This window comes from Dromaius novaehollandiae, chromosome 2 (genome assembly GCF_036370855.1).
Source record: "Dromaius novaehollandiae isolate bDroNov1 chromosome 2, bDroNov1.hap1, whole genome shotgun sequence".
NCBI classification, from domain to species: domain Eukaryota; kingdom Metazoa; phylum Chordata; class Aves; order Casuariiformes; family Dromaiidae; genus Dromaius; species Dromaius novaehollandiae.
In genome coordinates, this window is record NC_088099.1 from 149,748,808 (window position 1) to 150,037,165 (window position 288,358).

The window sequence follows — 288,358 nt, forward strand, 5'->3', positions numbered from 1 at the left end:
TCCTGGTTAAACTACAGGTTTAGGACTTAAGTCTGCAATTCTAAATATAAAGTCATAAATTAAATGTTAAATACTCAACACACAAAATTGGGCACTGATCTACTCTAGCCAGAAAGTGTTGACTCTGCTCTGAGTTTGTGCATGAGAAGTTGAGTCTCTGTACCTAGTTCAACCATCCTAACTATTAAGACTAGAAGCAACTTATTCTACAACAAAAGCACTAATGGTGAGAAAAAAACAGTCACTTGAACAGACTGTGCAGGGAATTGCTTTAAGGCATTAATCAGATCTAAACCTGATTAAAGGTCTAATTGGCTTGATTACTGAAGGCAAAAACAAGTGTTATACCTGTTCATGGTAAAAGAGCTGCAGAGGTTCCCAGACAGTTGAATAGGAAAGATGTTTAATAAAATAAAGTTATTATTTTCTAGAGCAAAATTATCACCTGAGGAAGCGGAATTCAAAAATGAAGGCGTCCCTCCACCTCCTCAACCTCAGCCATCTACAGGCCAGGTACAGCCTTTATTGTTCATAGATTCAGGAATACTAGATTTTGTTTGGAAAGTATCTATGCAACTAGACCATAAAAGCCAAAGCCTGGATTTTCAAACAAGCTTACAGTACTGGATATCGATCAGTGTTTAGCTAACTCCGATAAATGCCTTTATTTCTTCCCACCCACCAGGCTCTTTTTTATGAAGAAAATGCAGATTTACTCCTTTTGTGAGTTGTTTTCCAAATAGGACTAACCAGCCATAATATAAGCTTATGTAAGGTCTTGATCAGTATTTGAAGGGAGGAATTAGAAATAGCGATATGGCTGTTTTTGATGTGCTAATATATTCTTCTCCGTCTTGTTCCAGGCTGACAGAAAATGCCAGTACATTCTTTCTAAATATTGCAATGGCATACAGCTATATATCAGCTTGTTTCCCTATAATTGTTGGAAAGGAAGAGCAATTTAGTAGGTTTTTAAATATTTTATTTGGTTTGTTTTTGCTAATATAATTTCAGTTTGAAAAATACAAGTTGTCTATATTAGCCTATAGTTATATATTTTTTTATTTAATGCTTCTTTACTATAAAAATTAACTCATTCTTTCTGTATCAATTAATGGAATATTGTAAAATGAGGCAGAAAGATAGATATTCCTTTACTTTTCAGCTTCAAAATCTTATCTTTTCCCAAAATGTCACACAAAATGTTCAGAGGTCCCCCCCCCTTTTTTTTTTTTACTGCTTGACAGAATCAAAACTTCACAAGCCAAATTTCCAACAATGTAGGGTTTAACCAAATATTTAGGAAAGTGAAACCATGGTTTTTCAGAAGCTGTATAAACTTGAGAAAGTAATCTTATGAGAAGTGACATGTGGACATACATTCTAATTCAAATAAAATCTCATAAAAAATTTAAAACAAACTATAAAATATTATGTGGGGAAAAACAGAAGTGTTGAAGTTCATCAGTCACCAGAATTAGCTGGATATTTCCACTGTTTTATAATTTCAGTGACAAAATTCACTAGTTATATTTATCACCACTAACTGTATTTGGTGCTGAGATTTTGTTTAGCATGGCCTAAGTGTTCAGAATTTTTTTTTTTTTTTATTGTAGCTCATTGGCTTTCAAGAAAGTTTCTACTGCTGTCCTAACCTGCTTTAACCATGATGGAAGCATGATTCCTTGTGGGGTGGAATAGCTTCACTTTCTGATACCAATAGCCTGAGATCTGCATAAAATGGAGGAACTAAGGCATCAGCTAAGTTTCTGCAGAATAGTACTAATTTAGAGAAAGCTTCCATTGCAAGATGGAATAGTCCTAGTTATTCCAATGCGTGTCATGTCAAAATTCCTAAGAGCAGAACTGTCTGTGCTTTATTGGGATTCAGAAGATAATGAGCTACAGGGCAAATTCCAGAATTAACAGTGAAGGAGCTTCAAAGGTCCTAGAAACTGTAAATTAGCACTGGTGAAAAAAATAAGCATTTGCTAAGCTGGAGAGTTATTGCAGCTTCTGCCTCCCTCCTTCTCATCATGTAAGACCACCCAGAGACAAACAAATGCTTAAATAGCAATTGGGCCACTATGAGTACTATTCATGCTTGTTTCAAGTTTTGCATATCAGTTTTCTGATATTTTTCAATAAAACATTTTCTTTAAATAAGAAGAAAAATCCTGAATCTGAATGGCTAAATTCTGTGTAGCATCATACTTCACTTGGCAAACAAACTGGAGTGGGGGGGAGATATCTAGATTTCCCTAGAGACTTGGATAACTTTTCATTACAAAGAGTCCATACATCCAATGCAGTACCCAGATCATACCCCCATTAGTGCCCACCATTTAAAGATGCAGTTGAGGGTTGGCGGGGGGGGGGGGGGGCAGAGAATGTGGAAAATGTGTCAAAGATTAAGGCATTCTGTCTGTGAAGAGATAGCATCTTACCTAAAAAGAAGAAATGGCCTTATGCTAGTAAGAGGAAGCCTGAAATAGAGAAAATAACCTTTGAAATAAAAGATAATGCAGATGCTTTCAGTTTGCACAGAGATTCACTGAGTTTTTAATTTTATTTAAATATATATTAGAACTTCAATGTCGGATTCTCTGAATAGGAACAGACAGGAAAAAGAAAAAACACTTACAGAAAAGACAAACCCTAAATTAATCTCAGTGATTCAAAAAAGAGAAAGATGAGTCTGCAGAGGGAGAAAAAAGGAGAAGCACTGAAGTCTCCTGAAGTAAATTGATTTCCATATGCCTATTGTAACTAATATCTCCCTTTATTAATCAGCATGATAAACACCAGACAGTTTCATCCTGCCTGTGATAACAAATGCTCATGGGCTTGAATAAGCAGTGTGCTGTCACATAGCACTGTGTACACATAAGACTTCCCATGCGCTTCTCTGTCTCTTCTCCTCCTCAGGCCACTCTGCCCAAACCAAGGTGGACCAGCACATGCTGCGCATGAGGGCTCAGTTCACCAGTCTATGCCAGTGCATGAAAGAAGCACTGAAACTTTTGCAGTAAAAGTTGATATTGTCTGTATTTTATGAAGATTGAATTGTGTCACGTCGTCAATAGCTGGTCTATTAGTCCTGTAGAAAGTTTAGGCAGAAGACTAATGGGAGGATGAGGACAGGGCTTGTGAGCGGCAGCCCCAAATGAGCCAGCCTTGACAACGTGAAGGAGCCTCCGGAGGGTGCAGCAGCCTGACTCCAGGCTGACTAAGGTTGTGCAGGAGATCTGAAGACATCACTCTTTAACTTCAGCATTTAACTTTAAGCCTGTTTGTGAACCCAGCTGGAAATTCATGTCCAAGAACACACAGAATACTCAGGAACAATGCAGAGCATGTGTGAACTTAGTATCTAAATTCCTATTCAAATGTTGCAAGCACCTGCTCATTCATATTTCCAACAGTAAGAATCTGTAGTTTCTAAAATTTCTGTTTATTTCCTTAAGGGTGAAAAGAAAAGTAAAGATGGGCCACAGAAAGCTGAGGCCGGTAAGAATGGAGGACCAGCACCAGAGCAACAAGGTCAGTAATAAGCCATATATTAGAGCTCAGAGATTGTCTGGACAAAATGTATGTATGGGATTTAGGGCTGTAAGTAAAATCATTCCTCCTCCAAATGCTATGCTCTGCTAAATGCTGGTCTTATTTTTTATTTCTGGAAGAAATTAAGAACTCCGAATTCCCACTGACCCCAAACCAATACTTTGTTACAGGAATACTAGTGCTGTCCAACAATAATAGAAGAATATAAGCTCTCAAGAACACAGTCCCTTCATCAACTTGTCCATTTTTATCAGCTAGTCTAGCAAAAGGTGTTTCCTTTTACTGTAAGCTTGATTTCATCTTGGAAAACTTACTATAAAATAAAGGTGTTTGCTAGCTTAAGACAGAAAACTTGTATTTTTATGTATCTTTTGGGTATGTTTCATATATATATATAGAGGTGCATGTGTGTGTATATATGGATAGATAAATACTCAAAAGATGTATAGAGAGTTAGATATATAAAACAGTTTAAAAGAGGAGACATTTTAACCATCTGACACTCAAGTGTTTTCCTGAACGTGAGAAAAGTGCATAGTCATTCAAATCTTCTTCCAGACAAAAATGCTATTAAAAATGATTTGTCCTCACCATTCAGAAGACATCCAGGACTGGAACACGGGAACATAGAGCTCAGAGCAATAACACAAACTAATTATTTGCCTAAGCAGTTGGTTGCTGAAAACCGCAGCAGCATGACCACGGCTATTTTGTTGTGTTCCCCCCAACTGCCCCCCCCCCCCGCCTTTTCTTAAAAATAGCCACTCCTATTTTGCTTATGCCAGAGTCTTGAAAAAGCCAGAATGACTGCTGCAACAGCTACCAAAATGAAAGGCTAAGGATGGATGAGGCAACAGCTACTGCTGGACCATGTCCTCCCTTAGCGCATCAGTGGTACAAGCCTTTCTCTTTCCATCCTCCCATACCGGAAAAACACTGCGTCCAGGGTTTTTGGCAGCCCTTTTCTCTCGCTGCCACCTCACCTCTTTCCTGTTGAGAACAATTAAAGCTCTCTTCGCTGGAGCAGCAAAGTGTAGGCTGAGAAACCTTCAGCTTTCTATGATAAAGATGATTTAAGGAGAGAGAAACACTGGAAAAGGACCATAAGGAAACTTGCATAATCCCTGCTAGCACTTCGTGTAATATTAAGTAGTATCACTTTCCTGATATATCCCAGCTTTAAACAAAGTCCATTTAATGCAATTATCTTGTTATAAAATGGCTGTAGCACTAAATCAACGAAAAACAAAATCTGACATGAGTTAACTGTAGCAATAAGCCACCCACTGAAAAAATGCATCTGACATGTTCTGTGGCTTTTAACAACATTAAATCACAGATACTATCCCATGACAGCACAAAGTATGGTTATAGAAAATTCTTCTGTTGACATCCAAAATCCAATCTAATTTTTAGAGATTAATATAACTGACGAATCTATATTTTGGAGTAGTGAACTACAAATTCTTACTTCTAAAATGTAAAATAAGATAAGCAGTGGCATAGAAAGCAACCACCTGATCAAATGTTGAAGGACAACATACCGCCACAGTTAAACTCCACGTTCGTTTGTTTGTTTCTAATCCATAGTTTACTGGCGGGTGCTTGGAGACCCATTTCCAAGCAGCCACAAGACAGTTTCTCCTCTTCCATGTGTGCGTTAGTGAGCCAGATAGATGCTCAGCAATACAATCCACAGAACGTCACAGGCATCACACTTGAGGAGAAACCGATGAATTCCCCATACACCCCGTACATAAACCCCCACTATCCAAACTGAATAAAGGACTCTGTTATGTGTTGGCAGAAAAGCAGGACTGGTCTAGAGCAGCTCACGCTGTGGGACTTAGTGAGCTCTATATCATGGCCCAAAATTGTGTGGGCAACAGCTGGAAGAGGAAAAAATTATAATGAAACAAATGACAAAAGACCAGACAGCATTTTGCAGTATACACACAAATTCGGAGAGCACTATAAACAACACAACCAGGGCTCAATCACAACTAGTTAAGGGAAACTAGTTAAATGGAAGAGTTAAAGCTATTTAAAGAGAGAAAAACCTTTTTGAGATATCTAAGTAGAGTCTCTCAGAATAAAATTGACCAGAAAAGCCTCTAGTCGTAGTCTGTTACAGCTCCACAGCCCTGAAGCACAAACCAACAGAGTCAGTAGGGCTTACTCCACCCCTCCTCCTCCTCACGTGGCCAAGACTAGCCATCACCACCTTCTCCCTTCCTGCTAGCACTTCACGAGGCAGCATGATGTTCCCAGCACAGATGAGAACTCAGCAGGAAGCAAAATTGGAGCCTGTTTGGTTAAAACTTGGCTACTTGCATCACTCAGCAACACCTGGTACTTTTGGCTCCTTTGTTGGCTACTCATTGTCTCATCTCCACCTCCTCACTTGCCCTCTCTCTCTCTCTCACTTGCTTATTTTGGGATTAATTCTCTGCATAATTATCTTACTTTGTAATTAATTCTCTGTTTGGTGGGTTTGCTCCATAATGGATTCCTTTTTTAACTTATTCCTTGCATTTGTTTATGTACTTAACTAAGTCTGATTCACCTAATCACAGGTTCTCTGTGTTACTGAATTCTATTGCTATAGTTTCTTTGCATATGTAATACCTCCCATAAATGGCTATACAAATGCTTCACTTGTTTTACACACAGTTGTTCAATAGCTCTGCTGATGGCTACACTATTTTGCGAATCATATCAAGCCTCCACCTGCTAGCTGGTGTCTGCATTATCATTCTCTGTATCACAGTTCCTTTCCCCCTAACAGCTCCATCCTGTCCTTTTCCTTCTTTCCAGCTCATCCCTCTCCTTTCCCTTTCTTTAAGCCCTTCTCAGCTCCACACGTACATACTACTTTTCCAAAATCTGTCCTCCTTCCATCTACTTCTCTCTTTCCCCTTACTAGAACCTGGCCTAACTATTCCCAGTCTTCTGGGGTTTGTCTTCCTACTTCTACTAAAATCACAGGTATCTCCACAGATTTTATCCAGCTGCACAGATATGTTTACTAAAACCCACATTGGCATAGCCTTGTTGTTTGTGTTACCTGACTAAGAAAGCTAGACTAAAACTGTCACATGTATTTCTATCTATGCTACAATTACACCTCTGGATCACAGTGTAGACAGTCTCTCTCATTTAGGAGATTGCCTTGTTCATTTTCAGTGGTATTTCAGTCTCTTCACAACCTAGATGCTTTGGAAAATATTCCGAGGATACAAAAAGGATTGCAAACCCGTCCCAAATGAAAAGCAAGTGTCATGCTATAGTGTGCACGAGAATTTGGAGCATGTGCCAGACTCAGAAAATCTATATCCTAAATGGGAAGCCCAGTTTCAGTCTGAAAAAAGGAATTTTAGTTAGCATGTCTGAATGCCTAGCATCTATGAGGAACTTCACTCCTGACTTTTTCTCCAAAGACAAGTTATCGTCTACATGGATAGATCTTATTTAGTCCTATTTAGATACTAAAAGAGCATTCAGTTTTCCACAAAATGTTTGGCCAAATAAACAAAAGGGGCAGAAGCTGGTGATAGTTTCCACCTTTCATATGTTAGCTTAGTTGTTAAACTTCACCCTCTCATACTAAGGGAGTTCAAGCCCATACCTTTCATGTTTCAGCAGAGTGCCCCAACTACCCATGTGAAGTCTGAACTAGAGAGACGGGGGAGGAAATTCTTTAACCTTCCTAATAGTTAGGTCCCTGTGCAGAAGAGAATGTAAAAACCTGTGAAGACTGAGAAGATGGAGCACAACACGGAGCCTGGCTCTAACCTAGCAGTTAAGCACTAACCTTGTAGGAGGAGAGGTGGAATTTGATTTCAGCATCTGTTTATATTACGGCATTGTTGAATGTGAGAGCAAGAGAGTTCCTGTAAAAGGTGTTTGACCCTATCCCAAACAAAGAAGGCCCAGAGCCAAGATTTCTTCCTTCTGGATGACAGGTTTGATTGTGGACTGCTATATAAAAGATAGTCACTTTCTCCCCTTGCATTTAGAAGTAAAGCTGATCTATTTGTGAGAGGAACAAAATCCTGTCACTGTCAAGCCCCAGCTATTTTCTGCTAACTAGGCAGCAATTAATTCTGCCTGGAGTATGACCAAGTGACTTTTAAGCCTCTGAGAAGGCATCTTAGAATTAAATGTGAACTTTTACAGCTGAAACCTGCCTTTGGTCTGCTGCGAATCTGACCCTTGAACTGTTTTGCAAAATTTGTCCCCTAGCATCTCAAAGTCCGGGTTAAATACGTGGTTTGTATCTCAAGATACTAATCAAACACAGTATTTTGGTATAATGTGCTGCAGCTCAATGAACAAAACCTGTCAATGCAAAGAGCCTTTTAAATAACAATCCTATTCCTTGTCTTCTCATCCTTTATACTCTTCACTGACACTCAGTCAATATGGAGCCATTTATCCTAGAAAATGTATTTTTTTAAGATGATCAAAAAATTGAATATATTTAATCAGCTTGCTTCCACTCCTGCTGGTGTGAAGCCTTTTAATTCCTTTCAGAACTTCACTTTTCACATGAGTGACAAGGCTAATGCTAGGAAAACAAACCCAGCTTCTTCACATGATCTTTCTTTCTTTATGTGGAAAAACTACTTGATTTTATAACACTACCATTTCCAGCTAAAGATGAGGGTTTAGTTAAGATTTAAGATGGACCTATTTACTGACTGTTTCATTTCAACCATATTGATTTTCAAACCATCTTTCCCTGCACAGATCATCTGTTCAAAAAGTTTTACTTGAAAAGTCATGAAGGTGTGTAGTTTGTAATGTCAGCAATAAATCTTATTCTCTCCTTCTTCCATAGGTATCCTGTGTATTTATTTTTCTAGACATTTTTATGACTCTATAGCTGCCTTATGTGTGCATCTTTCAAGTATTTATTGGTATAGCCCCAGAACACCCCTGTGAGGCAAGGACAATCAGGCAAAAGATTAACTAATATGACAGAAGTAACCAGGAAGTTTGTAACCCAGATCTCTCAATTACTACTCTACTGCATTATCTACAAGGTCATTCTTTACTCCTGCTATTTAAGGGAAACTGTTCTTCACATTATTTAGCAGGTGATAACATTTAAGAGCCTATTTGAGACTTTTAACCACAATAATGGTTTTCAGAAAGTGGAAATGAAAAAAATCACCCATTTTAAGTGCTCAAAATTATGTTTCAATGGTATATATGTCACTGAGTTAGCTGAAAAGCAGATTACTCAACCATCAGCTGCTCTACCTCCTACTACTAGGCTCTACCCATTTCTTCATGCAGTGCATTTCCTATTGCAAACAATGGTGTCTGTCCTCAAATATTTCTATCCATTGTTAAAATCGCCAGCATTGTTGTCTATAAACCAAAATAGCCATACCCCCTGAAAACAAATATTAAGTTACATAAGGTTTTGATGCAACCATTGAATCTATACATTCAACAGAACAAAGATACATGATTCCTCAAAATGTCTTGCATTTTGTTTTACACGGAGCATACTGGCTTTTTCTCTCCCATGACTAATTCTCTTCTGCGTTTCCCTTAACCATCGAGAAGCTGATCAAGATACTTCCATCCAATTAGACTTTTGGGACTTTTTTCTGTGCTGTGGGAATATGAAAGAACAACATTAAACGTTCCTTAAGTAAGGATTGCCAACATTAATGCTGGCAATAAACATCAGAACTGATTGTTAAGGTTTATAACTCTATTTCTTATATAGCATGGTAATTAACTGTAGTTAGTAAGACACTATCACTGTGAGATAATGTTAAGGATTTCTTAAATACCAGTTTCTTTTAGAATACCAACTTTTTTAAAAAAAGTCACTAAAAAGTTAGTGGTAGAAGAACGTATTTGACAAGTTTTGCCTCCATGTATGAGAGGGACCCAAACAGTCCAGAAAGTGAGGGGAAGAGTAGAGAAGATACTGGTCAGGCTTGCCAGCACAAGGCGATGGAGCTGGCTGGGAATTCTGGCAAAGAAAGTCTTACCTTTCTGAAGAAGCTAGAGCAATTTCTTTCTCCTGGACTCAGTAATACAGTTAACCGGTACAATCTAGCCCCTAGCATTTATTCATATCATTATCTCTAAAACTAATCTTTTATCTGACGTTTTCCTTCTCTTTATTTTTTGTAATAAGGATAACGCTAACTATTGGTGATGCTAGAGGCAAATTCTTATGGCCAGGGAAGGTATATCTGGCCATAGCTGATCCAAAGATTATATCTTTTAAAGTCAGCCTAGTTAGCGTAAGGTATACATTTTATTGCATTTTGGGAGGAAATCCCTTTGGATTGGCTGACTGCTCCAGAGACTCACCTCCTGATGCTGAGTAACGAGTAAGGCTGCTGGTCTCCATGGCACGTAATGCTTTCTTTCCTGTCCCTCAGCCTCCTGCTGCTGTTTGCATGCATAGAAACAAGTGTCAGGTGGAACGAATGAGCCCACTTGCTCAGGCAGCTCTTCCCTTGCTCTGAACAGCAGGATGGCAGCTCAGCTCCTCTGTCCCCATACTGGCCTTGGCAGGGAATATGGAGAAGCTGCTCTCCTAGTCAGCCTGGAGAGGTTATAATTGCCTTTTGCAGGTCTGGGGCTTTTGAAGAACTCCAAGAATAGCAGAAATAGGATTTGAAATAAGAATTAATGATGAATTTGTGGAGAATGTTTGACTTAATCTGCACTTCTGTCTGATAAGTACATACTATGTTAGGTAATCACATGTTACGCTGTAAGTATGGAAGGATCATGATAATCTTCACGGACACAAGCTAACTCATCTCTCAGAGGATCTACGGGGTTTTAAAGTCTCTTGTTTGCATTGCTTGTTGTCTAAAGAGAAGTTAACAATACCTCTGTGGAGCTAGACCCATGACAGATTTCTGGATCTACAAGTACTTATGTACATTCAGGACTGAACATTTAGGAAGAATCAAATTGGTAAAGAGGATGGCGCCAGACTCTTTCTAGTGGTGCCCAGTGACAGGACAAGAGGCAGCAGGCACAAACTGAAACACAGGAAGCTCTGTCTGAATCTAAGGAATAAATTTTTACTGCAAGAGTAACTGAGACTGGAACAAGTTGCTAAGAGAGGTTGTGGAGTCTCTGTCCTTGGAGATGTTCAAAAGCTGCCTGGACATGGACTTGGGCAACCCGCTCTAGGTGGCCCTGCTGGTGCATGGGTGTTGCACTAGCTGATCTCCAGAGGTCCCTTCCAACCTCAACCGCTCTGTGATTCCGAGCATATGGCAAGAAAGAGGATTCTAGAGGGATGTGTCCTGGATTTGGCAAATCTTCCTATACTAATGGCTTCCTTTTTGGAGAAAAGTCCTTAACACTGCTAGCTGGGGTTTATGGACAATTTGTACAGTGCTAGATTTTAGAAACATAGAAGTGGATCTGATCCTAAATAAGCAGGTTTAAACTAAAACAACTTTGCCAGCTCTTCCGACATTATGATTAGCCTCACAATATTGTCTTTTTTGTTTTTGAGGGGTTTTTTTTTTTTTTTTTTTTTTTTTTTGTGAAGCCTGTCCTCCTGGTTTCATGTGATTATCACATAGAATTCTAAGTTTTACTAAAGAAAAAAGCAAAAAAAAGTCAGGCCTTGTGGGTTGCAGAGAAAGAAATTATGAAGGAAAATGATTTAAAACCCAGAGACAAATACAAAGTACATAAAATATATGGGTTTCAAGCTCTCATTTTTTGCTTCACTGCAAAAATGTGAAATATGCTGCTACAGAATATTCTGCAAGAGTGAGTGACTGTGTATGCATGAGAGAGAGAGAGAAAGAGAGAGAGAGAGAGACAGAGAGAAGATAAAAAAAAAGGAAATTGGGAAGTTTGCCAAGACTTTCTACCCGAAACAATGAAGCGAAAACCAAAGATAAAAATGTGAACAAGAAGGTGAGCAGCATCAAACTCAGCTGGGCATATTCCTTAAACAGGCAAAGATATTCTGGGTACTGTAACCTAATCCTGCAATACTGTTCCAATGTCATTTTACTGGAGGAATGAAAATACCCCTATTACAAGAGTAAACAATGGAGGTTTAATAATACTAACCATCAGCAGGTATCTCCAACCTGACTAAGATAACAGTATTCTTAGTAAGAGACCGATATCCAGCCAATATCCCTTCTCTAAGACTGTCCTGTTCTAAGCAGGATGAAAGAACAAAGTTCTGGAAGAACAAAGATGTGGAAAATGATAAAAATCTGAAATAGTGAAAGAGAAAAATAAACTGGTTTCATAACCTGCCTCTTGATCCTTCTCCTTGCTATCCCAGATAGATCACTGAAACACTGAGATTTTAGTGGGCCTTTTGATTTGACGAGCTGCCTTTTTGTGGTATTTCTTTGAGCTGTGTTTTGCCCACATAGCTATATTTTCACAACTGCCACTTTTCCACTCCATCTTAAAAGAGAACCAGCAACACATTTCAAAACTCAATTTTAAATTATATTATTCTAATGGAAATTCCAAATGGCCTAGAATATGAGGTGGGTTGCATTCTTCAACTCCCACTCCAAATACAGAGGCAGCTTTAGCTACCCCTAGCTCTATTCCAATAGAGCAGGAATGGAAATCATTTGGAGAAAAACAGAAAAACTCAAATCCCCTGTTTTCCCATTCATCTCTTTTGAAAATTGCTTTAAATGTTTGCACCTTGCCATAATTCTGCCTCCTTTTTCTCACTTGTGGCAATTTCTTTACCACAACCAAATTTATGTAAAACCAATATAGGTTTTATTTGCTGTCCTGTAAGCCATGCAGTCTACCTGATGATCATTACTGCTTCTAGAAATCAACTAGGTAAACTCTAAACACTCCCTAAAATACCACAGTGTTCCTTAAAGGAATTCCTTAGGGGTCGTTCCTATAAGTCGGAGAGGTATGAGCTAAATTCTTTAAGCAGCAAAAAGAGACTAGGACTTTTTAAATGTGACAACACAGAGAACCCTACCAGTTTCACACAGAAAGGAACAACTACTTTTTGACACACTACAGGCAGTGATGCCAGGCCTTGCCATCCTAATTCTATGGCAAACACCTTGTGCTGGTGCTGGAGCACTCAGGAACTCTAAAACCTATGGAAGCTTGAAATATCCACTGACTTACAGTCTTTCCCATCAGTCTGAATAGAGTCCTCCATCAATGGTCTGTATGGCTTGAGACCTCAGACTGAATGAACCTGAGAGCATCAATGATGCCATCACTAACAGGCTGAGAAGCCATTATTCTTCTGCAATGGGAGACAAGCACCATATTTTTTTGTGATGTTCTGGTCTTCCTTTCCTATCCCCATGTTGTCATTCCACAGACAGACTATCTAATTCAGGAGCTGGTTACTCTAAATACTCTGTCTATGCTAAAATATTATTTCACATGAAGAATACATTTCTGAAGTGAATCTCCTGATTGTGGCCCACTGCATTTTGTTTTTTCACATGGAGCACTCTGGATTTCTTTAGGACAGAGTCAAACCAGAAGAAGCACTCCACAAGTACAGCTAATATATCCAAGCTGCTGATGGACATTCAGTTCAAAGGATCACACTAGACCTAGTTTGAAAAATAGCACCCCCCTAACGGATATAGGGTGGATGCCAGGCCTTCAGCACCATTTCACTCTACTGACTGTTTCTATCAAGTTGCATTATTTGGTAGTATAGATGTAGCTATGGGCAGTCACTATAATAGATAAAATTACCAAAATGAGATAATTATAGAAATGTTGAGAATAGATTAGTCTTCCTGTAACACTTGAGCATATGGCTTTTTGGCAGGAGAGGGAAAAAGGGGGAAATTATAATCCATGAATTCAGAAGGGAGTAGAAAAGCAACGAGGGCTGAAGTTTTTTGGCTCTTGCATCTTCTTTTCTACATCATCTTGTTATGTTGACCACAAAACCACAGGAGGATTGTGTGCCAAGCACAGAGTCCATAGTATCATTCATAGAAATTACCTGGAGTAAGGGTTAAACAGAATTTTAATGGGTTAAGCACAATTTACCAGACTCTTCTCTGAATAAAGCATCAGTGTCAAGACCTACAAATTAGTCAGATATAAATAGGTCCAAAACCCCTTAATTTTCTGTAACTGCAGCTCTTTCTAGATTTTCCTGCAGAAGAAATCTGTGAAAATCTTAGAAGAAATAAATTTTATTTCACTATAAGAATGTATTCACTGTGCTAGAAGCCTGAATCATTTTTAAAATTCCTCCCTTCTAAAAAGATCCTTCTGACTTGAACTCCCAGAGAAGCATTTTGAAACCCTGAACCCCTGTAATCAAATGGTAACACACTATTTTGTCTTTGCTGGAAACTCCACTGAGAAAAGAACAACGACAGCCCTCCGCTGACCCCACTTCTTCCCTGAATGTGTGCTATTCTGTATCTTGAAAATCCCCTGGACTGGTGGACTCTTCAGGCAAGATGAAGCATTCCCCAGAGTTAGATTTCCAAAAGACTTTTCCCTCAAGATACTACCACAACACCAGCTGCTGCAGGAAGGAAATAATAACCTGTATTTCCATGAAGAGGGAAAAATACTGTTACTGTTATCAACTTAAGCCATAAATCCTGATTTGGAGGATTTCCGGTTGAATGTCAGAGTTTTAAATGGAATCCCTCACAAAAATCTTCCAAGCTTATAGCTGATAAGGAATAGAAGCCCTGCAGACTGTCTCTTTATAACTTAATAGTGCTACCTTTCTCCCAGAGATCATTTGAAAATTAACCTATAAACTTGCTAATCCAAAATCCAGTTGGCCAGAGTGCTGGGGAACATGGATTTCTTTGCCTTCTTTTCAGTTCTTCGTCTGACTGTGGCTTGAGTCTTTCTCGCTTGTTCCTACTCTCCAGGTAAAGATATCCACAGATACCTCCCTCTAGGTCTTGTCTTTGATCCTGTTTAGTAGATGCATTCCTGTAAGAGCAGCAGGGCACATACAGGGCATTCTCACTTCTTAACCTAAAAACTGAGAATAAAATTCTCTCTAGCAATACCCCACTGGTCTTATAATCAACTGTCCATCTGGTCAAAGCCTGGTTAAGTCAGATTAGGAACAGTTGTGTATGCTCCTAAGTGATGCCTGGAAGAAAAAAATATCCCAAATCTGAAACAAATGGCAATGGGAGGGTAGTTTGGCTTATCAAGCTCCTGCAAACAAACTGATCCACTGTCCTTCACTGAGGGTTTTTTTTTTTTTCAAATACCATTTTAAGCAATCACCTTCTGACTGGGCAGCTTAACATTGCACTGTCATGACAGCTTGAACCCCTCTGAAATGGATAACAACTTTCTAAATGTGGAGATTAACTATCAGAAAATTATTCTTATGCTATTTGCATGCAATACTCAAGGCTTGACTTTTTTTCAACTCTCTTGAATTTAAAATGCAGTAGACATAACTGGCTCCAGATTTATTTGCTATGATGTTTTGCTGCCAAGCCTTTTTCTCTATAATCATATTACTTAAAGTATTTATGAAGGATAGGGTTGTTCCTCCTTTATGCAAAGTGTCAGATTGATGATAGCTCTCCAATTATTTTTCAGCATGAAAATTTAAAATAAAGAAATAAGACTAATTGGAAGAATTAATCATATAAGGGCATTTAAATGGCAAGAGAATATACCATATGCATACAGAAAAGTGAAACTGGCTAGCCTATTTCTTCATTTTTGCTAGAATTAAATTTTTAAAAGAAGATTAGCAAGAAGTTTGTTTCAATTTTCTGTAAAAAAGTTCTACATATCCACATCCTTAATGACATATTTCAATCATAATTTATTCAGCAACGAATAGGCTTGTCATGCCCTATATGTAATGCAGCCCAAACACTGGAGTAAAAATAATGTGATTAGCATTTGCTATGCATAAGCTATTCTTCATTTTGCCTCCTGAATTTCATGAGATAATTCTGGACAGATTTATCTATCTGTTCTCTAACTATTAAAAAAAAAATATGCAGACACACTAATTCTATAATATTTCATGAGTCCTTGTTTCTTAAAAGCAACAAGCACTGTATTGACCATTGTTTTCCTGACTACAGACACATCTACATTAAAACCCACAAGGAAGTGGGTTCTAAAAGATACACTCGACATAAACATGCTCTGTACGGCTGGCACTGAAATACATCTATGCAGGAAATTATTCAAAGCTCAGGTCCCAGAATGTGTAACACACAGTGCTTGTCCACTGAGGAAATAATGGCAGTCAAGCTGTGATTGTTCCAAAAGTACTATCATAAGCCTTTAAAAATTGATATTCAAAAATTTCAACCTTTTTCTCTGCAGATACAGTTCCAAAAAAATCACCTGAGCCTTCAACACCTGAAAAATCGACTGAACCAGCTAAGACAACTCAAAAGGAACAGGGTCAGCTCAGTGATGGGAAAGAAAATGCCAAGTGAGTAAATTCAATTACAAACTATGAGATTTCTTTCCTGACATATGAGAATAATTTCGCATTTTCATGTGTTCTTTAAAAGTCCATCCAGTACCACTGCACCTGGCACCCTGTAAGAACCTGAAGAGAATAGATTATGCACATAATTTCAATTCTAAGGCTACCACCTGTATGAGGTATTCATTTAATAAGTGCTTTTGATAGGTTTTTCAGTACCTCATTCTAAATTGCAGAAATGAGGAAAGGGATTTGCTCTGTCTACAGTGAAATACCTGTATATGCTAATTCTAACATTGTTACTGCTCAGCTATTATTATTCTACTATGTAAGTCCCAGGATGCTGCCCTGAATAGCTGAAATGTTTGCTATACCATCTTGATATAAGAGGTTTTTACCCTGCATGTACTTTTTTTTTGAGATATACCATTAAATAGGCATTAGTATCTGCATTTCTTCCTCAAGAAGAAACAAACAAATGAAACTATAAAGATTCTTTGAGGAATAATCTAGAATCATTCAACTTCTGGAAAAAGCTTAGGTGTCTATTCATTTTGCTAAAATAAAAATAAATGTGAAATCCAGGAAACAATAATCTTGGAGTAATCTATGCTCATTACAGAACCAGAGATTCATAGAACATTTCAGGTTGGAAGGCACCGCCAGAAGGTACCTGGTCCAACGTCCTGCTAAAAGGAGGGCCAACTTTGAGCTTAGATTCGATTTCCAAGTTAGATCAGGTTGCTCAAAGCCTGGTCTAGTCCAGTAGTGAATACCTACCTCCAAGGATAGAGACTCCATCCATAAACTCTCTGGGCAACCTGGTCCAGTGTTTGACCACTCTCATTATGGAAATTATTACTTTACATCTAAACAAAGTTTCCCTTGCTCTAACTTGCTTCTGTTGCTTCTTTCGCTGTGCACCTTTGAGAACAGTTTGGATACATGTTCTGTATAACTACCTACTTCTCCATCTTCTCATTTCCTTTCTTTCACCAAGAGTGAGTTTGTAGTACAATGACCAGGAATAATTGAGCAAAATGCTAGTGCATACACCTCTAGAGGCAATACATGTGATAAAAATAACGCCTACAAAAATGACTGGAAATGTTATAAATAACTCGGTAATTTGGATGTGAATCGGTAGGTCAACAATGAAAACCCAGCTAAAGCGTCTTCTTTGTGCCATTTCTTGATATGTTGTTATAGGCTTATGGCTCCGGTGGTGAACTCTGTCACCATCCTAAACAAATTTGCAATATGCTTATGAAACAAAGGGGTATGTTGCTTATTAGTAGAAGACAAATATCTGTCTATTAAAAGACAAGTTAAACTGTTTAGGTTAAACCTTCTGTTCTCACAGCTTAGTTCTGACTCACTGTCATGCATGCATCCAGTTAGGTATATCTGCTCAGTCTTCAGTTTGAACAACAGCCTCTAAAATACAGTAAATCCTTGTTAAATTCTACTGTGAAAACCTTTACCTGACAAATTCTGCAGTAGAATCTGGAAGGCATGATGCTGGTGTCACTGCACTGGTAAAAAAAACAACCTGTTATACAACTTTCAGAGCTGTAGGGAGAATCATTTTAAATTTGCACCTTTACTTAAAGTTTAATTCGTTGCCCCTGAAGATTCATGGGAGTCTGTCTATTCACATTCTTGATCAAGGTCACTAGCATATTGCATCTGTGTATTCAACTTTACTCACTAGAGTATTTTTTAAGGAAACCAACTACCTTATTCATGTAAGAAAAGCTACATAAACATATATGCATACACAGAATTGGAGATAAACGGAGTCATACAGTCTGCCACTGTACTAGCAGATTAAACACACTCAAATCATTCTCTTGCACTGAGATCAACTAGAACAGAACAGCCTTTGCCCACATTATTGAACTCCTTTACCCTCCGAAACAGGAGGCCTCACAAAAAGTGTTGGTTATGAAAAATCTTTGTTCACTGCTAATTTCTGGGACTTCCCATACCTAGGAATTGTTTGGGAAAGTGTTAGTTTGACTAGACAAAATCATATCAAAGACAACCGAAGAGGATACTCAATTAAGAGTTTCACTGCCCAAGAATTATCCCTGGGTGTTTAATCTACTGTTATGGACAGAGACATAATTTGGTTGGTTGAATGAAATGAACACTGTTGAAATAGTTGGTGTAATTTTCTTAACTCCTACTGGAATTTCATATTTTGACTAGCTTTGTGTCAGGGAGCAGCAAGGTCCAGCTGCTTCCTAAGTGAAGGAGAGCTAGGAGCCAAGGATGACCCCAGTGCAAGCAGTGCTCTTACCAAGTGTAGTGCCACAGGGTCTGAACATGGCAGGCACAGCCAGGTCCTGGTGACAGGGTCCATCAACAAGACAAAGTGATGAACCAGGCCCAGGGTCCATCCAGGGAGTCCAGTCAGGAACAAAAGGAGAGAGGGACAGAGACAGGATTGAACAAGACTGTAGCCTTGCATGGGTCCAAAGTCCATGCGGGGACAGGGCCAAGGTTAGGACTGGAGACAAGTTACACACACGTGTAATACATGTGAGTGGCCTATTCAGGAGACAAGGTACCTACAGTATAGGTCCTAGGACCACCCAGGAGACAAAGCAGTCTGCCCACAGTTGACAGGACTGCAGACAGGCACACCTACAACATTGCTCAGGCAAGGACTGAAGGCCCAGGCCTGAGCTTAAACAGAGCCCTCAGGCCCAGGGGTAGAGGGTGTGGGTGGAGGTCCCAGGTGAGGCTGCTCAGGGCCATTAAGGTCTGTTGGTGTACTCAAGGCCCTGACAGTGTTTCAGCTTACGTAAACCCTTTTTCTATATTAATCATTCTCCCAGAGTCAAAGTTTAATAAAAGGTTGCTTGATCTTCTGCATAATGGGAAATCATCAGTATGCACATTGGAACAATGCCCATAGATTATCACTAAAATCCATAATAAGGGCATGCTTGTGGGTATATATACATAAGTGTTCACAAACCATATGTATCCAGAGCGGCTCAACTTTCCTGGAAATTATGTTAACAGAAAAGACTGGAATTTATCCTCAGTTACTGTAACTTAATTTTTTTCAATTCATCTGTGCAGGCTCAGATATAGGGATGAAGGAAGAAAAAAGAAGGGAGGCAATAAGGACTTTAGTCCTTGTCACTATATACATTGAAGAGTGCAACATTTTTTCTAGCACAGTTGACATGTTTGAAACTGCACACCTTTCATTTAGATCAGGTCTATGTTTCTCCATACATAATTTCAGGGGGTGGTAACGAACTTCCACATAAGGACTTTAAGTTTTGAAGTCTTAGGCCCACACCTGCAACTATGCAATACTGCAATATGAACAATTATACTGATGTAATTAACTTACCGAAATCAGTTGGATTACTTATATGTATGACAGTTCATGAGACTGTGCACTCACGGTATCCACCCTCCAATTTGTCTGCATTAAGCTAGCTTTTTACTCACGGTGCAACACCACCTCTACTATCTATTAACAGGAAAATAGTGTTGTGAATCTCCTCTGAAAGAACAAACCGATTTATTCTCTTGCTAAGTGAATGACTTAGCTTTGACTGAGACGGTATTTATTCCTGAAAATTCCCTCAGAGACTGTTTATCCACAAGAAAAAAAATGTTTTGCCTTTCCCTCTCAGCACTTTCCCATTTTTCAAATATAAAAATGCATTGTGATGGACATTAATAAAGAGCGGAGAGACATAACTCTGGTTTGCCTACATCCATCTCAACACTATGTCTGGAAGAGGAGACACGCTTGAGTGGTTCATGTGCCAAGGCACCGAATTATGACAGAATGACTGAAACTTTTAATGTCTGTTTCCTAATGGCTTAGATAGGATTCCACACAGGTCTGCCTTGTCGCTTAATATATTGTTTCTCTCCTCCATCTTTAATGATAATATAACAGAGTAATAGGTTATTTCCATGAATAGCTATCTGCTGAGCAATAATAATCTCTGTTTGGGAGAGAGGGCTAAGTGTATGCCGTCTCTTCACAGCAAGAAATAAGGGAATAGAGGAACATTCAGAACTTAATTTGCACTCTAATAGAAGGCAGAGGAGTCTTATTAACATGGAACTAGCATAAAACATTAATTGCAGCCTTTATACTACATCAAGATTACTTTATGTTGGAGAAGGTTTATAAAAACCTATAAGCACATACACAATCCAATACATTTTTGAAATGCAGGATAGAAAGTACACGCAGGATTATCTGTAGCACTTCAGCAAATGTTGAGTATTGTCAGAGACCAGCAAGGACTGGGGGTCAGAGCCCTTGCCGAGGCCTCCTCGCAGCAGGTCTGGGAGCATCTCCCCACCGTCACCAAGGGAGAGGGACAGCCCTCGGCTGCGCTGGCTCTGAGCTGGCTCTGAGCCCCGGCAGCCAAACCTCCAGGAGGGAGGACACTCTCAGGGCCCTTACTCATATAACCTTTGCTGATTTTCTTTTTTTTTATTTAAAAGGTGCATTTTTTTCTTAAAATTTTAACCCAGAGTAGGACTTGTTTCCTTCAGTATGCATGACCAAGACTTAAATCCAATTTATAAAAGCCACAGTCATGAATGCAATTGCTGAACAGTTTCTGGCAGTCTGAGACCATCCTGACAACTAAAACCTGATGCATCTCTTTTCCCTGGCCATGTCTTCCCACTCCCTGTTGTGTGCTGTGCAGTCATGTGCTCAGCTGGATCAGCTTCCATCCGGCTGGAAAATAATCACTTCTCAAATGGGCTAATGCTGACCGTGGGCACCCCAGAAGCACACAGGAAGGGTGTCAAGCAGCTCCCTCATCCCAAGTCAGAAGAACTGACTGAAGTATTTCATGAAACTGAGATCCTGGGAGTAATAGGATGTGATAAATAGGGTAGGCTAGATCATCTGATGGTTTCTTCTGGTCTTAAACTATAAGAAAACAACAAAAAATGTTTTGAAATAAGCATTGTCAATATTATTTCTCTGCAATGAGGGAACTTCAGAAGTTCACAGCTCACCAACTCCAATGCTCAAGGAACATTTAGGTATCCATTGAAAGACTTTGCTGACTTCGGTGCAAGTTAGAACACCTCTGCAAGGAGAGGAATATTGCCATTTGTACACAAGAGAAAACAGTATAACATGCTCTGTGAGGTACTGTTTGGAACCTGAACTCTAACAAAAATTTAAAAGAAGACATATGATTCAGATGATCACAAAGGTGACATAGGAGGAGCAAATGTGAGGCCCTTGTGCAACCCTGCACTGAGGGCTGGGAACCAACACAGAGTCTGTGGCACGTGGCTACCGTACAAAGAGTTTCGGCATGAAAGTTTTTAAAAGGGAGGCAGATCCATAAGCAAGAAATGGTAGTGAATACCTGGCATCAGGGGAGGAGGTGAAGAAGTTGCAGCAAGTCCCAGTAAGAGCAAGGGGTGAACAAATGGTGCACAAAGCCTCTGAGAGAGTAGAGCAGAGAAAATGAAGGGATACAAAGAGCTTCTTTGACCTGCTCTTTCCTCTGTGTCTGCCAAAAGCCTTTAAGCCTGGCTAAAGGTGTAAGTGTTTCATCTCCCCAGATTAGCAAGGTGATTACGATTTACTATTAATATTAGGGCAGTATTCTGAAAGCCTGGTCAAGGATCATGAACTGTGAAACGCTGTGTAAAATGACAATCTGTATTCACAGGCCACATATCTAAGAGTATATAATGAAAAAATACACTAGGTAACCAGGACTTCAGACGCTTTTAGGTTTCTTGTCAATATCTTACATATTCTGGGTTATGGTTAGACAGGGAGAAATTTATATCTCATATGCCACCTGCAGAATCTAGGCATTGTGAATAAAACATGTTTAAATAAAATAAAATAAATGCATTTTAATAAAATATAATAATTCAATGAAATACATTTAACATTCCCACACAGTAAACACATGCTTCTGATTATGCTTTTGCAAATTCAGAAACCCAAATTTCAACATTTCCAAAAAAAATAAAAATAAAGGGAGCTCTAGTGTTGCAAGCTGCCATATGAGGGAAGGTGATTCATGAAGACTGAATCCTGTGTTCTTATTTTGCCCTTTTCATAGCCACATCCTACCACCAGGTAGGTTATACCTGTCTTTCCCATAAAGGATATTTTTTTCCTCTCCAATTTGGCTAATAGCAAAAAAAGATAACAAAACAAACAAAGATTAAGAGGCAATTTGCTCTGCGGTGCATAGCCAGGTTAATAAAGAGAACTCCTGCTGGTAGCCTGTTCTTAGTGAGTAATGCACTTCATTTAGCTCAATTACCTCAACCAAGAAAATTACCATGTTTATTAGTGCTTGCCATCCACTAGTTGCAACACATCAACTAACCCAGCAGATGCATCTTGGAGAGACTATGTCCTATCACAGGAACGAAATCTCAGCACCCTGGAGAAACAGACCCAATATCAACCCACTGCAAAGACACCAGAACATCCTTATTTAGAGTAGGAACATGAGGGACTCAGAAAGATGGCACTCATGGTACTAATTCCAACTGACTTGAGAGAAAGTAAAACAAGGCCAGTGCTGAGCACTTCTGAAAGATCCCATTCAACTCTAGCTACAAGAATACTTTATAAAGAGACTAGTATCTTTCTCTAGATGTTTCCAGCTAATCACTGCAGTAGTTAAAACTGCAAACAGATGGAATGCATCCTGTACATTTTATAATTCTCTCTGGAAAGACATTAACATATAAAAAAAATCAAAATATTTTTCTTAGCACTTGTATCCCACCTCCTTAGGTCTTTCAGAGCTTGTTACCTTTAGTGCCTGAATTTGACTTTCTGTTCTGGATAAATTAAGAACCTGTAAATTAAACAGAAAGGTTCTGTTGTACTGCCTGTACCAAAATGGATGAAACTTGCTGGAATCATAGCTGAGATGTATTTCCCTACAGGCTTTAAATTCCATCTGTACTGCAGGATGCAGTTACACATGCTATTTAATGCAACTCACTTTGCAGGACAATCAGGTAGATCACCTGAAGTTAAAAAGGTAGAAAATTTCAAAGTTTGTTCCTGAGGACTAAATGAAGCAAGTAAAAGGACAGAAATGTCATTATGCAGATTGAAATGCTATATTTAGGGGTTTTTTTCTTTTCCTTTCAGTATTTTAAATTAAGCTTCAGATATATATCTATTTCTGGGTGTAGAAATGGGAAAAATTCTTTTTTTAGAACCTGTAAGAAAACAAGAGAATAGTTTTCATACTTTGTCACTGATTTACTTCTTTAATTATGAGCATTTTGTATAAATCCTTTGCTGATCTAACATTTTCAAAATAAAAAGATATCTTTTTTTTAAAGGAAGAAATTGTAAGCTATTAAAAATATTCTCTCTGCTATTATTTGTTGAATCAATTGCTGAGAAATAGGCAAAGCAATGAGCACTGACTGAAACACTAACATGTGTAGTATAATTTCACTAAATAGTTGTAAATATATCAGTGTCTTCCCTGATAAAGCTGTTAGGCATGTAAATCTAAGAAATAATGCTTTACTATCATCATTTAGTATCATTTAGTAAAGGAAAAATGATTATTACCTTTATAAATTGCGTAAGTATTCATGTGTATAATTAATCTTGTCCAACAATTTTTAATACTATATCCTGTATCCAGTTATTTGCTCCTTTTCCAAATATTAGCCATTTAAGATTAAAACATCCAATGTTGTGTAGCACAAAAGAAGCATCCTGCAAAAGATATGTTGGAGGATACTGATGTGCGGGCTTGCAGGAAGGAAATCAGGGACAGAAAGCAGTGACAGGCTATGAGGACCAGACGAGAAGTCAGAGGAGTCTGGCAGCCCAGCCTTGTTTAGTGGCCAGGACAAATGGTACTCTGGAGATCTGCGATGATAAAGTCTGCTGTCTGCAGGGAACCTGCTTGCTTTGTTGTAGAATTTAGAAATGAAGGTGGCAGAGGACCGCAGATACTAATAGGATGGTCTTAGGGCAGAGGCAGTTGAAAGTCATCGTGGAGGGCTAGAGTCTTGCTTTGTCTCACCAAGTTTCTTTGTGATACTATGAAAGCTACATGAAACTAATTCTTGCACAGGCAGCTATATTACAATTTAGTGCAAATGAAGGTAGGACCACCACAAAGTTGGTTGCCCCTAGCTAATCTTAATTTAATGAGTGCAGGTAACAATAGGAGGTGACATAAACTTCAGTATATTGTAAAAGTCTTCCAGGATTCCTAACAGTGGAGCAACTTCAGTTGCCACCCAAGCTGAATCTATGCCACCATGTCTTTGTTTTTAGCCTTGCTAGTTGGATTAAAGCTTACTGAGGTACATTTGGGCTAAAAAATTCTTATTCGGCCCAGACCTCTGCCCACTGAGTGCTCACCTCCTCCCAGTGAGTATGATAAATATCATTCCCATTCTCTGAAAAAGAAATTACTGGAGACAGGAATCTGTGAACTCTTTAAAAGTGGCTTCTGGAGCAATGAGTCAGGCTAGGTAAAGAGAGCTAGGAAAAGAAGTAGTGTTCTTAGTCATCATACAATGAGGACCCTTTCCAAATCTTTCTCCTTAACAAAAAAAATCATACGAAGTGTTGGGCCTGCAATATCAAAGACCGTGGATTTTTTTTGTTTTTGCTTTTATTTTACCACCTTCTAATCCTACTTCTCATCATTGCTGAATGACATGACTGTTCAATGTTTTTCTTCATCTGATTGTAATACCAAAGAGGTAACAATCCATCACTTCTGCCTTTTCTGAGTTTTGCCATTTTGTACCCTTCTGACCACAGTGGGGGATCAAACAGAAGTTACAGTCTTCTCAGTTTCTTTTTCTGATTTTATATCATTAGTGGTATTTTACTCTCTACCATCCCCATACTGTGAGATCAAAGTTACATTTCCCCATAAACAAAACGGCCAGTTTTCCTTTTCTCAGACAAAATGTTTCCATTGTACATGAGCAGATCTTTCCAAAATCACTGTCAGCATTTACTGTTGAAAAGTGCAGACTAAGGAGAGAGAAAATAACAACTTTCAAACATCCAAAAAATAAAATAAAAAAGAAGAAATTATAAATTTTTTTCCCATATTCACAGTGGATAGGACAAATTGCATCAAAAGAGATTTATGTTAGATTATGGGTGGAAATTCTAATGGTGAGGATAGTGAAGCACTGGGATAAATTCTTTAGGAAGATTACAAAATACCTATCACCAGACATATTTAAGAACAGGTTAGGCAAGAATCTGTCAGAAATGGCACAGGTACAGTTTATCCTGCTGTGAGGTGTGGGAATTCGGATTATATGATGTCTCAAAGTTCTCTGCAGTCCTACAGCTCTGTGCTTTTTATGTTTTTTATGAAATCAGATGAGAAATGAAAGCATCTATTGAAAAATAAGTTTTTGAAATTTGGAACATTTTATTGCAACTTTGCTTTTTAATTCACTATGGGAAATATTATCATGTTTTTATTTTAGCTTGTTATTCAGTGCTCATTAATAAATACAGAGAATGCAAAGTTTAGAGAAATATTTGTCAATTCTATACAGCACTGGATCATATTCTGATGAAGGCATTCTTTTCCTTAGTCATAAAATACTGTATGCTTAAGTAAATGGTTATGAGCTTTTATGTGTTTGAACACAACAGGCACTATATATATATATACACATTACAACTAACTTTAAAAATTCCTGATAAGAGGCAGATGCCCCACACAGAGGAGATTTAATAACTTCTAAGTAAGAAAGGCCCAATGGTACAACAGCACCAGACACATGCATAAGTGATACAATCTTGTAATGGGTTTCTTTCCTATAATGTTATATTTGTTGCAAAGCCACTAGTTTCAGAGCCGATGCTGTCTTTTTTAAAATCACAGTAAATATCCAGTGCAATTAAACTTCTTTATATCACTCGTTACATTAAAGAAGGGTGATTTTAAAAGTTAATTGATACTTTCTACATTCATCCTAATTCCTTTGCAGTAGTTCATGCTGCAAAATTAGTAATAAGAAAATATTATTCACAGTTTAATCTGGTGCCTTAGCCAGAGTTCCATGTGTTCAACATTGAGACTGGCTTCTCCTCAGAGAGTACTGTAAAGAAGATTAAAGGAGCCACAGCTTGTTGTGATTGAATGAGTAAGAGGATTGCCAAAGTAGCTGCTGTGACAAATCTTTGAACAGAGTGAAAGGAACCTCCTGCAGCCCAGATAATTTGTCTTCAGACTGCGCTGTGTGAAGAAGTTGGTTCTGAGTCCAATGCCACTGGATAACTCTGAACAGACAACAGCGTCCTTCAAAGTTGCTTCTTCTATGTCCGTTTTGCTATATGAATACAGAACAAGAGAGCTGAGGAAAGACTGATCTCTACATTTTACTTCAAGAACACTTGATTAGGGCCAAAACCATCATATACAGACTAAACTAAGGGGAAGTCATCAATTACAATGGCTAGTTTTGTTTACGCGGTGTCTATATGAAGCTTATTAATGCTTATGGCCTATCCTTGCTTGTACATATAACTAAAGGTACTAACCCTTTACATTATCATTATATTTACATTAATCAAATAGCTAAGAAAATAGATAGTAGAATGAAAATAACATCACTTTAAATTCAAATTGCATGGTGAAGCAAAAGCAATCCTAAAACAGAATGAAAATAAAACCGTATTTTATCCTCTGTTATTGCAAAGAAAAGTTAACTTACTGCCCTCATTCCAAAACATATGCAGCAGATAGGGAAAGACATACTTTTACTGGGTCACTGAAAGATCTGTTTCTTTCAGGCACTTTCCCACTAGAAAAGAAGAGGAAGAGATGATGGAGCAGAGGAAGATAAAAGATATGCATGTTTCAAGAGTGTTACTGAAAATTAAAGTTGAATTCAGAGCTTTCTGAAATTTCAAAGGATCTAAACTGCCAACAGTTTGTTTCAAGACTGTAAAATAATATATATATGTGTGTGTGTGTGTGTACATGTTAGAAACTCATTTCACATTGGTAGTACTTGGGCTACTGAGATTTTGGTAGCAACCGGTGTGGTGTCACCTGTACAAGTAAAATCATTCATTCACTTTCCCCCTCTACACATTTCAAGTTTGTTTGCTGAAAACAACATCCTGTGCTGCTACATCCATTCTCCACATTCTCAGGAACCATTGCCCACAACACTTTTCACAAACTTAGCAACAACCTTCTTAAAATTTGTCACATTTGTTTCAACTACTCCTCATATTACAAGGCTGTCTAAAATCTCATTCTTTAGAGTCTTAGAAAGTTTATTCTGATCATTAATTCATACAATGTTTCTATTTATGTTCGTTCTCCTTACAGTTCTATTCTTCAGCTCAAATACCTCTTCCCCTGCCCTGGCCCAGTTTTGGGTTTGCAGTCAACAATCCTACTGCCTCTCAATCTCCTTTGCTGGTTCTCCAGAGACCTGTCTCTCAGAAGACAGGTTCTCAACAGCCTTGCTCATTCTAATAGACCTTCTCTATACTGTTTCCTATGTGAATTCACATTCTAAGTATAGCTGATCAGAACAAGTCTCACCGTTGGCTTATATCGTCATATTAATGTTTCCTTCACTGTACTGGGAACACATCTCAGAGGCTTTCTAGGATTATGTATATGCCAGATTACAGTATGGCTCATAGGCATCCTGCTGTTGATTAAAGCCCTTGGATATTTCCTTCTGTCATCTGCAATTTATGATCCTCCCATTCTCAGCAGAAATTCTTACAGTTTGTTCTTAAATGCATGATTGCATTACGTACCCATTAAGTTTGCTCTCATTTCTATTATGCAGTCCAAATAATTCAATTTTTCCTGTATAGAAATCAGCCCTACTTTGTGCTTTGTAATCATCCTAATTCCATGGCCTATCAAATGTCGTTAGCACGCTACTACATTTGGTACCAAGGTCATTAATGAAAATATTAAAACACACTTTTAAATCTTCATAGGCTTCATGTGGTGGTAAGGGAGAAGGATAGGCTCATTTAGCAGGCAATTCAGAGCAGGAACTTAGTTCAGTCATTCCAAACCTCTCCTCAGAGAAGCCTGTCTCCTTCCTTTGACTCTAAAGAGAGCATAATGAAAAAAATTAGTCAGCCTTTCTGAATTCCTCTGTTCCTCTACCTCATAGATGACTAACATTATTTTTCCTTACAGAGCCATGAGGTTTCCCAGTTGTCTAGGGTGTGTGATCTTAGCCTTGGAATGGAGGGACAGATACAGGGTTCGAGTCTCTGAACTCTGACGACACCAGGGTTATCACAGCAGACTGGGGATGTGTCTTTGAATCAAGACCTTTCACTGATGCCTAGGACTACATTCTTCAATCACACTGAAATCTTTCTCATCTATACCATTATGTTTTATGGACAGTTTTATAGCTATGCATTGTCATGTCCTTCTGAAAACTGGTTATTTGGATGAGAAGTTCTACATAATTTATTAAAGACTACAAATTATTTGTTCAGAACACAGGTTGTAAATATGATCATAAATCATAATGTCAGTGCTCAATAAAAGCATTAAAATCTCTACTGCAAGATGAAGAATTTTATTTGCAGGTACACAGGAGGACATTTATTAAGTGCTGCAAAAAGAAGGGTTGCAACTGAATTCAGCAAAAAGTGGTATGGATTTTTTCAGATAGCAGCATACATTTATGAAATATATTTTCTCAGTGTTGACCTGCTATATAAAAGATGGAGTTAAACTCAGGTATTTGGTGTTCAAGGCCAAAAAGAGAGAAAGAATTAAACTCTAGACTGCAAATTGGAAACAGGTAAACTCCATTTATTCTTAAATAACCCACTGCACTTCCTGATCCCTGTTTTGTTTGAACTCTTAACACAGAAAACTTCAAAGCCATACCACTTAACAGATGTTACATACGTACATACTCAATGCAATGTTTCGGTAGCCTGTCCTTTCAAGACCTCTTTCTTCTGCTATGCAACAAATGTCTCAATCTTTTCTCCTGGTGTGGGAAGAATTAAGACACTGTAATCTGACTCACAAGGCAGACAAGGTCTACAGACTAAGATAAGAAACATATATTATTACTGTGACCTATATTGCTATTGTTAAACAAAATATGGTTAAGGCAATAACAAAACTACTAAGCAACACAACTTACAGCACCTGAGTTGTGTTCCTGACTTCTTCACTTCCTGGCCCATGTGAAGTCATTACTTCTGCAGGGTATTATAAACATTTCTGTTCTGTAAAGGACTCTATGATGTAGTAGGTGACATAGACCTAGACCTATTGTAACATACTGCTCAACGGTCAGAGATAAACTTATTTACAGAATAATACATCAGCTTGGAGACAAATCCTAGCACTCAGCACAGCTCAGCACAGGGAACTGAAGGCGAAGTATCCATCTGTCCAGCTAAACACTATGTTAGTAAGGAGGCAGATTTAGCACTGAAGGGACAGATCTGTCCCTATAAGGCACAACCCATACAGCTACATAATACAGGCAGACACAAACCAGGAATTGATTGGCACCTACAAGTTTGATCATGCCTTGAGAACTTTCATACTCAGACTAAAGCCAAAAGGAGACCAATTTGAAATCAATACAGTTTGTAATTAAATCTGTGAGGTGAAAATGATATAATTATGGATCCAAAATAAGACAGTATCTCTTTAACAGAACATGTTAAAAACAAGTCAAACTAACCTCTCTCACAGATACAAAATCTGAAAGTCTGAGTAGCAGTGAACCAGAAGCGGAAAATATTGTAACACTGTGCGATGACAAATTAAAATTATTATATGTAGTGTCTTCAAAGAGGAGAATGACTGTAGCAGGGACTCGGACCTAGAAAATGAGCTCCTGTTCCTGCCAGCTATACTGTGCATGTTTTGCTGTCTCTGTGTGTTATTATAGGAATTTATAAAACATATTTTGGTAGAGCTAATCTGAAGTTTGCAACATGGAAAAACTGCACACATAGTGAAAGAAGCACCTCTGAACACAGAGAGAAGAGCGAAAGAGGAAAACACTTTGGTCAGCAGGATGCTCGCAGGCCTGGTAGGGGGTGCAGAGCCGGGCCTCAAATCCCACCGAGTCCTGCATGCACTGAAAGTCAGGAGCACGACGCTGGTGTCACCTGGTCATGGCAAAGCACCAGTTAACATGAAAGATGGAGTGCAGTTTGAATAAGCTTCATTTGCTAAGACAAATTAAAGTGCAGCTCCATACTAAGCACATGGGCAACACACATCAAGTAAGCAGTTTGCAACATGCAGCCTCTTCCATTTCCACTAACCACAGAAAAATTCTTAGTAGAAAGGTAGTAGAAAGTAGGTAAGCATTTCTTTAGTAGAAAAAAAATAGAGGAGGAGATAATGCAAACCAAATGGAAAGTAGGGCAAGGAAAATCAATTTCTCATCAACTACAGAGCATGTAACTTTAAACAGATTCACATAGCTTCAAAGCAGCACCAAGTAGCAACATGTTTCCATTGGGCTATACAGCAACAATAAAGCACCAAATTCCTAATAGAGGAGACTTAAACTTGTGTTGGAAAGACTGTGAACTAACAAGAAAATGCCACACATATCTTGGCTTATCCCACAGGGATAGAAGAAGGGGCCTTTGACAGGACATTTGTGATAATTTTATTTTATTATAAAATAGCTAATGACCCGAATAAATATAGCAACAGGCTAGAGTAAGAATTATTCGAAATTCTTTACATAGAAAGACTAATTGTGACATGTTAGCTCAAAACAAGAAAGGATTTAATTGCACCACAGATGGTCAGAGCAAAGGGAATAGGTGACTAAAAGAAATTGTGATGAGATTGCAAAGTATATCAGAACTGTCTGATTAATCTCCGGTTGGGGGAGTTTTAGGAAGTAGAAACTACAGAAAGCTTAAACTAGAGGAATGCAAAGCACATACTTCCAGATTTCTGCTGCTTCTTCTCCTAATTATTTATCTTTATTTTACCCAATACCTTATTTTTTGATGGATTTTCACTTCCTTAACTTACACTGCCTTAGGCACTGTGATATATGTTCCGTCTCATAAAAGCTGTGCTTCTCAAAAAGCTCCACACATCCTCTTCCCATACTCTCCTCTTTTAGTTATAGCTCTTTCTGTTAGGAACACTGAAACAGTTTCAAGTCTTGAGGGAATATAGTGCCTTTTCAAAGATCACCAAGCAGTGTTTTTCACTTCTTCCTTACTGAGGGTGCTGTCATATCACTTTCCTTTTCTTACCTTTAGGAAGGTTCCTCAAGAGGCTTGGCATTTCAGGCCCACCTCACTCTTGGTCTGCTGCTTTTCTCGATCTAACATCCACATTGTATGATATCTGGGACAGAGGACCAAAAACCTTTAAGAAGGGAAAAACAGTTCTCCATTCTACCTGATTTATGGGGCAAAAATGGCAGGGTTTTGGCAGCAGAGGCAGCAGCTGTGACCAGCACTGAGGAGGCCACGACCTGCCCTGCATGGGTCACAGTGGGGCCGGCTGGCTCTGACACCACTGTGAGTACCCATCGCCTGCCGCAGCCACAGCCAGGCAAGGGGGGCACCTCTAAAGGGATGGTGGTGGCAGGGGACCCACACCAGGACAGGGATGCCCTGAGGAACTGTGGCCATGGGTGACCCATGCCAGGGCATGGACACCTCAGGGGTGCCACTGCCAGGCCCAGACAGAGCCCCCAGTGCCATGGGGCCACTTCTGGCAGGGTCAAAGTAGGTTTCATGCTTTCCACTACTAAATCTCTCCCCAATAAACTTCTTTTCAAGCTGACTTCTTTGTTTCAAGAGTCTCTTTGTAATTCCATGGTTACTGTGCAATGCAGCTGACGGTCATTGTCCTTTTTAGCAGGATCAGTTTGGGGAAAACACTCTCTCAGACAGTTTTGGGTGCTCCATTCACACACACAGTTGTACTCACAATCTTATCTTATCAGCTGCTATTATCCAGCTGATTTTGCCAATGGCAGGTCCTGTGAGCTCCTCCACAGGTCAGCAAACCAATTGTTTGGAATCGTGATCAAGATCTGATGCTTCAGCTGTGGCATTATACAGTAGCATTTTAATCTTATTTAGGATAGCAGCAGGAACTGCTAGCCAATTGCATGCGTGTGAAGCTTTATTGCCACTATTATGTGGTCATAAATCAGTTTTTATATGTATTAACAATTTTGATTTTCATAACTGTATATTTCATAAAAAGGAACCACAATTCAATTTTACAGAATCTGTAATTTTTATTTAATTTCTGATACATTTCCAAATTAGAATTATTTTATGGAGCTACAAATCTTTTTCTGGTTCTCTAAGGCAAAAATTCTTGCTAAGAAACACTTCCCAAGTCCTACATCAAAATGCATAGTACAGCCACATCTGGACTTCACATCTGGAACTGGGCATATGCTCTCTACCCCATGTCCTTGTCTCCACGCAGAAGAAGCAGTCCAAATGCATGGCCCAGCTGCCAGTTGGTTGGCACTCCCAAATATCTCCAGTCTACATAATCATAGATATTAGATATGTGGATACCACCACATAATAGTAACCACATTTTACTGCACAGAGGGGAAGAGCATATCTTTTGTCTCAGCAAATGCATATGCTAAGCTCTAGGCCTTACAAAGCCAAACTAGAAATTGGTGAGGATCACTGGTGGGAAGTTAACTAGTGAAGCAGGCTACACAGAGCACAGGGCATCCTGACTGCATCTTCATATCATGTAGGCTACTGCACAGAGCCAGCAATGATCAACTGATATAAGCAGAAAGTAACAGCAGGCAAGTTATAGCTATCTTACTTACTAATTAAAAGGTGCAAATAAGCACTGTGACCAAAGGGATCCAGTCTTAATGTTTGACTTTTGCTCATATTGTAGCACCATTTCCTTCCATGGCTTTAGAGTACATCAATTTTTTTTCCTTTTGCTTTAATTAGCACACAGAAGGAACCACCTCAAGTTTTCCAAAAAAATGAGTATGCCGATGGCCAGCTTCAAGAGATCGTCAGAAAAATGCGGGAAAGGACAACAGTCTACAAAGAAAAGCTGAAAGATCCACTGCTGTCCTCGCCTGAAGGCAGTCCAACAGCTTGTAAGTCATTTTAGAATGCAAGAAATAGCTGTTCGTTTGATGGGTATAAAGATGAAAATTCTTTTGTGAGAAAAGAAAATGCTGAATACAATTTTCAAGTAAGTATAGCATAGGATGTCAGATGCTCACCCACTGAAACAAGTCAGTTTGTGCCTGTTGAAGTCCATTTATCCATAATAGTCTACAGTAAGCCAGCTCCGTAGGTAGACCCCCCTTTGAACCCCATCAAGAATTTTGGGGAGAAATATGGGACAATGTCTAGAAGCATCCCTGTCAAGCAGTTTTATATACTTTAAAAGAGCACCTAGATATACAGATTCATGGGGATGAATTTGTATTACTGGAAAACACATATGTATCTTAGAAGTAAATATAGGTGACTCTGAGATTAGATTTGTTGTGTAAAAGTAAATAAAGTTTAATCTATGGCAGTAATCTCCCAGACACACTGGGCAAGCTAGGTCCATGATTTGGATAGAGCAAACTCATTTGAAATTAAGCATTGATCTTTGACAACATATGAAATATCAAACATATGATATTCTTCCTCTTTAGAGGAAAGTTTGATTTTTTCCTTTTCACAAGAGATTGAGTGTGGAGATTTTATACTCCATTTTTTCAGAAGCTGTCTGTTGTTTACCAGAATTTTAAAAAGCTGGGGAAAAAATAGTGCCTAAGGTATTACAAACTGTACCAGCTGATAAAGAAATTCCATTTTTAAAATTATTTTGCTAATTTACCTATTTTGTCCCCTCCGTAGGACTTGCAATCATTTATTTTCTAAATCATTATAGATACAGTTTGCCAATTTACTGCAAAAGACAGTGTCCTACTCAGAGGTAAAGCCACCAAAATGAATGGGACAAATGTGTAGACAAAATTATCCAGCCTGGAGATGGAATAACTGGTCTCAAAGTGGCTGTTACAAGCCTACAAACTTACAAAACCATAGGCTTCCTACTAGTTTCACCTGCTGCATCTTGCATATTCGTTCTCAAAACAGGGGAGCATCCAGGCCGCAGCACAGTCAACTTTCCTCATCTCCATCCTGACTACACACATTATTCACAACGGGCATGTAAAAAGTGCCCAGGCACATTAATGAATGCTGGTTGCCTTATATCTTGTCAGTCTTTTATGGCATTGGTTGTGAGTACTGTCCAAGGAAATACAGTAATATAGGTATATATATTTCACTCTGTAACATGAAGTGCCATGTTGGTGACAGCAGATGTGTATGATTATATCAGTGGTGATTTTATTCTCCAATCTGTTTTCTAATGCATTCAGTATTATAGTGAATTTTAGCTGTAGTCACTGCCAAGTGTTTTTACTAGCATTTTGAACGTGCTGAGGCTCTTGCATATGTCAAAGCTGGGCACAATGACTGAGCCATTATTAAAAGGTTACCTTTTGTGACATTCTTATGTTGTTAGCACCATCAAAAAGGAAGCCTCCACCCCCACCAAAAGAAGAAAAAAAAGAAGAAAAGAAAGAGGAAGCAGAAGCAAAGCCAGAGGAGGATCATTACTGTGACATGCTGTGCTGTAAATTCAAAAAACCTCCACTGAAAAAATGCATGGCATATCTGCAGCTACCAGACAGCATAGACTCATACACAGGTAAACTAAAAGCCATGCAATAGCATGTGCTAAAGGTGTAATGAAGTGACTTAGCATTGCACAGTACCTGCAAGCCCCTGCGATCCACCTTCTGGTGTGCAATTCAGAGGGACACAGAGCTTCTGCCCTAGGAACATTCAGTCCAAACCATCGAAAGGCACGAAAGCTAACAATAGTAGTAAAGCACAGAAAGGCTGTATGAGTGATTTCTCCAGTGCCCCCAAGTTGCTAGGTAAAATGATCACAATTAAAACCCAAGTCTTCTGATGCTTGATCCGGAATTTGGCCCGTTTGTTCAAGCCAAATAATCCTTCAGTCACTCATAGCATGAATGTGCAGTCCTTCCAAGCAAGGTGAATGGTGTGAAAACGGAGTTCCTTCAAATGGGTTAAATTCTATATTCACTCATAAACCCTTTCTTTTTCCCTTTTGCAAATTCTCTGTGTCACTCCCAGTCCCAACACATACCACTTTAGGAGCCTGTGCCATTAAAAGAGGGAGAATGATAGGCTGATCTGGACAGAAAAGTTCCCAGAGACTGCTCTAGACTAAACATGTCTAAAAGCATGAGAAAAGATTCTGATATCATGCCTGTAAATTCACTGTTTTGTCTTCCAGACCGTCGTTATGTAGCATGGCTCATGCTTGTAACAGTCGCCTATAACTGGAACTGCTGGTTTATTCCCCTGCGCTTTGTGTTTCCATATCAAACCCCAAGTAATATAATATATTGGGTTGCCATAGACATCATCTGCGATATCTGCTACGTTTGTGACCTGCTGGTTTTCCAGCCTCGAGTACAATTTTTGAAAGGTGGAGATATAATAGTAAGTATTGGAAGTAGGATTTCCACAGGTAATAGTTGTGATTTAAAGTGTACTATAAAAATTCTTTACACCCCGAGATACATTTTTTCCTGTCATGTCACATCTACGTAGTATTTTTACTTATCAAAGCTTATCTATATCCTTCTTCATCGACCTTTCACTATTCTGTTTTGGAAGAAAGAAACATTGTCTATATTCTCTGTGAGTCTGGCAATCTAGACACAAAAGTCCTTAAAAAAGAAAAAGCAGATTTGACAGTAAGAGAGGAGAGCAGTCAGAACAGGCGCAGAACTCTCTCAGCAGGAGTAAGCTGGTGCAGCTTCACTGAAATCAGGGGCTATACAAATATGTACTCCTACACGTACCTGTATGTTAGTATATGTGTCTGAAACATGTAGCTTTCCACTCATATTGTACAGAAATCGTAGCTGAAGACAGAGCACATTCTACTAGGGCTGGGCCACAGGTGAATATTTGGTTACAGATTGTGAGATTTGCTTTGTTTTGTTTTGCTTTTTCCAAAATCAGAGAAAATCCCTATAATTTCAAGATGCTTTAAAAATCATTTATTTGAGACTTTTTATTTTGTGATACATTCAATTTTAATTTTGCTACTATTTTCGTTATATTTTTATACGATAATACAAAATAAAACTCTAAAGTGTGTAAAAAAGTTAAAAGCTTTCCTTTACCATATCAAAAGGGCATCTAAAACATTAACTTTTCTTTAGAAACTTCCTGACCTTTGAATCTTTAACTTCTATTGAAGGAAACCTAATGTGCAAAAAAATGAGTGTAGATAATTTCAGTATGACACTACTGTGCCCAACAGACAGAAAATTCAAAATTATATGTCCTCAGGTGTAATTTGGAACTAGCTTTAGTTCAGTGCTTTTTATGTAACGTTTTACACATTATGAGTAAAAAATATTACTAATACCTTTACACAGGGATCTCAAAGAGGACTATATAAATGTAGTTTGGGTAGATATTAAAATGCAATGCAGTGTAATGTATTTTTCCATGCCAAACCATTCAGTAACTGGCAATCTTGTCTAAATCTCACAAAGCTCAAGGTTTATGAATGAGGTTAAAAGTCTGACATAGGAAACTTACTTTTTATTTCACTTGAAGCTGTTTGTAAAATTCATAGATTTTAGTGCTTGAAGACATCATCTGCAGCCCGATCTCCTGCATTTAGTTTAATGCTTAAAATGATAATAATGAAAAGTTGGCATGGAAATATCCTTATGATTTTAAAGCTATTTTTAAAGTGTCCCTGGTATAAATACAGTAAGTATAATAATAGATACATTTCTTTAGATACTTGTGATTAGCCTTTCTTATTAAGGTACTCACATCAGTTCCCATGGAGAGCAGTTTCAAAATAAATAGCTAATCATTTCTAATGAATGCAATGTTGATTATTAAAATGCTAATGATAGCACATTCATTTAGCTTTCAGTGAGCTAATTTTGTACAGCACTATCAGAAATGTTCTCTGCATTTTTCTTGGAACCACTGAAGTCAAAAGGAGCTTTTGACCCTGAAATTGAAGGATGCTGGGTCAAGCACCAACCTGTAGAGGAATCTCGAGAGTGAAGGTTTGTGGGAAAAAATGTAAAACCCCCAAAACTTGTTTTTTTCAAGTAGATCTAATACAGTCTGGTGTAATATAAACCAATCTAATAAAAAGCATTACTTCTTCCTACAGATATTTCTCCATCCATGCTTTTAGACCATTACTAATATAACTGTTATCATCCCTGTTATCAGAAGAGTGCTATTATTGTGCATTAGCAGCACTCGTTCCTGACATACTGTTCTTGACTATGCTTTTCTCTCCTTTCATTATTACTATAGTCAGACAAAGTGGAAATGAAGAAATTCTATCACAGCTCCATGAGGTTTCGGGTAAGTAGACCCTGTGTCACTGTAGTCATATTTCAATGCTTTACATTCTGGTTGTAGGGTTCTACAGGGTCTTCCATTCACCAAAACCATCCTTGATTTAAGAATGCCACCAGAAGGCTTATGGCACGTCACTTCTCACCAGCTGAAGCTAGTGTTGTCATCTTCATGAACAGGGTTTAATTAAAAATAAAATAATTATAAACACAACTATAAATACTAATTATGAGCAATAATAGTTGGATAAAATAGAATTAAAGAAATTCTATGTCATGATGCATTTCTTGCAGAGGGAGGTGATCCCTGTACACACTGAAAAGCAACAGCACAGCTTGCCAGAGATTCATTAAACAAAATTAACAGTTTAAAAAACAGGTGATAACTCTATTTAGTGAACTCAAGGAAGTGCATTGAGGTAACAACATGTCATTGTTCACAGAAGTAAATAAAAAATTCAGACTAAGTTTTTTGATGCTCACTGCACTATATAAAAACAAAGAAGCATTTCATTTAGGAAAATTGCTCATTTTAATCCTAAATACTGTTTTTGCCAACACAGGACAAGCACTCTGTTGAATTCCTGGTACACATACACATCTGTGACACAGAGCCTGCATCTTTGAAATTACAATCTTTGCCCCCTCTTCTGCAAATACTTTTGCACCTGTCTTTTTTCAGCTATAAAATTTATGTATGTGATTGGCTATTTGCATGCCTGAAGTTAAGCTATGCAAAAGTGCTTTCGGGATTCAAAGCCCAAGTAAACTGCTACAGGCAAATGAGCAGGATAAAGATTCAAGCTCAAAGCAAGATGATTAAGTAGATATATCTGGTTTCCTCTTGCAATACGTTTAGTACTCTTGATTTCTACAGAAACTAATGGGAGTTAAGTGTTCTCACTACATGAAGATATAGATATAATTTGGGAATCTGTCATCTAATTAAGTACTGATTAGCAGTAACTGATATTAAAACACTTCTGACTAAATTTTGCCTCCTCTTAGGTATATGTCTGAGGGAGGGAGAGGTCATAAGAAGCTGTTTTACCTCAATCAGTTTTTTGTTTTGTTTTGTTTTGTTTTACAGAGTTCAGGTATTAACTGTGTCTTACCTGCATGGAATCAAAGGGTAGAGTTGCAGGCTTAGTTGCTGCCAACACGAGTTGCGTCTATCAGGGTAGAGGCATTTCTGATGACAGCAAGATGAAGCTTTCAGTTCCACATCCCTCCTTCATTCCTAAATCATGTCAGCAACAGCAAACCAAGGTGTCTCAGGATGTGAAATGTTAAAAGGCAAAGCCAAGTTACCCACAGCTTTCCTTCTGTCCAGAGCATTCCTGGAAAGAACAGTGTAGGCAGGTTAAAAAAAAATAATCACACAATTGCTAGACTGCTGGAAGATGCTGAAAAAGCTTAGTGATATGGGCAGGATAAACATCCAAATGTAACAAAAGACAATATTTTTTTAAAAAAAGATCCTATGAGACTATGATGACTCTGTTGTACACAATATATGGCTGTTGCAGGTTGGAAGCAAGGAGTCTAATTTGTCAGGTTTCCCTAGATTGCTTTAGGGATCCTGGTTTTAAAAGCCATATGACTACTAAGAAGCGCTTGTGGAGTGCTTTCCCCACCTCCACTCACCAGCTATACGCATACCAATGCATATTGTCTTGTCAGAGCCATAATTGAAAGAATGGAATGCAATAATAGTCAAATATCTGAGATACTGTTCATAAACCCCATGAAATAGATAAAAATCTCAGACACAAGGGACTTAAAAGTAGAACAGAGCAAAGCTTTTGATGTTTTCAAAGAGATAATCTTGCCTGACAGTACTTTGGAAATTATGGGCATAACATGCTGACTGTTCAATGTTCATGCTCAGTCATGATTCAGTCTAAGTAGGTGCCTGACAGCAAGTAAAGCCATTATGATTATTGTGAAGTTTAAATTGACCTGTGCTCTTCAACAGCTTGATGTGATATCAGTATTGCCGTTTGAAGTTTTATACTTCTTCTTTGGATTTAACCCAGCATTTAGAGCAAATAGGATACTAAAGGTAAGATCTGTGTTTGTGATGGATGGCTAACCACACATAAATGCTTTTAAAACCCAATGGAAAGTTGTTCATAATATTTAGGATTAAGGAACTTTGAAGTTGGAAATTATGTTTAAAAATTTTGAGGGTCTGAGCTACAAGATCAGTAAACAAACCATAAACAAATACAAGATATAGTCTAGCTAGTTTAATTGCTTATTCTACATTTTTCTTCTGATTTTATTATTTTCTTTGTAGTTTGAAAAGGTGTTTTGTGATTAAGACTGGTTTGCTTCCATGATCTAAATTAAATTATTCTTAGATTACCTATTTAATTTTCAAAGATCAAAACCACTGATTTAAAACTAGCTAAGATCAGTAAGTAATGCCAATGTATTTTCCCCTTCTGTTTCCCCTTCTGTCTGCCTTCACCCTCTGTCAGCATGTCCCCTTCTGTGACATTAAGCACCTTAATGGCAGGTGCTTAAAAGCAAAGGAGGGAATTTTAAGGACAACATAAACTGTACACAGTATATTTAATAAGCATAAACCCACCTTTGTTATTGAATCTGAAGATATGCGAGTGTGCAATAGAGGGGCTGTGAAGGGGTTAGACAACAGCACTCTCCCTCCATTCCTCGCTACCTTACAGGCTGCTCTGTGACTAAATACATTCCCCGCACGCAACCACAGTCTCTAGCTGAATTTTCCAGGATATGGTAGGCTCCACACCATTACTTTGCCCAGGTTAAGACTAAATGCTATCATACATCCATATATTTTTACTCTTTCTTCTTTCGAAATACTGCCTCTTCATGAATCACTAGCAAAATAAAGTGTGTGCACATCCAAAGCCCTTACTGATAAGCACATGTAACAATGAGAAGGTCTATTTTACTTACAAACCATTTATGAAATTATGCTTGATATGGAACAATATGTTGATGTGGCACATAAAGTATTGGCGGTCAATTAAAGGCGGATGGAGAAGCAAGAATTCTGAGAATAAAACGATGATAGTTTTCAATTCAGCTTTCAACAAAACTTCAAACTTCCACAAATCAGAACCAAAACAGTAGGAAAAAATGAAAAGTGAAGCAGCACCTAGTACTAGACACGCAGACATGTACTGCACAGAAACAAAGAAAAGGCACATGGGAATATTAACAGCTAACACTAAAAGTAAACTAGAAATAATTAATCGGAGAAATTCAGTACAGCAGCAAGTGTTACTACATGACCTAGTCTAATATGTGGTTGCTGATAAATATCCTCACTAACTGGAGAATTACTGGTCTTGTAGGAGGAGAAAAAAGGGATTTTTATATGTGTAATTCTGTCTGATAAAATTGCCCACACAAATATATATATTTGAGGAAGCAAAGTCAGCAGCAGCAGTCTGACCGAAACTGCAAGGTTATCTCCATAATCAGTTTAATGGGTCAATCAACACCCGAAACAATATTTAATTCAATTTTCATCTTTGCTTTGCAGTTCACCTTTAAGCTAAATGTTTAAAGAAAGTCAGACTCCTGAGGAATCCTTTGCTTTCAAAATGTGTATGTGAACTAATGTCAGGACTATTAGAAAAATCTCTGTGGTAAAGGATAATGGTTGGATTATTTTCATTTGTTTTCCACTCAGCATAACACATTCTTTGAATTTAACGATCGGTTGGAAGCTATCCTGGATAAAGCATACATCTACAGGTATGTGCTCATTAAACCCTTGTGGCATGTGAAGCTTGGTACAGCATGCCTTTCATTTGATCCCATGAGTTGTCAGCCAGACGCTGGACTGAATATGATAAACCTTTAACTGTTTATTTTAGGATTTTTTTAGTATCTCTTTGTCTTTATTGTAATCTTGCAAATAATAAATGTGACATTGCATGCACATATGAAATCCTGTTCAGTTCCGTTGGCCTGTTTGAGTATAAAGGCTACTTTCAGGCACAGGTTTTACCAAACTGAGGATCCTGTCAAAATTTAACTAATCAAAAGTATCAGACAGAAGTTTCTTTAATGAAGAAGAGCTAAATAGCAGTTTCTTAAGGTTGTTCACAGCAGTGCCAAATCATCAGTAGCTGTTTGCTTGTACTTCATAGAAGTTATGAGTTCAAACCTGAGTCAACGTTTTCTTCAAATATGCTCTCATCCTGAACCTGGCATATACAGAAACTTGATCCTCCATGGCATTGAGTAAAGCTGGAATGAGAATCAACTCAGCATAGATCTCAGATAGTGATTATAACCATTGTTCACTACACTATAATGTTTTTACCCTCTGCATGGACCAAAAGAATCTCTGGTGCAGCTCAGGTAGTCCATGGCCATGGGCATGGCAAGCTTCCTAGCTGGCTCAGCAGCCACTGCTGCTGCTAAGACCCGATGAACCCATCTACTCTGTCTCCATTATTGTTATCTACTGTCTAACAGTATCGTCAGCTCTAGTTCATCCTGTATAATACTTAAATCAACACTTTTTTTCCTCTGTTCCAGTTCAAGGTCATGTATTGTTCCTGTGTGCTGCTGCTGCAGCAGTAGGAACCTGTTCCTTACCATCTCATTCTTTTCCAGATATTATTGCACTTAAATGGTAGACTTCGAATTCATACATTGCAAATGAGATATTTTATGAGATTTAGAAACTGTAGTTAAATTTGAAAAGGAAAACATCATCTAGTTTGTATTTTCTGATACCTGCTAAATAAAACAAAACTTAGAAGTTTGAAAGTTCATCTAAAGTATTTCTGATTTGCTGACCTCCACAAACATTATTCTTATATTGCCATCTCATTTCATTTATTTAAGATTTTTCTCTCTTGTTGTTACAAGAGCAGGTTTCTCTGTAATTTCCACAACATGGGGAAATTGCTTTTCAGTTTCTGAATCACTGGCTCACTGTTTTCTCCAATTTCTAATCTCATTAAAAAGAATGAGTTTTCTTCTTTGTTTTGTTTATACTTTGTAATTTCTTCCTAATTACTCTTTATTACTTTTATTTTTTTAATCTTGCTTAGCAATGGTATTAGGGATTAGATAACACCATGTGGCATAGGTGCCCAAGGGGTAATAAATCTAGTTCTAATATTGTAGATAGTGAAATGGATACAGAAAAGGTAAGCGACTTGTACATAGAGTAAATAAAAGCTAGATCTTTAAACATACTCCAGCAACTGTTTGCCCATTTAAGTCCATGTGGGCAACCATAAAAATATTTCTCTTCTGTTGCTTAATCTTGTGGTACTTCAGTTCCCAATAAACAGTCTGGTTTTTGCTAGTTGACATGAAGCTGCTTGAACTCCTGCCTGATGTTCCTAGGGGAATTTTAGTTCAAGCAGAAGACCCAGAAGGCATGAAATAGGTTCTCAGATTAAGCATTCTCCAGTGTAGTGTGACAGTAAGCCTGAGTCCACACAGATATACTCACAACATATTGAGATTCTCTTTTATGAAGAGGCAACTGGAGAACAAAGCACTTGCTTTCATACACCTATGATGATCCACTTACCCTGGACATGGATTTTGAACCCATGAATCTTTTATTCTGAGTCAATACTCTGAAAACTAGCTTGTGACTTATTTACTCTATCCATCTCTTACTTGTGCCTGTATTAGTCTTCTTTCTCCTCTTTTTGTTTCAGAAAATGAAAAAATAATCATTTAGGTGTCTGAGTTCAAAGGCAATTCATCCTCTCTGGAGGAGGTTGTATGCCTATGGCTAGTCAAGTCAGTCAGAGGTGGCTTCTATGAGAACAGGTCTAGTTCCTACAAACTTAAGCATGATTAAACGTGGCATGCCAAATACTATGATCTAGCCAGGTTCACAGATGCAGCTGGCTGTAAATCCAGTAAAAATTATTCCTTCCACATAGTTCAAACTTCCTCTTCATTAAGCAGTCATCAAAATGGGCTGGTATCAACTATAATTGGGATTATGCACAGTGAGATTTTATTGGATGCACAGCAGATGCCAGCCAAAAATAATTGCTAGTTCATAAAATCCAGTGATTCTTTTTCATCGTACAATCCTTCTTTTGGCTGGCCAACATCATTTTCAACTGTAGATGAAAAGAACTCCTCTCTGTGCGGCTGGTTACTACAGATAGCAGTATTTGACATCTCACTGTCAAACAGCTTTGTAAGCAAGCTACCACAGCAACAGATTGTTTTTGCAGTGCTTTTGGGAGCAGCAGTAAGCCCACCTGCAGCTCCAGCAGAAGGATAGGGAGAGTTAGGATGACAACATAGACTAGCTGCTCCTGGAGGATATTGTCTCAGACCAGCACCAGACAGCACAGTGCTGTTTCTCACCTTTTGAAGCAATCATTGATCAAGGCAAGGATTTTGCTGCAGGCCTGCGATGACCATCTGTGGCTGAAGAAGTTCAAAATGGCAGAGTATTTTTTTGGAGGTCAGCTTGAAACTCACCCTCAAAGCTACAGCGTTAATTCACTGACACGAGGGTTTAGAAGCCACCTAGAAAATCACCATCTCAGATAATTGCTAATAATAGTTAGCCAGTTTGCTATGGGTAAGTTGATTCTTAGGTCAGTAATGATGGAAGTGTTATTGTGTTATTAAATGGGCGGAAGGCTTTCCACTCTTGATAAAGTATTGGCAGCTTTGTAGTCCCACATTGCACTGAAGCAATTGAGGGCTTTATAGTCTTAATTTTTTTCTCTTTCTAAAAGACTCCTGACTTCATAAATAAAAAAGATGTGCTGCTCTCTTATACTCAAAGTCTTTATTGACTATTATGGCAATGTCAATTGCCCAAATTAATGTGGGGTATTCCAGAAAAGTCCTTAACGCTAATCTATAAAAACTGCTATGTATTTCTTTAATGTAAAAAATGGAGATTTGCTTTTAGGACAGGCATGGCGTTGACTTTCCCCTTGTTATTCCGAGAGACACCACTTAACTTTTGCTACTCTGGTTCCTGAAGCCTTTTACTAAACAGTGGGATCAGAGAAAAAGAACCGTTTATCTATTGCCCACGTAACTGTGTGTTGACAATAGAGTGTGCGTTTCAGAGAGTGAAGGGCAGATGGTGATCTCTCATGAATAGGCTAGAGACAGTGAACCGTACCTGCCTTGAATTCTAAGTGTTTAATGCACAAAATTTATGTCTCCCTGAGAACTGAAATGCAGAGTTTCAGAAGTTCCCAAGATGCCCAGAATAGCCTCGGAGATGCCCTCCTTAAAGCAGCAATTTGCCCTGTGATTAGGGATGGACCGTTGTTCCTACACTTAAGCCAATTTATTTTTTTCTTCTAAATTCAGATACTAATAAACATACGAATTTTCTCATGTCTTGTGTAGTTATCATAGACTGATTCACAAGCTACAAAGGGTGATTTCTTTCAGTATTTTAGATGTGAAGGGCATGTTTTCTCTGGGATGTTGCATTGCTACCCAGTAATTGTCATGCTGCTACCTACTTTAAAGAACAGTAACGACACAGTGTAAGGACTCTACACTGATGTTTAGGGATGGAACTTTTTGATATGAAACTTTTATTGAGAAATCTATCTAAAAAATGACCACATAGAATAAAATTGTTCTTTGGTCTTACCTGGACAAATATAACTGGGACTGTGAGAATTACCTGCCAACATGCCTTTCAGCTATCTGCTTACAGGAAGCTGAAGAAACACCACAACAGGGCTAGAGAGATCCACAGTGAACTTTTTCTTCCAGTGTCTGTGGAAAAGAATTGTGTTAGATGTGTGTGAAGGGATGAAGTTTAAAGGTGCAGTTGGAGCCATATTGTTGACGTGGTCACAATGGGAGGCTGAAAGGGGGAGGCCTTTAGGAACTGTAAACCCAGAGTTACATCAGGAGGCTATGATGCTCTACCAAGGAGAAGGAATGAACATTTTGATGAAGCACTCTTCCCAGCATTCCTTGTCTGTGACCATGCATCTTTCTTTCCCTATTGTGTCCTTTATCCTACTGTGTCCTAGAGCACTGCTCCTTTTCCTGATCATGGAGAGGTCTTTCTCTATAACCTGCTTCTGGTTCTTCTTTTTCTCAGTGCTAAGAAATTCCCACTTCAGCCTAGCTTCCTGGAAACAGGTAGAAATCTGCCCCAAATTCATCTTTTGTTCCACTCTTTGGTGGTGTTCCAAACATTTGTTGATCAATAAAATCCATGTCCTAAAAGGTCTGGTTTACTCAGAAACATATTTTGTTTAATCAAGGAAATGAACAAGTATTTTTCCATCATATTTTGGATAACACTCTTAGAAATTTCTAATTAATGTTGAGAGCCTGTAAAATTAATACATTGTTTTCCATATTAATTTCTTGTGCTTTGGGGTCATAATTCAATAACTCTTCTGTATCTCCTGTAATATTTGCAGTGTGTACTGGGAGATGCAGATTGTTAAACAAAATGGTTTTGAACCAAGCAATTAGTTTGCATGTAACAATGATGTTGTGCTATATATGACTTTCAAAGAAATGGGAGCAAATAAGCAAATCCATTTTTACCTTGATAGGCAGTTTGGCAAGAAGCAGTTTCACAAGTGTGGAATAGAAGTGTGGAATGGAAAGTGATTGTTCCAAGTGATTGAGAAAGGGATGTGTATATCTTCAGGCTATCCTGACTTTGAAAGATGTGGCAAGGAAACAGAGAAAGTGCTAATTTAGAAAGGCTAAGACATGCACAGCAAGATCTCACCGGTCCTGTCTAATGTTTGGAATAATTGCAAAACAGGGCCAGCTACTCCACAAAGCTGTTCTGCCTTGTTGGTTTGGACAGCTTTGTAGCACGGCATCGGTTGAGTGCCACAACTGTGAATTGCTGCTTGTGGTTCGGCTTCCTGGTCATATTGAACTATTTGCATTTGCCAGTATTAACCATGTGCAGAGGTGTAAATACTATTATAAAGTGACTACATTTTCTACCTCATCCTCTTAAGAGGCCAGAAACCTGAAATGTGTGAAATGGAAGGCTTTCTGTAACTATAATGCAATTTCAAATTTCCCTGAAGATATACTGAAGAATCATGTTAAAGCATGTGGACTTCAATACTACTGAGCATATATGGGGTTAGAATTATTGGTGCTTTATTGTCTATAGGCTTTTCCATCAGTGCACTGCTAGGGCATGAGATGGAAAAAAATGCCTGAATACTTCTGTGCTACCAAACATTATACTTTGTACTTGAAAAAAAAACACCTATTAAATATCTCATGTTATGCCCTGATTGAATGCTTTAAAATATACTTCAGAAAACACTGAGTTCTCAGTTTGTGAGGCACTTATCGGTAAAAACATTTTTATGTCAAAGCTTTTTTATTTAATTGGCGTATCAAAAGACATTAGAGAAAGGAGAGAGAAAGAGAAAAAATGGAGAAGTAATTATACAGAAGACAACTGGGAGTGGGAGCTAAGAAATCTAAAATAAGAAAGTGGGCTGTTTGTGTAAACTACTGCATTTTCTTTGAATGTAACAATGTTATTTTGATCTGCGATTCTGATATGGTGTCCCTCTGAGTTATAAGGCAGCAAAAAAGGGTTCACTGCAACGAACTGGGTAACATCAAACTAAATGCTGTACACAGCAAGTATATGAACCTGGATGGATTGTCTTCTCAAACTCACTAGATCAAGCCTGTGGGAAGAGAGCTAGCAAAACTTACTACATCATATCTATCCAGTATGGTCGATTCACTATGTGCGTAGAAACATATAACATATATAGCAGCAAGGGCTTCTAGAACTTTTACTCTTCTCAGACATCAGGAACACACCCTCATGGATTCAACATGCACAGGACCCAGCACAGTCAATATTTCCATATTACTAGCTCATATTTGCTGTTCTCAGCAGCTTGCAACCCTAAACAGACTAGTCCTGGAGACATACCAACAATTAAACAGAGAAGTGGCATCCAGCTGTGAGTGCTCTAAAGAAGAGTACATGTAGGTAATGAGATTGCTCAGTGACATGGAGGTGCAAAGGAGGGCATGCAAAGGCACCTGAAGAACCAGTAAAGCAGTACATAACACAGAAGCAACTATAGAGACATTATCTCCCATTAACTTACTTTACAGGTTTTACTAAGATACTAAATTTTCCTATGACCACTCTCTCAGTTACTATGCGTGACAAATGGCATTGCACTTCAGCTGCAGCAGATAGATAAACTCATTACAGACCAGTCTCCCAATATGTAGGCAAGTCCTGGTAGTTTTCCTGCTTACTTGTCCCTCAGCTACATGAATACTTGAATGGAGAGCTGAATCCAGGAGATCTTTCTTTTGATCTCTGTGGACAGAGGATATACAAGGAGATCATTATTGCATTAAACAGAAAGCTGCCTGGTGCTTAAGTAGTTGATCATTGGCATTCTTCGAAGAACTGGCCCAAAGCATAAGAGCTGGGATTAAGAATAATACAAATCCTGCTATAGTCACTAAATCGTACTATTTAGCAGACCTACAGAAGGCTTTCTAACATAGCTCTTGTTAAGCAGTTCGTTTCTGACCTCAGACACTTCTTGACTTTAGTTCAAATGAAGTCTAGAGTCTATCCTGAAAATAGTTTGGTGAACTTCTTAATTTGTACCCTCTAGCCTCATTAATACAGTTTCACCTTTTTGTAATTATTCATAGGCAGTTAAATAAGTGGATTATGGAATCCTCAGGGAAGCATGACCCTGCGTCAAGCATTCTATGAAAGTTATTTATTTGATCTTGGAAGAACATGAAAGACAGGTGATTGCCAGCTATTTTTTTCACAGAGTTAATACAGGTGGAAAACTACTTAGCAGATGCTTAATATAAACATTGTTGATCCAAAAAAGCAAAGGGTTTCATATTAAAAGGAGGGAAAAATACAAACTATTTTATAGGAATTCAGTCATCTGCAATTTGGAATCTGCTGACTTTTATAGGGTCATTCGAACAACTGGATACTTGCTGTTTATCTTGCACATTAATGCATGCCTGTATTACTGGGCTTCGGACTATGAAGGACTTGGCAGCACTAGATGGGTGTACGATGGAGAAGGAAACATGTAAGTTCTTTTCTTCCAAAAGACCTTTGTTGATTTGCTCCTCCCTGCCTCCCTCTTCTTTCCCATAACTTTGCTTGCAGGGTATGCCCTTACTTTTATAAGTGCTTGTATAGCTAACTTTTAGCACCGTAACTGCTGATTAGCGGCTTTCATTACTAACAAATATTTGGAGGGCAGGTGCAGTGAATAATCAGTTTATCACTTTCAGCTTTTATAGGTTTATGAGTCAGCGCTAAGCACTAACTTAATTAAACATTTAGAAAGTATCTGGGGTCATAAATTAAACTTACTGATTAGATATGCACATAGGAAGTGTTAGAAGGATAGCAGAATAATCCCTTGAAGGGATCAGAGGTGGAGAATTTTTTCTGCCACACAGCATTATGTCATTAAAATGCCGAATTTATTCCTGCTGAACACCACAATGGCTGGTCTGAAAAAATTCCACCTACTGACTCTGATCTCTGGAGAAGGTCACGCTTAAGCGTGTGGTGAAGAAATTCTCCAGTGGAAGAAGTGGATATTGGCACACTTTTCCACAAACTCCCTGTGACAGCAATGGGCTTGGAGCCAAGTAAGAGACATTCATTAAGATGATGTAAAGGAAGAAAGAGAAAATAGCAAAGTCATAACATAATCTGTTTTGGGTGTAGTTATATAACAATATATCTAGCAGGTTCAGATGTATGAAAGTATTTGCATTTCTTTCAAAGACCATAAGCTCAATTTGTTCATTAATTGCATTCTTTGCAAAGGCACATATAATATTGTACTGGTGGTATAAATCACCCTTTAAACAACTTCTCACACTTCTCTTTTAATAGCTTAGAGACACATTCTTTTTGCTTATAATTTTGTCAGACTTCATGACTTAAGTGTGAGGTCACTATTTTGAAGGAAAAAAAAATAGTCTTTGAGAGTAAAACACAGTGTAGGGTACCATTGATTTTTAATAATCAGGTTCTCTCTCAAAAAATGACATGGTTGAAGTTTCCACACCCCACAAAAATACACAGCTTGAGTACTGTAATCAGACACCCATGTAAGCAGGCCCATGGAGCTCGGTGGGACTACTTACATAGGCAAAGTTATACACAGGTAGTTATTTGCAAGCTTAACACTTCCAGAAATCTGACCAAAAAAAAAAAAAAAAAAAAAAAAAAAAAAAAAAAAGAGGAATGAATTTCTATTATAGTTATTTTAGTTAATGTCATTCTTATGAATACTTGCTTCATAACTAAAAAGTAAGGTTACTAAGACTGAGAAACGCAAGAGCACTCTGCAGGTAGGGTGCCTACTCAGTCTTTAAGATTTTACTGTTCAGAGCAGCCTAGAGAACAGACTATTTCTCGTGGGCAGGGACATTTTACATTTCACTCAGGGGAACCAACTGGTAGAAATGATTTGCTGGCTTGACCACAGACAATGCAGTTGTGTCCAAGGGCAAAGGTTGCTTAATACTTTGTGGTACCTTTTCCTGAGGAGACGGAAGAATTTTTCAAATGATATCACACTGAAATCACATGTGATTTAGGGCAGAATTATTATAAATAATAATAAACTCACAAAGAAACTGATAATTCAAACTCTCCATTAAACTGAGATGTTGAAATAAAACACATATCATAATATAGCTATGCAGGCCTCATTAAATCATTAATCTGCCTCATCCTGACATTAGTTGATGAATGCGCGCAGTTATTGTTTTGCCTATAACTAACTCATACTATAATATAAGATCTAATGCACACGGGATGCCATACATTATCCTATGTTCAGCTGCATTTCATAAAATATAGCTTGTATCTTGTAACAACCAATGCCTTTGGCATGGGATTGTAGAATCAGGCATTACATATTATCTGATGAATATTTAGGGATTTTTGAAAGAGAGGCATTGTGTGAACATCAGTTATTATTGAGATTGACTGTGAATTTAAATACATCAGACAAGATACTTTTAGGTATCCTTGTCTTTTTGGAAAGCAGGAAGCAAGAACACTAAAGGAAAAATCTGTTGGAAAAAGTGACCAGAACTGCAGTATGTATTATGGTTCAGCAATGCAGACATTTCACACAGCAAATAGAGTTGACAATATTTGAAGCAAAATGTGCTATTGGTCTCATGCAGAATGGGAACACAGATAAGATAAACACAATTTATTAGTTACTTTAAAAATAACAGTTAGCATTTTGATGAATAAAACAAAATTGCAGTGGTCTCAGATTACACTGACCCTAAGCAAATGAACTGGCACTAATTTAGTGGCATTAATATTTTATGCACCATCCCTACTGGGTCCATAAAATCTTGCTGGTGATGGCCAAACGCAGTTCTAAAAAATTCCAACACTTCTAAAATTTTTCTTTTCCAGGCTTAAAAAGAAGAATATGCATACAGCAATTTCCTTAATCAGTTTGATCATATGTATGTTCCTGAGCAGGCATACTAACTGGTGAAATTTCAACTTATAACTAACAGATGTATCAGAGCACTCAAACCACAAGCAAAACTACCAAAGTAGCTCTTCTTGCAAATTATTGCTAGCTGTGTTCTTTTCCAGCTTGCGTTCAGACTCTAAAGTGTTAGTGTTAGTCCCAAAATGTTTAAAGCCTTTTGTACGGCAGCCATCAATCAAAGCCATCTAGCTGAGGTGCAGAGGACAGTCAACTTCATCACCCTGCAGCATAACCAAATTAGTCTCACAGCATGATCCCAACCTTAAAACTACACTGATGAGCTTGGTATAGTTAGGCAGGCAGACCTCAGACTCTCCTAATAAAGAAAAATAGCATTACAGACACAGTGTCATAGGTGCAGATCTTACGTGCACAGAGCAGCAGGGTGTTAAAAAGGTCTCCTAATTATAGCTAAGTGAACAATTGGAACTCCATGTGTTTGGTTTTGGTCTAATTTAGGTACCTAAGGAGGAGACTGGTTTCCCTAACTCCTCAGGATAAGGGACAAATCCTCCAGAAAGTGATTCAAAGCAGGAACCTAACGTTATTGTTCTGAATTGGCCCATGGAATTATCTTTCTCTCTCGCTATTGCCTATAAGGGAAACTGAGCATAGGAAGCTGAAATTCCTCATCCAGCCCCCTAAATTCAACATTAAAGTTAGGCACTACAAGTCGTTCCCCTCTGCACATGTTCTATGAAGTTCTATATGAACTTCCACTGTTTGCAAGTCATCTGCAAGCAGGCTGCAAAATTCTCAAGAATATTTATTAATTGAAACATCATTTTGCATCCTAATGATGTTTCTCTATAACTCCTGCTCTGGGCATAGACCTAGCAGACATCTGGAAATCCCAAAAGATGGTCACTGTACGTGCCTAGTGCAGCTGTACTTCTTTAGCACACATTGTCCAATGCTCTGTAAGACTGGTGTATCTTAAAGCTGTCTCATATGTGCATACATGCATACCAGCTATGCAGCATACTTGCAATAGGTCTGATGTGTCATGCTCACAGTGCTTCCTATACAGAGGCAGTTTTGTGCATGAAGAACTGTGAATGCACAGCCCAGCCCATAGATATGCCAGACCTCACAGTGTCAAACCTGCTACTTGTAGCCACAGTTTTTTATATAAAAGCTTTGTAGTTCACACCATACTGCTTGAGACCATCACACTCCCAGTCAACTGATGGATAAGTCACTCAAGAAAAAAAGGTATCAAGATGGAAGGAATTAGAATACAAATTTATAAAAGCCACCTCTTTATTCTGCTTCATAAACATCCCAGTTGTAATCAGAGGAGTCTAATGTGACAGCCCTGAATTAATGCTTCACTGGTCTGAAACTAATGTGTGCATATCACCTTAAAATCTGATAGCCATATGCATAAAGATTTGATTTGACTGTATTAACCAAAACCATGTAAGAAATTTAGCTTATTCTGAAGTGGACTTTTATGAAAAAGATATTTTCATTGGCATAGCATTACAAGTATCTTATTTGCAGTGTTTTTTCCCTACCTCAGACTTATTTCAGGGAAAAATCTGGTAGTTTGATTGCCTGAAGGATAAACATACCGCCTATGTTGTACGGAGGGAAAATCCCTTTCTTGTCTCATGTTGTTTGCTTCAACAGTAATTTTATAGCAGGCTAGTAAGCTGTATGGCAAGCAATGATGGTTTCCAGACACTTTAACTATAGGAATCAGAGCTGCTAATACCACTGAAATTGGAATCTCTTTTCTCTGGCTTTCCGTAAACAAAATTTACAATCTCATTTCTTCACTTCTTAGAAAAAAAAGCTGTCTTATGTTTCAATTGTGTAACTCCTATTTCAGATTAAAATGAAAACAATAAAATGAGGAAATGGAGAAAATATAAAACCTGTGCCTAAGAGATAGTGAACATCCTGTGACTTTGCCAGTAGAAAGTTGCCTTTGAAGTAAAATCACAGACGAATGCACTGTATTAACTATATCTTTAGAAAGGGTGGGCAGTTCTGGAAAAACCCTCACATTTTACATATGCATGGATGCAGAGAAGAACGTCCCCCCCTGAAGTTCTTTGAGAAGCTGCTTCCACTCCTTGCAGATGTTCCCAGAGCCAAGATTATATTGTCTATCATGATGGGCTTAGCAAGGTTGCCATCCAGGGCCATTTGGAGTGAGGGAGTTTGTTAATTACTTTTATTTCCTGTAGTTACTAGCTCAGAACTAAGGCAAATTTCTTTATACTTTTACATTCATAATGTCTACATGTTTCAAGTGCCACAGCATTCTCAGTTATGGTGAATTAATATGCTTTATGTGATGGTTCCCCTCAGACACAGTAGGGACATAATTTTATGCTTAAATCTGCAGTTCTTCTTAAATAGATCTGAGGCTTTCTCTTGTTATTTATATATGTTACAGAACTCAGAGAAAGCTGCCACCTATGCATCCTTTGCTGGAAACATGCATAGGTGAGGATTTGTTTTCCAATCTGAGTGAAAATATTATAGTGGTGTAATCCAGCTGCTCATTTTGCAACCACAACAGGGAAAAAAGATATGCTGACACACACGCAATGACATTTTTGACTTCTGAAGGACTCTGAATGAAAACTGCCAGTTCTACCTGTTAAAATCTAAGAGCAGATAACTGTAGTAAAAGTGATCATTGTTTACTGCATTTCATGAGTCTGAAAGCAGAAGAAAAGGGACTTCCTAGGGAAAAGCAAAAATGAATTGCTTGGAAAAGCCTGACCTTTTAAATGGAAGATCTGGAATCACTTTGAAGTGGTTTAAAAAGGAAAATTCCCCATTTGAGTTAGTTGTTATTGTGAGTTCATTTTCTTATATTTGCAATAAAAACTGATCCTCCAATTGTACTGTTACTTGCACCACTTATTAATAATGAAGAGAAGGTTAAAAGTGAGGGTCACCAGATTAAAATGTAGGCCTCAAACCTGCAAACAAATCCAGCGGCCTCAGATTCAGGGCAGACATGAGAAGATGCATCCTACACTGTCTATTTTGAAACAAACATCTCGGGAAGCATTTGTTCTGGTTTTTATTTCAAACTCAATAAAATTCGATAAATAGAACAGATCTTTATTGCTTCAGAAGCTGTGGTCATAAATAAAATAGAAATTCTCATTGCACGATTAGGGGAAATGAACTTCCAATCCAAATCATACGTGAAGCTGAAGTGTGATTGTTCAGACACTCAGAAAGTCAAATTCTAATTAATAGGGGGCTTTAAAAATATTCCAAAACCAATTACTTGTTAGCTCAGAAACAAAGGAAACAATAGCACATTTGCGACAACAATTAAAACTAATTAATCTCAGCGGCATAGTAAGGGGGATACCGCATTACTCGTGGTGCCATGTTTTACAATGGAATTTAAAACAGAATCTTAGAGATGCCAAGGCACTAAAGGTAAAAAATAGGGTAATCTATATGAGTCGCCTCACCAGATTTGAAAAATTATTCTGTCCAGTCCTTTAGTTTTTTTCTAAGCTTATGTTATGATACTAATAGACATACACTGCTAAATGGGCTTGGTCGTGCAAAGTGCTGCACAAACAGAGCAGAAAGTCTCCAGGCCATAGAGCTCACACTTCAAGGATGAGCAGTGCTGGACAGCAGATGGATACAGGGAAGGAGTCCATATAGCACCATATGATGGAGCAGAGTCCTAATGACTGACCATTGCTGTATTTGACCTCTAGAACAAAAGAGCTCTGAGAAAAGTGTTGAAGGATGTTAACAAGGTGCTTTTGTAGCTATTCATGGAAAGCTCTTCCCAGGCATGAGGGAAAGCTGTGAAGAAGGCAAAAAAGTGTTTGTTAAGGTAATAGAAGGGGTAGAGGAGACCAGCCACTGAAGAAGATGAATACTGGAGTCAGCCCTTCAGTGCTGAATAAGAGAGGAGTGTTATGGAAAAACTAAACTAGCCTGTAGCTTGTGAACACATGTAGCTTCTCTTTGCTATAACACTGGAAATAGAGCCAATGAAGAGTGTTCAGAAGCAAAGCTGGGAGGGAGCACAACATGGTTAATGGGGTAGGAGGATGATGCTTTGCAGCAATTTTCTGAATTGAGATGAGAGAGACAAGACTGCATCTGTCATGACCAGGAAAACACTTGACACTGCCATCATCAAGAAGTAAAACCATGAAAGAGATTTTCAGATGTGTGTTTATCTAGTATACTACAAAGATGGTCTGGGAAGTCTCTAACAATTTTTATACTGCTTTCAACATCACTGGATCTTCACAGGTAGCATCCTAATGCTCTAATGTCCATCCTAGAAACTTCAATCTCATATTCTTTCATCCCGCCATGTACAGTTACTAGACAACAGTAAACACTAACTGCTGCATTTTCCATATAGTCTTAATTTGCTGTTAGTGAGAACATTCACCTCAACATGATTTAGAAGATTGAATCATTTGTAAAATCATAACAATTTATAAAATATTTTGAGACCTCTGTGACCAAAAAGGCCTCACTGAAAGGCCCAACACAGGCATGTATATGCTTAGCTTCAACCACATAGGTACCTACAGTCAATAATACAAATGCTGTCTGTATCCACAGGTATCTGAGGTGTTACTACTGGGCAGTTCGTACCTTAATCACCATCGGTGGCCTTCCAGAACCACAAACCCTCTTTGAGATAGTTTTTCAACTGCTGAATTTTTTCTTGGGCGTCTTTGTCTTCTCCAGCTTAATTGGTCAGGTACATCAAGAAATCGATAGCTAGATATGTTCAAATTACTGTAACTCAGTGGTAATGTATTCAATTTAGTGTGGTTTAGTTCTTCTGGGAAAAAAGACTAGCTTCCATGTGAATGCCCCTGTTTTTAACTATCATCCATATTTACTCTTCTGACAAATAAGTGTGTTTAATCAGTTCCCAGTTTTGTAGACCGTGTCTCCAAATTTAGGCACAAGCTGATTTAAAGTCAAGATTGCAGAATATAGATGATTCTGTAAACTACATATAATTCCTTTTTTCCTCATAGCCAAGGAAACAGCTCCTTTATATTCATACTATACTGTGAAATCTGGTATGAAACTTAGAATTGTAGATATAGTTACATTAATATTTACAAATTATTGAATAAATCATGCTTGATACTACTGGCAGTAAAGTGCTGTTTATGGAAATGCGCTGATCTTTGCCAAACTAGAATTCTGCTCTCTTCCATAGGTTACACAGTATTTGTTAACCTCAAAATTAACTGTTTTCCATTCCTCTTGGTTCTCATTTGGTAAGAGGGGAAAAAAAGCCCATAGCAAAGCAAATCAGTTATATTTCCAAATGAACACAACCCAGCATGAACTATTTCCATCTTGTAACTATTAGACTTAGGCTTTAGATCCGTAGGTTTTAAAATACTTTGGCAACAGAAAAACAAATGTCATAGTTCCTCCAAGAGATTGCATCTCAGATTAGATTCCTGTAGAAATCCTTCCAGACCTTTGGATTTGTACATGTATGCTACTGGGAGAATTAACATGAAAAGATAAACAGAAAAACTGGTAACATTTCACTTTTATTTTGAGGATTTGAAAAAGTTCAGTCAAATAGTTAAAAAAATGCCCGTGCCTCTTGCTGTTTAGAAGTGCAAGAGGAGATATTCAGCTATCATGAAACAGACCCTACCCATAGAATTTAAAATTAGTCCACATTCAAGAATTACCAAAAACATAGCAAAGTACTTCTTCATAGAAAATACTTATTCTGGCAGATTATTAAGTTCAAGTATATAGGGTTAAACTTTGGAGTTTACATACTTATAAGTCTATTTTTTTCTAATTTGATCTAAGAATCTATGAAACCACCATTGTACCACTAGCTTCTGCAAATTAGCTTTTGCAACCAGTATAGTCAATTGCAGAATCAAAACTTAAATACTAATACACAGCTTCACTGCAGTTTATTTACAACTCCTGTTTACAAAGGGCTCTTAAAATTACTGAAATTGTTAGTCCCGCTTTAGCACACTTATCTAAAAACTTTTATTCACCGTGCAATCAATTGCATCTCTGAGCAGAATTTAGCCCACTGACACACTAATCCTTGGCCATTGCAATATTAAGCCATTCTATTAAAAACATGTCTATATAGTTATGAAGCAGGAACATCTATGAACATTAACTCATCCTGCTTTTTAAAAATTAACTGACATTAATTCAACTGTGTTGAAATGTTAAATAATGTTCCTGCACTAAAATCTTTAAGATCAACTTTCAGCCCAAGCTGGATTTTTATGACTGATCTAGACTCACTCAACAATTTAAACTTTGGCAGGATCTTAGCTCTAGTGGTGCCAGCTGATGTTTTTGCAGAAATTTAACCCAGTTTATTTCATTTCTGATTTGCATTGCATACCAAATGCAGAGCAGCTTTATTATGAATTTTTAAGAAATCATTATCTGTATTTTTCATCCAAGTGCAGAAATATGAGACAGAAGAAGCTGAAAAACACAAGTGATTCCCTTACAAATCACAAATATAGACTGTTTCTAACATAACTAGATTAAGTCATTAAATTTTCTGAAAAAGCAGATGAAGCAACTGCTCAAAACATACAGCTGAATCAGCTATTTTGCAAACAAGTGTTTTATTCTTTTTATAAGTTGTAGAAAAGATATTGAAATGCAGGCTGTTGCTGGTGAAACGTGTAGTGACAATGAATGATGTTTGCAGATGCGAGATGTAATCGGAGCAGCTACAGCAGGACAGAACTACTACCGCTCTTGTATGGACAACACGGTCTCCTACATGAACACTTACTCAATTCCAAAAGTGGTTCAAAATCGTGTTCGAACTTGGTATGAATATACGTGGGACTCTCAAGGAATGCTGGGTAAGGCTTTCAAACACTAGCCACAGAGTGACTCAAAAGGAAGACCTCTCTGCATAGATACAAGGAGAAATTCATGTTTCTTCTCTGCTCAGTGTCATGGGAGAGGGTGAGAGGAGGGTATTCAACTTACTTCAGAGAAGCAAAAAACCCCAGAGCAGTATGATGCTTCTTACTTCACAAATTCTATTAATGTATATAATGTTCTGGATATAACATTAGACAGTATGCAACTTAAACCACAATCTCTTATGGTGAAAGTGTATTAGCATTTTCCTCATTAGAACTCATAAATGCTAGAATTACTCTGCTGAGTTATTTTTCTATATAATGCTCATTTTGAGGAACATTCTTTCATTCTTCCTTTATATTTTCTAACTAACAGGGTTTGAATCTTTTTTGTTATTTATTTTGCAGATGAATCGGAATTGTTGGAGCAGATGCCAACCAAAATGCAGCTAGACATTGCAATTGATGTGAACTTTGCCATTGTCAATAAAGTGGACTTATTCAAAGCAAGTACTCTCACAGGAGACCGCAGCAGTGTGTGGTACTCGTGAGGCAGAAACCTGGCTTGGTGCATTAAGAACGTGTTTGTTTTGTGCACTTCAGAACATGTTTATTAATAATCAAGACAAAATAAGTCTAAGAGATACCTAAGTCAATGGAGACATGTTTGGACTAAGCCAAACACCTGCCTTTGCAATTTTTGTTTCAAAGTAGAAATAAAAAAGAGGGAACGAGATTAAGGTACTGTCCTATTACATCAACATATTAAAGCTGATGTTATGGACAGACCGTAACTGATTTCAGAGTATAACTGATCTCAAGAGTCAGGTATAGAAGAAAATACTTTTTAGTACAGTCTACACTGCTGTCTACCACCTAGCACAGCCTGAGAACGTAACTTTGATATCGTGAATGCTACTGCTTGGTTACTTTTTGTGTAAAGGAACTTCCTCTTCATTGTCATGATGATTTTCCAGAGAGATAAATTAAATGTTGATGACTATTTTTGCCACAGAAAAAAATATATCCTACCACATCAAAAATGAGGAAAGACTGTATTTTTAGAAATAATCTTGACATACAATTATCTTAACACTAATTTGCTTGTCAGGATGTTTGCAAGAAATCCCATGATGTCTTTGTGTAAACATACATAGCTTCACTATTTTTGCAACATTTGCTGAAGACATGAAATTCATAGATTCATACCAACATTGGGCATGATCTGTTTTTTTCCCTGGATCAGTAAAAATTGTTTCACATAGAAGACCCATAAAGCCCTGAACATAGCACTAACTGAACTTCCACAGCAATCAGAGATAGAGGTACAGAAGCTTGATTTGCAGAAAATGCTCAACCAAGAGAGAAGAGCACTTCATAAGTATCTGGAAAGACAGTTCCTTCAAGTATTTTCTCTGCTTTAAAAAGTGATCTTCATGATGTTTTTAGTTTGCATTCCACTCATTAATCCCTGGATAAGCACACTCATGTACCACTGCGTTTTGCTGTCCAGTGTAAGCACTAATAATAACTTCAGTTACTGAATCAATACAGCACAATTCTAATTATTTTAACAGGGGTGTGATACTCAGATGATATATGACATACTGCTACGGTTGAAATCCATTGTGTATTTACCTGGCGACTTTGTCTGCAAAAAGGTGAGCATTATTATCATCTCTTTCAAAAGCAAGATAATATGTATTTTAGAGCAAGAGTTCACATATAGGTCACCAATATACTTTAAATAAAATTAATCCTGAGTGAATTATATAGCATAAAAAATAATTATGGCATTATCGGTAATAATAATAATAAACTCTCAAGTTTCAAGCTAGAGCAAGACAATATGGATTTTATTACTTACATTATCAAACAGAACTGTGGTAGCCTGGGAAAGTGTTTTATGTAAATACAGCATACCTAGTGACACATCATTAAGTCTGAATATTTGAAATGGGGAATGTTCAATTTTTTTTATACATATATACATACAAACTTAGCCTACACAGCTCAAGCTACGATGCTTGTGAATACACAGTGCTTCACTGTGTATCCAGAAGCTCTAAATAGAATTATCTGCAGGGAAACACAAGGCATCCCACACAGCTCTGAAGAGCAGAGTCTGACCTTGCTGTACCTACACTTGGATCTCTGAGCCATCTCCAAAGTGCAGACTGAATCTGTAGTCAGCTGCACACTGCCCCTGTGGCTGGGACTGTGCCCTAACAGAGGTAAAAAAATGACAGCAACAGATTTAAGGTCTTGATCCTGCAGTCAGAGGCAAATAGTTCTCAGCAATGATGGATTCCAAGAAATGGAAAAATCATTTTATTGCAGCTTGATTAATTCCATTCCTTCCATAAAAGGCCACTCAGAGTTACTATGTGGCCAACCACCACACTAGTCCTATTAATGCTGTATCTTGCAGTAGTGAAACAACCCTTGCCGGAACTTGAGAGCTGTGAGTACGTCCTACCTGGCTGCACGCTGCGCTCGTCATACCCTACTGAGAAGGGTCCAGCATGCAGGCTTGGAGGAGCAAGTTAAGGGACAGAAAGAACAAGCCCCATGTTTTCAGCCCTGGTTGTGCTACTGTTGCCTATTCACTTTTAAGGTGAAGTTCCTGATCTACCTCAGTTACTCCAGCTGCATGAACAGTTAGAATAGTATTTACTTGCCCGTCTTACTGAGATGTTGGGAGAACTATTAATTATTACATTTGTAAAGTCCCATCAGGTTCCCAGGTTACCCCAACTTTTCTGCTTTTTGCAGACAAGTTTGCATTTATACTGACATGTCACCCTTTTGAATCCTGGCAGATCATCTCTAATATGGAGGATGATAAATAAGCTAATAATCTCTTAAACCATCAAGTGATTACATAAAAATAGACAAACTTTTGAATGGTTCATTATTCCTATTTTTCCTTTAAAATTAGGTAAGAGAAAGTTAGAAGTAATAGTATGAAAACTAGCACAGGCTTTTTTTTTTTTTTTTTTTTTTTTTTTTTTTTTTCACTTATTATTAAATATACTTCTGAATTACTTCAGTTACCACCAGAATAGTCCATGGAAACAACCGATACAATCCTGATTATTACCTAGTCTTCTTGTTTCAAGCTGGCCTGTAGGGTCTTACTCCTGCCTCACGTCACAGTTAGATCTGCCAAAGTCAGACCTCATGCTTGTGCTCAGTGCTAGGAAGGGCAGTGCAAACTAACATTTATTTCTCCATAGCACTGGTAAATCTGTGTATGAGAAAGCAGAAAGATATTTAAAGGGGAGTTTGTCAGATTATTTTGCTAAAAAACACCCTGCCTTGCTAAAATGTAGGATCTTTATATGTTTGTGTGCCCAGGGAGAGATTGGCAGAGAGATGTACATCATCAAACAAGGCGAAGTTCAAGTTCTTGGAGGCCCTGATGGTACAAAAGTCCTGGTTACACTAAGAGCAGGAGCTGTATTTGGAGAGATCAGGTTCGTCCATCACTATTTTTAATGTTTTCTTTAGAACTGGTCAAATAATTCATGATTGTTTAACTTCTCACTGGTAAGCGAATTATTATATATATATATTTTATATATATATATGTATTTAAATATATATAAAATATATATAATGACAGTTACCATGGGGAGGCTAGAAAGTTGGGTAGCATTAACCAAGAGGATACTGACCAAAGAGATGTAGACAAGCTAAAGAAAATTTAAGTGAAACATCAGAGACTAATTTAGAAATATTTGAGATTTCTGAATGGCAAATAGTGTGCAAAAAGTGTTTTGGGCAATGCACTCGGACAGAATTTGCCTTCAGCATTGAGAAGATTTAACACATCTTCCTGCTCTAAGGTCTGCAATATGGCAAGACTACATGTCTTTTTATTGCTCGTGTAGTTAGACTAGATGCCCTAGATGCCTAGATACACAGCAGATACTTAAAGTGATAATTAATTTCCAGAGGGAGAGAAAATATCTAGAATAGCAAATGAGACTGGTTCCTTTAGGAGCTGACGCAGGGACTAAGCCACTGAAAATCAGGCACCCATATATGAAAATGCATTTGTTTAAGAGAAATGTATTTAGGACAAACACTGACAGACCAGTTTTTTGGGTCTAAGTTTTCCTGGAGGAGAAAACTTTTCTCAAGTTGCTACAAATATTTTTCCTGTTCTCCACGTAGTTGCTACACAAAATCCATTAACTCTTATGTGCCATGTTCACCAATCAGCCAACCAAATGCTAGATTTTAGGCATGGCATCCCCTGCTGAGGTTGGCCCGAGGAAAAAGTAATAAAATACATGTGCTGCTGCATGTGATAAACTGGGTCCTTGATTCCTTCCAGCTGCCCCCCCTGTTACTGTTAATCCTCTTGCTAGTAGCTTTAATCCGCCTTTTGAAAAGTGGCAATCAGCACTGTGCCAGGTTTACATTTATCTTCTACTTGCCTCTGTCTTTGTGGTAGTGGAAACATGCCAGTTTACGCAGTGATGTGTGTACAGAACTTGCTCAGACCTTCAAGCAGAAAACACCTGATCTATCCCATAGATACAGGCCTTTTTCATTGAGTGGGAAAATGAAATTGTATCAGCTGTTTGAGAGAAGGTTATTTTAAAAGTATTCCTCTGCGTGGCAAAATAATATTAGAGCAAAGCCCCAAAACAAAATCCTGTGTTGTAAGCTATGTGGAAAGGCTGAGAATGCACTGGTTTTCAGTAAGGGCTGGATACTGAAAAGACAAAATAAAAAAGCTATAGCAGCCCAGATATGTAACCCACATATAGTTTTCAATTATTTCTGCATTCTGGATTTGGAGTGAGGACATTTTTTTTAAAACACGAGAAATGGTAATGATTCATTTTAATGCAAGGAAGGGATTTTCAAACTTTTAATCTAATAAAAGTTGAGCATTTATTTCTACATGAGACCCACACAATGACCAAAGTTTCATTACACAATATATTTTACTCTGCACATAATTGCCAATATGGTCAATATTGGCAATATGGCAGTAAAACCCTCAGCAATGCTGTAGGCCTACAATTCTAGTCTTGTTTTATTCACCATTGACCTACTGTGTGGGTGCAAACAACAGGACATCCCTACAAGAGTACCAGTACAGACACAGGTACTTTGGATATAAATGGCCTAATCTTGAGGATAAACTTGACGAGAAAATACACAACAACTGGGATACACAGAAAATATACAACAGTCTACAAAACTGAAGAAAAACAAAGACCTGAGCTATTAAGTATATCAGTAGAGATTTATCCTCCTTGTGGTGCGTGTTAGAAAATAATGAGTTTATATAGCACTTCTCTATATAAGTTCTGTCAAGGTCTTCTGAATACGGTACTGCAGAATAAAATGAAAAGAAATACTGTTTAATGGATGAAATACTGCTTCATTTAGTATATCCAAGCTTTTGCCCCAGTATTAATAGCATGGTTATCACCATGGTATCAGACTGTCGTGATTTCCTTCTGACTTCTGATTCAAGATATGTTTATAGAAATATGTCAGCTTCTTTCTCAGTGGTCTAACGATATAAGATACTTGCTATTTAGTCTCACTCTGTTCAAAATGCATGTAAATCATCCTTAAAATGTCTCTATGGGAAAAAGAGTTGAAGAAAACAAAGAATTTTCATGCATTTCAAAAATTTACCAACGTTCAAATTGTGTTTGCATTTTTCCTAAATTATACTGGAAGACCAATGCAAGTTTAATGTGCAAACCAGTTCTTTGCCAATCTCATACTTGAAAATTATTATAGAAACAGACTAATAGAAGCTGCCTTCCATTTAACATCTTACCCTCGTTACTACTTTCCTGTATAGATAATATCAGTTTGGGGAAGCAAAATAATCTTAGAATCAGAGGCAAACAGATTGCTGCCTTAATGGGAGCCTGTCTGCACAGATAATTGAGAAATTCAGAAGAGGAAAACTATAACAAAATACTTCATTAGCCCAGAGAAGTTTACACTTTAAGCCAGATGTCTTCATTCATCCATTTTGTCAGTTATTACACTAGCACAATTTCCCATCAGAAAACAGTAATTCTGGAAAAATTAAAACATTTCTCTATTATGTGTAAATTTTGGACAGGACTTTCTGCAAAAGTTTGGTCTCAGCTTTACACTTCCAACAGTTACATTATTTTATCATCTATAAAACAAGCTAAAGTTCAATAGAATATTCAGTGTTCTGAAAAATTAAATTTTCAGCTTTGGCGCAGAATTTCGCATGAGGCAGCAGCTGCTGCTTTCCAATGAGCTTTAGCATTTGACATTCTGCTCAGAAGCAAGATCCAGACCGATTTCTTTTTTTCTGACTTACCAGCTCTCTCCATACACACGCAAGTGCTGGGTTGAGGAGCTACAACCCTGGGCGTTCAGCTGATGAGCCCACCATTTCCTGCATCAGGTTTGCAAACTTCAGCGAAGGGCAGCTTCCTACAGAGATCAGTCATAAAAGAGAAACTGATAAGCTCACTCATCACCCTGACAGCTTGATACTCCTAAATTAAAATTGCTACCATAAGAATTCAAAAGATTACCTCTTGCACTAATATTACAGCATTTTAGGCTAATAACTGGAGTAAAAAATGTAAGACTGAAAAAACAATTTCTCTATTAATATGGATATTATAGCATCAAGAACTACTGTAAGGTGCACGTAGTTATTCTTAAAGATTTAGCCTATCACCTAACTCTTAGCATACTGGCCAAAACGGACCCAGTCATGAAGTCCATAATGTTGTCCTTAGTCAAAGATGATTTCGTTTGAGCAAGGCCTTACTTGTAAAATTCACCTCACATCATTACTATAAGGAAAAAGCTGATCTCTTTAGTCCTAGTCTGCCTCAGTGAAATGAGCTTTCTCTTGGAAGAGCCTGAAAATGATTGTTCAGTGATTTGCTGTGGAGTGATTCATCAGAACAAAGCTGGTTGGAATTTTCTTTAGCTGCTGTCCTCATTGTGCAGATGCTTATTTTTCTATCTAGGGAATTGTACATAATTGTTTTTTTAAAAAACTGATACACTGCATTTTCAACCTGAGTTCATATATTGATTGCTATCTTGGGTCACAAAAATGTGCGTGTGTGCATGTGTGTAAAAATAGCCTTAGACACACAGTTGCAAAGGTCTCATGTTATGCTTTATAAATCAAGTATAATCAGTATAATCTAATATTTATAAATACCTTATATAAATATCCTTAAAATTAAAAATATTAATATATCCTTAATTAATATTAAGGATAAATATTAAATCATGCTTATAGCAGATGGGGTCCACATTATCCTTTACTAATAACCTTTGAATTTGGATATTATTGAATATTCTTTATAAACTCTCAGGGAAACAGCTAAGGGACAAATTTCTGCGGTGGATCTCCTTTAATACAGTGATAAAGTGGCCTTTAGTACTAAGAGTAAAATGCAACTTCTCTTGCTTAACACCACAGCTGAGAAGTGAGGTCTCTTCATTTTGTTTGTTTAATGCAAGATGAGCAACTTAACTGTTATTTGTACAACATATTTTTATGTGGATATCATTCCTATGCTCAACTACTACTTGCTAAGACGGCATAATGCCTTACTTTTAAAACAAAACAGCTGTCTTCTCACGCAGAGACATTTTTAACTGTCAGGTAGAAAGACCTTCTCAATCCATACCATTCAACTGCCCAACATGCAAATGTGAGAGGAGATATGTGAGAAGACTGAAAACCAGAGATCCGCAAAAGTTATTCACTCCAGAAAATTAAAATTCGTGGGGTGGAGAATAATTCATTCACTGTAAATAACTCTTTCAATAGTATCAGGGGTGTACTGCTCTACTTCTCATGTAAATCACTTTCGACAGTAAAATTGAGGGAATTTTAAGTTCACATGAGGACTAAAGCAAATGCAGCCCTTGCACTGAAATGTGTCTATCCAGCAAGACCTTTCACAGTCCTTAGTATCAGCACAGTCCTGATCAGTAGTTACAATTTGCCCTCTTGAGGCAAAAAGATATTTTCTATCCTAACTGCAAAAAGAGTTTGCAGAATATCAGAGATAACAGTTGGGTAAGTGAACCTTGTGATGACTTTACTGGTGAACATCAGCAAAGAAACTCCTCACGATGGCAAGTAACGGCCTGACTGTCCATGTTTATTTTCATTCCAGCCTCTTAGCAGCAGGTGGAGGAAATCGGAGGACTGCCAACGTGGTGGCTCACGGTTTTGCCAACCTTTTCATTTTAGACAAGAAGACCCTCAATGAAATCTTGGTGCACTATCCTGACTCAGAAAAGATTCTGATGAAGAAAGCAAAGTATGTCCTAATAATAATTTTTACATCACATTGTTTAGCTGTGGAATGAACACTTGTGGCTTCCAGACAGACTGGCACTCATTTCCTGCAAGAATAACAAATATAAACACATCTGTACTTAGATGTCAAATTCTTCTGCTGGCATTTAGTGGAAGCCATGGTCTTGGTAGGGATGCCAAGAGCTGTGGAAATGTAATAAATAAAATAAAGTTCTGAATGCAGTCACCTTCTCTTTTACATTTAAGGTAATGAAACAAATAGGAGGTACAGATACGTATCAGGACTCCTTATATACCCAAGAAAGATAGATATTGCAAAACAGATGTCAGGCAAGGAGCAGGTTTTCAAAGGTGCAACTGAGCATGTGCAATTAACTCTATAGACATAAGTTTTAATGTACCCACAGACTTGAATACATTTCCAAAATCCTAAAGAGTAGATAGGAAGGCATTTGAAGTAAGGCCTGACATGATCGGAGATATGTACACAAATCTGAGAGGTATGCATTTTGTGCAAAGGGATTCTGGAACAGGATTTCACACTCAAACTGTTTTTTTACCTTGCTTTGCCTGTAGCACGCTAGGATGAGTTTCCCCGGGCTTTGTAAGTGCAAAATATTGAGAGATTTTGTCAAAACAAAATTATGGAAAATAAGTACTTTGCTGCCTTCTTAATCTAAAAGGTCCAAACACGTGAAACATTTTTTTCATTATTAGCATGCTTGGCACTCTACCATTCTGAACTTGCATTCTGAACTTGCCTTGCATTGATATCAAAAAGTGGAAGACCTCCCAAATCTGAAATTCCACCAGAGGAGATGAAATATAGTACAGGAGTGACATATTTAGTGAAAGTGCCAGCAAACAGTTGCATTCAGCATGTTTCAACGATCTTGATTAACAAATAGCAGTATCTTCAGAATCATCACTTCCCCGAGGAGCAAGAAACGCGGATGCAGAATGGGCTCATTGCCACCTGAAATGCATAAGTGCCTAGTCCATAGAGTGTTTCCCAAAACAGTCTGTTGGACTCTTGCCCAAGGCACTTCATGTTCACAGTATAAGGTTTAGCAAGAGAGAAAGGAAACCTGAATCCATGACAATATAATGAAACCTAATAGCCAAAAACATTGAGGAGCTTAGATTCTAGGTGAAGGCGAGCAGAATGTCAGCCACTCACTGGGAGCTTACTGACTGAGAGCCTGCGACATTAAAAAATGTCAGGAAAAGCTAGTCTCTCAACAACACTGGTACCCAGATGAACTGAAGACAGGGAGCTTATATACTTCAGACTCATCGATGGATCCCTGAATGAAACTGGAAGGTTGATGTGATGCCCATGGCACCAATCGGGGAGTAGGAGGTACACAGATCTTGCCCATTTGGTAGGTGTTTTCACACTGATAGTCTTCAGAGAGGCTGATTTTCAAAACCAGCATCAACTGGTGGGAAGGTAGAGCAAATCCACTGACAGATAGCCCCCCAGCAATTATTCTTCTTACCTTGTCTCCAACTTCTTTCTAAAAGTGGTATGACCAACACTACTTGTTATTTCAGCTTCTGTCTCACACCACTTTCTCCTGTCTCCTTGCCCACCCCCATTTTATCCTGCCAAGCCATTAAATTCTAGATAGCCTTTCCCAACTGAAAGAGCTTAGTCACTAGCCACCTTCCATGTACATAGTCACACTTGGGCTCAAAGCTCTTTCTAGATTCAACCTTACTTAAGGATATCCTGTGTAACTTAAAAAATACGTAGGATTTTTTTTTTAAGCATGGTATCCTGGGCTGGAGGCCGTGGACTCTGCTCACCTGTGTGGGCATCCGTTAACTCATCCCAAAGCTCCCATGCTCTGTGTATGGCAGCCACGTGTCCTGAAAAACTAGGCACAAATAGGAGATTTGTGCACTGTTTTGATAAGAGATTTGCAGTTATATTCAATTTTGGAATCACGTCATTAGTCGCTCTGTCCTGAAATGTTTACAGTGAAGATCTTCTCTATGGAACTACATTGGCCATCTCGTACCTGTACAAGACCTCTTGGAATAAACTACCTGATATAACTCAAAGGAGTTATTCAAGCAATGAATTTGTTCTGTTATCACCCACCTGATATTCATTATATGGTGCTTAATTAATTAATGCAGGGAAGGTGCTGAAGTGTGCCTTCTTAATTTATGACAATAAAACTAAAAAGAAAGTAAAATCTTCACTGCTGAAATTCCCAAAGTTTCAAAGTACAAAACACTCGAAAAAAGTAGCAGTATTATGGGATTTACTGTATTTTAGGCTGCCAGAATAGTCCTGGCTCACAAAAAAACTCAAGTCAGGACTTTTGCAAGGATAGAAAAGTTGCCTTGAAAACTGTACCGTAACCTAACAGAAACTGAAAGCATGGGAGCCTGCTGCTTTGCACTGGTTCTATCTATTTTGAAACTCCCATCTAATCCTTACCTTCACCGATGGTTCTTTACTTGTTGCTCTTATGATTGCATATCAGGATTGCAATGGAAGGGTGTGAAAATCTAGTCTGCCCCATGACTGGCAGCACTAGTAATTTTAATATCTTAAAGGTAATTTACGGAGGAAGACCAAAATAAGCGCCACTCTCTAACCTGAGCTGTGAGAGTTGAGCCATGCTGGAAGTTAGTGAACTGTTGCCTCCACAAGCATCAGCTGGGCTCCAAATAGAAGAGTAAACACACTCTGAATTTGCACCCAGAAGGCCAGACTGGAGAGATGTACACCAGGTACAAGGCATCTTTCCTCCCCTCCCTCCACAACTATTTTGCACCTTATAAAGCTCCTATCTGCTTTATGATACCTTAATCAGAGTCTGCACTTCTTTATTCTTCAGGACATAGGTAAGAAATTCCAGATTAGATTAGAACAGCAGCCTCCAATTTACTACAAGCTCTACAGAGTAGTGTACCAGGATAAAAGCCTTGCTCTTTCCAGCTTGTTCTTGGCCACTGGAACTGAGATAAAAAATTGGCTAGAAAAGTTGTCGGATCTTCACCCTTGAATTTCAGTTTTGCATGAACTTTTCTCGGTTTCACTGCACTGATGTGTGCTCTCTTCCTTTCCTGTCTCCAGGGTGCTGCTGAAGGAGAAGGGGAAAACTGCTCCTCCACCGCCACAGCCCCGGGGCTTGGCCAGTCTGTTTGGGCAGAGACCTGAAACTCCAAAATTGTTCAAGGCAATGCTCGGAGGTAAAGGAAAAACAGGCCTCGCTACGCTGCTGAAGCTGAAGAGAGAACAAGAAGTTCAGGTAATGCCACAGAAAGCAGAACATATTTCTCCAGGGGGAAGCTAGTGGGAGGACTTGGGAAGAGCAGGAGAAAATGTAGCCTTATCAATGTAATCAGTGGCAAAGTAGGTGTGATATTAATCATTGTACCTGATCTCTGTAAACACTGGTTCTAAAATTTGGCTCAAATCTTCCTGCACCTGGACTCTATGTCAGACAGAGAAAACAAAAGCAAAGAAGAAGCAAGGAAAAAGCAAACAAACAAAAAGCCCATGGACAGTAAGGCAAAAATAGATTTTACAAAGACCTCCATCTGATCTTTTAATTTTATCTAAACAAAAATAAATACAGAAGTATCCTAACACAGTAACAGGATCCAGCTGACTCAAGCACAGAGTCCACACACTTTCCATCTCAAGTTCAGATCTTTTCTTGTTGCAAATCTTGAGGACAAAATTTTAAGTTAAGCCCACAAAGCTAAACCTGATTCAATCTGTAATATATTACACTTATGAGAAAACTGTTATTACAGTTGATGGAAAACAGTTCCCACATTACCAGCTCTTCTGAGAAATGTTCATGTTAATAAGAACCTACTCAGTTTTACACAGTTACCCAGAAGTGGCAGAACCCTATTCTATCTTTAATAGCTGAACTGGCTTTTTTTTTTTTTTTTTTTTTTTAATTAAATATAAAAATTAGCCCACATAGATTTCTACAATTCAACTGTTGAAGCAAAAAACTTAGTTAAATATTTTGTTTCTATACTAATAAAAGTATATAAGGGAAGGTAAGACCTGAGGGAAGGTTTGTGTGACCCCAAACACAGGTCATCCTGCTGCATGAAGGAGAAGCAGATACTATCACTACCCACAAAATTTCCTAGGTTTTATTTTGACATCTTCATTTTGAAATAGCATTTTTCACTTAGAAATTGAATTTCAGCAGCTGAATGCAAATTTCTGTACTTTGCATAATCTTAATCACAGTACCCACACTGTGCCTTACCACTACATATACAAAATAGAACTGCTTGAATTTCCTCTGCAGCAATTGGAAATATGTAACTTCTCATTTCTAGGAAAATCAAGCTAAAGCAGATGTGAAGAAGCCTGAACAAGATGAGAAGAAACCTGAACAAGAGGATAAGAGACCTCTGGAGCCTGTTGCGTCATCTACACCCCCTGCACAAGAGGAAAAGCCGAATGCAGACACTAAGCCTACACCAAGCGCAGTTATGCACAGGGGAATCGCTAACAAGTCTCTAATCATTAGTATGTCTCCTTCCCCCATAGCAGGAGAAGGAGAGATCCTTAAAGTTGAAGTTGAAGAGAAGAAAGAGGAATAGATGGGTGCTTTGGGCTGACACCTTATCTAATGTCTTGCTGAAATCAGAGGACTAGCATAACCTTGCTTTCAGGTACAAAAGATAAAAGTAGAGACTGCTCAAGTGATAATCTACCCCAGCTCCTTTTCTTCTCTCCCTCCTCTCCCAAGACAAGTGGACAAATTATTGTATATTACCTTTTGACCTTGATCCCGAAGAGAGAACTTCTGGTGTGGTAGGAATTAGAGCTCAGACTGCATTTCAGGACAGCTTGTTTCTTGTTTTGTCCATGCTTGCCATCATCTCTGTCTTGTTCCTGCTTCTCCTTTTCCCTCTCCTCTGTATTCTCTCTTTCCTGCTGCTCTTCCTATTGCTCAGTTTGTTTCTAATCTTCGTATGTGTTCTCTTCTATTTTCTTTGCTGGTTTCCCATAGTTATCCTTTTTCTTGTTACTGCATTACTATTGCTGAGGCTGGCCATGTTTCTCTCCATCCTTCTCTCTCCTCTTCTTATACTTCTAATCAGTGACTTGCTTTTGTGACCAGTGTGGCACAGCACCAAAAACTGTGATGCTATGTGTTTGGATGCTTTAGCTTGGGAGAGAGGGCTACAATGACCACTGTCCAAACCAAAAAAAAGAAAAAAGAAAAAAAAAAAAAGAAAAAAAAAAGACAGAAAGGGAAGCAGACTGCAGAATTACTGCCAACTTTTTGAAAGTAGGAGCCTCTCCAGTTGTCTCTATTGACTCTGGTGAATAAAACTGACATAAGATTTTGTTTGCTTGTTTCTTTGCTTTCCCCAGAAGTGACCTTTAACTTCAGGCTGCTGACTTATGTGTTTGATCTCCTTAAGGGGTTGGGCATTAATAATGCTCTCTGAAGATGGGGCAAGTAGTTGATAACTGGCTAACTTTTCAACAAACCTGGCATCTGAAGTGGCCACCATGGCAACCATAAAGGTTGTTTTACAGAAAGCAGAATTTAACTTTTTGTCTCTGTGGCATACAGCTCCAGCCAATGCGCTGACTGCTACAGTTGTTCACCTCCATCACGTAGTGCAAAGCAAGCTCTGTGCTTTACAAGGGCTGGGCTACATCATACCTGTAAACTGAAGTAAACCCTTTACCAGGGCCACAGCTGTAGCTGAGAGGGCTACAGCTTTCTAACAGGAGGCTCCCCCACTGTCAACGTTCTGCATCAAATCATCAATTACTTTTGCTTTGTTCACTTACAGATGGTAACAATACACACATGCATCTAAAGAAACACGAACTGCTACGGTAAAACAACAGAAAACCACCCCCAAAACCCCAGTAACCCTTCAAATCTTTCTCTTCCACAAGTTCACGCCTCCTCTCTTCCCCCCATCCACTTTCAGTTCCCACTGGAAGGATAGTTCCAGGAACAAAAGCCGTTTTCCAGAGACCAGCCAAGACACCGTAAGGGCAGGCTTCACAGCTGCTCAGCAGTGCAGCTGAGCAAGAGACAAGGAAAGCATAATGTGGAAATGAAACAATTCACTGTGCAGGCTATATATGACCCTATGGGCTATATTTTATGAAGGCCTGTTCTATAAAGCCCTTGAACTTCTCTAGTCAAAGGCAAAGAGATTAAGGGACTGGATCATCTCATACAAGGAGACACTAAGAGAGCTGGGACTGTTCAGCCTGGAAAAGAGAAGGCTCAGCAGGGGAGGACAGGGCCAGCAGACTCTTCTCAGTGGTTCCCAGTGACAGGACAAGAGGCAATGGGCACAAACTCAAATACAGAAAATTCCACTTGAACACAAGAAAACATTTCTTCAGTGTGATGGTGGTTGAACACAGGAACAGGTTGCCCAGAGAGACCGTGGAGTCTCCATGCTTGGGAGATGTTCAAAACATGACTGGACACAGATCTGGGCAACCTGCTGTAGCTGACCCTGCTTGAGCAGGAGGGTTGGACCAGAGGATCTCTGGAGGTACCTTCCAACCCAACTAGTCTGAGAGTCCATGAAAGCTGGCAACCCAACCAAAATCTGTGGGAACTCTGCCTGAATAAAAGCTAGATGACCAAATTTTGTACATTGTACATTCCACATGTTTTCTGGGGTGACTAAAAAACAACTCAAAAAAAAAAGTTTTACTGCATTAACAATGAGGTCAAGGTTTAACTGCTACATGGTAAGATCCATCTTTATTTGCATATTACTTGTTATTTGGTATGTAAAAATAAAAAAGTATCTCATATGAAATGATAGAAAGAAAATGATAAGAGACATCATAAAGAATTATTCATCTATTGCACATCCAGGAACATCTAGATACAATAACAAAATAAGAAATATTGCAGAATGCTTGCTTCACAAACAAGGCCTTCTGAGAGTAAGAAGGATCTATGCATTCATTACAATATATGGCTGTTACATCACTTTTTGAGGCAGAGATGACAAATCATTATGGAAGGGAAGAAAAGCATATAATCCCCCAAATTTTAAGATTTTGATATTGATAAGTGGAGCTCTTATTGCAAGAGATCCAACCCCCTTCTGCTTGCCAGGAAACTTCAGAACAAATATTTTTGCTGTTGGCATATTGAAGTTCATCAATCATACACTGACATATTACAAAATAAAGGCTGAGTCTGCAGCAGCAAGCGTTACACTGCAGCAGCAGAGCATCCTACATGAGTTACTGCTCTGCTACAGCTCTCAACAGTTCAGGTTCGCAGGAAAGGCTGTCAGTTCTGTCTTCAAAATTATCAACTTGTGCACAGCTCTCAAGTTCTTTAGACCCCAAAAGAAAGAGAAGTGTCAGTGTTTGCATAAGATTAGGGCTACACAGAATTCGCATCCATCTGGTTTCCTCTGACTTCCTACTTTTCTGTAGTTGGAGTATTCTTCCCTTTACTTCCCAGAATTCCTCCAGGTTTTGTTGGGTTTTTTTGTTTGTTTTTGGGGGTAGGGCAGGAGAGGCAGGAAGGGGCCTACAATCCAACTATTTGTAAGGTCTTCACCAAAAGGAATGACACACAGCGCCAAGGTAGCCAGGACAAAGGAATCTTCTAACACAGCAGAATCATCTGTTTAACTACGTCTTTAGGTCTAAGAGCATGAGCACACAGGTGAATACATGTGAACACTGTTCCTGCGTAAACTGATACCACCTTAGGACGGCAGTAGCCTAGTTAGGATTACTTTTCCCAAATGAGCACTCTGTCTTCCATTCTCCTGAAGACCTAGATACCTCCCCGTGGATCATCAGACACTACTGACAACAAGGCAACGAAGATAAGTTTCAGCCTATTTAAAAACTGCTGAGGAGTAATATACCCCTGCTTTGAACCAGTGAGAGATCAGGTGAGGAGTATTCAATGTCATTCTTACGTGAAAGAGACAGCTGAACCACAGCCTCTCACAGTTTCAGCTCTTACAGGAAGGTAACCAAGCATCCATTACTGAGCAAAACAAATCATGCGCATGTGAGAGCAGAGGTGTTCTGCCAGTTACTAGCAGACTCTAAGCAGCTCATCAGAAGCCACCCTGTCTGTAGCAGACAGACTTTCCTTCTCCCTCTTCCCAGTGCTCTCCTTCTCTAGGATCCTATGTGCCAAATTCCTTCACATGGAAAGTCCGTAAGCAGTCATGTAACAGAATAGAGAAAAAAGGCCTCATGGGAAAGATGATGGCTAGGTGCACGACATTTTATCCATTTTATAGCCTGCCACTAAGGAACCATCCACATGTGAAAAGGCTACCCTCCTCATTTTGGTGGAGCAATTCGTTTCTCACCCCAGTGGCAAAGTGGGAGTGAAGAGAAACTCACCTGTGTGCAAGCATTATGTATAGCTTAAACTGTAGGCCAGATGCTTTAAAGAAATGTCAAGATCTACTCCATGTGTAAGATACATTAAGCTGTTAGAGAAACTACTTCTACCCTGTGGATTCCTCACTTGTGGAGAAGTTGAGTGAATTACTGCAGAGTGCTTAGATGATGCAGCTTGCAGTATCAAAGCTCTGGTTCTCCACGGCACCACACTACGCTGTGTCTCTAGTACCTCTCAGCTTCCCTACAAAGTATCTCAGACTTGATTATACTTGAATGCCAATAAACTATGAAGGGTAAAGTAGGACAGTATATTTGAAATCTAAAAATAAACATACAAATCCTCATGCCTCTCTACTTAGAGTGTAGAAGCCTCTCTAAAAAAGGACTTGAAAAATTGACCATAACTGTATGGAACAACCTGAATAGGGAAACTCACTTCTAAGCTGTCTGACTTCAAACATTTTTTTGCCTAAAGCCAGTATCTTATGCTTTATAAAATACATAGTGCACATTTGTAAGCACTGAGGAAAAAAGGCATTTCCCCTCTCATCTGGTAATATGTTATATATCTGAGCCATCTGCAGCCTATAGGATACTCATTATAGCAACTGCAAAAGCATTGTTCACTGTTTCATAGAAAATGCTGAATAAGAAAGCATATCAGTATACTGAAATTATAGTTTTAATGCACAGGCATTGTAAATCAGTTAAATTCATCAGAACTGAAATACATATGGAAAGTACTTTTAAAAAATTCTGGTCGCAGTTATTTCTCTGCTGTACATATGCATATATTAAGACCATTAAACGGCAAAAAGCATCTGGTTATGAAGACTGCTATACATCATTTTTATCACAAGGTGGTGCAAGTGACCTACAAGCACATCCACTTTGCAAAGAACTTTGACAGCACTTGCTTGGTCACCATCAAGCTAATAAGACATATTAAAAAAAAAAAAAAAAAGAAAAAAAGAAAGAAAAACAACAGAATAATACCCTCCACCCCCCAACTCACAATTTGGTGCATTTCTTGCCTCAGAATATTGTTTCAGCCTAACTTGGAAGTTTCCAAGCTTTTCAACAGGCTGTTAACTGTGTACCTCTAAAAGAGGTATCATGTGGAAAATGGTTCTTCTTCCTACTGTCAGTTCTGAAACTCTTCTTTTACATATAATTGAGCACTTCGAGAAGCAGGTGTCACTGATACACTGTGTACTTAATTCCCTAAGCATGAGGAGTAAGGGGGCACTTTCCAAATACAAATTAACTGTCTGCTCCAGAAAGTCAGAATTTATGTACAGAATACCAACATACCAAAGAGTTCTGTGTATTTTATATGCAGCAGAACTTTGATATAAAATACCTATTACCATCCTCAACTGCATTTAAATGCAACCTAAGACAGAATTGGTAAGGTAACTCAGATGCAGCATCATTTTTTTGGCAGACAGCTCAGAGAAACGTCAGTAGTATTCTGTATTCCTATCAGTAGTATACGTCCACTACAATGAATCTGGACAAAGTATTTAATCTCTCTCCAAACACAACACCTGGCTGTGAAACAGTTTACTGCTCCAAAATCAAATTATATCAATTTGCAGCTGTGATTCATGTTTATTATAACTATTTCCTTGCTCTTAATATTCTGTTGCATCTCTGACATGACAATTCATTACATTTTATGTACAAAGTAATAACATATTTGCACTTCACTGATAAAGGATGACTGTAGATTCTTATAAAAAACAAAAACATGAGATTAATAAAAGAAAGTAAGCTTGGCTTAACATGAAACAAAACCTCAGTATTTCACTATTGAAACTATGTGGGAGCCCCCAGGGAGAAAGGGAGTGGGGAGCAATATATTAATTCATGACTGATAATGAGGCAGCTGCCTTCAAACCATTTGGTGTGCTTTGCAGAATGTGTATGAAATCAGAATACATATCTTTCAGCTATCAATATTAATTTGAATTCAGAGTTTTGACAGGATTATACTCATATGGAAAAAAAAATAAGAATAAAACCAGAGCAGCTCCAGCAACTAAAAAAAGGCATATATGCTATGTACTGGTGCAATCTTAACTGCCCGCAAAGGGTTTAAATTTAGTGTTAGTTCATTTTGTTCTAACATGTTACAGTTAGACCATTCAAAATCAGATCAGTCAGATGATGTCTAATTCTAAAACATTCCAAATGCTTAAATGCAAAATTAATATTTAGGATGGGCATTTTGGAAGCGATAAATGAGACCTTTACATCCAAGTATGTTACGTGCACTGACAGGATCAGAAGAGACTGCTTACAACAGCAAGCAGTAATGCCACTAGGAGACAGGAAAGTGTGATCTGTCCACTAAGCAAATACATAATGACGTACACTTTCTCATGTTCTATTCTGCAAAACAAAAATGGTGAAGAGAAAATTCAAGGCAAGAAAGTTAAAAAAAAGAAGTTGTCTGCCCTAGAGAAAAACGGTATGATTATAGGATTAGAGTTTAGAGACTTTCTTAAATCTTCCTTTTGCGGGCAAAGAGGGAAGATTGTTTTTTGCAGGCACTTTTTATTAGTGAGCGAATCAAAAAGATGCATGATTCAAAATACAATAAACCGGTAAAAAATATGTACCACTTTCAAGAACCACCTTTACTTGATAATATGCGTTTGTAAAACTGAAAAAACAAATTTTTAATTGTAAAGAGAATTTCCACTTCACAATAAGCTCCTCTGAAGATCAATAGTCATACGTGATTGTTTTACAGAAGGAAGAAGGACAAAGGACAACCTGAAGTTCCCGTTTTCCAGCATAGTACACACACAAACATATCTTACAGCCTCTACAGTGTTAGTCTTGAAGGCCAAAAGCATGTTTCCGAGACGTCTGAGGTATACCTCGACTCACCTTGGTTATTCCTGTAATACACTGAGAGACTGTGTACTACAAAGGAGTTATACCTAATGACTTGTTTGGCTAACAGTCACACGGCCCTGAATCCCAAGCACTGGCAAAAGGCACTAAAGTGGCAAATGTGAAGTATACAAGCAAGGATAGCTTTTACACTCCGTTCTGGCACTAGTCTAATTCTGCCACTACTGTGACAAAATTCTGTTATGGTAGCTTAATAGACACAGAAGCCTGAAGCATTCCAGACTGCTGAAGCACATAAATACTTCTACCTGCTTTTGCGTGTTAGCCTGGTTTATAACCACTGAGAAACAGCAGTACTTTGTGGAGATCCCCACTAAAGTAACTGAACCATCTCACTGGACATACTCATCCAACAAATGTAAAAGGCAGCTGTTACACTCAATTGTTCTCCCTGAATATATAACTTCTTTCTTTTCGCTGTTACTTTTTACAATAAAATGCACCCACATAATTCCTAGTCCACAAATCAATAGTTAGAACAATTATAATTTTGGTTCTTAAAAGCCACACTTGGCAAAGTACTAGTTTGCAGGCAAAAGCTAATAGACATTACCATACAGCTATGTGTATATACATGTATATAAAAGTAATTCAAGAACCAAAGCCTATAGGTACACCAAGAAAAGAAGGCACAAAGTCTTAGCCCCCCTGCTCAACCCCTTCACTTTGCAGCAGGATTCTTAGGAGGTTGCAGTTTGTAGGTGCTGAAGTAGTTCACCACTTGCTGAGGGACTTCTGCCAGGACACATTGCGCCAGAGCTTCTTTTGGAGCCTTATTAAAGAAAAGAACAGCAAGTTTTAGGTTCCATTAATGGTTAAAGGAGATCCGAAGAGGTGCAACTGCAGAGGAATTTATACAGCACCCTTGTGGGAGAGAGCGAAGCTTCCCTGCCATCTTTACCTTTCCACTCCTATTACCAGTGACCAGCTGACTGCCTCTTTCCACCGAAGTCATATGAAGTGGATGTCCATAGTGCTGGCATATCAGAAGGTATCATTCATGACATAAAATTTATATACGTGTGTATATACATACACACACACACACATATATATATACACACGTATTTGTTTATATGTATGTATCACACACATTGCAGGCACGGAACTTAGCTACATCAATATACTTCCCTTCAGGGGCTTGTCTAATCATCTGTAACCTCGAACCCCAGTTCTCATCCACTGTAATTGCATGGCTGTAGAGCAAGTCCACTGCAGGGACTCACTGCAAGACAAAGTATCCATTGAACAAAAAATTTCCCTTTTTCTAGAAAAAGAAAGCATCTGAATATATAGCTTTACACCGAATATTAAGCTAGTTGCTCTGTATCAAAGGACATTATTCAGTAAATATACTCTGTATTGACTTTGCTCTCTATCCTTTCAGTTTGCCTGAGTCACCCCAAAATTACACAAAAAAATTGTATCAAAAGTGACAAGAAGGTATAAAGAGTGTTATTAACCATGTTAAGATTAAGAAACAACAAAATTAGAACATATTAAAATTACGAATCTTCAAGGTAGTTTATGTTGGTCTTATTTTCCCCACCCCAAAGAAATTTTGAATTTTCTTAAAATTCAACTTTTTTTCAGAGATGTGACATTTAAATGACAGACTGAATGAGCCTGTGCACATTTTATTGGGTTGTACAGCAAATAAGGATTCACTCATTTTTTGGTATCTTTGCTTTAATGAAAATGAAAACTAACGCCACTGTTGTGGCCACCCACAATTTCTAGGGATGACCACCTTAGCCTCGAATTTTAACACTGCTTAAAAAAGTGACACATATAGTTGCCCCTAACCCACATTTACAAACGGTCACGTCCACAATAAAAAACACTTCTCCATAAGAAGAAAATCACAGTGATATCTTCCTCCCAAATAAACAACATGTCCACTTGTTTAACCTGAAACAAGTCTGAGGGAGATTTACACAGGTCATTCCCCTGCAACAACCGGTCAGAAATGCAGCACAAAGGAGTCTTTTCAACTTGAATCGGCTTACCTGCTGGAAATGCTAGAGATGCCCAAGAAGTCTTTTGTTCCTCCCCCCCAGAGTTCATCTTAGGGACACTACAACAGCTCAGAACAATATGCATGATATCCTAGCAAACCCAGCATTCCTCTACGATATTTATTAAGCACACAATTAAGATTACTTACATTCTGGAATTTCCTAAATGGCACAAACTGGACAATATCTCTGACAGCTGGTTCTCCTGATGAGGACCGAAGAACTCCATTGTCGCCATCCAGAAACTCCATAGCATCGAAGTCTGCTCCCCCAACACCAACAATGATAATGGACATGGGCAATTTTGAAGCATTAACTATGGCAGTTCGAGTTTGATCAAGATCTGTTATTACACCATCCGTTATGATCAGAAGTACAAAATATTGCTGTCAAACCAATAAGCACTGTGTTATAACAAAGAAATAAACAAGATAACACGCAGGCAACATTAAGCAACCTTTTAAAGGAAGTCATTTTTAAAAAACTCCCAAAAGCAAATACACTTACCCTTCCTCTCTCTACAACCCCCCCAAAAAAATCAACAGTTAATTCATCTTCCAAGTATTTGTTCTGGGAAGAAGGCAGTTTATTGAGGTTTTGGACAGAACACATCTATGAAAATAATTCCTTTCCTGTCTGGTCTATCAGAGCAGAAGTGATACCACTCACTTCATTCAGTTAAGAACAGATGAACAAGAGTGCTACCAAGCAAAATGGGACAGGCCTTCATTTATTCATTGCATTCCTAAAAATCCTGAATATAGATTAAAATGCATCATTTGTGCTGAAAAAGAGCATGATCGTTTTCATACTGTATTACTAGTGGAACCATTCAGGTTTCTTTCAACAATAGTGTTTAACCTAGTGTGGCCAATTATGGCTCTGATATGCAGGGAAGGCTTTCAATACAAATACGAAGCTCTATATATAGACACTAGGGTTAGAGTATTAGCAGATGGGTTAATTGTTCCCCTTTTTGAAACTGTCTGCTCAAGTTCTTTTAATCATGCATATTAGCTGCTTTCTGAAGTTAATTAGCAAGGCATCTGAAATCACCTTGCAGTATATTTTGGTAACTTCGTCAAGTTGCACTGAGCTGCTTCTATGCTATTGCCAGGGCTTCTAAAAGTTAGCCTCTGTTCTGGACTGGAGTAAGTATCAAGAACAAACTAGGAGTAAAAAGTTCAGAAAATATCAAACACTCTGTGAATTTCTTGTCTTCTTTCATTTGGTTCATTTCAAATGATTACTGGGCAACATGGATTTAAGTTTCACTGGTACTCCCAGTGTCCTTAGAAGCCCTCCACTTCAGTACTTTGCTTCCCCTAGTTCCATCCAAAATAATTATTTTTCCCCTCATCTCCTGTGTTCAAGTACCACCTTTGCCCATCTCTTCCCACCACTCCATTCCCCCACTCTAGCAAGAATGACTACAAAGCAACCATGATCAGCAGGCTGTGATCAGCAGCACGATAATACATGTCATGCCGAACTTATTTCTCTCCCTCTACTTTTCCCCTACATTGAAAAACAGGACCAAAATATCTATGATACACATTAAACAGCAAGGCAGCAAAATTTCTTCAATATTCCCATTCAGGTATAAATAATCTCTTTTTGTAAGTGCAATATGCCTAGCAAAGAAGACAGGAGGTTTCTGCTACTGTCCTAATGTAAATATTGATTACAGTTACTACCATAAGACTACTAAGGCAAAACTTTACAAACTACTTTGTGAAGAAAAATCCACAGCTCTTTTCCAAATTGTTTTCCTTGAGTACTTTTATATGCAAAAATTGCTAATTTTATTTCCTGATTTTCTTTGATGTGTAATAGATAAACACTTGCTATGGTGAATGATTAAGGACATTATATGGGTTTAGGTTTCTTAAACTTGTATGGATTATTATCCAAGTGCTTTGGTAGTCGAGACTTGGTCTTCAAATTTGCTAATCCTTCATATGGTCAGCAACTCACACATATGATCTGTAGAAGAGGGCACAATGCATACAAATGTACACAGCATACAGTTTTATAGTAAGGGCAGTTCAATATCTATACTGGTACCTAGGTGTCAGGAGCTATATCTCCTGTTTCTCAATTATACTACTTAATTCTGTCTCAGTTATCCAATGTGAGCTAAGGACTGTAGCTGACTTTCTCATTAAGATGTCCTCCTACATTCAAAGGCTTAAATTAGACTTCAATACTTGCATAGCACTGCAAGAACTTTGTATAAAAGATGGCATAAAAACATCACATATTTTTAAGCTGCTACTTCAACTCTCTGAAGAGTTTAATTTAAGAGAGAACTGCTGCGCACAACCTGCAAGAATGAGTTAGCCTTTACCCAGTTTTAAGGATATCAAACACAATTTCACAGGGTAAATGGCAAGCTGTCGAAACAGGTCCACTTACAAGTTTAAAAGAGAAAAATAATATGTATAGAATAGAAGGGAAACAAAAAAGTCAGAAAAAAAAATCACACACTATGGTAAAGAACTTACAGATGCTGTTTGCTGCTGTGTAGCTGCAGCAGCAAATCTTGCCACATGATTTATAATTGGAGAAAAATTGGTTGGCCCATATAACTTCACTTGCGGAAGACAAGCCCGATATGCATCAACAATGCCTTGGATTCCTAGGGAACACAAATAGTTTCATCTTAATTTTTCATATTAAAATTTTCAGTGAAGTAGAATGAAGTGACATGTCAACATGAGAGAACTGTTCCCAGCCTACCTATACTGTGCCCCAGCTGTTCAAAATGTTTCTTTCATGAATCATTACAGAGACCAAATGCTACTTCTAATAACAAAGATATTTGTTAGAGGACATGACTAAACTCCTCATCTATTTAATTAGACAAATATGGTTCACAATTCACCTTTCAAATATTTTTATCCCCTCACACCCATGGTCTAATAGATTACTTTTTCCAAAATAAATCAGTATCATTGACATCATCATTCATAGAGTTGTGTTAGTGATGCCAGGAACACACACAGGTATCCATTGCCTCCTACCATTTTAGAAAAAGTTACTTTTGAGACTTACCATTACAGAATGGGTTTGATGGGTTAAAATTTAATGGGAACTCATGCGACACCTGTCAATACATGAAAGACAGTTAGGATTATATACAATCTCCTCCTGAAGTAATGCTTTTAACTATCTGATGTAAGGCATTTACATATTCCATTACCTGAAAGGAAGGAGGAACCTGTGCACCAAATCCAAAGGCTGGGAACATTTTATCTCTAAGAAAAGCAATTTAAAAGAAAATGAAGCGAGTGCTTTGGTTTAAAAGCTGTCATAGTTCAGTAAATTGAGCTAATCAGTGCTGCTTTTATCATTAAAAATGATGTTTACTAAGAACTGAGAGGGAAAATTAAGTGGAAATTTCCCTCTGTAAACACATCTAAGACCAAAAAAAGTCTTTAACACCAAATTAGCAAGAATTCAAACATTTATTTAAATTAACGTGCTTTATGTATCACAGATGAAAAGCCCTGCTTTTCTGCTGTTAAACACAAGCAGAACAGTGATTATGTGTCTTTTTAGTCCTTTGTTAAGGTCAAAAGCTTTCATTATGACATGTTTGTTGGTATCTTCCACGCTATGGCCCATACACATATTTAAAAAACAACGAATTAAAACTTACGTATCATAGTCCTGAATGACCATTCCTACAGACCAAATGGCTGTTAGATATTCATTAACTCCATTAGGGCTGAGGTAATGCAGAGAGTCTGGGGAGCGAGGGTCTCCATTGGAGCCTGTAAAATCTATCCCCACCTGTCAAATGCAATGTTTACACCAAATTGCTGTTAGAGGTGAAACCACGCTTCTAATCTCAGGTAAAGTTAAAGTAAAAGCCAAGAAAGTATTATAAACTCTGCTTACTAGAACACAGAAAAATCCAGCAAGCACAATACTTAGCTGTAGGTTTCCTGGAATATTAACATTCTTACAAAATGCCACTACAAAAATGGCAAAAGCTGACCATCCCTCAGAAGGGGTGGAATGACTTTCATCTGTCAGGTTTTGGCTGTGTTTATTTTCAGTTAACATTCACAGCAGTTCTTCAATAGCTGTGAAGTTAATCTCATCCTGTTTTTTACCATACGCACCTTCAAACTCATAAGTAGATTAGCCAGAGACCACAGAATAGTTTTTTTTCCTCTGACCTCAAGAGATCATTTTCTCTTGGTCAATAATGAAGCATACTGCTAAGGTGAAGAAATCTTAATGTTAACTTGTGCCACATTAGGTTTACGAATGAAACAACTTCAGGGCCAGATCCCATATCGTGGCTTTTGTGTAATGCCTTCATTATGCAATGATGCCTTGAAAGCCACCATCAAGGTCGAAAGGGAAATCTTCGGCAGGTGGGGAAAAAAAAACACTTATGAAAAGGAAGTGTAAAATAAATGTAATCACCAGAGAATTATAAATTTCTCCTTGGTCTCCATCCACACAGCTCAGCCAGTTCCTACTAAATATAACTATAGGTTCAGAGCTTTGTACCAAGGGAAAAGAAAATAATTTTTCAGAAACAAACTAGATGGACTCTGGAAAAATGGCTCCCCCCATGCTACAGTAATCAAATAAATGTATTTTGTATATGTAAATATATGTAAAAATATATACATATATAACATGTATATACATATATATGTATATGTAAATATGTAAAAATACAGTAATCAAATAAAGAACACAGCTGATCAATGGCATATTTTAGTTTGCTCCAAAAATTCAAAAGCTATTTTATATAAATATATATAATAATACATAATTAACTTACTGTGAAATTCAGCTGACATCCACCCATGATATAGTCAAGGAACGTGCATTCTACTATGATCTAAAAATAAAAATTAAAGACAGGAATTAACTTTTTTTCAGAGAGGAGAAAAACAGGTGTTATTAGAGCAACTCTTGAGGTCCCAGATCTGCTGTCTTTACACCAGTGCAAAGCACTGCTTTTACTCTCTAGGGATCCCTTCACCACTGCAGTGAGGATATTTACTGCATATGCATTACACACACAACACGTCAGAATGAGGACCTTCACAAAATTACAGACAGATAACAAAGCAGCTCCAAAAACACCATCATTTATGACACAATATATTAAGACAGACTTAAGAGATTATAACTCACTATAATATGGTGAGTTGGGAAATTCAGTGGTTCAGGAATGGTCTTAAAATTAGTAAGCAACTTTTGCCATATGAACAGCAACTTTAAGAAAGTGGGGGGACAGTGGAAGACAGACACTTGTTTCAGCTGTCAAATATTAATCTGTCTCCTTATATAAATCAGAGCCCTTAAATGTTCAGTATGTCTGTAACTTTCAGACATTTTAGTTTCAGACATTTTGAGGGTGAAGGCGTACTAGATCAGAGCTGTTGCACCTGAACACTTATAAACAGTCATACCAGAATATAATACTGACCTCACAGTGCTTAACGCTCACAATGCCAGAGTTTTTATAGCTTTTTTTCTTCTGTCTTTTCTTTTCATTTATGCATTCAAATTCAACCTATGTGAATGCAAAAAAGACAAAAGCATGATAAATATCATTTGTGCAACACATTCAGAAATTCTTTGTTCTAGGATTGATACTTTTGTACTGTATTAAAAAGGCAGTTTATTTCACTGTCAAATCAAAGTTAATTCAGCAGACTCAAAATCAGCAAGAAAAAAATCATCAGGACAGAGAAAAATGTGAATCCTCTCTCTACCAAAAGCTTACAAAAAGATTTATTTAGACCTGTGTATCTCAACCAGATGAAGAAATTCTGTACCATTTTTTCTCCAAGGATTGTGCTAAAAACTTTCTCTTTGGTAAAGGCAGGGTGATTCAGCTAAAGCAACAGAGCTCCCAGCCGCAGTGGCAGTAACATACAAAATAAAAGGCGCATATCAAAGTCTTCCAAAATCAGTTATTCAGGCTTCATAAACTAAACCAGTAACTTAATCTACATTTGGGATCAAGAGCTAGCTAGTGCGTAACAAAGTACCACTGTCAGGCAGTCATGATGGCATGTTATTTGTATGTAAATAGTTCAAAGAGGTATTCCAGATGCACCTTCTGGCTTGGAGCCAGAAAAAGGCTCCACTGCTTTGTTTCATGTTAAAGTAAAATTAAAAAAGCAATCTTGCAGTTAATCTCAAGAGCAAAAAGGCACAGAATGTACTAATAAGGTTAGCACTGAGAAGTCTGTATGCTTCTTCCCTGACCCTCTAAAAGAATTGAATGAATTTTCTGGATATTTCACTACCTAATCAGCATCACTTCCATTTCATGGAAGTTGTCTTTCAGTGACTTTTTTCTATACTGTGACAATTGCTCAGGTACTCACTAATACTGGCCACAAATATATAGCACACACATATAATCTTTCAAGTAAATTTCATAGTCCTTCAACCAGAACTCAATACCTGGGGAAAATAAATACATCTTAAGAAGAGGGGAAAAAAAAAATCTCAGCAATTCTCCAGAAGCTACCCATTCACTTCAGTCTTACAAACAGATCAACATCTTGAGGATGCAGAGTCGCACCCATGCTCAGCTCAAGCCACTTCATAGAAGCCGTGCCAAACTCCCCATAGGGGCAGCAGAGGTCAGGACTGTGGCAATAACTAGAGACCACCCTTGGAGCCTATGAAGTCAAACTCTAACTTGCACTGGAAATATTTTACAGACATTATCAAATGACTGCGATCATGTGGGATTAGATATTAGTTCCCTTTAGAAGTAGAATAATTCTGGAGCACATTATTGATCTGTGCTGTTGCACATCTTTGCTCCATCCTACTGACACAGCTAAAGGCTACTTTGAATAGGGATAGCCGTGATTCTCACGAAAACTTTCTTAAAGCATTTCCAAAACCAGCACGTGCAGATTGCAACTTAAAAAACATTTTCTTTAAATTCACAAGAGACCCCACCTATTATAAGGTCTCTGGGGGAAAAATGAGAATAGGTGTTTGCATTCCCAAGAAGTCTTTATACATCAGGCTTCACACTACACAGGTACTTACAGTCGTGGTTCTTACAAAAAACACGCGTGCTGGAAAATATGAATGTACAGATTCCTGCTAGGTTTATTCAGTTTATGGTACTAACAAAAGCGCAAGATTACTTTTAAAAATTGGAATGAACTAGAAATCATGTATTATAAAAGAGTAGAAAATTAAGCTATTTTAGGAAATCCCACCTGCTCCCCCCATTTATTATTTGCATGCTTTAATTACAATAATAAGAAGGATCATGTCAGCAATGAAAGCTAAACTGAAACCATCTGGATGCAAAAAAACCTAGAAAAACATTAAAGAGCTCCAACTAGCAAATTACATGTGAATAATATAAGAATTTCAAAATTCCTAACAAATGATACAAAACAGTAAGAAGGATTAAACTGAACCCTGCACTGTTCAAAATTAATTCAGAAACAGACACCTACAAAGCAAAAACACAGAAAGGAACAAAGCAGCAATCAAAAAAAAAAGACAAACCACTCCATTCAAGGTTGACTCTTTATCATCATCAGCTCTGAAGAATTTAGTACAAACAAAACACCCGAGATGTTACAAAAGTAGAAGCAGGCACTCGATTTATCCCATTATTCATAATGCACGAGCAATTTTTCAAATTTTGCAGAATTAGAGGAAAAGATCATACAATATTTTAGCAGTATAGAAGTCCATAAAATAGAGCCTTTTATGTTAAAGTTGCTGTGCTGTCTTTCACTCATGTAAATTCTGTTTATTATAAGGTTTGCAAATTGTTAATGTTTATAAAAATACAAAGGATAATTTTACTCTAAGAGCCACCTAATGAAACACATCAAGTGGATTTCTGTGTAGTGGTGGCTAAATCTGGAAGTTTTTCATATTCACTGAAGTATGCATTATAGTTGATGAGTGCCTTACTTGAAATAAAGAATTAAGTAAAATCTGACAGTAGCACTACAAGCTTTGGCCTTTTAACTGCAGTGAAATTTGTACTGCATTCTTTATTCTGCTGATCTGCATTTTCTGATTTCCGTATTTTTATGAATCTGTGAAATTTATTTGGGATGAAGGTTGGATATTTACACATATAACATTGAAAACTAAACAAGATCCTAACCTTAGGATAGTGAATTCATAAGGTAAATTCCAAGTCTGCCTCAACTATATTAGCATCATAAGTTGTAGCCTAACACAACTTAGGTACTGGCAAATCAAGTGATACAAGTTTTGCTCCAAAATGAGAAAGACAACGTAATAAAAACACACAAGCAGCTTAGACTATGCAAGACTTACAGGTGAGGACCGAGATGCTTCCTTCAGTTTTGACATTGTGGTTTGAAAACTCCCTATGAGATCATGGGACCCATCACCATCATAATCATAGCACTCTACCTAAAATGAACCATTATGCACAGCATTAGTAACAGCAATATCTCTATCAAAATAATAAATATTGCAATGGCATTTTTATGGCATTTTACAAACCTCAATATACAAAACACTCCTGAATCTCTTACAACGTGGAGTTTCCATGTGCTAAAGGCTTAGAGTGACAGAAGCATCCAAAGAGGCTAGCAATTTGGTAAAAGCCAATCTACCTGGTTTCAGATCACATTCTCCACTGAAAACCAGGAGAGCTGAGAATACTCAGCAGTGCACAGGATAAGGTCTCATACAGGCAATAACATCAATTCTACTGAAACACATGGGGATGGGGGGATGTTGGGGAGGGTAGAGAATCAATCTCTAGTTCTTCCACTGTCACTAGGGATTAGAAGATTTGATTTTTCAGAGGTATGAAACACATTTAACTTTTCTTGAGCATCCAGCTAAAAATTCAGCAGATCAGTCACACAGTAGCAGGGTTTTATTAATACTTTCTTAATCTTCAAGGTTACTCAGAATTAGTAAATTCATGAAGGTTCAGCCCTAAATTCAGAAGCCAGACATGAGATTTTCTTAAGATTAGCAAATTTAAACAGTCTCTATGATCCACTCTTCATAGATCTGTATGTGTCAACTAAAATCTCTCTCTTCCTACATTCAACATTCAATACTAAGGCTTTTATTCAATCAATTCATGTTGTCATGTTGTGTCAACACCCCACCTCACCAAAGGAGGAAGAACAGGTCTAAAATAGAATTTCTTTCCATTTGAGATTCTTTCAGTTTAAGCCAGCATAATTTTACCACTGTTACTTTAACTTCATAATGTCCTCAATTTGGGTTTTTTTTTAAAGTTGAAGTTATGAATGTGCCCCAACTGTCCTTCTGAGTAAAAATTTACGTATTTAACTATAGCAGAATATGCTGCTACTTTATTTTATTTCACTTTAGCAAGACAGACAAGCTGGTTAACTTACTTCAATTAATCACATCATAGAAAAAAATTACATAACAATCAACAGTCAAGGTAGGAATGCCTCATTATTTGGGATCAAAACATAAGTCTTAAGAAAATTTTTCTTGAGTATATATGGCTTGAACTGAACAGCTGTCTTCATGTCTTTCCTTCCATTCGGAAAAAAATCCTATGCTGTATTCAAGAAAAATAGGTTGTATTACTTGCCCATTTCATTTAGGAATAACACTGTAAAATTAATAACTGCAACACACTGGAGCTTCTAAGAGAAATTAGGTTTCTGGAAAGAAACAGTAATGTTGAAGTATAAAATATGTGTACATTACAAGTTCTGCTCTGTGGAAAACATGCCTCTAAATGTTGCAGTTTGCACTGCTTCTACAATATCCTGAATACACTAATAAATAAATAAAATGCAAGCACATGCACTGATTATCAACTTAAATCTCATACAAGCAGCCACAGTACCAAAGGATTTGAGGTACATGGCAGACACATAAATTCTTTTGAATGCTGTAAATTAAACCAATCAGATACTCAGCCAAGTGCTTCAGTACCTGAAATTTAAAACTGGAGATATTTCCTGAGCCAAGAGGTATAGTATTTGTTCAAAGTTAGCATTGTTATTTCTTTTCCCTTTTTTTTAAAGGGTCAAAATTTGTCTTGCTTGATATATTTGATCAATCTAACCCAACACACATTTCCAATATTGCATTTCAAATATTTAGTCCAGGCAAGACAAAAATATTCCTCTTTTTTTCCCCACATGTGCTCTCTTGGACAGGTCATAACACAAGGGAATGTGATAAAATTGCATGTATGCTTTCCCCAGCAGAACTACACATGCTTGCTCCAGGAGACAGACACGTATTTTCAGCACAGAAAAACTTCACTGACTCACTGCAAACACACTGACATGAAAAGTAGATATAAATCCAGAAGACAGAGTATCATCTTGGTTTGTGCATTGCTGTGCATACACAAACTAAGCCATTCGATGGGTGAAAAGCCACTCATTAGGGAAAAGTTGGTGTTTTTACTTACTAAGAAAAATAGCCCATTTCGTATGCCACTGTGTGAGTATAAAAGTGTTAAAGCATTGTTTATCCATTCAACAGTATTATAATACAATTTCATTTGCATTTTAATGTTTGAAGTGATAGTTCCCAGATTTCAAAGTTAAGATGTACCAGAAGTTGGAAGTCAGCCTACTGCCTGCAAGCCCATAACAATTGCCAGTAAAATCAAATTTCCTCTGGAAATAAATCTACGCTTCTGAGGTAAGATTCCAAAGAACTGGCATTATTAAAAGCCTAGAGTATATCTAGTCAGTTGCTACAATTTCATTTTGGATGATGCTGGAGTTGAAAATCACTCCATCTTAACAGAATTATTTTAATCAAAGATCTATAGTTAAGATGTTTGTTTACTAAAAAGAGAAATATGTCTACAACATATGGAGAAGCAAGAGCTGTCCCAGCTATTTGGAGGAAAAGAGAAAGAAAAAAACAAGGAAGCAAAAAGAACAGAAGCAGTAAGCGAAGCAGCTTCTGAGGTTCTCGACTTGTAAAGTTGTTCATTACTCTGCTCTGTAATGATGTATTTTAATCCATGCAGGTGCTTGTGACACCCACATCCCGAGGGCTGTTAAGCATTTTCCAGGACTGCCTCAAGCCATAAAACTAATATCAGTCACATGCAGTTCATGCTCTTATTTGTCCTTTCCCAGAGGAAGAATAATGAGTGTAGTGGTTTGTTTCATTTTTTTTTTTCAAATATTAAAGTAAAAGATTCCTAGCATGCTCATGTTAGCTTATAAATGACATCTGGATTTTGAACGGTTGTTTAGCTTCAATTCCACCCCTAAACTAAGGGAATTCCTGCACAAAATCATTCAGAAGAAACATGACTAATTCAAAGTAAGATTCAAAATGCAGGAGTTAAAGACTAGCCCTGTAAAACTATCACTTCACAGATCTGCTTGACCCTCCGACAGAAAGTTCAGTTTTATCTGAGGAGCAAAGTTACTGATGTACCCTTATTCCAGATCTTTTGAGAAAGGGAAATAGCCTCAGCACATCGTCCTCAGTCTCTATACAGTCTTTCAAGGCCAACAGAACAGAATGGTTCAAGGGGCCCTCAAAGGAAAATGTTTTGGGGATCTGGGCTAAAAACAGAAGGGCTCTGTATTTTCCTTGCTGCCTGCTTTTGAAAGGACCCTGAGCTAGATGCTAAATTTGTTTGAGAAGGAAGCCTGCCAATTGTGTACAGAAGTTTTCTTGACAGAAACTGCTGCTGACTCAGTCAGGACTTGAGGCTTTCATACCAAACCCACTTTACATCCCAGTCGCTTGAGCAAGTGTTCTACTAAATCAGGTAGGCTCTAATTCTCAGGAGGCTCAGGATCCTAAACGCAAGGAGGAACCCCTGTTTCAGAGTAGCCTCGGTCAGCATCACAACCTTCAATTCTAATAAGATTCATTCATAGACTAGAAAAAATCATAGGTCATATTTACAGGACTTATTCAAAGCATACAGAACTGAGTGGAAAACATTAAATTCCAGGAATTCAGCCAGACTGCTCGTTAGCTGCTGTGAAGGAGCAGATCCAAGCTCTAAGAGCAGCATTCCCAGATGACTGCAATACTTTCATATAAGGAAGGTGCCCTTGCAGTTTAAGAGAAGGCCAAGAGAAAGTCTTCTCTGACTGATAAAATGGGCAGAGCATAGACTTTCCTCCTCTTTGAGCCTCTTCCATAACAGCATGTCCAAGCTTCTCTACAGAGAAGAAAAAAAAAAAGAAAAGAAAACATGACTGGCAAGCAAGGAGGAAGTTCTTGATTCTTGCCCTGTAGGGGATGAAACCCATCTTCTGGCACCACTATTTGGGCAGGGAATGGGAGAAAGAGGAAGTAAAGATCAAGATCCCATAAAGATACTTGGATTCCAAATTTCAGCTCAGGTTCCTAAAGATTTGAGAGCAAACAGCCTCATGTAGACAAATAAATATGCTACTTAGCAAACAACTGCATTTTGAAATGCTCTTCTGAACAGAAATATATTACATGGACAGAGAGTGAGGCTGGGGCCTGCCTTCTATTTAAAATGAGTATTATCTTCTAAGTATCAGTGAAAATTATCTTACTATGAACCTTCTAAACAAGTTCACATTGCCATGTATTTTTGAGGAAGTCACTGCTTAAAAGGTAATGTTTCACTTCAAGCATAAGTGTGCTTCACTCTAGAGGATTCATATCATCATTAATTTACTCCTGGTGGTATGCAGCAACCAGGAGCACCACACAAATTTTATTCAATCATTCATGGCTAAATTAACTGGAGCTGATTGCACCACTGTAACAAGAGGCTGAAAGAGGTCCAGCAGCTGCAACACATGTTCAGGAGATAGTTGAAGACTAAACAAGCAAATGTATTGTGATACGGGACAGGCAAGCAAGCAAAGAAAAAAAACAAGCAAACAAAAAGGGATGCTAAACACGTTTAACACATGATCTACATCTGTTAGCTCAGGTAGTGTATTAAGAATTCCATTAGTGTTACCTAATGCACCAGTAACAAGATGTTACAAGATTCATAAAACAGAAAAAAGTATGTTCTAAACTTTACCATGCATCTTTAACTATACAGTTCATGCGCTCTTAACAATACAGATGTTGGCCGATGCAATGCTAAAACTGCATAATCTAAATAAGAAACTGACCTGGAAACTTCAAAGCTATTTATGTTGAACTGTTTTCCCAGACTTTCAAAGACCAACTTTTACACATCACAAATTGGAGACAATTTTTTTTTTCCAAAGCGTGCCTACAACTTTGTGACTTTCAAATACATAATAAAGGAAAAAAACCCTTTCAATATAATTTGAAGCAAAAAGAAATAACTACAATAACACATTTTTCATTTATTACATTTTCTAATTTTTTGAATATATTCATAAGATGACATGCATTTCTTATATATTACCTTGATTGACTTATCCATGTCACTGTAACACAGAGAATTGAGAGAGATTTTAAATGGCCTCCAAACAGGATTCAAGTTGTTTTTAATAACCTGTAAAAAAGGCAAAATGGTAGTACTCACAAGAATGGAAAATAATCATCATAACTGGTCCTACCTTCATGCCATGATTTTCATAAGCAAAAACTGCTGACTAATACCACTGTCCATCACTTCCCACAACCCAAATCCTAACGTATACAATTTAAAACAACAAAAAAATCCTAACATGCAATACCATTGTCAAAACCAGATGACATCTTTTCAAATCCGTATTCTCTAGACTGCGCTGTGATCTACTGCATCATGCAGCTACTATTTTGGAAAGAATTTAAGATTTCATTACGTATATGTATATGCTGATACTAGTAGAGTCATCAGTGAATGGAAACATGACTTACCAGTAAAAACATGAAAAAAATTAAATTGGAACTTTTGAATAAACCAAAGCTCTGGAGATTACATTTCACTCCAGCCAATGCTTATTCTGAAACGCCACTTCTGAAAAATATTTCCTCAAGAATTTCTTAGTGTAGTTCAGCAGAAACACCATGCAAGAATAAGACGATATTTGCTGCACGCATGCGTCTCAAAAGCCAAAAGCTAAATAAATGATATTTAGGAATAATACTGATGGATATGCAGAGTTTGTCAATTAGAATGTGTCCATAATATAAAGTACCCTCTAAATTTGACTGAAATCAGTAGAAACTCTTCCTTTAAAAGCAATAACATGATTTTATACAGAAAAAGACCACACACAACAAGCAATACTTAAGTTATAGCAAAAAACTTCCAGCATGGTGGGGCGGGATATGCGTCTGTGTCACAAAAGAAAAAATAACTATTTTGAAAATTAAAATAGTAAATTATTGTAGCAACTTAAGAGGATTTTTAAATTCAGTAACATAAGAACTAACGTTCCAGCTCTTACTACACTGGAACAGCAAATTCTAGATTCATTATTTAACCTGAAGATGACTGGAATCCTCATGAACATGACACATTTTATGCAGAAGAACCACCTCATGAGAGAAACATTGCTTTTATAAATCTCACACAAAAAGGATTTCTACTTGTTTGGCATAGTACCTAAGTTTTGGTCAGGGCCTGAGTCTCTACTACAGGGAGAAATCATCAGAAAGTCAGTGGAACAGCTGAGATAATTTCTGTTCTGGTCTGCACATCAACTACCAGATCACTCTTCTTTTTGCAAGCTGCTGTGCTTCTAGCAGTATGACACACTGAAAATCAAATTACCTCAACTTCTCGGTTGTTGAGAGAAAATATCCTACCTCTGTTCTGTGAACCATCACCCAGTTTCCATCTCCAGTCTGCTTGTGGAATTCCAGATAAGGATCTGACTTGCCAAAAAAATCCTGTATTTAAAGAACACGCAATTATCCCAGAACAGCCTGTGGCATGAATGTCATTAAATGCTAGTTAAAATACACTTAGATTTAACAAGAACTAAACCTAATATTCAGGGAACAAAAACTTGTTATTACTCAGATAAGAAATTTAAGTTAGATTATATTAGCACCTGTGAAAGAGATACGGAAAACAGCACATAAAAGTTCTGTAGTGCCTATATACTAAATACCTGACAGTTCAAGCAAATTCAGGGGAGTTACTTATACTGTTACGTAGTCAGGGAGCTACTTATACTACTAAGTTGGACAGTAAGGAAATGATGGATTTGATGCAGTTCAAAAGGTCTCATTAAATCTACCAGAAAAAGTAACACTTTTTTCCATTATTAAAATTATTTCAAAAAATATTTTTAAATACAATAATTTCAGCCAGTCCAAAACTATTTAACATAATAGATTCAGGCACTTTAAGGAACACAAGTATACTCTCTATCATTTATTTTAATAAGCTTACAGGAGACCAGTTACACAACTGATCACTAATAGATACACAAAAACTCCCTTATCTTTTTAATTAAATGTGAAGATTTATATTTAAATGGAGAAGTGCTGTTCTAGGAATATCCCTGCAATAGTTGTAATTTATTTTAAAGCAGTCAATGTTATTCTGAAGTTATCGTTCTTCATTTTTCTTCTAGTGTAAGCAAAATCTTAATGGACCTGATTACTTCAACCAAACATAAGAATGAACATTTTAATGTTTCCTCTTTTGACAAGATTCCAATTTTACTGCTTCATCACAGAAACAGCAATCACTTAAATACCTTATTGTCCAATTTCCTTGCTTCTACTTCCAAAACAACTACTCTGTTATCCTTCACTTCTTCTGCTGTAATCTAGGTAAAGAAAATAAGAAAGATTATGTATCTTGTATTCAGAAACTATGTCGTTTTCTCATACTGTTCACAACACTCCTATGACAGCTTCAAAGCAAATCATGTTTACTCAGAAATGAAGCATTAAGAAACGGGGGAAAAAGAACAATTTGATTTGACATTGGGACTCACTACACATCACTGTCTGAAATACATTTAAATTCAGTATTTAAGAATGATGACGTTGGCAATTAAAGATGCTGCCTGAACAGCAGGACGTCAGGTGCTTTACTCTAGCCCCAACTGATTTCGAAAACTTCCCAGTGCACTTGGAAGTGGTCAAGTGCCTGCTGGCACACTGGCACATGCACAGATACTTCACCCCATGAGCTCTGTCTATTCCCCCTTGCTGTCAGAGATGCATGCAGTGAGTCTTCCACATGCAGAAGTTGGGCAACCTTCCCTTTTGAAAACAAAGAAATAATCAGTACAAAAAAATCCAGAATGCTGTAAGATATTCTTTCTAGCACTGTGGATTAGACATGCTGTGTTCAAGCCACAAAACAAACCAAACAAACATACAATTTATTAAGGACAAATGCTGAAAAGAAGTATTGTCTTACCGTAATACTGCCTTTTCCAGCAGGTCTGCCATTTTTAAGCACTAATGGTTTTGTTAAAGTCTTGGTAGAAACTATCTGCCAAAACAGAAGTTGAGTATCAAGCATTATTATTAGAGCAATCAAATTGTTTTTCAAATGCATGAAACGAGATAGTGACGTATTTTCATTTTAGGAATGTTTCCTTTGTCATGAAGATGAAAGGATTACATTTATTTCCTATTTTCCGCTACAAATAGATAAATAATACCTGATGCATTTCCAATGTAAAAATATACATATATGCAGATGAACACATGCAGAGTTTCTGGAGCAGAATAAAACAAAATGCCTTATAGCAACATGATACACATAGATGGACAACAATAGTATCTTAAATTACAATCTGAAGTCGTTCTTAAGTTTTTCATAAATACCATTTAAATACATGCAAGCCACCTTTCATAAACTGCTTCAGCAAACATATTTATAAACACAACGTGTTTGTCATGCAAATAAACATCAGCCTCCTCCTGTAGGGCTTCTAGTTGATTTTGTTTTATCCTTTTCAGGCAACGTTTTCCCAGAAGACACTCTACTCATTCTCTCGGTCTTTCTTTACTGTAAGAATTAATGACTAATTTGAAATTGTTAATTAATATTATTTCATAATGCCTCCTTTTTCCTAATGCACTTTAAATAAAAATAATTTAAACATAGAGGAGGAAAAATCGAGACTTTCCTGAGAAGAAATACCTTCAAAAGATCTACTAGAAAGCGCATGTTTGAAAAGAAGCTGCCTGAATGTGACAGCACATAGCGAAATTTTATAGCGAAATCGGGGAGACATCAACAGTAGGTGCAACCAGAATCACTGCTTGCCTCACATGGAAGGCAATCATTATCAAGATTAATATGGTCCTTGTGAACACTCATACATTGTCATACACTAATTCTTTTATTTTTGGAGCATACAAATAAGAATTTGAGTATCAGTGTAAATAACTAGCAATTATTACTTTGTGCGTACTGGCAGTCCTCTTACTCTTAGATAGCAATCTGGACAATCACCATTCTAGAGTAAATTTTAAGGCATTATCTCAAGATCCTTTGCAAATAAAAAAGTAGATACTGAACTGAGGCTGGAAAAAAATAAATGGAATTCTATTTTCAAATTACAGTACCCTGCCTACACAAGAACATAGTGATAAATTTAAGATAAAAGTGATTAATGACTTGTGATAAGCTTGTATTTTTTTAATTACAAAGGAAATCATCTGCATACTTACTTGACCCAGCGTACATTCAAATTCTCCAAGGAAATCATCATCACTTAGATCAAAGGTCTTGTTGTCAATGTCATATATTCCAAATTTAAGTTTCTGAACAAGCTCAAAATAATAATCGATTAGGAATTTCTTGGCAAACTTTGGGTTCAAGGAATTCTTAATTCTTTCTGTGCGATCAACCTGGAGTTAGAAAGATATCGCTTTACCCAGAATTTCACCAGCCAGTTCAAACAACTACAATAAGCACCCAAATCAAATCACTTATTATTAAAGGCCTTCAGAAGAATCTTCTTAGTTAAAATATAAAGACATACATTGCTACAGATCTTTTCATCAAATATAACTAACCACTGTATGTTACAAAATCCACTGCTGTGAGTCAGAGATATTTGAGAAATGGTTTCTCTTTGCTCCCTTTTAGTATCTACTCCCATATCTACTCCTGTGTGGGAAAGATCAACATAAAGGCAGCATATTTTCAGATCCAAGATGAGACCACAGTTTTGAAGGACTGTATTTATAAAAACACACTTAAGCACTGGAAGGCTTCTGTCTGTCCACACATGCTTAGGGGAAATAGTACTATAAATAGTAAGCAGATTTAAGTACTTCTTAGAAAAGAATTCTTGTGTGCTACCTGTATACCTATTACAGACATAAGCTAATGAGAAGTATTCAGTGGTACTGGTAAATAATTAAAATATTTTAATGAAATTTTATGCTCCAGTGTTCGAATAAGGTCCAACAAATTAGACTGTATTTTCAGCAGGATCATGAGAAGCATCACACTTTACCTCATACCACTGCTGACCACTTGTGTTCTGGAGAAGGACACACAGCGGGTCTGACTTGGAACCAACATCTTTATCCAGGAGATCAGTGCAGGCAACAGTCAGCTCCACCTTCGTCACACACTGTGCCGCCATTTGCTAAGCTAGAAAGTAGCAATAAAAAGTCATCGTTAAAAAAGGGATTAAAAAGGAAACATTGGAAATTTCACAGGGCATTATTCCTCTGACTGATCATTAGAATCATTAGCTTGTCAGCGTGAGATCTGAGACTCTAAAATGCCATCTTAAAGATTTATGATGTACTGACATTATCGAGAAAACTGTCACACTTTTGGCTTTACCACATAGGGATAAAACTTCACTTCAAAATCTGCATATAAGAAACAAGATCAAGTTTCTTAGAAAGCCTGGGGACCCACATGGAACGTAGGATACACCACGAAGGAAGCACAGTGGTTCAAACTATTGACAATAAAGTCTGTCACATGTTTTCATGCCCAGGTTTTTAGAAAACCAGGTAAACTTTAAATTACATCCTGTAAAACACACATGAATGCCAGTATCTTACAACATAGCTATGAATAAAAACTTAATGAATTAGAAAAAATCACATGAAATACTCTCCCACCAATGCTCTGTAACAAGCCATGAGTTTGGCAGAACTAGAAAATTAGTTAAATGTTTATTGTCGGTAACAGGAATATATGATCTTGTCTTAATAAATCTTCCAAATGAAATATAATTTTTGTAATAGGGATAAACAACTCTGAAGTCAAGTAACATATTAGGAGGAAGTGTTCTTTCTGTGGGCTCATAAAAAAAAATAAAATAAAGGCTTTCTCACATTTCCTCTGAAGTAACTCCATCATTCTCTACTGGAGCTAAGATTACACCAGCAGATAATTACAAACCTATAAAACAGCTTCATTGGCAAGTATGAATCCCACCCTGGGATAACAGGCATTTTCAAGCCAGACTTTGTCTGAGCAGCAGACAGATACTTTCTTTATATCCAGCCTCTCAACTATACTGCAAAGGAATACAGCTGATCTTTTCTGACACCTCTTTGGGAAGTAAGCCTCAGCAGTACAGTTGCCCTTGACTCTGAAAGCAGTACTAAAACTTCCCAGAGACCAACCTTCAAAAGCAATCTATCTTGGGAGTTCCCAAACCTCTCTACCTTCACGTTCTCCTTCTCCATAGTAAGAGCCCGCAGTTGAGGTGCAGGGTCATTCTGGATCAACTGACCTTGAAAATGCATGAGAGGCAAAAAGGAGTAAGGAAGGAAAGGCATCTGCTTCCATCTAGCCAGTTCACTTCCATCACATGGTATACTACACATTGCAGTGTATCTGAACCAGAAACTATATTTAACCCAAACTCTCTCTCTTCACTGTATTTATACAACTTTCAGTGAAAAGGAATTTATTTTAGAGGCAAAACAAGAAAGAAAAAAAAAGACAAGAAAGAGGAACAATGAACTGTAAATGCAGGAAAAGGAAACACTGCAATCAGAGTTTCCTGAGGTTTCTTATATTTCACTTGGCCATGTTTCATATCTTGCCTCTCCATCTCTGTTTTGCTGGCTTAGAGATTGACCTTTTGGGACTGCTAATAGAATATGAATAATCTGTAATGCAACCACCGAAACATCCATGCACGCGCATTATTTATAAGAAGCACAGCAGATTTACAGAAATCCTCTATACCTCCCAAGCACCTAAATGTGATTCCATCTTTGAGCACACTTTCCTCCTCTGACTTTACCAAGTTTTGGTCACAGTCTTTGGGGGGAAAAAAGTGAAGCTCCAAGTATTTAAGTTGTTTTCAAGCCAATGTTTTTGAGCCTTAGAAAGCGCATCTTTAGGAAGCAGTCTGCTCCCTTTTTCCTGGTTCTCTTTTTATATAGGCATTTTCCATTCCTTATTCCTTCTCCGGCTGCCAGACGGAACTCATTAAAGGCCAGTGGCCTTGCCCATAGGACCCAGTGCAGAGCAGAGCAAAGCATGACTCCTTAATGGCTGTTTCCAGAAAAGCAATCTCATGCCTACAAAATGATGTTCTAATCTCCAGTGATGCTACAACAGCATGCACAAAGTGCTTTCCTGAAATGAAAGAGAATTCAAACTTGGACTAGGACATGTTATCAAAACAGTCAAAATTTTCTTGCTCTAACTTCACCGAAACTCTAAAGAGTAAGGTAAACCTTAAATAAAGTTCTCTCCTTTAACACAGAGAGAAAAGGAATGAACAAACTGCTCACTATCTCTTCATTGAAATACAAATGCTGCTGTTTGAGACATAATAATTAGGTTGATAGTAGCTAAAAGACACAACTGCTTATGAGAACATGCATTTATCTGAGTGGAGGAAACTGAATTTGAAACCCAGATATAAAAGCAAAACCTGCCAAGCCCTGAGATGGTCTTTTACCCTCTCCATCTCCAGTTTTGTAAAATGCGAGATGAAAATAATGCAAATTATTTTCCTTGGAAATTCTGAAAATATTAGGAATAAATATTTATATAATTGAAAAGGTCTGTAATATTTTTAAAGCATATGAAGAAATAATTTTATTATACTTGAAAAAATGACAGTATATTTCTCCATAATAATGCAAGACTGATGCTTTTATAGTATATGATTGTGTACAACCTGATTTTTAATAAAATAAACATTAATAGATAACAATATACTTACCAGTGAGAAAAAGTCATACTTTATTAACTCAAAATACAATATTTATGATAGCAAAAGTTTTAACACAGGTATAAACAACAGATATTTCTCTCTCAATGTTACAGTCATTACAGAACTTGTGGGGTCATGCAGATCCTTCACACGTGCAAAATCAGAAGTCTTTTAAACAGTAGCTGTTGCAGCTCTGCACATGCTGTATAAAACCTCGTAATCCCTCGTAAAAAACGCATAAAGGGGAGAACAACCACAGCTCCACCCAATTCTTCTCATGTTTGAAAGCCTGTGTTAGCTGACACGTGAAGGACAAGAAGGTGATTGGGAATAGTTAGTGTGGATTTATAAAGGGAAAATCGTGCTTAACCAACCTGATAGCCTTCTGCAAGATGACTGGCTAGGCAAATGGCAGGAGAGCAGAGGATATCATTTATCTCTGCTTCAGTAAGGCTTTTGATAGTATCCCATAACATCCTCATAGACAAACTGATTAAGTACAGGCTAGATAAGTAGACAGAGAGGTGGATTGAAAATTAGCTGAAATTCGGAGCTCCAAGGTTGTGATCAGAAGCACAAAGCCCAGCTGGAGGCCGGTCACTAATGGCATACCCCAGGGGTTATTACTGAAGCTAATACTGTTCAGCACTTTCATTAACAACCTGGATGATGGGGCTGAACACACCCTCAGCAAGTTTGCAGACAATAAAAAATGGGAAGAAGTGGCTGATACACCAGATGGTAGTGCTGCCATTCAGAGGGACCTTGACAGGCTGCAGAAACGGGCTAACACAGATTTCATGAAGCTCAACAAAGGCCCCCCCACACTTCTGGAGAGGAATAACTTCATGCACAAGTACAGGCTGCGGGTCAATCAGCTGGAGAGTAGCTCTGCAGAGAAGGACCTGGGAATCCTGGTGGACAATATGTTGAATAGAAGCCAGCAATGAGCCCTGAGGGCAAAGAAGGCCAATGGTATCCTGGACTGCATTAGGAAAAGTGTTGCCAGCAGGGGAAGGGAACTGATCCTTTCCCTCTACTCAGCACTGGTAAGGCCGCATCCGGAGTGCTGTGTCCAGTGCTGGGGTCCCCAGTACAAGAAAGACATGGACATACTGGAGCAAGTCCAGTGAAGAGCCACAAAGATGATTAAGGGACTGAAGCAACTCTCATATGAGGAGAAGCTGAGAGGGTTGGGACTGTTCAGCCTGGAGAAGAAAAGGCTCGGGGGGCTTTTATCAATGTTTATAAATATGTGGTGGGAGTGTTTAAAGAAGACAGAGTCAGATTCTTCTCAGTGGTGCCCAGTGACAGGACAAGAGGCAATGGACACAAATGGAAACTCAAGAAATTCTGTCCGAATGTAAAAAAAAGCATTTTTTCATTGTAAGGGTTGTTGACCACTGGTACAGGTTGTACAGAGAGGTTAGGGAGTCTCCATCCTTGGAGATGTTCAGAACCTGACTGGACACGGTCCTGGACAACCTGCTGTGGCTGACCTGTTATGGCAGGGGAGTTGGACCAGATGATCTCCAAAGGTCCTTTCCAGCCTCAACTAGTCTGTGATTCTGTGAAAACTCGCAAAGCAGATTTGGAGGTTAGATGGTAGGATGTCCAAAGATAATAAACATTTCCAAGGATCAAAGTCACTGTCAGGTAAGTAGGCATCCTCTTTTTGAAGACATGGTGGAACACAAAATGTGGCAAACTATAAACCTTTCAGGGTGGTGGAGATAAGGAATCCCAGCTGCACTAGTATATTAGCTCTTGAAATACCATTCTACAACACACAACATCAGATGCAAAATGTTTCAGATATATGACTGGATTATTTGCAGATTTGGGATACTGGAATCATTTTAGATAGACAGATTGTGTTGCCTGGTTTCTGGCAGGGTGAGTTCTGACTTCGAGTAGGGAAGATACATCATATAACAGGACACTAATTTATTTATTCAGTTAGTTCTTATCATGAAAGTAACCTGTGCTTCCCACTGGCTAAATACATCCAAAACCTCCGCTTTTCCCAATCCTTCAACTGTTTGTCCTCCAAGCAGGGTACACCAAAAAGTAAGGTAAAGCATGCCAAATTGGAGCCAGATGACAACTTGATATTGTTTTTAATTGGAATAGCTTTTATGATCACAGGAATGTATCAGGCTCTTAAAAAACATCGACAACTCTGGATAAGACTGACAATTACTATATAAAGAGAATGGCAGAGCTGACAACATCCAGACTCTTAGCTGCAGTAATGTATGGTCACAAAGGAGATGCTTTCACCTGATCCTGTGACACATCTGAGGCATTCAAGAGCATGATTAGGTCTACTAAACATATTACGGGTCCTTCTGCTTCAGCTGTGATTATCAAAGGGAAACTGTAAATCAAAGATTAGTCTTGTCTTGCAGTTACACTGATCATAATGTTCTCACAATTCTACTAATGATTCTACTGAAGACAAGCAGTATCCCCCAAATAACCTGGCCTATGTCAGCTTTTAAACAGAAACTAAAAACACATAGCATTCTGCTTGGAAGGGAAAGATCTATTATCAGCATCTTCTTCTAACAGAGCACTTAGGAACTGCCAGACTGTAACAATCATGTCAATGCTGCAATACCAGAGGAGAGTACAGGCTTGCCCAGATGACTCTCTAGGGTAGTACAATTATATGTTCACAGTTACAGCTGCTTAAGTCAAATTTGACAAGCAGAAATACATGATTACATAAAGACGAAAGGCCTAATAATGTGAGCACTGCTCTAGCTGGGTTTGGCATCACCACCTTTAGTAACAAGTCTCTAACATTTTCTGATTTAAGAAAGCTGTTGCTGTCATGGGACATTTTCTGCCTCCTGTAAACTACAAATGACAATACAGCAATAATCTGTATTCTGTATTCACCATGGAGCCCTGATGGACAGAGAAAAAGTAAGGGAAACACTTCAGAACTTGCTAATACAGTATGTTTCTGATCAGCTAATCTTCCAGCTACAGATGCTCCAACACTTAAATGCGTTATGCAAACTACGTACCAGATAGAAAAAGGCAGTACCATACAACAAGTAGTGGTCTGCTTCTCCCAGAAATATCAAGCATTTCCCATGACGCTGGACAGATGACAACATGGAAATAAATAAATTATGTAGATACACTATAAAATGAAAGTCTTGAAACAATTCTTATCTTGAAATAACAAAGGTGAAGCTTTACTGTCCTGAATGTAAAAGGAATGCAATTATTCGGTCTCTACTCTTTCAGATAGGACTAAGACACCACTTCTTGCAAATAGGTATTTTTGTGCTAAACATCTCTAAGCCTGTACTGCTTGGAACCTCTTCTACAGAGGTACATCAGACAAAGCAAACGCAGGACATCTTGCAACAGCCTTTCACAAGAAAGGTTCCAGTGAGGAGCTGGGACAAAGGTAGACAAAACAGAAATTAAAGAAAATAACCAGGGAGACAACATCCATCTAACAAATAAAACCTGCGACAGCACTCAATACATAATCTCAGCATTAGCCTCTACTATCTCTTTGTAACGGTTGCAAACACAAAGAAGCTAACCATGCACAAGCAGGGAACAATAACGTGCCAGGAAAATGTCACTGCTACTGTGAGAAGCAGACAATCAAGCTGTGACAAACAAGGATGCTTTCCTCCACCGAGGGGGCTGGTAGTGACAATTTATAATATGGCACTGGACTGTGTGTGTGTGTGTGTGTGTGTGTGTGTGTGCGTGCACACACATCCTATGGAGAGAGACTACTTCACAAAATCTACCATTTCATATAAAGTTAAAAATGCCAAGGAAAGTCTGTAACTTAATTTCATCACTGCATTTCAATGTTAGAGGCTTCTCTAAAAATCACAGCTTCAAATAATTCTGGCTCCTCTTTTCCTCTCTCTTCACAAGTAACACAGCTGATAAATTCTCCTGTCGCATTAACTGATGTGTTGACAAACTGATTAATATAAACAGCTGAAGTAACATGTCTTAACTTGAATTGTTCCCCACGTACTGTATTTTAAGAATCGCATAAATCTTCAGTATAAGTTGTATCTCATCACATTCACAATCCAGTATGTATTAAGGAACCATATTGTTCTTAATTGAACAAGTGGAATTATGTTGATAAATATAAGACCCTCTGACCACACAACCCATTTTATTGCAGAATATGCCCAGAAAAAGTAAGAGCTAGTACATAAGAAATCTGAGGTATATGAGTGTGTGAGCAGGTAGAATTTGTTTTCTTTGTGGGCAATAAATCATCCATTTACATAGGCTTCATCATATTCATGCTGTTCAAATATTTATCTACTAGATTGCTAGCAACACCAGAGTAACAAGTCAGGCAACTATTTATAGATAGATACTATATATAAAAATTTACCATTAACTTATTCTGCCAAATAATTTATTTAAAATTATATTTTTAAAAATCCCATTGTATAGACCAGAATCTATTAATCTGACTTCCAGGACTCCAGTCCACACAATGACTTAGCAATGCCATTTCTGAACACCCTTTTGTTGACCCTTTTATTCCTGAATACATGTGTTCACCTCAGTGTTCTTTCCAGCATCAGCATCATTTCCATACAAAAGCTTTTAATAAATCTGGGTGACGTTTTGATCTGAGCTAGCTGAACTATAAAAGTTAATATTTGGCCCTGAACAAGACAACTAAGAAAAACAGATCTCCTGACTTTTAAATATATTTTATTGTATTAAATAGCACTCAAGCAGGGGAAAAATGGGTTTCTTGTACATACGTTTTATCAGTCAATTCGTTACTGAAAACAAAACCATGCAACCTGAACAGTATCTTAAAGCATGTCATTTTATTGCAATGTCTACATGCAAAGGCGCTGACTTACTTTACATAATTAATAGTAGCTGGAAGAAAAAAAAGAGAATATATAACCACAACTCACTGAGTTTTATTGCATAAACAAGATGCAAGTGATCACATGTTTTAGACTACTCCTTCTTACAGTTCATTTCAAGTCTGGCATGTTGTGACCACACTTCATTGTTACAAATACCAGTTCTTAAAAGTGAATTTACGGTAACTGACTGCAGAGGTCTGCCTGGGCACCTCTCAGAAGGCTAAAGGTTCAGTAGAAGCATACAAATGTGAAAGAAAAGGAGATGAAAACCAAGAATTTCTATTCCCATATGACTTTCAAAGTAACAGGGCCAAATACGCCCTGGTTCTTATTAAAATGAATAATCTGTTGAACATTGCACATGTCCATGTAATGAAAATTTATGAGAAACCTAGAGTCATTTACCGTTACAGAACAAAGTACGATGTAATTCAATCATTAAAAAAAGAGCTCAAAAAGAAAAATTCCTAAGAGTTTAAGAATAAAGATGAGACTACCTTCCCCTCCACATTCAATGCTTTTTTCAAAAGGTAACAGTGTTTTACATTAAGTAGACTAAAATCAGTAGCTTGCAAGCTCCCACCTTGGCCTTTGCACCAAGAAACCTATGCTTTCCTATGCTATTAAAGGTTCTCTAAGATAATACAGTAAAAACACTACACTACGCTACGCTGGTCCAACATATCATTCAATACAAACCATAAAGCTACCAGCTACCTTCAAGCTGTGAATCACAAATTCACACTTTGCAATAGCATGGATGTGTTTCAAAACCTTCCTGTGGCCTAACAAACAGCTCTTCACTTAGCTGTCCTTGAATTCCAGACTGCACTTCACTGACTGTTCCCAGGAGATACCATACATACTCTGCATATACACATGCAGTGGCTCTGAATACACACAGCAAATCTGCCACATCCTAGAACCATCATGTTATTGCATATGTGCTAATCAACTACCAGAAGGATCTGCTAATAACCCTCCTGGGTCTGAGAAGCACCAGAGACAAGCTGCCACCACCAGAACAACTTATTCAGCTGACTCCTAACCACCTCTCAGAGCACAGAGTGAAGAGATGCACTAGACTCAGTCACAGGATGGAAGGATCTACAGAATACCACCTTCTTTCAACAGTGGAAGAAAGTACAGAGCAAATAATCCAAAACATTAACACCATTTCTTAAACAGAATCTCAGACCCAGCAACCCAGCCCCAAAACTCCTACATGCAGGAGCCCTTTGAACACTGAATAATGACATTTTTAAATCTCAGAACAACAGCACCTCAGGTAAAGCAGTATAAAAAATAAAGCAAAGACATTAAACATAAAACAATAATGAGAACTATAATTCTGGTTTTTGTTTGTCTACTTGTTTCAACAGGCCACACCACAAATTCAAATGTGGTGCTAGAAGAGGCTATTATTTGTCTTAACTTAATTGATCCAAGAATAGAAATAACTTTGTAGGATTTAACAGGAACTAATTCTCACAACTACTAACTCAATCAAGTATTATTGATGCTGGAAGAGAGTCCTAACTTTCATGGAAAAACAAACAGATTAAGGAAGGAAAAAACATATCTCACCAACTAATTTTGTCTCTAAGTAACAGGTATTTGCCAAAGGAAATTAAGGTAATAATGGCATCTAGCTTGCCAGAAGAACTTTCAATCAGAACAAGGAAAAACACAAATTCCAGACCAAGTAATAACATTCACCCAGCTGTCAAGTTGAGATTTTGTTTTTAGACAAATTATTTCAAATTTACCACTAAAGACAGATTTTCAGTGTCATTTGCACAAAATAGCTATTACTGTACACATTACTATGGCTTCTCTTTTGCCTTAAGTTCTGGAGAAACACTAGTGTCTTGGGTATAATACAAGCCAGTGAAAACACAGTGCTACAAAAACGCAGGTGTAAAAAGCTTTGGAGTTCTGGCAGATGACAGTAGTGACAGCTTAGTTATTTGAACTACTGGAAGAGGCCTTCTATTTTCAACAGCTGAAATAAAATTAGTCTAACAGTCACTGATAGTGGATTTGTATAGATTAATTATGACATATTTAACACAAACAAATTATACTTATCGGACAAACACTGAGTTTTCCCTGTTGTCACAACACACACACACAAAAAACTTCTGTCTTGTTTCTCTTGCTTCTCTATATGTCTTTCTTGCTTGTTTTTTCTTCTAACAAATAATACTTGCTTAGGGCAGAACACTGCATGCTCTTTGAAAAATCTCCTTGTCTTGATTATATATCCAAATTTAAAATTTAAAACCTCAGGGGAAAAAAAAACCAGGAGTAACACTAAGGTTGAATCTAGTTACTTGCACTAAATACGCATTTTTGTTACCGCCACAGAAATATCTTTAACATTCAGCTTTTAGAGACATAAAACTCCTATGAAAACAAATGTAATAGCCAGCTCTGGAGGCAGGGATACACCACCATGAGGTGCCCAATGCACTTTGAAGACACGAGAATGAAAGGACAACGAAGAGCTTTCATGTTTTACCTTCACCCTAGCAGAAGAATAAATTCTGACAGTACGTACATCAGCATACGTAAGTTTTGTCTCACCTACATCTTGCAACCGTACCGAAAAACACTCTAACAACAGCTCAGGAAAAACAGCACGTTTCCTAGAAGTTACAACGATTTCCGACCGCGTCCCTGCTGAAGGCTGAGCCTAATCCTCGGCGCGGTGTCGGGCCGCCGCAGAGGCAGGTTGAGCCGGACTCCACCTCGCTGAACTACCTGAGCGACCCGAGCGGTCACTCGCTCCCCGAGAGCGCAGCAGCGGCCTCCCAAGAGCAAGCGAAGCAGGAAGCTCGGCGCCGCCTGAGGGGACGTTTCGCAAAGCGGGCAGTTAGGCCGGTCTCGCAACGGCCCGCGCCCACAGCAACGGCGGCGGCCGCCCCCGCCCACCCGGCGCGGCAGCTCACGCACGTTTTGCGCTGTGAAGCGACGGCAGCGCCGCCCCTGCGGCTCCGCAGTGGGAGCGCGGGCGGGCGGCGGTGCCACGGGCCTGGCCGCAGCCCCGGGCAGCGGCCGCAGCCGCATCAGCGCCCCCTCGGCAGGCCCGCACCGCACCGCACCGCACCGCACCGCCAGGCCCCGAGCGGGGCGCCTCACCCCCGGGCCGCTCCCCTCCGCCCCCGCGACGGGACCCCGCGGCCCCCTCACCTGCCCGGAGCCGCAGGCAGCGCGGAGGCGCGGACCCCGCCCGCCGGCCGCCCTGCCCCGCGCGCATGCGCAGAGCCCCCCCTTGCCCGCCACCATCTTCTCGCCGCGCGCGGGGCGCCCCCCGAGGACGCGTTTGTCGTGGCCGCGGTCCGGTGTCGCGCGAGGGCCGACGAGCAGCGCGGCCGCGCGCTGGCGGGTGGAACGCGCGGCTGCCGCCCCTGTTTCCCCGTCGCGGCGGCGCGCTTGGGGGCCGGACCGCTTCCTCCGGCCGCGGGGGGCGGCGCCCAGTGGCGACGGCTGCTGTCATGGCGGCGCTGGCGCGGGCGCAGCGTTTCCGCCGCGGCCCCGCCTGCGTGCGGAGGCCGCTGCCGCGGGCGGCAGGAGACGCTGCGGCCTGCCGCGGGGGGCCCGGCGCCCGCCGTGGGGCCGGCGGGAGTGAGGTAGCCCGCGAGCGGCGCGGGGGGCTGCTGCTCCGGGGGGCGGCGGGCGGGATGCGTGACACCCCTACGGCCCCGCGCCGGGGCCCGCTCCGCCAGCGGGGGAGGCGGAGGGGGCCGCCGGCCGGGCCCTGAGCGGCGTGGGCCGGGGCCGCAGTGTGAGGTGGCGCCGGGGCGCGGTAGCGGGCCGGAGGAGCTGCAGGGCCGGGCGGCGGCGGCGGCGGCGGCGGCGGCAGCCGGCTTCCTCGGGAATTGCGGGCGCAGGAGCCGGGCTGCGCTGGTGGCGCTAATCCTGCCTGCGGGCCTGCGGTGTGAGACCTGTTATTTCAAAATCTAGGCTCCTTGAGTGCTTCTGAAAAATACAGGCTTTTTTTGTTGTTTCTTGCCATGTGTCTACTGCTTTTCTTATTTATTTATTTTCAGTCTGTTGCTCAGTTTGTATTTTAAAGCATAATTATCAAGATTCCTTGGTGGAAAGCTTGGAAAGAAGCATTCCTGTTGATACTGTGTGTGTTGTTTTTATTTTTTTGTTATTCTTTCTTGTAACTTACGAAAGCCTTTTTTCTGTTTAAGTCCAAAATATAATTGTCGTTTTCTACAAACCAGATTCCAAAGTTCTGAAAATCAGGAGAACATGTTTGTATTCAGTGTAACAATATTTACTAATACACGTTTTACAATCACCTGCAGGTGCTTGAAAAAGGCTTTAAAAGGGGGATTGCGCTGTCAACAGGGTCCTTTCTGGTTTATGAAACTTACAGGCTGATTTCTCGCTTTGCTGAGGTTCATGCAAGCTTCAAAGGTAATATTTTCAAATTTGGAAGTGTGCAGGTCATTCCAAGGCAAAGCTTGTCACTTTAGTGCCAGGATCATGTAAGAAAACTGTATAATGTTTTTAAGTTTCTCCACTATGTTCAGTGTGTTTCCATGGTAGGATGCTTTTGAATTACGTCAGAGTTTTAGAGCTTAGTGGTGGTTTAATAAGCAGTTCTTTCAAATGTTGCTGAAAGCAGGTCCAGCATCCTGTCCTGTGTAGGACATGACATGTGCACAGGGTGTGTGACAGCCATTTTGTTGCCCACACTTTAAATAGCTCCTTTTGAAAACAATATGGTTCAGTTGGGAGTGCAGTCCAAACTTTAATTAATTTTTAGACTCCTTACTTAATTGAGATTTTTAAGGTGAACACAGTGGAGTTCTCATTTAGTGTGGTTGAGCAGCACTGCAATCATGTTTCATAAAAAATGAGAAATAACTTTTTTTGGTCAACTTAAAAAAAGGAACAAAGGCCCTGCTTTACCTACCAGAAAAAGGATAGAGCAAGTGATAAAATGTTCTTTTCAAGATCTGAATAAAGATAGTCTCTCTACTGAAAGAAAAATACTATTATCTTAAAGGGATATTGTCACAGACTTAAGTTTCTTAAAACTTGCCTATCACATGGTAAATTAAAGGTGTTACAGAGAATGGAGTCTAACTGAAACACAAACTGTATAGATAGTAGTCAGTTCTGACAGCCTCTTTGTGTAGGTTTCAAAGAAGGAATGTCTTAAATCACTTACACTTTTAGAAATAAAAATGTAAACAATTGACTTTTGAAAGGATATCAAGCTATTTCATTTGCCACAGGAGAAGGAGCTTTAGTGAATAGATTTAAGATGGCTACTCAGTATACAAATAGGAAAATTTAGTTTGAACGTGAGGAACATAAATAATGCTATTAAGTTGGCTGTAGCTTCTAGTGCTTTAATTCTCACATGATCTGACATTTGCAGTATCAAGAACAGCAGTATTACTGTGATTTCGATGCAAGACAAGATATGGTCAAAATAAGAGAAAAAATAAATACTTAAAAAATACTCCTGAAGAAATAAATGCATAATAATTTAGATAAAACACCTGGTGGGTAATGTTTTCAGAAGTTTGAGTTCTGAGCGTTCACAGAGTGGTTGAAGTTGGAAGGAGCCTCTGCAGATCATCTAATCATAGATAAGCTTACATCTAATCATAATAAGCTTACAGGAGACCAGTTACACAACTGATCACTAATAGATACACAAAAACTCCCTTATCTTTTTAATTAAATGTGAAGATTTATATTTAAATGGAGAAGTGCTGTTCTAGGAATATCCCTGCAATAGTTGTAATTTATTTTAAAGCAGTCAATGTTATTCTGAAGTTATCGTTCTTCATTTTTCTTCTAGTGTAAGCAAAATCTTAATGGACCTGATTACTTCAACCAAACATAAGAATGAACATTTTAATGTTTCCTCTTTTGACAAGATTCCAATTTTACTGCTTCATCACAGAAACAGCAATCACTTAAATACCTTATTGTCCAATTTCCTTGCTTCTACTTCCAAAACAACTACTCTGTTATCCTTCACTTCTTCTGCTGTAATCTAGGTAAAGAAAATAAGAAAGATTATGTATCTTGTATTCAGAAACTATGTCGTTTTCTCATACTGTTCACAACACTCCTATGACAGCTTCAAAACAAATCATGTTTACTCAGAAATGAAGCATTAAGAAACGGGGGATAAAGAACAATTTGATTTGACATTGGGACTCACTACACATCACTGTCTGAAATACATTTAAATTCAGTATTTAAGAATGATGACGTTGGCAATTAAAGATGCTGCCTGAACAGCAGGACGTCAGGTGCTTTACTCTAGCCCCAACTGATTTCGAAAACTTCCCAGTGCACTTGGAAGTGGTCAAGTGCCTGCTGGCACACTGGCACATGCACAGATACTTCACCCCATGAGCTCTGTCTATTCCCCCTTGCTGTCAGAGATGCATGCAGTGAGTCTTCCACATGCAGAAGTTGGGCAACCTTCCCTTTTGAAAACAAAGAAATAATCAGTACAAAAAAATCCAGAATGCTGTAAGATATTCTTTCTAGCACTGTGGATTAGACATGCTGTGTTCAAGCCACAAAACAAACCAAACAAACATACAATTTATTAAGGACAAATGCTGAAAAGAAGTATTGTCTTACCGTAATACTGCCTTTTCCAGCAGGTCTGCCATTTTTAAGCACTAATGGTTTTGTTAAAGTCTTGGTAGAAACTATCTGCCAAAACAGAAGTTGAGTATCAAGCATTATTATTAGAGCAATCAAATTGTTTTTCAAATGCATGAAACGAGATAGTGACGTATTTTCATTTTAGGAATGTTTCCTTTGTCATGAAGATGAAAGGATTACATTTATTTCCTATTTTCCGCTACAAACAGATAGATAATACCTGATGCATTTCCAATGTAAAAATATACATATATGCAGATGAACACATGCAGAGTTTCTGGAGCAGAATAAAACAAAATGCCTTATAGCAACATGATACACATAGATGGACAACAATAGTATCTTAAATTACAATCTGAAGTCGTTCTTAAGTTTTTCATAAATACCATTTAAATACATGCAAGCCACCTTTCATAAACTGCTTCAGCAAACATATTTATAAACACAACGTGTTTGTCATGCAAATAAACATCAGCCTCCTCCTGTAGGGCTTCTAGTTGATTTTGTTTTATCCTTTTCAGGCAACGTTTTCCCAGAAGACACTCTACTCATTCTCTCGGTCTTTCTTTACTGTAAGAATTAATGACTAATTTGAAATTGTTAATTAATATTATTTCATAATGCCTCCTTTTTCCTAATGCACTTTAAATAAAAATAATTTAAACATAGAGGAGGAAAAATCGAGACTTTCCTGAGAAGAAATACCTTCAAAAGATCTACTAGAAAGCGCATGTTTGAAAAGAAGCTGCCTGAATGTGACAGCACATAGCGAAATTTTATAGCGAAATCGGGGAGACATCAACAGTAGGTGCAACCAGAATCACTGCTTGCCTCACATGGAAGGCAATCATTATCAAGATTAATATGGTCCTTGTGAACACTCATACATTGTCATACACTAATTCTTTTATTTTTGGAGCATACAAATAAGAATTTGAGTATCAGTGTAAATAACTAGCAATTATTACTTTGTGCGTACTGGCAGTCCTCTTACTCTTAGATAGCAATCTGGACAATCACCATTCTAGAGTAAATTTTAAGGCATTATCTCAAGATCCTTTGCAAATAAAAAAGTAGATACTGAACTGAGGCTGGAAAAAAATAAATGGAATTCTATTTTCAAATTACAGTACCCTGCCTACACAAGAACATAGTGATAAATTTAAGATAAAAGTGATTAATGACTTGTGATAAGCTTGTATTTTTTTAATTACAAAGGAAATCATCTGCATACTTACTTGACCCAGCGTACATTCAAATTCTCCAAGGAAATCATCATCACTTAGATCAAAGGTCTTGTTGTCAATGTCATATATTCCAAATTTAAGTTTCTGAACAAGCTCAAAATAATAATCGATTAGGAATTTCTTGGCAAACTTTGGGTTCAAGGAATTCTTAATTCTTTCTGTGCGATCAACCTGGAGTTAGAAAGATATCGCTTTACCCAGAATTTCACCAGCCAGTTCAAACAACTACAATAAGCACCCAAATCAAATCACTTATTATTAAAGGCCTTCAGAAGAATCTTCTTAGTTAAAATATAAAGACATACATTGCTACAGATCTTTTCATCAAATATAACTAACCACTGTATGTTACAAAATCCACTGCTGTGAGTCAGAGATATTTGAGAAATGGTTTCTCTTTGCTCCCTTTTAGTATCTACTCCCATATCTACTCCTGTGTGGGAAAGATCAACATAAAGGCAGCATATTTTCAGATCCAAGATGAGACCACAGTTTTGAAGGACTGTATTTATAAAAACACACTTAAGCACTGGAAGGCTTCTGTCTGTCCACACATGCTTAGGGGAAATAGTACTATAAATAGTAAGCAGATTTAAGTACTTCTTAGAAAAGAATTCTTGTGTGCTACCTGTATACCTATTACAGACATAAGCTAATGAGAAGTATTCAGTGGTACTGGTAAATAATTAAAATATTTTAATGAAATTTTATGCTCCAGTGTTCGAATAAGGTCCAACAAATTAGACTGTATTTTCAGCAGGATCATGAGAAGCATCACACTTTACCTCATACCACTGCTGACCACTTGTGTTCTGGAGAAGGACACACAGCGGGTCTGACTTGGAACCAACATCTTTATCCAGGAGATCAGTGCAGGCAACAGTCAGCTCCACCTTCGTCACACACTGTGCCGCCATTTGCTAAGCTAGAAAGTAGCAATAAAAAGTCATCGTTAAAAAAGGGATTAAAAAGGAAACATTGGAAATTTCACAGGGCATTATTCCTCTGACTGATCATTAGAATCATTAGCTTGTCAGCGTGAGATCTGAGACTCTAAAATGCCATCTTAAAGATTTATGATGTACTGACATTATCGAGAAAACTGTCACACTTTTGGCTTTACCACATAGGGATAAAACTTCACTTCAAAATCTGCATATAAGAAACAAGATCAAGTTTCTTAGAAAGCCTGGGGACCCACATGGAACGTAGGATACACCACGAAGGAAGCACAGTGGTTCAAACTATTGACAATAAAGTCTGTCACATGTTTTCATGCCCAGGTTTTTAGAAAACCAGGTAAACTTTAAATTACATCCTGTAAAACACACATGAATGCCAGTATCTTACAACATAGCTATGAATAAAAACTTAATGAATTAGAAAAAATCACATGAAATACTCTCCCACCAATGCTCTGTAACAAGCCATGAGTTTGGCAGAACTAGAAAATTAGTTAAATGTTTATTGTCGGTAACAGGAATATATGATCTTGTCTTAATAAATCTTCCAAATGAAATATAATTTTTGTAATAGGGATAAACAACTCTGAAGTCAAGTAACATATTAGGAGGAAGTGTTCTTTCTGTGGGCTCATAAAAAAAAATAAAATAAAGGCTTTCTCACATTTCCTCTGAAGTAACTCCATCATTCTCTACTGGAGCTAAGATTACACCAGCAGATAATTACAAACCTATAAAACAGCTTCATTGGCAAGTATGAATCCCACCCTGGGATAACAGGCATTTTCAAGCCAGACTTTGTCTGAGCAGCAGACAGATACTTTCTTTATATCCAGCCTCTCAACTATACTGCAAAGGAATACAGCTGATCTTTTCTGACACCTCTTTGGGAAGTAAGCCTCAGCAGTACAGTTGCCCTTGACTCTGAAAGCAGTACTAAAACTTCCCAGAGACCAACCTTCAAAAGCAATCTATCTTGGGAGTTCCCAAACCTCTCTACCTTCACGTTCTCCTTCTCCATAGTAAGAGCCCGCAGTTGAGGTGCAGGGTCATTCTGGATCAACTGACCTTGAAAATGCATGAGAGGCAAAAAGGAGTAAGGAAGGAAAGGCATCTGCTTCCATCTAGCCAGTTCACTTCCATCACATGGTATACTACACATTGCAGTGTATCTGAACCAGAAACTATATTTAACCCAAACTCTCTCTCTTCACTGTATTTATACAACTTTCAGTGAAAAGGAATTTATTTTAGAGGCAAAACAAGAAAGAAAAAAAAAGACAAGAAAGAGGAACAATGAACTGTAAATGCAGGAAAAGGAAACACTGCAGTCAGAGTTTCCTGAGGTTTCTTATATTTCACTTGGCCATGTTTCATATCTTGCCTCTCCATCTCTGTTTTGCTGGCTTAGAGATTGACCTTTTGGGACTGCTAATAGAATATGAATAATCTGTAATGCAACCACCGAAACATCCATGCACGCGCATTATTTATAAGAAGCACAGCAGATTTACAGAAATCCTCTATACCTCCCAAGCACCTAAATGTGATTCCATCTTTGAGCACACTTTCCTCCTCTGACTTTACCAAGTTTTGGTCACAGTCTTTGGGGGGAAAAAAGTGAAGCTCCAAGTATTTAAGTTGTTTTCAAGCCAATGTTTTTGAGCCTTAGAAAGCGCATCTTTAGGAAGCAGTCTGCTCCCTTTTTCCTGGTTCTCTTTTTATATAGGCATTTTCCATTCCTTATTCCTTCTCCGGCTGCCAGACGGAACTCATTAAAGGCCAGTGGCCTTGCCCATAGGACCCAGTGCAGAGCAGAGCAAAGCATGACTCCTTAATGGCTGTTTCCAGAAAAGCAATCTCATGCCTACAAAATGATGTTCTAATCTCCAGTGATGCTACAACAGCATGCACAAAGTGCTTTCCTGAAATGAAAGAGAATTCAAACTTGGACTAGGACATGTTATCAAAACAGTCAAAATTTTCTTGCTCTAACTTCACCGAAACTCTAAAGAGTAAGGTAAACCTTAAATAAAGTTCTCTCCTTTAACACAGAGAGAAAAGGAATGAACAAACTGCTCACTATCTCTTCATTGAAATACAAATGCTGCTGTTTGAGACATAATAATTAGGTTGATAGTAGCTAAAAGACACAACTGCTTATGAGAACATGCATTTATCTGAGTGGAGGAAACTGAATTTGAAACCCAGATATAAAAGCAAAACCTGCCAAGCCCTGAGATGGTCTTTTACCCTCTCCATCTCCAGTTTTGTAAAATGCGAGATGAAAATAATGCAAATTATTTTCCTTGGAAATTCTGAAAATATTAGGAATAAATATTTATATAATTGAAAAGGTCTGTAATATTTTTAAAGCATATGAAGAAATAATTTTATTATACTTGAAAAAATGACAGTATATTTCTCCATAATAATGCAAGACTGATGCTTTTATAGTATATGATTGTGTACAACCTGATTTTTAATAAAATAAACATTAATAGATAACAATATACTTACCAGTGAGAAAAAGTCATACTTTATTAACTCAAAATACAATATTTATGATAGCAAAAGTTTTAACACAGGTATAAACAACAGATATTTCTCTCTCAATGTTACAGTCATTACAGAACTTGTGGGGTCATGCAGATCCTTCACACGTGCAAAATCAGAAGTCTTTTAAACAGTAGCTGTTGCAGCTCTGCACATGCTGTATAAAACCTCGTAATCCCTCGTAAAAAACGCATAAAGGGGAGAACAACCACAGCTCCACCCAATTCTTCTCATGTTTGAAAGCCTGTGTTAGCTGACACGTGAAGGACAAGAAGGTGATTGGGAATAGTTAGTGTGGATTTATAAAGGGAAAATCGTGCTTAACCAACCTGATAGCCTTCTGCAAGATGACTGGCTAGGCAAATGGCAGGAGAGCAGAGGATATCATTTATCTCTGCTTCAGTAAGGCTTTTGATAGTATCCCATAACATCCTCATAGACAAACTGATTAAGTACAGGCTAGATAAGTAGACAGAGAGGTGGATTGAAAATTAGCTGAAATTCGGAGCTCCAAGGTTGTGATCAGAAGCACAAAGCCCAGCTGGAGGCCGGTCACTAATGGCATACCCCAGGGGTTATTACTGAAGCTAATACTGTTCAGCACTTTCATTAACAACCTGGATGATGGGGCTGAACACACCCTCAGCAAGTTTGCAGACAATAAAAAATGGGAAGAAGTGGCTGATACACCAGATGGTAGTGCTGCCATTCAGAGGGACCTTGACAGGCTGCAGAAACGGGCTAACACAGATTTCATGAAGCTCAACAAAGGCCCCCCCACACTTCTGGAGAGGAATAACTTCATGCACAAGTACAGGCTGCGGGTCAATCAGCTGGAGAGTAGCTCTGCAGAGAAGGACCTGGGAATCCTGGTGGACAATATGTTGAATAGAAGCCAGCAATGAGCCCTGAGGGCAAAGAAGGCCAATGGTATCCTGGACTGCATTAGGAAAAGTGTTGCCAGCAGGGGAAGGGAACTGATCCTTTCCCTCTACTCAGCACTGGTAAGGCCGCATCCGGAGTGCTGTGTCCAGTGCTGGGGTCCCCAGTACAAGAAAGACATGGACATACTGGAGCAAGTCCAGTGAAGAGCCACAAAGATGATTAAGGGACTGAAGCAACTCTCATATGAGGAGAAGCTGAGAGGGTTGGGACTGTTCAGCCTGGAGAAGAAAAGGCTCGGGGGGCTTTTATCAATGTTTATAAATATGTGGTGGGAGTGTTTAAAGAAGACAGAGTCAGATTCTTCTCAGTGGTGCCCAGTGACAGGACAAGAGGCAATGGACACAAATGGAAACTCAAGAAATTCTGTCCGAATGTAAAAAAAAGCATTTTTTCATTGTAAGGGTTGTTGACCACTGGTACAGGTTGTACAGAGAGGTTAGGGAGTCTCCATCCTTGGAGATGTTCAGAACCTGACTGGACACGGTCCTGGACAACCTGCTGTGGCTGACCTGTTATGGCAGGGGAGTTGGACCAGATGATCTCCAAAGGTCCTTTCCAGCCTCAACTAGTCTGTGATTCTGTGAAAACTCGCAAAGCAGATTTGGAGGTTAGATGGTAGGATGTCCAAAGATAATAAACATTTCCAAGGATCAAAGTCACTGTCAGGTAAGTAGGCATCCTCTTTTTGAAGACATGGTGGAACACAAAATGTGGCAAACTATAAACCTTTCAGGGTGGTGGAGATAAGGAATCCCAGCTGCACTAGTATATTAGCTCTTGAAATACCATTCTACAACACACAACATCAGATGCAAAATGTTTCAGATATATGACTGGATTATTTGCAGATTTGGGATACTGGAATCATTTTAGATAGACAGATTGTGTTGCCTGGTTTCTGGCAGGGTGAGTTCTGACTTCGAGTAGGGAAGATACATCATATAACAGGACACTAATTTATTTATTCAGTTAGTTCTTATCATGAAAGTAACCTGTGCTTCCCACTGGCTAAATACATCCAAAACCTCCGCTTTTCCCAATCCTTCAACTGTTTGTCCTCCAAGCAGGGTACACCAAAAAGTAAGGTAAAGCATGCCAAATTGGAGCCAGATGACAACTTGATATTGTTTTTAATTGGAATAGCTTTTATGATCACAGGAATGTATCAGGCTCTTAAAAAACATCGACAACTCTGGATAAGACTGACAATTACTATATAAAGAGAATGGCAGAGCTGACAACATCCAGACTCTTAGCTGCAGTAATGTATGGTCACAAAGGAGATGCTTTCACCTGATCCTGTGACACATCTGAGGCATTCAAGAGCATGATTAGGTCTACTAAACATATTACGGGTCCTTCTGCTTCAGCTGTGATTATCAAAGGGAAACTGTAAATCAAAGATTAGTCTTGTCTTGCAGTTACACTGATCATAATGTTCTCACAATTCTACTAATGATTCTACTGAAGACAAGCAGTATCCCCCAAATAACCTGGCCTATGTCAGCTTTTAAACAGAAACTAAAAACACATAGCATTCTGCTTGGAAGGGAAAGATCTATTATCAGCATCTTCTTCTAACAGAGCACTTAGGAACTGCCAGACTGTAACAATCATGTCAATGCTGCAATACCAGAGGAGAGTACAGGCTTGCCCAGATGACTCTCTAGGGTAGTACAATTATATGTTCACAGTTACAGCTGCTTAAGTCAAATTTGACAAGCAGAAATACATGATTACATAAAGACGAAAGGCCTAATAATGTGAGCACTGCTCTAGCTGGGTTTGGCATCACCACCTTTAGTAACAAGTCTCTAACATTTTCTGATTTAAGAAAGCTGTTGCTGTCATGGGACATTTTCTGCCTCCTGTAAACTACAAATGACAATACAGCAATAATCTGTATTCTGTATTCACCATGGAGCCCTGATGGACAGAGAAAAAGTAAGGGAAACACTTCAGAACTTGCTAATACAGTATGTTTCTGATCAGCTAATCTTCCAGCTACAGATGCTCCAACACTTAAATGCGTTATGCAAACTACGTACCAGATAGAAAAAGGCAGTACCATACAACAAGTAGTGGTCTGCTTCTCCCAGAAATATCAAGCATTTCCCATGACGCTGGACAGATGACAACATGGAAATAAATAAATTATGTAGATACACTATAAAATGAAAGTCTTGAAACAATTCTTATCTTGAAATAACAAAGGTGAAGCTTTACTGTCCTGAATGTAAAAGGAATGCAATTATTCGGTCTCTACTCTTTCAGATAGGACTAAGACACCACTTCTTGCAAATAGGTATTTTTGTGCTAAACATCTCTAAGCCTGTACTGCTTGGAACCTCTTCTACAGAGGTACATCAGACAAAGCAAACGCAGGACATCTTGCAACAGCCTTTCACAAGAAAGGTTCCAGTGAGGAGCTGGGACAAAGGTAGACAAAACAGAAATTAAAGAAAATAACCAGGGAGACAACATCCATCTAACAAATAAAACCTGCGACAGCACTCAATACATAATCTCAGCATTAGCCTCTACTATCTCTTTGTAACGGTTGCAAACACAAAGAAGCTAACCATGCACAAGCAGGGAACAATAACGTGCCAGGAAAATGTCACTGCTACTGTGAGAAGCAGACAATCAAGCTGTGACAAACAAGGATGCTTTCCTCCACCGAGGGGGCTGGTAGTGACAATTTATAATATGGCACTGGACTGTGTGTGTGTGTGTGTGTGTGTGTGTGTGTGTGTGCGTGCACACACATCCTATGGAGAGAGACTACTTCACAAAATCTACCATTTCATATAAAGTTAAAAATGCCAAGGAAAGTCTGTAACTTAATTTCATCACTGCATTTCAATGTTAGAGGCTTCTCTAAAAATCACAGCTTCAAATAATTCTGGCTCCTCTTTTCCTCTCTCTTCACAAGTAACACAGCTGATAAATTCTCCTGTCGCATTAACTGATGTGTTGACAAACTGATTAATATAAACAGCTGAAGTAACATGTCTTAACTTGAATTGTTCCCCACGTACTGTATTTTAAGAATCGCATAAATCTTCAGTATAAGTTGTATCTCATCACATTCACAATCCAGTATGTATTAAGGAACCATATTGTTCTTAATTGAACAAGTGGAATTATGTTGATAAATATAAGACCCTCTGACCACACAACCCATTTTATTGCAGAATATGCCCAGAAAAAGTAAGAGCTAGTACATAAGAAATCTGAGGTATATGAGTGTGTGAGCAGGTAGAATTTGTTTTCTTTGTGGGCAATAAATCATCCATTTACATAGGCTTCATCATATTCATGCTGTTCAAATATTTATCTACTAGATTGCTAGCAACACCAGAGTAACAAGTCAGGCAACTATTTATAGATAGATACTATATATAAAAATTTACCATTAACTTATTCTGCCAAATAATTTATTTAAAATTATATTTTTAAAAATCCCATTGTATAGACCAGAATCTATTAATCTGACTTCCAGGACTCCAGTCCACACAATGACTTAGCAATGCCATTTCTGAACACCCTTTTGTTGACCCTTTTATTCCTGAATACATGTGTTCACCTCAGTGTTCTTTCCAGCATCAGCATCATTTCCATACAAAAGCTTTTAATAAATCTGGGTGACGTTTTGATCTGAGCTAGCTGAACTATAAAAGTTAATATTTGGCCCTGAACAAGACAACTAAGAAAAACAGATCTCCTGACTTTTAAATATATTTTATTGTATTAAATAGCACTCAAGCAGGGGAAAAATGGGTTTCTTGTACATACGTTTTATCAGTCAATTCGTTACTGAAAACAAAACCATGCAACCTGAACAGTATCTTAAAGCATGTCATTTTATTGCAATGTCTACATGCAAAGGCGCTGACTTACTTTACATAATTAATAGTAGCTGGAAGAAAAAAAAGAGAATATATAACCACAACTCACTGAGTTTTATTGCATAAACAAGATGCAAGTGATCACATGTTTTAGACTACTCCTTCTTACAGTTCATTTCAAGTCTGGCATGTTGTGACCACACTTCATTGTTACAAATACCAGTTCTTAAAAGTGAATTTACGGTAACTGACTGCAGAGGTCTGCCTGGGCACCTCTCAGAAGGCTAAAGGTTCAGTAGAAGCATACAAATGTGAAAGAAAAGGAGATGAAAACCAAGAATTTCTATTCCCATATGACTTTCAAAGTAACAGGGCCAAATACGCCCTGGTTCTTATTAAAATGAATAATCTGTTGAACATTGCAGATGTCCATGTAATGAAAATTTATGAGAAACCTAGAGTCATTTACCGTTACAGAACAAAGTACGATGTAATTCAATCATTAAAAAAAGAGCTCAAAAAGAAAAATTCCTAAGAGTTTAAGAATAAAGATGAGACTACCTTCCCCTCCACATTCAATGCTTTTTTCAAAAGGTAACAGTGTTTTACATTAAGTAGACTAAAATCAGTAGCTTGCAAGCTCCCACCTTGGCCTTTGCACCAAGAAACCTATGCTTTCCTATGCTATTAAAGGTTCTCTAAGATAATACAGTAAAAACACTACACTACGCTACGCTGGTCCAACATATCATTCAATACAAACCATAAAGCTACCAGCTACCTTCAAGCTGTGAATCACAAATTCACACTTTGCAATAGCATGGATGTGTTTCAAAACCTTCCTGTGGCCTAACAAACAGCTCTTCACTTAGCTGTCCTTGAATTCCAGACTGCACTTCACTGACTGTTCCCAGGAGATACCATACATACTCTGCATATACACATGCAGTGGCTCTGAATACACACAGCAAATCTGCCACATCCTAGAACCATCATGTTATTGCATATGTGCTAATCAACTACCAGAAGGATCTGCTAATAACCCTCCTGGGTCTGAGAAGCACCAGAGACAAGCTGCCACCACCAGAACAACTTATTCAGCTGACTCCTAACCACCTCTCAGAGCACAGAGTGAAGAGATGCACTAGACTCAGTCACAGGATGGAAGGATCTACAGAATACCACCTTCTTTCAACAGTGGAAGAAAGTACAGAGCAAATAATCCAAAACATTAACACCATTTCTTAAACAGAATCTCAGACCCAGCAACCCAGCCCCAAAACTCCTACATGCAGGAGCCCTTTGAACACTGAATAATGACATTTTTAAATCTCAGAACAACAGCACCTCAGGTAAAGCAGTATAAAAAATAAAGCAAAGACATTAAACATAAAACAATAATGAGAACTATAATTCTGGTTTTTGTTTGTCTACTTGTTTCAACAGGCCACACCACAAATTCAAATGTGGTGCTAGAAGAGGCTATTATTTGTCTTAACTTAATTGATCCAAGAATAGAAATAACTTTGTAGGATTTAACAGGAACTAATTCTCACAACTACTAACTCAATCAAGTATTATTGATGCTGGAAGAGAGTCCTAACTTTCATGGAAAAACAAACAGATTAAGGAAGGAAAAAACATATCTCACCAACTAATTTTGTCTCTAAGTAACAGGTATTTGCCAAAGGAAATTAAGGTAATAATGGCATCTAGCTTGCCAGAAGAACTTTCAATCAGAACAAGGAAAAACACAAATTCCAGACCAAGTAATAACATTCACCCAGCTGTCAAGTTGAGATTTTGTTTTTAGACAAATTATTTCAAATTTACCACTAAAGACAGATTTTCAGTGTCATTTGCACAAAATAGCTATTACTGTACACATTACTATGGCTTCTCTTTTGCCTTAAGTTCTGGAGAAACACTAGTGTCTTGGGTATAATACAAGCCAGTGAAAACACAGTGCTACAAAAACGCAGGTGTAAAAAGCTTTGGAGTTCTGGCAGATGACAGTAGTGACAGCTTAGTTATTTGAACTACTGGAAGAGGCCTTCTATTTTCAACAGCTGAAATAAAATTAGTCTAACAGTCACTGATAGTGGATTTGTATAGATTAATTATGACATATTTAACACAAACAAATTATACTTATCGGACAAACACTGAGTTTTCCCTGTTGTCACAACACACACACACAAAAAACTTCTGTCTTGTTTCTCTTGCTTCTCTATATGTCTTTCTTGCTTGTTTTTTCTTCTAACAAATAATACTTGCTTAGGGCAGAACACTGCATGCTCTTTGAAAAATCTCCTTGTCTTGATTATATATCCAAATTTAAAATTTAAAACCTCAGGGGAAAAAAAAACCAGGAGTAACACTAAGGTTGAATCTAGTTACTTGCACTAAATACGCATTTTTGTTACCGCCACAGAAATATCTTTAACATTCAGCTTTTAGAGACATAAAACTCCTATGAAAACAAATGTAATAGCCAGCTCTGGAGGCAGGGATACACCACCATGAGGTGCCCAATGCACTTTGAAGACACGAGAATGAAAGGACAGCGAAGAGCTTTCATGTTTTACCTTCACCCTAGCAGAAGAATAAATTCTGACAGTACGTACATCAGCATACGTAAGTTTTGTCTCACCTACATCTTGCAACCGTACCGAAAAACACTCTAACAACAGCTCAGGAAAAACAGCACGTTTCCTAGAAGTTACAACGATTTCCGACCGCGTCCCTGCTGAAGGCTGAGCCTAATCCTCGGCGCGGTGTCGGGCCGCCGCAGAGGCAGGTTGAGCCGGACTCCACCTCGCTGAACTACCTGAGCGACCCGAGCGGTCACTCGCTCCCCGAGAGCGCAGCAGCGGCCTCCCAAGAGCAAGCGAAGCAGGAAGCTCGGCGCCGCCTGAGGGGACGTTTCGCAAAGCGGGCAGTTAGGCCGGTCTCGCAACGGCCCGCGCCCACAGCAACGGCGGCGGCCGCCCCCGCCCCCCCGGCGCGGCAGCTCACGCACGTTTTGCGCTGTGAAGCGACGGCAGCGCCGCCCCTGCGGCTCCGCAGTGGGAGCGCGGGCGGGCGGCGGTGCCACGGGCCTGCCCGCAGCCCCGGGCAGCGGCCGCAGCCGCATCAGCGCCCCCTCGGCAGGCCCGCACCGCACCGCACCGCACCGCCAGGCCCCGAGCGGGGCGCCTCACCCCCGGGCCGCTCCCCTCCGCCCCCGCGACGGGACCCCGCGGCCCCCTCACCTGCCCGGAGCCGCAGGCAGCGCGGAGGCGCGGACCCCGCCCGCCGGCCGCCCTGCCCCGCGCGCATGCGCAGAGCCCCCCCTTGCCCGCCACCATCTTCTCGCCGCGCGCGGGGCGCCCCCCGAGGACGCGTTTGTCGTGGCCGCGGTCCGGTGTCGCGCGAGGGCCGACGAGCAGCGCGGCCGCGCGCTGGCGGGTGGAACGCGCGGCTGCCGCCCCTGTTTCCCCGTCGCGGCGGCGCGCTTGGGGGCCGGACCGCTTCCTCCGGCCGCGGGGGGCGGCGCCCAGTGGCGACGGCTGCTGTCATGGCGGCGCTGGCGCGGGCGCAGCGTTTCCGCCGCGGCCCCGCCTGCGTGCGGAGGCCGCTGCCGCGGGCGGCAGGAGACGCTGCGGCCTGCCGCGGGGGGCCCGGCGCCCGCCGTGGGGCCGGCGGGAGTGAGGTAGCCCGCGAGCGGCGCGGGGGGCTGCTGCTCCGGGGGGCGGCGGGCGGGATGCGTGACACCCCTACGGCCCCGCGCCGGGGCCCGCTCCGCCAGCGGGGGAGGCGGAGGGGGCCGCCGGCCGGGCCCTGAGCGGCGTGGGCCGGGGCCGCAGCGTGAGGTGGCGCCGGGGCGCGGTAGCGGGCCGGAGGAGCTGCAGGGCCGGGCGGCGGCGGCGGCGGCGGCGGCGGCGGCAGCCGGCTTCCTCGGGAATTGCGGGCGCAGGAGCCGGGCTGCGCTGGTGGCGCTAATCCTGCCTGCGGGCCTGCGGTGTGAGACCTGTTATTTCAAAATCTAGGCTCCTTGAGTGCTTCTGAAAAATACAGGCTTTTTTTGTTGTTTCTTGCCATGTGTCTACTGCTTTTCTTATTTATTTATTTTCAGTCTGTTGCTCAGTTTGTATTTTAAAGCATAATTATCAAGATTCCTTGGTGGAAAGCTTGGAAAGAAGCATTCCTGTTGATACTGTGTGTGTTGTTTTTATTTTTTTGTTATTCTTTCTTGTAACTTACGAAAGCCTTTTTTCTGTTTAAGTCCAAAATATAATTGTCGTTTTCTACAAACCAGATTCCAAAGTTCTGAAAATCAGGAGAACATGTTTGTATTCAGTGTAACAATATTTACTAATACACGTTTTACAATCACCTGCAGGTGCTTGAAAAAGGCTTTAAAAGGGGGATTGCGCTGTCAACAGGGTCCTTTCTGGTTTATGAAACTTACAGGCTGATTTCTCGCTTTGCTGAGGTTCATGCAAGCTTCAAAGGTAATATTTTCAAATTTGGAAGTGTGCAGGTCATTCCAAGGCAAAGCTTGTCACTTTTAGTGCCAGGATCATGTAAGAAAACTGTATAATGTTTTTAAGTTTCTCCACTATGTTCAGTGTGTTTCCATGGTAGGATGCTTTTGAATTACGTCAGAGTTTTAGAGCTTAGTGGTGGTTTAATAAGCAGTTCTTTCAAATGTTGCTGAAAGCAGGTCCAGCATCCTGTCCTGTGTAGGACATGACATGTGCACAGGGTGTGTGACAGCCATTTTGTTGCCCACACTTTAAATAGCTCCTTTTGAAAACAATATGGTTCAGTTGGGAGTGCAGTCCAAACTTTAATTAATTTTTAGACTCCTTACTTAATTGAGATTTTTAAGGTGAACACAGTGGAGTTCTCATTTAGTGTGGTTGAGCAGCACTGCAATCATGTTTCATAAAAAATGAGAAATAACTTTTTTTGGTCAACTTAAAAAAAGGAACAAAGGCCCTGCTTTACCTACCAGAAAAAGGATAGAGCAAGTGATAAAATGTTCTTTTCAAGATCTGAATAAAGATAGTCTCTCTACTGAAAGAAAAATACTATTATCTTAAAGGGATATTGTCACAGACTTAAGTTTCTTAAAACTTGCCTATCACATGGTAAATTAAAGGTGTTACAGAGAATGGAGTCTAACTGAAACACAAACTGTATAGATAGTAGTCAGTTCTGACAGCCTCTTTGTGTAGGTTTCAAAGAAGGAACGTCTTAGATCACTTACACTTTTAGAAATAAAAATGTAAACAATTGACTTTTGAAAGGATATCAAGCTATTTCATTTGCCACAGGAGAAGGAGCTTTAGTGAATAGATTTAAGATGGCTACTCAGTATACAAATAGGAAAATTTAGTTTGAACGTGAGGAACATAAATAATGCTATTAAGTTGGCTGTAGCTTCTAGTGCTTTAATTCTCACATGATCTGACATTTGCAGTATCAAGAACAGCAGTATTACTGTGATTTCGATGCAAGACAAGATATGGTCAAAATAAGAGAAAAAATAAATACTTAAAAAATACTCCTGAAGAAATAAATGCATAATAATTTAGATAAAACACCTGGTGGGTAATGTTTTCAGAAGTTTGAGTTCTGAGCGTTCACAGAGTGGTTGAAGTTGGAAGGAGCCTCTGCAGATCATCTAGTCCAACCCCCCTGCTCTAGCAGGGTCACCTAAATCATGTAGCCCAGGGCTGTGTCCAGACGGCTTTTGAATATCTCCAGAGAAGGAGACTCCACAGGCTTTCTGGGCAACCTGTTGCAGTGCTCAGTCACCCTCACAGTAAAAAAAAAAAAAAAAAAAGTTATTCCTTATGTTCAGATTGAACTTGTTATGTATTGGATATGTTTCATTAGATATGCTAACGTTCAGTTTGTCTTGAGGAGCAAATAAAACACCTCAGTGAAAGTAAAACTGAAGATGTACTGTGGAGCTAATCTTAAAGACTTAAATAAGTCCACATCTTTACTTAAGTGAATCCATTGTAGTAATGGCTGTGCCAAAGTTCAGGATAGACCATTATCTTTGAAGTGGTTGACAGAAGATGTTTAGATCTGACAGGCTAAAAAATTGCCCAGAATGCTCTCCTAATCTTCAGTGATTTGTACTTTGTGTACAGCTGTGATTTGTAAAGCTTTTTAGGTGGAGATGAGGGGTTTGTATTTAGCAGCCTTTGTTGTTCTATAAATAAAACTGCACTGCTGTGAAACATGACTACAATATTCAGTAATAACTTAAAAAAAAAAAAAAAAAGAGGGAGGGGATTTTTGCAAAGGAGGAATTGACCCTATGATGTTTGACTCCGAAGTTTAATTACAGATGAAGGAGTAATGCCTAGGAAATGATAAGCATAGTGATAAGCATTACAGAAAAGTCTAAAAGAAACTAAGCACTGAAAAGTCCAAAAGCCTTGCTTGGTTTCTTTTAATTTATTAAAGTACTCTTCTGCCAACACTAAAGCATTAAAAAATTACATTTAATAACCTTGGAGTTATTTCTCCTATACAGTTATATACTTAATGGAGTTATCTACCTGATTCCATTTGGGTATTTCTTTTCTCCTAATTCCATCTAATGCCATGCTAGAATCCTGTATTACATGTTATTTGATATTTCTGCTTGTAGAACACAGGGTTGTGTGTGTGTACGTACATATGTGTGTGTGTATATATATATATATATTCTTTTCAGCCAGTTGTGAAAATCTTACTCCATTTCTATTGTCAGTGTTTTAAAATATTCTCTAGAAAAAGAATTAAAATATCGTAAGAACAACGTATACTTCGTATCATTAATACTCTAGAAAGCCAGCTTTGTTTTTTCAGATTCTGCTTTGTCTATTTTTGATTTTAATATTTTGAAAAACAAATGTTTGTGTAGATGAACTATATTTTTTGGAGTCATGTATTTGTGAAAATTTTAAGCACTTCAGTCAGCAAAACTTTAAGTAATGTTTAATTTTGGTTTATTGAACAAGATATGGGGCTACATCTGCAGTGCTATTTTGGCCAAACTGTGAAATTATGCTGAGAATCAAGAATAATTTAACAAAACTCTTTTCTTTGTCTCTATCTTTTTATTTTAACAAAACCTTTTGGATTTATTTTGTTTTGTTTGTTTGTTTTAATTGTTATCTGTAAATTCTGTACATGTACTAATGAGAGAGTCTCACTCCTTGCAGTCTGTTGCACTTGCCTTCCTGGTCATTTTTTTTCTTACTATTTCTTTTGCTTTTCAGCCGCTCACCTAGAAGAAAAATTGCTTCTAGTGTCTGATGCTTTGAGATAGACACTTAATGTAAATCCATTAAGCTTCCAAAGCTGTCTGTTGCCAAAGGCTGTTTTATAGTTCCGTGAGAAAGAAGAGCTACCCAGCAGTATATCTCTTAGCTATTGTAAATGTAACTTACCCATTTCTGCCTTGCCTGAAAGTTGTTTGATCTGATCTTTAGGAACAGTGGCCTCAAAAGAAACTAGTTAATTTATTCTTTGTGTTTCAGCTAGAACGTCTTGCTCTTAATGTTTTATTTATGCTGTAATATATCATTTACGTGTAATTTGTTCTCGTGTTTCCATGATTCTCGTTCCTTCTTAAGTAGAAGAAGTTATAGAGCAAGCAGACTACCTGTATGGGAGTGGAGAAACTGAAAAACTGTATCGTTTGCTGGTTCAACATAAAAATAGGTATTTGGTTGCATTGAATATCCTCACATTATTTTGACTTTACAGTGCTCTTCTCTATCAGTTTTTCAGCTAATGTTCGAATTGCGGTATGCTGGAGAATCTTGCTTTCGTTTTTATAAAAGTAGGAAAAAAGGACCCTTGATCTTATCTTGCTGAGGGAAAAGTGGATGAAGTGGACCTGGTTGTTAGCTGAGTGAAGCTGTAGAAGCTGAGGATTAACACTTAGTTTTCACTGCTGTCAGGGAGGGGGTTTTCACTTATTTGCTTTGTTATTTTAAGAATTCCTTAAAATATAATGGAAAAAAATTCAGAATATAACTACACATCGCTAAATAATGAAAGCATGTGGAATTCAGGTATTGAACATTCTTGAGAGTCACTGTCTCTTTTTCATTGATGAACACCTGTTTTTACTTTCTGTTTTCATTTGTCTCCTATTAGGTTTTGTGTCTGAATTCCAAAAGCTTGTATAGTTATGTCATAGCTGTACAAAACATTACTGAAGGCAGAAAATGCGTGGAAAACTTCTTTTAGAGTCCATTCCTTCAGAGCAGACAGGGCATCTCATTCCTCCTAGAGCATTTCTGGAGGAAATTGGCAGTTAGTTGTTTTCTGTTCAGGTTTTTTGTTCTTGCCAAAAAAATGTATAAAGCCTGGAAAACAAAAGGAAGGTCCCCATCTGTAAGGGACAGTATGTCATAACAGTACTTCTTATTCTATGAGGAGTAATGATCCCAGTGACCGTACTTAACGTTTTTGTGACTCAGCTGAAAAATGAGTCTGCTAATTCTGTGTTATTCCATTAACTAGGGCAGGACCGCTGTGCTGTGAGTAGCGACTCAGTTTGACTCCACATAGGAAAAATCTTTCATTGCTATTCTGAGCTTTGAGTAACTAGTTTTGAGAACAGATCTGGGTTTTTATATTTTTGGTTCCAGCTAGTTTTGACTTCAGTATTCCTGTTTACAGGAAAAAAATGTTTTGTAGCCAGGTACCAAGAATTTCTGAAATGCTCTTTAAACTTAATTTAACTTTAAAGTCTTTAGTGGTTAATGAAGATAGTAGTTAAGTTAAAATATAATAAAATGCAAACAGTGTTTCAAAGCAGTATGTTAACAAGATAATAAAACTTCCTCCATACAAAATCCCTTATCGTTGGCTGTAAAGTACCATACACCATTGTGATCTAGTGTTATAAATAAATATGTAAATGTACTGCTTCATGTGGTCATATGGCTGGTCTATGTTTTTTCACTACTGCCCTAGGAAGAATTTCACTATTTAGGTACAACTATAGGGATAAAGATATGTAACATTGTAAACACTGATAGTAAAGATTAATGTCAAATCAACAGAACACTGGAAAAAATACAGTCTAGCTAAGAACAAAGGAGTCATTGTTTTCTTTCTTGTATTTCTAGTGGTACTGTTGAGGTTTTTTTAATCTACATCTTCAAGAAAACAAAGTCCTTTCCTACAGTTATGTTTGCTCCACAGATCAAAGTTGTGTGACAAAGGCATCATTTGACAGTCTGTAATGGAGGGCTTGCATCTGTTTGTTTGCTTTTTTTTTTAACCTTGTGATTGTATAAAGCATAGAATCACAGATGATCCACTATTGTCTTCTTACCCACTTGAGATATGTATTAAGAAATTGATTTGAGACCTTTTGTTGCTTTGTTGCCATTATTATTTTAAAACATTAGTGTTTTTGTTCATAACTAGTGAGGATGCAGAGCTGTTATGGCGGCTGGCACGGGCATCACGTGATCTAGCTCAGCTTAGTAGTACTTCTACAGAGGAGAAGAAGCAACTGGTTTATGAAGCCCTTGAGTATGCAAAAAAGGCACTTGAAAAAAACGAATCAAACTTTGCAGCGCATAAGGTGAGCGAAGCAAAATAACAAAACTGAAATCTTGCTGTCCTTTGATTTCTGACAGTAGAAGCTTGGAACAAATGTCGTTGTTCTGTCTTTCAGCAAACTCCAACACAGTGTAACATTTCAGTTGAGAGTGAGTGAGTCTTTTTGTTACTCACTAACTTGTTTCTAAGATCAGAGTTTGGACTTTTGCAGCTCTGTTTTCTGTACACAGGAAACAGTAATTGGTTAAATGTATTCAGGACCATAAAAAGGGGTGACTGATTAGCTTCATTGCAGCTGGTCTGCTGCTCTGACATACGCTGAAAAACATTTCACACACCCAGCATGCTGTCTCTGTGCACACTAGCAGGTTTATAGAGTTTCACCAAAAAGATTTCAGGCTCTGGTTTCTTTCTGCTTGCTCACGCACTCTGTGTGTGCATGCTCTCTCTCTTGTCTGTTTTTGCCTCCCTCTCTTCATTTCTTCTCTCTGTGCCTATACTCTGGCCAGCAGAGATGCAACGAAGTATAGCCAGTTTTGTTGGCATCTTGGATAAGAGGACGTTGATTCCCTTATCTGTGAAGACTAGCAGGTTGCTCTGCCGCTATTTACACTGTTCGTTACAACTATCATTTGGTTGTTGGTGGTGGTTCTATTTAAAAAAAAAAAGAAAAGTTCACTGTTTGATTATAGTGCTTTTTAAAATATTTTATTTTTGTGCTTTCAATCATAGTGGTATGCAATTTGTATCAGTGATGTTGGAGATTATGAAGGAATCAAGGCTAAAATTGCTAATGCCTTTGTTATCAAAGAGCACTTCCAGGTAAGGTAATGGGGGGGGGGGGGTTGTTTATTGTTTTTTTTTCTTGGCAGCAGGATTAATGTCTAATACATAGGCGATGAGAGCTGTGAACTGATATTCATGAAAATTTGCACGCGTACTTCTGTTCCGATCTCCTGGTGACACTTTGGTTTTCGGGATATTATGTTAATCCTGGATGGCCCCAGCCACAAGAAATACAAATTGGCTCCTGCAGTAAACTGAGTCCCTAGAGAACAGCGTTTGAATTAGCTGAAGTGCTTTTGACACCTGTTAGGAATAAATAAAGTATAGCTGTGCTATTGAGAAATGGATATGGTGGCCATGCCTGTAGCTGTGCATTGTGTATCAATAAGAACAAATACCAGAGAAGAAAAGGGGGCTACTGACTCGGTTTATATCACCAGAAATTATAGCAAATTGTGAACACACAGAGTCTCATGTGAAACTCTTACTCCTACTAAATTTAAGTGCTTTAAATCCACTGGTGTCTTCAGTTATTTGGAGGTGGGCAGATTCAGTCATGCACTAAATAAATACTGTACACCTTGAAATTCTGCACACAGTTAATCTAGCTCAGATAAAAGTCTACATTTATTTATTTTATATATATATATATATATATATATGAAAACATATGCAGATGTATCTATTTTAATCTAAATGTGGCAGAACAACTTTTTACATCTTTGTTTTTTCCCCCGTCACTAGAAAGCCATTGAACTGAATCCAAAAGATGCTACGTCCATTCATCTTATGGGCATTTGGTAAGGTGTTGTATTTTCAAGCAAAAGTTAGCTTGTGACAAAGAAAAAATGTGCCAGATTATAAATCAGCTGAGCAATTTGGAGTGTATTGCAGAAATGCTTGGGATAATTCAGTGGCTTGTAAGTAGCTGATGCAAATGTGAAAACTGTTTGAAAGTGGACAGTAAGTCATGTGTTGAAAAGGTCTGGCTGTTAATTAGACAGTTCAAAAGATGAAACTATATTTGACTTTGTTTCAGTTCTACTGTGTTGAAATGTAACAACTCATTTTGCAGACTTGGAGATTTCCATAGCATACATCAGAGATTGAGTACTACTCATTAGGTAGCAGGTGAAAGACTGGAAGTATAACTTGAAACTGGTTTGCTTGAAACTGGTATTTATTACGTATTAATGAGAGACTCCAGGTACAGTCTTTCCTATTGTTTATCTCAGAAAGAGGCCAAAACTGCCATTGTTTTATAGAATGTCTCTAATATGAGACTGAGAGGGTGAAAATAAAGAGGCCAGGGGACTTGCAGTTTTAAAGGTGGGGTGGGAGTGGAGGAAATCGCAGCTGCCTTTTCTGTGGCTTTTTCTGGACTCTTGAAAACCGGAGTAAACTGCAGCCTACCACTCCCAAATTTTTTTGTTAGTCTGTGAAATTACTCACTTCAGTTTTTTATCATTCACCACTCATTCACATGTGACCTTACCACTACATTAGTCCAAATGTTTGTACACACATGTACACTACCACTTGCATGAGCCTAAAGGTCAGTTTTGAGACAGGATGCATGTTATGCAAAGGTACTTAAGATATCGTTGCATTTGGCATTAAAATATCCCTGTATCATACATTTGAAAGCACTAATTATTGAGTCCCAGGGTTTCTTCATCTGAAACTGGGATTTGGTGTCAGCTGATTCTTGAATTTCCCCCCCTCCCCTTCCCCTCTTTCTAGTCTGTCATGGATTTAACCTGTTGTGTTGGTATTTCTGATAGGACACACCTAATAACAAAACCTGACAGAGGAGGGAATTTCAACTCAGTTTATGTATTGCTGCCCTGCCCCAAAAAGCTACCATACTTGTATTCCTTAATCTTTTACCTCCTCGTATGCTGTTACGCACAGCAAAGAATCAGAAATAATCACTAATCACTGTGCGAGAGTAGTAAGTGTGAATTGTGTTGTTTTAACATTTACCTCAGAGTGTGTTATGTATTTGAAATATTTACCAAATGCGTAATCCTTTAAGCATCTCTAAGACAGGTGACTTAATACTGAGTTGAAGGGAATAGCCTAGAACACAGTGGTTTCTTAGGTCTGTTTTTGTTTCTTTGGCTCAGAATCTTTCAGGAATATACTGTTGTTCTGCTTTTGCATATTAATAAATGAGAAGAAACAAGGTAATGTTGAGGTTTGAGGTCAGCTAGTGGCATGATTCATTGCAAATGTTTTAAAACACTAGCAAATACGCAATAAATAGTTAAAACACTACAAGCAAAATGGCTGTCTCATGGGTAACACCTGAGTCTCCAGTTCTGTCTAAGGCTGTAACAGTTCCCCGAAAGTTGCACAAAAACTTCTTTAGCAGAACTTGGCCACAGTTTTGGACATCTTGCAGTTGTGTTGTATAGTTGTAACAGCTTGCTTACAGAACTTGCAATATGGCTGCAGGTGTTGTGGTTCTTGGTAATAACAAATTATCTGACATTAAGATCTGATATATACAAGTCCAGAAGACAAGAGAAATGTGGAGTGCATATACAAATGTTTCCTTTTACTCCAGGTGTTACTCCTTTGCTGAAATGCCATGGTGCCAAAGGAAAATAGCTGCAGTGCTATTTGCAACACCACCAACCTCCACATATAAAGAGGTACAATATGAAAATGTTTCACAGGTTATCTTCTCCCACCCCAAGCTATTGATACACTTTCACTAACTTTCCTGACAAAGCTGACCTCACTGAAGTTCTTAAAATGAACAATGTAGAGGATTTCCTGTACAAAACTGCTAATGGATTTTGTGAATAGCTGACATCAAGAGTAGCCTAGAATTCAAAAAATAAGCATGGATTTGAAAGTTTACAGCTATCATTAATAAAAGGGGAATGCAACACCACAGTGAGGGACATCTAAGAAACAGATAAAAATCCTGATTTTTTTTTTTCCAGCTATTGCACATCCAGAACAAGAATTTCATGAAAATGGTTTAATGTAATTTGTGCAGCAGAGATTAACAAGCTGTATCTAACTTAGTGTGTTATCACAGACAACATCTATCGCAGATAATCATCTGTACCGCTTGTGGTACTGATGGTTTATACGGTGGTGTTAGATTATGTACTTAATTCTAGTATTCTTATAAAGTTTCCTTCCTTTTCGTGAAATGCAAAAGCTAAAGTAGCTCTGGCTACTCTTTGAGGGCTTTTTTTTTTTGATTTGGGGTTGATTTTTTTTTCTTTTTTGCGCTATGAAAACTTCTAAATACATACTGTTATCAGGCAACCTAAAACATACAGTCCAGATGCCAGTGTTCTAGGGTATCTAATACAGTACATCTGTTGTTTAAACAACTTGCACATACAAAACTGAAATTAAAGTGGCAGTAAGAAAGGTTCTGCAGCTGCTGTAATCTTTGTTTGCTAGTGGAACAACCAACTATTTGGCCCACAATGTTTTGTCTCTTTTAAGGTGTGTGAAGGTGAAGACTCACTAGAAAGTAATAGCGGAAGGCTGCTTGCCTTCCCTGAACAGTCAAGTTCTGATGGAAAAAGAAAGCAAACATGTCAAGCTTGCATGTTTGGCAGAAGATTGGTCTCGGAATACAAAGCATCAGCCAGGATTTTTAATAGTGCAGAATCTTACCATTCCTAGCAACGAGTTCTGCAGTAGAGTGGCTGAAGAAGCAGACTTGTTACAGGATTTGTGGTTGAGCCGTATTGATAACTAACTTCGCAGTTTCAGTACAGACTGTTTTGTAGATACTTCCAGACTTTTTTTTTTCTTTCTTTCTTTCTTTTTTTTTTTTTTTTTTAAGTCCTTTGACAGTATTTTCCTTGTAGTTAGTAACACTGGAAAGAGGTGGGAATGGACTTAAATTTCTGATGTGCATTACGGAAAACTAGCTGAAAAATGTTTTTGATAAATGTTTGTCCTCAAATAGGATACTAACTAGTGTTCCATAGGAATCAGTTCTAGATGAAGTAATTGTCCACACTGGCAATCTGAATAATAAAATTTTTGTTTCATCTATTAAATTTATATATGAGAATTGGCTGGGAGGCACTGCAGATAAACCAGAAGGTAGAAATAAAATTCACAGTGATCTTGACAAGTTGAAGACTGAAAGTACAACATCAGAGTTGTTAGGGAGAAATATCAGGTACTGTACTTACGGAGGAATAATAAACTGTGCAAATACTGGCTGGAGAGTAACTGACTAAGCAGTAGTTCTGTTGAGAAATTTCTGTTTTGATTGCATACTGAATGAGAACCCTCGACAGTATGCTGAACATCGTGGACTGAAAGACAAGTCCCTCTTCAGCTATGTTGAGAATCCATAGGACTTTAGGTGGATTACTGTGTTCCATATACCCTATTTTAAGGAAGATAACCTTACCTTTTACAGGCTCTTCGTTATTTCCACATGGCAGAAGAAGGTAATCTTTGTAGTTTTGTTTGTAAAATGATTTTTTTTAAATGCATGATGACTTGAAATAAAACATTAATTAATGGACTTAATCTCAAAATTTGGCTCCAAATCTCCTGCATACATTTACCTGTAAAAAGATCATGTCAAATATTGGGGGGGGGGGGGGGGTTTGACTGACCTCAGTGGGCCAAGCTCTGCCTCCTTTTCTATAGCTATGAACTTTGTTTGCTGAATTACAAATATAAGGACAGAATATTGTCAGTGGCTGAAAAAAACCTAGCAAGTCTTGCAGTGACTTTGAAAGATTCATTATAGCTTGTGTCTAGGTATCTACCTTCTGTCTACACATAAGTAACTCTGTCTTTAATATAGTAGTCTTCTAAGCATAGACACAGAACTTATTATTGAAGTTAGTGTATATTCTAGACTACAGCAGGTCACACATCCATCTGTTAGGAGATGGGAGCAGGCAGCACTGCTGCTGCAGGGCACTCTCATCTTGACAAAATCTACACTTTACTCAGCTAGTACCTGCCTTTGCTGAGTGCTATTTGGTTATTATACACATTTGTAATTTGGTTATCAGCTTTTTGACTCCTGACCTTAGATCAAACAGCAGAAAAAGCTTGTGCTCTAACAGGCATGAACAGTAGGCAAGACTAGTCTTTTAATAGCAGTCAGTAACCAAAAACAGGTTTCCTAAAAGCAACTTTGTAAACTTCTCCTTAAAAAAATAGAGAAAGCTGGGTACAAACAATCTAAAAGGTGTTTTGTTTTGTTTTTTTTTTCCATGTAACAAAAGCTAGCATCATCCATGTGTACATGATTTGAAGCTAGGAGACATGCCCCTTTATTTTCTGGCAGACACTGGCTAAGCTGGCTGCATTTCTGGTTGCGCCTACTATGGCCACGAAAGCACAAAACTTACAAAGAGAAGCTGTTGATGTTGTGCATAACCTCACTGCTTCCCTGTGGCATAGACTTTCATTTAGTGTGTTAGTTTGTTAACTGCTGGATAACATAACTGTATTTAAGACTACAGTTTAACAAGCAAAACTTTTACATTGGCTTCCTTCTAATCCAAAACTAAAACGGTATTCATCTTTTCTGAAGTAAATGTTTAAAGGAGTGACACTACTGCCATAACTTTGATAGTATGCTGCTCACTATAATTCAAAGCTTTTTTTCTGTACAGCTGATCCCAATTTCTACAGCAAAAACTTGCTCTTTTTGGGAAAGACATACCTGAAGTTAAACAACAAAAAGATGGCTCTCTTGTGGTTAAGCAAAGCCAAGGACTATCCTGCACATACAGAGGAGGACAAACAGGTAGGAAGTTAAGAATTGTAACAGTGCAGTCATGTATTGTAGCCAATGTGTGTGACATTATGGTAGTGAAACACAAAATTACTTCAGAGTAAACTATAATTCAGCAGCTATTCTAGGATTAAATCCAGACACAAAAAACTGTGTTGTGTAATCTGAACACAATAGTTGGAAGTTCTCTATTAATAAGAGTTGTTATTCTTCCTTCTTTGTTCTTTTTTTTTTTTTTTTTTTAAAGTGGTAATAACAGTCCACTCTTAACTACGTTGTTCAAGTTAAAGCAGATAACCTATGGCTACATAAACACAGATTCAGCTTTCCTGTGCCTAAAACTAAAAAGTTAAAAGTCATGTTTTAAAAAGAGCTGAAGAAAACCCCTTTAGTGGAATCACAGTAAGAAGAAAGCATGGACATATCAAAACTTGCTGGATCCATAAAATCTAGCATTGCATTTCTTTCTAGGCATCTAGGGAGAGATTCAGCCTGAGTTGAGACAATTGGAGGTAATATACTTTTTGCAGCAGTGCCAGCTGCCATGAGACACTTGCCTTTTTGAACTGTTCAGAAGGATCCTGGTTTGAACAGACACAGATTGGTGTCTACTTCCTACCTACATGCATACAGTGCTGCTAGAAGGCTATTAAGACTTGTTCGAACCTAGCACTGCATTGAGTATAAACCACAGTAATTGTAATCATTTTCAGTAAACAAGTAATTCTGGTAGCATCAGGACTAACAAAGTCTGATTTCCCATTGGTTTTTCTGGTTAATTGACTTCTAATTCACTTACCATAAAGCTGCAGTGTGAGATCATGCTTTAACTGTTACAGCAAACATCAAAATAAGTTTTGGCATTCTGAACATCCTGATTGTAAGGAACACTTCAGTTAGATTTTGTACTTCAGGTATCAGAAAAAACACTAGTCAAGTTTTCCCTCCTTTGCAGATTCTCTTGTAAGGCTCAAACTGATTGAAGTTTCTCCCACAAAGAGTGAGATCCTTCAGTAACCTCTTTCAGTAGAAATATGAGTAAAGGTTCCTTTCATCTACTATTTTGGAAGATGTGTAGGAATTCAGTAGCTTAAAGAAGTAGTGGTCTCAGGTATGTATGGAATTAGTCAGTTCCTTCAACAGTTATGAATTGGTAGGATCACTTGTTTCTCACATGCATCCAGAAGCCTTACTTCCTTTAGGAACCAGGCAAAAAGCCAGTAGGAACTTTTGTGCAATAGCTAAGCTGTTAAACCACTCATTTGCACCAGCAGTTGTTGGACTTCTGGTACAAACTTGTATTTCCTAGAAGGGTATGTAGCTGCTGAGATAGGTGGTACACTCTCCATTCTCTGTGTTACACAGCAAAATTCATTGGTGTCACAAAGGTGAGAACTAGACTTCACAATCCAGTAACACAAACTTACCTGTGCAAAAAAACCTGGAATTCTTGTCTCTGCATTTGGCATATAAGCAGATGCTCAGAACTTTTCTCCTTTATCTCCAGTGCATGTCTTACATTGTCTGCACTGCTTATGTAATATTTAGCTTTTTAATATTGATGTTAGAGATGATATTCAGATTTTCTTAGGTTTTACACAGAACCCCAAGGTAGGGGGAGCCTCAGAAACTCACACTTCTCCATTAGCTGTTGTCTAGTTCCAAAAACCCAAGGTCAGTTAGGGCCAGAAACAGCATAACTCACACACTACTGTTTGACTGTAGCAAAGTAAGAGTTCATTGTCTGTGTTCAACCCAAATAAACTTACTAAAGTAAATTACTACACTTAAGGCACTGGTTTTAAGTTTTATTTCCATTCATGATCATGTTGAGCATCTTAAACTACAGAAAGGGAACTGACTTATCTTAGGAGGGTACTAATTTGTAGACTGCTGTGAAACATCTGGGTGACTGGAAGAGCCTTTACCTATACAGCATTCTTTTCTTACTACTCTGTTCTTTTCCTTTTAGGTACAGAAAGAAGCTTTGGAGCTGCTTAATTCTATATAACAAGAAAGAAGATACTGGGGATTCAGTACCTCAGGTGTGACCAGTGTGGGGTGGAGGGAAGAATATGACTTCTGTTCTGTTGAATCCATTTATTAAAGATGTAGCCTGAACTTGCTCTGTCTGTCTCTTGTTTCAGTTAACTGTCACACAGTTCTGTTTTATTACATGATCTTGTCTGTTGACATACAGGGCAATAAAGGGCTTCATCGATGAGTAGCTGGGGAGAGACTAGGACATAGGTTGCATATTTTCCAAGTTAAATTTCTACATTGCTCAGCTACAAGTTGTTAGGTATAAGGAATAATAAGAAACAGGAACTTTAAAGAAAGGAGGTATAGGGCCCATTACTTAACTCTAAAGCTGCAACTCATTTCTAGAGCATTATCCTTCCTCTGTGATTCAGTAACCTTTGATAGTACTATAATGTACATGCACACTTTTAGATACTCTTACAGACTGAGTAAGGCTGCATAAGCAAACTTAATTCCTGTACACTGAACTGCCAGAAGGGGTAAGAAGAGCAAAAACAAGCAAACACAAAGGGTAAAGCAGGAACCACTTGCAAATCCCTTTGCCTGCTACTGCAGCAACTGCAAGCAGCAGATTTTGTGAAGTCTGATCATGTTTTGCATTTTGAGAGGATGTGAATTCTGGGAGTTCAGTTGGCAAGCCATGCCTGCTGGACATACACCATTCTTCTCCTAGATTATTAGGACAGCAGGAATGCATATTCCTAATACATTAGAAAGGCAGGGCTAAAAATGTTGAAATGGATTAAGGAGTTCACTTGTAAAGATAAAGTTACCATTCTTGCTAATATTTGAGGTTAACTTTTTTTGTGGAATTTCATGCTAAGCTAGATACCCAGCACAGAAAACTTGCATCATGAATATTCACAGATTTTCCAAAAATATATTCCAGAAAAATAGGACCTTATCATGAAAAAATGTTAAACATGCATGGTATTAGCAGTAGCAAGTCTAGCCATCTAGAAGCACATTGCAATCTATAGAGGAGGAAACAGATGCAGATGTAGGGAAGACAAATTGGTGAGGTCACCATGCCAAGCTCACTCCAAGTCAGTAATAAAAATTCACAGCTGAGAGGCAGTCTAGTGTTTTAAGTCTGGCCTCAAATCATGAAACTAGTTAAAAGATGGTTTTCTCCACTACAGTAAAATAAAATATAAATTCTTATTCTTAATGTAGGACATCAAAATGAAGTATCAATATTCTGAATTCCAGGGGTGGATGACGCATAATGTATTAGAGATGCTGGCACAGATTCTTCAAACTCATACACTTAGAAAACATCTGCCATTCACAAAATCACTTCTAGTAGGCTTGTTGCAGTGACACCTTCTGCATCTTTTCTGCTTTGAAGAACAGCATCTGCACAAAGAGGAAAGCTATCCAGGTACCAGGTAAAGATCTTTAGGAGTTTAGAAAAGAGCGGCTGATTATTTGCTTGCAGGAAGAAAGGAGCAGAATGAAGCAACTATGGAGTAGCTCCCTTAAGGGAACTAATGAGATATCACTTATCTGATGCAGTCTTCACTGCTTTCCTCTCTTCAGACCTCTTTTCCTCCCTCTCCTCAAGTACAGCTGAACTTTGAGAAATATGGATGGGAACAGAAAAGAAAAGTTTCAGTGCATTATTACTGAAATTTCTGGTTCTGGAATGTCCAACTTAAAACATATACACACACAGAGCAGTACATAAATTTTCCCTTTTTTCTTAAGAGCCAAACTTATAGTCAGTCCTTTGAAGCCAGTTAATAGATCACATACTAATATACATGTACAGAAGGCCACACGTTACTTCATCCTCATATCCACAGGAAAAACTGCTGCAATTATGAGACAGCTAAAATCACCAAAACAAATCAAGTACATTTTTGCAATGTGCTGTCTTTTTTTTTTTTTTCTTTTATTTTGTTCACTTACTCACAGATTCACAAGATTCAGCAGCTGGTAGTGGGTCACCAAGTCATTCATTAGTGCAAATTCAGAGTTCAACTGTATGACATTTAGCCCTCTTAATCATTTTTCAGGTAAACCACACAAACTTCTGCTGCCCAGCCTTTGAGTTTTTGGTTTGTTTTAAAGCTTCCTCCGTTGTAACTGGCACAAATCATAATTTAGGTGGATTTACACTTGAAATTAATTTAATGATATATGCATGAAAATGGTTTTACAGGATATATTTGGTATAGTATGAAAAACTCTCAAATGGTGGAAATTTCTGAAACTCTTAGGGAAAGTTGATGTAATATAGCAGTCTGTTGGGCCAGTTATACTGCTGCTGCTATCAAAGCTATTTACAAGTTTTCAGCTCCACAGTAAACTGCATTTGGAATGCGAAGCCTCAGACAATCCAATATGTAGAAAAATAAAATTTTGGCAGAATTCAGTTGCTGTTTGGAAAGATACAAGAACAGATATACCAGTATTCTTTCTGCATTTACACTTTTAACAGTGCAATATGATATGTTACAGAAGTGTTTTTAATCATTCTAAGATCATTTTCATGTGTGTACAAAATTTTGTAAAAGTTAAATGTAATGAATTTACAGTTAATATTTAAAGCATAATACAAATGATAATTTTAAACATGTTTTTTACTCTATAATAGGAAGCACAGTTTGCTAAAAGTAGCATTTAATATAATTCATGAGTAAGGTTTTGTGATTTTGTTACACATCTTTGCAGTTCAGCAAATGCCCTCAATACCAGTAAGACAAATTTTAAGATCATTTTATATTACTGTGCACTTAGGACAAACTTGGCCTACATAAAAGAATGACAGGTTTTAGACATACTTAATTCATATACATCCGAATTTCTACTAGAACTTAAGAGGGATGGAGATATTTAATACTTAATAAAAACACTTTTAACTGTGCAAAGCTTATGTAACTTTCATTTGGGTTTACTAGATCCAGTAATTGAAACAGAACATGAACAAACAAAGCAGCAAAGTTCACATTACCTTTTGTATATTCTTATATCTCAATTTACATTAATATTTTCTATGAAGTTGTAAAAAGGACATCACATTGAAAAAGGAAAAAAAAACCTGTAAGACACCAGACCAAAGAATGAATGTATAATAGTTTCTCTTTTATTATTATTTTTTTCTTTAAAGATTACCTAACATCCTCGTGGCAATAACCCAAGGTAATATGTAAACAAATTTCAATGCTGCTCAAATGAATTAAAATATTCTGTTCAGCTCCTACAATAAGTCAGAACAGTGGCACCAATTGCTTTCAACATGAAATCACATTCATCTTATTGTACATGACTCTTGTGCAAGTCATAAAGGCTTTATTCATGACCTTGGCTACATCAATGTAGTAGAGAGAGGGATATATCAGCTATTTATGTATTTTAAAAAATTACACTGACAGAACAACATATTCTGTCATCTCAAATACCAGCAGCATCTTTCTACATATTTAGGATACGTTTGGCCTAAGCCTTTAACTCCTTTTAGAACAGCCATGCAATAAAACAAACTTTGAGATGTTAAGAGAGAACATAGAGCAGTTTAAACATTTTTCTGAATAATAAAGCCAAGATAAAGCAAATCCAGGCCCTTTTAAATGGCTGCAGTGTTTCATACACTTAAAGCTCTATAAAACTAGAGCCCATTAGTATATATATTTATATTTTTTATATATATCTTAAATAAGTCTTTTGTCTGCTTTCAAAATTTATGAGGGGGGTTTCTGGTCATTTGGAAGGGCAATAAATAAAAGTAGAAAAGGCTGAACTGTTTTGCATATCTTTGTGGAAGAACGGAGAACAATTATACTTTTAGAGTTCCAGAAAGATCACTGTACAGAACAAACAGCTTATATACAATTAAGTGTGCAATTTTAGTTGGCTGGGCCTTCTAATATGCAAGATCTCCTTTTTGACCAGAAGCCACTTCTACTCTTGACCAAATCCCTCTGTTTCTTCAATGGCAAAGAGCAGCTTCTCTTTTAGTTGTTCATAGCTCTTATATGGTGGCAAATCCAAACGATTAAAACTGAACAGAAAAAAAACAAATACTTGGTAAGTTTATCTGTCCCTGTAGAACATCACAGAACTCAACTACTATGGCAGGAGTTAAAAATGTTCTGATCTAACAATTAGACGCTAAGAAATGGGAATCAGTGGGATCTCACTGCTTTGTCATTTCTATGAACAGTTGAAAACACATTTTAGAGGAATACTTTAAGGAAAAAAAGGCTGTTATCACAACAGATAGAAAACAGAATCTTTGAAGACTAAAGAAAACCCAAGATACAGAGAAATACAGTATTCAGAAAAGGAAATGTTAACCATGGAATTAATGTCATCCTAATTTGACAAATCTGCTAATTCAGGTGCAACCATGAAAAAACTCAAGTTTTCTCCTTCCTATGTATGCCTAGAAAAAGTTTTTCTTCCTTTGACTTTGCCCTAACAGATTTCTGACACGTTTCTGTCTCATTCTGCCTTGTCCCCAAGATTATCTTAGACAATGTTTAACTGTTGTACTCATCACTCAGAAAAACAGCACCAGTTAGAGAAAATGGTAAAACAGAGGACCCCCTGCAGCAAATAGTTAAAAAACATTACAAATATTACTGTCATGGGGTTGCCAAATGAAGGCATGTTCCTCTTCCACAGACACAGTCTATATAGGAAACTGATCACTGTATCTGTTGCATTAGTTTGGAGTACAAATGCTGAGCAAGTAATCTGAAGTCTGGAAGGAGAAGGGAGACAGGTCTAAAATGAACTTGTTCTAAACATTTACTATGATTTCTTTCACAATAATTTCTCTCGTGACTATATAGTTACATTTCATAATGTTACCATATAATAAGCGTATTTAATAGCTATATATAAACCTGACAACTACATGACTTCTACTCAGTTATTTGATATTCTTTAAGCTAAAGAATTAGGGAACAATCTCTCAGTTCTATGCGAGAAGGATTTTAATACTTTTGATGTATCTGATACTGACATTGTACAATGCAATAGCAAAACATAAGAATAAGGGAGCCAGTAGATCTTTCAATCCCAGCATCTCAGAGCAGTCAAAGAAAACGAAGATAGAGATACCTGATTCAAATCAGATTTCATTTGATTTGTTAGAATGCAAGACCAGAAGAGAGAACCACTAAAGGTACAGAAAGTCTATATATAACAACTCACCAAGTGTGACTTCTTGGTAACCAGGTTTCCTTACCAACTTTTTCGATGCAGAATTTCTGAGGACCATTACTTCCTGGAAAAAAGATTTAAAAAAATGCTATCTGTTCCTTTTAAGTAGTACATGTTACAGAAGACACAGCTCAGACAGAGCAGACAGAACTCATTATGTGCTACTCAACATTACATAAATGTGAACATGCTGTTCGTAGAAATGAGCTCATTTCCTAATCATTTAGGAATGTATTCATGGGACTTCTCCTGACACAAAAGACCTAGGTCCAAGCTGAGGTACATGAAGTGCCTGGTATCTGTATGTCTCCAGCATGGTTCATTTGCAAATGGAATAGTTACAGTATGAATATCCCAGTAACCTTTCTTTCACTTACCCATAAGTTCAGCAAATCCTCCCAGTGGTAATCGGCAAGTGCCAGTAACAAACTGCAAAAGTCGCATGCGAACCTCGTTGTCTGTCTCTTTTACAAACTAGATACAGAAATTCAAATTACTTAATAAAAATCTCAGGCATTGCTCAAGAAAAATAAAAACCCCACAACATCCTTGAAAAAATATAACTCCATTAAAAAAAACACAGCACCTTAAGAACAGTACATCATTTTCCATTCTGGTAAAATAGGGGGTGAGAAGACACTGATTTCAGATTATGTACTACCAACTGTTACAAAATGAAGACTGGCAACACCTTAGTAAATAACAATATACAAATAACAATAACTCAGTATGCTTATCTCTTTTATTCAACACTAAAATATAAAGTATGGCCATGAATTAGTATTGCCATTTGGATTAAACTTGGCAATAGCCTGTTCATGGGCTCCAGGTATTTCGAGGCTTAACTGCTCTCTGCACATAACAGTCTCAGCGAGAGAGACCACTACCCATAACAAGTGTTATCATTTGATAAGGAAATTTACTGCAGGGAGGGGAGGAGAAGGAAAAAGAGGGAAGACTGACAATATCTTAATAAGAAAAGGCAGCATCAATGCTGTTAGAAGTTTGACTCAGAAAAGTCAAAAATGAGTATTTTTGCTTTATAAAAGTTGAAACCATATTCAAGTTGCATGAATTTCTGGTTAACATACTTTCAGTAATGAGCTGCTTAATTTTTTTTCCCCTGCTAGATCATATCATTATATCTTGCATTATTCTGAAAATGCAATAATTTAAAAAGTAGTTGATTTGCACCATTTTTTTCTAATGATTTTGTTTAAAGCATTTCTAAAATCATTCTGATTTATCACAAGACAGGAAATGCCTAGCTGTGACTTCTTCTCTTTACGGAAATTTGGAGCAATGGGAACTTGCGTAACATTTTTCTGTTTTTCTGAAAATATTTCTTAGACAATTCCATTAAGCTGTCAGTAATAATCAATCAATGCTAGAGTGGCAGTTTATATTACAATAACCATAAATAATACAGGGCATTTTATATGTGCACATGCACTTAAAAGGACATTTGAAGGCTGGTTGCTGCTAACAATACCAATAATTGCACTGTAGTATAATCAGTAAGAAGGACAAGATATAGAAAAAATATTCATGACCCAGCCAGCCAATAATGATGCAGGTATCTCCTTGCCATTTTCCACCCTACACAGTGCTCCCTGACAACAAGCAGGAGAAAGGAAGCAGCAAGGGCCTTCATTCAGATGGCTTCCCTTCACTCCAGGTGTGTTATTTGTATTAGAAAACAAAACAAAAAAAACAAGCAAGTTGTAAATTTTCTGAACTTAAGGAAAAACTTCCTTACTATGAGGGTAATAGAGCACTGGTACATCTCACCCAGAAAGGTTGTGGAGATATTCAAAAGTCACCAGGACATAGTCCTGGGCAACATGATTTAGGTGACTCTGCTTGAGCAGGAGGGTTGGACTAGATGATCTCCAGAGGCCCCTTCCAACCTCAACCATTCTGTGATTCTACTGATCAACATACCTGCCAGAACCAAATGATCTGCTTGCTATTCCTAGTATAATGACGATAAACGGTGTTCCGCTGCCAGTCTGCTAGATCAACCTCTTGCATACCACAAAGCATAACCTAGAAAGAGAATAATTATTTGACTACATACATATCTATACACATATATTAAGAGCTGGTTCTGTTTTTATTACTCTCATGAGAGATACAGAAGTTTGTGTTCCAAATGAAGAACTGGTAATTTTTTTTGATTTTATTCCACAGTTAGACTCTTCTTTACCTCCTTTAGAGAATCTTGTTTAGTTTATAGAAGAACCGTTCATGTTTTTAAGTGGTCTGAAGGCACTGCATACCAGAAATTTCCAGTTACTTTCGACTAATAATTCAATAATAAAAGATATTAACTTCCCCATTAAAACCTCGCTCCATATTCCAAGATGATGACAACTACATTGCTACTACCGCTACTTAAGGTAAAAGGCAGTGAAGAGTGCAAGTCCGCAAAGTAAGAGAGGCTACAAAAGCTGAAGGTGCTAAAAACAAAGCCTCCTAGACAACTGAGCTTTCAGGACACTGTTCATTATACACAAGGAATCTTGGCAGGTCTCTCAGAAACAAGCCTAGCACTGCAAAGCCTTTTGTCCCTGTCCCAAATCACAACCGCCAAACATAGCATAGGTCAGACTGATGGTTAAATAAACATGGTGCAACTGACTCTTGTTACTGGCCCTTAGGTTAACATTTTGAGGACCTGCAAAATCCATACAATTTTCTGTCCTGAAGTTTAATAACCCTAAGTAGCTATCCTACAGCAGGTATGTGAAACTAAGCAATTGCTATACACCAGAATCAATTTCTGTGCAATCTGTTAAAGGTAATTGTATCCATCTATCAGAGAGGGAAAAGTTTCTGAAAACTAACCAATTTATCTGTGATCTCACATTCTGATCTTTTAATGGAATGTTACAAAACATATTCCAGAACTAAGGATTGAATCTAAAATTCACAACTCCTGGACGATATAGAACACATTGAATAAAGGTACCAGCTTTTGGTCACAATTTACTCCCATCTCTCCTGTTAGATTCTTCATGTTCCACAAGCTGTCAAATGTAGCATACTACAGATGAGAGATTCAAGCTGACCTATCCATTTAATCATCCCATATATACATCCCTTCTCTAAAGGTAAAAACTTTGAATTAAAAAAAAAAAAAAAAAAAAAAAAAAAAAAAAAAAAAAAACTCGCCTCCAATTCCTTCTCATCAAAATAGTGTAGCCATTGTAGGGGAACAACTTCGTTAAAACCATCAAGAAAAGCTTTGGTTTGTTCTCTAACTCCCCGAGAAAATCGCCACTCTGCCATTAACCTGGGAAGGGAAAAAAAACAAGCATAAATTAAATATCAATTAGCAGTCAGCATGAAAAATTCCAACATGCATCACTCTGTACACATTAAATTACGGTAACATTCCCTTCAGTTTCACTTTCTTACATCACTGTGATTCCATAGCCTATAATGGACTTAGCATATTGATACTATCACAAATCTCCAGACTCAGACCAACAGTAACAGTATCTAGATGAACTTAGGTTACATTTCCATTTCCAAAAATACATTTTTTTATTATTATTAACCTTTCACTTACCAGAATTCATCAGCCTTTTAATATAAAGGCTGCTGCTTGGGCATTACTATTTTGTTATGGCAAAATGTCTTCTATCTTATAAAGCATGCATAATCTTACTCTTTTGGTGAAAGAAAAGTTTCCACTGATTTTAAGATATTTTGTTCTTGAGCAAAAAAGTGTAGGCAGAAAATAATAAAAAATACTGTTGGTTTTAATATCTGTAACTATGGTTGCCCAATACTTCCACAATTATAAGATGATTTCCAACTTCAACAGACAGTAGTCATTTTCTATTTGAACATCTGATTTATGCTAAGATTCAGAGGAAGGAAGATGTAATGGTGTTTTAAGTTCCAACTCAAATGGTCAAACCATTTCTGAATATAAAAAAGTTTGAACATAGATATAAATATATACAGTAGAGACTATGTCAATGAGAAGCTAAATGCTGTTAAAGTGGGAACTTTATATGCAGCATGGGGATATGTACTGTAATACAGAAAGGGACCTATGTACGTGTGCTTTTGAGATTGCATTGAATATACATATCAGAAGTATAAGTTCGGAAAAGGAAAGGCAGTGGTAAGGATTAGCAGAGAAGGTAGCACAAAGAGCACAACAGAACAAGAAGAAAAACTAGTTTAAGTCACACCACATTATACATCATTCCTTAAAATCTGGATTTCAGTTTCTACAGTGACAGCAACCTACAGAACAGCTGTGAAATCCGCTGTCAGAGGCATGTCTTCTGTCCACTGAGCTTGTTACCCTGAAGTTACTTAACATCGGTTTGCTCATTTTCAGTTTCACCTGTTCTCTCTCATTGAATATGTAATAATAGCACAGGTGACCATTTCCCTATCAAGTCTTTTTTGGGGGAGTGGAACAGAGGGAGGGAAGAGGAGAGAAATCAAAATATATACATGTATCATGTGTTAACACACCACTCCAATCACTGTCCCGAAAGCTACATCATACAAAAAAACAAAACATACTGGGACAAAAAAAGAATACAGCTACATAAGAAATATTGAACACTTTTTTTTCCTACCCAATATATTCTTCTTTGTTCTCCTCAGTTACCAAGATATTTGAACCTCCTGATTTCAGCTCATGTGAGGTTACTTTTCCCAAGAGCTCCATGTCCACACAGAAGTACATTTCCAAGTTACACTCTTCAATGTTGTTATCCCTGAAGGATGGAAGAAAAAAAAAATTAACAATAAATTCTAAACAAGCAAACATGTTAAAAAAAAAAAAAAAAGCTATAAAACATCAGCAAAAACAAATCTACAAACCTTATCCAAATTAGGGAGTTGTAAAATTCAGTATCAATAGATTCTAGGTCCTTAATAGTAAGTTTCTTGCTCAGCATTCGTTTGTAGAAAGGCAGAGAAAAACCAGTGTCAATAAATTTTCCATGAAACAATGCCTGTTAAACAGAAAGAAAGCTGTTTATATTGAATTCCTGACTGTATTGAAATATTTCAAGTCTTTAATTCTTCTTATTTTCTTTCTCCTTTCAATAATAAAAAAGCACCAAGTAGCAGTAGCAGCTTGGTATTTAAAAAGAATGAAATGTGAAAAACGGGAAGAAAGAAAACACAACTAATTAAGCTAACCATATGCATCAATACAAATTGGAAATTCTTAGATTAGAAAAAAAATCTCAAAAAAGGATAAAGTCTATGAAAAAAGGAAATTACTAAGTTTCATCCTGGTTACGTGGATAGGTATACATACCAACTGTTATTTGATCCTACTTGGGCAGGATTTTTTACTTCTTACAGCCATCTTGCAAAATCATCCTTCAGATAGTGCTACTGCAGCTTGCGAAAAACAATTAAAATGCAAGCACAGACTGCTTCTGAAAGAGCCCTGGTGATCGTTTTCTTTATAGGTGAATTGTAACAGATTTGAGAAACAAAATTCTCCCTTCCATTCCAAAGTCAATTTGAAAATACAAACATTGGTCGCACTTGTCTTACCACATATGTAAAAAGGAGGCACTGCATTGTATATACGTGCACAATGTTAACCTCTATAATACTGCCTCTATGCTTTGAAATTTGACAGAGCAAGTTACTACAATGAAAACATTGATGTTTCTCATCCTGATCCATTATACATCATTCACTAAAATACACCTTTAAAAAACTCATCCTAAACATAGGCCATGAAGTGCTTTTACTGCTTCTCTCTCCTTACAGCTGAAATTCTATAAGCAGATGAGTCAATCTAACAGCCTGTTTCCTCCAGAAAAAGGCAAGGTTCCATCTTTTTTCACCACCTTCTAATCTCCACTTTAGAACCTACTCCAGCATGCATTTTCTTCTGCTTTAGAGATCTCAAAAAGGTTCCCAAAGGGCCTTTTTTAAGTAAGTCTCGACTTCTCATGGGAGAGGTAGCTGACAGAAGCAGACAAACTAAACGGCGACTGCAGTATCCAACCATATGACTTTCTACTTTTTTGCAAAAAGTAAGCTCTTAAATCATGTCATTTAATATCCACGGTAATCTTACAGCAAAATATCAAAGTTGCAACAGTGAACCCTGTTTAACAGTTTTTTTTATTGTAAATAATATATTTAATCTTTACATTCAACCCAGTCTCAGTGGCAAATGTCTGTTGATATTTCAGTATTCAAAACCAAAAGAAATCTTTATGATCAGAAAGTCACAACTGTTTTACAACTGTAAGCAGGCCAGGAACTACAACTCCATTTAAAAAGACAACCTAGAATCCTTAAAATGATTCACTCTCGCATTACCATCTGAGCTATTTTAATGACTACAGGGTATTCCAAAAAGTACAGATAACTTATACTGCAGGCAGTATTATCCATTATAATCCATGAAATAATATACCCAGACTTTGGAACTGACCACGTTAGACACCATTACATTGGTATTTCCCTCAGTGAATTTAAAATAAAAATACAAAAAACCTCAAGAAAGAAGAGTGTGTCTTTTTAAAGACCTTAAAACATTGTAATTTGTTCTTCCCTACAATCTATAGTTCACATGAGGTAGTTTTCCTAAAGTTAACAGATAGGTGTAGTTCAATTATGGATTTATCTTATGTCCAGGAACAAAATCCTTGACTAAAATAAACAGAATTTAGCTCTAGGATGTAATCTGCTTTACCACGGCTACCCGTTACATGGCATTACAGCTTGCTGAGGGTTCTAAAAGAAAAAAAAATAATGGCAGCCTATTGAAAGTGTTAACCCAGTGAAATCAGTTTTCCATGGCAACATAGAAATAGTGAATTTGGCCATAAAACCCTTGAAATCAGAGCTGTTACCACCAAAAGTGAACAATTTATGTTTCATGAGCAGCTATAAGAAAAGCTCCCCCAAAAATCCAAAACCTAAATTATTTTAAATCTGAAAGAATTTTTTCTGCTTAAGTTACACTTTGCTTGTATTTACTCCATCTAACTTCATGCAAGAAACCTTAATGACAGAAGGAGGAGACAAAATCTTCAATCTACAAACACACTTTTATCTACTCTGTTTGGTTTCACCATGTTGTGAGATGTCCCTGAAGGCTACTTGTAGATATCATGATGGTTATGGAGAAAGATGACTGTATCAAGAGATGTAAGAAAAGAAACATGACAAAGCAAAACTCCATTGAAGAAACTTGGCTCACTGATACCAGAAGTAGTAATGACACAACATACCTGTTAGCTTTTAGTTAAAGTGAAACCTGATGGCAGAGAAGCAGGAAACTATCAGCTCCCTGCCAACTTTTGCTCTCCCCAGTATATGACCTTTGTGTCCAAGTATATGTGTGTGGATTAAGGCTTACTGTACTCTGAAAAACATTTTTGATTCCATTTTTCGATTATAGTAATGTATATACTAAGTCTAACTTAGAAGGCTTTTGAGGAAAATACTAATCACATTTTTCAGAGAATCAGTATTCAGACACTCAATCAGGCATGGAAGAAAACAGCAGTCTGCATGAAGTACACATATCTAATTGATAACAATATATTTTTATATTAAATTTCATATTAGATTTCATCATCATTCCAGCAAGTTTCAGTGTGTAAGAGACTTAATTCTCGGAAAATGTTTTAGGTCTATAGCCTTACACACCTTAATCTTTTATTTATTAAGAAATTAAAAGAATCTTTCCAAAAAAATGTGAAAACAAATACTACTCAGGAATAAACTTACAGCTACAGCAAACAATAAAACCTTTAAAATCTAACCTACCATGGCAATAAAGCGCCCAATGAAACAGAAATATGAAAGATGATCAGGATTGATTGTTGATGCTGGATTTATCTGCAGGCAATAGTTGCTCTTGCCAGCATATTCAAATAGGCAGTACATAGGGTTCAGTACTTCATGGGAAAGCAAGAAAAACCATTCTCTAAGGAAAAAAAACATGTATACACATAAAAACATCAAATACAGATGTTTATCACCATTCCCCTCAGGTAACTAGCAAAATGATCTAAACATATGCAAACTTAGAAAAATAATATAAACAGCATTATATTATAATCACAGAATAATATATGGAATCATATACTTCTTAAATATAAAAAAATTCCACCATTAAAAATGCTAATGTTACAAATTCATGGTTTCCAGAGTTCAGAAAGGGTTGTTAAAACTGTCACATTTAGCATGTTCCTCACAGCTCAGGTTTTTGCTGGGTAGGGTTCTAGCTAGAACTGGCCACAGGACATAATACCAGACCGTTTCTCTAAACACAATGTGCCGAATTGGACAGAGCACTGAGTTTAGCATGCTAAGAGACAGGAGGACAAATCAGGTGTGTCAGCTTGCTATAATTGTATCAGTGCAGTATTACATTAGCAAGTCAGTACATGAACATTTACTCAGTGTCATTTAACTGTTCTCAACTAAAGTTACAATGAGATCCTTGCTGCTTCTCAATTTCACTTCCAAAACCTTAGCCAAGACTTATTCCTAAGGCTATGAAACTATAATGTATACACATTTTTGTTATTTATTTATTCTGCTGAATTCTGTGACTAACACTGTTCAGTTTAATGCTTTTAGTTGGAATAGTTTGGAATACTTGGTTTCTCTGGAACAGATTCCTTGAACTCTCTTGGTTCTTGTCTTATGCACAGTGTCAGCATCATACGGACACTAATCAACCAAAACCTATGGATTTCTACATTTATATTTTTTTCTCCATTTATATTTTACTATGTTAAAAAGGAATTTTGTTTAAGTTACAACAACAAAATACCCTTACATTAAAAAACAGGAAAGAAAAATTCTCTCACTTTAACTACTTCTAGCTCCCTGAATCTGCAGTAGAACTGAAATTTTCATCATCAGTAATATTTGAGCTATGTAACTGGCAGCATGGTTACTCTCCATATGGACCATGGATGAAACACACACTGTGTATGATTCTCCTGTTTTCAGACTTTCCTTTTGAGTTCTATTTCAAATTTTGGAAAAACTTGTGCTCTATTTCTTTCACACTCCTGTCCAGGCTACATATTCTGCTCATCTGCTTTACTTCATGCCTGTGCTATGCTCTTCTTGTTAATACCCTTTCTGCTCATATCAGCCCCAATCTGACGTTTGTACATTTTTCCAAAGAAGCAAAACCATTTATTTTTCCATAATCCCTGCCTCTGGAAAAGGTGAAGTTTCTGACAGGAAGTATCTGAAACAACTCAGTTTAGAACAATTATTCTGTATTAAAAAAATTCCAGTTTAAGTATCAATCTTTATCAAAGAACTGAACTGAGAACCCAGTTTTACTAATGTAAAGTGTTAACCCATAAACAATAGCCATTACTGCCAGTTCTACCTATCTAATACATTAAAGTAGCTAGAAAGTTTACCCAGCTGAAACTGCAAAAGTTGTTTCTTTGCCAACGGAATGACATTAGAAATCAGGGTTGCAGTATAATTAAAAATAAATAAATACGTAATTTTAAACAAATTTTCTTTTACCTTGCCAAGCCACCATAATCCAATCCTTCTTCTCCTCTGAATATAACATACAATCTTCTTCTCAAATCATAGGGTTTTAATGCCATAATCTATCCAAAAAACCAAATAATTATTTTAATAAATTGATGTACTTTGAATGCAATTCCTCCTTCAAATTCAGACTTTATTAGATACAGAAATGCCAACAGTTTATACACATTCAGAAAGCACTTAGACCAACTCATGAAACATGCAATTAACAACTACTGAACACAAAGACACCAACTCTGACTTAAAGTCCTCGTGCTGCAGACTGCTAGCAAGTAGGAGAACATATCTGGAATGTATCAGTATACGGCTGCCCTGTTACCTTCCTCCTAAGGCATTCATTATCAGCCCCCCTTAAAGGAAAATAGACTAGGAAGGGTCTTTTATCTGATATATTACAGAGTTTTCTGTTTTAGGCAAATCACTTCAAAATGTAGTTTACTCCGATCTAAAATGAATGTACTATATTTTCATTAATATTATACTTCTTACATGGTTCTTCTTGCTTAAAGAATCTCTTTCAAGAGGTTTTGATGGCACAGAGAAGGCAAGGATTTTGATTAGTCTTATAGTGCTCTCTAGGAATCCCCCTTTAGCTACGACCAGAGTAAGATTAACTTTGCTTGAAGGACCATTAGTCTGAACTGAGTACAGCCACTTTTGTTCTTACACTTTGTCCTGACAAAGACAACAAAAACTGCAGTCTTACTTGCTGGAAAGAATCTTCAAACAAAGTCTGTCTGGATACATTGATTTTCACATGGCTTGGCAGCGCATTGGACTGTAATCACAAAGCAGTAACGTTAAAAAGCAGCACATAAAAATATAAATTGAAATAGTCATAAGTAGTAAATAATTACTTATTCAGTACCTGACACAAGTAACGGAAATGAGCAAGTTTCCACCTAAAGCTGCGTTCATAAGCAATCTGTGGCCCTTTATTTCTGTAAGGAAATACATTTGAGATGCATTAACTTCACAGACAGCAAACAGTACTTTCAACTCTAAACAACATCTTGTAGATTTCACTAACACAAAAGTTTTGATCATAAGAAATGATCATCCATGGAAATCTAATATATGCTCCCATTTGTTTTTGTATGGCTTTCCAAGTAAGCAAAATGCAATTGATGGTTCACTATATCCATCTTTCTCACCTTTCCCTTCTCCCCCCACTTTCCTCTATTTAAGGCACTAGCCAGTTTACCAAGTTTGAGAAAAGGGCAAACATCTTGAGGATTTCAAATCCTTATCAATTTTGTGAAAATTAGAAACTAGCTAAAGGACAGACATCTAATTTATTGCATTACTGAGAAAAACTGCAGTATGAACTTAGTCACATTAGTCAACAAGGATTGACATAAGATGTAAGGCTTCATAAATTCAGCTGTTTGTGGAACTAGGAAGGAATTTATACTACAAGGAAGGAATTTATACTACAGTAATCTGTTAGCTCTTTGAAGTAAAGGCCATCAACATGTCATCAGAAATAAATCTTACCCTACATTAAAGATGTTAAGACAGCAACCATCATTTGGGTGAATACTTCTGATAAAACTATTTAAAAGAACATTCACATATAAAATTTTGAATATATTCAGAACTATTTTGCTTAAGCTTTAACATTGCTATACAGTGCAACTACAAGGAATATTCTTTACAAGCATTCATTGTTTCTTTTAAGAATTTAACTATTAGTTATACTAGTTGAACATTCATGTTTATGTTACTGCTCCTCTCAATTTCTGCATTTACAATCTTGGAATCTGAACACTCTATAAAAACTACTGAATCTTAGAGCAGCATTTCAGAGTACTTCACAGAGAAATTGATAATTAAATCTTAAACATAGATTAAATTTACAGAAAACAAATTCATTCATAATTCAGTGGTCAATTCTAACTAAAGTATAGAAAAAAGTATTTTTTTCTAGTAAGAGAACTTCATCATCAAGATATAACAAGCTAAAACAATTAAAAATTAATTTAATTTCTCACTTACACAGAAGATTTCCCGGTACGAGGATCATTGAAGGTGGTGGTTCTCATATTATGATCAACAAAGTATCTGACACCTTCTCTAGTGTATCTGATTTCCCAACCCTCTGGAAGAGGGTCTTCATTTTGTAAACTGCAGAAGAAATTGCAGATAGTACTTTTTCCCCCCACATCATGAAATTTAACATAACGATTAAGAAAGATCTTTTTATCTTCATAGTCAATATACACACCTACCCTTGGGTTCGAGGGTCTTCCCACTGTGTTGTCTTTGTGTTATGATTTACAAAATACACCCTATCATTTGAATCCACTCTCCTTTCTAGGGGAAAAAAGCAAACAACAAAACTATACAACAATTGCATTCCAAATTCTGTAATTGCTGCTTCCTGAAATCAACAGCTGATTAACTTACCCCAACCTGGTGGTAAAGGCCCAAGCGGATCATTTTCTGCTGACAACATTGAAGCCTATTTATAAACAAAAGGACACTCAGTTAGATCAAATAGTATTCATGTTTCTTTTTCTTAATGTATTTTAAGATTACCACTAGTTCTGAAGTCTATCCATTCTGTAAAAACATCGTGCCATTTTTAGTCTGTTTTCATGGTGAAATATACATTATATGGTAAGAGTAATGATTTGTACACTTGGGTCAACTGTTTCCAACCTCATGTCCCTTCCTTTCCCTTCCTACAGCAAACCTGATAGACAGCCAGTAGTCTCAAAGATGTAAAGTTCATAAAAGTTTTGTGGAAATACATATCAGCAGATCAGCACAATGTTCTTGTTCTTGCTTGATTTAAGAATATGCTTGTTCTTAAGCATGATCTTAAGTCTTACAAAAGACAAAATGAAAGAGATGTTACAAGAAATCATAATATGAAGTTTTTTGCCATTTATGTCATAGCACATTCCAGAAAATTTACTCCCTAGTCAAGCCTTCTTATTTGCAGGAATCCTCCACTCTGAAGAGTGCAGTCGAAGCAAACTTCGACTGAAGGAAAAAACGCGCCTAACCATTAATAAATACATTTCAAAATAAGTGTGGAAACACAATGACCATCACCAATACAGGTCGTCTTTACTTCCTCTGAAAAAAGGATGTGTCTTCTCTCAGTGTCTGGCTATTTTCAGACTTGTTTGTTCTTTGCAAAAGCAGTTGTGTTCCATTAAAATATTCAGATGTTTAAAATTATACTAGATGTGTACCAACACAGCAAGGTTTAAAAAAGAAGGGAAAAAAAGCCTAAATTGTCATTATGAACCATGCTAAGGCTGTATTACACTGTAATCTTGCAGAAGTCTCCCATTAGCTTCCAAAAATACAAAGCATAGGATAAAGAGAATATAAAAGGCAGAAATCCCCCAGACTGCAAGATCCATGCTCTAATTACAAACATCTCCACACGTTTTGGACACTAAAATTCACCTGTCCAGTCACATGGGGGGTTTTTTGTTTTGTTTTGGTTTTTTATGCAGAATGAAATTTTGGTAACTGGCAACCAATTTACGTTTTCCAAAGAATATTTTAAAGATCACTTTACTACTAATACTGCTTTGGCTTTATATAGCACATGTAATCCAAAGATCTCAAACACACTTAAGAGTTTACAAACAGCAAATTCAGGCAAGAAAAGCTACAGTATTTTTCCTGTTTTCCTCTGAAACAATAACAGAACAAGTATCAGAAGAAAAGACAGTGGTTAAATTCAAAATGAATATAACCTTTTTTTTCTATCCAACAGCTATTAGTTGCAAACAGAGAATTATCAACATTATTTCAGCACCAAATGAAGTTAGCTTTTCCTGCTTTTAGAAACTATACAATCACAGTCATCTGTAGCCAGAGTTTTCTACGTTGCAAGGATAAAAAGAATGATTCTTAACAAAAAGATGCCATCTGTCAAAGAACTGAATGGTGGTATGATTTGGACATTTCTGATCATCTTAGTTGGTTCAAAGAATTGTGTGTGTTTGCTGCTTAATGTATATTTAACAGAACACAGTGAAATGCTAGGCAGTGGCATCAGATGAGCCAGATTCAATACCAAAAGCAGTACGCTATATTAACCCAGGTAAAGCATTCATTGATATAGTCACACTGTTTCTGGTACCTTACATCTCTCACAGCTAATTCAGATATGTCTACATGATATTGCATTGTGCAGGATGCATATTCTGCATAAGGAAATTAAGATGTCAAAACACTAAATGTGCTGTATCTTTTTTCTTAATTAGTAACAAAGGCCCATCCTTAAAAAATATTTAATGACTTTCAGAGATATTCCTATATATTAGCAAGCTTTGAGCTTTCAAAATGATGTGAAGTAACCACCTGCAGGATGAACAAGGCTGTTCTAGCTAGTCATCACCACTTTTTCCATCAAGCAGTAACCTTTAATAAACAAACAAATCATAATGCTCGAACATTTTTTAACACATTCATTATTTCATACATATTGTATAAGAGGACAGTAATATTTAAAGAAAGTTAACTTAGTCTTTCTAAATCTTTTTTTTTTTTTTTTAGTATCTACTCTGGATGAGTATTAATTTTATCACGTAAGTATCTTCCCTCCATATACACACTTTTCTTCCATTTTTTTGAACTCATTTGAATGCACATAGTTGAGGGACATTAAATTTATTAAAAAAAAAAAAATCAGTAACAACCTATTTATATTGTAACTATTATATGATAAACTAACTTGAAATCTGAGGCAACTCCTCTCATTAAGTATTCTGGAATATCTAAATACAAAAATTAGTGCAAAAGGTGCAAGGAACAAAGGGAGCTGGTTCAAGAACAAACTAGAGTCTGTAAGTAGTTATTTGATCACTAGTACATTCAGTATTCTCATTAGAAGTGGAAAAAAAAGGACCAGCTACTCTTATGATAACACGACAAAAGAGAATGGAGAAGTTAGAAAGAAATGCATATAAATCAAAAGTAAGATAATTAAAATCCCCAACTCCAGGTAAGTGCCTCCAGGAGCACACAACAGAAAAGATAAGAATAACTAAAATAAATATACCCTATCCATTTTCTTTTTTCACTTAAAAAAGTTGAACTTTGACCATTCGATGTAGTTGAAACATTCTCTTAATAAGGAAGAGCATTCATTCACTGTTTCCTAAAAAAAAAAAAAAATACACTACAATCTCACTTAAAAAACACTATTATAGGCAGGGTCCTGCAGTGCCCCCAGAGGAAGAAGTTATCTGCAGATTGACCATAGAAGAAAAGCATATAGCAGCATGTAAGTCAAAAACTTCTCTCTCCTACAGGTATGTTCTGCCTGACAAACAAATTCTAACTTCATGATTCTAAGGGCAGAAGGGGCATTTTAAGAAATGAGTCAGTGTGGCCTTCAGTAAAAGTTATTATTAAATCAAAAAAGATTATCATTTGAATTTTATAAATATATTATATATTTATTTATATTTATATAATATATTACTTGTCCCCTAAAAGAACAAATCTAGCTCAGAAAAATTCTTAGGATCAGGACAAGTGAGTTGGTTTTTTTTTTTTTTTTTTTTTTTTTTTTTTTTCACCTTTAATCACCTGATCAAGGTAGTACAAGTAAAGAAAGTTACTCAGTAGGAGTTCTTGGCTCTACACATCTCAGCTGTAATTCCTGGATTAGCATTGAAAGTTATCTAAATTCCTAGGAGAAAAAAAAAAAAAAAAAAAAAAAAAAAGACAATGATGGGAGGTTTGCTTATATTTCTTTAGCAAGAATCAGTATCTTTCTACTCTTGTACTAAGAATGCATTTGCTGTCAAGCATCTCAGCGCATCCCTATTTAAATGGTAGTTATCATTTCTCTGTTTATACTGCATCAAGGCGACTTATCTCAATGACTTGATGAGACTATCCCTACGCTTTAGGCAGTATCTCAGGAGGCATCAGTTCTGACTGCACTAAGGTATTGGCACGAAGCCCTGAAGACAGAGCAGGAGTGAAACAAAGCGCCAATAAAACAAACAGCAATACAGTTAAGTTGAGAATCCAGACAAATTTCAATGTGTATGAGACAAGTGAATAACTCCAGTATAGCTACGACACTGTCCTACAGTTAAGAATGGTTTATGATACCCACATCTTTCTCTAGGTGTTTAAGATAAGTAGACTTTGATGCATAGCTCCAGCAGTAAAAAAATTCAGAGGTGATACATGTTTCCCCAACTACCAGTGATGATAGGGGATGCCTAATTAGATAAGCAAAGGGTGAAATCTTAAATATAAAAACACAGTAGTATCCTTTACTTCAAAGTGGGTACCTGAATAAAACAGTCCCATCAAATTCAAAGCAAAGTTAGGTCTGTGGATGCATAGAGTCCTAGTCCAGGAGTTAAATGAAGTTGGTTCAGACTTGTACTTAATGGTTCCTTCTTTAAAACACTCCAGCTTTGCTTTGTATCACTCATGAAAGTCTCTAGGACTGGATCTTTTGTTAAGAGACTGAATACAATTCTTAACATCCAAGTGTTTAGAGTGACAGTGACTTGCAGGTGCCACCATTCTTAACTCTAAAAAAAATAAATTAACCTATTTATCCAATTGCATTTTTCAATCTGTCTCAAGCTAGTCATAATTTTTTCTTCCTGTAAAGCTGCTCACTTAAGCTATCTGAGAGAAACGGAAAACCACGCAGGAAACTCCAGAGCTGAAGAGATGCACAGGCTTCCAGATGAGCACCAAAGTTTAAAGAAAAAAAAAATTACCACCTTTACTGATGAAAGATTCTGAATCACTAAAAGAGCTGAATGCCATTTAGTGCTCAAAACGCCCATAAACCAGCATTCAAGTTCCTTTTCAGTCAAGGAAGTACTTTAGCTTTACTTGCTACTATTGCAATTTAAAGTCTCAAGCACCATACAATCCTCAATGCTCAAGTTAGGAAACAGACTCAGAAGGGAATAGGTTTGTTCTTTTTTCTTTGAAGCAGATCTCATTTTTCAACAGAACCAAAATTTAAATTACTGATATCAAACTTATAACACACACAGTTGAACAGTTATGAAATGACTTTAGAAGAAGTTCAACAAAAAAAGTGTACCTCTCTACTAATTTCTACATATTATTTAAAAGTTACCGAATAGAGGTATCGTTGGTTAAATTGTTGCATAGCTCCCTGCAGTTGATTACGTTGAGATTGCCACTGCTCAAAGTTCCTGACTGATTCCATGGTCGGTCGCTGCCATGTTGTTGTTCTAGTATTGTGGTCCACATAGTAAACTCTTCCACGATCATCAACTCTTCTTTCCCAGCTATCAAGAAATACAAATGTCAACAGCTATGTATTTTTCAGTAACATTACAAAACTGATTTTCTCCTTGGGATAAATTCCTAGGCAGTATTTCAATCAAGTACCGGCAGTCATAGCCATCATTTTAATTTCTAAAGTATACAAAATATCACTGGTCTCCCCAGCTTTATGGCACAAAGACAACTATACTGAGCAGATAATAGACTGCAGACAGTAGCATGGCCTCTCTCTCTGTTGTCTCAGTTTTATCTTTAGTTTCCTGCAGCCACGAGCAATGTTGGGAGGTTTCACAGAAAACACTTTGCCTAGGAACCATGGTTTGGGAACCACTGCACTACACCTAAAGGTGTCATCTAAAAAAGGCAATAAAATGTGCATTATTTAATTCTTAGTGATCAGAACAAACATTATATATAAATACCAACATTCTAATGAAAACAGCTGCAATTAATATTATTCTAAATTAACTGAAAGTTATTATTTCTTCATATATGATATTTGATACAGTTTTTATGAACTGCTTACTAAAACTAACACTGTACTTTTCCCCGTACCAAAAAAAAATTAAAAGAAAAAAAAGCATTAATATCAGATTTAAATCAAAGGAAGTCTACAGTACCCTGGAGGTAAGGGCTGTGGTCTTTCCCATGTTGTAGTTCGCGTGTTGTGATCAACATAATAGGTTCTACCATGAGGATCCTTTCTTTGCTCCCATCTTTAAGACAAAAATACTTTTATATAAGTCAAGATGAATATGCTTCCTTAAGGTTTAGCTCTCACTAAGCCAAAAAAACACATTGCTATTGAATAGGAGTATTATTATCCAAGCCTCACTCTAGAAATCCCAAGGCAACTCACACTGGAATACACACCATCTACTTCCTACTTGAACAAGTATCACTGTACAGACTTCTTTAAAGGACTTGGTACATAAAATGAACATACATAAATATTCACAAGCATTTTCAAATTCTATTTAAAACATGTGAAAACAAAGCCAAGTAATTATCTGCTCAAGGTTTGGATGTTGAGAGAACCTCATTCAAAATGTGTTTAGAAATTCCTCTACTTTCACAAAACACATTCTTTGCAATTCCAAACATACACTTCTCACAAAAGAAAGGGAACTCATATTTTGAGGCACCGTCTCCTACTATATCCAACAAACAACAGGACCTTTCAGAGTGAACCTGAATGTGTGCTAGCAGATAACTGTCTTGTGTTTCTATTTCCTGACCTGGTAAATAATTCCCTATCTGAAATCCCTGAGGATTATTTCTTTAAATGTATTTGCAAAATGCTTACAATGAAGATGGACAGACGACCAACCGTTATAAACAATTCTGTTTTTGTGGTGCTGAAGACTGTCTTAATACAACAAACAGTATTTATACACGGGAGAGAAAAAAGAAGAAATGTTAGGTGAAGAGCTGACGGCTTTGCTTGCATTGGACATACATGTTTGCTTTTCTCATATATGTAATCATATAGCTCCTAAAAATGTATGCAAGCTCCTAAAAATGTAGACAGAACAACATTTTGTCTGCCACATGTAGGACTTGATGTGAATTTCCTCACTAATACAGAATATCTTTTTAAAAATACTACAAAATGCATTCTGAAGTTGAAAGGGTTCATTGCTAGTACCACGGGAAGATGGAAAGGAACAGCAGCATGTAATAGACTCTAAGTCAGTAGGGCTAAACATAACAGAGACTCAACTAGATTGGGAAAAAGGGGAACCAGTGGTCAGGGAGAAATGACAAATTGATGTATTTGGCCAAAGTAAGTGCTATGCCTGGAACTCATGTCCCTGTCCTCAATGGGAAAGCATACAAAAAAAATAAATAAATAAATAAAAGTGTGTGCATGTGCATGCACGAGAACCATAGGAATTCCCACCTACAAAAAGTTTTCATTCTCAAAAGTCCTGAAAATTAAAAGCTTTGTATCTCAAGTACATTCACTACTTCGATTTTTCTAGATTCCTGGGTTCTGTATTCATCCAACTCCAAAAACTCAGATGCAATGTCACCAATTACTTACTGAACCTGTTTCAGAGGGAGCAGGTACAAGAGAGTCTCTCTCCAAAAACTTAGCTACGCTGGCATACTCTCAACACAGAGAGTAAGAAATAATTTCTGTGTTCAGAAACTGCTACTCTAGATAATAATTAGAATAGTACAGAAATGTCAGGATTTTCAGTAAGTTACTGAAGACATCTTTTCATCCAAACATGAAAGCATCTGCAAAAATTATTAAGATCAATATATGTATTTGAACACAAAATATATTTTCAGTTGATGTCTCAGCTCATCTTTACTTTTGTCTTTAACCTTTAGGACAACAACAGTAGTTTCAAACACTGGTAGAATTAAAGGTTTCTAGCTGTTCTTAGCAAGCACATACACTTCAAACCTGTATTTTTATTTATAGCATTATTGGATGCATTGTTACATTGCAAGCACCTACAAGTACTTTTAGCATATTTTACTCATTTTCTCTTCTCTGTAAGTTGATCCTTACTACATTCTTACAGTTTAAAACCAAAGGAACAATGAGTTATGACCCAAGTATGAAATAAGTTTGAATACATCAAACGGCAATCTTCATGTCCAAAATACCCAAGAGTTCCTCTATTAAATCACATTACTGTCTCAGCAAATCAGCAAGCAACTGTTAGTTTCTCAGACAAGACCTACTGGCCAGTCAGACTAGCACAGCACAAACTCTATTTTAGATCAAATAACCATGCCTCAGCCAACCAACCTGTAGCTGGCAATCCAAGCAAGAAAAAATTTCTTGCACACACATTCAGACCACACAATTACATTACAGCATTAAAACCAAGCCTACATACCCTGGTGGCAAAGGTTCTGTACTGGCATTACTAGGCTGCTGTCTTACAGGGTCTCCAGATGTACTTGAGGAGGATTCCCTTGGTTTTGCTGTGTCTGCTGCTGTACTGTTTCCGGAATTAGGTGGAGCACAGTCTGTTGTAGTTGCGGTTTCAAGTCCAGCAGACACAACAGGTGATGATGCAGAAGCGTGGCTTTCAGAAAAGCCAGTTGCTTCTGTTGTTGACTGAGGTTCTGCCGTAGTGTTAGTGCAATCTGTAGACATGGGAGCTTCTACAGAACCTATCAGAGGCTCAGAGACAGAAGAATTACCAGCCTCTGGTGCAGAGGAGGATGACTCACCATTAACTGAGAAATTAGAAAGAAGAATATTTGCGTATCAGAACCTAATGAAATTTTTTTTAAATGACCAACTCAAGTGTTAACAAAGGAAGAAATACGTTTAAGTCATACCCATCTGTAATGATAAGCTTTTTTTGTCGAAAATAATAAAAAGTCACAAAGCACCAACTTAATTAAAGCTGCAATTAAAACTTACAATCTGTGAACCAACAATAAATACGTAATGACCTTGAGATAACTAAATATCCTCAAATTCAGTCACATTCTCTATACAACCTTGCTGAGGTAATTTCTTAGTTTCTTGCTATCTTGTTCAGTCCAATGTTATATTTTACTTGTTAGGTTAGCAAAAGTAGACATCTGCTTCCCAGAAAAAGTACAGCTTTGATTTTGAAACTTCACAACTTGTATCAACTTCAAAAAAGAATCTTGATTAGCATGTGAGGAAAGGAAAATATTAAGGAATAAATAACTATATGAAATATGGTAAGTAAAAGGCAATTCTTACATTTTTTCTTTTTTTTGGAGCTCAGACACTGAACTATGCAATTAACCAAAAACCAACTATGTGTGACTTGAAAGAAAAATCCCCAAAATAAAGGTCAATTGGTCCTAAAAGATTGCGTTTGGTTAATGTAACTTACATAGTCCGATGATTGAAGAAAATGCTTTTAGAATTATAAAGTAAATTATAAAGTAAATTAAGTGGTCTTTCTATGGCAAACATAAATGCCATCTAATGCATAAGCTCATAAAATATTTAAAGCAGACATGGATTTATTAGTAGGAGTAGGGACTAAGACGACTTTAGTACTCCCAAACCCTCTTGGTTAGCAATACATCAGTCATTGCAGAGCTTAACAGAACAGCATCTCAGCACAGCAAGATCTTGCCTCAGACAAGTGAAATCAGGTGCAGCAGTCAGGAGGATGCCTGTTAAGGTCAATGCCCTGATAAGAGCAGTGCAGTACAACATCACTCATAGCTTTCCTTTTCTGTACCACTAATCAACACCAAACACTGATAATTCTATTTATGCTTGTCAGTTTGCAAGTCCTTTAGAGTCAGAGCTACTTTTCTACAAGACCAAATATAATATGCAGAAAAAATTCAACTGATTTTCTATCTAATAGCATGCCATTAGGTTACGGTTCTAAGGACTGCGGCCCAAGTACTGCAATTGCTCTATAATCTTGTTGATACAGGTTTGTAAAATTTATCCCTAGACTAGCACTTATAAAGACACTGTCCCATCATTTTAAAGAGTTTATTTTAATTCCGTATAACACTCTTATAAAAACAAATAGCTCGGTTCTACTTGCAGTTCTATTTAATGTCAGTAATTTCTTGCTTTCCCAGAAGGTTAGAAAAATAGGTCAAAGAATTATAAGTTCTAGAACTGCAGTCACCAGCACATATTCAAAAGGATGTATTAAAATTAGTACATCAGTTTCTAAATGGAATTATCATTGGGCTATATATATTTTCTTTATATGTATAATGTTGAGCATGATTTTACAGGTAGCAGATGATCTGTAAGATCTGCAAAAAAACTGCTTTTTAAACACAACTGTTCCAAGACAATATGTTGCTACTTCCAGCTCACACTTGGTGGATTATTTCAAGCAAATGTAAAGAATAGTATTAAAAAAAATCATAACTATAGTTGATCTGCTCAGTTGCTTCACACTCCTGTTTTAATTAGGACCATTTATTCAAATGGAAAAAAAAAAAAGAGACAACTGAAGAGAAATTTTGATGCTCATTAAAAAAAATATATTTTTTTTCAATTTATCCACATGAAAAAGTGAATGGGATTACACAACCAAGTGAGAAGCAAAATAGCAGTGACAAATAATCAAGTTCTTTTAGTAAGCTGATCTCCAAAACAGATCTATATAACTTTACATCAGCCAACGAAATTATCAATTAGGTCTAAAACAGCAATTCTGGCAACGTCACATGAATTTACAATATTGCTAAGCACAACAGTGGAAAAAAATGGGTGTCATCAACAAATGCTGGAGACCTGTTTTATGCCTTGCCTCAAAAAAATCCACATAAGTATGTACAGTAGTTGAAAATTGTGATAATAAGTGAGTTAGTGCACACTCAGTGAAGATTCCATGAATATTAGTATTTGAACAAACCAATTATTTTTATAGTTTCCCTATCCTGCAGGCTTGAAACGGATCTCAGTGATAAAGGAAAATGGGAGCAAGACCTAAATAAAGTACATGCCCTTTGACCTTCAACTGAAAGTAGAGAGGAATGAAATTCAAATTCTCTAAATAGAGAAAAGCTTCAGAAAGGCCTAATTTAATTACTACCTTTTAAAGTTTATAATTGTTCCTGCCATCTTCCTGCCATTTCCACATTTCCCAATCCATTACAAAAAGTCTGACAATCTCCATTCTCTTTTTATTAACAGCTTGAGTATTTCTGTTTAAGGGTACATGTTTTCCCTGCTATCACTGTAATCCCTCTCAAACAGCTGAGAAAAGACAGAAAGAGCTTAAACATAATCATGATCAGATTGACAGTTCTGTCAAAGAAATAAGAATAAAAAAGGAAAATATTTTCTTACTTTGCTATACTGAACATTACTTGCAATCATAATCAATACCAACACCTTGTGCTTAAGAGGAAAATGAGATTTAATATTTGTTAATATTTGTTTTGAAACAGTATCCCTTTTGAAAAAATGAAAGTCTAGGAGAGTCTACAACAGTTCAACTCACTAGGGTTCCCTGACAGCACTAGAAAGTAGCTTTAGCTAATGGCAAAATAAACCTAACTATAGTTACTCAAATTAATTCTGTTAAAGAAATTTGACTCCAAAATCTTACAGTGTTTTTATTACTGTTTTTCCAGATTTGTGCTAGAAACAGTTTTGTGAGGAGACTACTTCCTTCCTTCCTTCCTACTAAGAAAAAACTTAATTTCACCATTAGTGGCTTTTTGTTTTTTGGTTTTTTGAAATGAGACAAGAAAGAATTTAATTTTTCCTCCAGACAGTCAGTGATATGATTTAGTCATGTGGTACACAGTAATGGATGTTTTGCATGCATTACATCTTTCTCATCAGTTCTCTTCTCTGATGAGGAAAATAAGAAAAGCTAGCGCACTTAAAAATGGAAAAACTCCAGAAAAATTCAGAGAAGTGAAAATACAAGATTAGAAGTTCAAGCCCAGAAACATCCTGCCAGTAATTCTGAAATCTAACAGAAATGTACAGAAAAAGTTCTACTTCATATTCTTTCAACTAGACACAAAAGCTTTACGGAACATGATTTCATAACTCTCCCATTCTTACCAGTGCTGTTGACAGGTTGAGCAGTAAGTGGTTTTGGTACTGATGAATTTTTGGGTCTGGCTGCAAGGTGAGTAGGAGATGGTGTGCTGTCTCCATTAACAGCTTCTACACAGAATGCATTCTGTACTACAGAGTTTGAAGGTACTTGATTGTCTAGTCCATTAGAAATGTCACAAGCAGATCTTGGCAGAAATAAAAACTCATTTTAGGTTACAACATATTAAACAGTAATGCAACTAAACCAAACCCCACACTAAAATATTCTAAAGGATCAAATACAGAAACTGAAGTAAATTCACAGCAGTTTATAATACCATGTTTGGAGAGCTAGATAATAGCCAAGTGTAAGACCAAAGCAAATGGCAAATTTAAGTATCTGAAATCTTCAAAAATAAGAACTGAGGATTTTCTATTTTCACTTCATCTTTTACTTGTAATGACATATTAAAATTGAGTCGAGCAGACTGATTAGTCTGCCACATCTTCCAAAACCACCTTAGTGACCCTTCCAAAGCAGCAGCTATCAGCTATCAACTTTTTGCTCTTCTTAAGCAAGTTGAACAATTGATTTTGTTTGTCATATCTGCAAAAATTATTCTAGTAATAACTTAAGGGAGTAACAAGGGAGTCTCCCTCAGTAAAGGGAAAACACGAGGAACTAAGCATAGACAGGATGTGACTTTATGTGTACAAATGTACACAGGCAGTTCTGTGTTTGTAAGGCCACACGGAAACAGAAGTGGCATAAGGGCCTGTGAATGTTAAGCCCTGTTCAGTTTTACTGGTTTTTACCTATATCTATCCCAAAATGTTTAAAGCTACCCATGAGACAGAGTCACATACTGTAAAACATAAGTTTGATGCCAACTCCCCATCATTCAAAGAAGCAATGGCTAAAAAGTAAAGAGATTTAGTAAGGCAGAAGTTAAACAGATGTCAAAAAATGGGAGAATGTTAGCATTTCCACTTTTCAGAGTGGGAAAAGAACAAACAGCATGTCCACACTACCCTACACAACTCCAAAGTAGTAGTATTAACTGACAATTAAAATATTATCCCTTTCGATTTTACAGTACAAACCTGATATTCTTCCTAAAGACACACACAAAAACTACTTCAAAACTTTTCTTCATGTGTTTAAAACTGTGTCAAAATCAAAACTGCTAGATAGCTATATGGAAGATTTGTAATCAAGATATCAGCATCAAGAGCAGGATCCCAGTAAAAGCCTCTCCTGGAGCAACAATAGTTGAATGGAAACAAATGATTGCTACTAATGTTTCAAAAGACTATGCAGGTGCATTTGAACCTTTTTGAAATAATTGTGAGCAGTGACAAAGCCTTCTAAAGAAAACCAGGAAGAAATAACTTTTTATTCTCATTCCCTAGTATTGTGCACCCATGGGAATACAGGGGCAAACCTCCACATATTCAAGAAAACAAGGAACTAGTGTACAAGGACAAACGTGTCCCTGTCACTCAAACGCATAGCAGTTGTATGCTAGTCCACTGCATCCTATGCCAAGAACTTAAAAGGGAAGGGGTTCACTGCAAGGTAACCAGGTGAGCCATAACATTAAATTGATCTCAATTTTGATCTACTTGACTCCTTTACTGGCAGTGAGGGGACAAACAACCTATTCCTACTTCCCTCCAGGCACTCTCTGAGCTGGTACAGAGATACAGGGGCCAAGAATGAAATGCTAAATCAATCTCAAAGCTTTTTCTTGCCACTTCAGGTTGCAGTGGGCAAACTCTTTGCCTCAATGCTCTGCATACTGCTTCCTAAAGTCAATGCAAGTCTGTTCAACACCTGATCAAGACCTTAAAAAGGAAGTGACTGGGGGGGGGGGGGGGGGGGGGGATCATTTACACTCCTTCCTTACATGCAGGTGGTATATTGTAAGAAGTTGGTAGAAATACATAGAAATAACTCTTAAAACAGCAGAGGAAAACAAGTGGAGTAAGGACACAAAACCACACTGAATCAATTCTCCACTCATCTCTGTTGTAGCACTTAACAGATTTCCAATCAGATAAATTTATATGTTCAGAGTGTTACATATCCAAGAGGCAAATCATAAACTACTGGAGACCAAGCTTTAACAGGACAGCAAGGACAGAGCTGTAAATATAATTCTGTCAAGCTAAGTCATGTAATTATTATGCAAGCAATATTTCCAAAACTTGTGGTATTATAATTTAGGGCTTGACAGTCAAAATCTATCCCCTTCTCTCTCTCTCTCCCAAAAAGCCAAAAAACCAAAAACAAACAAAAAAACCCACCACAACCCACACAATTTAACTGATGCAGTTGCTACTATACTTCATACAGTCTAGAATACAAAAATAAATTCCAACCTGGATGCACTTCTTGCTGAAGCATCTCTGTTTTCATGTACAGCCTCACCATTCTGCTGAACTTCTACTGAACAGGAAGAAACAAATTAAACAGAAATACTCTATTTTATCTCTTTAAAATTTTAATCAAAACATTAAACACTTTTTTTTAATTTGACTTACTGGTTGCTGGTGAACTGAGATTTGTAAGAGATTCTTGTTCAACAACCAAACCATCTAGCACAACTGTCAGTTCACCTGTTTGCACCATGCCACTCTTGTTTTCCAGAGATAGTTTCAACTGTTCTTTCACCTTCTCCACTAAAAATGCAGTTGGAGAGGGTAAAGGGAGAGAAGGAGAGAAGGAGTAAAGGAAAGATTAAATTCTAAGAAACATGGGGAAAAAAATCCTTTTGACACAAAAATATGATACATATGTATTTAGTTGTACAAAGCTGAGCTTAAGATGCTCAGATGATTCAAATCAACAGAGCAATCACTAAGGGGCTGTGTGAATTTATACCAGCTGTGTGTAAAAGCACAGTTTATAGTAAAAATAAATTGTCCATTTTCATAATATATTCTATATGTATACACAGGAGCCATACAGTTTCAGTACTGTATTCCTGTAGATTTTCCAGGTTTGCTGTTTCCACTAAGCCCTTTTGAAATCATGCACTACTTACATAACACCAGAAGGCTTAAAAACAAACAACTTCTGAACTACACATCCAAATATTATGCTTTACAAGTCACAGTAAGCCTTATACTAAAACCAGAGCTCATGTTAATTTCTTACATCACCTTCCAAAACTAAGAGACCACTAGGAAGAACATCAATCTGTGGAAGAAGTAAATACAAAGACTACATAGAGAACTTCCTTTTTTTTTTTTTTTTTTTTTTTGTAAATAATTTTTAGTAAATCCTTACAGGCATTTTCATAGATCCCAGCTCAGAGGATTAAACATTAACAGAGAGGATACCTCAAATAACCAAAATCAGAAACTGCTATCACCAAAACAAACTTTGTGTTTTGAAATATTATAGTACCTACCAAAAAAAAAAAGTGCACATGGTCCAGTAAAATAATTCTACATGACCAATAAGCAATACACAAATACGTAGACAGACAGACATAATCCACAACTCAGCATGCTGTAGATGTTACATAATCCTCTCTAAATCAAGTGTTACTAACACAGCATTTAAACCTACATGTCAGAAATCCAAATATTGTAAGCTAGGAGGTCACATTAGTCAGCTTAAAATGGTTAAGGCCTTTTAGTATTTGTGGTCTCAGGTTTAATTTTTCAAGATATGCCACCATATTTGTCTCCATATGATAGCATTCCAAGCTAAAGTTAAAACTCACTGTGCATTAAACTAGCATTTCCTTTTTTTTTTTTCCGCTCTTATCTAGAATCATAAATGAAAAATAAACACAGAAACAGGGAACGCTACCATGAGCTATTGCCAAATTCTCCAAGATGTTAAGGTCAGTAACTATAACCTTTAAAGCTAAAGAGCAGATTCAAAAGTATAGTGGAGCTACATTTACTAGTAGTACTTAATTTACCTACTGCTAAATTAGGATGGATTTCACGGTGCCATAAATCACTAGAGCAAATACGAAGTTGCCAAAAGCATACATATGTAAGTTATCCTCAATCTATTATAAAGTTATTGATTTAGAGATCAGCATTTTAGGCAATTATACTACAGAAAGAAGAGGGAGAAGGAACTAGTCTACAATAGAGCTGTTAAACTGAAACATATACACTGCAACATATTTACAAATCATTTCTGCAAAGGATGATTGGTTTACCATTTATTATTTTAAAAGGTTCCCTCCCAAAAGATCAGTTGGCTGTACTCCAGATGATGTGGCAGAAAAGTTGGGACAGCTGTGAGCAGCAATTCATTAGTGGTGCTAGTTAGTAGGAAAAATTACCACTAATTCTAAGGTTTCTGCATTTAGAGGACTTCCACTTTACACTTTTGTCAGTAAAGAGCCTTTCAAGTGCTGCTTATTAGCTTAGACATCAGTAGCTGAACCACTGAAGAATGCAGATCAGATTATTCTACTATTGAAGGACTGAAGAATCCAGTCTGTCAAACTGTTAACTTGCCAGAACAGGAAGCACTCCACACAAATTACCTTTCGTGAAATCTACAGCTAACTCAGAGAACCATCCCCTGAAAGAATTTGTTAAGTTTTTGGATCCTACACCCCCCTGGACCTACAGTTGTAAAATATTAACTATTATGTTAGACTGCTATTACTGTTACAACCCAGTTTCTTCTAATATAGTTGAAGCATAAAATTTCAGTAATGGGAAATGTAGAGAATGCACGATTACTTTTTTATCCTGTTAAAAAGAATTTAAATATCAGTCCTGACATTACAGGACCCTTTTACACAGTGTTTTACCTCATTACAAAGTATTTCTAAAATATAGAGAATTTTTCTTTCTCATTTTCAGAAGGTAAGTACCTTTTCCCCCTTTACAATAGAATGTGGGGCAGAATCCCTGTAATACTGCTGAAGAAATTCCACTTGATTTTGGATTTCTCTTTCAATTTTTTGTAAGAATCAGAAAAACAACTTTTTTAAGGTCTCCTTTCCCCCACTACCCTGGGTAGAGTTCTTAGTTTTGTACGATATCTAGCTTGTGAGAAAGGTCAGAGAAAGGTTTAGCTGGAATTCTAGTGCCACTCTGAAGTGGAATTTAAAGTGTGGATTCACCATCTTATTGTATTAAGGAAAAAATTTAGAAAAGCAAAATTAGATAAAGAAAATCTGTTTTAATTCTATGAAAGAGAATTAAAATTAGAAGGTATGTAGAACACAGTAATCACTAATGTACTAAAAGGAAGTTCTCAATTGTTTCATTCATTAATGGGTCCTACTGCTCTCTGGGCAGCTAAATCATGAGGGGACAATATCCAGCCTTTCTGCTAATGATTCCACAGAAGGAAAACATGAAAAATGATGTAGACACCTTTTCAGAAAGTTTAGACTTTTTTTTATTAAGTCTAAAACAGATCTTTTAGCAAATCAGAAATTAGTATGTCATAGAACATTATATTTAATCACTTCCAATTTTACCTAATTTGCAACAACTCATACTCTAGCATTTGTTTCAATATTGCTATATTCCATTGTTACATTTAAATTGCTCTCTACAGCACAATTAGACATGTCCGGAAGAGAAAATTAAAGACAGCAACTGAAAGTCAGTTGTAATAACATGTGTAGTTAGTAGTTTGGTTGCCAGTTTTGACATACAGATTAGTAATAATAGTTTTACTTCACTCAAAATATCCTTCATGATAACTTACATTTTCTATTGTGTATTTCCAAAGCTTGTCTCAAGTCTACAGTGGCTCTTCCTAATAAAGCATCTGCTTTTAAAGTGTGATGGCTCCACACTCTAAATTCCAGCGTAGTCTGTGGAGTCACATTCCTGCATATAAAATACATTTTTAAAAAATATATACAGATTTTAAAGTATTCATTTTTGTTATTAGGAATATTTGGTCTCAATTCACTTTCTCATATTTATTGTATTTTTTGATACTAATTAACTGAAAAAAGTTTTTGGACTGCAAAGGGGATTTTTTTTAACTAAGGACTGTAAACAGTGTAAAATTTATACTTAGTCTCAAGATCAAACTTGAATTGTATTACTAAAATAGTATCAGAAATCTTGGGAACATCAGAGTAACCTACACTAAGCTCAGATCTCAGTTATACAACACAGCATTTTGTTCAAAAAAATATTATCCTTATTCCTCCCTAATTCAAAATTCTAACTACAGATTTGCATTATTCGGGGGGATAAAAAAGGAGGCACTAAGTATATTTTACTTTTGTCTGTCACTAGAAAGCAAAATACCAAACATTTACCAAAAGAAAAAAAAAGGCAACCAACCAGTTGCATACAAGTAGGAGGAACCTACTCACTATGTGCTCATCATGGAAGTGCTGATAAAACATTATTTATGAATCAACAAGTGCACATAAAACCATAATGCATACTCTCAGAAATCAGAGGGGGGAAAAAAATCAAATGAGGAAGCTAAAGTAAAAACTGGAGGGAAGCAGTAAGATAATGGAACTGATTACAGTAATGCTGTAATAACTTTTAGCAATGATCTTTCCCTAGCTCAAGAAGGAGAACAAGAAACTATGTTAGGTCCCAGAGAATAAGTTTTGTACTATAGGGTCTATTACAGCAAGAGTGTTTCTGACTGTGAAGAAAGGAGTAGAGTCATGATTCTGCAAGAAGTCCAACACTTCATATCCATCAAAACACTATTGGAAATATAAAGTTATATCGGCATTGCCAAAAACAACTTTTCCCATCAGCAGAACCACCTTTATAGTCACTTGAAGGTGTTAGACAATGTGGACCATTTTTGCTTAAGTCAATGAGCAAATATGCTTTTGTATTCTGAATAGGCTGCACTCTAATTGAAGCCTTTCTAAAAGACCTGTTTTAAATGGGGAAAAAAAAAAACCCTACATGCATGCATACATACATACACACATACACACACAGAGAAATTAAAACTGGTGCTCATGCAGTCCTATACAGCTCAGGGGAAGCTGGTAAGAAACAGCTCACTTATCTTCAAATAGATCAGGCAACTGAAGCAATGATATCATTCCAATACCCAGAGTAAGAGGGTACCAGAATACCTTATTTAAGTGACAAGCCCTAAATAATACTGATGATAGAATGAGCGTTTGGTAGCAATGCGGTTGGCAAATTACCTCATTTCTATCAGCCCACCAATTACTCTGCCAAATCTAACCTGTCTTCTCAACAGCAACTCTACAAACATAATGATAGTTCTGTGTTTGTGCTAGAACGACTCCCGAAAATCACCGTCAGGCCCAAGACTCTATTATTCATTTCTGCAATATTGCAAAGAGGTAGTAAGCTCTACTAAACCTGAAGCATTTAAGAAGCATGGCACAGAAACATCCTAATTGCTTCAGCCCAGATTTGGAGCTAATAATGTCAGTGGTCCCAAGCAGACAATTCCCCGAAGCTAGGTGTGCTGTACTACTCCCCTTTCTCCAGCATGGTTAGATACAGGAACCAGGTGCAGGAGAATGAAGTTGTTTACTGCACAAAGGCAGGCCAGATGCTGTAAAAAGTACTGGACCACGCTCAGTGCCACATTAAAGCGGCTATGCTGTTTCTAGGGCCAATTCTGAAGCAATATTATCTTGTTTTTGTCAAATAATGCATTCAAGCCAATTAAACAGTGCAAGATTTGCCAGTTCTTCATGGAATCAAATCCAGATACATCTGTACCTGTAGTACACTTAATACACAACCACATTAAATAATTCAAATATTAGGATAAGTTGCATGGTCATATTGTAGTAAACAGTTCTTATGACTGCATCCCCTTTAACCGGAAATTTAAAGGAAAAAGTGACCCTCCTCATTACTACTTATCAAGCTGAGATTTGGGGTTTTTTTTTTTTCCTTTTAAAGTTGAAATTGATGTGGTTACAATTAGTAACATCTCCTAGAGAAGGATCTTAAATTTGAAGAGTCCACAGTGCAAACAAAAATATTTAGCTATATACAAAAAGTTATTTATCTTTCTTCTCTTAGTTATATATATATTTTTTTTCCTTCTTTTCTTACGCTGTATATACCAACTGTACACAGGGAAAACACTACTCTGTAAGAAACTGAAAAAGAATTTTCATTTGAGATAAATATCACCTTATATCTGCATGTAGTTATCAACAGCCAGAGAGTACTATGTACACAGCCAAGTTTAACAAGTATTTTCCTATAGTGTCTGGCTAATAAACAGTATTAAATAAACAAACAAAAATTGACTTACACTGTCAGCTGCTCATCCCATTTTGGATTTGAAGAACTACTTGATTTTGCTGTTTTCTTGATTTCCCCATCTGCAGTTAATTCCGTGTAGAAAGTTGTTCCAAACCAGTTCTTTTTCCGTTTCAGTTTGGCACTGGAAACTAATAAAATTCATTGCTTTATCTACAAGAGCACACTTCCTTCTGGAAAACAGAAAAGTACTGCCTACACAATGTATGAAACCTGGCATAGCAATGTCATTCCTTACCTTTTCTACTTCTGATGAATATATGGGACTGCCTACCTGAATCTTAAGAACTATGCATAGGAAAGTTTCAAGCACACAAAAAGTGTTAAGAGCTCAATGCTACAATAGTAACTTCTATTTTCAGAAAGATACTTTATCAGGTAGTTAAAAATAGGTGGCATATTCTCTTCAGCACTTATTTGCAGGATGGGTTAGAGAGACAGCACAACTACTCTAGAAAAAAAAAATACTGAAACTCCAGTAGTTTCTGTTTATTCTCTCAATCTTCTAGTTTCTGTTTATTCTCTCAATCTTCCTTCTCTTCTTACTTTTAACTGAAAAATGGCTAAGTATGATATATCAGAGAGATTATCAGGCAGATTTTTTTGCTCTCTTTTTAAATAGGACCTTCAACAGTGCTTTAAATTATATGCAGATATGGGAGCATAAACAATTCAGGTACAGTTGAAAATTTCATTCACTGCATAGCACAGCCAACTACCTGTACGCAGAGCTTCAGCTCCTCTCCTATGCTACCACTGTGGTTGTACACATCAGCTTGTTAAAAGACAGAAATCAACTCTTACATTTCCGCTGTTTAAAGAGCTTTGCAGATGAACTTAAAGCTTCAGCACAGTGTAAATCTTCAACAATTAAGAAATAGCAAGTGACCAAAGGAGCTATTTTTTACCTCCAAATCACTGTTAAAAGTCCTCAGTGCTCCCCATAGGTCGTTCCCTCACTTCCTCACCCAGCTGATAATGTTACTATAAAAACCAACAGCAGCCTAACTGCCAACATTTTAAATTCTATTTCAGGCACATGCTTCAGAAGACACCATTGATGGACTCACAGCTGTACATACCTGCTGACTATGCTTTCTCTCTTATCCCTCCCATACTTCAGTGAGATTCTCTTTCCCTTCACTTTCAACCTAAAGCAAGGCTAAATATTTTCAGCCACTTCAATTAATCCTTTCCTGTTGTTTGTGGAATAGCAAATACCATACAGGAAAGAAAGTGAAAGTTAAATAAACTGCCTGGAAGGAAGACAAAAAGAAGGCTGCTATATATTTCCAGGTTACAGAATTCTGAAAAGTATACATTAGTTAGTTATGGTTATTGAGATGCAACTATCCAAGATTCTAAAGACATGAGACACACATTTCTACTTAATTTCCACTAAAAGATGTACACTTCCTTACATTTGAAAATTTCAGATTAAGTCCCACACTTGTCATAAAACAGAAATGCAGCCTTGATACCAATGAAAAATTAAATGTAAAAAACTAAAAATATAATCCGCCCCATAAGGCATATTTTTTCATCGGAAATTTTGGTCAGTATCTTTTAAGCTGCAACAATCTCTATTTCTTCCACATTCGTTTTTCTTCCATATTTTACTTTTTAATAGCAACTGCAACATTTATTAAAATATAGGTATCTATTCATAATATATAAGCTTTCCTATAATTTTCTCCCTTTTCTCTAATTATATTTTAATTCATAAAGTTTTGAGTCCCCAAACATGAGAGGGGAACAGTGTCATTTCATCTTTTTAAAAAATTAGGAGTAATGAACAAAAATTAGCAAGAGACTTCAAAGAGAATTGACAAGACATGATATCTCACTAAGTACATTTGAAAAAATACTGACGGCACAACTTGTTGGCAACATGTTGTCAACTATCCAGTCTTGAACAAGTCACCTACCACTCCACATGAATTTCCCTGTCTGCAAAACGGATGAATGCTGCTTGCTTCTTTTGTAAAAGTGGTTTTCAGCTATAGTCCTTGAAATGTAAGTATAGGTTCCACAACAGTATAAACTAACCTGAGCATAAACCACTCTAGATCGGCAATGCTAGTCTTGCACTCCTCTGCCTCCCACCTCTTCCCTTGTACTGCCACTGGCATTCCTCTGATCTTGCGATAAAGACTGGCTAAAGAACTAAATCCTCAGAAAACTAACCCTAAAAAATGTATAGATTTCTGTCAGCTTATATGCCTGAAACCAGGTCTCTTGAAGTCAGAGATGTGCCTGTGCCAGGAAAATAGAAGAGTGCTTGCTAAGTAGCAGAACAGTACAGATTATCAAAATGATCACTTCTGCATACCCAGTTCTGAAGATATGGGGCATCTGTAACTCAGTTTATTACAGCTTTATATACTGAATCTAGGTGGCTCCACCTATGCTATTAGCTAAAATCAATTTTGATGATTCTTTACATCATCGAATTATGTGATCTTTATACAATGTTAATTGGTTTTCCCACTGAAAGTTCCTCTTATATTTAATTTGATAGAGCAGCCATTCTGGGGACTATTCAATATGTTTTCTCAGATAACCTGATCATCTTTGGACCATCCAACCTGATGTATTCTTCTTCAGATGCAGATTTTTTTTTTTACGACATTGCATCTTACTCATGCTTTTCCAAGTTTTGTTCAAGATAGCCTTAATATATTCTTGATCATGCATGCATTCTTAGTTCAGGGTTCCCAGATTTCTCAGGATCCCTGGAAAAGTTCAACTTATGTATCAATGGTAAAATAATATTTATATACATACATATGTATGTATACATGCATATATGTGTATACATATTTACTTAAAACATCTTTCTAAGTACTTGCTGTTAACATTTTTACATTTATCTAATTATGGCAGTGTTTCAGTAATTATTTAACTTGTTTACCTAGATTTATTTTGCTTCTCTTCAGACTACAACAGGTCTTTATTCTGCTCTGCCATCCAATAGCAAGAGTAGCTAAGGTTGACACTGATTATCATATCCATGACCAGTTTTTATTCATGAATAGCAGAGCCAGCAGAGCTCATAACCTACTCGGCCTGTCTAGCATCTATCAAAAGAACTGTCACCATTACAACCAGAAATTTCCAGAACTGTATGTACACCACTTTGTCTCTCTTCCAGAAGATACTGGGATGACTAAAGTCCACCTAAAACTGAGAGCCAGCAGAGCAAATGGAAGAGATGAAATAATCACAAGATGTAACATAGGAAATTCCAATCACATGAAAGGAAAAACATTTTCACAATGAATGTGGTTTAATCACTAGAACATATTGCCCAGGAAGTTTGGACGATAGCCCAAGCAACCTGATCCAGCTTCAAAGGTGGCCCTGCCTTCAGCAGGGGGTCGGACTAGGAGATCTCCAGAACTGCTTTCCAACATAAATGATTCTATATGGCCATGCAGTGCATCCTGCTGCCCTAAGGATAACACAGATCACCTACATTACTCCCAATAGAAGTTTGCCTGATATGTAACCAAAGACCTTAATTTTTTGAAAACTTAACAGATTTTACAATCTCTTCTAGTACTTCTCTAGCTTCACTGTAACAGTGCACCCCTTTTCAGCTTGCAGTTCACTATAACCATCAACCTTTTTTCTGTAGAAATTCAGTAACAACTGTTCCCTGTATGGAATTTGTGCTATTAATTATTTGTTCCCAAGTGAAGTCCATTACATCTGCCCTTACTGTTGTATTGCATCTCTCTTTTTTTTTTTTTAATTAATTTGAAGAAATCATTAAACCCTGTCATCCAACTCACTGCATCAACTCCACCTAGATCCAAGTCATTTTCGTATGCTACATTTATGCCCTTAATTATAATATTCAAGTTATTAATTAAAATATTAACCACACAGACTTATTTTTCACACAACTTTCAAAAACTGCTTTTTTAGAATACACATTTCCCTGTAAACACTGCCATGATGAAAATCACTACTTGCCTGTTACTTGCATCTGTAATCTTCCATTATGGTTGTTACTTGTATCAGATCTTGGTGAGGCTGTGGCCATGTCAGAAGTTGTAGCTTTAGCCTAAAAAAACGCACATATAGCTTACTAGAAAGTACTTACCTCTGCATATTAGTTACAACTATTAAATAAAACGCACAGCTAAGCAGCAAGTTTCTAAACATTACTTAGTATAGCAGAATGCATGACTTCATAACATCAGTTAAAAGAATAATTACTTTGCAAATTTATCACACCTTACCTTTGAGGATGCCAAGGCACTTGAGTAAGTGTTAATTTACATACTTTAGAATAACTGTATAAGGTAAGAAAAATTACATTTGTGATACAATCAATATTCCTGTCTCTAGAAGGAATGCTTGTGGTCCTGACTTCAGAGGTGCTAAGCACCAACAGCTTCAAATGGACAAAATATCTGAAATGCTTAGATGCTTGAAAAATCAGACTGCCGCAGAAGCATAAAATCAAGCAGCATGGTAAGTGATTCAGAAAAAGAAGATTTGAATTCTATTCCTAGATTTGCAGTCAGTGTTTGCAACAGTGAACAGTGTTTTCACTGTTGTTCATTCACCAGTCACTTTTCTCATCTCTTGAGATAGAAGCACTTTACAAGGATCACCCCTATCCTACATTCATTCAGTATCTAAGCTGTTGTGGCTCTGATCTTAGCTGTGGGAACCAATCACACCTGAAGCATATGCAGACGACATCACTCCCTCCTCCCCAATTACTACACCTGAAACAAAGCTAGAAATAAAAGATGTTATCTGTTTCTATAAAACAGCTATCTTTTACCAGAAGAGAATACATACATTTAAAATATTCTCACAGTCTGGACATATGTCCACATATTTATTTTTGTGAACTTTAACCGGTATCAATAACAACATGGAAGACATTAAAGGAGCAACATATGCAATCAATTCTGTGGCAAGTAAATGCAAATTCTTCACAAGAAACCAAGATCTGCAATCTAGTTATAACCATACATGAAAGAGATTAATTTAGGCATAATTTTGTCACTGAAAATGATTATTTTTACTGGTTTTTTTCCACTTTTCAACCTACTTAGGTCTCAAACACTAGCTATTTTTTTTTTTTTAGCTCTAGTCCTCGTATGCACAAAGCAGAAAACAAACAAACAAGAAAACACCTGTTTCAAAGTCCCCCAGGTAGACAGTTCATTGCCTAACCTACTCAGAACTTCAGGTTGCAGCTGCTGATTTATCTTCAAGGCATACCACCTGCCCTAACCTGAGCTTCTGGCTCTGCCTGCTCCTAAGCTGCTAAATGGATTTGGCATACATGTGGTTTGCCAATGTCCAGATAACAGCTCTAAGCAAGAATGAAATACACAGAGCTTTGCATCTTTCCCCATGAGGGAGAAATGATCACAACAGCAGGAAGATCCCAAAGCAGCAAGGAGATGAAACAAAGTTAGGCTTGTGAATAGCAGAGGGACTGCGTGTTTCTGGCACAGTTGTACGAATACATCCCACATCAGCAGTGCCTTGCTGTTCTGTTTCTGTCCCCTGTAAAAGTGAATCTTACATTCTTCCCAATATGGTACATCTAGGTAGTTTTACAGAGCAATGACTGTAGTTCCTAATTTGTATTAACTTAGAAGACTGTAAATAAAATAAGCTATTAGCAGCTACGCAAAAAATAGCATTTTTTAATTAAACACGGATTTCTATATTGACAATACATGAAGAAAGTGTTATATTACATTTTGTATTCAAAATGGCTTTACTGAACAGAGTAAATTAGTTGAACTGACTGCTTCTAAAACCTTGAAGCACAGGGTGACTAGAAATTGTGCAACTCCCCATCCTTGTTTTATTGATTAGGAATTAAGGGGGGAGGGAGGGACATTAGATTTTTTCTTTGAGTGAGTCAAATGGAGAAAACTAAATCAATCGTTTTTCTAGTAACCTCTTTTGCAAGTATATATCAAAAAAGTTGATTTGATGCTTCAGACCAGTTTGATCGGTTATTTAAATGAGTAACTAACCACACTCAGTTACTGACATTTAAAACAATCTTAACACATTGTCTGATCAGCCCTCATGCAGGTTGGTTCTTTTGGCTGGAGAGAAAAACCTGCTCACAGTGTTTGCAATTTTCATTCAAGATCCAAAAAGCTAAACTTACTGTATCCTCAGAAGAAAAAAAAAAAAAAAAAATCTTAATTGCCTGATGCCAGGGTCACATTCTCACACCTGAACTGGTCTTTCCAGGTAAACAAAGCCTTCAGCCAGAACAGTTAGCAAAGTTATGCTGTACAAGATGAAGGACCTTGTTTGGAGATTTGAACACCTACTACTCCCTGAAGGCTGTTCTGGAAATATAAAAGGCAGCAAATGCTGCTACACAAACAAAGAGGAGAGGCATAATCCACAACTTAGTCATAGTCCCTCAGTCTTTGATAGGAAAATTACTACTATGAAGCAGTCATAGATATAAAAAAAAATAATAGTATCTATTAAATGAGGTGTTCCCAGTAGTGATAAAAACAGTATTAGTGACATTGTACAAATTCAAGGCAAGAAGAGGACGGAAAAGCACTACTGACAGAACGAAAACAATGATAGAGAAAATATTTAGTCTAACAAGAATAACGACAAAGTAGATCAGATCACTGTCTATAAATACATGGATGGAGAAAAAACAAAGGCTATTAAAATAAAACAATACTGTTGATATAAACATTTGCAAAAAACCTCAGGCTTCTGGAAAGGGTGCAGAGAGCCCAAGAGCACATGCATACTCTGTGAAACTTCGCAGGGACAGCAAAGAACTCGCATGGCAGAGGGACTGACAGACTTGCACTGGGATGGGATTACACCATCACTTTTCCACCTCCTCAGCAATATGGTTTTTCACAAGCTGAGAAAGACAGAAATTCTGCAACTGGAAATTCTTAAGAAAAAGAAATTCAAAAAAAATGGAAGTTTCAAGGACTGGCAGGCTATCATCTTTATGAGCCGAAAGAACCTAAGTTTGCAGGGCCAAGAACAACCAAAATTTTAACTAAGCAAGTCGTCCAATTTTGGTGGAGAATGGAAGAAGGAGGCAAGCACAGGAAGCAATTAAAATGATGATACACATCTGGCGGATTGAGAAGTTTTCCACAACCAGGGACAAGGTCAAAAGCAAAATACTAGTATTTTCTTGTTCTAATTTGCAACAAAGCTGACATGAGAAAGAAAATCAGCTAGTGACGCTAACACTGAAAGATGTCATTTCCAGTGGTGCAAGCCCCAACCTCTGATGGGTAAGGAGCACTATGTCTTTTGGCACCATTTACTGCTTTCTTGCATCATGCACATAATTTTTTTTTCCTCGGCCCTAAATCCCTTCTTCTTGTTATTGAAAATAAATGCCCAGTTTTAGTTAATAAACATGCTGAGTAAGGGCTAACAACTTTGATGTTATCTCCTAAATAATCCTAAAAAGAGGATTACATACAGAAATGAAAGATTCACTATCCATGTAGTTACATTATTCCCAAAAATTGGGGTATTAATTTAACAAAGGCTGTAGATATAACATTCCTGAACAGAAGCTTGCTACAGCTCTTCACTCAGCTATCTAGGCTAAACTTCATTGGTCTAAAGGGATGTGTAACTTTACATTTCAGAACTGTCTCAGGGACCCCCTAGAAATTCCTCCACACTAAAAAAGATTTAAAGGACAGTCTCAAGTGCCACATGAAGTTCACAGTTATTACAGCACTTCTTTCTAAACCATGCTCATCATACATCACCACTACCCCAAATAAAAGAGTACAATCCATCTATAAACCACTGTAACAGTCAGCGTTACTTTAGTTTTAAATACCTTGAGTAGCAACAGGTCAGTTAGGACAAAAACAAGTCCCTAGCTAAACAGTGGAATGGCTGGCATAGTATTCAATGAAAAAAAAAAAAAAACCCACAGAAGATCATTTCATAATTCATGTGAATAAACAGTTTCATAAAAGAGAGTCTGGTTAAAAACAATAATGATATGATTAAATCTAGACTTCTGTGAAGCGTTTTCTTTAAATCCCGAACCACTATTAAAACATCAGAAATATAGACAACTACTCTAGCAGGCATTCCAATTATTTATTTTTTCACAATTTAGTAAATGATTAATTCATGGAATTCAAGCAGAAACATTTTGAATGGCATCACCTAGTTGGCAAGAAATGCACCTCTTTGGGACATTGTACTGCACTGTATTGATAAAAAAAAAAAAGGGTATTTCTTGTAAAGTTGACAGCTAAAAATATCACTGATACAATAAATACATGTTTAGAAATTTATTGGTGCTTTGCATCAATAATTGAAGACAAGATTTTTCATAAACAACTAAGCAATTTAGGTGTAGAAAACTACACCAACCAACCGAGAAAGTCCTTTTATTATTAATAAAAATAAAATACCATAGGAGTCAACCTAGGAGTTTAAAAAAAAAACAACAACAAAAACAACAAAAAAAAACCACCACTGCACTTAGATAGCAGGATCTAATTTCTTGTGATACCATCTCACAATAGAAGGTCCTATCACCTGACACAGTTAAAATATAGGAAGAGCAAAAAATTGGCAGAAACAAGAAGTTATGTAACACAAATTTTCAAACCAATTTTAAATCAAAAGATTTGCAAACAGGAAAAGTATTAAGGAAATATCCAAAAAGCTCTAAGTCAGGAAGATGAAATTAAAATTTGTTGCACTTGTAGTAACATGTATGTTTTGAATACCACATTCCTGTAAACTTCAGGGATGTTTTCCTGAAATGACTTAATATAAGCTGTCTGGTTATACTGACAAAGATGTGACAAATTTGATCAGAAAACCAGTAGTATGACTGCACACACACACACTGCCTATATGAGGTCAGTCCACTGTAACAAACACCAACAATAACATAGCCAGGAACTCAGAAACCACTCAAAAGCTAAGTGAATGAACAATATAGATTTACATTTATAAAAGTTTCCCATATATCAGTTTGGATAGATCAGATACTTATATGAAACTGTAACAGAGAACTTCAGGAAGTTACTGTGTCCTTGACTGAAACTGACTGCAGTTTCAGCTGATGTAAGACAGAAGAGAAAACAAATATAACCATAATTTAAAATGAGTCAAATTGAATCACAATGTATTTGTGCTCACTGATGGTGCTTTAATGAACACAGATTTCTTTTCTTGCTGATCTGACACTTCTGACACGTATAAAACATGACTGATGGGGAAAGGTAAAAGTAAGCAAAAGCAGAGATTACACCACAGATGACCACTGGCAAATCAAAAGTCTTCCTATATTCCCAAAACCTGAATAAGAAAACTTGAGGTCTAGTTGTATAAGGCACTCAACAAGGACAAAGGAAGTAGACAAGCAAAGTGCCTAAATATTAGTGATCTCCCCACTAGAATCTTTCTTTCAATTTACTACAGAGGTAAGTCACCATAACGTCATCAATATTTATTATTTTTCCTGTATCTGACCACATCCTCCAAATGAGCATGTAAATGCAGAAAAATCTTTTCTCGGTGATTATTTTTTTAAAGAAAGTTCATGTATTCAAGATTTTTTCCCCTCAAGCAAAAAGACAGAAAAGGACAGAAGGAAAGGGGGAGGGGGAGGGGATAAGTGACACAAAACCCTAAAAACTATGGATATTTAACGTGATAAATAGTTCTGTGGGAGTCATGGGAAAATAGCAATATTCACATTAGTCAGTTTTGCTTGTTACAAAATGTAAACACGGACAAAAAAGTCATGTTATTTTGATTAGAAATCCTAGATATAAGAGATCCTTAAAACAGAAAAGAACAAAAATGAATGACATGATCATACCTTTATCAGTATTATTTAGTGATGGAATACATACAGTTATCACAATACCATCACAATTCTATTAGATGCAAAACTGAACAATCTTTAAACTATCACAGTGTCAACAATACTAATTTCCGTTCTACGCTTCAACTATTCCCTTTGTGTTCTCCTGCCTCCACATACACACGTCCTTGTTCCCAAGAGGGGACAATGCTGTTAGCAAGCCTCCTTGTTCCTTCAGTGGATAAAGGCGGCCTGGAGCTAGGAAGGCAGACAATTTTCTGCTCTCCCTGACCCAGTGGGACAACCATCTCCTTACTGAAAAAGGCTAGAACACAGCTGCTTTGTCACCCTGTACTGCAGGCTCCAAAGTCTCTCAAAAACATCTCTCCCATTCCTCACGTTCCAGAGGATTAGATCAGCTATCGTAGATGGGATCAGTAAACGGAGATTCTGACACTTGTACCCTCCTGAAGTCAATGATCTCTTGTCCAACACCTTTAACAGTATTGCAATAATTGGCATTTTCACAATATCAAAAATGCCAGCATGTAAAAAGCATGAAATAACACCGCCTATTATTGGTAATAAGTGGTGGTAAACCTAGAAATATAAGAATTAGAGATTTCAGTACAGTAGCTTTTAGGATACCACAATGCCTAAAAACAGCATACAAAAGCAGTTATTCAATAATCCAAACTAGAAAAGTCAGATTATAAAAGCACTGAAATTGCTGACAGACCAAACAGAACTTATCTTTCCGTGTTTCCTTTTCACTTCTCAGAAACAGTTTACCTTCAAAGGTTTAAAAAGTAAATCATGACTCTTCTACAACAAATTAAAAAAAAAAAAGCTTGATGTAGCTGTATACCTTCCAGAGAGAAGCAGCATTTCCATATTATTAAAAACAATTAAGGATGTCTCCTTTTGGCATTGGGAAAGTTTTATCTCGGAAACTCGTTACATACAATAGACAACGAAACAGGATTTTCTTCTTAAAACTGAAGACTTCTATACTATCTAGACTTGTAATTTATTTCCACAGCAAATTCAGTAACTATCACTCTTCCATCAATCTAGAAAGAGATTGACATCTTTAACCTCATTGTCAACAGCAAAAAGTTACTTTGCAGTACATGAGATGACAGAGAATCCACAGACCAGCACATCTACCTCTGTAAAATAAGCACATAGCTTTTGTCGATTTCAGTGCGGAGCAAGACCCTAGACACCAACTCATTCACTCAAAGGAAATATTTCCAATCCCTCAGCAACCTTAAAAGATCCTTCATTCAAAAGACACCTTTTACAAAGAAAAGTCACACCTTTGAATGAGCCACAGGAATACTGCTAAAGAACTACTTTCACACATTTATTAACAATAAAGAAAGCCTCAGTGATCTTATGCCCCTGAATATCAAATTCCACACACTCTCAAACTTTTGATGAAAGTCATGGAGCATTAAGAGGAAGGTCTAAGCTTCAAATAAATCTTTCTGGATTCATCCCTCTTAACTTTCCTAACCTCATCAGCAGAAAAGTTCAAGTGGTCCTTCCTGTACCGAAGAGATAGATGGCAGCCCTGAGCAATAAAAGCAGAACTGTTAAAAGCATCTCTACAAATATAGTAAACATCTTAACAAAACCACCAAAATTCCTGAATCCAAAACATGCCACTCCTATGATTTATTCAGCATGCCAAATGTTGAATGTACCTAGGCAGATGAAAAAAAGACAGCACAGCAGAGTATCTTACAAACCAATCATTATCTCTGTCTCTCAGTCCTCATGTTCAAGGGAGCCCACATGGCACTTTCAAAAGCCAACCTTGTGACTTAAAGTACTGCTCATGCTGGAACCTACTCCACCTGAAATCAGAAATTACGCATATCAGAAACTACGCACATCTGACACTTATTTCAGATCTGGAGAAGAATATGTATGCCCAAGAAGTTGTTGGCCTTTATTAAACTGAGCAGGACAGGTGCTAAAGGATTATTGCTACAACTCTTGTCTTGCCTCAAGTAACTACCAAAAAACTTCTAAGACCTGACACTCCTTAAATAGACAGCTTTGCTCATCAACAACTAAAATTACAACAGCACTGACACCCAGGCAAATACAGAACTTTAAAACCTTATTTCCCTAAGCTCCACAAACATGCTTGCTTTTGTAAGAACTAATGGAAAGACTATTTATAAACAAGGGATATCCATAAGCCTTAAAATGACCATCTTAAAACCATTAAACTTTCTGCTTCATGGTGATGATAAAATTCATCTGATGTTGTTCACGTCAGGAAAATTTGATCTGTCTTCTTCCAATTAAGATATAGGTTCTTTTAAGATCTACTGTTACAGGCCAACTCAAAAGGTCAGCAACTCCATTATCCTTCCTGGCCAAGCACACAGTAACTAAGAATGTACTGTGAAGCAAAGTAGGTACTTTGCTTTAGGTGTGATGGGCTAGGGATATAGCTAGGAGGCCAAGGCATTAGGTTCCATAACCAGTAATTTACTGGTATGTGTGAGGGGAAAAAAAAGAAATCCTCTCCCGTGAGTGGAGGCTTCCAACGAAAAGCACTATGCACGGACATCTTGCACATTTAACCAAAATACTTACTGGTTAATTTTGATTCAAAGGCTTTCAGTAGGATGCCAGGATATAAAATACTCACGCAGTGTTTGACATTCCTAGTTTTCAGGTGTAACTAATTAAATGCTGCAAAATGTTGTTTCGACAAGCTGCAGACATTTAGAAAATTTCCTTCATGTGTGCACTGTGAAACACTCCTCATTCCTAAGGAACCAAATTGAACACAAACATGAAAAATAGGAAAATATTTCTAGCTATACAAATGTTTTAATTACCTCACTCACATTATGCATTCTCTTGGCTAGCAAGTGGTGTGAAAAAGGTTATATTTAGTTGTAAATCAACTTATTTTAATCAGTTATGCAGCCAGTAAGTCCTCCTTAAAATTACTAAATGTTGCAAATGTGAGAAAGCTTATGAGCTTTTTTTTTTTAATATATATGTCAAATAGAAAGCCTTGACATTTTTAAATTCACTGAATTTAAGACAAATAGAGCAAGAACTACAGACTAATTTAGCATTATTAAGCAGCAGGCCTTGTTTCATCTCACTTCTACCATATACTGAATGAAACATTCCAGTGGAAAAAAACAGTAACCAGCCCTGCGATCTGCAGCTCTCATAAGGCATACACAAGGAAGGTAAAGTCCAAGTTATACAAACAACTTTAACCTTTGTTTCCTAATCCGAGTGTTCTACACTGAAAGGTTTGCATTTTTTACAATTTAACTCAATAAATCTGTTTATACAACACTGAAGTGTTAGCTGTTATTTGCAGAATAACTCAAGTTCGTTGTCTTTTCATGTTCTGCTTTTGTCCTGATACAAGCTGTCAATATTAATTCCCAAACATATTCTTTTTTCAACCACTCTTTGCTTTTTAATCCCTTTATTTTTTCCTTACTTTCACTTTTACTACTTTCAACTTCCAGTGCTATGTATATTTGTCTTTGATTTTCACACCTAAATTATTTGGAATTTTTCTAGGAAATATTTTAATTATCCAGCACATAAGCACAAGTGAAGCCATATGTAACAAATTTAAAAAATATTTAAAATTGGAACCCTGCATATTCTCCATCACTTCTTCTAGATATATCTTAACATTATGTACCACAAAAAAGAAAGCACTTGCAACAGTACCAGTCATAACTTTATGATAGCATGCTCAAGGAAGGAAAGATTATTAACTTTAAGAATCCATGTGAGAACAGAGTAAGCTACAGTCCTATGCCCCAAACTGAAGGTAAAAAAAATGGCACAAGACATATTTAAAATGAAAAAGAACTTTATTAATCAACTTTGTAACATTTAGTGAGTAGTCTTAAACAGTGCCCTTTACTGTGAAGTATCATTTTCAAAAGTACTAGAAATAGTAGCCTAAAATCAGTGTTTAATAGGTTAGAAAACTAAAAACTGAAATCGGTTTAAGTATTTTGCTGGTTGGTTAAAATAATATTATTAGGAGCATAGGTTTTACTCCTCACCACACAAGGTAAACACATCACAGTACTTCTAGGACAGGACTGTAATGAGAATACCATCATTTACTGAACAATAAAATTATTTGCTATTGCACCTACTACTAGTTTTAAACTTCAGTCAAACAAATACTGATAGTGTGAAATGCAGGCCTCTACCTTAATGAAAAAGAAAAAACTCTCACATGTTAACAATAATTCTAGAATACCCTTTACTAAAATGAAAAATAAGCGACTCAACTTTTTAACAGAATAACTATTCTGTTATAGCTACTTACCAGGGTGACAACAATCCTGCAGATTCCTTTTCTACTTACTAATAGTTTCCCTAATTCCTTAGGTATTGAAACTGCTGAAGTCACTGGTGAGAGAAAGGGAGAGTGAGCGAAAGAGAGCGAAACAAAAAGCAAGCAAGCCTTTATTACCTAAGAAGTAAATGCAATAAATATTTATAAGTCTGAATATTGTTGCATTAACTACACAAACAGATACAGAAGATACAAAAAAGTTATGAGCACTGTTTCAAAACATCCATGTTTGTAGGATTATTCTATGCTAGTGTTGCACACTGTAAACTCTTTGAACTCAGCGGTGCAATGACAGTGTTCTTAGCACCATTCACCCCATGAAACACATTCACTATGTATAGTCCCAAACGCCTTGCCTCCTGTTAAACTCGAGAGCACTATTAAAACCATCTTCAACAGACAATATCCCTTAGCCCTTCATTTAAGAATAGCTTATAAGCATTCTCAAAACAAGGAATTATTTGAGGCTGAGAGGACTGAAAAAGGATCCAAGAATGCTAAGTACTTCTGCAAAACTAAGGAGGATAAAGCTGTGAGGAAGTTCTCAATTCCTCTTTTTCTTTTTTTCTTTTTTTTTTTTTAATCACCAACACACTTCTTGGACTGAATCCTCAGAACAGGCAAAATAATAAGAGACAGAGTAGTATTTCATATGCATTCACCAATCCTGCAGCCCAAACTGATAGTGATATACCAGTGGCTTCCTTAGAACCTGTTTTGACATTACTAGAATTTCAAGTCCAGTAGTCTCCTTTTCAAAGTGAATAAGGCTTTGTTGGCAAGACAAGATCTAAGCGTTAGTTCTTCCTGACAGCTAACAGCTCCTCGAGAGATATTTCAACATTCTCGACAAGCTGCAAATATTTTGTTAGTAAGTTCAAAGTTGCGAACGCTATAGCAGACCTACCTAGATTTGAACTGGAAGGCAAACTGCCGCTTCTCTTCATATAATAGATTTATCTTTCTTAAGCCAACCTATATGCATTTTTTTTCCCCCATCAAGCAAAGAAACCTTTGTCTGTTCATATTGGAAACAGGCATGGAGACCAAGCTACATATAACAAATATTCTACTTTCTGTATTCTTTTTCAAGCACATTCACTGACTACTTTTTCAGATGCTGCAATATTGATCTATGAATTAACTAAGCATACTGCCAGCCTCATATTAAGATCTAACAAAAAATATTGTAAAATTACAAAGGTTTACAAAACATATTTTTCAGACAATGTTATGCCAGAGGTCTAAACAAATTACAGACTACGACTCCACTGCCACATGTCCACCTGTTCTGTTTTGCCCTATGGATAGACGAGCAGCTCTTCAGCAAAAACTTTTTTAGCCTGGTCCAAGAAAACATCACATGTATGATTCATACTGTCCAACTGTCTGTCTCTTCCCACTCTCTTCCTTTCATCTCCATCACTTTAAATGAATTCTTTTACCAGATTCAGTTAAATTTAACTGAGAAGTAATGCCCGCTGATACATTAAGTTTCTACAAGCTTCATGAAAATCAACAACTCTGTAGAGGAGAAAGACCCAAATTCCTGCCCTGCTGAGCAAAGGGCTGCAGCATGAGCTCAAAAGCTATCCATTCTGCTTGGCTCAAAGGCCAAACTTACATCAAGAGCAACATGAAGCAGTATACTAGAACACATCTCTAGAATGCGGGCAGTTTTTAGTACACCTGCACCACAAACAGAAAATCTGACTGCAGTCACACATAGGCACTTCCATATTAAAACTTTGGGTAACGTATATAACAATAAGGAAAACAGGTATGGGCTTCAGAGCAGGCAGGCAGCCCAAGCACATGCCCAGAAAGCTTATAAAACCCACACTCATGAGTTCATGCCAGTCATCACAACCTTATTAGTCATGATAGCCATTCTTAGTGTAAGAACACGTCTGTTGTTATCACAGCAAAATTAACAACACAATTCCAGAGAAACCTAAAATAGAGATATTCGATGTTAACCAGGAATTCTACTGGTTCTGCCCCATGCTCATCACTCCTCCCTCCTCCTTTGTTTTTGTGGGAATATGAAGAATCTATGATTAAGGAATATCAATAATAGGAAGTACATTAATACTGCTTCATAAAATAGTTCTAACCTTTCCCAATCTCCCTTTTGTTTGATTAAGTTCTGTACAAGATGGCAATTCAATACTCTGAGAGCAGAGGAAGGGCAAAGAAGCCACAAGTATCTACCCAACATTAAGGGCTAAAGCAGCAGAAAGGATCTTTCCATATTTTTCAGCAGTAAGAAGTCTCATGTGATCCACCTCTCCTCAGTGACATTATCTGAGCAAATAGCTCGACGAGGTATACAGTAGTAGTCATTGTGTGGTCTCACTAGTGGGCAACTAGTAGTTGCTTTTTAAAAAGCATTATGCAAGTCTCTTTCCAGCTCTGTCTCAGCAGTGTGTGTTTGTAACATTAGTGGTCTGTGCAGGGAATTAGGACAGACACGTTAATCTTACCTATTACTGTCTAAGGGCAATCACCCAACACACAACTGATTCACTCTTACTTGGATATCTCTATCAGCCTCAGTGTGCTATCTCCTATATCAGGCTAGTCCCGAAGCATGAAGTCAAAAACAAACACTCTGAACCTGTATGAACTTTTCAAAAAGCCCCCAAGTCTTTAAAGGGCTAGAGAATTCAACCCAGTCCTCAGTAAGATGCTCAAGTGATAAATAATTCTCACTTCTGAAAACCAAGAACTGCCTAGTTCTGCTAATTATTTTACAAGATTATTATGGTCTGAGTTCATCTGGTTCCAGAATTTAACAACTTTATGAACAATGTCATCACACAAAAGGCAGAACATGAAAATGAGTAACACAAGTCTTACTAGAAGGATCCAAAGATCATGAGCTTGAATTCTCAAGGGTCAGTGCTTGACCACATCAATATATTTCACATTGTTTCATTCAAAGCTACAAAGGAATCAGTGGACCATAAGTACTTAAATTTTGTAGGACAGTAGTGTTTGAAATATAAGTCATTTTAATTTCAACTGAACAGATGGAATTGATGAGAAATACAGGAATACACTCGCAAGGGTCAGTATCCTGTCTGGTGCAAGACAAAAGACTAACTTATGAAACCTAAAAGCATTAATGGCTAATTCTTGGGATCAATACTGCCTTGAAAACCTTGAAATCAAGTGATTGCTAAAATTGCACAAAGTTCATCCAACTCCCCACTGAATTAAGTCAATTTTCAGAATGATTCCCCTGTTTTTGTTGATTTTAGAGGCACTTTTGAGGGGGAAGGGAAAAGCAACTCCAGCTTCCATTACCCATGTCACCCAAACTTGGATGACATGGTCAACATACCCTTTTTGCTACAAATTATGTTTAATCCATAAAGATAGATAATTAGAATATGAAAATTGAATTTGAGTGGTTGAGGGAATCCTTAATGGAATGGATAATGGAATCCTTAATAAAATGACTCCACACTTTTAGCATTAACTATTTCCCACTTTCCACCAACCCACACTTCTTTGGTACATTACAAAAAAAAAAAAAAAAAGAGAGACAGACACTTGAGACACCACCTCTTAAACCGCTCCAGTTCCAGAGTCAAGCTCTTGAAAAGATCTCTCACTAAGGACATTAAACCTAACAATACATCAATCAAGAAAACACAAGATTTGCATTTGGATTCAAAGGCTATAAAACATTGCCTTCAGCTACCTTGCAGCAGAAGAAAACAGTGCAAAAAAACACTCTATAAAGCCATGTAAGCTTTTCACATGTACATCAACCTGCAGTAAGGAGTTCCACGCCTCAACTACAAGCTGCCTGAAGAACCACTTCCTTTTCTTTCTTTTGAAACTGATGTTTACCTGTTTCACTTGATGTGTTCTTGTTTCTGTTGCTGTTTTTTTTTTTTATTGGAAAAGACACCAATCAATAATTCTCTGTTCACTCTGTTCATGCCAGTCATGATTAAAACATCTTTTTTCCAGCCTGAAGAATATCAAGAGTCCTTTGTCACTCTATAAGTCTTCTTCCATAAAATCAGTCATCCTTGCTGTCCTTCTTTGTACCTTCTCTAGTTCTACTATATACTTTTTGAGACAGAAAAGATTTTAAAAAAATGCACCAATCTTATCCTTCAAGATAGGAATGGATATAAAGAGAGGCACAATGATGTTGTCCATTTTATTTTCTATTCTATTCCTGTATTTTCTACATCAACCTTTGCAACATCAGCTTTTTAAATTCGGGAGGAGGGTCAATCAAAATCTAGAAAAATATTCTTACTGTCCCTTATCCAGGCTTTTTTCTTTTTTTCTTTAAATGCATAATTTTCAAATATGTAGGAAAACAAGACAAAAAGGTATGTCTCTGTGAATTAAGACTTATTTAATGTTAATTTTTATAAGCTTTCAAGCTTTGAAACTGAAGGAATCGCCATAATAGATTTATCCAAAACAGACCAGAATATCAGCCCTCTCTGAAAGCAGACTATACCAAGCAATACAAAAAAATCCAAGCAAGCCTGTAGCAGACAGTCTAGAAATGAGGTTAGTTTATGTCCTGAAGTATAATGTGTATATGTTTCTTTAAAAAAAAAAAAAAATCTACTATTTAACAATGAATTTTCTCCTTGTCTGTGTAATAGTCTGTTCCTTATTTTGAATCTTACATTAACCAACCCCAACAGAATCCTGTAACAATTACTGCCTGACAGACTACCCTATTCAATTTTTAATTTAGTTATATGAAAGAGGGTTAAAAGCACAGACTGAAATTTATTCACATTCTATTCAAGGTTCTGTGTACCTCCACTGGAGCCCTCCTCATCTTTACCTTCTTTTATGCTAAAAATAAGTAGTATTTTCCAGTTTATTTGTACAGAAGCATTACTATTCTAATAGTTTGCACCTCAGTTATTTTTCCCCTAACACAAATGGGATAAAAACAACCAAGAAACATAACGTGTTTGCAAAAGACCTAAAGTAGGACATGCCCATACAGGGCCATACAATAAGGCCATACGGTAGTAACATTTAGCATTTTCCAAACAGAAAAAGATGTAATTAACATATACTAGTTTGCATACTATTTTTGTATTATATGCTGAGTAGATTCCAACATTCCAGCACTTCTTAGTCCACTCCTGAACTAATCAGATCTTTTGATAAAGCAATCCATAATTATGCTGGGCTCTTACTATCATCACATATTAAACTAGCTCTGTCACATCTATCTGAAGTTCCCATTTCCATTACTCGTAAGTGATTTCATGACCTACAGATTTTGCAAGTTCCCTTTTAAGTTGCTTTTCCCTGACAAACAGACACCAGTTATTTCATTACTATTAGTCTTCTCGTCATGTTATGAATTAAGACTTCAACTAGTTTTCTACCCCATAGCCATTCTGTAAACAGTACAGTTTTACTCACCATCCCATAACATCGTTTTGTCAGTAACCTCTCACTGGATCCTCAATCAGGGATTTTTTTTTTCTGGATGTCCACACAAATTATAGGAGCTCTCCACCAAATTTTCCATACTAATTGAAATTCTTCTTATCCTGAGTTATTCTCTGAGTTACAGCAAGACGACAAAATATGACTTTTTTTTTAAAAAAAAAAAAAAAAACTAAATCTTTCTAAACTAAAACTAAATCCACAGTAAGATAGTGGTCATCTTTTGAAAAAAATAACTGTAAAAATGAAGTTGGAGGAAGGGGGAAAGAGGGAAGTGAGAAGAATGAAGAAATAAAGATAACTTAAAGTTAAGAAAAAGCAGCTTCCACACTTCTCTCCTGGGGAAAAGAGGGAAGTTTGGCAATCCTATTATTTTTCTTCTTTTTAGTTTTCCTGTTGTATTTTGTTTTGCTTTTTGACTGTTAGGTTTATGTGTAGATACTTTAATGTCACGAGGCATTACTTCAAAAAGCAAAAGAGTTAGTTTCAGTATACCAGTTAGCAAAAACAGAATCAGTTTTCAAAATGAATCTATCTTGGTCTGTTTAGCAGTTTTAGTTCATGCTTACAAAAATAAAGACAATTTACACCTTACTGAATTTCACAGGAACTAGCAGAGCACTGTGTTTCAAAACTAGACATGTGTTTTCAGTTCTGATGCCTAAATATATTGTGCAATTTTACAAATTATGAAAACTATCTTTCCTGTTTATTTTTCCCTGCTCTAAAATTACAATCCACTTGATTTGATTTATACTGAAAAATCACTAGTTACATGAAAATTCACACATAATTTGAAGTTCTCTCTTATTTTTCACCCAAGTATAGTAAGGGACAGACAGAAGGTTTCATTTGTTTGTTTTTAAAGGATTCTTCTGCTAATCTGCTGCTATATTTAAATATTAATAGCAAGAAACTATGGTAGAAATCTCAGTAACTAGAAATATGCACAGAATATACTGTATACATTTTCCTCTGTATTCACAGAAGCACAGTTAAGAGCTCTCTCCTGCCCACTTCAGGTTGCAAGGTAAATACGCTTGAATGTGTAAAGAGTTTATTTTCCTTATTTTTTTCAAAAAGGTGACTTCTTCTTCTCTACATTTTTTTTCAGATAGTTTTCTCCCATCCCCACAATGATTTTCAGCAAGATAACTCTAAAATCTGAGCAGAAGAAAGTAGATGGATTAATTCTGTACCTTTAAAACAACTCTAAAAGATCAGTTACAAACATGTTCAGTTTTCTACTTCACTTAGATATAAGACAAATCAAAAGGACACACTACTATGTTTTCAGAAACAGATCTTTATATTCAGAATTACTCTGAAGTGATTTGAGTCAAAGAAAAATTCCTTGCTCCAGACACCAGAGGCTGATTTCACTACAAAACAAAAGACTAATAGCTGTATTAGTTACACCACAAATTCCTCCAAGTTAATATCCTTAACACTGAGGATGTCTGTCAGGTTTTGAACTGATTACAATTAAGTATACTCAGACTCTAGCCACTTGAAGGAGGACATTAACATCTCTAACACATCCAAGTAATAAGAAAAATGTGATTAACAAAAATTTTTCAAAAGCCTAAATGGATAATCTGCTTTGTTAAACCCATGCTTCACTCAGACTTTTATTGAAGACTTTAAGTCAAAAGTCCTCATAAAGCAAAACTACCATCTAAGTAAAATTCATTCATTCTTCAAAGACAATAGAATTTATAAATTAAATCTCAATTCATATTCTCTTTAAATAGTGCTTTATGGTAATATTGAATTATCAAACCATACATTAGATGACAATCTTATAGAATCCTCAAGATTGACCAAGGAAAGAAGGAAGGAAAGAGTTTGTTTGCCACATATCTGCCTCTACAGAACCAGAGCAGCATACAGTCGTGCAAACCTATGTTCATTAATGATTTCGTACGACATACCACATGTCTGGTAGCTACCTAAAATGCAAGGATGAAGGTATCCCCGACATTCTGTCACAAATGCTAAAAGGGAAGTGGGGTCGTGGTGAAAACCAGTGCACTTCCAATTAAATAATTCTGACATATTGAAACTATTCTGGCAGTTGATACCTTCCCTGGAATCCTTAAGAGTCCCTCTGTAAAGCAACACTAGATTTGCAAAACAGAGCTAAATCTAAGTATGCTTCTGGTTAAACTGTTAGGTCCTCAAATACAGTAACAATATATCCTAAAAGACAGTAATTAGAACTTTTCACTTACAGAAAAGAATCAAAAACAAAACAAACAGAAAGAACCCCCTCTATAAAGCTACTAAAGCAAACTTCAGCAAAAACACATCATGTCACTGCTCTAGGGAAAAAAAGAGGGTGCACCACTCGTAGACCTATGCTTTCCTACAAGCCTTTGACTAGCTGCAATGGAATACCTCTTCTGGAACACTCCAACTCCTTTCTGCTGAGGAGGAAAAGGAGATTCTTCTCTCCAACCACACCGATTTCCTTCAAGACAGTGGAAGTCAGATCTCTGATACATTTGATGGTCCTTAAATGAGATTTTTGTATGTCATTACAGCAAAACATCAGCAGATTATGATAAATCTGAACTAATGCCTACAAGAAAAAAGAAAAGTAAGTGGCCTCACTGACATTAAAACTCTCACAAAAGAAACTTCTAGAGTCAGACCTGGCTGTAACCTACTGCTATTATCCAAGTTTGTATATAGCCCAAAGCAAAAGAACAACTCCACTAGCCATAGCTAAAGTCAGAATTCAAAGAAGGAGCTTGGCAGTTCTGGTTTACAAATTTCATAAGGACAGCAAAAACAAAACGATCCTGATAAATTTGATGCTGCCATACAAATTGGGGGAAAAAAATCCCACAGTTTTCAAACTTTCATCCTGGAAGACACATTGGAGCAGCTCGTCCACTAACTTAGATTCTTATGCAATTGATTCAAAGCTATAAATCCATGGGTTTTTTTAATTGAGGTAAATGTTACACTGAAGAAGCAGATAAGAAGACTACTAACCTAGCTTAAAAGATAATGTTGTATTTACCAGTAACTTCACCCCTCCTCTTCAGCCCTTTTGTAGAAGCAGAGTATTTTTAACCAAGTTAAAAGTAACCTCCACTAATCACTTAAGGAGGGCTTGCAAAGGAGATATTTCTAATGTTTGCACTTGTCTATCCCTCCATCCATTCCCCCTCCAAGCCCTCCTGCTTCATTATCTGGATTCTAGTCAATTAAATTCTAGAATGAACTTCTGTTTTAGCAAAAAAACTAACCATAGAGGTCTGGCCTGAGTGCATAAACAGTAACCATTTTTAATTACTAAATATGGCTTAGCTCATGAATTTTTGATTACAGTACCTTAGTTTTCAAATGCAGTGTTTTATTGGCATAGGAATTTGGGAGAAGAATGAAGAAACTGAACACAATACCATCTTCCCCATCATAGATCTCGTTTTTTGGACACAGGGAAGTAGCAGGGAAAGAAGAATCTCTTTCCCACATACACATTCTTTCTAAGAGTAAAAGCAGAAAGGTGGCTGGGTACAAATTCCAACTTACAATATCTGTATGGGAAAATAAGAAGGATAATAATAAAAAGGAACAGAATCTGCAGGCATTCCTCCATCTTTCAAGGGTTCCACAGTATAAGGAAAAGTGGGTTGGCTCTGAGCCCTGTGAGACCTCCCAAAATTTAAGAAGCACGTGAAGACAGGTGGTTATTTTAACTTTATTGCCAACCCATTAACAAAACACACAAAGTTCACTTGCAATGTTTTGCTCACTGATGTTTAGCAAGAAATGTAAATTAATTTCACCAACAAGAATAGTTTATATCCTTTTGGTATCAAGGTGTCCCATGCTAACAAACCTCACTCTTGAGTATTTAAAATTGCTTGCATGATTTCAAGTATAATTATGTATTTAAGGGAATTATTCTACAGTATCATTGGAAAAAAATACTGATAGTAAGATATAACTAGTAGCATTTACAGTATCAGGCATTTAAACAAAAACTTAAAATACAGCCCAAAGTGACAAAAGGATTCCAAAACCACAGACTGGTTTACAACCAACATTAGTTCAAAATATTTCTAGTTGTCCTATTTTAAAGCACCTTTGACAAGTTTCCAGATAAACTGTGCTTTTACAAGCTGTAAAACCCTTCTTAAAAGAATGAAAAATCCTAAGATTTTTTTCTATGCAAGTGTCTTAAATCTTTATTATTAAAATTAAGGAAAAATAATAATTCAGTTTATACATCTATTAACATGGACTCAGATAGGACAGCATACAAAATTAAAAAGAAAGCCCAAGTTAACTGACAAGTTACCATAGGTCATCACTAATCAGTTTGTTCCTATATAACAATGGGATTAAAGCAAAACACAAATTTTAAGCAGGGATTATTACTATGAAGGCCATTTTTTATGCATATATTTATATACCTTATACATGTGAAGGACAGCCATATTTAACCCAACTGTCCGCATCCAGTGAGAGTATCATCTGGCAAGCCAGTGTTACTAAACTTGCATAACCTGGGTTTTTTAATGCAAAATATCCTGATGATTCTCTATGAGACACAGGAACCATACGAAAATATGGCCGAAATACTAAAAGATCCTTTTTCAGAGTCCAGTCCAAACACTGAAGGGCTCCATTAAATGATTAGATAGCGTTGAGTCCTTTTCTCCCTTTGACATACAGTTTAAACATTTATAGACCTGGAAGCAGAGTGAGATCACCATAGTTTAACTTGGAAGAGAAGTGGTATTGTTCCAAAAATAAGACATGTACAGAAAAACTGTGAACACTTAGACTAAGTTGTAGCATCGCATCACAACATAAACAAAGATAAATGACATCAATAGGTGTTTCGAGATCTCAAATTCTCAGAATCTTCTCAGCAAAACTTACAATAAGAGGACCAGAGAGATTCACAGACACCCATAACTTCAGCAGTAACAGCGATGACTTCCCACCCACCCTGCATCCCCTCCTGCCCACTACACATACTGCGAGGGATGACGACAGGTCGTGGGGTTGCAGCAGCTCACCGGAGAGGGGAGACTGCTCCTCGCCTCCTCCCTCCCCCTGTTTCACCAAAAGAAGGTGAAGCCAGAACGTAACAATATCCTTCTCCTCTGCCTTCACCCCGCGGATAAGCGAGCAAGGGCCGATCCTGCGACTGCCTCGCTGCCTCCCTGACACTAATGCCTCTCGCAATCCACTCGGCGTTGCCACAGGTCAGGACTCAGCCCTCAGTCACCTCGCCTGAAAGGCCGTAGACAGGAATAAACAAGGTTATTCCCCTGACACCGGATACCAGCGACACTCCGGCCGTCCTTTCCCCCCACCCTGGACCTCCGCAAGCCCACGAAAGTACCAGCCCTCCCTCCCGCCCCGAGCCAGGTGCAGGCCAAGAGGCCCTGTCCAGACACGAGCCGGGGTGGGAGAGAGGAGGGGGCACGGCAGGCCTCCCCCAACCAAACCGGAACCGGGATACCGGAATAGGGGGAGGGAGAGAGGGGGACAAGCAACGGCCGCCCCCCCCCCCAGCAAGGCCCGGGGGCTGCGACAAGCTGAAGTGCCGGAAAGCAGCCAGAGACTGAGACCTCACTACGCTTCCTTCGCCATTTTAGCCCCCACGCCCATTCCCCTCTTCCCCGCCCCCCGTGACAGGGGCAGCCTGTGCCCGTGCAGAGCCCCTCCGCCCTCGCCGCCCCCGCTTCCCCGCAGCCCGGCCGCAGCGAGGACGAGAGAAAAACCGCAGCCGTTTTTCTCCTCGGCCGGCCGGGCTCTGTCAGGCCAGACCGCAAAGCGAAACGGCCGCGGCGCAGCCTATTTTGTTTCCTTACCGTGGCTCGCAGCCTCGGAGCGGCTGCCGCCTCCTCCCCCCGCCTCCTCTTGCTGCTGCTGCTCTTTCCTCTCCTCTCGCTGCCGCGGCGGCTCCTCACCCCTCCGCGCCGCGCTCCGCCGCCGCCGCCGCGCAGGATGATGCCATCTCACAGCGGCATCGGCGGCTCGTGCACAACCACCCCCCGCCCGCCGTCACCGCCGCCGCGCGCCCCCAACGGCCGCGCCAGCCTCGTGCGCGCGCTCCGGGCACCGGCAGCAGGAACTTGTGGAGCTGCGGCCGCCGCCGCCGCCCGGGCGAGAGGGCCCGGTCTGAACCGAGTTGTGCGCAAGCGGCGGAGGGAGGGAGCGAGAAGGCGCGTCTGAGCCGGGGCTCTTCCAAGGGGACAGGGCTTATTCCTAGCGCCTGCCCCGGGCTGAACCAACTCGGCCGCTGCGACGGGGAGAAGAGCGGAGCGGGCAGAATCCGGCGCTGGGCGGGCGGGGGAGGAGGGGCCGCGCTGCGACGCCGCGGTGCCGTCCGCGGGGGAGAGCGTGCGCGGGCAGGATAAGGGAGCTTCTGTGAGTCACTGCGCCCTGAGAAAGCCGCTCTGCGGCGAGCGGCGCTGGGAGCAGCACACCCCGGCGGCGTGCGAGCGATAAAGGAGGGGTGGCTGCTCCGGCCCCCTCCCTGCCGGGCTGCGCACGCAGGCGGCAGGCCGTGCTGCAGCTGCCCTCGGCCCTGCGCCCTCCTCGGCTTGGAGCCGCCGGGATTTGTCCGGTTGGTCTCCTTTCCCTAGCGGCTGGCCGCGCCTCCCTTTGCATAACTTCTACTTTTCCCATACTTGGGGGGAGGGCAGCCCCGCCCCGCCCCGCCCCGCGGCGACCGGTGGAGCAGCAGCCGCCCGCCGCCACCGTTGGGCAGGCGGCGGGGGCGCGCGCGGGCCGTTAGGGCGGCGGTGGGGGCGCGAGGTACCTGTTACCGCAGGGGCGGCGGGGACTCCCGGCACACTGATAGGCGTGAAAGTCCTTGTGTGTCCGCACGCGTGAGGCTCGTGACTGGTGGAGCGTTAGCTTCACGCCGGGCGACATGTGGAGGCAGCGATAACGTGAACTTTGGGGCCTGGACGCGGCCTTTGAGCGGTAGCGTCAGAAAGTCCAGCGCCCGTGTTAATCGAAAGAAGAATCGGAAGAAAACCAACGCTATGAGAACCTGAAGCAATTTCCAAAAAAGTCTGGTATTCTGTTGCTTTTAGAAGACAAAGGGCCAACAGTCTTATCTGGGCATGTAAATTCCTACAGGAAACAAAAGCGAAGATCTTTAAAAATGCTACTTTCCAACCTATTCATTCTTTATACAAAATCAATAGGAAAACCACAAAGTCTGGGGAAAAAATCATTATGTTCAGTTTTAGGAAATACCTTAGACTAGACTTTATAAAAAGATAAACTAGATCTTCTCTTAAAAATACTACTATAAGTGCCTGAAAACAATGGTAGTTCAAATATTTCCATGAAGTAATTATAACGAGATGTAAACTGCAGACTCAAAATTCATCACAGGCAGTAAGACTGTTTTCAATTAACAATCTAATTAATCCATTTGATTTGAAGAATTCAAGAAATGGTTTTCTCTACATCAACTAAAACTTAAAATTACAATCCTACTTTTGTCCTGAGTTTGCCCAAAATTAACTACTAACATAAAGTGGAAGACCAATATTACTACCCTTTGGTAACACTTTCAGATTCAGCTGGTAGGCTCCATCTCTCTTCTTATTTTTACTTTGTTGTGATGTAAAACAATCTAATAGAAATACATAAAAAATCAGCACTTTAAGGAGGGATACTTCTTAATGGGGAAAAAAGTTTGTATTTACGAACTTTCTGTTGAATGCAACATTGCATTGCCAGCAGCTGATGGCAGGTGAAGGTGTAAATGGTAAATACGCAGAAGCTTCATCATGGTTTACAATAAAGTTTGTAATTGCAGAGAGGATAGTGATTATTACACTTTTCTTAAGATGAATCAACACTTTTCTCAGTCTTCTGTAATGTAGAGATAGGCTCAAGAGAGGGGGAAGTTGGTTTTAAAGTATTCTGTGATTCTTGCTTTTTCTGATGCTGCTCTGCACATAAGCTATTAATAGCTCTACTGAGGTCCTCTTTCTAGGCTTTGCTTGTTGCTAATGTAAGTAGCCTGATACTGATAGTTGAAAAATATGAATGTTATTTTTTTGAATAGATTATATGTGTAAAATTGGTAGGTGCTTTTTTCTTGCCTTATGAAGCATAAAAAGTGTGTGACTTGAAACAATATTTTATGCAGAAATTACGGGCTTCTCTGGCTTGCCTCTTCCCTGTTTCAAAACAAGCTTTGTCATACATTTGTCTCGCCCTGGGGAATAGTGACATTCCAAGTGTTATTACTTGATGCACTTATGAACGCAAAATGTCCCAAGTTTATGAATATCATAATTTTGGTTTTAAGTGTTTTATAAAACCTCAAGATTCTTGCATTCTTCAACTAGTTTTAGGGCATTAGAGGAAAAAGTAGCATTATATGTTTAAGAGTTAGAAGCCATACATTGAAAACTAACTGAAAACATTTAAGTTATACTTTGTTAAGAATCTGAAAAAGTACAAACACAGCTTTCTTCATTTTGCAAATAACTAACTTTTTTTTTTTTTAACTGTGCTGCGATCAGTAAATACTAGAGGTTGTATTATACAGTGCTGAAGGCTAGGACAAATGAATGTAAATTACTAGTTATCTCATTAAGCATGTAAACAGCCTGTTTCAGGTGTGTGATGAAAGCTAATGTTACAAGAATTTTTTTTTTTTTTTTAGTTGCAGGTTCAGCTGACACAGTGCTTCAAAGCTTTGCTGTTATTTAGGGACTGAAATCTACCGCTGACCTCGGATAAGGTCTCATAAGCCACTATACACATCAACCAAAGTCTGAACGTCACAGAAGTGGTTGCATGAGGTTCTCCTTGAAATACAATATAAAAGCAGTTTCTGTACACTGTATTCTTGAGGTAGTCATTTACAAGTCTGTTGAAAGTTTTTAACAGTCTCCTTGGGTGTCTTTCTGACTTTTTTCCCCCCCTTTTTCCCTGCAAAGTAAGGACAATTTGGGGGGACTCAGAATCAAAACTGAAATCTACAAAATAGACTGGAGTCTATAATTGTTGTATGCTTAGATATTTGTAGATCTTTTTCTCTAGCATGGTTGAGCAATGTACATTTGGCAAGCATGAATTTCAGGATGAGCTTCTGAAGAATGGAGGCTGTAACGTGCTAGTGCGTCTGCTGCTTGGAGTCATATCTTTCTTTTTCTCTTCAGTGAACGTTGTTGTTCCTTCACACAGAGGTTTGGCAGTGAGCTTTGCTAGCCTTTAATTGGAAGATGTAGGTGAGTGGCAATAGTTTTGCTCAAACTGTACTTGTGGAGAAATCTTCTAGAACTCAATAGGGATGAAACCTGTAAAATTCTAAATGAATATGTCTACTAGCACATAAAATTAATATACAGTAACGTGCATTTAGGCCTCTGCTCTTTTTTAATTTCTTAGCCATCTTATAAAAGCCCTATGTTAAACTATAATCTCCTGATGTTATAGAACAGATTAAAAATTGCATAGAAAAGAAAAAATAAAGTGTAATAATTAAAATTCCTTAACAATAACCTAATAGTAGAGGATGAGGCTGAAACCAAATCTTGCTATCTCTGGTAGACTCAAATACAGGCTGATTTCACCTGAGCACAGGTATGCAGAACTAGTCTTTGTATATGTGTAGTTTTGGTGTTTGAACTGAGCAAAAGGTTATGATGAAGTCCTAAATGCAAATCATTAGGTTGGTTGCTTGTGCAGCCCTGTTTTCCAACTGTGAAAAATCCAAAAAACAGTATTTAACAAGAGTAGAGAGATTTCTCTAGTAATTGTCGATATGTTTTATATGGAGACTTTATTATACAAAATTCATACAGAATGTAAGAGAACCTTCAAATAGGTTTCTTTGGACCATATCCAGAAAAGCACTTAAGCACCTGAAATGGGAATTAGATAGAACTTGAAGTTCTACCTTCAAGAGCATGAGCCACAGAACCCTATACCTGTAGTCAGCCAAGTCTTTCGGTAGATGTAGTTGGCATCGGTAAGCACGTACAGTAAGTACCTAATGTCGTGGTTGCACCAAAAGAATTGATGCTTGACTTATGCCTGTGTTTGTTTAGGATCCAGAAAGTAGGTCAAGCATCATCTAAAATCCCTGGTGGGCTGGAGCGAAGAAGCATGGTTAGAGCATACCCACCACACAAAGGATCTGAATTTAACAAAAAATTCAACAGTTGTAATAAGGACAGAGGCAGAGGCAAACATCATGGCAATGATCACCAGGCTACAGTATCACCATGATTAGAGAACTTGGGACCTGGAAAACCTGTGTTCTGTGCCCTGCTCAGCTTTGGTAGGTCCAAACTAGTCTCTCTTCCGACAACAATAACATCACCAATAATTTTTTTCTGATTTTGGAGCAGGGCATTCTTTGGTGGTCTGTGTGCAGCTTCACAGAGGCCCATTGACGGAGTGGAAGAGAGTATTGCTGGATGACCCTGCACTTAGGAAACTTAGCTGGAACAGATTGAAAGTCTTAGTTTCTGGTCCCTCTTCCCACCACTGTGTACACATTTTAACCAGTAGCTTTTCAGTGTACAATATTGGCTCCTGTTCCAGGTCTATAAACACTCCCTATAGCAACTGAATATCTTTGTTGGCATGCTGTCAGTCTCATCTTTTTCTCTGATTCCATAATTATTACATTCTGAAATCAGTCTGAGTAAAATATAGTCATATATACATTTATATATATATATATATATATGTAAAATATGTGTATATCTCTCTAAAAGTATACATGAAGAATACATCATCATTAGAAAATATTCATACAGGAAGTAAGCAGCAGGTTTCTGTCATAATGGTGGTATATGGCTTTTTGACATTATACTTGGAGTAGAATCCTGCTTTGGTCTTTTTTTTTTTTACTCTGTATATTTTAAAGCCTCTCTAATTTTACAATGGTTAGGGAATTTGAGTGGTATAACTACCATTTACTTGCTGTCTGGTGTATCTTCCCAACTCTCCGAGGTATGCATATGTTGTTTCTCGTTTAAGACATGAGATGTGGATTCAACTTCTATTGTGTGTGTGTGGTAGCTGACACAGTAAGGTTCCAGTCTCCTGATACAGGTTTTTTGCATATGTAGCAATGTAAATAATGTATAGTAGTAATCACCTTGGGCACACTTGCTGTAACTTGAGACCAAGAATTTGCTGTCAAAAGTGCATTAAAATGAAGTTTTTTGAGCATCATGATGGAGAACGCAAGAATGATAATTTGCAAAGACTTGACTCCACTTAGTAATTGCTTTCTTCTGGTTTTAGATGATGATTGTTTCTTAGCTTAGAGATTTGGAAATCAAAGGGAATCTTTTTCCTACACCCAGCCCAAAAAATTGTAAGTTGAAAGAGAGAGAGAGTGGGAGAGGTAAAACACACTGAATTTATCTACGGGTCCATAAAATGTAAGTTCTCTGTATTCCAAAATGGCCTTGTGTTTAGACAATATAATTATTTCAATACATTGATACTGTCATATTTTCAGATTTCTTATTCATCCTTGATGCACTGGTGAATCAACAATGAATTTGTAATTTTTTCATGTGGTGTTATTGTTTCTGGTGGGCTGTCTCTTAACAGCACTGGATATAAGACTAATTGTGCAAAAATAAATTATTTATAAACCTCTGTGTCTCATCTCCTTAAAACACATTTGCTTTGTTTTAAATCCAGTACAGCAGGGTCATTTCTAAACTCAGAAAACCGGATCTTCTTATATGAATATATTTGAAATGCAGGCAAAGCCTCCCCTATCTTTTCATCAAGAACGGTTTTCACAGTAACAATAAATAGTGTGTGCACTAATGTAAATTCACTTCTCTTTTGAAACTGTAGCTGATAATCTTGAGTCACTGTTTGAAGACATGGCCTGGCACAGGAGTACTGTTTTGAAGCGTGCCTGCACCTCTGGCTCAGGGGTGGGCCCGAGACAGGCTGGGGTTGGGAGCAGTAACAAGCAAGGGTGTGGCTTAGAGGTCTGAGGCGCAGATTAGGACCCTCTTTGGGCGCATGGAGAAAGTGGGACTCTGGGCCATAATTTATGAGGGTAAGTGATATGAAACAGAAGAGTGTGGGGAGCATAGCAACTCAGTTTGGGACTGGGGGAAGGAAGAGAATAGCATCGTCCAGAAGGCATGAAGTCAAGTGGTGCATATAAGTAAGACGAGGGAAGCCACTTGTTTGGTCAAATTTCAGTAGCAAGAAGCTTTTTCCTCCCCAATAAGTAAACAATGACGTTTAGAGAAGAAAATCAGAATATGACAAAATACTGTTATTTTATCCTCACTTCCTATGGAAGCAACATGCATATTAAGTGAACGTTTGCTGAACGATTTCCCCCCTACCCCTTCATAATAACTTTTGAATTCAGTGGCCAACTTCAAACATGTCTCACAAAGGCTCATAAATTCCTGCAAACGCTGAGAAAATATGTGGCAGAGTATAGTAGAAAGCTTCTGCAAATGTCCCCTGGAAGGGCTACAAACAAGAAAAAAAAGCTACATCATTAAATTGCTCACTATTAACGACCAGAGAAGGAGGAGCAGGGGGAGAAAGAGTAAACAATAAGCCAGCCAGCCTGTAGAAATGCTTGCCATAACAGACAGCTTCAGTTGGAGTTTGCGTTCTTAAGCACCAAAGTCAATCAACCATGCAAAACAAATCTTTTAGAGACCAAGCTTTATTAGTTCCACTAGTCACCGAGTTATGTGATTTAATTGCAGCACTATATAAAGCAGTGCTATACAGCCCATAGTCTATGGATAATTGGTGGTCAATAAAATATCAGAAGGGAGCTCAAAAGACAAATTAAGTCAAAAAGAAATAAAAATTCCTGCATATACATACTCACATACAGGCAAGCAAAATGGGAGAATAAAAATTAGGATAAATTTTGAATCCTTATTTTTATTTGGCTGTAAAAGAAAGCCATTGTGACTACTTTGGCACAGTAAACACAAGATGGTCTCTCAGTTCATTTTTTCCAGAGGTTAAGTGATCCTTCAGTTAAAAAAGGTTGAGAAATGTAGTGGTATAGAGACCACAATGAGAGAATCGAGGCCCTGTTTGTTGTATGAGACTGTGTGTCCTTTTCCCTTTCTTGTGCCACTGACAGCACAGCTGAAAATTCTCAGCTGGATGTAACTTGTGTTCAACCATTGTAATGTGTGCTGTAAGTGAGCTAGAGCTAGGCATCAGTTTGAGCCGCAAAAGGACCAGCAGGTTACTCTTGTCTTTTCCTGATCGTTATTCTGATTATTACCCAGATAAACTAAGAAATGCAAACCTTCAACTTTAGTATTTCCTGAGACTTTATTGGCTGATTTTTCTCTTCACATTATAGTGGTTGTTATGGTGTTCATGGTTATTTAAGAGCTGAGAGCTCTACTTTTAATATGGCACATGTGCGTATTGCATTTTTTTATTCTAAGGAAAAACGAAGATCTTGAACATCAGGTTTCTGCTGAGCTGCATCTCTGACCTTTCGTGGATTCTTGCCTGAAAGCCCTTTTTTTCTCAAGTTCTAATACACCTTTTGTCTCTGAAAATCCTCTTTTGCTCTGGAACTGGAGAAAAAAAATGGGCCAAGGTACTGTGTATCAGATAGTAAATAAAACAGACTTACAGTTTTGTGCAGGTTTTTTAACAATTTGTGAAGGTCTTTTGCACCAAGTAAGCTGTTTTGTTCCTTTATGCACAGTTTCAAAGTTTAAAATAAGTTAAAAGTGTTTCAGTTTTAAGGCAATACCTGGCCTTGTTAGAACATAGTGAACAGTTCCTTTTCTGACATTACAAGCTGTTAATAAAAATGGACTAGAAACTCAGAATTAGAAATTTCTTTGCTACTTTTGACTGTCTTACTATTCTCCGTTTTAATGCAGCCACAAGACATCTTCCCAATGGGAATGGTAACTAGCAATTTGTGTATATTGCATATTTTAAAATGAAATTTAAAATTTGCATTCATATATACTTAATTTACTATTTGAAGTCTTTTGGGCACAAGAAGGAGTAATAATACCCTTATGTTCTGTTATTTTTAAAACTATTTTTTTTCTTACTATGACTTATAAAATTGCATAGTTGAGAAATACAGTCTTTTTTTAACCAATTAAATACTAATGTGGAACAACACTTGCATGTTCATTGCAATCAGTGTACTGTTACTCTTTAAAAGTATTTAGAATGTGTTGCAGTTTTACTTTCACATTCTGCACGTTCAATTTAAAATATGTAATTCTTAGTATGTAACTGAGGGAAGACCATATCTCTATCCTTGTTGGAGGATAGAGCTGTTCTGTTTTGTCTTCTGCCTTCATCTAGGTGACATTGGTTGCTTTGGAGGGTCTGCCTGTGACATACTCACTAAAATGCTGGCAATATCTCACAACTAAATCATTAAATCCTTAATCAATATTTCCTGTTGTCCTCTCAGTTATTTGCAGTACAGTGGAGGGAGGGAAGTGGGTCTCTGCTCCAGGTGGAAGCCCACAACTTTTAGTTCAAAAAATCCAGCTTTATCCATAGCTCTTCCTCTGATGTAAGACTGTGAAGATGAGGTTTAATTCAAAATTTTCAAGAGCACAGATTCTTGTATGCAAAGATATTTGGAAGATATATGTGGAAGATAAACAGATTTTTTTGCTTTGTCAAGGGTGAGTCACATCTTGCACGCAGTATACATCCCTGTGTATGAACTGCGGGTGTCTCCTTTGGCTCTCTACCAAGTACTGAGTGAATTATAGAAGGGACGTGAGACACGGTGCACAAAAAGTCTGCTTTATGAATAGAGCCTCAGGGATGGTTCATATTTTCAGAGCATAGTACTACCCATCAGCTGTCTTACATTCAAGGGCGGTAAGCAGGAGAAAAAGAAAACCAGGTCAAAAGGAGAAAGGTGATGGAAGATGAATCAACTGAAATAACAGAAATCAACAAAGTTACTGTCCATATACCATTATTATCATCATTATTATTCCTGCTAGCAATTCTAAGTGTTCCTGAGGGAGAAACAGTATTTACCATATGGCAATGAAACATGCACCATAACTGTTCTTTTGAAGGTGGTTTTCTTGCCCTCCCTAGAATTAAAAGGCAGATACTACTTTGTTTTTCCAAAGGAATGATTAACTAGAGGAAGTAGTATTTACATTTAATTTGTTAAATATAGCAACAGTGTCACCTGCAAAAAAATAATAATTTTGGAACCCCAAAGACATGACTGATTTCCAACGCTTTTCCAAAAAATGACTAAGAAAAAAGGTATACTGACTAAGGTAACTCTTTTCAGACAGTTACTTACTGTATTTTTATCTATACAATGTTTCAAAAATTAATTTCCAAAAATAGCTAGTGATATTTCTTGATAACTACTTCCAGAGAAATAACAGTTTATTTTGAAAATGCTGAAACATTCCAATTTGTGCTGTATGCATGTAAGTAGAAAAATGTCAATTAGCAAGATGAGTGTCCCTGTTGATCTGATATATTTCATTATGATTGAATGAAAACTACATTTGGGGAGGAGGGGGTTAACTTGCGTTTCTCAAATATGAAAATCTTTTATTTCCTCCAGTCTTTCCCAAGATGTATCACATTAACTCTGATAAGGAACATACTAGTCTTGCAGGGAAGGGAAGTCACAAGACAATTTTCTTGATTTCTCTTGGGATACAAGATTATGTTCATATTTATTTTATGATAGTAAAATACAAAGTAATGAGAGGGAAGTGAGCAAAAGTGGTACTCAACGAAACACAAGTGGTAAAAGTTTCATACAGCAACAAAGTGAGAACTCATATGATTTGTACGCTTTTAATTTTTTTAATAATAGCTTGCCTCGAACCTGAGTGATTTTATACACTCAGGAAGGTTCAAGGCCAGCCACTATATGAAAAAGTAATGTTTAAGAAATGCAGAAGGAAGTGGGTATGTTTCTGGATAGGTAATATCCCTTTTAAGGAAGCCACGATCCAATTGTATTCTGAAAGAGTTTGCTTTGGCAAACTACTGCTTGGGCTTTCTGCAAAGCTGTGCCAATCTGTTTGTGTTCAATTAAATCTGTCTCTTGGTAGTAAATGAATCAGATTTCTTTCCTAAAATATTACAGACCATAATGGCCCATATGCTTATCCTTTACTGTTTCCAAGGCATACTTTTTTTTTTTTCCAGCAGCTGTGCTTGCTACACTATCAGTGGCCAAAGAGCAACTCAAAATTTGGACAACAGCTAAGATGTTGTGATTGATTCTTCTGTCAATATAGATTTCTTTGTAATGAAGATGAGAGGACATTTGCTTTAGGAAAACAAAGCTTGAAAATACAGATTTTGCATGAATAAATTACAAATATCATGCTTTTGAAAGAATTCTAAAGTTTCACTTATTTTTAATATAACAAAATATCTGCAAACTAATAACCGATAAGAAGATTGAGGTATAAGCAACATTTCTTATTACAACTAACAAAATTGGCAAATCTAGATAGGCTCCCATCAGAGAAATCAAGTCAAAAGATCTTTATGAAGGAGTTAAATTAATTTTATAATCATCAGCTGGAGGAGTTGATCCTTTGTCCCAAGATGGTCAGTTATTGAAATCTCTTCTAGTCTTTAGCATTGTCAATCTTTTAGTTATTAAAGCATTGAGGTTTTGTACTGCTAGCCTGAAAGGTCTGTATGAGTTTTATGTACTATTTTTCTGCATGGTTTAATGTAAAACCTGCCATATAAAAATTTCAAAGTGTTAAAGGCGTTTTTTTTTAAGTTTTTTTCTTACATTTAGAAAGCTTCTGAAAAATCACAGTTATTGGATAGTAGAACAAGTGTGAAGGATCAGAGAGAGTCACAGTATGGGAGTTCTTCCATTGGCTTCAGTCATTCACACACTAAGGAAAAGTAGTGAAAAGCTGCCTTAGTACGGAGAAAAGACTGATTTTAATTTCTGTGATGTTTGTAATCTACTCAGTGGAATGAAATATTGACAGTTTTGTAAAGGATTTATCAGTTTATAAGGATTTATCAAAATGTTTAGGGATAGTGATTTCATTTTGTTTTTAATACTAAACTTCAATTTTCTGATTTTTTTTTTCCTTCTCTACCGGAGGACTTATTTTCTAACTAATGTAATTCTGCCTAACATGATAGCGTAATTCCTGAGCATCCAGCGTTCTCAAAAGCCAACTGGGAAGCTAGGTTGGTTTAGATTCATTAAGCCTTATATTGTCATCATTTTACATATATTCTAAGCTCACTTTTACCCATTGATCTCTTTGCGAGGCTAAAGGCTCAAAATACAATAAATTTAATTTTTTATTGCTTTTGGGTGGGAGTAAGACACAGCCTGGAAGCAGCTCATTAATTAATTTCATGTGGCTTGGAGCCTAGTTAGGGGAAGAAAGCAGGCACAGGGTATTATATTAGTTAAAGAGCACCCCTAATTGTGTTGGTTATTATTGGTAATGCTGACTTTGTATAAGCCCTTTGTATAAGCCACTAAATACCCAAATGTCTTATAAAGGGAGGAAATAAAAATTATTTGCCATTGTTCCAAGGAGACAAAAATTGGTCTACTATTTACTTCGCAACTTAAGTTTCATCTCAACAAAAGCTTTTTGCTACTAAACAAGTTTTTCTGCTAGCAGTAGCTTTGTTACTATCTGGTCTTCTTTCTGAGATAAGCTGCTTTCACTGATGAGTATATTCCCAAAACCATGCTATTGAGCATGTAAGTGTGCCCGGCTGGGGAGGGCAAGAGAGCAGCTGTATCGTGCACCGGGAATGTATGAACAGATCCATGACCATTTCAAATTGTCACAGCTCCATTTAGTTGGTGGATCCCACGTGTAACAGTGAACTGATAGATTATTTTCTGAAATTTTGGCATTAGCTATATTAAGATTGATACATTACTGTGTTGCAGATAGAGAAGCCGTTGAGCTAAGTGTAAATGCCACTTTTCTTAGCCAAGGAGAAAGTGCACCAACCATGTATGGATAAAATATGGCTTAGTGTACATTATTGCTTATCTGCTAAGACCCACCCTGTTCCACCTCTGTATATGTTACCTCTAATATGTTAGCAGATATCTCCTGAAAAGTACCATTTTTTTCCCCTTAAATTCAGGCACATTACTTGAAATGTGTCTTCAAGTAAAATGTCTGTAAAGTTGGTTCTCAGCTAGTATCAGGATACCATGAGATTATGTCATTTTACTTCTGCAGGTTTATGGCAGCTTGTGGTATTGGTCTGTAGACCTCTGAATTCTGATTCCACGCAGACAGGCTGGTTGTTTTTCTTCCAGTGGAATTAGATCATTGTCCCTGTTCTGAATGCTGTCTGACTTTGCCAGAATAAACCATGTGAGTTATTTGCTCTTTCTGTGACTTCTAATGCTGTCTGAAAAATAAATTGACTTTGTTTTCCACCATCCTTGAGTAGGTGATAGAATTGAATTTGCATTCTTTTGGGACACTTACATTTCTAAAAGGTTTTGTTTATTTTTCTTTCCACGTACACTGTGTACTTCATAAGTGCACAAACTGAAATGTTTTGAGAGAGTTTTTAATAATTATCATTCTCATTAACGTGTCTGGTGCTGTGCCCAAAACTAATCTGAATTGGAGCACTTCAGAAGATGTGTACTAATTGGAAAGAGGCCAGAGCAAACCAGCAGATCTTATCAGACACCTAGAAAACGTGCTCTACAAGGGGAGGCTGAGTTTCTGTCGGTCGTTTAGCACAACAAAAGAGAAAACAGTATTTTCAGAGTAGTGATTCTTTGACAAAAATAATTTGACCCATGGCGGGGGGGGGGGGGGGGCCAGGGAGGAGAGGAAACAACACAATATCGGTAACATTATTTGAGAAACAAATCTTTTACTCTTAAAAAGGATCTTCTGATGGAAATGCTGGGTTAAGACTTGAGAAATATGTATTCCCTTCTTGGCTCCTTAGCCAAAGCAGCCTTGGGAATTCACTGTATTCTTTCATCTGCCAGCACGAACGTGTTAATAATGTTTTCCACTCTGTGTTGTTTATAGGGCTTGATCCAATTAGGACTTTGGCGCTGAAAACATGACTGACATGTTTGAAGATTCTTATTCTGAAATTGCTGCAAGCAAACCTCGTTCAGCCTTTGACTCTTCCAAATGTCTAAATTCACCTGTTATTTGATTCCAGAGTTTTCCAGCTGTTTGCTGGAGTTCTGTCTCTCACTTGCTTGGAATTGTTTCAGTCTGAACAAGCTAGTGACTAAATGTTGCTTACGCTCATATAGGAGCAGGGACTGGTACAACTCCAAGTTATTTCCTGTCACGCAGAGTCACTCTGAACTGCAGTCTAGAGACCTAACATCCCTTGGCTTCATGGCCTATTTTCATCTGAAAATGTCTTAGACCTGCAAGTCCAAGCCTTCAAATCACACCAGCTAGGGCATTTCATTGAGCCAGGGGTGTTCGGCAGCCTTCCAGGACTATTTCTACCCTTTTACTGTTGTATATAGATATAGAAGTAGTGCTGGCAGCAGAGACCACCAGGATCTTCTCCCTGCTATGGACTTTAATTGCTAAGTTAATGCAATTGCTGGCATCCGTACTCGGAGCAGCCTCCTGTGGGCGCTGGTACCTGTTCCACCGTGGGATTGCCCACTTGTGCTCCTGAGGGCTATAGGTTTGCCAGTGCTTAGCATTTCCCGTTGATCTGCTACACATGTGTCTCTGCTCCATGTGCAGGTCTGTTTTGAGTTGCTTAAGCTGTTCGGACGGCACATGGGGAGAAATAAATCTTAATGTTAGGACTCCCTGTGAAGTGACCACGTACCTTACAGTCATGCAGTAGATCTAGCCCTGAGACTGTGTACTCTGAGGGTGGGCAAGGGGACCCATTATCTCGAGTAAGAGCTGTAGGCATTATAATTCAAATCAAAACATACCTACACACCTACCTACCTCACCTATTTATTTCATACGTAAAATCAAAGGGCAGAATATGTTTGAAAGCTCCCACATTTTAATTGCTATTATTTCATTAGAATACAAGTGAGTGTTGTTTTGTAAATATGTTTTGTCTGCAGCATTTCAGAGGCTTCATTACTCATACTGAACTATATAATAACTTTTGTTCTCTAACAGCACAAAGCCTAAGTAGAAGGAAAATGATTGCAATAATTTAAATCTGCTAGGAGACAGAGGGCTGTGTTAAATTTGTCATCTCTCAGCATCTCTAATGCTACATTCCCCATATTATCAATTTCAACATTTAAAAGCAGCAACAGGTTAAAACTGAACATAGCCATGATTAAGATAATGCTGGTTATGAATATATATGAAGGCTACTATACCTCTTTGGTTATTGTCACTACTTCAAACTCTTTCTTTCTCCCACTTTCCCAGTGTGTATAGCCAGAGTTAGGACTAACTGCAGCAACCACTTGAGCACTAAAGGTTTTGTTTAAAGCTCTTCTGAGATAATAAAACAAATCCATTTATCTCACACCCCAAAATGAGACTCTCTCTCTGTTTTCTTAGCTGCCATTTGCAAAATTTAATTGTCTGTTATTTCTCACAAAAATGCAATTCACTGGCAGTCCTGCTGCCAAGAAACTGTAGAAACATCAGATGAAGCTTATTTGGCCTCGCGGTCTGTGCTGATTCAGTCTCCTGTAGGGGTGAGTCATGGCTGATACTCTTCACTAGGTGACATTTAATAATGATATGGATCTTCCCATAGCAGTGATTTTTCTTTGCAGTTAGAAGTCCTGGCTGTCTTTAAAGAGACTTCTGAAATTAATCCTGTATGCAGTTATAGTGAAAGGAAGATATTTAAGCAGGTAGCAGGCATCATGTTTTTTCTCTTTCTTGAGGTCATCAAAGCAGCATGCGGACGATTTAAGGTAACTCCAGTCAGTAATGCCCACTAGTAAACAACTCTTCACACCTCCAGATGTCTTTGTGCCTGATTCTAGTATTGGGACTGTTTCTATGAGCCTAAAGTGTAAATAGCCCACTCCTAAAAATGTATGTGCCATCCTCAAAACTGTTCCAGTGGGTATGGGATAGAGCAGCCTTCTGAGTAATACGCCTAAGAAAGAACTTTCTAGTTCCTTGATTTCATGTTCATTATGCTGTTTTCCTGTTAAATTTCAAATCCAGTTCAGGGCTGTAGAGCACACTGCACTCCGAGTTGTTGAAAGAAAGGTTTCAATCTATTTCAGTAACTATTTTTGTTCTGAGTTAGTTCCAAGGAGAGCGGAGGTGCCCACCTCAAGGACAAGACTGGACAGCGACAGGGAATGTTTGTTCAAGGTCTGGCCCACATCTGTGAAACACTTTTGCAATGAAATGTGTGATTTGCTGTGAGACACTTAGATAAACTGGCATTTAGTGCACATGTGATTAGAATAAGTAAGTGTGATTGGAGAGGTAGGCATTTTGATCAATGTTAATACTTCTGGCAAGAATTTGTTTAAATACAGAAGTTGGCTTGTACTTTGGTAAGGATAAAGTCCTGAGAGATTAAGGTAAACTAACTGCAACTTATTTGTCGTAATTCAACAGCTCAGACTAGTCTAAAAACCATGGGGGAAAAAGCTACGCTGATACAATTACACTTAGACTAATGATAGCCACTCTTTCATGCTGGAGGTTGTAAACTGTTACAGCTCCTTTTTTAAAAAAAAAAAGTTAAAGCTTGCAATTTAAATGACATTGTCTTTGTATTAGAATGATGGAAATAAGACTTTTGTATATAAGTCATGGCACATGATCTTCTTATGCAGTCACTTTTGATGCAATGCCTGAGGCTCTCACTGCTTGGTTTCCACATGCTTATATTGAACAAAGTGAGGAGGGTTTCCTCCCTTCCTAATGTATTAGCTCCCAATATACTACAAGGAATATTTCTGTTTAATTAGTGAGATGGTCAAACCTCTGCACCCATACTGAAATGCACCTACTCTGAAGTGCTCTGGCTAGATAGAGTACGAGGCCAGGGAGGGGAAGGAGTGATAACAGCAGTGGCAGAAGGTGTACGTGCAGGCCTGCACGGAAGTGGCCTGTAGCAAGCAGTTTTCGGTATGCCTCCTGCCAACCAGGAGTGTAAGAAAAAAGGGTTCAACAAGATTAATATGACCAGCCATCAAACACTAGTTCCTCTAGGGGCTGTAAGAAAATGTTATGCCTTGCAGTCAGCTGCTCAGTGCTAGCACAGTGACCGTGCTGCTTCACCACCCAGTACAGCTCTTCTTCTCCGCATACTGACTGCTGCGGGACGCTGTGCAGCAGGCCGCCACGCTGCGCAGCTGGGCTCAGCTATCGTTTTGTGCATGTAGCTCACAAAAACACTGCAGTTTATTCACCCTAGAAGTTCTCACCCTGCTCCTACTGAATTCAAAAGGAACATTGTCATGTTTTTTCAGGAAAAGCAGACTATTCCTTTGGTAGTTTTTACCACATTTATTTATATGTTTTTGTAAATTCATTTGTTACATTTTTGTGCTATAATACAATTTTATGACATACTGTTTAGAGCAATTTGGAATTTGTTTGTGGTTTTCATACATCTTTGAAAGTCATAATATTTGCTATAAATATACTTCATCTGTTTTATTTTGGCTCCTTTGGTTTCTGCACATTTGTAACAGTGTTGGTATTCCCTCCTCGTGTAACAGATGATAGCTAAAACATTTCAGTTTTGCAACAGTTATGATGGTTCAATCCTATCTTTCATTAAAATGTATATATTTTAAATTAAGCTGTTGCTGTCTAAGCTCCATTCTAATCTCATAGAGGGGGAAAACTTTTTAAAAGAATAATTTATCCTTTTGGAGATTTTAAAATTTCCTTACCAAGGGCAGAGAACATGTGGTCTCTGCTTTTTGGTTTATGCAGTTAAGGTACTGCTTTTTTTCCCTAAACTCTGCCGTACTCAAGCTTGTTCGGGTTTTTTGGTTAATACGGTCAGAGGATGTAAAGTATGTGTGCATAAGGCTCAGCTGAATTTCCTCTGAAGTATTGCTATACGTACAAATAACTTTGATGAGCCTAGATCAGGTCTGTTGTTGTTTGAGTGCTCACATTTGGCTTTTGCGTTGTATGGTATGAAGAGAATGCAGTACTTGTCCCCAAAAAGTGGTGATCTAGATCAGTTTAGTTGAAAATGAAAATAGAATTTCCTTGGCTTTATTTGACTTAATGGCTTCTAATAAAGACCTTTGAACAATTTTGCTGCTCACCTACCAAGGCTTTTAAATTTGCATACCTATTTTGATAAAATATGCAAATTGTGTAAAGTATTGGGAATTATTTTGTGGGTTTTTTTGATTTCACAGAAATCCTCCCTCAGTCCTGTAAAGATTAAATAGTAATACCTATAGACCAAAGATTTATATCAGTATGGTGCTACCTTTCCTCAGATTGGACTGGTCAGGTAGCATACTCCGGCAGCACTGTTCGCTGATGCAAGTGAAGCAAAATTATCCCCCAAAATAATTGGATTGAATTTTGCATTTTATATCTGAACAGTGGACGCTAAACCACTTCTGAGAGCTGAGTTTGAGCTTAAAGTCCTAGCCAAATCCTGGTTCTATGGCAGAGTGAGACTTGGGCCCACAGCATTGGCCCCTTGCTCTTTCTCCCCTATACCCTCCCCCCAGCTTATTACTCTTAAGAAAAATGTGTACTGTTAAAAAAAGAAGAGAAATGACTGAAACCTCTCAGTGACCAGAATAACTAAAAAACCAGAAAATGTGTCTAGAAATGAAAATACCTCATTACTTTTAAATGTTCGTGAGTTTCACTGGAAAAAATGCCACAAAGTAACATTTGTGAATTTGCCGCAGTGGTTTATCTGGTGTTGGCTCTAGCACTTTCTAGCTGGTGTGGGTCTCATGAGAAAACGTTGTAGTAGGGGTGTGCACACATGTGCGTGTACGTGCGTTTGCATATAGCACAACAGAAGCTTAGGAGAACAACATTGCACAAAATGAAACTGGTATGCTCATTTTCAATATAGTGCTACCAAGATGAGTGTACTTAGTTGCTATATGTTGAAAACCAAGAAAATATGGCCTTATAAAGCACCCTGTAAAATTCTTCTAGCTGTTCCTTTTCAAGCTCAGCCCGAGCTGCTGCTACACGTTTTGAGCAACAAGTTAGAGCATGTAACAAAGTTCCATAGATTATCTATTTTTTAAACAGTGCTTAAAGGCGCTGTCAAGTTCCCTGTATCCCTGCGCCGGCATAGTGCAACTCGGTGGGGATTCCGCTGGCTGGCCCCAAGCTGACAAAAATGAGCATATGGCACCTTAGGCGGAGTGTGGAAAGGGGCACTTACAAAGCAGGTTACAAGGTCCTTTACATGGTAAAGACCATTCTCTTCTGTTTTTTAAAATATAACAGCTAAGTAGTCTCATCTTGCTAGTGTTGTCTTGATAATAAATAACCTATACTGTTATTTTGTATGATATTGTCCTCTTAAACTTTGCTGCAATATGCAGCTGCTGCATGTCAGTATTAGGACAGAACAAAGAAAGGTTTTGGCATGTTTCATAAGGTTCTGGTGACAACAGACTCCACCATCCCCAGGAGAAAGCGCTGCCCCTAGATTTGGTGGCAGAGAAGAATTGCAAAGAAAGAGCAAAAAAAATCTCCCAACAGAAGTTCTGGAGTCCCTGTCTTCTCACAAGACCATACTTACTATTTTTTTAAGGTCACTACCTCTGGCCTTTATTTTTCAATAGTCTCAAGCTTTATCTTTACAGTTTCATTTTAACAGATAGATTATGCTATGAGATGACACCTGTCAATAGGCTTGTGGCTTATATTTGTTACAGTTACCTGTTGCATACTTTCAGAGCAATTCATTTTTCTTCTTCCTGCAAAAGCCCCTCCCCAACAGGAGAATAAGACATTCATTTTTCTGGCTTGCACACTGAGATGGGAGCATCAGTGACTGTTCTGCATTTGTAATGTTTGAGTTAACATTGCCAGCTGAGTTAACTGGGTTGGATTTTTTTTATTTTTTAATTGAAAGTCACAGTAAATATGGATTCCAAATAGTCAAACGTTTTTCACCGTGTGCCATCAATGTGATAACTTTTACCTGGGTTCTCTAAGTATTGTCTTGCTTTCCTTGAATTCCATGACCTACATTTTTCTCTTTGCCACTCAGAAGATACCCCATCTATTGAATCATTTTCTGTGCGTTTGTGCATGGGCACAAATTGTCTCTTATGCCGGCAGACAGGGCTGGGCATGGAGAGCGCCTCCGACACCACTGCCTGGTCCTGCCGCATTGAGTGCAGCTCAGCTCTTCGTGGGCAGAGACTGAGCACTCTGCGCCTGAGCGACAGCAAACTGTGAATGAAGGATTCACAGCTCAGCATAAGCTCACTCCTGGGCCCAGTCTTCATCTCTGCAGAACAGGCAAAGGGACATAGACGTGATAATTATACTGAACATATGCATAGGTTTAGCCATTTATGAGTGTGAACACAAGTTCCTGTTGCTTGAGAGCTGTAAAGAAGAACAAGGAATAGCAGCTCACTGCTACATGTTCCTCTGTTGTATAAACTGATCTATCATTAATGAGTCAGTGATGCTCAGAGTAGTGATTCTGTGATCTGGATTTCCACTGTAGATATTGCTAGTGATGTCATATAAGTGTATATATATTCAAGCATGGAGACTAATTTACTAACAAGAGAGTAATGTGAATTCCACTATTTATATAAAAAGCTTGGATGTGTGAAGACTTGAAACTCTAAAGTCCCAATTCCCTTCTTAGCCTGTTGCTTCAGAAGCAAAGGACAATTTCTGTTCATTCTTTAATGGAATATAATCATCTGCTGCTGCATCTTGTCCTTACTTAGCAAAGATCTAGAATGTTGTTTCGAAAAAACCACCAAACACCATTGCTGCTGTTCTTTCCCTCGTCCAAAGACCAGCGCTGTTGACAATGTGATCTGCAACACCTCCCCATTTCTTTCTGGGCAACGTTATCCATAGACTGTAGCAATAGCAGCTGCATATCTTCCCTGGCACAGGCTGCTTTAGGGTGGAGAGCAGATTCTTTCCCCTTCGAATCACTTCAGAAATGACTTGGCAGGAAGCCAGCTCGTTTGTTTTGTACAAGTAGGGAGGACTGGTGGATCAGTACAGAAAAAGTATTCTTATACAGTGCTGAATTGCATGATTTCAGTTTGTCTCCTTTCCCTGTTGACTTTGTTGTTGTTCTCCTTGCAACAAATTTTTTAACCCAATTACCAAAAAGTATGGAAAAACTTAAATACGAGACAGTGTTGCTCTCTTGCATTCCGGTTTGCAATATAGTTTGCAAGAAAATTGAGACTAGGTCTGTATATAATTGACCTTAGATCACAGATTAGACTGGGAAATTCAAATTAAGAAATGCAAGGTAGGAAAAACAAAGCAAGGAAGCAATTCCACATTTCAAAATTAAACAGCATTCTACAAATCTTATAGTTTAGGTTCTAGGTTTTTTGCTTCTATATTACTAGGTTTACTAAACAAAGAAGCCTTGGTAGAGGAATAAAATTTATATTATTTTCTTTTATCATTTAATTCTTTTTAGTCAGCTCCTCTACTTTCCTAAATTATTTCTAAGGGAGACTGTCTTCTGAATGTATTTTTAAATAATAATGTATGATTCTCTGGGTGAGTCACAATAAAGCAAAATATTAAAAAACTTCTCAGTTCTCTGTATTAAATTAGTAGGGGATGTTCTGGGATATAGCCCTTTGGTCACATTTACAATTTTAAAAGCATGTTTTTAGCTAAAAAGGGCAAGTTTTTCTATTTTCTTATGCATGTATGCATGTATACATTTATAAATTATAGTTCGTATAATCTCAGTTCTTAAAACCATCAGGCCTGAATGTTTTCCATAATTCTGAGGTGTTGACATCAGATACATTTTATTTTTCTGTCTACTCAGCAGGAAGTGGATTTTATATCTGTATTATATTACTGGCGGCACATTCAGCTGAGGATTGAGATTTGTTCTTTGTGCAGCCTGAAACTAAGGAATCATGCAGAAGATCAAGGTATGGCCTGTTTCATTGATAAGAGAGCAAATTTCTTGACTGGCTCTAAGGGCAGAACGTTGATGTGCCTTTCAAAATCCTCCCTTTTTCCCCAGCAGAGTCAGCCCTGTCCTGCTACAATTTGGCTTCAACTGTCCATTCTATTTTTGGTGACTGATCTTAGCCAGGTTCTGAAATAGCTTAGAGCTCATGTTGTTTGTGCCTGATGTAAAACTGATACAGAGCTGGCGGGTATTTTCATTCATGTTTCATAATCTTCCTTAGTGCAGACATGAAGACAGTGTCTAGGTGTGGCAGGAGGAGACCTTTGTACCGCTGTGCAGGTAGACCAGGTGCCCATCGTTTGATACTCATGGTGCACCTCATGTGGCCATAGAAGAAAAAGTAAAGGCATTTTGATGCCATCCCAATTGCTTGTTTACATTTAACCTGAGAAACCTCTCACTTCCCCCTAAAAGGGCATCTCAGAGTAACCCTAAAGTTTCTCTCTTATTCATGCAGTAAGTTCTTCATATACCCTCGTACTACATTAAGCAGCCCATAATTACAATCTGAGATAGAAATAGTTGTTTAGTTGGCCATTTGAGAAAACTGCTAATTCAAAAATAAGCTGTTGAAGAGCCTTACAGACATCATTAGCATAGATCTTATTTCCACAAGAGAGAAAGAATGGGCATAACAGACCATGTAGGGAGTTTTTATTGATCAGTTAAATTAAAATGGACACAGTGGCGAACAAATCTGCACACAAAAATTACAAATGAGTCCACTAAATATTTCCTGATAAAGTACTCATATCTGTAATTATGGTTTTAGTTTTGTTTATACCGCTGTATATATGGAGAATATAATTTAAAACATCTGGTAAGAGTTAACTTTTAAAATAAGATTTTTTTTCTTTTATATGAAAGAATGCTCCTTTTCAGGTACTCTAGGATTATAAATTTTCAGATTTAGAAAATTGGAATGTAGTTATTAATTTTGGTTCTGTGTCTCTGAGAAATGCATTCAGCAATCCATACAATATTTCTGCATTCTTGTTCCTTCAGCTTTATATAGGCATAAAATACTCCAAAGTGAAACTGGTTATTGAATGCAAGCACATTCAGTTTTACCTATGGAAAAGATGAAATAAGGGTTATGACAAAATATTAAAGAAGACAAATGTGATTTTTAAATGTTAGCTTTCATCATCAAATTTTCTATGTAGCTTTGCAACTATGGCTATATTTAGGGGTCTGTTCAGTAGAAACATAATTGAAATATCATCTCTGGATTAATTTTGGAAACAGACCACAGCCACATTACAGATAAGTAAAGGACAGTGGTGAAATACCCTCTTCAGTAGACCGTGCAAGGAAATTTAATTAAGCAGTTCATAGGACATGAGTTTTATAGGCTATCAGAGTTCGCAGCTCTGTAACTACTCATCAAAACAATGTCCTAGGATTTATTTTATTTAAAAAGTTAAATCTTTCTGTTTTGTCTCACCCAAAAGATAACAGTTGTAGCAATACCATGTGCTTAAATGCAAAGCTGAATGTTGCATCACAGTAGAGTCGAAAGCCTAGTGCCTCACCCTGAATGGACAGTATTAATTGTTTTAAATGTTATTCCAGGGGGGTAACCTTGGTTTTGAAATGTTAAGGTTAGAATTTCTTACCTCATGTTCAAAAAATGCATCTTCCAGTGTCTTTTCTCCGGTGCCACTCCCTACACCTTCAAACAAAGCCTTGTAGTCCTAAAAACATAGACAACCGCCCAATGGAGATAAGGTACCTGTGCATTCTGTTCAGCACAGCTACTTTACATTACTTTATGAATTAGGCTACATCAAGAAATCTTTCTGAGTAGAGCTCACATATAGATTACAGTTCTACCTAACTCAAAAGCATATATTCACTAAAGGAAAAAAATAACATTTTTTCTTGCATTCCTTCCTGTCATTTCCTACCACTTCAAATAATTTAATGAAGACACGAAGAGAAACTGCTGTAGGACGACACATGACCTTTCACTCCTTTGGACAGAGGGTGCTGGACTTCTTGTACAGATAGTACCCAGCAGAGCCAGACTTGCAGATGGAGCCAAGAGCCTGAACTCTGATCCTCACATAGCTGCTCATTTTACTTCCAGTAGTCAGCTGGATTTGCTTTGTCTGCATTAATGTTGTATGTAATGTTGTTGAGCTAGCTTTAATATTAGTACTGGTCAGAGTACCACCGTTATATCATAGCACAAATGTTTCATATTGGTTCCTCTTTGAAAAATCTAAAGGACAAGTCACAACAGTATTACCGGCACCAGCTAGTTCATTAATTCAACCAGTGATTTAGAGGAAAAAGTGAGAAGAGAAAGGAAGTGATTTTCAGAAAGGCAACTTTCCTCTTCTTTTATAGTTCTAGCAAGAAATCAGACTTGCACTCATCTGCTATATGAATTGTTCAGTCCACTTCTTTTAAAACGACTTATGGCTTGCTCCAAATTCTTGGAGACAGCAGCTGTGAAGTGAACCTCAATTTTGGCAGTTTTAATGAAAGAAGAACAGTTTCGTTTATTAGAAAGTGATCTGGTCATATTTTAACACTGCTGTAATAGGAACATTGTATTGTACTAGGGCAATAAATTATTTTAAATCTTCATGTCAAAGGCCCTTTTCTCAATATCCTTCTGTTCTGATCTTTTGTATTTGTATCTTTGTTGAATATGTTTTCTCTCAAAAATAGCTTGAACTTAAATGAAAAATGCTTTTTAAAATTTTGCTGACATCATGACACGTTGCATTTTGACTTTTTGTTTTAAAAAAATAGATTACGTACTGCATAGTAATCTGCAACACTCTTCACTTGCTCATAGTCATCTGCATTGGCCAACAGGTGTAAGCCTTCTGGATACAGTTTTCCACAGGTTGGATATAGCTTCTCTCTGTCGTCTTTACTCAGCTCAGTGCCAAATGAATTGATAGTGATGATAAAGGCACGTCGGTCTGCTTCAAACTTAATACATAAAACAAAGAGTAAACGGGTGTTGTTAGTGAGCCTCATTCTAAAAATAGGGGGGATTTTTTTTTCCAGCTAAACTATGGAAACTTTAAAAAGGGGACTTCAGAGCATTAGAAACAGATCTTAATGGATTTATAAATACTTGTTAAATTTTAACTGGCAAATGAAAAAGAGTTTACGTAAGCTCAGCTTTTATTCTGTGATTTTTGTACTGAAAGTGTCATCCCAGCAACTTCCTTATTTCCCTAATTAGTTACCAAGATATTAACTACAAGAAAATCTCCTGACACACACCCTTTTGAAGCTATGAAATAATACTTTTAGAAATAATAATACGTGAAGGGATCAAGAGTCAATAGAATTGCTCTGGGGTCACTCAAAGAGTGCTGCAGACAGTAAAGGTAAAGTGGAAGTTTTGAAAAAAATAATTTCTGAATGCACATATTTAAAACCATAATTTCATAAAGAGGGGGGAGCTCTTTACTTGCCAAGTTAAAGATTTCAAGTCTTTCAGTTAATTTTTCATGCATAAAACAGAGGGCTACATTTCTTCTAGCAGGTTTAGGTGCCTGTAGTATCTGTATTTTCCCTGCAGCAACAGACTGAAAATCATTCTAATGTTTTGCTCTCAGGTTGTTATTTTGTACAAGGCAAAATTTCACGTATCATACTTACCATATGAATTAAAAATATAATGGTAATTAAAAATAATCATGCTCAATATTATTTTATTTGGGTTAAATATATTCTTCTGACTTGATGTCTAAATTGAGTATGGGTTTATTTGTTTCTTTTCTTATTAATTACTTTCACCTTTTAAGAACAGCAGTGCCTTTGCTAATTGTGGGGGTTACACATGAAAATCTTCTAAGTGAAGATACAGCATAAACAGATTTTAGGAAGTGTGGATCATTTCTTACTCTGTGAACTTTCGAACTCTTTTGAGCAGAACCACACCATTTTCTGTTGAGTAAGGAGACTCACAAATGCAGTTGCAACACTGTGCTACAAATTTTGCAGTTAAGCACATATTCAGCGATCTTACCCCTATGTACTGGAACACATTGCAACAGGAACCCGGCTGCCCTCTGGCACTGACTTCAGAGTAAGGAAAATGAATAAACAATGGGGAAATAATGAGGAGAAAATAAGTGTGCTTGAAAAGATTTCTAGCTAATAAGTAACAGAGCCAAATTTTACTTGCCTTATTAATATGAACAGGCATATCAACCCTAGTGAAACTGTTTAGAAAGGATAAATGCTTTGCTTTTTTAACCTTAACATGTAGATTTTTATCTCTTAGGTTTGTAATAGTTTATTGGAGAAGTGCGCTCAGCTACAATAGTAACTAATGCAACCAGGTTTGGGGCCTCACCCTGGTGGCTCCCATCTTGGGAAAATGTGAAGGATCAGTCCCATGCATACAGACCCTTTCACCAGATCGTGGGCAAGCCAGATTCTTCATACTGGGTCACACCATAATGCTGTTTTTCAGTGACTTGGGCCATTTGATTGCTGCGGGTGCAGGTGGAGGCACAGGATGGCCGTTTCCCAAGTGTGCTGGTTTTCCCTCGGGCACCCGAAGCAGCAAGCCTGCTGCCGGGAGTGGGCATGGGAACCCAGGAGCAGGCACAGCACTGGCCGCACTGCAGTCCTGCAGCTCCTCACCAGGCTCAGCATCAAACACGCAACGTTTGATGCCCATGGCAGAAGAGAGACCACCAGTGCTTTTAATGTGGAAGGTTCTGGCACCATGACCGATGGGTGGTCAAGGAGTTTGGGGGAGCTAAATACATGAGCCTCATTCAGATTAGTAATCTTACATATAAGATTACAGCATAAATAACAACTATTCTTTCAAATAGTTAAACTTTGGCTTCTCATAAACGCCACCATTAGCAATCTGCTGTATATGTGTCTTCAGATTATTATAACATTATAGAAAGCAAAATCTTCTACAGAGTTTCTCCTGCTAGCTGATTGACCTTAGATAGGATTTTTAAAGCGGCTTAGCATGGACCAAACTATTATCATTGATATAAAGAGAATTTTACAACATGCGTAGACTAATATTGCTTAGTAATCGTCTCTCAATATGAATTTCTAACTGAAAATGACCTTTCTGCAAATCTGAATGAACCTGGGAAAACATCTCTGCCTTTGCCAGTCAATCTATTGATTTTTACTTCTTACAAAGGAATACTCTAAATACTTCATTTCTGGTCAATTCAACTTGATCAAGAATATTTTCTTTAGAACATGAAATGAAACATTATGAACTGGTTAAATAAAACATAAAATTGCATTCTCCTATCAGAACATGGCTTCATAAAACGTAATTTAGGCTCATTCTTCCTTATGGGATGAGCTCCCTGGCTGATTATCTCTCTCCCACCATGCAGACTTCTAGTGCCATGTCATAAGAGTTTAGTGAATCTTATTCAGTCAATTTTGAGGGTGTAAGTCCTGCTTATCCAGAAAATGTGACCCATGGAAATGAATGGGTGATCTGGCTTTCAAACTCTGCAAAGAATTGCAATAAACTGTGTGAAAACCATGGAGCTGAACACTGAGAACTCTAAATGAAGTGTTCAAAATCATTTGAAAAGCAGGAATGAAAACAGTTTTAGGAATGTCTGCATCTTTTATCACAATAAAAGGTATGAAAACACTACCCTTCATCATGCTGCAAATAAGCTTGGGGGGGGGGAGAGGAAGGAATTTTGTTTTTCATGAAAAAAATAAATATTAAACTTTCCTGAGTTGAGAGACAAACAGATAAACTGTGGAATGTTGGACCTTTCCGTACAACACTAGCTCCAGAGGTCGCTCAGCTCCAGCTTCAACCATTAATTTTAATAGAAGAGTAAACAAGCATGTGATGGTGCTGTGAAGTTTGAAGAATTTTGATTTTTAAAGATACAAGAATTCCAAACTGTAGCTACCCCGACTTTAATTTTGGACTAGGAGGTGTAAAAACAATCCGCTTTTTAAATTTTCTTACTTATTACACATGGATGTTAAAGGACAACAGTTTGGGATTAGTGAGCTATTTACTCTACTCTTCTCTCTGTTATAGAAAAAAATTAACTGAAGCTAACTTCTGTCCGGTAACGGACTGGCTCCTTCTCTACTCAAGAGGTTAGTCATCCTAGAATAAAGTCTTCAGTACATCTTAGCAAATAGTTATTATTCAGAGGAGAAACAAACATCTGAAAAATAGCTTTGCAAATGGAGAAAGAGGGAACGGGAAAAACAAAGTAACTAAATTACGAAAGCATTTTGGAATACTCTAATTTACAAAGAATGAACTTTTCTCACCTCAAGAATAGGTCTCATTATTTCTGCTGTAGTACCTCCTTGTTTTTCACAAAACTTATAGAACGCCTCCAGATAAGACTACATGAAAGAAGAAAAGAAATATTTTAAATGCTACGCAAGACCTGGTCTAGCACAGCACTTAGTCATGAACTCCATTTTTAAATGCTTCCACTAATGGTGATAACTCTAGCTATGAATTTAAATTCAAATATGTGCTTAATAATGTGCTTTGCTGGATCGAAGGTTGGAATATTAAAATGTAAATGTCTTGTTCTTATAAAATGGGTAACATCTAAAGGGTAAATATTCTGCTTTCTTTGCTCTCTAAAGAGGGAACCGCTTTAGCTCCATTGGGTTGCTGCTGCATAAGCAGACGGCTGAAGGAAATTGCATCGTGGTGTGGAGGAGGGGATTTGGGTACGCCACAGCTGTTGGGCCAGCACTACGAAGCTACACAAACTAATCCCTACTGCTCTGCCCTTCAAAACCCTGGATTAGGTCAGAACAGCACACAAAGCTCCTGTAGCATCGGTCTGCAGAGCCTTCTGCCCTGGCCAGGGCTCTGCCCTTCGCACCCCTTCAATATACCTGTTCAGGGAGGACCCCGCAGTCTCAGAAATGCCTGTGCTGCAAGCTCCCCCCGCTGCCTCCCTCCCACAAGCCACTGTCTTAGGAAACATTTACATTATCAAAACACATTTGTGTTCACACAAGCTTATTAAAAGAAGCTCTCACTAACTATGCAATTAGGGAAATCTTAAATAGAAACATCGCAATGGGAATCTGCTGCACGGGATTTTGTGTTAGGTTCTGGATCGTGTTATCTGATAGTAGGGCTGAAATATAGTTGATCACATTGGCCACTGATGCTAAATTGAAGCAGAGGAGGAAGGAAATGTAAATAATTTAAAAGTGTTTGCAAAATGATCCCCCTGATACTTTGAAGAGTGAGGAGAAAAAGTTAAAAATGAAATTTAGTAAGTGTAAATGTGAAGTCATCCACATACGATATAAAAATCAAAGTTGCATGTTATAAAATGGAAACAAGCGGCAGGTTTATTAGTAATGTGGGAGAATTAGAAGACTTGGGCATAACTGATGTTATGAATGACAGGAAGTAGCAGAATATTTAAGAAGCAAATATTGTCTTGGGAATTTATAAACATCACTTGTAAAACCAAGGGAAGAATTTTTGTCTTTCACCCTGGTGCTGATCAGATCACTATAAGAACACTGCCTGCAGGCTGGGGCATCCACTGTGAAAGAAATGCAACAAAGAGTTTGGAGAGAATGTGCTGGGAGGAAACATTAAGAGAATAAAATACGTATTGCCTTGAAAGAGCCCATGATAAGAGTATTGACCTGTGTCCTAATATTTGTAAAGTACTTCGAAACTGCAAGACACATATTAGGTTCATATTCTACTGTGCTGTAGCAATGCTACAGATAAGGGAAAAAAAGAATGAGAATGGAAGTGAAACAAAACCCTTAATTAAAAAATGCCATCTAGACTCAAAGTAATTAGTGCTTTTCAAATCACATCTACCTTTTGTAAATAAAAATACATTTTAGTCAAAAGCCTGCTTAGGATCACTTAGGAGCTAACAGTTTTATGGCATTTTGTGGGTAACTGAGTTATTCATAAGCAAATGGATTTGGATATCAGCCTGGCATGTAAAACGTTTTCATTAATGAGATATTAAATTAGAATTTGGAGGCAGATCTAGATTTTGGAAATTATCCAAACAGTGGAGTAGAACTCAAGGGAGCTGGATTTGATTCCTGGACTTGTCATCAGCCAGGTGACCTTAGACAATGCACTTCATCTCACCAAGCTTCTGTTTCCCTATTCATAAAACAGGGATAATGATGCTGACCTCCTTTCCTAAGGCACTTTGGAAAGCTCAAGTATTATTGTTACATTGCAAGCACTTGCCTTATACAGTTTGTTGCGCATTATTTCAACGTTCATTTCATCCAGGTCATTTTCAGACAGGCAGTCTTGAAAGAAAGCAGCTGAAAGCAGAATTTGTTATATTACAGTATAAATCTACATGCTGATATTATGCATCTCTTACCTGTAGCCATTCACCAGTGTGTGACCAAGGATGTGAGTTTCTGTTGTAGAAGAAAGTGACATAACAGCGAGGAAGAGAAATCCTCTTCATCTTCCCCTTATCCTGCTCTCTCCTTCGGTTAATGAGAATCTGCTGTGAGGGGACTCAATCAATGCAGCAGCCAGAGTCCACGTCTCCAGAGGGCATTGGATAGGAAATGCTAACGACGGTCCTAATCTTCTCTGAAGTGTGTGTTTTGGGCATTAGTGAGATTTTCCAGCGAGGAACATGAAAAGTAATTTTTGTCTTAAATCATACAGGTATTCTGCAATTTTTAAGGAGAATCCTCTGTCCTAGTTTACCTCTTTCTCTTTGAGCATGTTTGTAAATTGGGGAAAGGTGATAGGATGCAACTAGTAGAGGGCACAAGCTTTGACCTTGACCATCTGTGCTTCTAGCTCCTCTACAAAGCTGGCTAAAGAGCAGGCTTTTGAACAGGAAGGCAGGGGATGAAGTTCATTTGTGCAGTTGGACCTCTTAAAATACTATATTCTTAACTAACAAAGCTATGCCAATCCCTCACTGTTTGTTTTTGTTATAAGCTATATCAGCATCATAAGGACTTAATAAATGCCTTATTGGGGCAGACCAAGCTACAGCAGAGAATATTGTCTCAGACAGTAGCAACAGGAGATACTATTTAGAGAAAGCATGCAAGCCTAGCTGTGTTTTGTGGTCTGTTCCCTTTGTACTCTCCCAGCATCCACAGTTTTTCTATTAAGAATATTAGATGGCATAGCCCTGACAGTTCCCTTTAGTATCTGTTTATAGATCCACTGGCTACGGATTTGTATCATCTTTTATATAATAGATGATTTTTTTTTCAAAAAAAGATGATACTCTCTGCCTTTACCAACATCTGTAGCAACAAATTCCAGAAATTTACTACCACCTGTGTAAAACAGCATATTCTTTTACGTATTTTGAAACTAGTTTTCTGCTGGGATGTGGTCTCCTAAGGTAGACCAAAAGCAACAGTTCTCCATTCATTTTATCTGCCACCTTCATGACTTTGCAAACCTTGGTCATGTCTCCTCAGCCTTGTCCTTTCCAAACTGAAGAGTCCAGTCTTTTTAGTCTTTCCTCATAAGGCAGCTCCATCCCCATGATCATTTTAGTTGCCCTGCTCTGTACCATTTCTAATTTCACTTCATCCTTGAGCAGCAGAACCTAAAACCACATGCAGTATTCGATATGTGGACACACCACGGTTTCATATATGGTCAAATGACACTTTCCATCTTGTCCTCAGTACCCTTCCTGGCAATGCCCTACATTTTTTCAGTTTTTGTTTGTTTGTTTTGGCTGTCGCTGCACATTGAGCACAATTTCATCCAGGATGATCCTAACCCTCGCTTTGTTTTGCCTTCAGATTTCATCTTTCAGGATAGGGGAATTATCTCTATCTATGTTTGAATCCACATCCAGATCCCAAGAGATGGATTCTAGGTTCTACCACAACATTTAATATTTATTACTAACTATGTGCTTCTTGATCCTTAGTGAGGATATGTAAGATTGGATCTTGCATTTTTTTATAGATGCAGACGTTGAAATAAAAATACAGATATTCTAAGTCAATGGTTACTTTTGCCATAAAAAATATCCATGCACTTCTTGAGAGCAGCATGTTTTCCTCTATGTCTAGCTACCCAAGTTTGATACAGAATCTGTTAATAAATGTTATTAGAAAATGTCCTGAACACCACTTCAGAAGTGCTTGATCCACAGTTTATCAGGCAATTATTCATAGGTTTTTGTGTTACCAACACACAGCATATCCAGTGGAGAACATGCTACTTGATCTCAGATATTTGTAAGAAAACATAAAGACGAGTTTCAAGAATCAAGTAAGAAATAATTTAATGCTCCTACCTAATGGTGTGTCAACCAAAATTGCATTGAACAGCTCAGTGGGGTTTGTGGCAATGCTGACTGCTTCCATTTGCTCAAAACTTCCCAGCGGATGGCACTTGGGAACAAGTTCAGCTATGGGCCGCTGATGTAATGTGCCAGTTATTAAAAGAATTACATTGTCAATCATGTAGCTGTATCTGTATTTGAAAGAAAATGTAAAAGAAATGAACCTTATTTTTATAATGGATTTTGCTTTGAAAGAATATAAAAAACATATTTTTGAAAATGAGTAATAAGCCTACGGTCAGAAATGACCAAAGTATTTGCAGGTTTGTCAGTTCTCTGTATCAATCCCATTTATCAAAAAAGAATGAAGGTTTTTAAATAACAAGTAGGTAACATATTGTTAATTTTAAACCACATGATCAGTCTGGGAGAGGGACACTTTTAAGGACGAGGAAGCTGAAACATGAATATAATAAGCACATAGCTGTAAAATGCAGCATTGATATAGTAAGTGGCAATGAGTGGTATCAAAATGTAAATCACCTGAGCTTCTAGTTTGGGAATGTTGTTATTTCATACAGACCACCTGTACAGAGGAGACGTGCACAGCAACCTAGACACTAAAAATGTGGTGCTCATGCAGATGGGCCAAACTTCTGCTTTTCTTCTCAGTCAGCTTTAGATACCCTCCCATGAGAGAACTGCAAACAGATCCTCACAGATTTCTTTTTTATTACTGTAGTAATAGTTTTCCATCAGCTTCTTATTAGTTTTACCGTCAGAGAGACTGATCAGAGTTTTGTCAGTAAGTCAGAAATGGAAATGTGAAATCCATTCCCTTGGGACACTTCTAATACGGATGCAAATCTCCAGCTTGTGTCTTTGATTCAGGACACAGCTGGAGAGGCATACAGACTAATAAGATTTCTCACACAAAATTTGAAAGGCTGAAATGCAGTTATGTAGTTATAAGGAGATATGTAGTGATGCAGTAATTGTGTTAAATATCTTAACCAAGTGCCTCCGTTCTTACAAAAGAGCAAGGTGCAGAGTGTTTACACACATTTGTACATGTGCTTATCAATCAGTATGAAAAAAAGCTGCCATAATTTTCATATTTTCACTTTCATTTCTCTGAAGCAAAACATAAACATGTCTGCCTACAGGTCTTAGTTGTCCGAGGGCAGACTTCAAGATCTTGGTGATATATTAGCCTAAAAACTAGTCAGGCACACATGACTAAAAAGTAAGATTAATGATAGTTTATTTTGCCATTAAGAAAAAAATAGTTTCTGAAAGTAATCTGGAAAGTCTAGTAATCTAGTTATAATATATTATAAGGATACATCAAGGGTAGTAAGCAGTTCAGTAAAGTATCCTGCTGACATTTCAGGTTTCCATGTTGTTAGACTGTTATAAGGCAGATCCCTGTTCTCATTAATATATTGTTGAAGTCATTTATTTACCAATTTTATCCATTTATATCTGTATGGAGAGCAGATATTTCTGTTCTTCTCACATAAAACAGCACTTGTGGTTTTAAACACAGCTACCTGGATCTAAGTATCTTGATAGACACAACATAAAGTTGTTCCACTTTTTAATGTTCAAATGGTATGAAGAGTATGGTAGGTATATGATGTGTTATCTTTCCTCCACCTGCCTTTCACCCTCCCAAATTTAATTTTTGCAAGTTCTCTGACAATATATTTGAAAATTTTAACTGTTTTTCTCAACCTATACCACTACTTCTGCCCCCTCACACAGAGAAATTCTGCTTTTCTTGTGTTCTTTAAAATAGTTGCAAAGATAACAGCTTTCATATATATTTTCAGAACATATATTAGTAAATAAGTCATGTAAATATTACAGTATCAAAGAAATTTCACTATTTGTGAAACTTAATACAAATTCCAGTAAGTCACATTTACCTTGTTTTAACCCCTTGTAGGTGTGCTTTTGCTTTGAGTCTGTAATACCAGCCAGGCGGTAACATTACTTACGTGATAAAATTCAGAAACGTGGCAAGTGGCTCAAAAGCATGGTTTCTAAAGTAATGAAATTCTGTGAGCAGTTTAGCTTTCAGTTTATCATCAATGGTGGAAATCGTGAGAGGGCCGGTTTCATTAGCCAAGAAGTTGCCATAGTCTGTAGTCTGCAGATGTAACTTCAGGTCTAGAATTGGATTCGGGGAAGATCACGAGAATAAACCATCATTATATTATCTCCAAAGCAAATAAAATGACATTTCAAATGTTCATTTTTAACATTATATTTTTGTATTAAAGGCCTGATCATACTTTAGTGAAAAGTTTTTGTCATGGATTTAACACAGACCTAATGCATACTTACTGCAAATTCGTGTTGCCTTTTCTACCAGTAAGACGTGGTGGATACCACAGGGAAGGACGAACAGCTTACCCCTTTGTCAGATGCTTTGCTGGCACCTTTAATTTCCAGTCAGTCACACCAGGCACAGTGTTAATTACTGCTGTCCCCAGCCCCTTCCCAGACGGGTTTGTTCGATGTTTTGATTTCACTGATTTATTCCGGGCACCGTTACTGCATCATTATAATCTGTGCCAGTTGTTTTGCATCACACTCCTATGGACTGTTATGTATCAATAAGTATTATCCTGTAACTTTATTAAGTGTTAAATTTTCATGTGAAACGTTTAAATCTCATGTAAGACTGTAATGTTATCAAGCTACCTGAAAAAAAGAGAGCACACATCTTGCCTGGCTCAGATTCAGGGCTCCAAATGAGCTCTGCAGTGGAGGGCATGAAAGGGCACCATTACACTCTCCTAACATTTCTGTTTTGCCTTTGTCTAATTTATGGTTGCTATTAGCAGATCCTAAGAAGCTGTTCCAGAAACTTGGGTTATCATGACACATTCTGTCTGTGCTCCCAGCACTGGTAACTGGAGAAAAAATGAGTTGATAAGACAAGGTCAGGACAAGCTTTTGGAATATCAAAGAATTCCTTTGATAAACTTCCTCTGCCAGTCGTTTTCCACCATGAGGCAAAAGTAAAGATTGCAATCAACTCTTAGTGTTCGAAGCAGTTCAGCATTTCCTTTTAAAAAGCCACTGCTATATTGCAGAATTATATTCAAAAGCTATATTAAAACTATTGTAAATTATAGATTGGGATAATGTTATAAGGGTTTGGCATTCATAATGATTATATTTTCAAATAAAATCTGAAGTGATATTTAGCGAAAAGAATAATAACACTCCCACCAGCTGAAATAAGGGCATGTCTGCAAGAGAAGGAAGTTAATGTGCAGGTAGCAAGGGATGCATTTATTGGCGTGGTAGCTAGTCTTCACTAATTCCCCATGTGGCTGCTTTCGTAGTATGCAATAAAGTTGCCTATATTGAGACTTAATGCAGAGAGACTAGTACACTGCAGATTCAAAATCTTAGGACTCTAACTTATTTAGATAGACAAATCCTAGAATCTTATATGCAGGTCGGCTGCCACTTGAGCTATTTTCAGTGATTACATCAACACAGGCTTTTGGATGGGACAGCCTAGCACTCGGGAACTGTTAGGATTTCTCTAGATCTCCCTGTAATAGATGAATGCAATCAGTGTAAACTAGTTGCTTCTGAAAATTATATAGGTCCTTATCACAAAACTGTTGACAAAACAGCCAGGATACAGGTTGATGTCCTTTCAAAGGTTAGAGATAGATACTAGGAAACAATCATGGTTTCAGTACAGGCTCTTTTCAGAAAGAAGAAAGAGAATCCAAATATGAAAAAGGAAAACCACTTAAGAAAGAGAGAAAGAAAAGAAAGGTGAATCAAATAAAAATACAAAATTATGCCTAGAAACAAGTCTAAATGTGCAAATGTGTTTCTAAAAAACTCACTAATATTTTTGTATCACTTCTACATTTCCTGTGAAAAGTGATCATTTTTACTTTCTCTTTTCATTGCAAGGAAAGTAAGAAAATTTGACATATGGTGGGATTAGAGTATACTACCTCCTCACATGCAGGGGGCTGGAATTCCAGCTTTGCTCTGTCTCTTTTCAAATGAGCCACCGATACCTCCTCAGAGTCACACTTTGTAAATGCACTACTGATATAGTGGTTTTTCAGTAGCTAAAGCAGATTGCAAAACCCAAATATCACCTGCAAGTATTGACCATTCTGAAGTGTGTTTAACACCGCTGGTGAGATCAACGGAAAACCAAAACAACTGATGGAGAGCAGTCTGTCTCTGACAAGACTGTGCTATTTGCCTCACTCTCTCATTGACTGAGTTTGGCATGGCTTCAGAACCCATGCCAAAATATAAGGCATGAAAAATATTAGCCATAATACATGAAATAGCCCTGCCTAGCTCTTAAAAGCCATGGAGGAAATACTGTACCCATGAATAATGGATTAATGACCCTGCCACTTCCCTGGCCTGCTTTAGAGAGGTATTTCTACTAAAGACTTTAAAAAATGCCAGCATGGATAGTGTAAGAAACAGTATTCAACCCTATCTTATGGGCAAAACAATTGAGAAAATAGTAATCAGCAAACTCCAAATGCATATGACATCAATCAAAAATGTCACAGTCAGAGTTCAAACCAGAGTGCAGCTCAGAGGCTGCTCTACCAGTATTAAATTATAGTCTTCTTATGGCAGTTGGCATAAATAAGATCATATTTCTGGAGACTTTAACACAGTAGGACACATGTACTAGTAACATGACTTAGTGACCTGGCAAGAGTAGATGGCTGAGCATTACAGGGGCTTCAGACATTCCTGTTCAGCAAAACTTTTTAGTGATGGTAGCTGCTCCCTTATCTCCAGGGTGTCCTGGAGACCTATACAAGGCCCTGTGCTTTTCAGTATGTACACAGAATGCCTAGGAAAGAAAGTTCTTGTATTTCAGCTGTCAATATTATTGTCATCCATCTCCATCATGCATTTCCTCATGCAATCATATGTAGGAAAATCATATGTAGGAAATTTATGACTTTAAATCATGTGATTTTACTCACAATTAAAACAGCAGCATGTCTAAAGGAAATTAACTCTCAAGTAGAGAGAGGCTAGTTTAAGATGAATGTAGCTACGACATGAATAATATTGATCAGAAAGAAAAAATACTGCAAGAAGTTGAGCAAAGTGTTAATCTGGTCTCCCATGGAGAGCAAATGATCCTTCCGCATCAAAGGTGTGCAAAAACCTGGGATCTTGTCTGGCTTCTCACTTGGATAACCACCTAGCATCAGTTTTCACCCAGCCACCGTGTGCTGGCGCGTTCTGGGAATGGCAATGTACGTGACTGTATCTCAGTGATGCTGGCGCGAGCAGAGCTGGGCTGCTAACCCTCCTGTGACTTGCTCTCCCTCCTGGTAGGAGCAGTGCTCCTTCCCTCGCCCAAGGAAGCAAGGAAATAAGAAAGCACTGAGCGTGAACCCCTGCCATACTCTGCTCCAAAATACTGTCAGCAGGCTGCTTCTGGGGACCCCTTCCTCCGCAAACAGAGATTGCCATAGGGCCAGACCGATAGCATGCCAGATTGCAGAGGCTCCAGCCAGTGCTGCAGCCCACAGGGGAGCTCCACAGAAATAATAATAATTTAAACAAGCCCCGAAGGATGTCTAAATTAAGGCCTCTTCTCCTGTGTGGCCCAGAATTGAGAGGACACGATGGTATGTTAAGCTGGTTAGCATCCTCCTTTTTTTCTTTCCCTCTCACTGCTATACTTACCCTGCGATTATCGTGCAAATATAAGGCACTAACCTACAGCTTTTCTTGTGGTTCTCCTGCACTGACATTATGGTTTCTCCTCTAGAGATATCAAAACCACTTTGAAATTAAAAGATCTTTTAAATTCTATTTATGGGCTACTTGGGGTGGTTTTGATTTTGTTTTTGCTTGTTTGTTTTTCCATATTTATAATGTTTTTAACTCAGGCCAGTTTCTGTGGTCTGGTGCTATACCACAGAATACACAGTGGAGTAAATTTATTACCTTTGAATGTGAATGTAGGGACTGAAGACACTACAGGAAGAGCACGATAGCACTGCAACACAAATGTGCATGCTGAATGCTTTAACAGGAAACAAGGTACAATGTATGCATATAACTCCATTTTTACTTTAGAGGTAAGGGTCTGTCTTATTGGTGCACTGTATACTAGTGATGCAAGTTCAGTGTTACAACATCATACATATGAACAGAGATGTGTATATTCAGCTCCCTGTACAAGTCCCGTATTTCTAATATTTTAATTATAAATAATACATTTGGCAGATAAGTGGTTGGAACCTGATAGCTGGCTAAAAGAAGTAGAAAATTATCCAGTCGAGGCAGAGATGTTCTGTAGCTAAACAGAAAAAAAGGGAAATGATAGTGAGTGGTAGGGATATGCTTATAGATGGGTTGAGGGACGCAGCAGTTTCTGTTGCTGAAAAGCATTTGTATTCTGAACTAGGATGATGATTAGAGTGAAGAAGGTTCAAAAATCAAGAAATGTCATTGTTCTTTATATTGCGAATCTTATTTAGAAAATAACCTTATCTCTCTATTGTGATCTGTCCATAAAGCACTGTGTGTCCCTTTAATAACCTTGAGGGTTCATATATCTCAGCAATGTTTGAAAACCACTTCCTGGTGGTAAATGTCTTTCTTGTAAAATGACTTTTCTGTTTTCTTCTGGAAAGGATGAAGAAAAATCCTTTTTTTTAGTTTTTTAAAAAAATATTTAAACTTTTTTTTTGCTCTTATTGAGCAATAACTAGGAGTTTTGTTTTTAGAGTCTTTGATGACATCCTCTCCCGAGTTCCCCTGCACAGACAAATGCAGTGAGAGCAAGAGTTTAATAATTCCATCATTCCATCCTTCATGTCTCTCACAGATGTTTGAAGCTCTGTTAGCTGTTCGAGAAAAGCGTGTAAGTTCATTAAGCAGGATTTTTGACTTAAAGAATTAAATATAATAGCAAGGATGTCCTTAAGTCCCATAGATCATAACTGCCGGTACAAACAGGCTACTGTCAGCTTTTGTCAAGCTGACGTAAGGAACAGAATTCAGTTGTCAGAGTAAATGTCTACATGTGTCCTACGTGTCTAAACTGCCATTATACCAAATGGAGAGCTGATACAACTCTCCGGTTCAGCTCATCAGCTGAAGTAGGAATGTGCATTTGATCAGCTAAATAGCTCTCTAGATCCCTTTAACTGTAGTGACTACCTCTTCTTTAACTGTGAGAGGAGCTTGATCCACCTTACGGGTAGATATCTACACGTACCTATTTACATTTAGTTATTTTAGTCTGCAAGATTAATGGCATACAGCCTTCCCAGGCTTATCAATAGTTTAGAAAACCTCTAAACTCTGTGTATGTGGATATCTTCAGGCCTTGCACTCCTCCTCTCTCCAATTCCATCACTGCATAAGCAAAGCAATTGATGTTTAAAACAGAGTAAGTCTAGTATTTTTCTTTGCTACATTTTCAAATGAATCTATATATACTACGTATTTTAGAAATTATTTTGGTGTACAATCATAGCTTTTATTTAGAGCCAGAGGGAAAAAAAAAACCAAAATCCTTTATGTTTCTTCAGAAAGGCATTTTTTTCTGTTGCATTTTTTCCTGCCAAGTGTCTAGAGGTGTGTCATATGATTCTCTGTACAAGCCTGTCTTCACCAGGCTGCGACTGGTCTGGGCCACAGAAAGCTGTTTTGGAAACAACTGTGTGTTCCCTTTGTGACTGTGACAAGGTCACCTTCGAAAAAACTTTTTAAAGTTGAAGAATAGTTCAGATTTCTCTTTGTGAAGTCTAGTTTTCTCTTCCTGGTAAGAAGAATATCCCCCACGGCCCTAAAACCCATGAAGTAAAGTACTAAAGTTATATCTTTTATAGAGAAATTTGGTGTAGAATGGTAAGCTTTCAATAAGATGTTGTGAACTATTTTATATAGCTGAACTGATATGAAACTTGTCTATTTGCACAGTTCTGTAGCGTGGTTGCAATACGTGAGAAGGTTACCAATCGCAGAGGAATTCTATGGATGAGGTTTCCAAAGTTTAGCAGTGAACTAGAAAACCTCATGATACGGGCTGCTTTGGAAACCGCAACCTGTATCATCCTAGAGTAATTTCTGTGGAAACCTATTAACTTAAATTTGAGAGTAATTCTTAAAAGGAAATCAGGTTATACCTGTTTTTAAGATAAAGTGGTCAATACTTTAATCTTTTACCTTCCATTCCTCAAAGGTCTAAGCAACAGTATTTCTTCTGAAATAAGATAAACCAACAGACTTACCTTCCAGAGTCTCGCACTGTGCTAAGTTGACGTAGTCTGCATTCGTCAAGATCCCAGCTTTGAAACCTCGGACCAGACCCTCCAGGTAGCCATGGTCCACGTTGAAGTAAAACTCTGAGTATCCCGGCATGGAGGAAAAGAGATTTAATCTCTCTGTTGGATACTTGATGGTACTGAATATTTACCACCAAGTCTTATTCTTCTCTTTGGAAGGAGTGACAAATAGTCACTGATTTCCAGCCAGCCTACGGCTGTGTTTTACTATCTAGTTTCTTCCTGTTTCTTGCTCCTTGTATAGTTGCAGTATAGCTGATGCTTACACAACACCACTTAATCAGCCGGACAGCAAATCCGACTCCCTCCTGTCAGAGCCAGAAAATGAATCTATTATTGTTGAAAGAGAAGCCAAAAAGGGAGTATAAGGTTTAACCACTGCTTACAGGAATGCTCTGAACTTGATTGAAACAAATGAAAACATATTAAAAAGCCTGGTGGTATTTTCACATTTCTTAAATATACTATAAATAGGAAGTTATCTATGAAAACAGATTGAAAAAATATTTCTGCACTAAAATGGCAGAGTGTGGTAGAACACGGCCTATTCAAGGAACTTAGATAGTTTTTGAGTGTCTCTGTTTATTTTAAAATTTTTGATTGCTGGAAATTGTCTACTGCACATCACTATCAATAAATATGTTTACAAATAATAAGAATTTTCTAATAATTACAGTAAATATTAGATCATGACCATAGCTGCTAGCCAAATGAAAGGTCTTTGAAGTGTTTGACTTTCATTAACCTTTAAACTGAGTATCCAAAACTTACCTCAAAACTAGTTTGCCCGAGATGAAATCAAAATACTCTGGCTATAATCGCTAAGGCGTGGAAGTTCCTCATATTTTTCCTCTCACAAAATAAAGATTATAAAATAGGGATCTTAATTTCAATAATACAAATTTAGAGCCTTTTTAGAGCTTTCTGATTTTGATTGAAAACAAAACTTGAAAGTGTGCTAAATCTATTGGTGACTTTTATGCTTAACTGATAAGTCTGCTGCCTTTCAGATTTAGATACCCCCAGATTGGCTGTTCAAAGTGGCTATGCTTCTGTAATCAATACAAAAAGCTCCTTTTCCCCCTAAATTCATTAGCAGATGTAACATATGTCTGTAAGGTTTGGCTAGAGGGAAAAGCCTTACAAGGCACAGGGTGATATTTGGATGAGTAGCTAAGTGGAGCCCAGGAGCACTGCGGTGGGGTGTCTGAAGGCTGCGGTGTGGTTGGAGGGTTAACACCGGCGGCAGAAGCTACAAGAGCTGCCTGCCACCTGCGTCTCCACACCGACACTCAACGTCCAGTGCTTCGAACACGCTCGGCGCATTGTGCCGGCTGCAGACATGCTGCTTGGCTTCCCCACCGACCCGTCGCATCGCAACGTGGCTGCAGAGAGAGCTGCGAGCCGGCAGCCGCGTGGCCGGATCACGCCTACGAGCTGTCGTGGGGGCTGAGAGCGTGATGACAGCTTGTACCCGCCGGGTGATTCGTGTCCAGACCGCCTCGCTCCCGGCCGCAGCAAGGCTCTGCCGACCACACAAGGAGCTCTGGTGCCTGGGGGTTGCTGCCCAAGCAGCCACCCCCGGCCTCCTCTGGGAAGAAGGTGACTGGCCGGCTGCTTGGCTGGGGGCTGGGAGCCTCCTGTGGTCTAGACGTGGCCGTGAGCCACCAGGCCAGCCCGGCTGAGCCAAGATAGTAAGTAATCACGCTGTTCCCTGGAGGTCACATTTAAAATTATTTCAGGCAGATGGTTAAAACTACCTCTGTAACCAACTGCAGGGGATATGACAGCATCTAGACATTTGAAAAATCATGTGCTCAGGTATGTGAAGTGTAATTATTTGGGAGTTCAAATGGTGCCTAGATTATTGGAGGCTGCTTCTAGAAAATTAGATCTTTTAGAATTTTAAGTAAGTTAGGTTTTAGCATTGCAGAGTTAACCCAGCTAAAGAAGAATGAGACAGATCAGATTCTGTCCTAGGCCTATGAAACCATAGAAATAAAACAACTCCTTCACCCAAGCAACGTATTTTTGTCTCCCAAGCCTGCATGCTCACAGTGTTCAGAAACTCCTGGTGCGCAGAGTGCAAGAAGCAGACAAAGAAATTTGCTGATAATGTTTTAAAATACAGGGAGATTTTTAAATATATCCTGAAAAAGGATGTATATATCCTTACTGATATGTAAAGATATCCACATTTTAAATTAAACATGCTTTTTGGTGTGTTGTCATTGTTCTGGCTTGTTTGGCTCCATAGCCTCTGATACTATTTTTTTCAAAGAAAATAAATGAGGAAGAAGAATTACTTGAGGGACTTATTATTGTGTACACTAAGAGCAGTACTTGTTTTTAACACGCACATCTCTAACGTGTGTGTTACACAACAAGTAATGCCTCGCAGCAGCTGAATTCAGGCCTCCCCCAGCTGCAATCACATTATACCAGAACAGGGAACATATCCAGCTGGTGGCAATCCAAGGTTATATTGCAGAAGAGCTTCCAGAACTTCAGAAGGCAGAGCCAGTGCAGAAATGGCTTTGCAATAGATCCTAAATTTAGTAAGGTTCGGGTCGTGTGAATAATGGCAGGTGCAAATACCACCACCACAGATCCTCCAGTGAGAAAGCTCTGCCACTGGACCCACAAATATTGCTTTGGGTACCATCACCTGGAGTATAATCACTGAACGAAGAAGTTTCAGGAAGCCTGTTTTTTAAATGATTTCAATAAATAATGAAAACCGGGTTAAACTCTAGGTGATTTTATCTGCTGAGGGATAAGGTGTCTCATGGTATGATCTGGACAGACAAACTTAATTCAACAAAATCAAGAAGTGCTCAGTTCTCTGATTTTTGTTACAAAGAAAATTTATGAAAGGGGACAGCTTCAGCAGTGACTTAGGACAGATGCATATAATAATTTAGCTAATGGACTAAATTTGTACATGTTCTTCAATAAAAAGAAAGTAACTTCAATATCTATTATAATTCCTTATAATTAGTGGCTAGTAGCATATGATTTCTTTAACATTTTGTGCTTGATGGTTCTTACAAAACAATTATTAGCACATAGCTCTTTACACTCACAAACTTTTCATTATTTATATAGCGCTGTGAATTGGCTTTAACTCATTACCATGTGATGGTACTTTCACTTACTAACTTTGTGGAGAGCAAAGGTTGAGATATTTCTAAAAGAATTTTTAGCAACAAGCTGAACAAATATTGATAGCATGCTTGTGAGGAGAAGCTAGGTCAGGCTAAGCAGGATTAGCAACAGAAACTTGTTCAGCTTTAAGAGCAGAATTTAGCCTCTGACACCAAAAGTTTCAGAGAAACTGTGAAACTAAATGTACATTATTTTACCACAAGAGGTCATTGTAACACTACTACAAGCCGCCTTGCTTCAGTTTATTCACCTCCGCTGAAATAAATAAACTTGGAAAGAAATATGAAAAGTGTTCTGGGGTTCTTGATTTGCTTTTCACTAATCCAAACTGAAGAATAAAAAGCATTGTTAATCTACTTGGAAGTGGAAAACAAAATATTGTACATGCAGTCTTCAGTCTTTTTACTGTAGCCACAGATTTTTTTTCTGAGTTCCCCTCTTTTGTTTATGAGGGATTTTATTTTTTTAGCTCCTAGCCACGAGGTTTATACTGAGCAACAAATGACAAAGAATCAGCAGAGCAGTGAGTAAGTGGTACTTCCCAGTGGAGTGGTGATCTTAAATCACATGAATTCATAATTACTTTTTTTTCATTAAAAGTACTTAAAGATGCTGTTTTATTCGTCATGAAATCTCATTTAGAAGTGTATTTATAACAGCTTTAGCCAGGCAGATCTTTGCTTAAATTGTGGGTTTGCTTATCCAGAAGCAAAATTCATTGAAGTCTTGATTGTGCAATTGCTTACACATACGATTAATGTTATGTGTGCCAGCTTGTTATCTGTATATATTACTGTTTCATAGTGTGGGCTAAACAGATTTCTTCATCACTGTGTATTTTGTGCTCTAAAGAGCTAGAAACATGCTAGCATGGGGAGCAGAATCTCAGCTACAGCAAACAAAATTATCTCATTCCCTGTTTCTGAGCTTTGCTGACCTGCACTCAGCTATGAAGAAATACCCTAAATGCAGTTGTGTCTGGGAATGCTTAAAATGTATGAAAATTGACCACAATTACAGTCTGTACCTATACAGATATAATCCAGCTGCCAGGCTTCCTACCTATTTTTGAGCATGCTAAGGGTGCATTTCCATATAGAGCATATCGACAGCTAAGCCCTTCTGCGCAGCAGGCAGTACTCTTCTTCCAACAAAAATCTGGTGGCTGGCTAACACACCCAGTACTAAAAAAACAGCTAATGTACTCTGTCTTTGCTGAGAGAAGTCATCAATTATGCCCCCCCAAGTTTCCTATCACTCAATTAGCTTTTGATTACATTTACATAAAAAGCATCTTTTCTTCCTAGTCGTTGTTAGAAGTGTTACTTTGATATTGGGTACCCAAAGATCACTCACTGATGATACAAAATATCAAAGAGCTTCCTTTCCCCCTCCCATGCCTTCAAAAGATAATCTAGCAGCTTAGTGGGTCAGCAGGCCTCTTGTTTTCTGGTCTTTGTAATAGGAAGGCCAGCGTAATAGGAAGGATTTCATCAGGGAGTTAAAGGAGTCAGTCTGTGGAGAGAAGCCAGGAGAAAATCATTTTCAGTATATGTAAACCTAAAATAAGGAGATTTGAGAGAATTAGCAGAGCTCTGGAATGCTTTCAGAAGTAAAGCTGGAATTTTACAAAACTTACACACTCCCTTACAAAATTGGGCTGCTTCGGTGTGGAATAATTTGTACTTGGGGGCTGACTCTGCCGTGAACTCAGCAGCCTTCTGCGAGGAACTGAAGTTCCGGCTAATTCTAACGAGGATTGCAAGAAATCATGCCTCATCTCTAAGGCCCTTATGCCTTTTTCTGCACAGTGTCAGGTCTTTTTGATGTTAATCTTAATTTTTAGTTCTCCTCTTGGTACATTTCTAGGTACACGAGCACCATTTTCTGTTCTTCATGGACCAGTTATTCACTGTGACAACATTCACAGTCAACAGGTAGCGTTTTCAGATTCCTTCAGGCTATCATCAAGGTCTAAACCTTGATATATCCCGAAAACAAAACAAACATGATAAAACTTTCAAGTAAAATGCACATACAACTCAATATGAAATGCAAATGGTCCAGGACTTCCCCACAGCTTCAGCTCTGTGCTGCACCGCCCCCCACTCTCTGAGGACTGTAGCTGGGATGGTTCACTATTCCTCATCTCCATAACCATTTCTAACACGGATACAAATTGTTGTAGCTTCTTTTGCTCACAGACCAGCTAGCCATTACTATCTCTTTTTGACTGTCAACTTTATCCACTTCCAAAGCCATCCAGAAGATGCACATGAATGAAAACCACAGCATTCTGTTAGCATAACATTAAGCTGATTGTAGATTACCGAAGGATCCTCATTTCTTCCTGCCTAAACATAGCAACCAGCATGACTGTGAGTGTAGCAGTGTTACCCTGTGTATCATATCAGATGTCTGCTATCCATCTTTTTATGGCAGGCAATTGCACACCTCATTAGAAGACAAAAATTGGAACTGGAAAAAGGAGCTGTACTGTACTTTGAAATGGTAGTTCCTTAAACAGTAGAGTTGCAAAATGTTAACTTCTGGATGTCATTTAAATGCATTTATATATTATATCAAAAAATCTCTTTTTACATAAACTAGCAGATATTGTCAAAATTCAAGTTTAGAATTAAGCATGTAACAATGTCTTTGGAATTTCTGAGCTCTTTCAGATTTAAACATCGATATAAAGCTTTTTACCAAATGCAGAAGAACATTCTCACTATTACTATGATTTGTTGTGTTTTGTTGCTGTTTTTGCTGACTGTCACCACTATCTATCTAGATGCTTATTCTTTCCAAAGGGTTCCAGAGAACAGGGTAAAAACTCAAACTGTAGGATGGATGGGATCTGATTATGACTTGAGAGAAAAGCAGCAATTATAAAACACATTAAACATTCAGATACAGAATGAAAGAAAATAAATTTCTCTTTCTTACTTTCTGCTGCCTTCATATCATTCTGTTTCTTTAAACCTGGCTTCTAATCTTTTGGATAAGTAACATGTTCCTAAATAAATTGGATCCTTATTAAATAATTATTAAATGGGAAGCAGCAGCTTTATTTCTTATTCCAGATACTGAAAAAAGACCTCCTTTAGTTCTTCCCCTCATGAAACCTAAGTTGTTTCTTCAAGATTTGCACAGGTTCTCACAGCATTTTGTATTAATTTTACATTCTACAGTCATTATGCACAAATGTACAACGCATCACGTAAGCGTAAGAACATGCACAACTGCAGGATGAATCTCTTCAGCCTAACAAGTATTGTGATTTAACAGGTGACATCCAGAAATGACTTCCATTAATGGGAGATATGTGATAGTGTCCCAAATGATTTTTTAAATTTATTTTCAATGTTATTTAATGTACAACAAACAACACAAAAATGTGTTTGAAAATCAACCAGCCCAGGAGCTATTGCTTCCACTTCCTGACCTGGCTGGAAAGGGGATGCTCTAGGGAGAGAAAGCACTGCCTTTCTGCAGGGCGCAGTTTTCCAATATTTTTAGCTCTGCGGAGCTTCCCACTGCTTATTAAATAAAGATGATGTGGATGTATACAGACGACAATGAAAAGCACAATTAGAAAAAATGAATGTGGAGAAGAGGCTGTAAGATCCACACAGGGATGGCTGTTACTAAAAACTGTGAGGGTAACTTGAATAGGGTTCAAAAGGGGAGCTAGGATGGATAGGTCATAAAAAATCCTTGAGAAAAATTGAAAGAATAAGACAGAAAAGCTAGAAGAACAGTAGGGATCAGAGAGGATTTTACTGTGAGAGAAAGGAAGTAGCGGGTAGGATGCATAACTGGAACGACTTCAGTGATCATTTAGCATGAAGATCACTGTCTACAGCCTTTCTTACATACCTTCATTACAGTTCCATTTTTCATTCATGACTTCCATCTGAAAAGGTTATGAATAAAGTATAAACACCATGATATACTGCAAAAACACAATTCTATTTTAAATCAAGGATGAATAGTTTGGGGGGGTTGGTTTTGCTTTTTTCCTGGCTACATGGGATCTGTTAGATGCAACACGTACTTTATTTGGCTTCGGACCTGAAGCCTGATGTGCTGGGAATTGTTCACTAGATGGAGCTACAGGATGCTGCTTAAAATATTAGCAGTTCAATGAACTGGGGTGCCAGGAATGTTAAGTATGCGAAGGGCGTCCTGACCTAAATCAATATACATTGTAAAAGGGGCATTAAGACATGTGTATTTATTTTTTTCCAATTTGAATAATTTTCTTCAATTTCTGATAAGCATTTTGCCACCCCTTCTGCTGATGTCTCTTAAGAATTATTCAAATGTAGGCTTATTAATTTTAGTTCTCATCCTCAGTAGTAAATAACTGATGAAAAGATAACACAGAAAACAATCCAGATAACAATTTAGTAGTTATATATTTTTTGTTTAATACTTGTAATAAGAAAAAAATCTGGCTCATTTATTGCATAGCTCCTTGTCTAGCTACAATTCTCTAAAATGTCACTTCAAGTAAATGCAAATTTAGGCAATTATGTCTTTACATTCTATGTGAGAGTCTTATTTCGGGGTAGACTACTTTAAGATAGTGGCATTTAAATTAAAAAACCTTTGATTCATGATTTGTCTTCTCAAAATTTTTAATTCAAGAAATGTTGGCCATAAGGCCTAGAATTCCTCAGGATATGGCATTTACCACAAAGAGACTGTGCTCTTGGTACCTTCATCTGTAATGATTCTTCACCAAGAGATTCATGAATCTTTTTTTTGCAGGATTATATTTTCATAAGTACAAGAAAATTTCAAGGTAATATTTTTGTAATTTTTATTCAGTGCCCAGTGGTATTATTTATTTTGCATTTTATTTCATATATTTCAGTATACTTCTGTCACATCACCCCTGTCCTTTAGCTTCAGGCCTAGAAAGTAGTACCTGAATGTGCATTACTCTGATAATTTATGAAGTGACTATTATTTTTCAATCTTGCATTTGTTCAATGTCTGTTACTTTCTACAAAAGTAATTGGTCACACTAATGGACAACACTGAGTTATGAAATGAAATCAATAAATATCAGATATTGATTTGCACCGAGGAAAGAATTTAGTTTGCTATGCATTTGTTTACTTCATTTCTTCCATATGTAGCAGAAGTAAAAGTTTGTTGATTTATATAAATGAAATAAAAAATAAATAACAAGAAGGACAGGTAAGGGCTGCTACTGGAAAGACGGAATAAAAATAATCCTAAATTTAAGAAGAAAGCACATAGAAATGATATTCTGTTTTATTTTGATAAGTCTCTTACTAGCTGTGTAGGTTCTTTTGCCGGCTAGATTATTCTGTCTCTGACACATTGGAATCTCATTTGAAAATTAATCTCAGTCATTACTAAAATTGTGAAATTGGTTTTAAACAATTACTGTGTATTTTTGAAGTCTGGGTGTAGAGTTCTTTGTCCCCCTTTATTCAATCCTGGTTAATGAGGCTGTACATCAGCATTGTGCAGGACGACGGGTGACTGAACTGCCAGAGCCCATAGTCATAAGAATAACTGAAATGCTAGAAGAAATGCAAGTTGCAGCATAAAAATTCTGAATATCACATTTCCCTTCAAACCCAAGTAAGCACATGAATCATGGGAGAGGGCATTTCCTGGCAGCAATTTCATTTTGAGCTTTTCCAGGACACTTCAGTCAAAAACTTTAAAAATATTTAAAAAAAATAGAATATTACTATTAAAATACATTAAAATACACTAAATAAAATATATTAAATAAAAATAAAATAAATATATATAAAAATATATTAAAATAGTAATAGAATATTACTATTAAATATTATTTGTAATGCAAATGCAATAAAGATTCTGGAGCTGCCTCCTTTACTAAGACACACATGCTATACCTTGCTTAATCGCAGGGCCTGACTGTCCATGCTTACAGCAATCCATGGGAGAGACGGTAAAGATGTGTTGTTCCCAGTACGTGGGCAGTCGGGATCTGATTTAGCGTTAAAAACTACACGTGTGGATTTCTGTGGCTTCAGGCATCGTGCACGCTAGCAGGAATAGTGGCATACAATGTCCGGAGGGTTTGTGCCCGCGGCGCCCTTACGCCAGTCCTGGTGTGCCAGAAAGCAAGGGGGCATAGCGAGTCTCAAACCTGTGCCGTTCCCAGGGCAGGGCCAATACCAGCAACCAAATCACAGCTTTGACTGGCTTCAGGTAGAGAAAGGAGCTGTGAAACTCAGAGGTACTAACTTAATTGTCTCTTTTGAAATATCATCATTTTCTGACTTCAGATGGGTGAAGCAGTTGACATCACTGTCACAACAGTAACTTGCAATAGAAGAAGTATGTGAGAAAATCCTTAGAACACCTTGAAGGTTAAAGATGTGATCCACAAGATCAATAACCAGCACGTTCCTGTCTGCAGAAATAAAAACAGATTCACTAAACTCAGGCTTTAAACCTTACAACAAAATGTGATGGTTTTGTGCAAACAGCAGCAGAAGACAGGCAAAAAACTGGTTTAAAAGTAACACTATGAAATGCCTGTTGAGTTCCCTGGTCTCCACCTGTTCTACATATTATCTTGATCAAAGTACATTTACAGTTCCTTGCCTTGTTGTACAGTTTGATATTATGAAAAAAAGTGAAAAATACAGTGAAGGTTTAAGCTGGTACTGTAAATACAGTCTTTCCACTCCTATTGGTACAGGTGTGAACAAATGATTAGATATGAAAAGAATTCCAATTATAGAGACGATAATTTACTAGAAGAAGGTTAGGTTGGGCTTATCACAGGAAAAATTGCTTTAATTTATACTTGTCTACATCTTCTGCTACTGCAGTTTCAGGTAAATCTACTGATGCTAATGGAGTCCCATCGAGTGAGTAAACACAGAAATATGGAAGAAGCGTAAATAAAAAGTGCTGCCACTCAGAAAGACTGACTCCTGGCTTGAATTCAGAAATAAATTCATACAAAATATGTAATTTTTCAGCTTAGTTTGGAAAGTGATTTATTAGTTGTGTGCATTCTTCTTGCTGCTAGATTTTGATCCAGGAAATAAAATTTGAGTATGATCCAGGGAATTCTCAAGTGGCATCACAAGATGGTACTTCTCAACGACTTTGAATATTCCTGACTATAACACCAGACACTGTTCCAGAAATTACCATGATTGGTTTTCAAATTATTAGAATTTTTGCTTTGTTTTTTAAAATCTTCATTTTCCTCTCTCCTTCTTCCCTTTTTCTGCAAAGCTGATAAATTGTAAATAAGCATTGCTTCTGTTCTTTTCTGTTCAGTTCATATTCTCTGGCAGGTTTCTGTTCCCTGATTTTTTTCTAATTTGGGTTGCTCTGCATTAATGCCTGGAGGGATTCTGCACCGCTGTCTTTCTCTTCCTGCAGTGATAATGTCACATCTGAGCAAATCTGTAATTGTTTCGGTTCTTAAAGGGTAATAGAAGGGAATTCGTCCTGCTTTGTCTGGCTTCTGTGGCATCTGCTCATAGCTGCCAAAGACACGAGTCCTGTTCATTTTTAAGAGCCTCTCCACTGACACAGCAACGCAGACTGGCCTCCCTGCCACTTTGTTGTCTTCTTAGCTCAGAGTCAGTTTGAAATTTCCAACATCAACTGTAATTCAAAAGGCAAGTTGACAGAATATCCCAAACTATAAACATATTTCTTGGTGCTTGGTCTTAAATTTTGGGTAGATTATTTTGCAAGACTGAGACTTGAGATCAATTTTACCTGCTGGAAGACTCTAAAAGCTAAGCTTTTCTATGTTTTTAGGCATGACAGCTGTCAAGCAAAGGACAATTAAAGTTGTTCAGGCAAACCCTGTATTAACTAGAATAAGAACATGCTTTTTCATGGAGACAGTTTTAGCTAAAATATATGTTTTGAATGAGTTATTTCATAATTTCATAATTTTTCTTTGCAATTAAAGCAAAGAGCTTACTTACATTTACATGAAAGGTGCAAATAAACAGTTTGAAGTAATCCCTTTGAAGTCTGTAAGACTGTTCACTATATGTTAGCAATTATTCGAAACTGATAATTTACTCATTAAAAATAATGAATTTGAACATAATGAGTAGACTACATTAGTTCTTTATTAAACAATTGAAATTTGAGCTATGAATGTAAAGCTGAGGATTTTAAATGGCAAATTAAAAGGTGCTTGTAGCAATTATTTTGGAAAAAACAGATTCCTTTCTTAACTTGTCCAAGCTCTTTAGGAGAAAGAACCATAGACTACATAAACACTTAATTTAGAAGGAGACAGCCCTGAGGAAGGAGAGAAACAAAACTTGGGGGAGGATGAGCTGGATAATCTAATAAGTACTTTACAACTCTAGTATATCTAACCCATATTTTTCCAAAATGGCCACTGATTTTTCCATTTCATAAATCTAATTTATCTGTAGGTACCAAGAGCTATAAATGCTAGGTGTGTCTGGAAGTCTGATCCATGGAGGACGGTTCCAAGGCGAAAGGAGGAGAAATGCACCTGACTCCCAAATGACATTAATGAGACTGCTGTCCTAATTTCCAGTTGTCTTTGGAAAATCTACCTCAGGATGTCTAGCATGGAGTACCCTTAAATTAGTGCTATTTCTCCAAATTTTTCCCATGACTTTGACTACATCTGCCTCACCAACCAAATCAAAACACAAAATACTGAGTGAAACACTGAAAGATTGTATGCAGTTGGCAGAATTACATATCACTTTTACTCCTAGTAGTATTGCCAAAAGTCCCACTAAAGAACAAAACCAAAAAATAGGAAGAAACGTTAATTGTGGTATGAATGGTGTGTGTCTGAGAACCGCTGCCCGCCGTTAGCTGAATCAGCTGCTGAAATCAGAATTGCTCTTCCTTTAGTAGCAGCACAGTCTCTGCGCGGGGGTGAAACACCTATCTTTGATCCTGACAGCTAACATCTGTATGTAAACAAATGCATGCACACACGCACATGCACAGAGCACTTCTGTAGAGGGAACCAAGACAGGTCCTGCAGGACTGGCCCGGAGGAAAGGGTGGCTCATTTCTGGAGTCCTTGATCTGTTCTTCTTCCTCTGGCTCTGTCGATTCGGTCACATTCTCCTGCTTTTGCAAGAGAAGGGGTGGAAAATTTGCAATTAACAATAATACCGAAGAGTTTCTTATGCAAGATCTTTAATCGTTATTATAAAAACAGTTCTGACATTTTTAAAAAATTAGGTTTTTATCGGAAAATTAAATTCATTTTCAAAGAGGGTAAGCACAGCTTACTTCTGTGAGAGAAAAGATAAAATCCAAGCTAAGGGATACCTAAACTTGACTGTCAGCTGCAGATGAGTGCACCTACTTATTTGCCTTTTAGCATTCTCATTATCAAGGCAACATTTTCTTTGGGCAGAGGGGGCTTATTGTTTGCACATTCACAGACAAGGAGTGGACAAGAAACCCTCTTTGTTCAGCAGAGTTACTACTGTAGCTAATCCCAGGTCAGTTTTGTCCTTGTCTATCCCAGGTGATGCTTCTGCTGTTCATCATGTGTAGCTCTATTGCAGCAGATACATGAGTACATCCTGGGCGCAGACAGACATAGCAGTTATTCGCACCTGCGGATTTCAGACCCACTTGAATTTGGAGTAAAATGGGTTGGTGCTTATAGCTCTTTAGTTTCAGTTAAATTTGCAGGTGATTGTTCTCTAGCTTGTGTAGTAGTTATTTACAGTGGAGTTGGCCATAAGCTTTTCTGGTAGCTAAAACTGGGGCAAGAAAGCCTCTGTATGAAATGAAATGTATTCAGATCTCAAAACTGAACTGGTTTTGTGCTGTGCTGTGATTACTACTGGGCTATCTGAAAATATGGAGAATTGGGCTTTTTTTTTAGCCCTTTTGGTATCTAGGAGTGCTTTCAGTTTCTAATTTTCCTAATAATGGTGTTTGTCCACAGAAATTAAATTTTGTAAAGTGCTACAAATAAAAGTAGCCAGATATATTTCTTTTAAAATTATAGCTTTTAAAGAATGACCTAAGGATTTAAGGATCTAGACAGGGAAACAGAGCAAGCTGCATTGTTCTCTGAGCTCTAAGAGTCCAGTTAATGGCTTTAGCGAATGCAGCTGAAGCTCTGGCCCTGCAGCTCCTCCCCTTGCCTGTTCTCCCCTCACCTACCTTACTGTATTTTAGGCTTTTATGCTGATTGGTGTCTTAGGCCAAACTTGCATTTAGTTACTAAGGCAGAGCCCTGAGGCTTCAGTTCTACTGTGTGTACTTCATCTAAGCGCACTACAAGTAAAACATGCTGGATTCACAGAATACCCTTCCAAAATGCTCTAGCTTGAGTGGTGTCAGAAAAATATCTGAAAAAAGCCATGGTATCAAAGGTGCTAATTTATAATATTTCACCATTTCACCACATCTATAGATTATTTATAAGGTGCTTTAAAACTACGAGACAGACTTTCAAGTAAATCTATGCCATCTTAATATAACGGCATATACGTTTGCTTCCTCTGAAAATGGAAAGAATCATCTTTGATTACAAGATGAAAGATCTACAAAAAAACACTCAAAATTGAATGTCCATTTTTGTTTAGTTAAGCCCTTAGTTGGGAAAGTATCACTTTACTCCAGAAAACAAAAGAACAAATAATTAAATCCCCACAAAATCCCTTTCTATTATAATACAGTAGAGATGTAGATACAGAGATATGCTTTTATTATGTAATTATTTTATATTTTTAGACCTCCAATCATTGTTGTTGCTCTCCTTTGGATTCTCTCCAGTTGTTTTGTATTTCTCTTGAAGTACAATCAAGCTCAAATAAATGCTTTACCCATATCTGAACCAGGATGGATTTAGATATCATCTAGGGTACTCCAAAGTGAAGTTCTGGTTTTTATAAATGGTAACCTTCTTATGAGACTGTTTTAAGATGATAGTACACATTCTTCATTTTCTCAAGGCGTTGGAGAACATTCATTCTCCAAAAAATCATCCCTTTGGCCAATTATAGCATTCTCAAGATAAATTAATGATATCTCTGCTTCTCCAGAGATGAAATACAGCTCATGTAGACACAAGTGAGGTAGCAAAGGGTTTCAGTAAAGCAAAGCAGCACGGGCTTCGCCTGCAACAAAATCCCATGCCATCAGAGCTACTTCGCTTTCGGTGTTTGAGCTAAATAGTTCATCCCACCAGTGCTGTGTTGTAGCCGTGCGCCAAAGTCAGGTTCCAAAGAAGAGTGAGGCCAGCAGCAACCCAGCCACGCAGGGCCAGGCTCTGCAACTGGCCCTGCAGCATTTTTACAGAATTTGGAGATCAGGGGTTTCAGTTAATATATTTGATTGCAATTAGAGGTGAGAAGCATGTGGAAATCTGTGTGTGCATTTTTGTGATCCTTGCTTGTGTGGTAGGTATCATTTTTTTCCAACAAACTCATTATTTCACCATTTACATTATGTCTACTTAAAGTGAATTTCAATGAGAGTCTTAAGTCTTCTGTATGCCTATGAAATGTGGATTATTCTCTGGGGTATCTATTTTTTGTTGTTTAGACAAGTAGCATAAAAGCTGAATTTTCAGTTTGCTATTGCTAGGCGAAATGAGACCCATATTAGGCTACTTACAGCCTAAAATAAAAGAAGAAAATACCTGTTATTAGAACAGATAACTATTTCATCTATAAAATCTAAATTTAGCCTAAATCCATACACCTTGCCTCAGATTACAAGTCACAAACAGTCTTTAGTTTTCCCCTGTGAACAGGCTACAGCATTACAAATGTTTCACATCATCAGGTTCTGACACTGTTGGAGAATTAGATATGCCATGGATCCCATTCAGTTGCCATGTTCCTTGAGAAATAAAATACTGTCTAACATGCCATGTTTCTGTTTCCAAAAGTTCAGTAGAATTAATTTCAGATGAATTTCAATATATTTCAATTCATTTGTTTCCTTAACTGTCTCTAGATAATTACTGTCTTATCACTGTCCACACATGCAATCATATATTACAGCATAAGTTTAGAAAAAATACAATCTCTCTCTCTCTTTCTCTCTCAGACATACTCAGAGAGTCTGTATATACATATGTCTATATACATATATACCTATACACACATACAGTTTTATTGCTTTCATTGGTTGTAACCCCAAACCTGTTGCTTCAAGACATGACTGCTTAGGTAAAAGATTTTTGTTGCAGTGTAAGACTTCTCTAGTGAAGCATCTTTTTCCATAATCGTTTTTCAGAAATCCTGTAGCTTGTTGTGACTTGCCTTCTGAACTGTCATTTGAGGTAAACTTGGCGCATAAACCTGGCTGCATTAACTCAAGCAGAAAAAATTGTATTATTCCTTGCTGTGAACCTTATGGTTTAATGGCAGAGATGCTGAAATATGAAAGTAATTTGCCTATAAATTTATGCAGCGGTAGCCTTTATATCAGGGCTAAGGGAATAAAAATGATGATAATGTACTTAGCACTTATGCGGCAACCTGAGTTTTCAAAACCAGTAAACAAGCATTAACTATTTATTTCTCACAGCATCACAATAAGGTAAGTAATTATTAGCAATCCCTTTTTACAGTGAGAGAAAATGTTTTGTAGAAAGCAAAATCACTTGCTGAGGTCACACAGGAATAACTACCATACTAGGCTTATATAAGGTTTCCTACCTGTAGCAAACTGCCTGTTTTACCATTTTCACTGAAGATGAGCATTAGCAACCTAAGCAAGTCCCATTAAAGAGTAAATAGTTAAAGCATATGAAAAACATGAGAGTTGCCATATTCTACTTTTATGGCCGTAATTGACTATTTAAGGGAGATGTCTCTGGGTTAATGATGCTTTCCAATGAAATTTCAGTTCTTTGCACTACACTAAACTGCTAAAATGAAACTGCCTTTTAGTCAGTCTTTATTGAAGATGTTTATATAAAGGCTGAATAAGTTCCTTTATTCGATGAAAATCCTTTTCATGTATTATACGATTTTTAGACAGTTTAACAGAATTCATATGTGTGAGTGTACCTATACATTTCCTCATTCTTGAAAGGTTTTTTAAAGGCCTCCATCCATAAAATTCTGAGAATATGACATTCTCATGGTTCTGTGAACCAATTACATTTAAAATGAACAACAAAAAAAGTCAAAACAAATCTAAACCCTAAGTCAAAGTTTTCTTTTTTGTATGTTTTTTTCTAAGATCAAATTTTGCTCTGCACATTCTAGAGAACACAGAAAGCTTTTTAGTAACATCTTAGACTATTGTCTTTTACCATATCTGGATATTAGAACAGGAATTTACATTCCTAAGATCACAAGAAACATAAATATTCTCTCTGTCTCTCTGTCTCTCTGTCTCTCTGTCTCTCTCTCTCTCTCTCTCTCTCTCACACACACACACGCACACACACACACGCACACACACACACACACACACACACACACACACACACACAGAGTGTTGAGGAAGTGACATGTAACCAAAAGCCCTGAGTGCACCAAAAGGCCTTAATGGCCCTGACCAGCACCACCTGGGGCCTCCACACATACCCTTGCCCATGGTTGAGGGGCTCCATTCAAGCTCAGGTCTGCCCTCCTGGCCTCAGTTAGGGGCTGTGGGACGGTGCCCTGGCTGGCAAGGCTGTTGCTCTCAGCTTCTGGTTTCCGATATGTTAGGGAGCTGCTCCTGACAGTGGCTGTAGACCCCCTTCTGTGAGGGACAGAAGAACACATCTGCTGGCCAGACCTGCTGTCTCAGGAAGTTTGCTGCTTCTTCGGGGCCGGGATGTGGGATATTGCAGAAGATTGCCAGTGCTAATCTGGCCCTTGAGCTACTAACCCTTGCACACATACATACTAATGCATGTGATACTGCTAAGGGAAACCTTGAGCATATCAAGCATGACTACAGGGCTCTGGAGCCAGGATGGACAGCCCAAAGGCCCAGATGTTCCTTGTCTTGATCCTGTTGGTTCCGAGGGTTAACACCTGGATGGTGTTGCAGGCAAAGCTTTGGCTTGTATGACCATGGGATCTTGAGGAATGAAGACTGCTGAGGAGAGACAGACTTCACCGATGAAATGAGTCAAGAGCAACTTTCCAAAGTTCAGGTTTCCAAAAACCTGAGCAGGGACTTCAAACCAGGTTCTTCAGGGGTGAAGTAAATAGCCAAAGGAAGTGAAATCTGGGCCAAGGTGGGAACACAACCCTGAGCAGCACAACAGGGGAGTCTCTTAACAGACTTCTGAGAAAGTAAGCTACCCTGGACCCTTCTGAAGTGTCTGTACACAAATATTATGTGCAGCGTGGGAAACAGAAAGAAGGAAGAAGAGGTCCCTGCACAGTCACAGAACTATGAAATCATTGGTATTACAGAGAGGCCATGGGATAACTCTTACTAGTGGAAGGCTACAGTGGATGGTGGTAGGTTCTTTAAGAGATCCAGGCAAGAAACCAAAAGACGGGAAGTTGTGGTCTGTGTAAAGTGACTTAATTGCATAGACCTGTTCAGTGGAAGACCTGTCAAATGTTTATATGTAGGATCACTGGAGGCCAATAAGGAGGGTGTCACGGTGAGCATCTGCTGCAGACCACACCCTCAAGAAGAGGAAGTAGCTGAAGCCTTCTTTAAGCTCCTGGAATAAGTCTCACAATCCTAGACCTTGGTTCTCATGGGGGACTCCCTCTATGGATCAATGGTATCGAATTGGGGGGAATCGACAACGTACAGGAGGACTGACAGCCAGTCAGAGAGATCCCAATGGGTTAGAGGAATGGACTGGCAGGAAATTCATGAAGTTCAAAAAGTCTTCCAACCACTAGGGATGGAATAACGCCATTCAGTAGCCCAAGTTGGGGCCAACTGGCTAGGAGCCATTTTGCAGAAAAGGAGCCAAGGTTTGTTGAATGGCAAACTGAATATGTATCAGCAGCAAAGGCCTGTCTTCAGCCCTCTAATGGGGATTTATACAGAAAATAAAACCAGATCCTTCTCAGAGGTGCACAACAAAAGACAAGAGTTAACACTGCAAGTCACAGCAAAAGAAATTCTGACAGGATATAAGGAAAAAAACATTACAATGAGCCTGTCCGAAAGCACTGCATAAACAAATGAGATCTTGACTACACCTGCCCAGCTGTAATTGGCTAGACTAATCCAATATGAACTGGAAAACAAAGAAACACAGATGAACCTTGTTACGCAACTGTTGCTAACTTCACACTTTTTATAACACATTTGGGACAGGAGACCAGAGGGTGATAGGAACCCTGAGGCAACCAGTAATTGGCCTTAGATATGGAGAAAGTCAAAGAGATCGGCCTGGGGCTGTGTGATTAGCAGTGCCATTGACAGCTTATGCTGACAATCTAATTTAGAAAGCAATTAATAGCTAAGACAATAACCCTAGGCATTGGGGAGAGAAGGAAACAAGCCATTCTCCACCTTCTATACCCATCCTATTTTAACAAATTTTAGATTATATGTGACTGATTGGTGTGGCACTTGTTTTGTGGCTTCCCCATCCACCTCCACCATGACACCATCCTTGGAGATTTTTAAAACAACTGGACAAGGCCCTGAGGAATTTGATCTGATGTCAGGGCTGGCTGTGGTTTGAGCAGGGCTTTGGAGTAGATAATCTGCAAATGTCTATTCCAACCTAAAGGATTCATGATGCTATGACTACAATTTACAGCTAAAATTAAAGAAGTGTATGTGTTCAATTGAAAGGTGAATTAATTCTTAAAATATTTGACTTTATTTGTTAGTGTAGCAGCAAACTAAAATTTACAAATGTAAATATCCTATGATATACAGTTATTACATGACTAAAAACACAAAGGAATTGGTAGTTTCTGTAAGTGTTGAAATGTTATTCACTAAGGAAGATAATACTAAAATTCCTGTAATCTATATGAAATCAGTTTAAACTTTCAACTAAGTATTTTTTTCCATATATTTGAATCCTGAGGTAGTATACAAACAGGAATCATAAAAGAAATATCAATAAATGGCCAAATGGCCAAATTTGTCTCCCAGGCCAGTATGTGAACCAGTGCTATTTAAAAAAGGATCGGAGATCAGATTTCAAAGAGTACTTTTTGTGTTGTTTGCATTTTCCCACAGTACCTCTCCCTTTTCTAAAAAAAAAGTCAAAAGTTTTGCCACTTTACTTGGGTTTTACTCTACAGCAAACTCTGAGTTTCATCCTCTCTGGACTCTTTCACAAAACATTGGATGGAAATGCAGGTGCACGCACAGTGCAGCACAGGGAGGGTGGACCATCCAGTACGGGCACATCCAGCACGTGTCAGACAAACTGCAGATCAGCTGCCCGCAGACCCTGATATATTGTATGTGTGTCAGACTTGGTGTTGTACACAAATGACTCAGTGAGTCCGGTGAAATATGAGTGCAGGATGGGGAATCAATGCAGGTCTACGAATGGCTGTTAATCTAGGATTTCTGGTAACTTTGCAATGCCATCAGAGTAACTGGTCCAACCTAGAGCACCTGAATATCCCTAGCAAATGAAGTCTCGTTTTTTCTGCTCGGATAAAATTTTGTGGCAGAAAAAAAAAGAACTACCTGAAGAAAACTGGTTGCACAACCCTAATCTTCAGTTTTTTTCTTGGAGTGAGGAAAGGATCAGTGTCTGCATCCCCTCATCTTGGGGTTTTAAAGTATTCACTTACAAGACAAGCTTATGGAACACTCCACTTATAGGGGATATCTTTAATGGGACCTTGATGAGGGACCTGATGTGAAGGAGAATTCAAGATGATTTATGCCTAATGAGTCTTGATTAGAAGGAAATTCATGTAAAATAAAGTAAAGGCCTGTGGGATGATAAAGCATCATGACTCATAACAGAAATGTAAAGATTTCATGCCAAATACAACATAATTGTATTGTAGATTGTGTATATATTTTTTCCTTCATCTTTAAAGGAAAGAAGATAGGAGCCATTCATTTTAGAAGGAAATGCTAAGTTAGTGTTTCTATGAAGTTTCTTACTTTCCAAAGTTAAGCTTAACTTTGAGTTTCCTATCACTTAATATATTTTGCTTATTATGTTCTTTTCACACTCCCATAGGTTTTTTATGATGCTCTGGTATTTGATTAAAATGCTAGCTTCCCATACTACCCTCCCTACAATTTAGGTTAATTGTATTTTATATTAAAAAAATCCATAAGGTGATTGCATATTCCAAAATCTCTAAAGATAAAAGTGGCTTCCACCACCAGTCAGCAAACAGAATATGAATAACCGGATCTGGAATCCAAAGGGGAAGTGACTGGCCAGAAGACAAGAATTACCTCAAACTGTGTGCACATTAATATTTAGCAAAGTAAAACATCACGTACCTCAGTGGAACTTTCCAAGTAAACAACCTGAGCCTACATTAAAGATTTTAACTGCAGTCTATTCTTAATAGTCACTATTGTTCACTCAGCTGCTTTACAGAAAAATCGTCAATTTCTAGCCCTAATTATGCCCAAGTACTGACAATGTTGCTGCCTGTAAGATAGAAGTGTCTTGTTATTAGAAGATCTATCCACTGTGAATGATTTAATTTTATGCTCCTAAAATCAAGTTAAATTACATTGTTCATAAGAAAGTGACTGCAGACAGACAGTTATTATTTGAACAAGCCCCTGTGAATGAAAGTTCAATGGCCAGACTCTCATTTGTCTGCCTAAAGATGCTGTTATATTTTAGGTTCACTTCATTCTGGAAAGTTTGATGATAATAAAGAGAGACAGCTTTAGCTGGAGCTCATCTGGTGTAAAGAGGTCTAGTTTGTGTCTCCCTAATGCCGTTAGAACCTAAGAGAGAAAAGATTAATTCCAGCCGAACAACAGCGATGTTTGGCTTCCTTCCTTTTTACAAGGGCTTCACAAAGTTTTAATGGAAGTGGCTTATGCCTGACTCATGTTCAGCTGCTCTTCAGGCCCTCCACTAGCAGTATCGGGTTGTGGTTCCTGTGGTACCTTTATAAATTACATACTATTATATATAATATGTAATTAACATATTATATATGTAATATAATTAACAATGTAAAGCAGTGATGGAGGAATGGAAAGCTGTGGCCTATAGATGCAGACGGAAACTGATAGCTGGAGACTAGCTCTTCTCAAATCAGCTGTGTGCCTGTGTGTTGGGATAACATTTGTCTTTTAGCTGTGAGAATCAGGAAGAAAAAAGAAAAGGTACCTAGTGCTCCTTAAATGCTTGTCATTGAACACTCACAAATGTGATTTATTAGAGAGAGTTAAGAAATGGAGAAATTATGACTTACTTTTCATGTCTTATATAAAAATGAAAATTTGAAAAATTTGGATGAAATTCATTCTTTTGACTTATACATTATGTGGCAGTATATATTTGGGTAGCAGTATCTGTAAAACAGCAATAATTTTTGACTGTATTGAACACACTCAACCAGGTAAACATCTTAGAAAAGATTACAACAAACAATTCAAGTTCAAACAGCAGACTTTTTTTTTAACCATGCATAGTATGGACTGCTAGATTGCTGCAAAAGGGCAAATTGCTGCCTGAACCAGCATAGTAAGAAATTAGTGCTAATTAGTTGCTGTGGAAAGCCATCAAAGTGGTTGATGTCACTGAAAATTTGTCATCAGTTCGGCTTTGCCTTAAGAGCAATGGATGGCACTGGGGTATTTTTTGACAAACAATAATTCAGAAGATACTACCTGAGAAATAATGCTTTCCATGCATAACGCTGTTAGCAGATTTATGTTGTCTGTAATTATGATGTTGCTATTCCTTTTGTGTGTTAAACTGCATAATAATTCAAAATTGGAGATAGTCAACATACAATTACTTATGGCAATATTCTATTCCCTAAGTCTTCTTTTAAGAGGCATTTTGGATCTGTTGGACTTCAGTATTAATTCACCTCTTTCTCTTTAAACATTACTGAGTCATCATCATTTGGACTTTCTTAAACAAAAGCTTACAAACCAATCATATGTCCTTTAAAACAGAAAGCATGAACATTGCTTCTTGATGTGACATCGATTTAAGGATTTTCGTCAAATTTCCTTCATTCATCTATAGCGATGCTCCAAAGCAATCCTAATTGGGAATGTACGTGACATTCATCACACCGTGATGCAGATGCAGTATCTGGGTCTCTGAAACATGTGACTGCTGTGAACACTGCACGGGTCAGTTGCCTTTTAATTTCTGTTTCACTAATAATCATAAAGAATGCCATAGGAGCTTTTAACAGGCAGTAACAAAACAGTGGCTTTTGAAATACCCCTCTCAAATCTAAATGAATACGTCTGATGACTGAATTTAGCAATGTCAAATCTTGGCTTGGTTTCCCGTGTTTTCCTAGCGACATTCCTCCATGCCTTCAATAGCGTGGCACTTTCTATAGAGCATGTTTGTGTGTGAAGGCAGGCAGTTCCCCAGTGACACTTCTCTTTTGTCACTGCAGTACAAAGGGGGATATATTACTCTATTGAACACACAGAGCTAATTCTACTTAATCAGCTTATGTGCTCATTAGTGGACATAGCACTCTGCAAAATTTAATTAACAAAGATGCAAGATCACCTTTGCTAACCACTAATATGGACTGTTTTCTTTATTGCATAATAAGCCATTTTACATAAGCTGTATACCTATTACAGATGCATACATATATAGAATATGTTTTTCATTGTGGTGACTTTAATATCAAGGACACAGTAATGACAGAACATATCAGTAATTTTCAAAATCATTTCCTTGCATGTGGGGTCAAAAGGGTAGATTTCACGGTCCACTGGGAGTCTTTTAATGAGCACAATGCATAAAAAAAGTGGTTCTAGGGACATGAGCATATACACGTAAACATTATTTATTCATCTTTTTAACATATTAATCTTATTTAGGAATATTAATAACTAATAGTAATAATTAACTCACTACAAATCTGTGAAGAGAAAGCAAACATGATAATGAAACAATTTTCTCTGTAGTCCAACTGGTGAATTGATAAACTATTTAGATCCATGATACACTGATTCCAGGGAATGTATGATATTTCAAAATACTGATGTACACTAAATCCTATAAAAGTATTATTTGCTATTTCATCAAGTATTCTCACTCCAAGTGAGATAAAGGCTACTAAACGTGTTGCAATGCAGCATGCCAGTGGGCCCAGCTGTATACAAAACAAAGTACTTCAGATGCTATGAATATTTGAAACAACTCTGTCTGCAAGTATTTAAACACTGAGACAAATGTGGAATTCTCAGATCGGTTATACTGGGGATAGGCAAGGCAGAGTATCACTTTGAGATGGAGAAAAATGCAAAACATAAATGTATTTGGAATGTATATTGGAAATTTTTTAAGTATGTGATTTACAAAGTCTTCAGAGAGTGCTTTCACACTCTGCTGTATATATCCCATTTTGGAAACAAGCACATTACTTGAATCAGAAGTGAAAAGGGGCTTGAAAATAGATTTTAGAATGGCAGCCTAGATGCACTGCAAAATATGAGCTCATCACCAGTATGTCTGCAGGATTTTCCTGTCTGTAGCCTAATAGTGCACTTCATGCTCTTCTGTAAGTGTCTGGCTTTGTAAAGTGAGGCCTATAGATCGATAGATTAGGTATTTAATATTTATTGTTATTCATTGTTAATGTAGTCTAGAATGAGCACCTTTGAAACTGTGGGGACGAATGGTAAAATTCTTGAATCAGTTTTGAATATTTGAATTCTTATGAATATATTCTGTTAGCTCTTGGTCTTATTTATTTAGCATTCAATTGTCCATGCTAATTCTTACCTCCTAAAATGGTTTTCTATCAAAATTTCTGCATGTCATTGCTTGCTGGATCACGCAGTTCAAATAAAGCATTTTCACTAGAGAACAGCCCCCAACATAGACAGTGGGTTTAGCAAATGCATACGGAGGCTCCGATGTGACAACTTATGGCTCAAAGTAGAGAGCACAGATGTGCAGAACCACGCTGAAGTCTGCACCTGGACATTGTCAGTGCCCAAATTTACATGAAAATCAAGATCCATGCCCAAATTCTTTTTGATAAAAAGAATTTTATCAAAATTCTTTTACCTCCTACAGTGTATTTACTTAACTGTGATAAATGACCTTCATTCATAGAGTAGGCTTTAGGGCATACTCCAGTTCCTGCAGCCAAATACTCTGGCATAATCACAGCTCCTTTGTCTTGCTGATGATATTTCCCATACTGCACTGAACATAGGAGACTATATTTTTCCATTATGGGGACATTATCCCAACTTTAAAGTTCTTCTCAGAAAACACTTTGTGTTTAAGTAAGCTTGTGTAAAACTACAAGGCCTTCTCAGTGGCCTTTTGTTGATGCGAAATGCTATTTTTTAATACCAAGAAGAATAGATCTTTACACTGAGGGTTATTTTGTATGCTCTTAATATGTGTATATATTTTCAATATTATTATTATGTTAAAATTGTATTTCATGTTAATGAATTAAACTATATAGTTAGATGTTCATAGCTGCTCAGTAGTTGGTCTATTTTCCTTTTCACAGTGAAATGATTCAATTAAACATGATTTCAGAGTGAAATAAAATAAGGCCACTTCTGAAAGCTTTCGAAAACCTCAGCTACAATGTTTGAACACTTTTAACTTTCGAATTTGAATGACAGGGATAACTGACAGGATGAGAGCGGGTGAGTGAGTGGTCAGAAGAGAGTGTTTTTTAGACATAAACTCATTCACATGTCTCCAGTTCAGATCCTAAATGACTAAGGATTTCTGAAGTCCAGGTGGCGACTGGATCTTTGATCATATTTGATATTAGTAATTTTGCATGCTTTTCCCCTGCTTCTCCCCTCTTACCCACCTGGCTTACAAAGTGTGACCATGCTTCTTGGTACAAAGCTAGCACAAAGATTTGTTGCTGTGGGGAGGGCAGCAAGATGCTCCTGGGGAATACATTCAAACTGAATTCACTTAGTGAACCTAAAACATTAAAGCACGTGGGGAGGGAAGAGCAGGGCTGAGCATTTGCAGGTCTGAGCCTCCCCTCCTGCAGAAGCACAGCCAGGGGCTTGTGGTCAGCGTGCAGCGTGCAGCGTGCAGCGCAGGAACGCAGGGTGAGCCTGCTGCTCTCTGTTTCATTGCGTTTTCAAAACAGGTGGTGATTTGTAAACAAGTTGTTAAAGGTTTTAATGTGCAATCTTTAACATGCAATTTCCATTAATTATAATGCTGTATTTGGTTACATAACACATTAAAAATGTATTGCCATAAAAATTATTTTGCATGCATAACATAGAGCTCTTATCACATAAAGTAAGACCCTGCAGTCTGTGTTCCCATTTCAATGGCAGAAAAGCAGTGCCTTCTTTAACAAACACAGGATGTACAATATAAATCATATAAACTATTAAAAATTGGCAGTACCATAAATTTACACTTCTTTTCATTCATAGATAAGAACACAAACACTCCCCAGAAGAAATTAAATTTTAATAATGGAGAAGATTATTGTGGGAATATTTCAAAATATTCGGTCATTAAGACCAAGATTCTTTCAGAAATGCATACAACATTTTTGATATATGTGTAATTCCTGACTGAGATTCACCATCCCTACAATGTGAGGTGGTCCTGGTTGTGAGGATCAGCGTATTTAAAAGAGCTCTGCCCATTTGTATCTGGGTAAATTTAAGAATTTCCTTTCCCAGCCCTGTACCCAGCTGTGGAGGACACACTTCTATCGTGGTAGAGAACATCAGCGTCCTTGTGGTCTCCCCTTCAAGACAAAGAGCCTAACAGCATTTGTCACGTGAGGGTTTTATTCCTCAGGCTTTTCTGGCTGATTTTTTCTCTTGGGATAAAAAATTAAATATTTCTTTAGCATTGGTGAGAAAGTCTGACTGTATTGCCTGAAAGACAAAGCAGCCACCTGGCTGATGAGTAACCAAGGTGCGGGCTTGTTCTTTGCTAAATACTTACTCTTACCTTTCTCACTTCTATAGCAAAGTCTCTGGTATTGGAAGTCTTGGGCGAGGTGACTATTTGAACTTAGGTTTTTGAAGTCAGCCGTGTGTGAACGGTTCCGTTCAGAACAGATCTCCTGACAGGAAGAGTTTGGAAAGATTCATTGACATTTGGAAAAGTTCTTATCAATGTTAAAACTTCTTTTGGAGAAAAAAATACATGTAAAATAAAGCATAAAGAAGACAATGAAGACTGTGATTTATACAAGATTGTGATTGCTTTGATATGCAATATCAGTGACCATCCCTTGAGTTGTAAAATGTTTTGAAAAATAGTACCCAAACCATGAGTTTCTTTTGAAGAGAAAATTCATGGCAATTCAATTTCCCACAGTACCAAGTCTTGTCAATCCAAGAAGAAAGCGAGACCTGGGCATTGCTTAAGGAGGAAAACACTAAATAGAGGTAAATGTGCACAAATCCTGCTGGCTTCTGCTCCACAGCTACAGGCATTACTGCCACTAGGGGTGGCTGGCTGAGAAGGCAGCCGGGCTCTGTCTGTGTTTGCATGGAGCTGGACGGGACAGTTTGGAGCACAAAGGGAAAAACTTCTGGTGCCTGGCAGGGACGGAGGGGTACAAGCTCTCATGGGCATAACTCACTGCTGCTCTGCACCTTGTTAATTATTCAAACTTAGGTAAAATGATTTGGTTATAATTTAATATTATTTTGCATGCTCCATATTTTTTGTACTCCATACAAGTGCATATGACTATACAATATCAGTCAGCTGTAGAAGTAATTTTATTTCTACATAGAGTTTGCAATGATGAGGCTATTCCACAAGCCATGGTAGTGAAAAAAATGTTAAAACATTTATTGGTATTTTAAAAGCCAAAGGCTACTGTAAACTAGCTTTGTATCCAGGCAATTATTTGTTCAAAAGAAGAAATAAATCACCTGAACCAAATTTTAAAATCAGAGCTCCCTCTATAACCGGGAACACACAGTACCACTAACAACAAGTGCTGTCATCACAATGAAGTTAAAATGATGCAATAAGAAGCTTGGGGGAAAATACCTGACCATCAGCTGTGATGGTAGCAGGTGGGATGAACCAAGCTGTAGAACCAGGATGATGCCAAGAAGTTCTGTTCCTGCTCCTGTCGGGCAACAGCTGCAGGGAGGGCATAACTTTTTTGTTTTGTTGATCTCATAATTTTTATACCATTCTTCCTTCTCTGGCAATAGAAAAAGTTATCATTCTGGTGATACACCTTTCTAGTAACATGTTTTTATCTACTATGAATAACCCACTTTCTGCCAAACACTGCTGCTCTAGTGGTATTTAGAGGAACAAAATGAAAGCAGAACACTGTGTTGTTGTGTACACTCTGGTTTTACATCTTAATTAAAAGTTCATGGACAAATACATGAAGAAATCATACTGCATTGCAAAAATATCTAACAAGGTGATCAAATACTTGGTTCCTGCATTTGCTGCTGAAACAGGGGCTGTTTAGATCAGCCACAATAACCCTGTTGTGCAGTGAAATTCTCCCACACTGTTTTTGTATTTTGAATCAATAGCTGCCCTGTAGCCAAGGTTACTGTGACGCATCACCAAAGCCAAGGGAGAAACAGAATCTCAGAGCTAAAGTTGGTAGAAACTGGATAGGTTCGTTGTGCTTTGGCTACTGGGATATAATCAACATTACAGGCCATATATTTTATTGTGTATTTGTCTATAAAAGGAAATAGGGATGAAGATGTTGTGTGTAGGATGCAGGCATAGTCAGGAAAGAGCAGAGCTAATCTCATTGCTAATTTTGATTTGATTTTTTTTCAGAAATTTTTATTTCTTTCTACTCATATTTGTCCCCTGCCATTCTTTCCATCTTCCATTTGTTGTCCCTTGTTCCTTGCAGACTCTCAAGGCTACTTGAGGCTTTGCTGCCTTCAGTGCATTCTGGTTGAACCTCTCAAGACTTTGCTTCTCTGCTGCCTTCTCTGGAAACTGCAACAAGAATCACTCTTCAGATTAACAGCTGGTTCTTCATACCACCATGTGTTTGGGCAGCCATTTTGGTTGCCAGAGATGGACCCAAGTGTTCCTGTTTCTCTTTCACTCTTGGATCCAAGAGAGCTTCTCCACTTATATCATGTTAGCAAAAATTCTATGAGAACCCAGTTCCTCTGGGTTTCCAGGGAAATAGGGGCCTTGTCTCCTCTCAGATATGGATTATATGAAGTAAGTAGTGTCTTTCAGCTCAGTATATAACAGCATTACAGGTTTGCTGATTCTGCTTGGTTGACAAAGACAGTGATTTTTTTCAAGTTATGGTACATATTGGAGATAATGGTGGCATTCTTTATAAAATAATTTACCTACCATAAATGCTTTAAAACGTTCCACTTTTTTTTCTGCCTTCTCAGGAGGAAGGGCTGGATCTTTTTGTGTGACCACTGAAATATGTTTTCCACAGATTTCATTTTATATTGAACAAGGAACCAACAAACGTTGCATTGCTTTTCCAGCTGGGATATTTATAATAGTTCTCAGTAACTTTTCAATGTGACATTTCAATTCAATACTTACATTTTCTGGAAAACAGAAGCAGATTTTTGGGGGGGTAGAGTGCTATGTGTTAGAAGAGCTTGGAAGACACTTTTTTCTACTAAGGAGGAACATGAGGCACAAAACTGGCACCTTTTTAGAAACACGATGTTTTTCCACCAAAGTTTTAGGAAGAATCTTTGATTTTCTATGATATTACCTCTACGGCAACTTAGCACTACTCTGGTCCTAGTTTATAATGTTACATATTCTTGTCACAAGGTCTTGTAGCTACAAGTGACTGATATCTGAGTGCTTAACAATTTTCAGGATTAACCCTCACTAATTTTCCCCAGTCACTGGTGTTCTCTTTCATTTGCAACGTGTTTTTTACCTGCTTCCTGGGTGGAGCAGGAGGGAGAGGAGTCGAAAAGGAGCAATGTAGCTGTGTAACCCAACTCTAGTGCATGAGGCAAAGCGCAGAAACGTATAATGTATCTGTGCCTTTGGACTTGGCTGGATGGAGACTATCACTCAAATTATTCTAAAGAATTACTTCTATGCCATATGTAGGATTAGAAGCAACCAGTCTTTGACCAGATAAATTTCTGACTTTGGAATCTAGTGTTTTCAACTGTAATTTTTCTCTGACTTGTGGCAGATGTCAAGGGATGATACCAAGAGAATTTGTCTGTTTTTCATTCCTCATGTTCATTAGCTGTTGAAAAGCAGTGAGATCCAGCATCCCAGCAGACAGTGCTCAGGAACAGACCTCCAGATGTGGGGGAGGCAGTAGATTTTGGGGGTGTTTCATTTTTTTCTTCTTAGTTTAATTTCTTCAAATTATGTTTAACTGAAGAAGTTAGACCTGCACTGGAGAGGCACGTACCTATCTTTGAAACCCAAGGAACACAGGAACTCAGAGCTAATAATTACCTCCATAATCCTGAAAGGCTGTGGGGCCCAAGCAGCCTGTAGAGGCTTTAGGATACCTGAAGAAAAGCCCTCAGAAAGGGCAGTATACTTTTGGCTATGGTGGTGGAACGAGAGTGGTGTTGGTTGCTTCAGTTCATCTGCAACAGATGTTTTAGAAATGCTTGTTTGTCTGAGCTTTCAAAATCATCACTGCTGTGGGATATATCATCTAGATCTGATCTTTGTTGGAAGGTGACATCTCTCCTGCATATTGGAGAAGCAGTAAACTTGATACTTTTGTGAGTGACATTTTTTTCTATTATTTTCTCCTTTGAATAAAGGGAATATCTAGCCTTTCATAGACTAATTTTAATCTTATACAAGCAGAGTGATCGACGGCCCACAAGCTGGGCCTGAGAGTCACCAGATAGGTAGACATTAGGTATGCTCTTCTCCAAGGTATAACAGTATCTTTATTCATTCTCCCTGCTGAGACACGGTTGTTCCAGACCTGAGTCGTGTGACTCCAGGACACCCCATTGTGGAAAACACACTGAATATTCCTTCCCTCACCAGTGGGTTGGTTATTTTTTATCTTCTGCAAAAGAAGAAAAAAAAGGAAAAGGAATTTTTTTTAAAAAAAGTCCCATTTTCCTTCATGCTTCTTGGGACTTCCTTGTATGTCTCTATCATTCAGCATCTTTGGTAATCTCATTTCAAACCATGCAATGGGGTAAGAATAATACTGGAGTGTATTTCCAAATATCCTTATGTTCTGTGTGTGTGAGGAGTATACCAATACAGCTATCTCTGACTGGTAGTCTTATTCGCAGTCCATTCATCAACTTTATTTGTGTGTGTGTGTGTGTGCTTATCAGCAGAGTAATAAACTTTTCCTATATCCATTGGCATATGAGGAATTTTGCATTCTAAGAATTGTAGAGATGAGTAATTTGGCTTATCAGATAATAAGGGAATGTTCTTCCTGGGCGAAGAGATGCAAAGTGTTTTATGGCTGTAACAAACATAATCCAGACATATAAAAGAAAAAAAAAAGGCTTTGCACTTCATTGATGTTTGTAGCTTATGTTGTAACTTCAGAGACATCTGAGATTTTTAGCAATTAAAGTGTTTCTTTCTTTTGCTACAAAATGAACAAAAATCAGCTGTCAATCATGTTTTAGTTCCCTGAGTGAAGAAAAACTGTCTCCAAACCTGTTTTCAGATTACACTGTTTATATAGAAATGTTAAGAGGTTTTTGTTTTTCCCCTGTAGTAAATCTTACATTAAATATGCTTTGGTTTTTGTTTTTCCCATGTTGTAAATCTTACATTAAATATGCTTTTCAGACTAGACTATTATGAGAAACACTGAGTACATAAAAACATACAAAAAATTGTGGGGAAGGGGAGAAGAAATATACCCAGTTCAGCTCCTGAAGAGGTCACAGATTGAATTGTACTCTTTTGTATATCATAAGATCTCTTTCAGAAATGGATATCAGAAAGATTATCAGAAAGATTATGCTGTAGTTCCATCATTTGATTGTAGCCATCATCTAAACTTCAAATCTTTTCTCTCACAGGACTTATCTATCTGTTGTGCGTGCTATTCCATTAAGTTGAAAGTGTGCTTATCAGTCAAGCTAGACAAATGGCTTTTGTCAATTGTATTGTAGACACAACTGTATTATTGCCTCCTCGAATGGACGCTGCTGCCCCTTCAGTGAGGGAGTACTGAAACTCAACTCGAATGCAGTGAATGACTGAGCACCACCGTCAAGGCTGTTGCGAAATGAAGTAGAAGAGATTCACTTCAGCCGCCCGTGGGAACAGGTGCCTGCAGCTGACCGGCAGTGATGGCTCAAGTCCCTCTGTCATAACAAGACGTGTTTGTCACATCATAAGCAGTATAAATAGCTCCATCTTTTATATTATGTGAACTCTAGATTGAATTTGATTGGGATACACAAATACAACAGACTTAACTTGGAGAGTACCATTATATTACTTTTGAGGTGTTTTATATTTGACACAATTCAAGAAAGTGTGGAGTGTGTGAGGTATATAAAATAGTATATGGTAGGCTAAAGCAAAAAAAGATTCATTTTTTGGAACAGCCTGCCCAACACATTCAAGGCTTCAGAGTTATAAATTATGTGGGCCATCCCATGTTCCTTCCAACAGAATGTGCATATGCTCTGGTAAGAAAAGTAAACCACTGCTTTTGGATGTCTCTAAATCTTGGAGCAAGATCTAAGCAATAGCTGATAATTCTCTGCATACTGATTTCAGAATAAGAGTCTAAATTTCTCATTGAGTTGCTCCATAGAATCAGTCCCCTTCAGACCCTTCACCTCCCATGTGTTCCTGCTGGTGATTAATTGTCAACTGTATCTCTTTAAATTGAGACTTAATATGTATTTAAAGTACTTCGACACTTTCATATCTAATTTGGACTCTCTAGGTGTCCTGTTCAGGTCTTCCAGTAATGCTGCACCCAGGAAGCTTTCCATTTTTATTCTTTCATCTTTTGCTTCCCTCTCTTCTCAGTATTACCCTTTGGGAATGGAAAAGTTTTCAAGGAGCTAGGAAAGGCAATTATAGCTGCAGTGGTGCAGTGTGCTGCCACCCAGCCTTCACACAATCTGCAGGCAATACTTCTCTCCTTCTGTTTTAGAAGAAGCCAGTTCTTACTGGAAAGGTATTTTTCAGATTTAGGATGACAGCACACTACCAGAAATAAAGCAGAAAAACCGTCTGCAGGTAGGGACTCTCTCTAAATGGGCTAGGATGTCCATAACAGGGATAACTCAGAGGAAGAAGAAGAGAATACAAACAAGAGTTTTTTGTCTCATACAACGTGGTGTTGTAGAAATGGGGTCTGAAAGCCATTAGAAGTAAGTAGTTTTAGAGCAAGAAGAAAGAGGAAATAGATGTATAAGTCAAGGAGGAATTACAGTGTGCATTAAACAAAGTACTTTTTCTCCTTTTTATAGCAACAATTTTAATGTCTTTAACAGATGACTCAAATTCAACTTTGCTGTTAGGAAGTGCATGTGAAATTATTTACAGAGTGCCAAGGCCAAAAAAGCAACACGGTGGATGAGCCATTTAGATATATTTATTCATTCGTACATACAAAACATAGCTAATTAATCTAATAATGATTTTAAAGCCATAATCATGACAAACTAGACTATGTTATCTATGAAAAATGTCAGTGCATTTCTCTAAGTGGAAAAGATCTTAATGCTACTACAGATAGAAACCTGTATGGATGATATAGCACAAAAATTAAGGGATAAGTGCTGTGCCTGCCAGGTTCCTAATATTTCCTGTAGTGTCCTGGAAAGGACCATTGCATAACCACTTGTGCTCCTACACTTACAATGTGGTGTGCCATCACCCAGCTTGAGATACTCATTTCAAAGCCACTAGATGGCACTTATCAGCCACTTTATTTGGCTTCTAAGTGCGGAAATGACGTAAGAAAAGACATATAGCTTATAGGAAAGCAAATGCTAATATACGTATGAAAATACTTAACAAACAGTTTTTGAAGAAAAGGCTTCCGTGCTTTTAAATTGACACCATTGCCCATTCAGTCAAATGAGGCTAACGAGACACTGAGGTTGGGAGAGAAGCCAAAAGCTTTATTTCAGGATTTATCTTTCCTTACAAGAGAATTTTACCTTCAATTTCTACACAAATGGAAACCAAAAACGTTCCCAAAACACACATAAAATAGCCAGGTCAACAGCTTTCACTGAGCAGCTTTCGTCTGTATTTATCCCTTGCCAATTTTATTGCATTCAGTGTATAACAATGGTTCCATATAGAAAATCTGTTCATGTTTGTTTGCTACTGGTGCTCTCACCTGAAAAATCACTTTAAATATGGACTAGCAGAGCAAGTATTTACAACCTGGCATATTTACCCACTGCAAATAATAATAGTGACATGTTATTACCTATTTGAAAAGAGTTTACTGCAGTGTATTTTCAGAGGAAGAGGAAAAGAAAGGTATATTTTGTTCTTAGTTATAATTACCAGTGTGTGGAGATGCTGAGTCTATTAAAATCTCCTGGGAAAAAAAGGGGGGGGGTGACTAAATGTTGATTTTTATTATTTTATTATTTTTAGGAAGTTAGGAATACCGTGTTTAGATTAATGCAATGGTTGAAAGTGAGGCTCAGTATCTTGCACCAAAATATGTTCTATTTTACTTTTTTTTAATGTTTGCTAAAAATATATTCCTCGTGAAGTAATTCGAAGTATCGCTGGTTTCTAAACCCTTATTGTTATACTTGCAGACATATTCTTCATTATACGCAGGTAAATGAGATCATTCCCTAAACACCATTCTGGCAAGTGCTGATTGTTTCCATGTAGCCCATTAGAAATATTCTCTGAACTGCAATATTTTGTGAAGGGTGAATCCAAGGGGAACTCAGACAGACTTAATGATCGCTCCATTTCTTTCAGGCTTATCCCGCTGCCATAGGATATGCCCACAATAGCATATCGGGCACTATATTGGAAAACCAGGTAGTTAACCACGTCTATTTTTCACTTGAGAGAGTGTGATTTCCTGAATGAAAGCTGCAAAAGCATTGAGAAAGGTACCGCTCCATCCTTTCCTGCACAGTAAAGCCGTTATCACTGCAGCACTTCTGCTGCGACTCAAGAACCATTAGCTAAATGTGGCCCCTATCCTTCTGCCAAACTGCCTGGAGGAATAAGTGTGACCTCCTGAACAGGGCTCACTGACGAGATGTTCAGAAATTTTGAGTTCTGTGCCCGATTCTGTCACTTTCCTGCAGGGTGACTTAGGACAGTTAGGACTTAGGACAACTTACTTCTAAAAATTGTGTTCTTTATTAAATTGCTTTAAAAAAAGAAAGAAAAAACCTCCCTCCAAGTTTACCTTAGCCTAGGAAATGCCATCACAGCTGCTACAGGAATGTGAGTAAGGGTACGTTAATAACAGTGACTTCAGCCAAACACTGACACACCTAGGCTATGTTTTAACTAGCATTTTGGATATTCAGAACAAATTCTACACTCAGAAATTTACCCAGCAATGAATTATCATGTAGAAATATTGTTGAAATTTTATAAAGCAGACTTCCAGTTGGAATACAGTAAATAATTTGCACTGAAACGTGAATCCACAAGATCACCCAGTTTCAGGTCACCTTTGACATTTCACTCAGTTCACTGTTTTTTAACAATACAGCATTCTTCAATGAAGTCGAGTTGAGTTGAGTGAGTTGATCAGTCTTTTCTCCAGTAGAAAAAGTTGAGTTAGCTATTGTTTTATAAATACAGTGAAGTATAATCTTACAGAATGAGTATTTTTCAGGCAAACTGCTCTGAACTCGTTCTGGTCCTCAAAGGAGACATGAAACACCTTCGGAAGATGAATTTAGGAACAAAAATTCATAATTCTGATAGGCTTTAAAATCACAGAGCAGGGATACTGTTTTTATGGTATATTTTAATCTTCCCATCCCTGCCTGCTGCCAACACTTCAGGGCTCTGCTGGAAATTATTATTTCTCTCTCTCTATCTCTGTCTCTATCTCTGTCTCTGTTCCACCCTCTCCTCCTTAAACTCCGCTATTCTACAGACATTAACACATTTTCTTTCTGATTGTCTAACTCGTTAACATAATCTAGTTAAACTTGGAGCAATTTCGCTCAACTGCGCTAAATTGAAGGCTGTCATTTTGCCCCATGTGCACCTGTTTGCTTCATTTTTTTCTCCCCAAATACGTCAGTTGACTAAATGAAAGATAGCTCCCTTCAAATCATGATTCGCTAAGGGAGTCACAGCAAACCGTTGTCTTCTAACGGAGTAGCAGAGCAGCTGATAAAGGTGATAGTGCTATTCTTGGCCTGCCAATCTGTGTTAACACTATATACTACCTTTTCCTGAAGGTTTACCTTGTGTTACCACAAGTTAGTTAAAGAGAGTGAAGAACAAACTTTCTTTGAAAGAAGTTGTGTCCATGCATAATTTTAATTAAAACTAAAAATATGTGATTCCATGTTGATTAAATGGCAGATCTTCGTCTGTTTCCTTAGGCACGGCCTAATCTAGTATATCAGAAAAAAAGAGTAATTACCTTCCCCTATAAACAGACTGAGTTCATTTCTCTGTTTTGCCTATCTAGAATCAGATGCCACTATCATCCCCCATAAGCCTAAACCAAATCTTTGTTTTCTCAAAGGTGAGTATCGGTGTGGAGCTCAGGTTTTGCTGGATTTCTACCTATTCTTAGGACGGCTGAGTGTAACACAGGGTATCTGTATTTTCTTTTGCAGATCTAGCCGCAGTTCTTCCTCCTACAGGGGGAAAGCTTGGAAAAGACTATGGGGCAGCAGGCAGGAGCTCGCAGTACTCCTGGAGTCTTTTGCATTTCATACGAGAGGTACTAATGTTTGTCGGCGCGTATTTCTCCGGCCCCAAGTTTCTCCGTGAGCGCTGGTGCCCAGCCGCGCTGTGGTGCTGCCTTCCCGGCCTGCCTGTTCCCACTCCAAAGCCGCAGCTTGCCCTCGCTCTCTGAAAAGCACCATGCAAATTTACAGCATTGCATAATGTGCTGCATTTACCATCATCTCCCCCACCATGTTTCAGCTTTTCTCTCTTCTTACTTGAGAAAGCGTCTTGAATTAATTCTTAGTGTCTTTGCATCAGATATGAGTAACTTGTCAGCCCTTAAGGTTGCCAAACATCTTTCATTGTGCTTATCAGAGCATTTGTAGAGGGGGAGGAGGAAAAAGCGAAGTGAGCAAATGAACAAGTACAGCTCGGCCCAACAAGCAAGTTACTTCTGTCACCGTTTGCCAAAGTTCACCGTAGCCAAAACAGGGTGTGGTAACTTTTATGGGAATTTTGTTTGCTCTTCTGTGCTCACTGCACTGCCGCATCTGTACCAGAGGTGGGCTCACGCCATGGACTTTGGAGCAAGGACTGAGCCTCCCTCGTGGCACACGCCTTTTGTGTGCTATGAGCTGTGCTTCTGGGTGGCACATTCAAACATTTGTACACTCAGATGATTAAAACATGCATGTGCAAACAGAGTGTATCTCCTTTTTTTCCATTACTAAAACTAATCACCTGTGAGCTAGCTAATAGAATTGAACAAGCTGCCTTGGACTGGATGTGGTGACATTTTTTAATGAATTTCCTTTTGTGGAAATATGTTTAATCAGTTGTAATGTCTTGTGAATTGGAAGGCTAAACATAGAAATTATTCTATTCTGTTTCACTGCACAGTCCTTCCTTCCTCCCTCCCTTCCTCCCTATCGTTCTTTTGATTAATCTCTATTTTTAAGCAGCAAAAATCTGGCATTGAGGTAGCTCTTTCTGAATTTTTTATATGTGTAATAAAAAATATCAGTGGGATTTGAGCTCTTGGCATACAGTAAGTTTTCAATACTGCTCATAGCTATCTGGTATCTGAATACATAAAGATATATCAAATATGATAGACTGCTGTCTGAAGTAGTTTCTGAACTGCCGTATTCAAGATCGTGTCTGAAGAACATTGAAGAATACACCTGAAGCAGGGCAGACGGTCTGCGTTAGTCTTTGAAGGCTGCTGGCGAACATTAGTGTTCCAACTGGCAACAGTATTTTTTTACAGGACACAGGGAGTGGGAGTGGGTGACAATTTCATCAAAGACATCAAGCCTTGGGCTGATACTCCACTTCTCTCAGTGAAGTTATGTTTGTATTGATCAAACTGATTTGAATAAAGTTCTAATGACTTTCATGAAATATTGCAGTGATCCAGGCAGTTAGTTTCATGGGACACTGCTAAGAATAATGTAAGTTATATAACTTGCAGAATCTGGGTACTAAAACTAATGTTTACAGCTCTCCACCATTTGGTGAGGGGTCAGCATAGGTATAGCATGGCCAGCAGGCAAGGAAAAAAGGTACTATTTAATCAGCATGTATTAAACTCCAGAGACCAGCGCATACTGACTTTAAACCAGATAAATCTCGCCATTGCTAGGAGAGCCTTTGGTATGCCCTCGTTAGGCACCAAAAAAAAAAACAAAAAAGGCCGAGACCATGTGCTGTTCTCTTGCTGTTTAGAAAATGGGCTGAGTATATATTTGCTGTCCACCACCCAGTAGGTTTGGCCGGGCAATGCTGCTTGCTGTTGCCATGAGGCACATGAGTAAACGTGGGAACGGAGCACAGCCCCAGCTTGCTCTGCTGCTCCGGGAGCCAGCAAGTACCAGGCCCTTGGAGACATTAATTAAAAAAACAAAGCTGGTGTTGCAAGTGACCTTCAGGCTCTACCTTGGAGAGTGCTCACAGTTAACAGCATGCATAGGTTGCCTGTTAATGTTTTCTTAAAATGTTGTTGAATAATAGTTACAGCCCCCATTAAGGACAGCTGTGCAAGTCAGTTGCCATAATTAGCAGGCCAAATACAGGCCTTTTTGAGAGTTATCTTATATGTTTGTTATTTAAATGCTGACTGTTATTGCTAATTACAACTAAACCAGATTAGGATTCAATTAGAGAGAAAGCCACGTAGTTCAGCCAAGTGAAAGAAGGACAAGAAGGTGACCTGTATTTGCAATAATGTAGTTAAACTAGTTATTTTTGTTTAGCTGAACTTGTTGTTTAGCTCTGGGCTTGCAGCTTGCATTTTATTCTAGACCCTTGTTCTGAGTGACTTTTCACTCTTTATCATGCACTTTCAAATCTCCTCCCTTCTCCTGGCTAAGGTTGGTTTGCTCAGCCCTCCCAAAGGCTGGAGTGTTTGCACTTGAGATGGTTTTGTTTAGTAAGCATTGCCAAAGGAAACTCTAGTTCATGCCAGGCAAGAAATGGCTAAGTTAATTGATATCTTCATCTGCTACAATTCTATCGTATATTGAATTTGCAGCTGAATTGGACAACAAGGATGTGGCTGCTGAGAAGATTAGTGTGTTAGATTATTCCAGAAAATACTCTCTTGGCTCAGTATTTTAAAAATACAGTCTATGTGTTGTTTTGCTTAGTGAAGTTTATTGAGAACAGCTTCTTGGTGAGGATCTGCTGGAAGGCCCTTCTCATGCTGAAGAGTCCCATACCCAGAGTGCAAAATTTGAAGTTGCCTTCTGGAATGACAAAGAAAAGGCGTAAGTTGTAGCTGGGTGTGCTGATTTCCGTTCTGCTAAGCACTAAAGAATCCATTTGCCCTAATCCAGGCTCCTTCACCTTTCAGAAGGTGGAAAGAGTGAAAAGCCCTGTCTGAACAGTGACAGCCTTTAGGCACAGCAGCCTCTTCATTCTTAGGGCTGTACTTTTTATAATAAATGTATTCAAACAGGACAGGGCCCTTCACATGATAACAACTCAGGACAGCAGATTTTCATCGTTGAGAAATGGCCTGTCTTAAAAAGCCACAGGTCTCTGTTAGCAAACTCACTTTGATGAGCATTATGACCTTGGCAAGTTTTTCGTGCCCTAAATAACCCAAACAAGGCATCAGAATACCTTATTTGTCACAGTCTGTTTTCAAATTCAGACATATCCTTCTGTCTGTAATGGTTCAGACTTTTTTTTAACTTGACCCTGCATTTCAAATAAGCTCTAAGGAGATATACTCCCCCTGATATTTCATTGTACCACTTCCAACTTTTATAGACCTAGTACCTTCAGGGTTAAACAGGTGAATGGAAGGCCATTAAAAGCCTAGTCAGACACCAAAGTGGGATCCAGAATCTATCTCATTTTGCAGCCTTCTGGCAAATTTAGCATATTCAAAGTCCAGTTGCATTTGAGAAAATCACAGCTTGCAAAAAAATTACAATAGCAAGAGTCAGGAATGCAACTATAGACTGATCTCAGTGTTGGCCAGAGACTGGGAGCTCTAATGCTGCAGGAGGACCAGAGTGAGCGCGGCACTGGGGTATCCTTCTGGAGTTCCCCTCCCCTCCAGAAGGTTTCAGAGCTGCAGATGAGCATCAGGAGAAAGGAATGAGGACTGAGCTCTGAAGGAGAGAGGGGGAAAATAGTGGGACAAAGCCACGTCACCTCATACTGCTTATAATTCATTAACACAGTTATTTGAACAGTAATGGGCTCCTTGCTTAGCACTGCATTTGATGAAAATCAGATAGGACGTAAAGCTATCAAAGTCAAGCTTCTTTAAAGATCACAGTTCACTGAGCAACATAAAAGCTTCAGTAAAACAAAGCACATGCAGCACTCTATTCTGGTGTTCTGTACAAGATAAACTTCAGATAGGCTCTGCAGAAGTAACTGCTTATTATGACAATTATTCACATCTATTCACCAGACAATACTATAGCTAAGGTAAAAATGTGAAATGTTTAATTTGCAGAGAGGAAACTTAACAAATAAGTTTGTCAGGTCAGCTGATTCAGAGCTGATTCAGAGCCTCATTAAAGCAAAAAATGTAATGAATGAAAGCATGTGAGGAAAGTTTGTGTCCAGGTGAAGGTTCAGCTCCCACACACAGATATTGAGGACATACATACTTTTGTCCAGAAAGCACACTGACTTTGAATGACCGTGTACGAGAAGCAAGGCAATGCTTTTGCTTAGGTGCAAATGCAAACTAAAAATAGATGATTTCCAGAACATCTAGAACACAGCAGATGTTTAAATTCAGATGCACAATCTGGTACATGCAGATTGTAATTAATTGGAAATACTTAAAGGCTCATAGACCTCCTAGAAATGTGTGTTTTATTGATGCGCAGCTAAACTGTTAGATAATGTAAAACTCAGTGTAGGTTAATATGTATAATAAACACTTTTGTCTATTTACAACATGTGAGAAGTCACCTGAGCAACTAGGAGGTAAGCATTCATCTTCATTAGCTGGTGCTATGGCTCACAGCTGCATGGATTTTATCAAGATCAAACTGAGATAAGACCAGTTCACAATCTGGGTTTTAAAAGGGCAAGTTGGTGTACAGGTGCTTGGTAGCTCTGAGAATTCAAAGCTTTAGAATTAGGTGAATAATTAGATGAGAATGGTTGAACAGAAGTGGGCAAGAGGGTGAATTGTGGGTGCAGGTATCAAGGTAGGTGAGCACTAAATAACACCGTCAGGTTTAGGAGGCAGATATGTCAGTCTGAGAACAGCCAGGAAGATAAATAGGAATTACAGTGCCCTTATGTAGATGAGCTTGGGAGCATCTTGTACTTACAGCTTTAGGAAAACTGCACAGAACTGGCTTGTTCAGATAAAGGGTTTGGTGGTTAGCGCCATGGAGTTAGGCTGTGTAGGTATGGCACGAGGCTCTGCTGCTGATTTTCTGTATGGCCTAGGGAAGGTATATAACCTATGGGCATCTCAGTGTCCCTCTTCGAGGATAAAACCTACTTTTTGCATATTTGTGAGCCTAGTAGCAAATGAAAAAAAAGAGTAAACCTACCCTTTTGGCAAATAAAAAACTAGAAAAACTCAAGTCTGATGTTCCAGAAGTGAGAAAACTGCATTTACTTTTGTTCATGTTCCATCAATCAGTTTATGTTTGGTTTTGTTTCTCTTGAAACCAAGGAAGTGTAAATGATGTAAATGCATATAAATAGGATTCACATTTACCTAAGAGATCCATGTTTATTTAAAAGACATTCCAAATTGCAAAGTCTAATTTACCTTTACTATATACATCTGGAATCCAAGAAGTTTCATAGACCCTGTTGTATAATTAATTTACTTTTATGCTACTCTGTTACAGTTTTATGTGGTTTTGAACAAAGGCATTACTTCAAAGTATATGCTAGTGTGGTGATAGGTTTTATCCTTTCTTTCATTACATGCAAAGATCAAAGCATGTGCCTTGGTATCCAGAAGGAAATAACTGCTACCCAAATAGATGTCAATACCAGATACAAGACAGAGAAATAAAAGATCTCTATTGATCTGCACAGTTCTTTTCAAGCAGATTTGTTGAATTATTACTTGATTTTGTGTTCAGTTTAAAGTCTCCAGTCATGTTGGCTTCTTTTGATTATGTGCAGTCAGAATGTGCAGTAATGCCCTTGAAGTTTTGCTGTCATTTTAACATGTTTCACATTCAACAGCAGTTGATTACCTTTTAGTACCTTTTATCAGTTAAAATTCAATAACACTGCTTCACATTCCACAAGGGATTTTTAAAATACTCCTCTGTTGGAGGAAATAACAAGTATAAAATATGGAAAAATTACCAAAATACCAGCAGACTCTGAACTTTTGGGTAATGCTCTTGAAAGTCTCAGGAGAAAAGATTAGATGGAAAGGGCTGAGAGATCAAACTACCTTCTACCCCTTTCTCTAGGCACAGATAAACTCTACAGGTCTGGGTTCAGCAAAGTGCCACAGGCGGAAGGAGTTGGTGCGAGGGTGATAAGGCAGGCAAGCAAACTGTTAGCTTTGCATGTGCTAAGAGATGTGTGGTCAGTAAATACAAATATCTAGCTGAAAAAAAAATTATTCTCTGGCTTTTCAGCACAAGCAACACAAAGCTGTATTAGGAGCCTTTGCTGCTCTTCTCCCCCGGTAAATTTTTGTTTCTGCATTACTTTTTTTTTAAATATACCCGTAAGCCATTTTAAATGAATTTGCTGTCTGACAAAAGCTCAGTCTGTTTCTGTTGCGGTCGTTGACCAAATTACATTTTTCAGTGAAGGGAAGAACATACTCATAATAGACAAAAATGTTTAAATATCAACAGAGATATTAATAGAGATGAATAATTAAATATTAATAGAGCTAAACATAATAGAAATAAAAACTTAAATGCAGCATTTTAAACATAGGTCACCTAGCCAGAGAAAGCCTGCAACTTGCCCTTGTCTCAAGGAGGAATGCAAGCTCCTGCAATTCTGGGTCTCATCAGTTATTTTAAACCAGAAAACATAGCAGACTAGAAAATGAAAAATAGATTTTATTTGAAGCCAATATATACTCAAGCTGCATTATTCTCCAGTAAAATGAAAGCATAGTTTATATCGCGTACAAATCTGTACAGTTTGTACGCGAGCTGTCATTTGGAAAAGCATGCCTGCTGTATTGTGCTATATTTAAAGCAGACCTCCAGTTGAGGTACAGTGCACTGATTTTATCTAATCAAGGCCGCTGTCTGCCACCTTCCTGCCCTCCTCCACTTCCTCGAGCTCTTAAAGGTGCCGGTGCACTTGTGGGACCACGCCACAGCTGCGGCCGCGATGCCGGGGACGCAACCCTGGCCGACATGCACGGTCCTGGGCACACAAGGAGAAGACTCTGATATTTCATAGCCAGGAACTGAACACAATGAAATTGCACCTTCTTCTTGCTGCCAGCTGAATTCATTTCGAAAGGACGCAGCATTGTCAGAAAGATTGTGTAAAATTTTTTCTTGGCATATGAAAAGACAATTCTGGAGTGAAGAAGTCAATCTCTGTGCAAGCAGCAAAGGGATATCATTTGAATTAAGTTTTTTGAATGGGATGAACAGAAATAAGGTGCGAAGAGAAAAACAATTAAGACTGGAGCCCCTTGACAGGAGGATCAGAGGCGGTGGAAACTTTTTGGAAGTAGAAGAGAGGAGAATGCGATGCCATAAAAAAAGCATGTTTGCCACTGCAGCAGTCATATTGCTGGGGATGGAGATAAGCTCGTTGCAGAAGTATCTTCAGCTAACTCCTTTCTACCTTCAGCACCCTTATGTTTAGTTATGCCCAGCCTTGCTGGTGGGCCAGAAGAGAAGCTCCTTAAAGCAACGGGAAGAAACATTCTTGGTTTTTGTATTGGCAATGGCCTGAGCAACGGGACAGGAAATAGCAGGAGGGGGGTTTTTGCTGGATTAGATTAGTTTAAAGCAGATGGCAGGGTAGATGTGGAGTGGGAACAAACAGTGGACATGTTATCTTTAGGATAAGGACAAGACTACGGATAGTTTGGATAGACAGGGAAGAGGCAATGATAAGTTAGCTATGATGAGCCTGGGAACAGGGATAGACAAAGGGTGAGCTGAGGGGACAGAGGTAAGCACAAATAGAAAGTGAACAAACATGGGTCCCAAAACCAGACTGTCACACTGAATTTGACACAGTACACTGACTTAAAGATTATTCTATTATCTAAACTCACCTGGACTATTTTACAGGCTTTGAAGCTCACCTTCACTCTCTTTTCCAGTACAGTGTCTTGTGGAGTCTGATGAATTGAGGCTCTTTTTACTACAGAAAAACAAGGCATTACACGTCCAAATTAGATTTTATGCACTTAAGACTTTCCATATTGAAAAACAAACTTTATACCTTGCTTTTATTGCATTGCATGAGTTTGCTGTCTTTGTATTTCTCTTCTGCGCAGGTTTTTTATATTTTCACCAGTGCCACATACTTCCTACAGGATTATAAATCACTTTGTAGCTCTGTCCCTCACTCTCTTTCTTCTTTAAAAACAGGAATGTGGAGGCAGAAGTGAAAGAAGGATGAAGAATAATAATCTCCAGTACAGGAGTGACATAAGCATTCATTCATCATTACTGGTTAAAACCTTGGAGGGAACACTCTCTATATAAAGCTCTATCATTACATATGAATTATGTATATGAGGGAAACTAGGTGATGATCTGAATTTTAAATGGCTTTGTGAAACTTTTAGAATAACAATTTCTCCAAAATAAAGTGGGGATTCCTAAAATCCCATTCAGCTACCTGTTATTACATAAACACCGTGGTAGGGACAAGCATGTTGGAATTATGTCTTCTAAATATTGAGAATAGGGAAAAAAAAGGCATATAAATGTTTTCACTGCCCCTGAAATGAATTCAGATGCTTAAGTTTAGCTCCCCAACAGTACAAAATTATTATTATTTCTTAAATGAAAAGAACTAATCAGAACCATGGGTTTTCCAAGAAACTTTCCCAAGGCAGTAGCATCAAGGCAATCCTAGTCTTAATCAATTCACTGGTTACTGAAAATTTATTTTAGGCTCTTTGTAACTAGCGATGTCCCAGACAAGGCCCAGGTGTAGTTGCAAGGGGCCGTTATTGCAAGGCAGGGATTATTCAGAACTGATGGTATGGATGAGCCCGTTATGTTTTGGGGAGGAGGAGGACAAGACAGGTTGAGATGGGCTGCATAGACATGAGCTATGCTGTGCCCTGTGCCAGAGCCGAAGACTGTGTCCAGATCCTCTTTAGTTCACTAGCATGTACACAGTCAATGCCTCTGCAGACTAAGCTGCTATGTGGGCACCCTTCACAGCTGCCACCAGTTACCAGGGGCATGAAAGTCACAGCATGATGTCTTTCAAACAGGTGATGAGTAAAAATAAAAGAGCATTCCTAATAGTGGAGTGGAGAGAAAACACTAGTGGAAATAGAGAGATAAAAAGAACTTAAGAAAAAAGTAGCATGGATAGGCAGCATTGGCATCTGTAGATGCTAAGCACTTTGTTTCTAACAAGAATCTCTAGAGCTACCTTAGATATCATGATTTTGGCAGCTAAACCCCAAGTTAGGTATCTATATACCTGAAGAACATCTCTCTGCATACTTCCTGGTGAAGAAACATTTGCAGGATGCTAGAAATTCTGTTGCCTTGAAAAACAAGCACCACTTGGTACTTAACCAACTTTATATGACTAGAGAATCAGTCATACAACCAAGATGTGAAACTGGTGTGCTGTGTCAGCAAACACTGAAGTATACTGGATTTAAAATATCTGGCACCTTCAATTTTACAGTATTACCTTTGAGCAGAATTTTCAAGGGCTATGGGCTAACTAACCAAACGAGCTGGGGGAACATAATGCCAACAGGAGCATCAGCAGGGAGGACTTACTCTGCAGAATGGTAGTCTCGGGAGATACCTGCTCCTGGGGCTGCACTTCCAGGACATGACCAAGGATAAAATGAACTAATCTCAGAGTCTGACTAAGAAGGCAGCACTGAGGGATGCTGATGCAATCCTCTGTCTGCACCTTAGAGCTCTTCTATTCTCTGCTTTCCAAAGCCCAGGGCTGGAATGGACACAAGCCACTGCTCATCAGCCTGTCAAAGATTAGATGCTTTTAGTCTTCTCTTACACAGAGTGCTTTAACAGCTTTCAGAATAGTTGTACCAATGTTAGTACCTGAGATTACTCTCCCAGTATCACAGCCTGAGAGGCTGTGAGAGGTCACAGTAGCTGACACCTCATGGCACAGTGAACACTCCTGTTACAGTGGTGACCATTCTCATTATGTGCATTGCAGAGATGAACTATTCCATACAAATTCTGTAAGTATCTGTCCAACACAAATAAGCCTTTTACTAAAGTAAAAGTAAGGTATTCTGGCCCAATCACGTCTAGCCAAGTCTTCTTGTAGATTTCTAATCGAGGAAGATGAAGTTCTTCAGCCTCTTAGTGTGTTTGGGCATGTGCAGGTGTGTAAAGATACATAGCAAAATACAGGAACATTTTGAAACTTTGTGTCAAAATTGCTTGTTTTGTCTATATAAATAATTTTAAAAATCTAATAAATTCAAATAAACAAATTATAATACTTTAGAAAAGTAGAATAGTTTGAGTTGTGTGAAATTCTAAGCTTTTAGATTTAATTAAACATTTCTTGGGCCAGACACCAATATCTTTGTCTACTCAGTCTACTGAAACCATATCATCCTTGTCAGAATTATTTAAAATATTTTTTCTCCAAAAACTCACAATATTA

The 288,358-nt window shown here is 37.9% G+C and overlaps 6 protein-coding genes and 2 long non-coding RNA genes across 23 annotated transcripts; 4 read left to right on the forward strand and 4 right to left on the reverse strand.

The window, feature by feature from the left end:
• Positions 1–399: 399 nt before the first annotated feature.
• Positions 400–70,971, forward strand: CNGB3 (cyclic nucleotide gated channel subunit beta 3). The gene is made up of 19 exons (XM_064507779.1): positions 400–513; positions 3,468–3,543; positions 15,895–16,006; positions 32,979–33,133; positions 34,570–34,755; positions 35,374–35,582; positions 37,446–37,496; positions 39,468–39,554; positions 41,178–41,242; positions 48,445–48,567; positions 55,612–55,753; positions 57,731–57,890; positions 58,305–58,402; positions 59,474–59,557; positions 61,257–61,375; positions 66,077–66,223; positions 69,320–69,494; positions 69,854–69,869; positions 70,595–70,971. Exons 1-19 carry the CDS (start codon positions 400–402, stop codon positions 70,819–70,821), a joined length of 2,346 nt encoding a protein of 781 aa, XP_064363849.1. The 3' UTR covers positions 70,822–70,971.
• A 4,298-nt stretch (positions 70,972–75,269) lies between these two features.
• On the reverse strand, positions 75,270–108,808 carry CPNE3 (copine 3). 4 transcript variants are annotated; one of them, XM_064507785.1, is made up of 16 exons: positions 108,677–108,808; positions 97,893–98,032; positions 97,099–97,278; positions 95,834–95,908; positions 95,160–95,231; positions 94,258–94,341; positions 92,927–93,016; positions 87,874–87,972; positions 85,016–85,102; positions 84,362–84,421; positions 83,216–83,349; positions 82,757–82,811; positions 82,609–82,660; positions 82,059–82,192; positions 79,701–79,937; positions 75,270–78,305 (listed from the first exon to the last, which is right to left on the reverse strand). In XM_064507785.1, exons 2-16 carry the CDS (start codon positions 98,022–98,024, stop codon positions 78,195–78,197), a joined length of 1,602 nt encoding a protein of 533 aa, XP_064363855.1. In that variant the 5' UTR covers positions 98,025–98,032; positions 108,677–108,808; the 3' UTR covers positions 75,270–78,194. The 4 variants fall into 4 exon arrangements, with proteins under 4 accessions (XP_064363855.1, XP_025955507.1, XP_025955504.1 ...); XM_026099722.2 differs by lacking the exon at positions 108,677–108,808 and adding an exon at positions 108,440–108,523; XM_026099719.2 differs by lacking the exon at positions 108,677–108,808 and adding an exon at positions 108,090–108,370.
• Positions 108,809–108,978: 170 nt separating this feature from the next.
• On the forward strand, positions 108,979–109,915 carry LOC135327631 (uncharacterized). Its single transcript, XR_010388036.1, has 2 exons — positions 108,979–109,116; positions 109,804–109,915. It is a non-coding gene; the product is annotated as an uncharacterized LOC135327631 (long non-coding RNA).
• A 923-nt stretch (positions 109,916–110,838) lies between these two features.
• On the reverse strand, positions 110,839–125,091 carry LOC135327630 (copine-3-like). 4 transcript variants are annotated; one of them, XM_064507792.1, is made up of 5 exons: positions 124,728–124,820; positions 114,177–114,316; positions 113,383–113,562; positions 112,118–112,192; positions 110,839–111,515 (listed from the first exon to the last, which is right to left on the reverse strand). In XM_064507792.1, exons 2-5 carry the CDS (start codon positions 114,306–114,308, stop codon positions 111,432–111,434), a joined length of 471 nt encoding a protein of 156 aa, XP_064363862.1. In that variant the 5' UTR covers positions 114,309–114,316; positions 124,728–124,820; the 3' UTR covers positions 110,839–111,431. The 4 variants fall into 4 exon arrangements, with proteins under 4 accessions (XP_064363862.1, XP_064363863.1, XP_064363861.1 ...); XM_064507793.1 differs by lacking the exon at positions 124,728–124,820 and adding an exon at positions 124,378–124,675; XM_064507791.1 differs by lacking the exon at positions 124,728–124,820 and adding an exon at positions 124,359–124,675.
• Positions 125,025–139,946, forward strand: RMDN1 (regulator of microtubule dynamics 1). 5 transcript variants are annotated; one of them, XM_064507786.1, is made up of 10 exons: positions 125,025–125,399; positions 126,090–126,201; positions 129,334–129,421; positions 131,147–131,306; positions 132,017–132,106; positions 132,815–132,870; positions 134,643–134,730; positions 136,485–136,515; positions 137,704–137,837; positions 139,798–139,946. In XM_064507786.1, exons 1-10 carry the CDS (start codon positions 125,025–125,027, stop codon positions 139,834–139,836), a joined length of 1,173 nt encoding a protein of 390 aa, XP_064363856.1. In that variant the 3' UTR covers positions 139,837–139,946. The 5 variants fall into 5 exon arrangements, 3 of the variants coding, with proteins under 3 accessions (XP_064363856.1, XP_064363857.1, XP_064363858.1); XM_064507787.1 differs by having other exon boundaries at positions 129,337–129,421; XM_064507788.1 differs by having other exon boundaries at positions 138,781–139,896.
• Positions 139,947–142,937: 2,991 nt separating this feature from the next.
• On the reverse strand, positions 142,938–202,338 carry WWP1 (WW domain containing E3 ubiquitin protein ligase 1). Of its 6 annotated transcripts, none has more exons than XM_026099758.2 (24): positions 202,148–202,338; positions 180,595–180,685; positions 176,606–176,744; positions 174,071–174,195; positions 170,911–171,048; positions 170,749–170,815; positions 168,388–168,569; positions 164,732–165,077; positions 162,491–162,586; positions 161,698–161,872; positions 157,008–157,062; positions 156,830–156,914; positions 156,597–156,725; positions 155,467–155,539; positions 155,305–155,376; positions 154,569–154,657; positions 152,832–152,991; positions 149,901–150,034; positions 149,654–149,794; positions 148,221–148,341; positions 146,988–147,092; positions 145,421–145,517; positions 145,035–145,107; positions 142,938–143,874 (listed from the first exon to the last, which is right to left on the reverse strand). In XM_026099758.2, exons 2-24 carry the CDS (start codon positions 180,662–180,664, stop codon positions 143,775–143,777), a joined length of 2,772 nt encoding a protein of 923 aa, XP_025955543.2. In that variant the 5' UTR covers positions 180,665–180,685; positions 202,148–202,338; the 3' UTR covers positions 142,938–143,774. The 6 variants fall into 6 exon arrangements, with proteins under 6 accessions (XP_025955543.2, XP_025955544.2, XP_064363851.1 ...); XM_026099759.2 differs by lacking the exon at positions 202,148–202,338 and adding an exon at positions 198,702–198,814; XM_064507781.1 differs by lacking the exon at positions 202,148–202,338 and adding an exon at positions 196,275–196,293 and having other exon boundaries at positions 170,749–170,812.
• A 491-nt stretch (positions 202,339–202,829) lies between these two features.
• Positions 202,830–207,942, forward strand: LOC112982980 (uncharacterized). The gene is made up of 2 exons (XR_003259119.2): positions 202,830–202,905; positions 204,976–207,942. It is a non-coding gene; the product is annotated as an uncharacterized LOC112982980 (long non-coding RNA).
• Positions 207,943–224,049: 16,107 nt separating this feature from the next.
• Positions 224,050–242,234, reverse strand: ATP6V0D2 (ATPase H+ transporting V0 subunit d2). The gene is made up of 8 exons (XM_026099697.2): positions 241,960–242,234; positions 235,675–235,846; positions 233,684–233,862; positions 231,628–231,707; positions 229,692–229,769; positions 226,188–226,364; positions 225,032–225,109; positions 224,050–224,483 (listed from the first exon to the last, which is right to left on the reverse strand). Exons 1-8 carry the CDS (start codon positions 242,087–242,089, stop codon positions 224,322–224,324), a joined length of 1,056 nt encoding a protein of 351 aa, XP_025955482.1. The 5' UTR covers positions 242,090–242,234; the 3' UTR covers positions 224,050–224,321.
• Between the last annotated feature and the right edge of the window lie 46,124 nt (positions 242,235–288,358).

Bases quoted from the DNA above. Each gene is read 5' to 3' on its own strand.
- CNGB3 (XM_064507779.1), top strand. From the start codon at position 400: ATGTTTAATAAAATAAAGTTATTATTTTCTAGAGCAAAATTATCACCT. The intron at 35,583-37,445 runs GTAAGTATTGGA...TTATTACTATAG, and splicing joins TGAAAGGTGGAGATATAATA to TCAGACAAAGTGGAAATGAA. The intron at 48,568-55,611 runs GTAAGTTCTTTT...CTGTATCCACAG, and splicing joins TACGATGGAGAAGGAAACAT to GTATCTGAGGTGTTACTACT.
- CPNE3 (XM_064507785.1), bottom strand. From the start codon at position 98,024: ATGGCGGCACAGTGTGTGACGAAGGTGGAGCTGACTGTTGCCTGCACT. The intron at 82,812-83,215 runs GTAAGTTTTAAT...TGCTTTTCTTAG, and splicing joins GTCATTCAGGACTATGATAC to AGATAAAATGTTCCCAGCCT. The intron at 82,661-82,756 runs GTAATGGAATAT...ATGTATTGACAG, and splicing joins AGGTTCCTCCTTCCTTTCAG to GTGTCGCATGAGTTCCCATT.
- LOC135327630 (XM_064507792.1), bottom strand. From the start codon at position 114,308: ATGGCGGCACAGTGTGTGACGAAGGTGGAGCTGACTGTTGCCTGCACT. The intron at 113,563-114,176 runs GTAAAGTGTGAT...TTCTAACTCCAG, and splicing joins GTGGTCAGCAGTGGTATGAG to GTTGATCGCACAGAAAGAAT. The intron at 112,193-113,382 runs GTAAGTATGCAG...CTGTTTTGGCAG, and splicing joins TTGAATGTACGCTGGGTCAA to ATAGTTTCTACCAAGACTTT.
- RMDN1 (XM_064507786.1), top strand. From the start codon at position 125,025: ATGCGCAGAGCCCCCCCTTGCCCGCCACCATCTTCTCGCCGCGCGCGG. The intron at 126,202-129,333 runs GTAATATTTTCA...TTCCTTCTTAAG, and splicing joins GGTTCATGCAAGCTTCAAAG to TAGAAGAAGTTATAGAGCAA. The intron at 137,838-139,797 runs GTAGGAAGTTAA...TTTTCCTTTTAG, and splicing joins ATACAGAGGAGGACAAACAG to GTACAGAAAGAAGCTTTGGA.
- WWP1 (XM_064507780.1), bottom strand. The intron at 165,078-168,387 runs GTAAGAATGGGA...CTAATTTCTCAG, and splicing joins TCAACCTGTCAACAGCACTG to TTAATGGTGAGTCATCCTCC. The intron at 148,342-149,653 runs GTAGGAAAAAAA...TTCCCTTCCCAG, and splicing joins AACAAAGAAGAATATATTGG to GTTAATGGCAGAGTGGCGAT.
- ATP6V0D2 (XM_026099697.2), bottom strand. From the start codon at position 242,089: ATGCCGGGATACTCAGAGTTTTACTTCAACGTGGACCATGGCTACCTG. The intron at 226,365-229,691 runs GTGAGAAAAGTT...TTATGTATTAAG, and splicing joins TAATGAGACCTATTCTTGAG to TTTGAAGCAGACCGACGTGC. The intron at 225,110-226,187 runs GTACGTAATCTA...CTATGTTTTTAG, and splicing joins GTGTTGCAGATTACTATGCA to GACTACAAGGCTTTGTTTGA.